The 237,231-nt window shown below is 30.5% G+C and overlaps 19 protein-coding genes and 1 non-coding gene across 31 annotated transcripts; 8 read left to right on the top strand and 12 right to left on the bottom strand.

Moving 5' to 3' along the window:
• Positions 1-7,776: 7,776 nt before the first annotated feature.
• LOC116770262 (gustatory and odorant receptor 22-like) lies at positions 7,777-15,270 on the bottom strand. 2 transcript variants are annotated; one of them, XM_061527973.1, is made up of 9 exons: positions 14,791-15,270; positions 12,812-12,950; positions 12,355-12,605; positions 11,893-12,153; positions 11,389-11,516; positions 10,779-10,938; positions 10,390-10,461; positions 9,116-9,205; positions 7,777-8,080 (listed from the first exon to the last, which is right to left on the bottom strand). In XM_061527973.1, exons 1-9 carry the CDS (start codon positions 14,794-14,796, stop codon positions 8,000-8,002), a joined length of 1,188 nt encoding a protein of 395 aa, XP_061383957.1. In that variant the 5' UTR covers positions 14,797-15,270; the 3' UTR covers positions 7,777-7,999. The 2 variants fall into 2 exon arrangements, with proteins under 2 accessions (XP_061383957.1, XP_032517556.2); XM_032661665.2 differs by lacking the exon at positions 14,791-15,270 and adding an exon at positions 13,182-13,571.
• Positions 15,271-15,412: 142 nt separating this feature from the next.
• Positions 15,413-31,274, bottom strand: LOC116770264 (calcium-binding protein E63-1). Of its 4 annotated transcripts, none has more exons than XM_032661671.2 (7): positions 31,148-31,274; positions 27,012-27,044; positions 24,348-24,435; positions 21,443-21,586; positions 17,367-17,499; positions 16,780-16,928; positions 15,413-16,295 (listed from the first exon to the last, which is right to left on the bottom strand). In XM_032661671.2, exons 1-7 carry the CDS (start codon positions 31,241-31,243, stop codon positions 16,273-16,275), a joined length of 666 nt encoding a protein of 221 aa, XP_032517562.1. In that variant the 5' UTR covers positions 31,244-31,274; the 3' UTR covers positions 15,413-16,272. The 4 variants fall into 4 exon arrangements, with proteins under 4 accessions (XP_032517562.1, XP_032517558.1, XP_032517557.1 ...); XM_032661667.2 differs by lacking the exon at positions 31,148-31,274 and adding an exon at positions 30,634-30,891; XM_032661666.2 differs by lacking the exon at positions 31,148-31,274 and adding an exon at positions 28,718-28,792.
• LOC116770253 (trypsin eta-like) lies at positions 31,122-39,072 on the top strand. The gene is made up of 6 exons (XM_061527978.1): positions 31,122-31,139; positions 33,287-33,333; positions 33,435-33,654; positions 33,950-34,050; positions 38,299-38,483; positions 38,902-39,072. Exons 3-6 carry the CDS (start codon positions 33,542-33,544, stop codon positions 39,046-39,048), a joined length of 546 nt encoding a protein of 181 aa, XP_061383962.1. The 5' UTR covers positions 31,122-31,139; positions 33,287-33,333; positions 33,435-33,541; the 3' UTR covers positions 39,049-39,072.
• Positions 39,059-43,551, bottom strand: LOC116770252 (cytoplasmic phosphatidylinositol transfer protein 1). The gene is made up of 8 exons (XM_032661651.2): positions 43,411-43,551; positions 43,169-43,317; positions 42,967-43,055; positions 42,867-42,874; positions 42,713-42,784; positions 42,026-42,280; positions 41,354-41,479; positions 39,059-41,173 (listed from the first exon to the last, which is right to left on the bottom strand). The coding sequence occupies exons 1-8, from the start codon at positions 43,459-43,461 to the stop codon at positions 41,033-41,035; spliced, it is 891 nt and encodes a 296-aa protein (XP_032517542.2). The 5' UTR covers positions 43,462-43,551; the 3' UTR covers positions 39,059-41,032.
• Positions 43,552-43,889: 338 nt separating this feature from the next.
• On the bottom strand, positions 43,890-45,353 carry LOC116770222 (trafficking protein particle complex subunit 13). Its single transcript, XM_032661606.2, has one exon. It carries the CDS (start codon positions 45,222-45,224, stop codon positions 44,016-44,018), a length of 1,209 nt encoding a protein of 402 aa, XP_032517497.1. The 5' UTR covers positions 45,225-45,353; the 3' UTR covers positions 43,890-44,015.
• A 365-nt stretch (positions 45,354-45,718) lies between these two features.
• LOC116770223 (derlin-2) lies at positions 45,719-48,692 on the top strand. The gene is made up of 6 exons (XM_032661607.2): positions 45,719-45,876; positions 45,999-46,207; positions 46,281-46,514; positions 46,592-46,714; positions 46,963-47,126; positions 47,305-48,692. The coding sequence occupies exons 2-6, from the start codon at positions 46,115-46,117 to the stop codon at positions 47,438-47,440; spliced, it is 750 nt and encodes a 249-aa protein (XP_032517498.1). The 5' UTR covers positions 45,719-45,876; positions 45,999-46,114; the 3' UTR covers positions 47,441-48,692.
• LOC116770128 (protein phosphatase PTC7 homolog) lies at positions 48,127-56,412 on the bottom strand. Its single transcript, XM_032661481.2, has 5 exons — positions 55,856-56,412; positions 55,445-55,624; positions 53,805-54,003; positions 50,062-50,324; positions 48,127-49,544 (listed from the first exon to the last, which is right to left on the bottom strand). Exons 1-5 carry the CDS (start codon positions 56,082-56,084, stop codon positions 49,495-49,497), a joined length of 921 nt encoding a protein of 306 aa, XP_032517372.2. The 5' UTR covers positions 56,085-56,412; the 3' UTR covers positions 48,127-49,494.
• A 565-nt stretch (positions 56,413-56,977) lies between these two features.
• LOC116769945 (AP-2 complex subunit alpha) lies at positions 56,978-61,709 on the top strand. The gene has a single exon (XM_032661172.2). It carries the CDS (start codon positions 57,201-57,203, stop codon positions 59,985-59,987), a length of 2,787 nt encoding a protein of 928 aa, XP_032517063.1. The 5' UTR covers positions 56,978-57,200; the 3' UTR covers positions 59,988-61,709.
• Positions 61,710-61,952: 243 nt separating this feature from the next.
• Positions 61,953-65,152, bottom strand: LOC116770362 (INO80 complex subunit E). Of its 2 annotated transcripts, none has more exons than XM_061527975.1 (6): positions 65,039-65,152; positions 63,936-64,145; positions 63,645-63,829; positions 63,239-63,368; positions 62,891-63,081; positions 61,953-62,133 (listed from the first exon to the last, which is right to left on the bottom strand). In XM_061527975.1, the coding sequence occupies exons 1-6, from the start codon at positions 65,075-65,077 to the stop codon at positions 62,079-62,081; spliced, it is 810 nt and encodes a 269-aa protein (XP_061383959.1). In that variant the 5' UTR covers positions 65,078-65,152; the 3' UTR covers positions 61,953-62,078. The 2 variants fall into 2 exon arrangements, with proteins under 2 accessions (XP_061383959.1, XP_032517702.1); XM_032661811.2 differs by lacking the exon at positions 65,039-65,152 and adding an exon at positions 64,234-64,394.
• LOC116770385 (clustered mitochondria protein homolog) lies at positions 65,100-90,494 on the top strand. 2 transcript variants are annotated; one of them, XR_009753665.1, is made up of 25 exons: positions 65,100-65,236; positions 70,355-70,564; positions 70,647-71,254; positions 71,322-71,483; positions 72,011-72,164; positions 72,421-72,554; positions 73,062-73,198; positions 73,523-73,752; positions 74,182-74,318; positions 74,827-75,021; positions 75,485-75,697; positions 75,961-76,135; positions 76,257-76,362; positions 76,437-76,852; positions 77,092-77,294; positions 78,232-78,438; positions 79,242-79,466; positions 79,790-79,872; positions 80,320-80,449; positions 80,562-80,834; positions 81,058-81,183; positions 81,766-81,981; positions 82,543-82,751; positions 82,863-83,129; positions 89,684-90,494. XR_009753665.1 is itself a non-coding variant. In XM_032661837.2 (24 exons), exons 1-24 carry the CDS (start codon positions 65,116-65,118, stop codon positions 83,017-83,019), a joined length of 4,827 nt encoding a protein of 1,608 aa, XP_032517728.2. In that variant the 5' UTR covers positions 65,100-65,115; the 3' UTR covers positions 83,020-84,696. The 2 variants fall into 2 exon arrangements, 1 of the variants encoding a protein (XP_032517728.2); XM_032661837.2 differs by lacking the exon at positions 89,684-90,494 and having other exon boundaries at positions 82,863-84,696.
• Positions 84,896-89,243, bottom strand: LOC116770316 (ubiquitin carboxyl-terminal hydrolase calypso). Its single transcript, XM_061527972.1, has 8 exons — positions 88,734-89,243; positions 88,521-88,668; positions 88,240-88,423; positions 87,732-87,883; positions 87,471-87,656; positions 87,325-87,395; positions 86,316-86,525; positions 84,896-85,563 (listed from the first exon to the last, which is right to left on the bottom strand). The coding sequence occupies exons 1-8, from the start codon at positions 89,106-89,108 to the stop codon at positions 85,369-85,371; spliced, it is 1,521 nt and encodes a 506-aa protein (XP_061383956.1). The 5' UTR covers positions 89,109-89,243; the 3' UTR covers positions 84,896-85,368.
• On the top strand, positions 90,490-91,981 carry LOC116770069 (uncharacterized). The gene is made up of 4 exons (XM_061527977.1): positions 90,490-90,632; positions 90,718-90,957; positions 91,238-91,396; positions 91,762-91,981. Exons 1-4 carry the CDS (start codon positions 90,578-90,580, stop codon positions 91,890-91,892), a joined length of 585 nt encoding a protein of 194 aa, XP_061383961.1. The 5' UTR covers positions 90,490-90,577; the 3' UTR covers positions 91,893-91,981.
• A 5,757-nt stretch (positions 91,982-97,738) lies between these two features.
• On the top strand, positions 97,739-138,960 carry LOC116770031 (uncharacterized). Of its 6 annotated transcripts, none has more exons than XM_032661364.2 (3): positions 97,739-98,124; positions 136,511-136,752; positions 137,174-138,960. In XM_032661364.2, the coding sequence occupies exons 1-3, from the start codon at positions 98,070-98,072 to the stop codon at positions 137,477-137,479; spliced, it is 603 nt and encodes a 200-aa protein (XP_032517255.2). In that variant the 5' UTR covers positions 97,739-98,069; the 3' UTR covers positions 137,480-138,960. The 6 variants fall into 6 exon arrangements, with proteins under 6 accessions (XP_032517255.2, XP_032517254.2, XP_032517258.2 ...); XM_032661363.2 differs by lacking the exon at positions 97,739-98,124 and adding an exon at positions 108,500-108,705; XM_032661367.2 differs by lacking the exon at positions 97,739-98,124 and adding an exon at positions 111,327-111,391.
• Positions 138,961-141,710: 2,750 nt separating this feature from the next.
• LOC116770172 (DNA-directed RNA polymerase II subunit Rpb4) lies at positions 141,711-142,612 on the top strand. Its single transcript, XM_032661534.2, has 3 exons — positions 141,711-141,924; positions 141,999-142,179; positions 142,403-142,612. Exons 1-3 carry the CDS (start codon positions 141,864-141,866, stop codon positions 142,575-142,577), a joined length of 417 nt encoding a protein of 138 aa, XP_032517425.1. The 5' UTR covers positions 141,711-141,863; the 3' UTR covers positions 142,578-142,612.
• A 531-nt stretch (positions 142,613-143,143) lies between these two features.
• Positions 143,144-151,994, bottom strand: LOC116770068 (protein FAM117B-like). The gene is made up of 7 exons (XM_061527658.1): positions 151,250-151,994; positions 150,698-150,825; positions 150,273-150,420; positions 149,602-149,741; positions 148,475-148,574; positions 147,461-147,564; positions 143,144-147,188 (listed from the first exon to the last, which is right to left on the bottom strand). The coding sequence occupies exons 1-7, from the start codon at positions 151,461-151,463 to the stop codon at positions 147,054-147,056; spliced, it is 969 nt and encodes a 322-aa protein (XP_061383642.1). The 5' UTR covers positions 151,464-151,994; the 3' UTR covers positions 143,144-147,053.
• Positions 151,995-152,470: 476 nt separating this feature from the next.
• On the bottom strand, positions 152,471-164,807 carry LOC116769906 (ubiquitin conjugation factor E4 A). The gene is made up of 16 exons (XM_032661102.2): positions 163,979-164,807; positions 161,155-161,286; positions 160,674-160,837; positions 160,400-160,579; positions 159,992-160,138; positions 159,178-159,343; positions 158,590-158,722; positions 158,128-158,313; positions 157,661-157,831; positions 157,289-157,412; positions 156,382-156,527; positions 155,682-155,831; positions 155,101-155,344; positions 154,699-154,861; positions 154,225-154,429; positions 152,471-154,011 (listed from the first exon to the last, which is right to left on the bottom strand). The coding sequence occupies exons 1-16, from the start codon at positions 164,598-164,600 to the stop codon at positions 153,864-153,866; spliced, it is 3,081 nt and encodes a 1,026-aa protein (XP_032516993.2). The 5' UTR covers positions 164,601-164,807; the 3' UTR covers positions 152,471-153,863.
• Positions 164,808-166,403: 1,596 nt separating this feature from the next.
• Positions 166,404-171,510, top strand: LOC116769990 (protein suppressor of sable). The gene is given in 3 exon segments (XM_032661292.2): positions 166,404-167,078; positions 167,395-169,511; positions 169,514-171,510. Coding segments are annotated over 3 exon segments (3,537 nt in total). The 5' UTR covers positions 166,404-167,073; the 3' UTR covers positions 170,929-171,510.
• A 155-nt stretch (positions 171,511-171,665) lies between these two features.
• Positions 171,666-172,636, bottom strand: LOC116770442 (intraflagellar transport protein 22 homolog). The gene is made up of 4 exons (XM_032661919.2): positions 172,456-172,636; positions 172,212-172,384; positions 171,879-172,081; positions 171,666-171,794 (listed from the first exon to the last, which is right to left on the bottom strand). Exons 1-4 carry the CDS (start codon positions 172,498-172,500, stop codon positions 171,682-171,684), a joined length of 534 nt encoding a protein of 177 aa, XP_032517810.2. The 5' UTR covers positions 172,501-172,636; the 3' UTR covers positions 171,666-171,681.
• A 277-nt stretch (positions 172,637-172,913) lies between these two features.
• On the bottom strand, positions 172,914-172,985 carry Trnaq-cug (transfer RNA glutamine (anticodon CUG)). Its single transcript has one exon. It is a non-coding gene; the product is annotated as a tRNA-Gln (tRNA).
• An 8,041-nt stretch (positions 172,986-181,026) lies between these two features.
• Positions 181,027-193,872, bottom strand: LOC116770381 (uncharacterized). Its single transcript, XM_032661833.2, has 4 exons — positions 193,451-193,872; positions 185,671-185,803; positions 181,440-182,530; positions 181,027-181,173 (listed from the first exon to the last, which is right to left on the bottom strand). Exons 1-4 carry the CDS (start codon positions 193,703-193,705, stop codon positions 181,033-181,035), a joined length of 1,620 nt encoding a protein of 539 aa, XP_032517724.2. The 5' UTR covers positions 193,706-193,872; the 3' UTR covers positions 181,027-181,032.
• Between the last annotated feature and the right edge of the window lie 43,359 nt (positions 193,873-237,231).

Here is a 237,231-nt window from a genome sequence, read left to right as displayed (position 1 = left end):
AATTTCAGCGCTCTTCGATTGGTTTAGTGTTAATCACATACATACAAGGACTATCTTTGTAACATATAATAGTTTTTTGGAGTAAGACAAGCGACATTGGTGTTAGATGAAAGTGAAAACATTAACGACCGTAATACAAAAATATCTTAGGAATTATTAAGTAATATTTTTTTTTAATTAAATACCGCTTTTATTATATTTCTTTATCTAATCAATTTAACAGTTAGATTTGATTAGTTTTGGATTATATTTCATGACTTAATCACGGAGCTTTAAATTGATTTTTGTTTATATTCAGCTTCTTACAAGTAAATTCATCCGTAATACATTTCGAATCATACAATGTTGTTTGCGAACTTTGTAGAATAGTAAAATATATCTCATTTAGTTTAAGCTTATACAATGATTAGTTCTCACGCGAAGTTATAGCGAAGTTCAGTTGAAGATTAGTTCAAATAAACGTGCCAAATACATTGAGACACATTCCCCTGCATGCGGTTCCGGCTCATAGATCCTGAAGGCGCTATTGTTCCGGTACCGGTTGGCTTGCTATCAATTGATTATTATAATCTGTTTTGAGCTTTGCTGTTCGAATTGCAATGTACTAATCAATTGGCATATATTATGTAACTGTTCTAGACGTGCCTTATACCAGGTTATATACGTATATGCATATATATACATATGCGAATGTTACAAAATGAGCCTGTATAATTATCAAATTTGTTCAAATCACTTGTTAATTCAGATTATTGTTTGTAAAGATGTAAAGCATGAGGTTCGAAAATATTCTAATCAGTGACATATTATCTTATATGAAGACATTTTTTATTGAAAATGAAATTTCATTCTATAAGTTAAATGCTGTTCAAATAAAATTAATACTAAGCATATACATATGTTAAATATTAATAGATTTGGTTCATGTTTTATTAATTAAAAAATACTTGAGTATTTGGCACTGAAAACAGCATTATTTGAATTAAATTTTAGTCTTTTAAAACCTAGAAGAGTTCTGTTTTTTTTTCTTATCGATTAATTTTATACAACCATAGACATAAAAAGGTTTGTGCTACTGGCGTTTTCTTGTAGATTTCGCCAATGTCACGTTTATTTTATATCAGTCGCACACAATTTATTTGCCAAGCTATTAGCGAATGTCACTGTCATCTACATTTTTTTTTTTACACCAACGGTAAAAATAAAAGATGTGTATATATTAATTTCTAATACCGTATCACTATCAGCAATTAGTCATTTAACTGGTCACTGTGAAATTTGTGTACAGACAAAGTATAAATGTGTATTAAAATGTAAGTACCGCCCATTATTTACACATATATTAATTGTGTTACTAAAAAACAACATACTCCCGACGTTTCGGTTACTTTTCAGCAACCGTGATCACGGGAGACGAGATGTCTGTATGTAGTTTTTTACAAAAATAAAGCACGCGTAGTATATCCGAAAAAACATTAGTTTCATTTACATGAATAATACTCGCGAAAGTCTTAGATCTTATTATTTATTGTGTTATTATTTTCTGCCTTAATTAAAAATTAAAATCTTCTGTCTGAAAGCCCTACACGTATAACGCTTACTTAAGTGTGCAGAAAAATGACTTATGCAAATCTATAGTTTAATGCATTTTATATTTTATTCAGTAATAGCGAACAATATTGTTAACCAAGAGATAGTTAAATTGTTTCTTATTATTAAAAATATTTTTTTTTCATTAATACTATTACAGGAATATAATCTTAGTAAAATTGAACTATTCCTTTAAATAGAGTGTCAATAATTCTCTTGTTACGATAAGTACATATAATATATCCCCTTGACTTTATTTGAAACACTTTATTAATTTTAATTAATATCAATGTTAGATAAAACCACGTCCATATTAAAAGATAAAGTTAATAAATAACCTTTTCATTTAAGAGTCGAAATACTTTACCCATTTTAAGACGAAATGAATTTGAATTTGGAATGTGTTTTAAAAACTCAGCTTGTATTTTATATCAGGACATCCATCATTAATGCTTATTTCTTAAATCTCCTGTTTATTCATCATTCTTATCACGTAGACGCCATTTTTACAAATAGTCTGCAACTTTATTATTTATGTCACGGTCTTAATTATTGCTGTTGCGTTGATGAGAGTCTATCCCGACATTAAAGTAACCATTAGGTACTGCTTATACAATTTCTGTTGATTGCTCGCTTAATTTCACCTTTTTATATATTTATTTATTATTTCATTTAAACTAATATAATTAAATTATTAGCCCAATGATTTAGTAATTACCATAATTGAAAAGGAAATATGAATGTTTTTTTCTAACATATTGAATGGTTCTTGAGTTTTTATGCGTTAAAAATTTAAAAGTATAAAAATTTGTAGAGATAAGAATAAATTCAATGACAGGCTAAAACTTAAATAGAATGCTATTATTAAGTAAATCAAGTTACTATATTTGTCTATTTTTGAATCGTAATAGTGATAAAATTTTTCCATTTAAATTCTTAACGACTTAAACCTCGCTTTTGAGCACCGTTGACACTTGACACTCATATTGACCGTTATTGTTACCAATGAAAGTTTCTATAATTTTAATACAATATTCGGTACCTTGCTAAACTTTATCAAAATCAGGTCATCCGTAAATAATGTAAATAGTGGAATAGATACAAACAGTAATGATAACGTTTCACTTCCAACACTTTAGTTTCGAACACGACTATAAGTTATTATTATAAAATCGAGAAACAATGAACATTTTGAAAGTTTTATAAATAATTACATGGAAAGTTATTAATAAAATTTCTTAGCTTTCTGTCCAACAACAAATTAATTACCGATTTATAAGTTAGTAAAAACTGTTAATATGTGAATTATTTTACTACAAAGACTTTAAAAGTACTATTCGTTTATTATCGTAAAGCTGATTTAATTATCAAGAATATTAATACATATAAATAAAAAGGAATTTCCAAAAAAAACCTAAGTTTGTATCGTCACGATACACGGAACGTTAACAGTCTTCGTTCGTAAATCATTGCACATTATAGTTTTAACGTAGTTAACTGAATGAAATACGGATAATCTTTCGTTTTTAATCTGATGATTCAGACGTGTGCATACAGACAATAAAGGCAGAAGTACATGCATATTACAAAAGGGAGAGAATTGTCACATTACAGCCGCTGGGTTCGCAATTTCCGAACGTAACATGTCTGAATGTAAACAAAGTCTTGTATATAATTGCATACAAAAACGTATCTTGATACTGGTAAACTTATTTAGTAAGTTAAGCATTAAATATATTTTTTACAAAACTATATAATAATATATTTTTTTACAATAATAATGACTCATGATCATATTACTCATTAATGTTTATAAAGTGAGTGCTATTGTTTATTGAATATAATTGATTATTATAATCTGTTTTGAGCTTTGCTGTTCGCATTGCAATATACTAATCAATTGGCATATATTATATAATTGTTCTGTGCGTGCTTTACACTATATATTAATCAATCAATATGATATCAATCCCATCCATGGTATATTTATTGTCAATGGTATAAAAACATATTATGAGAATAGTCAATAATAAAAATCATTTGTTATTGAAATTCAAAATTACAATCAAAAATTCTAATGTTAAAATTAAAGCAAACAGCCCTAGATTATAACCAGAATTTGTCTGAAAAATAAAGTGAAGGTAACAATTTTTTTTTTAAATATTATCACATCTTAAATTTTTTTTTAAATATCTTAATTTCATTAGTCGATATACAGTGTGTCTACCGAAGTACATTTTGAATATCTAATATTTTTTCACTCCTCAGATCTGTGACATTAGAAAAAAAATTAACAATAAAACTCTACGTAGTGCTCTAAAAAGTATTAAAGTGCGTAAGCACAAAACAATTTATTGCGAGGTTCTAATTTTTTCCCTCACGTAATGAGAATATCGAAAACTGAAAACATTCTGTAGTGTCTGTAAAAATAAATCTAGGTAGGTACGCGACACACGTTTTGTTCGTGAATTTAAGAGTCAAATTTAACGTTTTCAACGCCAGATTATTAGCTATTATTAACTGATCTGATCTAATTAGCATGTAACCAAAATAAAGAGCTCATCGACATATAATTTGTGAAATTTTTACGATCGTCATAGATCAAATGTTTTTGACACCCGCTTATTACCTTAAGGTATGCTTAATACAAGTTTGTATCGTCACGCTACGTACGAAATGTTTAGCGTTTCTCTTTAAATAACTGATAATACTATAATGTGATAATTTGTAGTGAATAACTTTGGCTAAACATGTCGTTTTGTTCTTTAATTTAATATTTAGAACTCTTTTAATTTGTAATATATATTAAATTAAAAGTAATTTAATTTAATAAAAAATTTGGATTCCAGGTACTTCGGACTAAATGTAAAAAATATAAATAAATATATATACAAATAAAAATTCTACATTTTTTTTTATGTACACACTTCAAATTCATCCATCACGAAATTTATATAGAACTATTGAACCGGATAAGACGTTTAATAAACGGTAGACGAAGAAGTTGTAATGACTATATTTTTACTGTAAGTTTAAAGAAATTAAATAACCATGAAACCATAAACAATGTACCATCACTATTAAAAGTTATATTTGATGTGCTGTCAACAAGAGATATAAATAACATTTGTTTACTGTTCAGACGTAGTTAGATGTTAGAACGTTTAAAGTTAACTACTAAGCTCAACAAACACATCGTATGCAACCTTAGAAGACAACCTATACACATAGAAGGACAGAGTAATATATAAGGATCCTATAAATATATTGAATTGAAAAGTAAAATTTTCCAAGGTGATACAAATGGTAGTTTTGATGGGTTCCGAGCTAATTCCATTATCTAGAGTGCTCTTGAGTTTTAATAACCGCACTCGACACGAAGTCCGATAGAAATCTCTACTCCATCGTCCAGCGACGCTACCGAATGATGTCACCGACGTTTGCGTCAATAGACTGTCCGTGATTCTGACAGCTATACTTATTTTAATAAAAATTAACCACAAAACAAAACATATTTTTTGCATACCCACGTACGTACGTACGCATATGCATTATACAGAACCTTTTTAATCAAAAATGATTTGTTATATTTTATAATTCTATAAATTTATATGCAAAATTATAATCTAAGTATGAAGCTTCGATGTCAAATTCTCCGAAGCATGTTCTGATTAAATTTCAACGTAGCGAGTGATTTTTACGTACGCTCAGATATGAAAAAGACCCTTACAAATAGCTTGCCATGATTTATCTGAATGCACGTTTGGATCCAAGCTTGATATTTGAATATATAACACAAACATTTTAGTTTCCCTGAAAATTAAATTTTCTATAAGATTTTCTGAAATAAAAATTAATAAATTAAAGGACTGAACACGATGACGGAGAACAATCTGGAACAAAAAATAATTTTTATAATATAATTAATACAGTATGCGAGTCGTTACAGGATTTGTTTGTAAAAACAAACAATACAATACAATTATTACGTGAGTCAAGCCGTTGATAAAGGTAAATCTGAGAAAGTATGTGTATTTTAAAAAACAGGTAAACAACTTTTAATACGTATTCACGATACACGTTTGTTTTTATCTTTATTAAAAACGTGCAAACTCTGTATATTAAGTTATTTAATAAATCCAAAGAAATATACATATTTTTTTTTTAATATTTGACGAAACATTAATAAAAAAATATAAATTTGACTAATTATATTCTTTATTCAAAAACATACACTATATATTTTATATATGTATATAATTTTCGTACCATGATAACGATGTTTTGAACGTTCGTTTGACGAAATCATCTCGTAAATAAGTCCCGATATTTTTAAATATTGAAGGAAGTTGGATAAATTAGAAAAGTTGATTAATGAAGCCTCATTGTGGTGTCACATCGGGATTGATTGTAGACACCGATCGGAAACTGCTGAGACGTGATAGCATAAATCGTTTAAGACTTATCAATAAATGCTCTGAGATTAGCGCTCCTTATAAATGGAATTCAATTAAATATTCGCAACCAATTTATAATTTAATTACTTTAAGTTAATATCTATATTGTAAACAAAACAGTGGTTTGATATGAATATTCAAGCGGTTCTTGACTTTGTTATTTTCTATTTAAACGTAGTATTATTAAATACAGTTCGTGTGTTGATTTCAGAAAAAAAACAAACTGTCATCTATATTAAACTTATTTGTCTATAGATTTTATCATCTTAATCATTCCTTAATATTCGATAGAGATGGTTTTAAGTGTGTTATGTATATAAACTTTAAAGGTTTATAAGACTAGTATCGTACAAATCAATTTATGTTATTAGTTATAAGGATTTTCAATTGTTATCGATTCAACAGTACACGAAGCACATCGACTTGTATAAACAATTGATAACAATCAGATCATATATTTTCTGGTTTTTAAGGTTTTTGTTAAAAAAATATATATCTACCTACTACGTAAAGTGTCATCATACCAACAACCATATTATTTCAGAACATGAACTGATTCTGAGTATCCATTTTGTATTAAAACTGATAAATTCCTAAGATTTTCTTTTTTATTCTTTCAGTAAGTTAAATTGAAATTATTCTTTCAAATAATTCACATTAATTTATATTTTATCGTATTTATTATAATCTTATATTATTCAGAATGTTTTCCGTTACCTCTGTCTTATCATAATAACCGTCATAGCAACTCGCTCGTAGAGTAATCCAATTATCATATAAATTATCATATAATATCAGAACAGACTAATGTACTGTTGAAATGTGTGATGCTAATCCCGTTCTGATAATTAATTAATAATTAAACAACACTTTAGTTCCACAGCAGCGTTTTATTAAATAAACATTCCTGATAACAATACTTTAGAAACAAATAAGCACAGTTCGTGGCATTATAGTACGCTGCCAGTTTTTCATTCATAAATTTTACTAAAATATACTTATCCACACAGTACTGAATATTATAATTCGTCCAACAAATAAAAAAGTTGAGATTGGCGAAATGTTCACGATTCCAGTGCGAATGAAGCCGTAGCATAAAAAAAGTATTCTTTTATTACTAATGACAACCAGTCGTCAGTCAAGTCTTCGTTAATAACGTGACGACGCGAATTTGGATTAAGCATCCAGGAACAGATCCGTGGTTACGGTTAATTATCGCGAGGGTAAGGAACTCTTGATGAGGAAACCGGACAAAGACCTTCACGCATCACAGACGTATTCTCGGATATAGGAAACGTATTATTTCATGACTGACATTAAATCATTGTAATTATTAACATGAAAGTTTGTATAAATCACAGATTTTTATTTACGTATAATATTAAAAAAAAGCATGCTTTTGGTAACATAATTTAGTATGATGAATTATCTTATAAATTTCACGAAGTAATAATTAATAATAAATATTCTATGTACAGCAATAACTTATAAAGAAAACGACAGCTCACCTAATTGGGGCACGTTAATATACTTAACATAAATTAGATCGCCTTTGGGAATGTATACTGTTATACTAACATGTTAGAATTTACAAGATCCTCCGAAGCCTCCGCACATTATCATTTTCATTTGATGCCTAACGAGAAATCCCTAACATTAATTATTTACTGATACTAGAGTACTTGATATAAGTGAATCAAAATGATGTTTTAAAATAAAACTCGAAACAAACTCGCACATTTATTTTTAATATTCATATATTAATTCTGCTAAAACTCCATATTGTTATATAATCATCAATTTATTAAATTATTTAAATTGCGTATTAAAAAATACTATATAAGGCCGGGATTTGTGGTTTTGTGAGTTATAAGGACATCTACACTAATGGTGATGCTAGAAAATAATAAATAAGCTATCAAATCTTTAAATAATTAGGGTGGTGTATAATTTTAAGAACTAGAAATCTCCTTGGGCAATGAAATCTTGAACTGCAACAAGACTATGAGGTAAATGGCTATCATGCTTATTGCCTGCAACAGAGAGTAATCCGTTGAGTGAAAGTAAGTAAACATACATTTCTTCCATTTTAAAACTTGGCTTTTATTTTTATAAAATACTTTAATTAGCGAAGTGAAACAGCTTTATCTTAAGTTAATGAAATACTGTCAAAATAAAAAAAATCTCTTTAATAACTTATTTTTAAATTAAACTGTTCTCGATATCACGAAACACTTTTATTTTGACTCGTTGTCGGCATTGAATGTAAGCAAAACAAACTATTTAAATTGCAGTAGAACATCTAAACTAAACCTTATTTAAAAATATTTTTTCTAATTATTTAAAAAAAATGAAAGAAGTAATTTCGCAATAAAAATCAATTGGCTAACGCAAGTGAAAACTATCTAGCTATTTAAAAGGTAAACTTATATTAACTTCTCTAGAAACCTTTTTCGTTAAGGAATAAACATTTATTTCCTCGTTTTGAAAACGACAATAACTAGTTATTTCATTAAAAAGAAACCTTCAAACTGTGTGTTTCTGTTGACAGAAGAGATGTGATACATACAGCGTCTCTTTATTACAAGACCCCATTACAGTTCATGACACCTTTGAGAATAATTAATTTACTTTTGCATCTTAATTTAATAACATTGTAGTATGGAAGGTGCATTCTGTCTGTTTTCAGATATTTACTTAGCAATTTTAAACTATTAGCACGAAATTAATTTTAGTAATTTCAACCTAACGGTGAGTAAAGTCTAAGTAACACAGACTAAGCTACGTCAAAATCATTACGTATTAAAAGCTTTTTTATATTAATATTCCATAGAATCGAATATAAAATAAAAAAAAAATTTTGCAATTTGATATAAAAGAAGGCCTCAGAATATTCATTTAATTAAATATTACTCGTTAAGATCTACAAAGACTTCAATCGTTTTCATGATACAACATCCCTAAGTACAAACAAAATTGTTTCTTTGTATGTCGTAACAGACGAAAATGTTATTAAAACAATCGCTTTTTTTATTCTTCTTGTGTAAATTCTAGCTGTTTATACAAACCGATGTTAGTAGTTCCCTGTTTACGTGAGCGTATCCCTTCAAGCTCACCACAGCTGGGTTCATTTCTATAGCTTGAATGAAGTGGTCTATCTAAAACAGATATCACAATCAAACAACTGAAATGTTAAGAATAGTTCGACAAATAAGTGGCTTATAGTTTTTTTTTTTATAAACGATTGTATATATAAAATAACTGTCAATATATAGAAACTCATACTCGTAAGTGAGGCACACATATTAAATTCACTAATACCCTTGGATAGCTAAAACCTGTATATCCATAAAGCTATGCATAAAATGAGATCGCTTCGTACTTTTCATACGTCATTTATATTATGAACCGCCTTGTAGAGCTACAACTACGTCTCTCTACGTAAGGAAAACTATATAGATTTCTTGGCTTCAACTAGAAAGTAAATAAATAACTCGGGACAAATCTTTTCTTTATCATGATTAAATTTAAACGATTTTAAAATATATATACAATCCCTTAGATCAATAAAATAAATTATCTAATGAGATCTAAGACTTTCGCGAGTACTCATTTAAATGAAACTAGTATTATTCGGATTTACTACGCGGATTTTATTATTTAATAAAAGGTGATATTCACACCTCGTCTGCCCGTGATCACGGTTGCTGCAAAGTAACCGAAACGTCGGGATTATGTAGTTTTTAAATAATAAAATCCGCGTAGTAAATCCGAATAATACTAGTTTCATTTAAATTATCTAATTTAGATTACGATTTATTTCAGACAAATTGTAATAGAAATAAAATAACGAAATAATAAACAATTAATTTTATAAAACTCGCAATAATTTCTTAGCTAATTCATTTAATATTTACGAACTATACGACTCAATGATTTATTTGATACAAATATGTCTATGTTCTGTACGATCATATATAGTCATATATTTACATATAATTCAATTTAAAGGACGATAAGTATAACTTAATAATGAAAGGTTCTCATGCAATCAAATTTACTCTGAATGTATTTAGTGTTTGCCTTTCCCGCTTATTTAAGAGCTTTATTTCTCACTACATAGATACATACATATAAAAAAAACTCTTTTTTGCAAATTCAATTTCAAAAAAATGTTTATAATCGTAATCTGAATCCAACTAGAAAAAGTCTAATTAGTGCTTTTAACTTAAAGACCTTCAAAATTTTAGAACGAAACTGTTGATTAGCTCATGAAGTTAAATAACGAGGCTATGAGTGAATAATCTTGTTTGTAATTCAGCATTTAAGTAGAAAAAGTTACCTCTTTTTGTGTCGGTCTATCAACAGACAACACATCGATGGATAGAAGACAGTCTTGGACACCAGCTGCGACCTGGTTTTTTGAGCAATGTAATAAATATTTTAAACATGAATTTAAGTACAAAAATAAATGAAGCGCGATATCCGAAGGTCGCAGATACGAAACTTGCATTTGAAGACTACTTACAATATTTTAAGATAACCCACAAAGTTGATTCAATATAAATACGTAATAAACTTAGTAATATACAAAAAAATTCAATAAAATATTATATAAGCAATTAACGTGACACATATTTTTACATTTTTTTTATTATGGACCTAATTCTTTACTCGCCTAGTAGATTATGTTGAAACACTAAAGTGATGATAGTGAGATTGGAAGGTTACCTTCAGCGTGGACTTGTGGGAGCAATCAGCGAAAATGAAAAGCAACGTTGAACAATAAGCCGCATCAACGATCAAGCCCATCTCCTTGAAACTAAACCGAAAACCATGATCCACAATTTCTGACAACGCGCCATAAACAGCAATAGTAATGTTGAAAAACCTAAGTGGAACGTAAATAAGTATTTACTAACATTTACTTAAAACGAGGTAATAATAAAAATTTGATTACCAAAGGCGCTTTAAAAACGTAAGAAAAAGATTAGGCCCAAACTGATACGTATGTATATATAGTATATATACTATATATACCAAAGTAGGCCTGTTTTATTTATAACAATACTTCGGTTATTGCACAATTGGATTTTCAATTTTAAAATGTTTTTATAAAGGACTTAGGTTATCCTTCTATATTCCCATATATAACTTGTAATCTAAGACTGATGGTTATTACTTACTTTGAGACACCACTTCACGAGCTTCGGGGAAAATTTTGACATCTATTAGTAAGCCTAATCGAAAAACCAATTTCTTTTGGGTTGGACGCTTTGAAAGTTTGTAAAGTCATATGAGATAGAATAGAAACAAAAACATACTGCAAATACATACTTACATGAAAAGGCAATATGTCGAATATGTTCTGGCGTAAGCGTTTCCTAATGATTGTAACAATTCTGACAAATTTAGCCAAAGGAAACGATAGCTCGATATCAAACTGGCCGTACATTCTATGGACACATCCTAAAAAGAAGATTTTAGAGGTGAGCATAATGTTCCCTTGACTATTCATGTGGAAATATTCACAAAAGATATTCTTGTTTTATTTCTTTCATAAGGAACGTATAACTCTATTGAAATACTAAATGAATGTTATTGAGGTTGGAATAAAAACTTCAATTGCAGCATAAAATATTATAAGTGTTTTTTTTTTCACCTATATCACCAGTGACTTAGATTTAATTTAATATAAAGACAATGAAAATTTCTTTCAATAAATGTATTTTCAACTCGATTTCTTTTATATCATTTAGTTATCTTTACTTCTAATTCCTTATTGTATAAAAAAATATAATTAAATGTGGACTAAGCGAACAAACAAGTGGGTCACGTTCCATACCCTGCTAAAGCAATTGGAGAGACTCTGTGATGCAATTTTAATCCCCTTGCAGTTTATATACCACAACGCGCAATTCATATTAATCATAGTAATGATATGATAATACGCTGTCGTGTGACGCAGAAGAAAACCATCCAACAATGCGCACAGACTGAGAAGAAAGCAGACAGCGAGTAACAGACATCCTACACTTATTATGACGATAGACGTCTTAAGATTCGGAAATTTGAGATTTTCACCAGTCACCCGATAATATCTCACCTGAAAACTTAAATACTTTAAGTAAATCATATTATATCATACAGACTGTGTTACTTATTTCTCTTATTTTTATACATATGAAACATGATAAGTTAGGATACGTGATCTATACAAGAATCGATTGAATATTTAAGTCACGTATATTTGATAGCCAAGTTCGATCCGCAAGTGTCGTAACAATGTTAAAAAATTGAGCCTCACTTGAAACTTTCCCCAATTCGTTTTATATATTGCGACTTGATGCGCGACGCCCCATCCGACGAAAGGGATCCAAAAGTGCGGGACAAGGAAAGCGACAAATAGCACGGAATATATGTAATCATCAAACTTTTTAATTGAACGCAGTATCATAAGACGTTCATAACCGACGACCAGGACAATGATTGTGGTGACGATGTAGAAAAAGATGGCGTACGTCGTCGCTCGAGACTTCCAGCTAAATGTAATCGTGCCTGAAAAATACATTGTCGATGTCGAACGTTAATTTTGAGAACAACAAGGACATGTTATCATGAAATACAAACAACTAAGAAAATCTTTATCAATTTCATAACTCAAATAAAACGAGAGCACGTTTCGTAGGATACTTTCAAGAACATGATTTTAATTATTAAAGTAAACATTCATGTTGATGAAAATTATTATAATTTATTTATACCAGGTCTTGATCGTGTGATCGGCATAACCGCTAGTGCTCTGAACAACACCAGAAGTAATTTGTGGTCTCTGTAAAACTGGTCGTGTATCTCACAAGTGTCACCATCCTGGGATGACAGCAGGTTACGTTGATCACGCTCCTAAATCATTTCAACTCACAGCATTACATAGTATCATTCTAATAACTTTAGTTTTAATTGCTATTCTCGCTTTAATATAAGCAAAACTTATCAAATTCAAAGAGACAATTAATCCAATGAACGTTACATATAGATAAAATTAATAAATAGAAACGACTGCCTTCGTCACGGATTATTTTAATTAATATTTATAAGTTCTATATATCATGAATATTTTAATTACGGACTCACATAATCCTTTTGAGTTTTGTTGTAAACAATTCTATTTAAATGAACATGTTTCATATCATTACGTAACAACGAGTTATTAATCCCCTCATCAAAGAGATGGTCAGGTATCATTTTAATATTATCTCACGCAGTAGACGACCGAAATGAGAGGCAGTAACAAATGGAGGGGCTTAAATAAACTTGAAGATATTATCGTGTATGTAAACAGGGCGTAATTCGTTGATTTTCCATTAAATTTGTAAGTAAACTTTGCTGAGCGACGTTGAATTTTAATGTTTCATGCTCAATTACAGGTCACTGATCGTTTATAAATTACAGGTGAAACTATTTTAATATTCTGTGGATTAACGTTTCAGTACTTTACATAACACTAGCTTTCAGTCACCGAGTTTGCACGTTCAATTGTTTTTCTGGTCAGCCTCGTGAGCTTAAAATAATTGTGATGCTAATACGGCCAGTAATATATATTAACACCATATTCTTTATATTTAATAACACTCTGATTAAAGTTTCAGTAATTTAAATAACCAATTTTGTTATTACGTTTAGATTATTTATTTCAACGAAAGATTTTTCCACAGCCATAGGGATAGGACATCCGTATGCGTCATCCAATTAAAGAATTTCTCAATCATTTTATTCCACAGATGTCGCTTTCGATATAAACTATAGGTGACTTACAAATAATACAAATAATAGTCATTTAGGAACTCCCAGTTCTGTATACATAATATTGAACCTTCACCGTAAGGATGACTAAATCTATTTTGTTACTTTGTAAAAGTTGAAAAAAAAAACATCTCTGTTTCTTTTACTGTTCGTGGATTAAATATCTGTATCATTCGTTGGATTTTTTTCACAATATAAATATCAATTAGTATATATTTCAATATTTTTTCACAACACTTATAATACCAACTTTTCCTCAGAAGAAGTAAAAAGTTCTTGGACATAATATTATGGATTATATTCTCTCTCATTTATGATCATTACCAAAACAGTAATTTGTTCATAATTTTTTCACTTGGTAAGCGACCCTTGATACAAATGTAGGACTCAAAGAGATTTGGTACATAAGCTATAGATGGCGCTGATAAAAATTTTGAACCAATCAATTTTAATTTACAATTAAATTTAATACGAGAAAACGAAGTAATTTGACACTCAACTCTATCCCTTACAAAAAGAATTATCACGTAGTCCCAGGAATAAAAAGTTATTAAGTACATATAAAGTATTGAAAACGTAAACTATTTTGAATTCTTCAATTATTAAACTGAAAATTATGGAAATTACACCTGTTTTTTCTTAAATCTGTTTAATTAAGACATTTCACATAAAACCTTTTTGGTGTGTGAGACAAAAGAAAACTTAAGAATTAATTTAAACGTTTAATAATTAAAAAAAAAAAACTGTTCATGCACAGCTCCGCTTAGATAATTTATTTCATACTACTTCGCCTGTCGTAGCTGAAACGGAAATTCACAGTCGAGTTCACGGTTTCTTTGAGTGTGCCAAGAGCACTTTTGCTTCAATATAGGTATATATAAAAATACATGCTTCATCATTTGAAATATTACTGAAACTTATAATTTTTGATGATACTCACGACCATTTAGTGTGTATTAACATTTAATAGCTCAATCTCCTCGTATGATCCGACCAGCCGACATTTCACACTTAATTCGGCCAGAAAAAGAATTCTATCAATCATCACATAAATACATAAAAAACATATAAGCCTCAGCTGTTCTGAATTAACGTTTATTTTATAGGAACTTTTGGCATTTGTATACATATAGTCAGGATATGTAGTCCGGAAGGAGGTGTATTGAGGTGTTCTTGAAATGTTTTGTGCCTGGAAACGAGAAGATCTTTGCCAATTTTACGTCAATACAATTATTTATAGAACTAAAACGATTTTCTGTTACACAGTTCAATATTTTGTTCTAAATGTAGAACTTGCTATACAGAAACTATGAGGTCGAAAACTATAAGTATAGTACGAATAAAATAAATATATAGAAGACATGATGTATTCAATTTAATTCGAATCGGATAATTTTTTCAAGAAAACGACAACCCAAAAAAAGTAAATGACTTTAGAACTAATTTATCTCGTTTCAAAACTTTAAATATCATTCAAACGAACAGATCATACAAACATATTGACATTCAAAGAGTTTGATAATAAAAAAACAGGTACTGGCTATAAAATAAAATAATATATGTATAAATTAATGGTTTATTTGATCACGTATAATCCACATCACATGCCTTACAAAGGCTATAAATATCTTACTATTGCAAACGTGAACGTATATTTAGTGTTACAAAAATGTTAGTGGGATGCAAATGAAATTTAATTTCATACAAAAATATAATATAATTCACTTTTGCAATCGTCAAAAAATTAGCTGAGACGAATACCTACTGTTATTGTAAATAAAGTTTTGATGTGGGCACTCGGAGTTGTATGACATAAAATAATATATGAGAATAAATAATTTTAAACATTTCTCAATCTAATATTCCTTCACAACCATAAATTTACAATGTTATATGAGAACCACATCCGTTCATATCTAGGTAGGTATTTTTTTGTTTAAAATTTTAGAATTCATATAAACACAACAATTACTTTTTAACAAAACATATAAATACATAAAAAAATTTATTATACCTAAGATTTAAAAGATGCAGGAAATTAAAAGGCATCATTTATAACAACAATAACTTATTATCAGTCAGTGTGAGTATTCAAGAAAATTTGTCGCCACAGATTAAAAATATATATATAGAAGAGTAATCTCATTTAGAATTTAAATGACTTCCTACGGCTACAGATAACACAAAATTAAACCGTCTACCTACCTATGCATGACGTTTGAAGCTTTTTACATCTATATCTTTTATTTATCAGCATATTCTATAAAACTATAAAATACATTAATTAACCTAATTCAATCTTTGGACAATATCCAGTTATAATAAAACTAATCAAAACTAAGGATCAACTTCAAAAACTCTGAGGACAAAAGTCTTCAACTACCTACCATTACATCTAGTGAGGTCTTTATATTGAGGTATATTACAGCAACATCTTTACAAACTCTGAAACAATAATAATGAAAAATTATTAGAATAAAAACGAGATAAAATAAGAGAAAATATTCTTATGTCAATTTAAATTAAAACCTTTTCAATACAAATTTTCCTGACTATGGTTTAGGGCTCAGTACATTATAAAATTGAAAACGCTATGTGCATTTAGAATGAACGAATAACATATTTTTGTAACAAAGACTTTATAAATTATTAAAATAACGCTAAATATGTTGTTCCTGTAGTAGTGGGTGAGGTTTGGTTGCAGAATAATAGACAACACCCACAAAATACCTCTCGCAACACGTAAATATAGTCATAAATTAAAATTTTATTGCCGAGTAAATTTGCGAGACTACGTAAATTTTATTAAACCTCGGTCTTATTATTAGCAAATATTCACTGAAGATATGGATCAGGACCTAAATATATCTATCAGTATTATACAGTATGTATGTTTTTTCTTTATAGTCATAGTGTTATCATTGTTTACCTTCGTAGTCGATTCGTCCATCGTGATCTATGTCTCCCAACGCTAACACCTGGTTCAGCTGGGCGTCTGTAACCGGTTCCCCGATCATCTCCAGAGCTGAACGGAGCTCATCGCGTGTTATATAGCCGTTATCATCACGATCGAACACCCTGTAATATATACATTGTTAAATTTAAACTAATACATTGGAATTGACGTCTATCAGTAATTGAATTCTCCTAATACCTATACTATTTGAGAAGCAATCGAATATATAAAGCTTAGTGACAAAATATATTTTTACGAATTTATTTATTGCCTCAAAAATATTTTTAAGTGTTGCCAATAGGATAAATTGGTGTATAATTATGTAAAAATGTTTGTTTTAATAAACTAGATAGAACTTCACTATGATTTCACCTCCATTAGGTGAAAATCAGGGTAAAGGTTAAAAAAGCTCTATCCCAGTAATAGCCTGTTCAGGGTTCACTGTTTGAAAATTAATTTTGTAGATGGCAACACAGACGCGGGCTAATTATTCAAATGCCTTCCTGTGTCCACGAGGAAGGAACAAGGTTATTGCTTGTTGTAGTAAAATTTTAACGTACTTGAATGCTGCTAGTAAGTCTCTGGTGATCTCTTCTTCTGAATCACCCCCACTCGTACTAACGTCCATCCCTTGTAACGCTTGTATCTTCGTCACCCACTGCATAAATTCATTTTCATCTATCAGACCATTGCCTGTAACGTACAATTAAATATTAATAAGTTATCGTAATACATAGAAAGTAAATAGACGAATCGGTAAAGTAAATATGTAATAATTAATTTATAATCTATAATAATTAATATATAATCTATAATAAAAAAATAGGAGAGGCACAAAAATAAAAGTTCTTTTAAAGAATTAGGTTCTATTAGTTGAGAAAATAATGAATAACTGGTATTCTACATAAAGCGTTACGTTAATATAATAGGTTGCCCGAAATCTTAAGTAAATTTTTATTTTCTGGTCAACTGAAAACTATACAAAGTTGCTAGAAAAGAAAGTTAATTTATTTACATACATACAGACTATATAACGTTGTATAGTTTGATTATAAAATTTACTTTAAAACGCTTATATTCTTAAATAATTGACTGATTTTATTCAGTTCCCCATCAAAATTAATCTGATCCGAAGATACTCGTAATAATCTCCGAGTTTATTAAAAAAAAAAAGAAATATTATTATCTTCTACAATTATAAATTAAATCCTTAAAAGCTTCATATTTTTTAATTGGATTTTCATAATATAATAATAAATATTTCCATTTTATAAAATTTATGAATAATCTTTGTTAAAATCAAGGCTCATTTAAAAACGGTTTGTTCTAATAATATTATATTATGTTTGTACTACACATTAAAATTTACCCAAACCTTATTATTAAGTTTCCATTAATCCGTCGATACTGACGCATCGCGTTACTGGAAGCAACTCAAGGTTACTGAATATAGCGTTATTAATATTTTAAAATATTTAATATTATGCCCCAGAAATATATTAATCCTACCTCACCTAAAAAGTCTTTTAAGTGTATTTAAATAAGATGTCATTATCACATCATCCCGCAACCTCAGCCTAACTATCTTTGCCATTAATGCGATTGCAAACGAACAGGTTGGACTCGTTAAATCCTAATTAAGACACCAAAGAGACTAGTCATTATAAAGCTGGATGTAAAAATAGCTGCAGCTTTGAAAATCTTAGGATGAAAGTGGAATCTATTTGTAAAAGAAATATACCAATTCTGTTAGGAATTCAGAGAGACTTGAAATGTATGTTATTAGTTAACTAAAATTACATATAAATATATAATAATATGTTATAATTATTTTATAGTTCACAATAGTGAACATAAACTATTTACGCCAATCCCTTAACATAGAAATTTATTAAGGAATTGAATTATCCACATACCACATGAGGTTACATTTTTGTTTCTTTTATTTCTCACCAACATCCAACTGTCAAGGAGATTTAATTCGAAGGTATTTAAAAAAAACTGAAATTTGTGTAAATTTATTAATTATTAACTATTATTTTTAGTAAATATTTCTTTGTTATTCCTAGATCACTTTAAAATTACTTGGTGATGATCTAATACCTCGTAATAGTTAAACATTTAGATTTTTTTTTTCCGTAACCTTAGAGTTTGGTCCTTGATGACTTTAAAGAAGTCTTTATCCATGTTTATATTCCGAGACTATTTTTAAAGAACAATTTTTTTATCTTATCATAAATAAGTGTTTCATCACATTACTTCATTCACGACAGTGTAGCCTCAGTACCGGTAATTCGTTTCAGGTTCTCCAATTTCAAATAGGTTTATAAATAAAACCTTTTTTTAAATTACAAACAAAGTAAATTATATTAACATTTGATTTTATTTTATTTTTAATATTATTGCTATTTAAAATCAAGTTCAATTAATTATACTCTAGTATTTCATTTTATTAAATTAATTAATACGTATCATACGAATCTTATAATATATTTATTGATTTAATTACATTGAAATAGATATAACGCTTATCTGGATAAGATTATTTTATACACACATAGACTATTATTTAAAACGGCATTGAAAGTTATAATTCTAAACTAACTACTGCGTTTCACATAAAATCGTGTAACAAAGTTTGAATGGATCGCTCACTCGAAATAGCTACCAAGATAATCATCTTTACGTAACATAGCGTTCCTTAACACGCAAATGTAACTACAGCCTTATTTCCCTTTTAATCCAAGCCTTAAAAACAACAGTCGACAATGCATAGGTTATAAAAAGAAGACAGATAATTAATGATTAGTCATTTTGTACATCATTCGTAACCGACTATGAGTAACTATGAATGTTATAAATAAAACACAATTACTAAAATAATTCTAATTTATATTTAAGTATTATTTTTTATCTGTTTGTAATTTGAATGTCAATTTAAAGTACACTATGCTTGTAATAAATAAAATATTTTTAAATTTTCTTATATCTTTAACATCAGTTTGTTAACACAAATTTTCATCGTCAAACTAAATACTAAGCGTTTCCCGTTTCTCATTAAATAAAAAACTTTAATACGGCACTATTCGAAAATTTACTATTTATATCACAACCGAATCGGTAAAATAGTAAACTTTTGTCTAAGCCAACAGAAAATACAGATCTATAGTGTACAGACGAAAGACAATTCGAATTTAATCTGTAGTTCTAATACGATGAGGGTAAACGTTTTGGTTGTAAGCAGTCAGGGGTTCCGCATACCCGTCCGAAACCGCTTCGCCAACGTATATTATCATACTCAGAGTTTAATCAATTTTGACAAGTATAAAAAATGACAGAAGTTACGTGAATCAGTTACGTACGTATCTAGAAGGATCAATTTGATCTAAAATTGGCTTGAGATAGTTTTAATCTGTAATCTATATATAATTCTCGTGAATGATGTTTACGCCGTTCTCTATTATCCGCATTGATTTTCTATTTTTACACCAACTTTGTTTACAATTTTTTATTCGATATATTTCATCGATAAAACAAAAGATAAAAATAAATTAAAGATTTCCTGTTAAGGTAATGTTAAAAATACTATAAAATGATTAATTACCTTTGATAATATATATTTTTTCGATTTATGATTAAAAATAAATAATATTATTACTTAAATCGATTTATATACACATATATACAATAATTATGTAAAAAATGTCTTCATTAATAATTGCATATTACTTTGGTTTATTATTTTCAAACAGGTATTTATTACGTAACATTAAAAGAATGTAAATTATAACAGACATTAAAAGCTATAAAATTACTATTCACGAAACTTTGCAACTTCGTTTGAATCAGTAACACGCTGCGATAACAATATAGTATACGTTATCTGTTAACTAAATAAGCGAATATATCTTCATTACCTAATCTAATTATAATATTGTAAAATCAAATAACGTTTTATTGGTTATGTTTGCATAATAAAGAACTAACGATATTCGTGCTGGTTACGATCAGAAATGTCGTGTTAATACAAACTGTATCGGTGAGAAAGCTGAGGTCACTTATACCAGCACGCAATAATACGAATATTACCTTCATTTATTTTATCATCGCTTTTATTGACTCGAGAACACACACATAATTTCAGACAACCCTATTTTTTCCAGCTAAAAATAACAAACAAATTAAACCCTCTACATCCATCGGTAATAATTTTACATTGTTATACGAACGTTTTAAGGTATAACATTAGCTAATAGCCCGGAGATTCGCTTAATGACCTAATTTATCTTGAAACGTATAAAACCAACGCTGTCCGTGTTCATTTTTGGCAACAATTCAAATCAAAGTACAAAGTGGGTGCTCGCCTAAGCACTGCAACAAGGACATATATTTTCAAAATGACGTTTTGGCTAGCGATATGAAAGTGTCGAATTAAAGATGATCTATCGGCATTAACAAAATCATTACATTCCGCCTTGACGAACAAACAGATTTATACATTTATGATTTATATATTATAATTTATATGTAATAAATTACAAACACTATTGGGATAGGTCAGGCATAATACGTAATACACAAAAAAATGATATAGCGTCTATATGGTAAGCGGTAATTGTATGAAAATAGTACACACCAGTTCTGCTCGCATCCTTGATCAAATCAGCTATGAGCTCGTCGCTGACTTCTATGCCAAGGTTGCGCAACATAAATTGAAGTTCAGCGGGTGTCACGTGACCATCGCTGTCTCTATCCAGTAGACCGAACGCTGTCCTCAAATCTGGGAAATAAATTTCATAGTTAATAACATTCAAAGTAATTTAATATGACAAAAAAAACTTTGATATACAATTTTATGTATTTATGTTTAAAACTCTGCCTGAATGACAATTGTCCTTTAGGTTAGTGTCTAAGGAAGTCACTTTTATTATTTATGAAGCATTCGAAGTAAATATAAATAAAATGTCTCCTGTCATGAAATTTGTTAAGAATCGAATTTAATAGTAGAAACAAAATAAAAAACAAAGAAGTGGGAATAAAAAGTATTATTTTTATTCCCACTTCTTTGTTTATTTATTTATTAAAATAAATGTGATCCTTTATAATCTGTCTGATTTTATATCTCAAATAAAATCACAGAATATAACAGAACATTCTTAATAAGATTATGCAAAAACGTAAATACGAATCTGCTCTACAATTTTTTTTATCTGAAATTAATTTAAACCCTGGGTTGTCAGGTTTATTGGATTTTTAAAGTATACAAAATTTTGATACCACAAGTTACGACATTTAACTCTTCATAGTTGTTTTATTTCAAATTTACATACAGATACGCCTTTAAGATATAAAATTATTAAGCGATACTTAAAATATATACAAAATAAATAAATAAAATTATGTTTAAAAAAACACCGTATGCAGTATGAGAGAAATATTTTTTTAAAAACGTTTGCTCGATTACTACCTACAGGTTTTTTGGTGACGATGTAAATCCAAGATGGCGCGCATCCAAAGATTTTAAAGATAAGAGTTATTTATTATACTCACAGAGCTAAGGACGCTGTGAGTATTAAAAAAATTTAAACAATAATGTAATCTGAATTTATGTTAAAAAAAAAATTATAAAATATATTTATTTTAATGATTTTCAACTCTTCATTAATTCTTGCTAAACACAAACTCAGGCGCGAAACAGGGAAGTACGAAATAGATTAGATTGGCAGTTAGTTAAAAATTATGGGCTAATTTCTTCCAAATGATCTGTATTTTAAAATCACCTAATATTTTTTCCTTATTCAGTATGCAAAAAACCGATAGTTCTTATGTATGAAATATTACACATTGTTTGTTTGACTTTGACATATAATTAGTTTTTTTTTAATACTTATAAAACATACAACTATTGTCGCGAGCCGGAATAAGTCATCTTTGACGTTTGAAATAAAAATTTATTATGCAATTCAATCGGAAATATTATTATTATCCTGAATAATACGCAATAACAATTGTGTTTTTTTTTCTGTACAAGAAGAAATCAGACGTTGACTTATAGGTGCGAATATAGAAATACTTATTTATTTCTGAACGATTTCAATATAACTAAATACTAAAACTTGTCTTAGGCGGACATTCTACTTAAACACAAATATATAAAAACAAAAACAATAACTGATATTAAACATACCTTTAGGTATATATATATATATAATAACAGATAAAAAATATCAACAAATACTTTGTCATTCAAATAAATAAAACCTCTTTTAACTTACAAAAGTCGTTGTTCTTTTGAAAAGTCATGATTTGGAGTTTAATCACAGCCCTTCGAATTCCTTGATTACTTTGTACCACGACAAAAAAAAAAGGACTTAACAATAAAATCCGCACTATGAAAAATAATTACATTCCTTTGACGGTGTTACATGAAAATGAGCGCATTTCCATCACCTGGCCTTATAACGTTAACAATATTTACAAAAGATTACCTCCGCTCATCATGAATTTCTTATCAATTACATCTCAGTTTTAACACTGTCAACAAACTCGGCTTTGTCGCTATCATATATCATTGCTGTTATAACAAAATTTTAAAAAATCCGAATTAAATGATAAGCATAATTATAGTTGAATAATGGTAACGTTCATCGTATATTTTTTTAAACGAATCAAATTCTCGTAAAATGCGATTCACTTAGAATCACTTGCCAAATAACAGATAATGTAATGACTGTTTGTCTCTGTTATAATTCCCCTCAGAATTTATCTTTGTTCCAAAACTATCTAATTTCTAATAAATTGTAGGTATCGTGGGATGGTGACCGGTTTTTTTTAAAACGATTTATATTATTTAATCTGGTCTGTTCACAAGATTCTTGGCTCAATCTTAAATGGTGTCAATGATCTACATTCCTTGACGTTTAAAGTTTTAATTTCTACAAATGTGCTTTTCGCCCACGAATTGTTCGGTTGAAATTTAGTTATTGAATACAATATCTGTTTGATATAGTATGACTATCAGAGACTTTCGCGTCGCTATAAGTATTGTTAAAGATATCGCATGTAATTGGAAAATAAAAAAAAATATATCGAAATCATTACAAGTAAATGAAGCTTGAAAATAATTTAATTCAATTCTTATAGGAATTCTAAAGTTGTTTATACTGACACAAGAATTTTTAATTGTGTTCAAGTAATAAATATTACCCCCGTTCTGATTCCTATTAACAAATTGACCGACAAATGTAGTTATAAAAACTCCGTGATGGTAAATTATAATATCGAGACACAGTAGCAGAACTGACCTTTAGAATCGATTAGCGAATTTGACCCCATAATGGATACCCAGTATAACTCATTGATGGTATTGATGGTATGACAACAAAATATACACAAACATACGTATGTACACACATTCGTACATCGTCTCTATACCAGTTATGTCCAATAAAGACTTAAAATTCACACATAAAAGTAGTATACATTTAGTTGATATTAATGAAATATTTTCTAATATATTAGAGAAGCATTGCTTTACTTACTATTAAGCATCGCTTCGCTCGGCGAGGGGACGGTAGGTCGATCGTCCACTGGCGATTGCTTCTTTTTGTTCTTTTTCTCATCTTCCTGCTGTAAAACAACACAATCGTCCGTATTAGACATGCACACTATTGCTAATGGAATTGTTTGATATACTGATAATGACGATTTCAGTGTATTCGCACTCAAACGCTATATCGGATATTTTTTATCAACTTTCCACAGTTATCTGTCTTTTTTTGTAATGCTTATCAATGTATTGTTTGATCAATAGATCACTTAATATTATTATTTTCTTATTTTTTATTTAGTATTAACATATTTGAATACTTGTTATAGAAACATAAATATCCGTCAACGCACAGACGACCTGACACGCTAATGATCTAACGACTTACACTGTTCAAGTAATATATACATAAAGATAAGCGGCACTTCACAGTTCTCTTCCTTTAACACCACTTTAACATCGTTTAAAAACATAACTAATGAATAAAATAGAGTTACCTCAATGAAATAAAGCTTTTTATGAATATTTAATCATAACCCAGTAATCGAAATAAACGTAACGGTTTTTTCTTCACGAATACTTATAATATTTTAACACGTGTAGTAAAAGATATCTATTAGGTGTATAGAAAAAAGTAATCACGAATTCTGAAGCAATTTAGGAAAGTACCTAAATATGTACATCATTAATTCTTTTATGGCATCATTACCTTCACTTGTAAGGATTATGAATGTTATACAAAGTATTTCTTGATTTTATTTTATATCATTGAAAAAATATTTATTGTTGGTACTTATCGAAATATCAAGAAACATGTAGGATCTTACCAATGTATGTATATTTTTCTTAATAGAAGTAAATTGCGTAACATTCAATCTAAGGTAATAAGTTATTTATAGATTTTGATTTATTTATTTAACATAGAATTGGCTTGTTAATATAATTATTAAAATGCACATAATGTAATATTATGTTTGACTGCTTCGTAACTCAACTTATACATTTTATCGGAGTTAATTTAAGAATCCTATATAGAAATAGAAAATGCGATAAAAATAAGAAGCTTTAAGGTCAAAAGTGAAGAATAATCTTCAACCTAAGAAACAAATTTACAAACTTTATGTTCTGTGTTTTTAAATGAAAACAATGAGTTTTAAAATCTATCAAAGCAAAAACAAATGCTGTAGTTTCATTATCAAATGTATGACTAAAAGCTTCCATCAGGTTCACAAACGAATCGCCTCTACTGTATTCGGTAAAAAAATATTCTCATATAACCACTACACAGAGACCCACCGTCTTTACCTTATACCATCTTCATTGATCGCGAACTGAAAGCTCTTACAATTTATGTCTTTAAATTCAAAATCAATATACATATAATAAGACAGTGAAAATCGAATGTTTGTACAGTAAACATTTTTCAAAAAACTGATAGGAGGTAATTAAAGAAGAGTCATAGAAACCAAAAAAATATTTTTTTGGAATTTTTGTCTATCTGTCTGTCGTTATATCTTCAAAACTATTCAACGGATTTGAACGCGGTTTTCACGGTTGGATTACATATAATTGGGAGCAAAACTATGTTTAGTCAAAATCGGTTAAGTGAAAAAGAAGTTATGGTAAATTTTAAGTTTGATATATATATGGTTATGCGAAAAGCGACCAACACGCGGGCGGTGCCGCGGGCTACAGCTAGTAAACAATAAAAATAGCCGCAACTGCTTAATGTCTTTTATTACAACTCTGATAAATGTTAATTATCAATTAAATTGCGACATTTCATATGCATAAATGTTATAATATAATTGACAATTTACAACAACATTACAGCGACAAGTTGAATGTCATCGCGTGGTTTGCCAAGAATGTTTGAAGGACATAATACATAGGTGCACCAGAGGACACGGCCATAACAAAATGCAAGTATATGTATTATAGACAGCAAATGAAGTTATGCATTAAAATAGCCAATGTCGCGTTTGGCAAAACTTCAATTGTGGCGTATCTGTTAAAGTGTATGTAACGTAAAAAATATCTTAACTATCTGCTTGTTAAACAAACCATGACCAGCTTTGAGTACAAAGAAAAACATTGCAAAATAGCGTTTAAAGACTTCATTAAATCAATCAACGTTCAGTCTATTTACTAAGACGTGGGAGTCAGAGGTTTTAAATCAATGCTATCAAAATATAACGCTTATGGTTTAACCAAGAAATAAATGTGATTATTAATATTTTACATTATACTTGTATTTTTTTCAGAAAAAATGCAATGATTTAAACACTTACGTCATGTAAACTTCAACAATTATTCAGAAACGCTGTGATTTAAACAATTTAATTCAACAAACTGACCATAATGAAAGGCCACAGTGTTTCAAATAACCACATAGTTGCAAACATTCTGTCATACGTCCTGTTGGTATTCCTGTCCCGAAAGATTCCACACATTGTCACTTTCATGAAATATGTCAACAATTCTTAGTGTAATAAAATTAATAGAAGCTACATCGTACTCTTAGAGCGTTGATTCAGACATATAAAAATTAAGATCCATCTTATTTCTCAGAAAATAAATACTGACAAGCATTCAATCATACATCTCTCACGATCATGCTTTGTCGCATTAATATTTATAAGATTTGATTCCTTACCTTTCTTCTACTTCTCGATGTCGTTGCCATGCCCTGAAAGATACATTATACAATTAATATAACATATATCTTTAAAAACAGTATGGTATTTTTCATTTCAATGAAATTCCTGTAATTATATTTTGCATTCCTGTGTAGTTTTCCATAACATTAAGATCCTTTTAAATGGAAATCGTGTTAAAAGCTTTATCCAATTCAATCTTGGCCATTATTGAATTAAAATGTTTTCCGACTATGTAACATGATTTATTAGAAATGGTCATAGCCTCGTTCTAATTTTGAAAACCTTAAATTATACGAATAACCGTGTCAATGACACACGTTTCGTATTTGTTTATAGGAGTACTAGCTTTCCCTGCTGTTCCACTAGTGTGGTATTGAGTTATCCAACCAAACAGTCCCCGAGATCCTGTGTACCTCCGTAAATCTGTTAATGGACGTATTTTCTTATATTTGAAGCCAGTATAAATTATGACATCATCGTTTATTTATAATCATAACTCCATATAAATCTTTATGAAATTGCGACCTTAAATCAACAATTCAAAATGCTATGTCACTTGAACGTAACACGTAAATTTTATTTCAAAATTCATTTTGTAACATTGTATGGTACGTATATTGTGTATTTTAGAGTTATTATTGTATTGTTTACAGATTTCCGCTTTGCTACTAAAAATTTATTCATGGAAATAACATCACCTTTCAAAATAAAACTATAAAACGAACTATAATACAATATACATTTTTGATACGAATTTTAAGGTATTTAAGTTAAGCAAGTAAAACCATGATTATTTCGATCTTCAAATAACGTATACATCACGTTCAAAGCAAAAGATAATCCTAAGTCCGATTTATATCTACGTATGGTTGGAATGATATTTAAATATTTATTATAATTAAATTGAAACTAAGGACATGGTTAAAAGAATTTAAAAACAATTACCTTAATCTGTAGTTACGTAATGAAGAATCCATTCTAAAGATAAAAATTGTACTCATTGCCGGAGTTTAATGACCTGTCAGAAGCTTTTACAACGAATGTGACATAAGATTATAATATTGGGTATCGTAACAGTGTAAGGTGAACCGAAACGGTGCAGATCTACCGAGCATACCAACTGTCTCTTTAAATTCTTCAGTTTGGCTCCCAGCCAGAAAAAATAGTACGGAGTATTTTAAATTTCGTTTGAAGCATTAGGGATAACCTAACTAAATCATAGGATTACTGCTGGAGCCTTGGACATATGAAGGCTGTGATAATAAATGTCCCGCGTTGTTGTTACGCTGTTACATTTAATATTAAACATTCATTTGACATATTAAATGAAACTAGTATTATTCGGATTTACTACGCGGATTTTATTATTTAAAAACTACATAATCCCGACGTTTCGGTTACCGTGATCACGGTTGCTGCAAAGTAACCGAGTAACCGCAAAGTAACCGAAACGTCGGGATTATGTAGTTTTTAAATAATAAAATCCGCGTAGTAAATCCGAATAATACTAGTTTCATTTAAATGAATACTCGCGAGAATCTTAGATTTCATTTGACATAGCTGTAATCCCGGACAATGGAATACTTTAAAGGTTTCAGGAATTCAGCTAATTAATAGTAGCCCATATTTATAATCACTTAAAAGATACATATATTACTTAATTATGAGTTATTAAAATAATCAATGAAGTAACAATACTCACACATCGTATAATAACTCGTATACTTTTAATAATATGAACGAAATTTAAATTGCATTTCATATTAAAACGAATGGTTTAAACCTGCTCATGAGAGCAAGCTGCGATCAGAAGTAACAATCATGGAGTTAACTACCTTATTTATAATAACTTATCTACTTAGTCTAAGCTGGCATAGTCAGACTACACACGGAGCGTCAACAGTTCTTTAAATTCATAAATCGTCACACATAGTATTAATGTAGATTTTGAATTGTATAACGCGAAACGCTCGGTGTGTAGTGTGACGAAGAAAATTTGGACTAAGTACACTCGAATGATGTGTGAACGCTTCTTTCATGATTGTACTTCTATTTAACGTACCGCGACTTATACTCACGTACAATTATTATAATTTATATATAATGTTTGTGTGAAATTTTTGGAATGGGATCAAACTTTGCATATGCACTGTTTTATACATTTAATTTTTTTTTTCCGATTATAATATTTTCTAGAAATTATTAAACAAATATTTTTTTTTATAAATAAATTGAATTTAGAAAAATTATGAATATATATTTACATTAAAATTAAATATGTTAAAAGACATTATTTGTATTTTTTTCTACTTAATACTAATGACATTCAAGGAAAACTTTTGCTAAGACAAAAAACTTATATATAAAACACGAATTAAAATTTGAAATATACTTACTATAAAATTAAAAGATTTAAATCACTGCAAGTGTTATGTGAGGGTGATATAAGAAGTTGATTTTTTCAATGATATTTCTTAACAAAACCGCAACCAAATATAATTTTTTAATTTTTAACTTATATTGTCTATTAATTTTAAAATTAAATAAATGAATAATATTATTCAGAATTATATCCACCTTAATTAAAATGTTTTAAATTAGACGAATTAAAGGTGTAATGCAAAAAATGTAGAATGCAAGCCACTATCGAATTTTAATGTTGTTGTGGTGAAAAAGGCCAGTTACAACGTTTGCTATCGATTCATTGAAGTTTAGCACGAAACCTTGCCTTGTACTCGTGAAGTTGATATTGGTGTGACCCGACTGGCGACTAATGGCCGCCCTATAGCCTTTGACACACGATACATTGAAATTACAGTTTGCGAATAATATATATTACGTTAAAAAAAAAAAAAATTTTCAACATACGTTAAAGTTTGTTTTAAAAATAATTGTTACTGAAATGTATAACATAAATTAATACTTTAACACTGTCTATACTCAGCGTATTCATGAAAGCCTCCGTTCGCCGTTAATGCATATTGATATTCAATTAATATTAGAGAAGCTATTAGCTATAATTTATACCTTTTATGAAATCTATACACGCTTGTAGCAACACCGGCTTAATTTGTCGATAAAAAAAATATATAAATTGAAATAATTATATTATTTACAGTTATTTTTTTATAAGAATTATTGATATGTTAGATATATTTCTTACAAGTACAATATTTAGAGTGTTCATTGAGGGCTATTTGCAATTGCTGCCTCACAAATTAACAAGACGTGACAAATACATGAGCTCATGTTTAGTTACATTTTTCTCACGGTAACGTCGTAGGAATTAAATGAGACATTTGTTAAACAAACAAGTAAAAAAATATTCATTATAAATATAAGAAGTCTTCTAGATGTAACTGTAGACTTATATATATGTATTGGTCAGCTTCCCGCTTGTATTTACGCGAATTTATGCTAATTGGAAACACGTGGGCGACGTAAAAATTTTTTTTTAAATAAAAACAAACGTTCCACCACACAAGCGAAGACATGTACATTCATGCACTTGTTCAATGTCACTCAACTTGTATTAAGATTAAAACATATCCTTACTTCGCGTAAACAGTAACGGGATCGTTATCACACAGTTTGTAAGGTTTATTTTGGTGTACCTACTTTAGAAGGTAGCTGGTAGCCGGTGTTGTAAAGATGCGCGCAAGAGATGACCGTGTTGTGCGACTTGTTGGGATGGCGCGAGTGCTTGATGTCGCCCGGTCTTTGTACGTCTCCCGTTCGTTGTTCGTTTATTGCACGGGTATTTCTGTATATCAGAGCCGTCGGACAAATCACGGCCGTGCGACCCAGCACGAATGAGCGCTCTAATAATAAACTTGTTTATATTTTTTTTTTATTCCCGTGATAACTTTTCCTATTCTATGCCATCCTGGCCGAAGACGAAGCGAGCATGGCCGGACGACATTCCGAGCACGTGCGCCTCAGAATAGATTACAATTTACAACATGACACATCAATTAGGTAAATTGGCGTGCGTTACGTGTTTGATGGGCAATAGAAATTAAAGAGTGAAACCGCGCCAAAATCCGATTCTGGCCGCTATAATGTCATGAAAGCAGCGCAGCAGATGCTAGAGGGCATCCGACCGGTTCAGGCGTGCTGTCCCGGTACGTACCGACAAGGTCTCGGAGATCGCGCTGCAGAAGGCGCCAAAGCCGGAGTAGGCGGAAGCGTGCGGCGGGGAGGATGGGTTGCCGCTCGGGCGATCCATGGCGGGCTTTGCCCCGACGGTCGACGGAGCACTGCCGCCTGCCGCCGCGAACCGCCCTCCTATTACATAAACCCGTCGCTAGCGTACGGTCGCCTCCTACCTGTACGTTGTAGAATCGTCTGTTGTCTGTTGGCACCGCGTGCAACAACAAAAACACTCAATAATTTTAGACTTGATTGTTTCTGGCCGTCTCATCGACACGACAAAAACTAGTTTCATACGTTTTATCATTAGCGCCTACGTGCAACTAATAATTACTAATACATCACAATCTTGGCACTAAATCTATGAGCGCATCATTTATTACGGTGATTATTGGAAAGATATATTTAGGAAATTATACACACCTCTATAGATATATCTATATTTAGGAATATCTTCTTCTTAAAATCATACAATATACTCTATATTTATTAATTATAACAATAATTAAAATTTTCAATTTTATCTTAATAGATTTTTCCAATGTATTACTAAATTAATATCAGTTTTGTATGAACATTTAAATTTAATATCAACTTATTAAATCTAGATCCCAAAAAAAAGACTTATACAAGTAAGCGTAACTATGAAAATTTGTACCCTAATAATTAAATTTTATAAATTACTAACGGGAACAAGGTAACATATCTATTATTTCACTAAAAAAATCCCCATAATAAAAGACATTTAAGATAACACTTAATCGTATCATTTGACGAAAACCCGAAATATTATATAATAATATTAAATTAGCTGAATTGGGACTAATATACTCATCCAAAGGAATTAATTTAAATAAGATTAATATAAACAGATTTAAAATGTATAAAAACCTTAATTTTGACATTATTTTTTATTTTTTAAAATTTTATTTAACTATTTATTTAAGCATAACTTATCAAAGAACTAAAAAGAGTATTTGTACTGCGTCTGAATCAGTTTTCAAAATACATTATTTACTATAAAAATTAAATGCCTATAGGCGATTTTTATTACTGACTATTCCTTACTTATATCTTATTAAATAACAGGAACGTAAATGATAAATATATTTTACATCTTATCTTTCTATTCGCTGAGATTGCTCTTGTAAGATGTTTTAATGTACGAAGGTTAATTGTAAAACAGTTTTCTGTGAAGGAAATTTGTTATTTATGTATATATTGTAAAATAGTACAATGACCCTCTCCTTCGAATACCTTTTTGTTCGGGACCGTCCATTTGTTTCTACATGCATTGTCTTGTTTAGCATATTGTAAACTTTGCAAAATCGAAATATGTACTTACTTATACCATTTAGCTAAAAATTTCGTTTCTAATACTTTTAACAATGAATGTTTGACTTTTTGCCATTTAACTGATAAATATGCAAAGACGAGATTGTTTTAAGTAATATACATTATGTATATTTGTATATTTAAAACAATTATTTCGTACAGAAACCGTAAGTATATTATTACGTTTTGATCTTCGATTTTTTTTTTTTTTTTTTGATACCTCATTGTCCAGATGCTACATATAAGGGCTTGCTGTTTTCAATATATTGAAGCTCGCGTTTAGTTTGGTTGGACGGGGTTATTAAAAAATCGTCTGTCTCTGAAAAATCTACTTAAGTAGTCATGAATGTGTCTTGCTTATAACGTGGTATGGCTGGTAGTCTTCATTCCCTGATCACAGCTATCATTCTCAAAGTATTTTAATCCCTTTGTAATAACAGCTTTATCTTACACAAATATCAAAAATATTTAGAGCAAAACGAAAACGAATAATGAAAAATAATAGTTTCAGGAATACACGCATTAAAAGAATGTGTTATATCTTATATGTGATAGTAAAAGTCGCAAAATGGCTCATATCAGCCAGCATTAACAACTGTTTAAACAATTGTTATTCACTATTCAGTCACGATTTTCAAGAACACGTGAAAAATTATTTTAATACGTTAACGTTCCTTTTATTAGAGTTGAAGCCGTTACTGATAATAATTAAACTGAACATGACTAACAAAACAGATAGTGTTATAATTATTGCTATATTATTAAGTAATTTGTATTTTATCAGCAGCAGACGGGTGAAAAGAGTTGTCGGCGGAATTGAAGTGCCTTGTGGTATAAAAAAATTGTTTCTACTAAAAACTATTAATCAATTTTTATTATCTAATGTTTTCAACGTCATGATTAAAATATGGTGTGAATTTACGAATTCGAAGGCAGCCAAGATCAAATAGCGTCTCTACGTAACGCTACGACATCCAAGCATCTCTGTGGAACCGTCGTCCTAACGAGAAAAGTCGCCGTAACCGCAGCACATTGTGTGATGCACGCTTCAAATAGTTACATTATACACCTTAATAACTATTGCGTTAGAGACGCAGAGGGCACACCTCGATCCCGAGTTTTGGATATTGTCAGACATCCTTTATATAACGAGTAAGTTTAAATATATTTTATTATTAAGCTCTCAGAGTAACTATGATTCGAATAGAAATATAAAGTTATTTTTGTTAACATGACCCTTAGTCCATGGCAATCTGGCAGCGATGATACGCTAGATACTTCATCATGTTTTCATTCTATCTATATTAAATCGTACATATGGTATTCATTCGTAGAATAATTCTTATAAAATACGTTATGTTCTTTCAATAACAGACCTGTTTGTTGAGATAATATGAAAAACAACTCACCCTTGCAGTCGTGTTACTAGGCAATTGTACGGTTTCAGATCCTCTAAGGAACACGACATAGCGTTATTAAGGTTACAGCTGTATTTAGATGACATAACGTGGCTTAATGTGCTACCTTACTCCTCATTCGGAATATCAGGTAACTGTGAATGAACTCTTGATGCTAATGAGCCTACTTACCTTCAAGATCGTCACTTCGTTCTATTTCAGAACTAAGATTGCACGCATTTTGTATACCTGCCAAAATTATTCAATCAAAATAAACACTCGCTGATACAAATCTGTCACGTTTACGATGGGATAATATATGTTTTTCTAATTGGGTATCTGACCTGATTTTTATACTCGTCGTTGATTGGCAAACACTACATATAGTAACTCTGTCAGTTTAATGATAAAATAATCGTAGACGATCAAATCCAATAATAGAAATATTTCCAATAGGTCATAGACATTACCAATTACCATATGTTATAGGAAAACTTACATAGTAGAGGTCTCTTTTGTTCTCTAATTTTATCGAATCGGTCGCGGTAGTGACAACATATAGTCTGTTAGTTACTAACAATTCAAAAGCGAAAGAAATATTAACACCTCCTAATAAGCAGTTGCAGTGAAATATCTGTCTGATTAAGTTTAGCTTTCGAATAACACACCGACATTCTCACCTTACCACCTGTTTGCGACTCCTTCATCTCGAAGGTATGATCAATTTCAGTATATTTATTTGGAGTTCCTAAAATAAATGAACGTATAAACTGTACTACTGGACTATATATGTATGTATTTCAAATATATTAACGCGACTAATATATGATTGTTACTATAGACTGGCAATTTTTTTAGTCTATTAATTAAATATAATTTAAATCTAAGGAACAACTTCATTTAAACCTCGGTAAAAGTAACACTTTTATTTTATTTTTAATGTTTTACACACTCGTTTTGACGAACGCCTTTTGATTACTTTCTCCCTAATCTGCACACAAAGCATTTTTTATTTGATTAAATATATCAATACATTTATATTCGTTTGTCAACATTTTTAACATACAGATGAGATGTTTTAATACCTTCTCAATGTCTCAGAATTATAAACACGAAGAATAGAAAATTGTTCCAACAACTATTCCACAAAATTATACAGTATACGAAACAACTAATTAGTGTCTCTGTTAACATATACGCGTCGTTATTATTATTTATTTTCATCTTTATTTGTGTATTTATAACAATGAATTCTTTGTATTATTACAAGTTATATTCCATGTATTTTTTAATAATTATTATAACAGTTGTGCTTGTGACAGATTTTTAATATATTTAAATTGATGTACATATTTTACAACGTAATATAGAAGGTATCTGATAAGTTGAAATTTCATCGCGGTGAGTAATACTTCAGTCTTAAGAGCTTTGTAATATTAGCATACTTATTGGAATATCAAGGGCTATTGTTTAAGAATGTTACAAACAAAACTATGGAAGATTTTCGTATTGGAGAATGATCTAGAATTTGAAATATGTTTAAGCTAACAAGTGAAAAAAATATATAATAGCAATAAATTACGTGAACGTTACAATAAAAAAAAATAAGTTTGTTTTTTTTATAAAATCATTTAAAAAGTAAACACTTTCGCCTTCTTCAATTTCATTTCTTTTGTAAACTTATGTCAACAACTCGGGTTGAGGTTCTGCGATTGTGAAACGTCTGAATTCTCTCTCAAGAGACGTTACCAGCAAGATACATACCAGTACCTTCTATAAACTGTTGTCACTTAATATTTTACGTAGTCAAAGTACATACATTTTTAATAAATACATACATGTTTTTTTAAAATAGGGCTGTTTTCTTGTATTTAGTGACGAATTAACTCAATCTAAGTGTTTTCTTGAGATGAAAATGTAAGTAATTTAATTATTTATAATCAAAGAATCCAAAAAAAATACAACTTTATTCTACTAGAAAAAGCCAACAAACAATTAGACAAATTATTTTATGATCCTTCTGTTACAGAAATATTTACATATATATATATAGTGTTTTTGTGAATTTTACATTTAAGGTAACATTATTATATACACTTTAGATATTTTGCAGTATATTAGGTTTAGAATATATTTGTAAAAAACTCTATTAAGAAATTAACAGAATTGAAAACATGATAGACCAAACGGAAAAATTCATTATTTTTCCGCCGAAATATAGCCCAATTATAAAAAAATTGCGATCTATGGAATCAACGTCAGATGAGATGACATTCCTTATCTAGGTTAACAACTATCTATTTTTAACTAAGCTGTCTTAAGGTGTAATGAAGAATGAAGCATTGGATTAGGAAAAAAATATGATTTTTTCAAGATTGTTTACTAGTGTGAGTAAAACTCTGGCTAGATCTGTATAAGAATTCTATGAAACCAGTACTAGCCAATTAAACACTTATCATATTAGGCTGAGTAATGTTTGCTGAAACAGAATTTGGAGATTAGATAAAATGAGATCGCTCATGAGTTAGGAGCGATTTAAAAGGTCGTGCAGTATTTATTTATTATTTATTATTATTACTATCTTATATATGTGAGAGCGCGGGGATCCTCGTGGAACCTTGGCCAAGACTCTAGTCCTTTAAAAGGCTTTCGAGTCTGGGCGTTAAGTACCGATGACGATGGACAGGCTTCCATTTTGAAGCAAAGATAGTCTTTACTCAAAATGATACTTGTTTATTGCTAACAAATTCTTACAATGAATGTCAAGAATTGTATAGCGGAGATTCTACCACTGTGGCTCCTAAGAGCGACCAATGTAGAATGAATTCAGTACGATTATGCTTTGACTTTTATATGGTAAATTCTATATTACAATTGTGGGTACTTGGAAAAAACTAATCACCTGATGTATTAATAAAGTTATTAACATCGGTGAAGTGGGTAATTTGAAAACAATTATAATGAACGAATACACGAAAAGGAATATTTTAGGAATACGAGAAGGCTGTCGGCGCGACATATATATTTTTTCGCTTTAACATAACATATGAGCTTTAACATAGTTATCTTATTATCTCTTAAATGCATCTGGTGTTGTCAGACCAAATCGAAAAGTTCCCTTTAATAACGTCAGGCGATGGTAGGTTTCTACGTCATATTTCTTATTTTTTACTGATCATAATTCACATTCGTGGCAGGTTAGGTACTGGTCGAGTCCAGTTTCAAGTTAAGTATTTACTTAAGTAGTTTTGTTATGGGCCAAACTCAACCCTACGACGCAAATTCCGTAATCAGGAAAATTTTACAATTTTAGCTGTTTTTAAAACCTATATAAATAAAGGTATTTGGGAATTTGACCTTGACTTCGAATTGACGCAACGAGATCGAAGGTTCAAGATAAGCCGCTAGTCTAGATTTGCCTTTATAAAGCCGCTAGTCTATTAGAGGGGAGCCAACGAATGAAGGATAAGAGAATTATTGAGAAATTTTAAAAGTGAAGGTCAAAGATAAAAGGATTTTGATCTCGTTTTTCTTTAAAATTGTGTGCTCGTCATGTCTTCGTTATGTTTGTTCCAAAACTAACTATGTAGACAGACTGGATGACACAAAATAAAAAATAAAGATGCTTAATTTATGTTGTATCATCCGTTTTCACATTTATTTTTTTTTTGTAAATACGCTTTAAATTCAAATGTTTCGAGAAATTTGTTACTCTTTACAACTTAAACCACCGAAGTTATATACAAAACATAACATTAGAGTTTTGTATAAGAATGATCAAGAATGAGATAAAATTTTAAAGGATAATCAATAAAACTCTTCAATAACTATAGTCTACAGCAAGTGTCTTGTGATTATATTATCTATATTTTACGATATAATTTGATAAAACCGTATATGTATTTGCAGAAAATTCATCGAATAACAATTTTCTTTATGTTGTAAATATATGTTCACGTAATAATTATTTTAGAAATCCAACGGAACTAAGATAATTTAAAATATAATATCTATCGTCAATCTTAATGAGCCGGCCTTTGAGGTGTAGATAGGCACGTACCTACTACATCGACGCGACTGTTTTGTATTAATAATTTTAATTGCGCACATCGTGGTTTAATAGAGTGAAGAACTAATTAATGGTTGCATGTAAGATATATTATCTGTAAATTCTAAATATATTTTATAACACTTTTTACAAAGGAGACGATATTTATAAACATCTAATTATGAATATAGTCGCAAACGATTCTTCCTTTATTTTCACTACAAATAATAACTGGCACAAGTTAACCAGATACGAAGAAAACCTATAATTTATTTAGGTTGATTATAGTTTTTATTGATTTATTAATAAAATCTTAGGTACTTTGTGATTTCAATATATTGTCTTTTATAGGAGGCTGCGTATTTTACGGCTATGGGTACTACGATGAAAAGGAAGTGCCTTCACAAACTTTGAGAGCTGCAGCCCTTGAACTGATGTCACTCGACAAGTGTACCGAATTATTAGGAAAATATGTCGCCCCTGAACCAAATAGTGGGATGCTTTGTGCTTCAGGAAATGGGGCCGACGCCTGTCTGGTACGACTTACAACTATACATGCACAGTTTTTTACACCCCAAGGTCGGGCGGGAGATTAATTATGCTTGCCAATGAAACGAAACTAATATATTCGGATTACTACACTTCATTATTTTCACATCTCGTCTGGCCGTGATCACGGTTGCTGCGAAGTAACCGAAACATCGCGTCGGGAGTATGTAGATTTTTAAAATAATGACATAACTCGTAGTAATCCGAATATACTAGTTTCATTTAAATGAATCCTCGCGAAGGTCCTAAATCTCATTACGTGATTACCAATGATTTTTAACTGTAAAATCGAATAAAGTAAAAATTTTACTTTTCATACTCTCTTCACGTTTTCTCTTATTGAAAATTGTCTACATTATTTAATAAATTATATCGCAAGACTTATTGCAATTCCATTCATTACAGGGCGATTCGGGAGGTCCGCTAATATGTGCGGGTAAACTTCAAGGCTTATCTAGTTACGGGCTCACTTGCTCGAAGCACGGATTGCCGGGAGTTTACACTAGCATTGGAGCTCATTTGCACTGGATACTAGGATTTTTAGGAAAATAAAAAATATATATATTTGAACCAAAATTTATTTATAATCTATTAATAAAACTGGACTCATATTATGAGAGGCGTCTGTTAGCCGTCAATACCTCAAACTATTTATCCTCTAAACTAGCGATTAGGACATACACTGTTTAGCTTTATAACATGACTTTAGAATTCATAGTCATGATATAATGTTTTTTAATCAATTAATTTTATTTATGTAGATTTTTTTATATTATTTTCATATAAATTATCTTTCTACATTTTAAATAATCTACACGTTCCAGATACTATAAGAAACAAATAAACGCTTATTTGAAATCAAATATACGAAAAATTTTCTATTTCCAGAACTTATACAATATATTTCAATCTATACATATATATTTATATATACATTTCCATTGAGTATGAGCACTACCCATAATATGATGCCAGCTCAGCCAGAAGTTCCCCCCGCCATATTGCACTATACTTAAAAGTTATGACATTTATGAACATTTGTTCCTACACATACATAAGAATTCGGATAAAAGACATTCGCATAAAAATAATCGTATAACACATACATACTCCAACAAGGAATGTGCCTTATCTTTTATTTTATTTCAAAACAAAAAAAAAACAAATGACAATCTATGGAAGTATCAAACACAATTGCAATCCCACAAAAAGCAATTTGATATAGCCCTTATATTTTTTATACCAGCAAAGTTTCATATATAACTCGTAACAAAAAATAATTTACCACTAATAGGCAAAGAAATGCAAATTACATAAAATTTTTAACATTAATATTAGAAAAAAAAAAATCAAACATGAATTTTTGCCATTAATTTAATTTCCATTCATTAAATTTTTATCTGAATGAAAACTATGAGGTTATACAAAGAATCACCAGGATATATATATATAACTAGATAACTGGAAAGATTGACATCTTGACTCCTTATCATTAAACCTAGTCATTCACCTTTGACAACACATTCACTATTCCTGTGTTAGTTCAATATCGGACGATAATAATATACCTACACACTCATTTAAACTACACAATGATTTGGTTACATAATGCAATTTGTTCCACGGACATATGAAGATGATTATAAATAGTGATAATATCTACTAGTAAATGTAACATCTCTATTAACTATGAGATAACCATTTCACTAAATCATAATTCATTTAGTACAAAATTGTCTAAGCACATAATATGGTAACTGTTTATTTTTTTTTTTTGTACAAATTTAATATCACAAAGGTTTATTTATACATCCAAAAACACATTTCAACAAGGGCAGTAGTTAGTAAAATTTTCTTTAAAGCACTGATCAATAATCTCATCACTCTAGATAAGGAATATGTTATATACGTTATTTAACCAATTTTTTGATAACAGAGCTAACAGTGAATCTTTCATAGCCTTCATATATTGCTTAAATTTTCTTAAATATTGATATAAACATTAAATTTAAATCGCCTTGATATTGTAAAACCTCTATTTAATTTTGAGACAAAATATCGAGTTCCTACAGATTAAAATTATAAAACTAAGAAATATGAAAACGAGTATCGAGTAAATCAAGTTACTACATTTAAGGAAGCAATCGTTAATGTTAGGAGTTTTTTTTTTATTATACCGCTTTTCCATACCAAAACAGGTGTAACATTCTGCCAACTTCACAGAAAAAAAAACCCTTTATTTATTAGTACCCTAAATTAAATTTTTAATATAATATTTTTAAATAGAAACACCATCTATATTAAACAAAATATTTAAATATGTTAAGAGCTTAAATATCCACTAAATAACTTAAATAAGGGAAAGGCAACAGAAATATGTCGCTTATTAAACAGATTAGTAGAACCACAGAAGAATAAAAGTATAAACCCTCTTGATACCTATTTAGTAATCTGTGGTATTAGCTTTAACAAAACCACAGATACAAAAATAATTATTTAACAAGTATCTTATGTTAGTTTTAACATTTTATATAATCTATGACCAAGAGAACCATGATTTAGATTCAGCGGATGGTGTGGTAGCACTCGGAGTCTTAGGACTCTTAGGTGTAGCCGGTTGAGATGATTTCCTGCTATCATCTTTCTGTTCTTCGTTTTCCTCCAATGCAATTTTAATCTAAAATTAATATTCATTGTATATTAAACGTGATTTTCACTTAATTTTATACTTTCTTCTAATATATAATTGAAATAAAATAAACTATGTAATTGTATCATTTACTTATATATTGTTGTCTGATAGTTGTATAACTAGGCATAGCATTAAATTAATTTAATAATTATGACTATACCTTACCTTCATATTAGTTTTATCTTGCATTTCCTTCTCATAACTCCTCACATCTTCTATTGTCATGTTGAACCATTCGTCCATCCAAGCAAATGCCTGAATGTGTCCAAGAAGTAGAATATCTCTTATAGCCTGTAAAAATTGAATAGATAACTATATAAATATGATTGCATATTCGATTACTATTCTTTGTGGGTAGTTGAAATTATCAGATGTCACCCGCATAACCAGCTGCATAGACACCTGTGCAAGTGAATGTCGGTTGGTATAAATAGAGGCGAGAGTAAAGTTTAAAAACAGTCTTGCTCGAGCCGTTCTAGCGATTGGAACTCTTCGTAGTAAGGGATTCGTCAAACCGGCTATGAGGTCAATGGACTAATAACCTGACGACAGTCAACAGCTTTCGTGACGTCAGTTATGCTGACGTCACTCTTTTAAATACCACGAGGGTTATAATAACTCCGAGATATATAATAAAGTTACTAATGTTTTTGTTCACAGTTCACATTTTTACTAATGTAAAATTAATTTCATAGAAAATAAGATACAGTAAATTTTATTTTTGCCTCATCTGAAATATGTACTTACTATAATGTTAACAAAATTTCATTTATAAAAATATGTTGATAAAATATACTGTATTTTATTAGTTTATCAGTTAATGAACTAAACACATACTCCTTGAACATATTCTTCAACTTTTGTCTGAAGACCCCACACTTCAAACTTGGCATGGACTACTTTGTAGCAGCACATAACAGGCTTGTCATTGTCCCTCCAGCCTTCGACAAGTGGCCCTCGACCGGATTTCTCAGATTTGAACAGCTTTGGATCCTCGGATTCTTTATAATGATGCGGTTTAACTTCATCAAAGGCTATGTCAATGAAATCAACTTCTCTCAACTCAAGCTCTTCTGGAGTCAGACCTAAACACTGGAAATTATGAAAATAAAAAAGTAAAAACAAAATTTATACATTTCAAATATAAGAAATGGGAATTTTAGTACTTTAGGCTTCTGTATTTTTCTACATGTATGTATGATAGCAATAAAAAACACTTATATGCCATGTTGGGGATTGGAATTCAACTGACATAAAATAACATAATATAGAAATATACCTCTGTGTCTATTAATGCTACTATAGATAATAATTTTAACTGACTGTTAATTCCTTTAACAAGAGCACATTTTTTTTTACTTAATATTCAACTATACAAATTAAATATAAAAAATAGAATAAAGTAGTATGGGATGATACATTATGATTTATAAAAAGATTTACAAAGAGAGAAATTTACATAAAAATTATGTGAACTTATTAAAAAAACAATAGGTCTATTTTTAAATTTAGAACATCACTCACATTTTCTGTGGTCCCATTGTTATCTTCATATCTGGTTTGTATAGATATGGAAAACTTTGGTATAAATGAACACTGAAATGTGAAATTACTCAATTTTATTTACTGTTATTGAACACAATATAAACACAAATAATTCTGCACAAATGTTACTTACAGTGTATTCTAGGTGTTTTTACGTACATGAAATTTAAACATAAAATTGGTTAATTTAAAAACAGTCACCACATAAAAACAGTGCATTAACAAAGAAATACCTGTTATTGTGTATGGATAATAATTCCATGCTTTTTCTGTCACATAAAATATTTTTGGTATCAGACTTTGGATCCAATAAGGTAAATGGCTGGAAAAAAAAAATCTATTTAGATATACATATAACTCAAGTTATTAAATCTATTTAGATATACATATAACTCTAGTTATTAAAGCGCACTAATGTTCATCAAATTATATTACCTAGATAAGTGTATTCTTTTTTCAGTGTATTGCCCTAGACCGTTTACTTCATCTGTAATTTGTTCGTTGGCTATCACCTCAACACCTTCACCATTGCTGGATTGTTCAAAGCTGTGACGAGCAATCATATAGAGCTGACCAATGCGATACTAAAATAAGAAGGAAAATGTACTTTTTAATTAAAATATAAAGTATAAACACACAAGGCCACTACGCAAATAAATTAGATTGCTAAATGTTACCTCTTCCACTGTCATTGGCATACATATTCTATATTCTTTTGTAAGAACCATCCTTATTGTTTTATTTAATAAAATTATTAACTCGTCCTATATTTTTAGTTCAATTCCTGAAAAAAATCTTTGCTGACAGATGACATATCAAAGACAATGTTGCCAAATAACAAATGTCATCCATCTATGTGGGTAAAAACGATTAATCTTTCCAATACAAATATTTAAGCACATACATAATTTTTCAATAAACTTTTTTTTTTATTAAATTTAAATATAAGATGTATATATGTAAGTTTTTGGAGAAAAATTGTGGTGCAGATAACTATTTAAGGTATATTTTTACCCTTTAACTTTAAAAGATACCAAAATTAACCGCAGTTTTCAATTGAAGCAACTATTAAATTTTTGCCTTATTTTACAACAACATCCGGAGAGAAAAATATTTTGTCTTGATTAATAAGAAACAGTATAAATAAAAAAAAATCTCATTACTTCATAACTTTATTTATGTGTAACATATTTTAATACATGGTATTAACGATTTAAACTATATTTAAAATAGGTTATTAAATATTATTTTCTTAAATATTTTTAATTATACTTATATATCATCAACATACATATACAGAAGCTAAATCATCATAATCATAAGTCCTTTTTAGGAATAAATCTACTAAAGACACTCCAGTTACAGTATGAAGACCAGAATTTATTGGTAGAACGGTAAGATTGACAATTGTGGTATTGCCTGGTTCCAAAGGCCCTAATTTTCTATTTGAAATACCACACCAAAGAAGGCTAGAATTTTGTAGTGAACGGAGTTTGAGAATCAAATCGAGTGTTCTCTCACTGGCATTCACAATTTTACAATTGAATTTAAAAGGCTCATCAATAGGAACTCTACTTGGAACATTTTCATAAGTAACTCTTATATCTCCATAATCTGGAATCATTCTCTGCAGTTGACTAGTTTGCAGTCTTCCCTTCTCACCTAAGTTAGACCTCCACACTATATCCAATTTACCAATATTTTTAGCTGCTGCCAATAATTTGATATCTTTCAATATGTTCTCTTTTGGTGTAAGACAATATGAGTACTGACAACTTTCCTGTGGTTGCAATAAAGTCACATCACCAAAAACTGATACACCATTGTCATCTTCATTCAATGACTTAACTGTGAATTGATGGGAGCTCTCCAAAGCAACTGTCTCTAGTATAATTGGCCCAGATGTTATATTTTGTACTTGAGCTTCTACAAAGACATCATCTGATTCAGCATTATAGAATTTAGTTTTGACATCCAAAGGTTTTAGTACTTCAAACTTAAAGAACTTTCTAAATGATGCTAGTGTACTATAGTTTGACATATATGTAACTTCACAGACGAGGATATGTGTACCCAAATCCTTAACTTCATGATGTATCACGTCACTGAGTGTTTCATCAACATCTAGCATGATAGGAGACTGGTTTTGTTGAGTAGTTAATGGAATTCTCTGAGAACTTGTCTGCAAGTCAGCCTTGATAGATACACTTTGCACTGGTTGATTTGTCTCATTGTGCACACATACATAGCACGAAAATGTTTCACCCAGGTATATATTACCGAAACTTTGTGGTAATAACAAAAACTGTCCAGCAGCTAGTGTTTCCATTTGAACCACCGAAGTCGCATCATCTTTTAAAAAGTTGTTTAAAATATTACCAGGCAAATCTTTAAAATCACAAGTAACTATCTTAGGGCTTATTAGTGCTGGTTTCGTAAGTCTCATAACTTTAAGGGCCACCAAATGTTCGACAGATTCTTTATTTTCCATTTTAATAATTTAAAAGTGTCAATAGCAATTTTAGATATGTATTTGTAAAACTAGTTATGAATCTCCAAATATTATAATTTAAGATAAGTACAGCAAAGACATCATTATTTATTTTCAATGTCATATCTTGACACTTGATATTTCAACAATTGTCAAATATGACAGACGATATTTTTACCCTATTGTAGATATTGTAAGTTATTAACAAGTCGAAAAATAAATTTGTTTAATTAAAATATAAGCGAAAATACACTTTTTTTGTCAAATTACCTTGCAAATTATCTTACAATTGTTCACTAAGATACGAAAAATAATTGAATAGATATTGTTATAGAGCATTTCGGAACAATATTGGAATATGTGTTTAATAAGTTTCATTCAATTCATCACGTTTCATGAAATAATCAAATTTGATGTTATAACTACACATTTTTTAATTTTTTGATTGAAATTTTGACAAAGGGTTTATGATGTGGAGCTAATAAAATATAAATAATAGTTTTCACTTTCTAACGCCATCTTATGTATTATATTCGAATTAATTTACTTAAAGCCTAAAGGGTTTCAATTGTCACTTTTAAAGTCTTATAATTTTATTCATAAATATAATATAACGTAAATCACTTTTAAGTTTAAATAATCACACATACGAGTAAGTAGACTTATATATTTGTGACAACATTTTTATATACAGCAAGAACTTACAAATCTTAGGTCAAAATTACTACGTCGTCGGTGGTATTGTACACAGATAACAATACTATTACTTTGCAGTTGGCAAAAATCCTGATGTGGCCCAATCGTGTTAAGTTTACCGGTGTATAAATCGTCAATCATAATCATTATATTAATATGAGGCTATTGTGAACTTTTGAATCTTTGTTACAAACATGGCTTACCAGACTCTATTGCAAGAATATATGCTTGTACCTCCAGTTACCAGAGCATATACAACAGCGTGTGTAATAACAACACTGGCAGTGGTAAGAATATAATTCTACATATTTCATTTCAAGATATATAAAGAGTTTTACTTCATACATAATTTTGTTTCAGCAATTAGATCTGGTTTCTCCATTCCAGCTTTATTTTAATCCAATAGTTATTTTGAGAAAGTATCAATTATGGAGATTGATAACAACTTTCCTTTTCTTTGGGAATTTAGGTTTCAATTTCTTCTTCAATATGATATTTACATATAGATATTGTAGGATGCTGGAGGAGGGATCCTTTCGTGGTAGAACAGCAGATTTTGTTGTTATGTTTATGTTTGGAGGAGTTTTGATGATAGTATCCTTTAAAAAAAAATACTGTATCATTTGTGTAACTTGATATTAATCAAATAATGCCTTACAATTTTAATACAGATTTGTGCTTTCTTTGTTAATTTACTATTTCTAGGACAAGCTTTTACTATCATGATTGTATATGTTTGGTCACGACGGAATAAACATGTACGGATGAACTTTTTTGGACTAATGAACTTTCAGGTATTGTTAAAAAACTAAAATGATTCCTTTTAGAATATTTTCCTTTTGTGGTTTTAATAGAAGAAAAGTAAAAAATATCAGTGTTTTCTAATAAGATCAAAGTGATTTGATGGTAGAATAAAACATAAAAATATCATTTAATTTTTTAAAGTCTGTGTCAAATTCTGTCAGTGTTGCTACAGCCAAAACGATATAGTGAATTAATTAATTAATTAATTAAATAAGTTGATATATTTGAAAAATTACAGGCGCCATACTTGCCATGGGTACTTCTTGGATTCTCCGTTTTACTAGGAAATTCAATATCTGTGGATCTAGTCGGTATGGCTATTGGTCACATTTATTTCTTCCTAGAGGATGTTCTGCCACGTCAAAGGGGAGGGCAGAAAATTCTAAAAACACCTAAAATATTGTAAGTGCTCAATGCAAATACCATTTAAATAAAATACTTATCCTTGTTTGAAATGAATCCTATTCTGATTATCATATATAACATAATATTTACTTAACTCATGAATATTATTGATTTTACTTTAAGCTTGTATACATACTTTACCTTCTAATAACTATTAATTTTCACTTATTATCAGGAAGAGGTTACTTGATCCACTACCAGAAGAGCCAGAATATGTACCGCTGCCAGAAGTTGAAAATGAGTTAGCCAATGTGCGGCCCGGGGGATTCGACTGGCGACAACCACATCCAAATAATAACGAAAATAGATAAACATCAAATCTCCATAACATATTAAGAATCAAGCCAAAATATTTAATTTATAAACTATTGTTGTCAGAATACATATATGTGACTAGTTTAGCTGTAAGTTACATAAGTACATCCAATAAAATAATTCATTCAGCACAAAACAATATATAAAACCTCTTTTACTTACCCTGATATAAAATATATTAAACAATTGACTTCTTTGATCAATATGTGTATGTGTGTATCTTCTAAAATCAATTGTAATTTTCTTTATATATCATACCTTATAATATTTTAGGGCATATGTGGATATGTATTATTAATAAGATTATAATAATTGGATCCAATCAATATTCTATTCAGTTCAATAAGGAATACTTGATTTTAACATTGACATTTGTGATTTAATATGTACTGCAATGATATCTATATATTAATGTATTAAACCTTATTTCGTTATTGTATAACAAACAATGCATGGAATATATCATTAATTGATGCTTTTTTTTTATTAGCTCTCCTTTGGTACTGAACGATTTATGACCGTATGTCATAGGTATTTAAGTTCATGTTTAAATTTTAGTTATTTCATATAATAATTGATATTAATGTAAAAATATATAAAATCTCAGGGTAAAATTGAAAATACATACATGGTTTAATAATCATTGTCACGTCTAGTACAGAGGTTTTAATGAAACAAGATATTTCGAAATCAAATTTATTAATTTTGCATTTTTTCTACATACATAATTAAATTCGTTATTATGAATTTAAGTGAAACGTCGCCGTTCAACGTAAATTCATAAATTTATTCACAGACTTAATAGGTTGTGGTGGCTTACTAGGCACTAAGTAGTTTCTCTTCGATTCAAGTTTATATCAATAACTTTTACAGTGTCGGTATAGCCGGGAAGGGAAATTGTTAAAATGAAATTAAAATATACAATTTAAATGATATCAAATTACAATGTTGAATAAATTAAATACCTGATGAGATAGAACTCAACTGAACACAATGTTATACAAGATGAAATGCGATGAGAAAATATAATTATGGTGTATTTACTAATCGGTTGATATAAGTAAATATATTAACAAGTGTTTGAAAATATTTGTCTTCTATGTTTATTGTACAATACAGCCTACAATGGCAGTATAAATGCCTTCGGACTAATCTTGGTATGAATGTTTAGCAAATTATTTAAATAATCCTCTATCCCCATAGCGGATGTATCTGTCGGTAGTCATTGAAAAGAAGGCTCCATTTATATTGATTGAGAAAATTCACATCTATGATACTATAATACTTGAAATGAATTTAAAAAAAAAAAGCAATAGAAAAAATAAAATATTTGTTTGCGACTCGGTGCAGTAAAATCTTAAACATCAACAAGCTAAAACTAGTATCAGTCTTCATTCAAACACCAAAATAACAATATCTACTAATGAATCTGTAAGTTTTATAACGATCGATTATCAAATTTTCCCCCTCTGGCTAAACATTGCCAACTGTAGATACGGTTATGGGTACTTCCTCAGGTTTTTAAGAGGCAAAATCGTGTTATTCTACTTTTAACCTCTCAATGTCGTTTCGATCAGGCTCGCGACCTTTCGAAATAGAATAAGAAATATTCACACAAAATAGTTATTCATGAAATCAGATTTATTTTCAAATATCGAACCTTTAAGTGTTGTCATCATAAAAGATCCAAATAAAAAAAATTAATAAAAAAATCCTCGACATAATCTGTTTCACAATCGCTCACACCTTTCGCTAATCATCAAAAAAAACCACAACAACAATAACAAGATCAAAATTAAAAAAAAAATAATGGAACATCCACATTCGTTAGAAATGTTAGAATTATGTTACAAGTACACATTCTGAAATGTATCACGCTGTGACTAGTGTCTAATTGTATTTGCTTGTTGATCAGCATTTTCATATATCAGATCATTGTAAGACAGTTATTAGTCGTATTGTACCATTACTAACATTTTTGGTTTCATCGATAAGCGAGTAATTTGAATAATCTGAGTCTATAATAAAATTAATAAATCACAAGACATCTTCATAGTGCTACGATCGCTAGTAGCACCGTTATGTCGTCTGGTTTGCCACCTGGAAATACAAAATATCGTTACTACGTATTATATATAATATAAAGATATTATATTTAACTAAATAATTAAATTATAAATAGAAAACCAACAGTGAAAAGTATGTTATTTGTGACTGTAATAATTACGTCTATGTCTAATAACAATGTAAAAGTACTTTTAAAACTTAACATTAAAACTGTTATCGTTCCACTAAGAGACAAAGTTGCGTTACATCAGTCAGTTTAATTCATTAATAATAATAAAAAATATTCGTATAAATGGTTTACGTAATTGACCTTGATGGCAAAGTCCAAATGTATACATTTAAATGATGGACTTAAACGCTCTAGCGTTGAATATATTAAATTTGTAAACATAATAATGGCAAGGTTATTTTTATCTATAGGAACGGCGTAATAGCGTTGCAGCATCGCTACAGACAAAACAATCATAATGCAGTACTTACGAAGATAAGCAAAAAGTTCTGACAACATGACAGGACAAAAAAAAAATGGCGGCGCGTAATGTCAACTTACCTATAGCGTCAATGCCATTCTGCCTTGCGCTCTTCGCGAACGGCGACATATAGCAGCCGTCGAAGGACAGATTGCGGGCCATCCAGGCTATGGAGTTGGCGACTCCTTGTAGCTTCACCCCGTCCCCCGCAGCCCCCTCCCCCGCACGTCTCATCTCCGCCACTAGTACGGGCTCCGGCACGTTGTCGAACACACCGTCAGTAGCGACGAGGATAACATCGCCGCATTCCACTTTAAATTCAGCGGTCTCCGCTGATTCTGGCCTGAAATTCAAATGAAATCGTTACAAAGATGATTTTTTTTTACTAAATTATCGTTAGCATTTACAATTTATAGTTATATTTCGAGTTAAATTAACATTACATAACGACCATATTCTTTTAAATTTTTAAAACACGAAATTGTCTATTCGTCCGAGGGAAACTTCGAATTGACAAAACGGACTTCAGTCTAAAATTCACTTGAGTTTAGATATAGAGAAATTAGTGTAAAAAATACTGCATAGGTCTGAAATAATGGACCATTTACGCAAAAAATACTACATACTGTTTATAAAAAATACTGCTTTTGTGGGATATTGAATATAAACAATTAAGATCTTGCCATAAATATATCTCGTCGTTTTATGAAACGCTATTTATATATTGTCACATGTTTGTTGATGCATGTACTTAACATACGGACATGTGAGGAATTAATATGTTACAACCCGGCCCGGCCGTGTTGACACCTATTTACAGCCAATTTATCATCATCATAATCCTTTTACGATTGTGTCCTAGAAACCTTAATGTTTCCTATTTAGAAGAGATTCGAAAATAATCTTATAATCTTTCACTGTTATAGACTTTATATCATCCGAATGTTTACTATGACATTGAAAGGATTAAATGCATGGCAAAAATGATTTGTGTGGTTAAGTAATTTTCATGATAATAGCATTGAAATACAATTTGCATTCTGAACAGCGGGCCTTAAATAGTTTATTACTCTCGTGTATATTGTCATACAATTTGAGAGTTGTATCTACAACGTTGGACTTTAAACCACGCTACGCTACAATTGCGATTCGGTATGTGTTAATAGTTAAATGTCATTACAACTGTTATAAATGGACGCCGTACCTTAGACGGGAGCTGATCACGTGGCCTAAACAAATTCGAGCGAATTATTACACATGCCAATAGTTTTGTGCCATAATGATTATGCCAATAATTTTATTACAACTAACACCATACGTTTAATTGAATTGATATTTCATACCCTTTTCCTATTAGTTATGATTTATTTATATTCTCTTTGTTGCAAACATTTTGTATTAAAATTTATTAATAATTATTTGTTTAAATAATAGCACAGCCATTTTTTTTTCTTCAAGACAAAATAAACAATATTTCCATTTAACAAATGACGGCACGTGACTATCAAAATCTGGCAAGCATCCAGTGAACTAAAAATTCTAATATTAGTGTATGCAGAAATACAACGTTTTCGGAATGAGCACATGACCAATGTCGACAGGGACACTTAACAATCAGACACATGACATAAGAAAACAAACACATTTGAGAACGTAATAACAGAAAAGTACGGTCACCACTGCAATGTCAAACGATCGTTAATATTTAATTAAAAAAAAGTAATTGAAAACAATCGAGTCTTTTTTTTTACCATAAATTATAATCATTAATTTTTTCTTCCTCGGATGTCATTCAAAAAGTTTAGCCATCCAGCCAGTTTATATTTTTGAAGCAACAAACATTGTTTGAAAATTATACTTTTCCTATATATATCAAATGTATACACATATATTTGTTATTTATCCAACAAGTACATGATAAAAAAATATATTATCATAAGATACACAGAGTTGAATCAATTTATTTATGTTTAGATATAGATGTATCTGTTTCTAACAATAAAACAACGTTGCAATCATTGTGCATAGTCCAAGTTTTCATCGTCACACTACATACGAATCATTTCCCGTTTTTTATTCAATAAGCAACGTAAATACACTATTGTACGAAGATTTATGAACGAAATACTTTACTTTCGTATGTATCGTGACGATGCCAACTTAGACTAAGCATACTGAATAAAAACAATGCAAACCAACGTTGCTATGACATTGAAAAATTATTATTAAAAATGTATAAAATAATACCTCTTCAAAAAATGCAAGAAAGCAATCATTGCTAATATTATATAACTGGCAGATACTATGTACTAATTGATTTAATTCGACAGTATAGTGATAATGTATTGTCAATTTTTCCAAACAAAACAATCTTATCTTTATAAATAAAGTCGAATTATTGTAAAAATTATTTTTGAATGATAAAATATCACATCAATGACAATCTCGACAAACAGATAAAGATAAATACATCATTAAGATTACTTGAAAATAAACCCCCTTTTATAGTATAAGAAATAAAGTGAAAATCATGTAAAATAACGAACAAAATTAGTCATAAAATATATAGCGTATATGTTTTTAAAAACCAATTTGTTATACTAATTATGCGCAAGAATTTCGCGTGTACATTTTTAAATGGAACTAAGTTTTTCGAATACTATGAGTTTTTTATTATTGTAAAACTACATAATCCCGATGTTTCGGTTCCTTCATAACAGCCGTGATCACGGACGGTAGAAATGAAAATGGTATGTCAGTTAGTCTTGTTATTAGTCATCTACAACCAACGATTTCTTAATTTTCTAGCGGAACGCTTTGTTATATACTTTATATATGTTTGCTTGAGTTTGAGAGATAAGAAAATATCATGCTGTAGGTCTTAGATAACCTAGCTTATTTAAAAAAATAAGCGAAATATCTATTTTTCTAGGTCAGTATATATTTATATAAATGTGTCTTGTGTGATTATGTAACATAAATTTTTTCATAACATAAAAAGCACATATTAAATATTTATATAGACTTTTAAATTGTAAGCATATTAGTTTAGTTTTCTCTACTTTCCTTTTGTTGCACAAATAAATTTATTATGTATTCTGTATGATTATATCTGAAGTGGTGAATGCAATTAGAAATATTTCAATGATATACAGTTATCTTAATTTTATTAACCTTTTGATTTGCTTCTAAAACATATTTTACTGATAAGATTGTTTTCAAACCAGAAATAGGGATTCCGTTTTATGTTTTGAACGAGCACAGACATACATTGATTTATAACACAATAAAATATATAATAATGTACTTATATTTTACATATACATAAATAAACCAGCAATTTGTCCATCTGCAATTACAATTCATATTATTGTTTTGATATCCCATCAATAAAAAATATGTTTATCTATTAAATTTGTACAAATACATGATACTTGTTTGTTCAATGTTTGTTGTATACAAAATGTCTTCAAATGTTTTATTTTTTATACTCTTATAATTCATACCAAAATTAGCCAAATATCACGAAAAAAGGATCTCAAGTAGTGGATGATAGAAACGATTGTCATAGTGTATTTTTTATTTACACTAGTTATTCAGCACTATCCGCTTTGACAGAATCACTGAGGAGGTTGGTTGGTTTGTATAACACCAAAATTCGGGTCTTAACCCCGAGACCTAATATACCTATCTCAAGAGTTTCTCTCAAGAACTGTATCTAGATTAGATAGATAGATATTCCTAGTTTAGATGTCCATTTCGCTATATAGATAATATTCCGCTTATTAAGAATATGTTACTTCAATTAATTATAATACCTCACCTATCACTAAGAACATTTCTGTCATGTCCGGGTGGTGGTAAACTAAGCTGGTATGGCGTGTTGAAGTAGTGCTGCTGTTCATGTGAGCGATGCACCACTCGACCTCCTCGTACCACCATAAACCCACTGTCACCAATGTTGGCTGCCCGCATTATACTTTCATTTCGGTCTAGAATCATTACACATGCTGTGCTGCTACCTAAAAAAAGGAAAATAATTTATGTTGTTAATGTTTTATATATATATTTATGTTTATGTATTAAATAAAAATCATTAAAACTATTGTTATTGATTTAACAAACAGTAAGATACTGCAAGATTTTAACTTTATCGTAATAGTTATGTTGCATACAACAGATCTTTTGGCATGCTAAATAAGACACTGTTGGGAATATTGGAAAAAATTCAACTATTAAAGCCTTTCATTTCAATTTCTAATGTCTAATTACCTTTAAGAGCACATATGTATCGTAATTTAACGTTTATTTTTTGATTATGTTGGACTGGAATCAGTTACAACAAAAGCTTTCTTTACCATAGAAAAATTAAAAGCCTATCACTCCCATACATAAAACTTTGTCTTCCCTTCGGTTTGTTTATCGATAGAAAGGATTTCATTAGATTTTTTTTTAATTCACTTATAAATTTAAATATTTACTGCCTCAAGGAAAAAAATTATATGACAGTAAATTTAGTTCCCTGATGGTGAAAAAAAGATTTTTTTTTTACAAAATATTACTTTTAGAAACTAGAAGATTGATAAATGATAGTCTTTTAATAAAATCAATTACATAAATTGCAAAAACTTAGGTTTTGAACTGATTCCTTATTATCAAAGCATTCCCTTTATTTAACTATAGCACCTTACCAAAATACAAAATCGTGTTTTACATTATCATGGAATATTTAAAAAAAAGACTGGTCTGACTGTTTGAGCGGTTTAAAATAGTAATATCTTTGCAAACAGAATGTGAGAAATGAAATTTGTGTGACTTAAGAATATTTATCTAAAAACAATATTATGTAGAGTGTTGTCAAACATTTTCATTAAAATTATGTCTTAATTTATGGAAATTGATTTTAATCAAGCTACACTACTAAATCAAAACAATAAAATAACATCAGTAGTGCAATTTTAGTTAACAGTGAATTTAATATGAATAGTTTTGTACTTTTATATAACAATTTTTTATATATAAATTCATATATTAGAATGTCACAAGGTATAACTGAAACATCAGAAATAATAGGTTCCTATATTAAAACAAATAATAATGATAGTAATATTGTAACATCAATATGAATACGGATAATATATTTCTATATAAGGATTTAGTTAAAAAATACATCATCAAGTAATAAAACCACTAATAGTTTGTACATAATAAACTTGGAAAAAAAACTAAATCTCAAACAATCATATAGAAAAAGCATAATTGTATGTTTATATTGTCATTTCATGTTTTGAATTTATAGCAAATCTTCAAGGAAAAATATGAATTTTGTGAAGGTCCAAAAAAGGACAAAAATATCTTATAAGCTGTCTAAAAATAGCCCATCTTAAAATTTTATATATATGAGAAATCCATTTAAATTAAATTGTTTACAATGAAAACCCATAAAATTTTTATATATCATACCTAATATAGGTTTTTTATGTTCTAGAAGTTCATAGTAAGACTTAGCCAATAAGTCTCCCGGTTCAGACATCTTAAAGTGGCCCATCCTGACCAATCTCTCGCATGTCCTCATGAGATATGATGAGAACTCTCCTGGGTCAATGCCATATGCACGCCAGCCTCCCACTCCATCAGCAACTCCTAGTATACAGTATTTCACATAATGTAGCATATTAATTGTTTTTACTAATGCAAATCATTTTATGATTAATATTATAACAAAATATATATAATAATTGATAATTCAATAATAATTCTTATATTTAAAAACATATGTTACTTTTTAAAAATTTTGTAACTCTAAATCTGTTATAACATCTTTGTGATGTTTGGGTAAATAATTTTATTTTTTATATTAAAATAACATATTACCAATGACATCTGCATTGTTGAAATTCGTGGAAAACCATGCGTCGTCTCCAAATTGTCCTTTATGGGATCGCCCATTAGCTATGTCTTTAGGAAATCCACAAACCACTGATACTAAATAGGGATGTTTCTTTGTTGAAACGTTTAACTCAGCAGCATTAGAAAATCTTGACAGTCCATTTCTAATAGCACGTGATAGCACTCTGCCTGGCCAAAATATAGAATGCATCATTCATTTATTCGGTCTTGCACTTTGAAACCAGGCCTTAATCACAATTGCCTAACTAATAATGTACAACCCATGTTTAAGTTTATAAAATTACATAATATATATACATGACAATGAAATTATGATAGGTTATTAAGTTCAAAGATATTGATCAGAGACTTCTCATAACTGTGTTTTTTAATCTTGTGACTTTCTGATCGAACAGTACCAACAGTCAAACAGTGCGCACTTCACAACCACAATTCACAAATCACAACTCGGAAATTTGTCGAGGTAAGGGAAGGGGGATTGACGAATAGATCCAATTCAAAACGAAAACCTAATGAGAACTGTGGTTAATTGTTTAATATCTGTAACAAAAATAATTTTGTCTATGATACAAGTCACATGAAAAAGTTATTTTTACTAGAGAAATAAAGGGTTCAAGACATTTAATTGAAAACAGTTATTTTAAATATTTCTACGTTTTTGGTATCTTATATCTGATAAATGTAGTAATCATTCCCTTTTAATGTTATTTGAATGAACTAAGAAAACAAATGTCTTAAAACATAAATTAGGTATACAAGTATTTAAAATGTTACATTACTAGTAGATTTTAAAAATTATTTATTATTCCGGTACTTTTTAATCTTTTTCGTTTTAGTTTTTTTAATTTTTCGATTTTTTTGTCTAAAATCATAAATATGCGCTTTATTTTCTTAAAGTAAACTGTTGAATTATATTGTTAATAAATATATGTTATTTTTTGTTATTATATACCTTATTTATTTAATTCTTTTATGTCACAGAATATTAACTAACTTTCGTTACATAACTATTCTAGTCCAATATAGTACATTGATTCTCTGTTGTTTTTGACGAAACGATCTGCGATATTGATCCATAAACAATTGAGTTTGGACGTTCTGACGTTTCAATTTCATAGATAATATGGGAAGGCGTTGTAGAAGAAAGCTCGGTGACCAATTCTGAAATAGTGTTTAATGACGGCTGATGAAGTATTAAAGCCGGAACTTATTTAGTACTTGGATTATAATCCTTAAGATTCCATTTACTAATCTTGCTGTGTTTAGTTAAAAAGGCGTAAAACTGGTGTTCGACAAGTCTCTTGGCAATATGCCTGCCGTCAGAGGAGATGGAATGCGAGGACTCGCAGTTTTTATATCAGATATACGGAATTGTAAGAGTAAAGAAGCAGAAATAAAAAGAATTAATAAAGAACTGGCTAACATACGTAGTAAATTTAAAGGTGACAAAACCTTAGATGGATATCAGAAGAAGAAGTATGTCTGCAAACTCCTGTTTATCTTTCTGTTGGGTCATGATATTGATTTCGGTCATATGGAAGCAGTGAACTTACTGTCCTCTAATAAATACTCAGAGAAGCAAATTGGATATCTTTTTATATCAGTTTTGGTAAATACTAATAGTGATCTCATAAAACTTATCATACAGAGCATTAAAAATGACTTGCAGTCTCGAAACCCTATTCACGTAAATCTTGCACTACAATGTATAGCTAATATTGGTAGTAAGGATATGGCTGAGGCTTTTGGAACTGAGATTCCAAAATTACTAGTCTCTGGTGACACCATGGATGTAGTCAAGCAATCAGCAGCACTATGTCTTCTCAGATTGTTTCGTAAGTGTCCAGAAATTATTCCAGGAGGAGAATGGACTTCAAGAATCATACATTTGCTGAATGACCCACATATGGGGGTAGTCACTGCTGCCACATCTCTTATAGATGCACTTGTTAAGAAAAATCCAGAAGAATATAAAGGATGTGTCACACTGGCTGTGGCCCGCCTTAGTAGGATTGTTACTGCAAGTTACACTGATTTACAGGATTATACATATTACTTTGTGCCAGCCCCTTGGTTATCTGTTAAACTTTTGCGCCTACTCCAGAATTACACACCACCTTCAGAAGAGCCTGGAGTTCGTGGACGTTTATCTGAGTGCTTGGAAACCATATTTAATAAAGCTCAAGAGCCACCTAAGTCAAAGAAAGTGCAACATTCAAATGCAAAGAATGCTGTTCTCTTTGAAGCAATAAGTCTTATAATTCACAATGATAGTGAACCTAATTTACTAGTTAGGGCATGCAATCAGCTTGGACAATTTTTAAGTAACAGAGAAACTAATTTGAGATACTTGGCACTTGAGTCAATGTGCCACCTTGCAACATCAGAATTTTCCCATGAAGCTGTTAAAAAACATCAGGAAGTTGTAATTTTATCTATGAAAATGGAAAAGGATGTGTCTGTTAGACAGCAAGCTGTAGATTTACTATATGCCATGTGTGATAAAACAAATGCTGAAGAAATTGTCCAAGAAATGTTGGCTTATCTTGAAACAGCTGATTATTCAATCAGAGAAGAAATGGTCCTCAAAGTTGCCATATTATCTGAAAAATATGCTACTGACTTCACTTGGTATGTTGATGTCATATTAAACCTTATAAGAATAGCTGGAGATTATGTTTCAGAGGAAGTGTGGTATAGAGTTATTCAAATTGTCATAAACAGAGATGAAGTCCAAGGATATGCAGCAAAAACTGTTTTTGAAGCCCTTCAAGCTCCAACTTGTCATGAAAATATGGTAAAAGTGGGTGGATACATACTGGGTGAATTTGGAAACTTAATTGCTGGTGATACAAGATCCTCACCACAAGTCCAATTTGAACTACTACATTCAAAGTATCATCTTTGTTCTGCAGCTACAAGAGCACTGTTATTGTCAACTTACATTAAACTGGTAAATCTCTTCCCTGAAATTAAAAACAGAGTGCAAGAAGTTTTCCGTGCTGACTCAAATTTACGATCTGCTGATGTAGAATTACAACAAAGGGCATCAGAATATCTGCAATTAAGTATAGTTGCCAGTTCAGACGTATTAGCAACAGTTTTGGAAGAAATGCCTGCGTTCCCAGAACGGGAATCATCAATTTTGGCTGTACTGAAAAAGAAGAAACCAGGTCGCATACCTGATGATGTAAAGGAGTCTAAGAGTCCTCAACCCAGTATCACACCAGCTCCAGTTATTAATAATTCTATAAACAGCAATAATTCCAGTGCTGATCTTCTTGGTTTATCAACTCCTCCTGGCACTAATGCCACTACAGGAAATGGTTTATTAGATGTTCTTGGAGACTTATACTCTACACCCAAGAAAAGCCCAATCACTGTACAACAAAATAATATTAAGAAATTTCTGTTTAAGAATAATGGAGTACTCTTTGAAAATGATCTCATACAAATTGGCGTTAAAAGTGAATTCAGACAGAATTTGGGAAGAATCGGACTATTTTATGGTAATAAGACACAATCTGCTATTCAAAATGTCCATCCTGAACTACATTGGACTGATTTGCACAAACTGAATGTGCAGATGAAACCTATGGAACCTGTTCTGGAAGCAGGTGCTCAAATTCAACAAATGCTAACAGCTGAGTGCATTGAAGACTTTGCTGATGCACCAAGTATGTCAGTATCATTCCTCTACAACAATGTTCCACAGAAAATCTCAATGAAACTGCCCTTAACACTAAATAAATTCTTTGAACCAACTGAAATGAACGGAGAATCATTTTTCGCTAGGTGGAAGAATTTAGGTGGTGAACAACAAAGGGCGCAAAAAATTTTCAAAGCTCAAGGCGCAATAGATATCCCAGCCACCCGAACTAAACTGGCTGGTTTTGGTATGCAATTATTAGATGGTATTGATCCCAATCCTGACAACTTTGTGTGTGCAGGAATTGTACATACAAGAGTTCAGCAGGTAGGATGCTTAATGAGATTGGAACCTAACAAACAAGCTCAAATGTTTAGACTCACTGTTAGATCAAGTAAAGAAACGGTCTCACAGGAAATATGTAATTTGCTAGCTGATCAATTCTAATAATATTCAATTTTGAATAACTCGTGGCAACTCTGGTTAAAAAGTTTTTCAGTGTTTGTATATTGCTAAAATTATAGTAATGTTATAAAAGACCCACTTATGAAATTTACACTGACCGTAATGAAATCTAATGTGTAGAATGTTTATCACAAGCAATCTTGTAAACATACATTAATAATCGCTTAAAAAGATTCATTGAAATGTTTATCAACATGTAAGGTATATAAAAGACGAAGTAATATATTTTTTGTTAGGTTACTTTTATAGTAAAATGTTTTATAATTATATAATTAATTTTGCAATGAAATTCTATATTATTTCAATAATTCATTTCTATAAAAATAATAAAGTGTCTGTTATAGTATTATAACATACGGCCATAGTAAGTACATTGTCTAAATCAACTGGAGGAATTATTTTAAAATGTTTATTAATATTTAGTGTTGATAATGAAGTTCAAAAATAGTGATTTATCAAATACGATATAAAGTATAATTGTACCAAAAATATTTTATGTGTATATAAGTTATATAGTTTTGTATTGTTTTTTAATACTTTGGTTACTGGGAGCAACTGTGTAGGTGCATCAAAATTTATGTTTTAATTGTATCATTTAAATTAAAGTTGGCTCGTTGCTCTTTCATCAAGTTATGTCTATCACCTTCGCAGCAAATCATTTTCTTTTATCGTTAATCAATCACGAGATATTATCAACCTGTTATTAATATATTTTGTATTCAATATTACAAGTTGTTATAATACACTGAACATATACACACATTTGTAATGTTATAAAAAATTTGAATCTAGTAATGAAATAGATTTAGAAATATATTTCTGAAACTTGTACGTTTAGACACAACTAGTGAGCTGTCTTTTGCATCTTCTCATGTTCCTTTAACATATGCTAATATAAAATTATCGTACGATAATTGTTAATTTATTATTGGTACATTAATCTTTTTTTTTTTGTTTTGTTTTGTAATATCAATTGTCTCAACTGCTGCATGATGCAGATGACGTTGAAACATGAAACTACGTAAATCATTATACTCTTGTTTATAATAGTCTTATTATTTCCTGATTACAATGTGTAGCTCTTATAATATTTATGCTTTAGTTAATGAGGCATCAAATGCAACATATGAATTTTATATCTATTTGAAGTTTCCATACCTGTATAATAGCTATTTATTAATGTCTGCCACATGTACTTTTTGATATCGACGTAGAAGTTATACCAACAAAATGCCATGTACCTTCCATAGCACATTTTTGAACTGAAATCTAACTTGTTACATGTACTCATCAGTTTATAGGAATCTCACAAAATTAGATGTGTAATTTTATTTTATGTTAATAACATAGTTATATTGATCTAGTATAGGCACAGTAGCATTGTACGGAATATTTAATGTTGTTATTGATATGTAGCATGCTGAAGCTTTTTGCATGGTAGATTTGTTTGAAATAAAGATATATAATAAATTATATTATGATATGCTTCAAATATTTATATATTTAAGATATTACATGTATATTATGAGTTACATAAGAGTTGTTCATCTTATTGGATAGTATAAACACATGGTATTGTGTCATTACAATGTATAAATACAGCATGAAAATTGAGAGTGGTTCCAATAAATGTTTGCTCTTGCGCTTTGAAAATATATTGTATCTTATTAATTGTCTAAATAAATATTTAACCAGTACACATTTGTCATGATCTTTTATTTCTCTTCATCTTGTACTCATAAATTTGTGTGGTTAGTTATAAAATACCTTCGAATAATTTCCTAACTAATTATTAATTTAATATATTAATCTGTACCCTTAGTACGAGTTATTGTTTTTATCTAACACCTGCAGTTTTCATACTTTTTTTATATTAGGCAGTCGTGGGTTGAAAAATGTAAGGCATAACCGTATTAAGGATACTGTTGATGAGTTTAAATGCCTGTATTTCACTAAACATTTATTGATATCACTTAAAAATAATACATCTCTAAGAATATATCTGACAACATCATTTTTTCTTGGCGTTGTAGTTTCTGATCGCGCTCTCACCGTAGCGATGTACAGGAACTGTTAATCAAGCCATTCGTCGACATTGGGCGAGTTTTCCAAAACGTCATTGGATTCACTGAAATAACCATAAAAAGCACATTATTATATTTAAAGGAGTTCTTTTCAAACGCCCTTATTTGCCCTTCAAAAGTTGGCGATTATTCAGTTATGTTGCATAACGTTTTATTCAGTATTGAGGTCTATTGTATGTAATTATTCGTGTATTACGGTTGTATATAGAAAGATTTTTAGAATTGCACAAAGTAATGAAAAATAAATACATAAGCGGCTATAAAAAAAAACCTAAAGTATATTTAAATATGGAATCCCAAAGCAGTTATGACTATTGTCACTCTTTCAACCGACAAAATAGATGTCTTGCTAATTGCTATATTAGCACAAGACAAAACTACGAAAAATATATAAAAACATGTTTAACACCGTTTACCAGTATACAAAATAACATTAAAATTATGTATATGCTCCCAAATAGCTATCTATAGATACAATTAAGAATTTTACATATGATTTTTAAATATGGCCGGATATAAGTCATTCGTTAGCAATAAATAAAATTTGTTATAAATTGTACCAGTACCAAATAATAATATCATTTTGAATGTTGAATAAGTTGTACATTAAAAAAAAATTAAATGGTTTCAATTAGTAAATAGTCTAAATTATTTAATTGAAAACCTTACCAAATGTTGGTAGGATGATTGAATGTGTATGTATGTATGTATGTATGTATATATATACATATATATAATAGTTGCAATGTCGTGATTAAATGATCATGCACATGAATTGCGGTTGGTGGTGGACAAATTAACCTATCAAGTGACGGGTCATTGCTGAACATTTCGGTAGGTACAGTGGGCGGCGCGCGTTCTGGCAGCAGTTCCAAGTAAGACTGTCGAGACTGCAAGTGCCGCTCCACCTCCTCGGGGGTCATGTGTCCATCTCCAGCGGATAAACCAAGACCAAGAGGCGAACACTTCACTGCAGCAGCACTAGCTTGATGCTGAAATGTTATCCGATCGCTTAGATTCTTAAATATAAGTTCAACCTTTCACCTCCATTTTCTTTTAAGATTGTTTCTAAAAGATTCATAATTATCTTTTTTATTTTAAAATCTAGGAAGTAAATTTTTTTTTATTGTTCTTAATACTTTGTCTTACTGGATTATTAGCATTTGGTGTTTTTTTAGGGACAACAGCTCTTTTCCTTTTCATGGTGTTATTGAGACCTTTGTTGACTGCTGATGGAGTGGGTAAAGATTGTTGAGTTGCACTCGTTTCGGGTTTTTTTCTGAAAATAATGTCAAAAGCAATGAATATTATCAATCACATAACATTAAAAATAATATGTTAGAATAGATTTGTTATTACTTATCATTTTCTATCTGTATTACATATTTTAGAATGATGGTAATATTTGTATAGTTTTTATTTTAATCTAACACTCTATTGTACTTTATCAGATTAGTTAAAAACACTTAATAAAATTATTATTGAACAAATATTTATTGTATAATCAATTCAACAAGATGTTACTATTCACTGACATTTTGAAAAAATCAAATACCTTTTTACAACTTCAGCATTATTGTAAGTGGCATCATCAGAGGACTCTGTGTCTTCACTGTCCGAGGTGGAACTATCATGTTTTTCATACTGAAGTAATCGGTCTAATAGAAAACTTCTATCTCGAGATACTTTCAGTAACCGTTTTTGACTGCATCTTAAAGCATCTTGAAAGCACTCATTTTCCTAGAAAAAATTTAAATTTAAATTTTTTTTAAATTTAAAATATAAAAGAATAATATTAATTCGAAAGTTTTGTTAAATTTATTATATCTTATAGTTTTTAACTTACATATATAAGATACTTTAATTTCTTTTTCAAAGTTAAATAGTGTGCCCTGTAATTAGGTTCGGGCTCGGGATCACTACTGCTATCACTTGAATAGTCTTTGCGGGAGTCCCGACTATGAGTGTTATCCGCACTAACGCTATTACTCGCACTTGCCGCTTCATTGGCCTGCATATTAGCTATAGACCGACAATACCATCCGTCTAGCATTTTCTATAAAATATGACATAACAAATAAAAAGATATAATATAATCTTCAATTAACCATAACTAAAAACTATTTGTGTACACTTTTTAACACCTTAGGATAATTTTCGGACGCCAGTTTAGCGGTATTTAAATAATATAGAAAGAAATATGTGTTAAAATTAAACAGCTTAATGGAATAATTAGTTTTGAAAAATAACTACGGAAAATTCAAATTAAAGCCTAGCTCAAAATTGAAAGTGTAGTACAAATTACAATATAAATAAAAACATTAATGTCAACTTTAATCTGTCAAAAATAAATGTCATTTAAAAATTATATATATTTCCAGAAATCATTTAGGTAAACTATATACCACAATAAAAAAAAACTTTCACCGGATTATTTCGATGATAATCTTAACAATTTTTTTTTAACATTTATGAATATTTTACACTACAGTTTTAACATTGTTCTTAATTTATTCTTATATGTATAGCTATATGAAAATTTTTACAATAATTTTGCTTTTTTTAGATTACATATGTATCAAATTTGTGTATACATAAAAAATGTCAAGCATATACTTTGATTACGACAATTCAGAATGCTTCCGTTCTAACGAAAGTCATTGATTTTACCAGTACTAAAAATATTCACTAGATGTCGCTTATACGAAAACTATTCAATACTTTTAAAACATTACTGCATCGTATTTACACAAAAAATCTATATCTGAAATAATATTATGCAATATAAAATATAGTGAACAAAAATTATGTCATATATAGATCTATAATAAGAAAAAATTGAGTAGGAAAGGAAATTTGAAATAACAATATAATATCTCATCTGTTTTTTACGGTTGGGTAATAAGTGAACTTCAATCTGCGCTATACAAAATTGAACTCTATCTATACCGCATGTGCTCTTTGAGCTGAGTGTAGAACCGTGCTCATCGCGGTCAGTCAGTGCCGGATTTACTCCTCGTGTTGTTATGGCTCTCGGTAGTGAAGTGAATGATGATAATGCTCCTAAACAGTCTTCACAGAAAGTGAAAAAATGTCCTGTGACTAACAATCTTAGCGAAAAAAGTGGCGGTGATAATGTTAATAAAGGTAAGGTATAAAATGGTCATGCCCTCAGTTATGTAACATTGAGTGTGTTAGTAATAAATCTTTAAGACAAAATAAAATATTTTTTATATATAACATCAATTGTGATCTTCAGTCATGTGACAGAAAACATGTGATACGCTCATGTAATTATTATATTTTTTATTAAATTGTTTTTAATAACACCTATATATCTTATTAGAACCAAGTAAAGTTTTTAATTATCTCTTTTAAAAAATTATATAGCATAATTTTGGATCTATAAAATTTTCCATTAATTAAAATGTATTACACAACATATTAAAAAATAACATTATACAGTTACAGTAATGGTGTAAAGTTTTTGCATATCATGAGAATAAAATTTATTCACAATACAAAATACGCATATTATATAAGTGCACTGACAGTATGAAAATTTTAATTAGCTTCAGTTGTCTGAAAGCATCAAACTAGAAATAAATGACATAAAAATTCTTCCAGTACTTCAACATGAAATATATTGATATTTCCATAATTTGCTTATAATGTTCTAATAATAGGTTAGTTCACTTTTTTTGAAAATTTTATAGAAGAATAATTTTTATATTAATATTTTCCTAGATTTGAGATATAAAAATATGTGTCTTAAATATGAATAGACAAACAATATCTATTGTACAATCTTTTTAAAATTTTTGAAATAATATTAGTTATTCCATACCCAATAATATTTATAAGTATTGTTGGGTATGTTTTTACATATAGAGATTTTATTAAATTTTTCATACAATATATACATGTTATATTTAGTTCAGCAATTTCAATTATATCCCGTTTAGAAACTGACTTTGACCTGTCTCTCTTTTTCTGAGGTCCATTATATCTAAAAGGCTATTGAAGCCTTATTGTACCAGCCAAGGAATGTGACAGATATGATAATTTTATATATGTAGATATAGCTTTTGACCTTCTTTGTTGAGACTTATCTCAATCATTGCTTATTCATGAAATAAATATAAGGGGTTCTGGTTCGATGTCTCTAGTAAAGGAGTTGATAAAGAATTAAAGATTGTCAAATTTGTAAAGGATAAGATTAATGACAGAATATAAATATAATTTTGTTAGCAATCTAACACGAATGTTGTAATGTGCTAGGTATTAATTTTGATGTAGTTTTAATATGCGCATTAGGACAAAATGTGTTTCGACAAAATTATTATTATGCATTGTTTAGTTAATAACAAAATATATTTTTGATATATGAATGTGTTATTTTGTGAAATGTATACATAAAATTTTATATATTCAACAACCACATTAATGACTTGTCATATTGTGGTATGAATGACAGCCAATGTTGATGGAGATACATGTGTTTATCATATGTTTATGATGTAAATTAACTCGGTGATAGCTATTCGTCAACTTGGGAGAGGTGTATAATGTGGCCTTTAAATAGTATTTAATTCCATTAAGACTGACATAAGTATTTATGAATTTTCGTCACTGAAACATTTTTTGAAAATTTAAATATGTCTTATTTTTAAACTTAGAATATTATTTCCTGTATTTTTTTTTTATCAATTATCACGCGATGTGTTCGGATTTCCCGTAGGTAAGAATTTTGCAGCCAGATACATTTTTTATTAAATCGATACAATAGTTACGGAAACGACAGTGAATGCTATATTCCCTAACGGTAAGTTACAGTTTCGATGGTAAGTGATTAAAGCGCAGTTGACTGCGACAACACGCTAAATTGTAATAATACGCTCGAATAGTTAGTTGCTAGAGGCTCAGGAAAAAATTTAAATGATAGTGATACATTTTTCTCTTTATCTTTTTAAAAGACTACGTTTAGTTCAGGAATATATTTTGTTTCTTATTTTCGTTGCTTATTTGAAATATATCAAGAGTTGGTTCGGTTCAGAATGAGTTATAAACGATAATTATAAAATTTTGTTTTCTTTTTTTGATGGTTAACCTCCAAAAACGGCTTGCAGGTGCTTGCATTCCACTTTTGTTGAATGAACTTGCAACTTTCTAAAAAAAAACATTTTATATCTCCGATTCCGCTTTTTTCGATTTTTTTCAAAACTTATGATGAATATTTTAATAATTTCATTAAATTTAATAACAAAATGCGACTTCTCTCGCGTGTTACAAGCTATCCCTTGTACTACAAAATTTCATAGATTTCATATTCCCTCACTGGCATTGGACAGGATATACTATATACTAGGACGTTATAGTCTTTGTAAATTAATACAAGACTACTGTTCTATTGTTAACTCCTATCCCATTACAGCATGTATTCTATTACTTTGACATTAATAACATTTTTTAATCTTATTTCTCATAAGACGTTATAGTAATGGGGACACTACGTAGTTATTTTTGACAGCACAAAAGTTAACAAACCTTCTTGACATGTTAGATTGATATTACTTATACGATAAGGAATAATGTAATGTGATTTTTGCTTTAAAGATAAGAATGATATCGTCCCTAACGGTTATTATTATTATTCTAACGCAATAGTTTCTTCACGATGACGATTTTTATATCTTACAATTTCACTAGGCGTCATTAAATTTAAACATCACGACATAACTTTCAAGTTTGTATGTATTAGAGACAACTTGGTAACATTTGTTCAAGTAATGTTCATCTCAGCTCTAATGTACAGTTATCCGATTTTCAACAATACGTCCTCTAGTGTTGTGCTATATATAAATATTAAAACGTCAAGTTAACATAATGCGTTGTGAAGCCGCATCGTAACTGTGTCGTCTCGAGATACTAATGAGATGAAACACTAATTTGAACAAAAGACGAAAGAAAATGAAGTCGTATACAGAAATCTACATGTAACGGGTTTTGAAATACGAAAAACATCACGCTATTATTTACAAATTCTTAATATTAATTAAATTCGTTGTTAGATAAAAGGCTGTATAAAAAATAAAGTACGGACAATAGCATTTGAACGTCATAATATACGGCAGCGTATTATAAGCGACATACATAAATTGCTGTCATTAGTACATGGATACAATAATCAATAAATAGACGTTGTTGCTTTAAAATATTTAAAGTATGACGAAATAAAGACAATAACAGACGCAACGCCAAATTATAATAGTATATAAATTAGATTTGTATCTATTTTTACATTTTCATATCTATGTCATGTTGACATATGAAAATTAATGATTAAATTATATAGAATAATAATTTATATAATGAGAATAAATTAATCATCACCAAAGAAGTATTCAAAGTGGAGTCAATCAAATCTATTGTTATATAAAAAACACTTCCTATAAATATAACAAATGTTATTTTTTTAAGTGTGTCATGTTCGCAACCAACCTGTCTCATGTTATATAATTCTATTTAGTAGTTGCCATGCAAGTTATAAATATGAGTAGTAATGCAGCAGTGCCCCTTAAGTTTTGATATACGCAGCTATCTGCGCACATTATAGGTGTGTTTATTAAGATTATTATCTCGAATATTGATTCTCTCTTATTATTTTTTTCATATATTTTTGACGTAACCATATAATTAGTTTGGAGATTATCTATCGATTGACGTTCGTTAACTTTCTGGAGGACGAAATATTTTTTTTTTTAAATTAAAACATACTCAAAAAATAGGTACATTTAAGAAGCATTTTTATTAACAAAAGTAATATTATAGTCGTGGCTGTATGTAAAAATAAGTATTGTCTGTATATAATGCCGTTTAATAGAGAATAAATAAATGTCTTATTGTTGTAAATATGTCAAATTTTTTTCAAATAATCTTCAAGAGTCCCTAAAGTAAAGGAAGATCAGTACCAACCAACAAGGACGAAGAGTAGTGAAATAATCTGAAAAATAAAGTTTAAATATCGAGCGATCGCTGTGCCAGCGCAAGGCGGCTTCTTCTTGCATAATTTATTGATCGGCGACGCTATTGCTCAGGTCGACTCCGCGGTAACAGATAATGTTTATGTGAATTCAAATTCAACATTTCCGATTATTCCATGTCTTGTATGGTTTGACGTCATACTTTGGACACTATCTCATGTCATGGAAATAGTACATATAAAGGTTTATCTTTTTTGCTATGATTTAGGTTGAAACGTATTCGTTTATTTATAATGAATATATTATTATTTCATATGTGCAGCCAAGTGAAATGTTCGTTTGACGAAAGCATTCACACGGCAGGAAATTAATTGTGTCAACGGCACCTTATCATAAATTTTGATTTAATATCTCAAGGCATGGTCGTCATACCTCCGCTATCTTGTTTGCTGAAGACAAGCAAGATAAACTTTTAGTTCCATATCACATTCTCGTACGACACTTTTCCTATATGGTTTTTATCGTGTTTTTAATGTCTTTATTTTTTTTTTCAAAATGAACCTTATTAACATAGAATCTGTATTATAATTGTTGTTCTCGTCTCCTTATCACACACGCCTATTTACTCGTCGTCATTATATTGATAATATGAATGTAGGACAAATTTAAATAATCACACGCATAAGAACAGTTAATAGTTAATAGATCTTCGATTTGAATTATGCTTATTTGATTTAAATATATTAAGTTTAAACACAGTTCAGAAATTAATAACTATAATGAATCGACATGTAATTTACTGATCTTAAACACTAGCATAGTGTTGTAATTAGTTATTTTATTATATCTATCTTATTGATGAAAGTAGTGCGGCGTCTAGATAGTGTATTGTTGGCGGCATCTCGTAGCTATCTATTATTGACTCGCGGCTGGAGATATTTGGCGTTGCGCCAGCGCTAACCACGTGCTCATTGGTCACGGGACAAGACATGCGTTCTCGATTGACGTGCCGTATATCGAGTTTTTCCACTACAAACTGAATAAGAACATGTTACCGACCGAAAATATTCAAATAAACCACACGAGAATGCAAATGATTCTAAATATTTGTTCAGCCATTATCTCCATTAGATACTATCCATCAATCTACATAGTTAACATTTAATGAAGCGAGCGTTTTTCTAATTAATTATAGTGAGTTCAATGGGTTGCGTTTTATGTTAATGAACAGCTCATTAAAAACGTTAATACATTCTATTTACAAAGAAATTTATTGTTGTAGTTGTTAAAGCCGAGAAAGCGGGAAAGATGAAAAAGGATACAGATGTGAAAATAGTTAATTGTAGCAATGGACACGCCGGAACACCGAACGGCCGCTCGGATGACGAGGGCGGCGGCGGCAGCGCCCTGCCACGTGTGTCGTACGCCGCGGCGGCACGCAAGGCGTCGTCCCCACAGGCCAACACTACGCCGCAACTACCGCCAAACGCAGGTTAGTTTTATTGATCATTCAGAAAGCTATTCATCAAATTTTATTAACTCTTAACATACTAGCGAATTGCGACTGGTTTCAGAATGCCCCAAAGGAAAGACTAACAGCGACAAAACGTTACAAACTCAAACGACTAATAAATTAAATGGAGAGAAATCTCAATCGGATGATAGTGATAACTCCAATAAAGATAAATTAATTACCAAAGAACCAATATTAAACGGCACTCAGAATTCCAACATAAAAGTTGTCAATGGTGACCCGAAGAATGTTTCCCATTGTGATATTAGTAGTAGTAAAGTAGTTTCTAATGGTGTTAACAGTGATTCAGATGATACGAAGTCGAATAGATCGGACGAAAGTCAGGATGCGGTCATCCAACAAGATGTACCGGCTAAGGTCGCTTTACCAAAAACTGGTAGCAAGAAAAAAGATAAGAAGCTGTCTGAGAAAAACAAGGCAGAGGATAAGAAGGTTTCTGTAAAGGCAGAGGAAGCTGTAAAGAGCGTTGAGGAAGATAGCGATAAATCCAAAGCTGATTCGAAAATGGTTAACGGTGAGAAAGAGAGAGAATCAACACCTAGTGAGGATGCCGACGAGAAGAAACGAGATGCCGAAGTTGTGTTCATACAAGACTTAGGATTCACTGTCAAGATAGTCAGTCCCAAGGCTGAGCCATTAGATATACAGGTATGGTTTATTCCTTCATATAAAATTTATGTTCTTTGGTATGCTTATATACGTATGCTACTTGCAGGTATCCAGCATGGAGCTTGTCCAAGAGATACATCAGGTGCTCATGGATCGCGAAGACACTTGTCATAGAACCTGCTTCTCCCTACAACTGGACGGTGTTACTTTAGATAATTTTGCGGAATTGAAGAACATCGAAGGCCTCAAAGAAGGCTCAGTAATAAAGGCAAGTAATTACCTAGCACTTATCGTCTAGTTGGGTCAAGTATAACGATTTGTATAGTAGTATCTATGCATGTCAAATTATACTATATTTTCGTATATTTTCAACTGTCCATTCAAAGTTTAAGACGCTTTTAAAATGCAAATGACACTTGCCTCCAACGTCTGCTGAAATAATTAGGTATTAGGATGTGATTTTCATTTGTTTAGAAATAATTTTTACCTTCTAACGTAGTGGTTCTGTTCCTACCTAGAATCGGTAACACTTGGTGGTATTGGTGTTCGATTATTATTTCCTGACTTTTGTTTGCAGGAATACTCTAAAATTAATTTTCACATCAAATTTTGTACTATACATCTAAATCGATCTTTGCTTAGACTTTTTTGAAACTTATTCGCTGATGTCCATCACGTTTTATTATTTATTAAGATGGATTTTGCTTAATCCGATGTCTATTGATCGCTAGACTACAGTTAAATCCAATAGTATCCTTCGAAGTATAATATATCATTGGCTATTTCATTCTTCAGGTGGTTGAAGAGCCGTACACGATGCGCGAGGCTCGTATCCACGTCCGTCATGTCCGTGATCTTCTCAAGTCCATAGACTACGTGGACGCATACGCCGGTCAGGAGTGCAGCTCGCTAGCCTTCCTGAATGTCGTCACACAGGGGGATATTTTAGGTAAATGTATTTTCATTCTCTTACCAGGTACCACCGCGCTGCTGACCAGTTGTTGCTGATGCTTCAGGGTTGGTATTGCTGTTCTACAGAAGTTATGCCCAAGCTAGCTCTAACATCACTTCATAAAATTATCAAAGACACTATCTCCTAATGCCTAAAGAAAATTCTCGTTTTTTTGCGTAATAAGACCCACAACCAATAACTTAAATACGTATGTTAGATACATATTTTGAATGTTTATTTTCTAATGTTTCAGAGAAAAAGAAATCTCGTCCAGAGAGCGTTGACTGCACCCCTCCAGACTACATCATGCCCGGTAGTGTAGACCGCCCTTTATTGCCTCTGCATCCCGGACTCACCAAAGAAAATAAAGCACCGCAATGTCTCAAGGTAAGAATTATATGAAGTTATATTAACAGCTTATACACTCACACTCACACCGTCGTCACTGCTAAATATTATAATAATTTAGTGTATATATAGATATATACAATTGGCCATATTAAATCGGAAGTCGTTGATGTATAGACGATAAATAATTATAACAATACTGTCTTCATGATGAATTTACTTCGGCAATAATTACTGTAATTCAATTATTACCGGCTATTCTGGTCGGGTCGATGAAATTATCTTTTTATATTTTTCTGTTTGAACTTTAGGTCACACTAAATAGTTTGTATATATCCAATTAATATTGTGATGTCGGAACTTTGTGAGGTTCTTCGGATGTATATGGATGTTTGTTATTCTTCTGAACTTTACAGTATTGTTAGATAGGATAGCAGTATAACTAGGCTATAGTCTTTGGCATGAACTAGTATAAAATTAATTCAAACATATATTTCTTATTAATATGCTTTTTGCAAATGTCCTAAATATTGTATGTTATCGTAGGTACTGACCACGTCTGGCTGGAACCCTCCCCCCGGTCCTCGTAAGATGTGCGGTGACCTTCTCTATCTTCATGTCGTCACACTAGAAGATAGACATTTCCACATCACAGCCTGCGCTCGAGGCTTTTATCTAAATCAGTAAGATTTTTGTATACAATAACTAATAGTTGTTCTTTAATCTCAATTTAAACTGTTTTTTGGCTTAATTTAATCCGTATCAACGCATATAGGCCATGTAATGTCTACTTAAATAACATACATATTTTCCCAAGTAAGTTATTCAAACCTGGAATAACTTAAATTATGCACATTACTACATTTATTTGAATTAAATAAAGCTTACGAAGTTTATCTTAAGTGTATGCTTATTTGGGTGACTAATTGCCATGTTTAATAAATATATTTTTTAGTATGCTAACTTATAGTAAGTACATTATAACCTAATAATACATATTATTTCAGATCCACCGAAGAAGTGTTCAACCCTCGTCCATTCAACCCGTCCTTACTGTGTCATTCCTTAATCGAGCTTCTAAGTATTGTGTCTCCCGCTTTCAAACGTAATTTCGCGTTGGTGCAAAAGAGACGGATGCAGAAACATCCCTTCGAAAGAGTCGCCACACCATACCAAGTGTACCAGTGGGCCTCACCGATGCTTGATCACACAGTCGATGCTATCAGAGCCGAAGATAGTATGTTATATATTTTGTATATAAATGTTGATGATTTATGCGCATGCGCACATAGTTACGTAATATCAATATAGTATTTCGCTGAATAGAAGGCTTTTCTTAATCTTTGATACGACGTCGATTATCCTAAAACTATATTCTTATTTAATTTTCCATAATAAAGAATGTTGATAATTTAAATTAATGAATTTTTAAAGTGTATAGCTTATTTGTCCCGAGTAAATGAAGAAAATTCGCTTACATTATTTGATAATTTCTATTCAATCTTACAGCAAAATTAAAAACCTATGAATGAATTATTCATAACACTGTTGTAGATGTTACATATTTTAGTAGATTTAGAGATTTTTTCCCCAAAGTATTTGATTCTTTGGCAATAGAATTTCCACTACCATTACAATACTTATGGCTAATATTGTATTGTTTCAGCGTTCTCCTCCAAGCTGGGTTACGAGGAACACATCCCGGGCCAGACCCGCGACTGGAACGAGGAGCTTCAGACGACACGCGAGCTGCCGCGAGCCACACTACCTGAGAGACTGTTGAGGGAAAGGGCCATATTTAAGGTGCTGTACTATTCATATACAGCGTTTGTGATTATTGTATAGGATTGTCACCACGAAAATTAAACTGCTATTTGGTAGCACAAAAAACATTTTTACAGATAGCTGTTTTGTGATAATGTAACAAAAATACATTCGTACAAAACTTGTATATGAGTGGTGACTGTAGAGCAGACCGAGTAGACTAAGATTGTTTCACTTTTCACAACCTGTGGTATATATTATTTAAGGTTTGCCCTATTGCGGACTGCCCTGTACTTAAATGTTCATGAACTTAGGACAATTTCTATTTATCTAATAATCACCTTATTCTAACTCATGTATAGCTGTTTAAAACATGACACAAGCTCATGTAGGATGAGATCGTTTCCATGTAATTGATTGATGGCTGCAGAGTATTAACAGTAGTAGAAGCAGTAAGAAACCTAATTTTACTGGATTTAATAATTATATAAATTGGAAACAAAATGTATGTGTGAAACATGGGATTTAAGTTTATGAGTGAATGCAGGTGCACAGTGATTTCGTTGCCGCTGCCACCCGCGGCGCCATGGCGGTGGTGGATGGTAACGTGATGGCTATAAACCCGGGCGAGGAGCCCAAGATGCAGATGTTCATCTGGAACAACATCTTCTTCTCACTGGGCTTCGACGTTCGCGATCACTACAAGGACCTCGGCGGGGACGCTGCAGCTTTTGTGGCACCGGTATGATATTTGTATATGTTTTTGGGTATATAGATTAATATAAATTAGAATTTCCCTCATTAACAGTAACCTAGCTAACTAGGAGAAATTTCGTTATATACTTAGTCGTTATCATATACACAGGATTTAATAGTTCATTCGTGTAGAATCCTCTAACAAAGTATTTATATCACTTTCAAATTGATAAGCTATTAGTAGGTTTAATAAAAATATAAGTCACTATCAGTCCCAATATACGGAATAGAGTAGACCGTAAGGTAATAATTATTAACTACGTCCACTTAAATGAAACTAGTATTATTCGGATTTACTACGCGGATTTTATTATTTAAAAACTACATAATCCCGACGTTTCGGTTACTTTGCAGCAACCGTGATCACGGGCAAACGAGGTGTTTCATTTAAATGAATACTCGCGAAAATCTTAGATCTCATTATACGTCCATTTAATATCAACCCTCAGCGTAACGACCTCCAAGGCGTCCGCGTATACAGCGCTGTGGACACAGCGGGTCTGCATACACTAGGCACTGTGGTGGTGGACTACCGCGGGTATCGCGTCACTGCCCAGTCCATCATACCCGGGATCCTGGAGAAGGAGCAGGAACAGAGCGTCGTGTACGGCAGCATCGACTTCGGCACCACGGTCCTCTCGCACCCGAAATATATGGAGCTGGTGAGCACATTACAACGCGTTCTGTTAATAACAAAAACATTATTATATACAAGTAAATGGAATATTTAAATACTACGTTAATTTTATTTTAATTTAGAATCATTATGACAATCGAGTTTTTTTTTTCTAATAAAAAGTGCAAATATTAAATTTATCTATGTTTTTCTGTTATATAACCAATGAGATACTTTTCGCCTGTATGCAGTGTTAATTCCATTTAAACGGTCATCAATATTAAAAACGTTTATATGTCCGTGATTCAGTTAAGCAAAGCTGGTCAACAGCTGAAGATAATGCCGCACTCAGTAATAAGTGCTAACGGCGAGACGGTGGAGTTGTGCTCGAGTGTTGAGTGCAAAGGTATTATCGGGAACGACGGCCGCCATTACATCCTCGATCTGTTACGCACTTTCCCGCCGGATGTCAACTTCCTGCAACGTGAGCATAGACAATATATATATATTTATATATATATTTATATATATATTTATATATATATCTATATATATATTTTGTGATTTTATTAATAATATCATATTAAATATGTGATTCTTTTCAGTGGAAGACGATGAATTAAGGGAGGATATTAAATCTATGGGCTTCCCAATCATACATAAGCACAAATTATGCTGCCTCAGGCAAGAATTAGTGGACAGTTTCGTCGAGTAAGTAACTATTGTGATATTTGAAATATTTATATAGGGTTATTCTGATATTAATGTATCATAATATATTTCAGGGCGAGATACTTTATGTTCATACGTTACGCTGCGTTCCACCTACAGCAGTTAAGTGCGAAGCGTCAGTGTAAAAATGTAGAACAGAAATCTATAGAAGGCAAAGATAAAGATAGTGATAAGAAAGAGGCTGTTAAAGAGACTGAAAAAGCAACTAAGAGAGACAATAAAAGTCAGGAAAAGGAAGTCAAAGAAAAGAAAAAGAAAGAAGAGAAAAAAGATAAACAAGAAAAGCTAGATGCCAAAAAGGATGACGTCGGTGTTGAAGATACTGAAAATATTGATGTGAATATAAAAGAAAAAGTAGATGAACTCCTGCTGAGTGAAAACTACTCCGACATCGATACAGACGTCGCCAAAAAGATCGTGGAGAGCATCACAGACTCGATTTGTAGCGGAGGGAAACAAGAAACTGATTGTAAGTACATCCACAATCGTTTGTGATGCACAAAAAAAATATATTTTCAATAATTAATCAAATAGATTTATTTTCTTCCATTTTTAAAACTAATACTTAATTATTTTCCTCACACAACTCTCTTTACTAAGTCGAAACGTTTAGGAATCCGTCAAAAAATGGATACCGACGTAACAGAACAAAAACTATTATAAATATATTATATAACAACTCAGGTTGTGTAATGTCTGTGTGTATAGCAGGTGAAGGTTCGAGAGCGGTGGTGTCGTCAGCGGCGCGGGCGGTGGCGTCTCTTAAGGAGTCGGAGTTCGACGTCCGGTTCAATCCCGACGTGTACTCGGCGGGCATCAAACACGCGGCCGCCCCGGAGCAGCTGGCGAAACAGAGACACCTCGTAAAGGAAGCGGCGGCCTTCCTACTCACGACACAGATACCCGCCTTTGTATGTACCTTATATTTACGATATATCTGAGACTATTCATATACCGCACATATATGTAAAATAGTAACAATCACGGCGCTAAATGTGAGCTGTGGAACCTCAGAGTTTTAGACGAACTTAATTCAAGCACATTTTAATTGAGATTAATTTCACTATTTATAGCTTATATTGTAGATGGTAGATCGTAGGAATGTTTTGACTACTCTGTGTGAAAATACCACAGATAAAAAAAAGATACAATCACCTCATTCAATATGAGCTGTGGTATCTTAGAGTTTTAATCATACTTACTTCAAGCACATTTAAAATAAAATTCATTTATTACTATATATAATATAGTACGTACCTGAATTTTTTTTACTAAGACTAAGATATTTGAAAAAAAAAATTAAATAATCTGTATATTCTAGAAACTGAGACATGTATACTGTGTTTAGTCTTTATTATCTTTTAGTACATAAAATAAAGCGAACAAGTTTGTTTTTATTATAACAATTGTTTTCACGCGACTATGCTCGCGGCGGTGGTTATTCAGAGGAATATGCAATCTGTACTTAGCATAGAATAGAATGTACTTTATTGCACATCACACGAAAGTCGTTTAAACACAACTGGTGCAAGAGACAAAAGTAAAGCTTAATATATATTTTGTTTACTGTCATATGTATAATCTGGATCATGTTATATTACACACAAGCTGCTGCGATGTGTTCCCGGGGGAATATACGCGGAAACGAGGGATATATATAGCCTATATGTCTATCATTGTATGTTTTCATCAAATCCATTCAACATATTGCACATGATACAGCAACGAGTCCTTATTACAATTCCATCTCATGGTAGGTGGGAATGAAACTCAAGATACAACAGCTTACTATCCCAGTAATATTCTACTATAGCTTATTTTTCAATAACATATATATAATGATCGTAGGTCCGTGAATGTCTGGAGCACACGTCGGCGCCCATGGACGGCGCGGGGCTGACTGAGGCGCTTCACGCCCGCGGCATCAACGTCCGCTACCTGGGCCGCGTCACCGTCGCCCTCAAGCCGCACGCTTCGCTCTCATACTTACACGCGATCGCTCTGGCAGACCTGCTGCTGAGAGCCGCCAAACATATATACACGCCCTACTTGCAGGTACAACCTAGAACCTAATACGAACTATCCCTTACTGAACCTCAAAAGATTTCTGAACGTATCTTTTTTGTTTGATTTTTATTGCGATTTTATTTAAAAAAAATTACATTGCATACAAACTATGATTAACTACCTTCAAAATATTTTTGAACGTATCTTTTTTTTTTGTAATGAGATTTCGTGAATAAAAAATGACATTTATATGTATGTTATAGTCTATCAAAGCATTAATCTGTCACTCGATAGTTGGTCAAAGCTATATTTAGCTATAGTTTGATATATAATGCTAACTTTTGTTTGTTAAAATAGTTTTTATTCTCAACAGATTGCGAAACGACAGTTCCCTTAGCGATATGATTTTATCAGCTCCCCTGCCAACTGCGATCGTTGGCAGTGAAATTTCATTTGTAGCATTGACATCAATTATATTATAATCACATACAATTTTATTAATGTATTGCGTCGCTTACAACTATATAGCGGAATAATTATTTTTTTATAATAATACTCAGATATAATTTATTTATCAGTTAACTTTCGACATAAATCAATTAATATAAAATAGATTTAAAAGTATATATATATATATATATTTATATACATCAGTCAATACGCTTGTCAATTGTCAAAATGTAATTAGTCTGTCAACAATCAGAAAAATAACACATATATAAACCCTTCCGTTCTATTTTTTAATCTTAGAATTAAAAAAAAAATCGTTTTAAAAACAAATTATTACCATAAATAATATAGTAAAAAGAAGTAAAGTCAGCTTATAATAGATTATATATATGATATTCCAGGGCTGTGAAGCGATGTGTACGAGTGCAGCGGTGGCACACTTCCTGAACTGTCTGTTGGGAGCGTGTCCCAATCCCGTGGCCAGTATGTGCGAGGCCCCGGCCAAGGTGACTCGCTCTAGAGGAAGGAGGTCTAAGAAGAATCACACTTCCTCCCCACCACCCACACCGGACTGGCAAAACCTCACGCCTAGGACACTATTCACACAGATTAAACAGGAACTTAAGGTAGACTACACAAGATTAATATACAAATTAAAGTATTTTTCGGATTACCGTCATTACTACTGAAAGTGTGATAGTAAACTGCGCCTATTAATAAATGTTACACTATAATATTTGTAAGTATCAGAAGTTAAATGTTAATTTTTAATTTTTTTTATTTGATTTAATGTAATGTATTCGTTTGTTACAATTTGTTTATGAACTCGTTTCTTTTAAAATTATTTAATATAAGTCTATCAAAAATGGACAAAAAAATACGATTTTTGTATGTCAGTTTCAGTTTATGTAGTTGTTTGTCAATGTGTAATATGCTTTTTACTTTTCAGTCCTACTGGGGCTACGAGTTAAACGCTGAAAACATGGATGTTGTCATTGAAAAGAATGGTCTTCAAAAAATTTCTCTGCTCAGGTAAGAGTTTCATTAATTATATAATGATATGAAAAGATGTTAGTAACACACATACCCACACGCGTACTTATATATATACTAACTGTGAACACCGGCTTCGCTTGGTAATTTTTATTAGTACAGTTATTTATTTAAAATGTTTGAAAAGCTTCTGATACTATCCAGAATATTTTCCACCGATTAGAAAATCGACATACATTTCAAAGCTATTTAGAAAATTCCTGGTGACTCTAGGTCATTCTAGAATTTTCTAAATCATTCTTTTTGTGCAGAATCTAAACGTTTATTTTAGAACTTCCTAAGACAATTCTATCAATTTCTATACAATTGTCAAAAATCTTAGAATTAATCTGGAATTTTCTAGAACATTCTCATTGATCTGAATCTAAACGTAGGATCTCCAGTTATAAATATATATGTATTATAGAAGGTATTTTCTTTTTTCAGATCTTTTGCACTGAAAGTTGGTCTGCAAATGTTACTACGGGAATACGACTTCGACAATAAGAACAAGACCACATTCTCCAGTTCCGATATAATGAACATTTTCCCAGTCGTTAAACATATTAATCCAAGGGTAAATGTGCCAATTACATACATATGTGCATAAATAATGCTAATTTTATTATACTTAGTGGATCAAAAAATTCCTTATTTTAAACATGGTCTATTGTTATATTATATTTCAGGCCTCAGATGCTTACAACTTCTATACAACTGGACAAAATAAAATTCAATCAGGAGCCGTGTCCGAGGGTCACGAACTGATAGCCGAAGCTCTAAATCTCCTCAACAACGTGTATGGTGCTATGCATGGGGAAATAGCGCAGTGTCTCCGCATGGTCGCTAGATTGTGCTACGTGACCGGCGAACATAGAGACGCCATGGCGTACCAACAAAAAGCGGTTCTGATGTCCGAAAGAGTGAATGGCATCGACCATCCGTACACCATAACGGAATACGTATGTGTCATATCCCTAACATAATTATCGATTAACATTCATATATAAATAAATAAAAAAAAATCTAAGTTAGTATTTTCGTTGCTTCAACACATGGTAAAGACTTGTAGACTTATTAAGCGTGCGTAAAATATGTTCAATTACTTTAAAAATAGCTTTGAATATAACCAAAAGTTAACGTATCTTATATTAAATGTTAGTAATAATAATGTCTATATTCCAGTCTCACCTAGCCTTGTACTGCTTCGCGAACGGTCAAGTGAGCACTGCTCTGAAACTGTTGTACCGCGCTCGGTACCTCGCCTTGTTGGTGTGCGGAGAGAATCACCCAGAGATGGCGTTACTGGACGTGAGTATATGATGCGTTTAAATTAGTAGGATAATATTAGTAGTTCATAAAAAATATACTGTAATGAATAGAAGTTTTCAATGAATCTAAATGAATCAATTTATTTGCAGTCCTTCCGATATAAAGAAAAAAATTAAGTTAAATGATAATATTTATTAATTTAAATGAAACTAATATATTTCGGATATACTATGCGGATTTTATTATTTTAAAACTACATAATCCCGACGTTTCGGTTACTTTTCAGCAACCGTGATCACGGGCAGATCTCAATATTTATTAAGTGTAGAACGTATTTATTGTACGAACACTGAACTTGTTTTTTTACAGATTTGTATTACATACATAGTTTGTTGTTCACAAGACCTCTTTATGCTTTTTATGATTTTTTTAAATTCCTAACACAATGTTATATTCTAGACTTGTCTTTTTCAAACGACTTTCTCATTGTCATCCAATATTATTATCTTCCCTTTGAAGCTTCATCTGTTTCATTCGTTCTAAATTCACTTCATCAAACTTCGAGTGGAACAAAACGGATACCTCTAAGCAGTGAATTAATTGTTTTCGTTATAACTGCAGAGCAACATAGCGTTAATACTGCACGCGGTGGGCGAGTACGAGCTGTCGCTGCGGTTCGCGGAGCGCGGGCTGCGGGTGACGGCCGCCACACACGGCGCGCGCTCGCTCAAGGCGGCGGTCGCTCGGCACCTGCTGGCGCGCACGCTCTCCTGCCTCGGGGACTTCCGAGCGGCCCTGCAGCACGAGAAGGAGACCTACTCCATATATAAGCAACTGGTTAGACATCACTCACTATACTTCACACATATATATATATATATATATATATATATATATATATATACTTGAATGGGATACTATTATTATACTTAATTTAGTTATCAATTTTATAATTTTGATTTTCTTGGACCCCGTTTTAAAATATATATACTTAAATAAAAACAATCAACATATAAAGATAACAATTACAACGCGGTACACCTGGAGACTGCAGTTACAAATGCTACTCGTGTGGATGGATTTTTCCTTTAATATTTTAGGTGCATATACAAAATATAATTCAGTACCACATTGTTTCTCAACTTCCTCTGTGACACTAGTTGATCAATGTTATTGAAATATTTTGTCAATGCCATGTTTAATGTAGTATAAGGTCAATTATGAATTATATGAATCAAACGTAACAGCAAGGGGAAATACATATCGGCTGTCATCGATGTTATGTCACATTACAGTCTCTTAATGCATTGTTGTCACACTAAACAAAATCGTACCAATTCTAGTTGCGTATTTTTGTCAAAACTAAACTAGACCAATAAATCACTTATGTATCTACAGCTGGGAGAAAAGCACGAGAAGACCCGCGAGTCATCAGAGTGTCTCCGTCACCTGACGCAGCAGGCGGTCGTGGTACAGAAGCGACTGGCGGAGGCCTTCGCCCGCGGACACCACGCGCACCCCGCGCCCCTCCACATACAACCGCCCGCGATGTCCTCCGTCATAGACATGCTCAACCTCATCAATGGAATACTTTTCGTACAGATAAGGTGAAACATACATACGTACATACAAACAGGTTCAAAGATCAGCAAACAATTATACAGAAACACAGTCTCTTATATATATATACCTCTTTAATTTAATGCAACAATTTCCAGTCCGCAAGACATCGAGCAGTTCAAGGCCGAAATAGAGAAAAGACAACTGAAGGATTTGCCCATCCCCGGCCTCGGCGAGGCGAGCGTTAAGGATATAAAGGAGGCAGAGGCGGGCGCCGCGGGGGGAGAGGGGGAAGCCGGGGGAGGGGAGAGTTGAAACTTGCGAGCAGCGGGAGGGGGGCACGCCGCCCTCGCCCGCCACACTCACCACCCACACCACCATCACTGTACCATTGATGATCGATCATATTGTTCCTTGCTAACGAGGTATGCCGTAGTGAATAGCGTGCTAAGGTTTGATGTAGATTTTTTGGTTTCGTTTAGACAAATTTTGTGGAAATTATTTTCGAACAAATATGTATAATTATGTTTAGTTTGATGTTACGCGTGCGATACGGTGCGTTCGCGCGCTATGTTCGGAACGCGGCTAAAGGTCCACGGACACCCAGAGTAGAGCTGTGGTTTTTAGTGATAGCGGCAAGTTTTGGTTGTGAGCCAGAGGAATCGCTGATAATACTGGTGCTACTGCCGACATGACCTTTATTATAATTATTATGGTTTTACTGAATTGTTATTGAGTATTATTTCTTGTTTTTTTTTTTTTATTATTCTCGCGGAAATATATCGTTGAAATACCCGATGTTTTAGACAAAAAGGTTGTATTGTGATTGAAATGTAACAGTGTGGAAATGTTTGGATATAGTTTTGTTTTTATATTATTTGTATGCGGTACGGACGTGCGACGAGGAACGCGGCCGATGAGAAGCACTGAAAAAAAAATACTGCCTTAGCTATTTTTTTCTACTTCTTCTGATTTTAGTATTTTTAGTGCCATATGTAGTTAAAGTAGGTTGTTTTATAACTTCTGTTAGTCTGTGATATGAAGTGTTTGTATTCGAGCTTGCTTCCTTGTCGTCTCAACTAAATATTTGCCTTTTAAATCTGTCTCCGTTTTATATGATGTATTTAATGTTATTTGAAAATATTTAAATACAAATACCGCTCCAACACAAAATAATTGTATGTAATCTAAATCGCGTCGTGTACACGTACAGTTGTTTATATATATAGTCATATATTTGATATTTGTAAAGTTCCATATAACGTATTGTGTATGAGGACAGTATTTAGACACTCAATACATTAACAGGCCGGCACAAATTATTTTTACACACCTATTATTGAAGGATTTCATTTTATTGATATATTTAATATTGAAAATAAATAATTATTAACAAATATTTTTTATGAATACAGATAAAAAAAATTATACGTATGTATCTCGCATTAAACGATAACTACGTTATAAAATTATTTTTCATAAAGATATCAGTAACGCGTCTCTGGGTGTCCTCTATCTATATATCTGACTATGGATTATATAAAATCTATTAAAATGAAAAGATCAGTCTGTTAATGATTTGGGTCCTAATGATTACAATTAGTGTAGTGAGAAATTTTTAGTAGATGTGTTTATAGCGTACAGTAAGCCGAAATTGTTTGTACGGGCATTTGGAACGCGATAACTCACTGATATAAAAAAATATAAAAAAAAAATCATATCGTATTTTTGATGTAAGGGAAACGGCAATATCAGTAAACGGTGTGAAGGTTATCTGCTTACGATTGCCCCTTAAATTGTATGCTATTTTAGTGTGTTGGTAATGTTGGGCAGCATTATTCTTAATATTAATTAAATTATAAGGAAATTGTTTGATGAATTACGTGCCTAAACATACGATAGCTATGTTGTTGTTACATTTCTCTAACAATATGACGATCATGTAAATACGGCGCTGTTCGTAGAGTACTAATATAATTCGTTTTTAATTAACACTAGTTTCATTTACGCAACCCTTGAATTAATATGGTTTTTGAACCGAATAAGTGTGTGAGAAAAAACCATTGACCCATGTATCCGCTTGTAGTACATCCGTAATAAAAGTTGCCAAGCTATTCCCAAAAATTAAAAACAATCTCGATACCAATTTCATCTCATATAAATTACCATTTAAAAAAATAAAATAACAAAATGTGTTAAATAAATTATAATATTCAGAAGAGAAAAAAAAAATATAAATACAGGTATAGTAACTTCACTTATCATTAAATTCGTAAGAAATTAAAACATCGTATCTAAACTTGTACAACATTACGCTATGTAAATAAAAGTACCATACAGTGCCGCCTTGCAGACCGCGGCAACTATTTCTTTTTAAAGGCCTATGACTTGTGGGTTCAAATATTTTTAAGAGCTACTACAAATATCTGCCACGACTACAGTTTCTTGTGTTTGTGATACACACATGGTTTTTAATTAGTTTACATTCTTAAATAGTAGGTTAAACTTAGTAAATGAGAGTGATTTTCTAGCAAATGCTATCCTTGATATAATTTTAATCCGTCATTGGCACTAACTTCTAAGGAAATCTTCAGCTTGTGTTGTAAAGCGTAGTGAGCGAGACAGAATGATGTATATTATGATGTTTGAAAGAGACGGCGTATATCACTTTCTCGTCCTGGGCCTCGGTCTCGGCCTGGCCCTAGGCCTCGGTCGAGGTCTTCGTCTCCTTACTCTCGCGCTCCGGCCCCTCTCCAGCTGAGCGGTCACCAGCTCCGCCAGCACACCTCGCTCAGCCAACATTGATAGGAAAGTGCAGATGAATTCGTCGTAGTTGTGAGTGCGACGGCAGTCGTCCACCTAGACAGGGAAATGAGTATTATATGACACAAAACATTAATAGCTAATACACTGATATTGGTTCTTATAGGATTTAGGTAAATTCTTTTCTTTTTTATACAAAGATGGCAAACGAGCAGACGCCCTACTCGACGGGCTGTAGACACCGTCGCCAATGACATAGATGTTGCGGATGCGTTGCCAACCTTAGTTGTTGAGAAGGGAGGTTTGGGAATAAGGAATGATAAGAAAGGGTGGGGACAGGGAACGGGCAACTCTCTCACTCATCGGACGAAACGCAGTCATCAATGACTACTTCACGCCGATTTTGCTTGAGAGGGCGGTACTTCCCCGGTCGAGCCAGCCCATGTTTGAGCTGTAGTTATTTTACCACACCTACGCTCTACCACTTATAAGCACATTGTTTACACAGCATTGGGCCAATGTGCCAACTGTATTGAGATCTGTACCACTTAGTTTTTTATAGCGTCATTGTTTCTATTGGTAACATATTCATAACACACTGTTCTCTACTAGGCTTGGTGACATCTCTAGCAATAGTTAGGTGTATGGCTTCATATCAGGTTAAGCGAATTAAGTTACTTTAATTACTTTCATTATAGGACTATTGAGTCTATACAGAATCTGTACAAGTATATCTGTTTCATATTACGGTCAAGTCTAGTACCAAATTTCATTGTGACTTTGGCAGTAACTTTTCAGTTATATATAGTAGAGCCCAAAAGGGTTTGATATTTATCATAAAATCTCACCTTATACATATCTCTTTTATCATTCTCATCATTGAGCGCCTGTTGGCACGCCTGGACCTCACTCATGATGCTGTTCATGAGTGAGTTCAGCTCGGCGTGAGTGAACAGAAGCTTCCTCATCCTGTAAGGCTGTTCCGGGACCACTTCACAACACAATACAACTGGCATGTTGTTACTCTTGATGAGTGCGGTCGTAGATGTGGGGTATATCTTATAGGAAATAAATAAGAAAATATATAATAGTGAGATATACATACATAAATAGATAGTTTTTAATGATTTTCAGATAAGAACTTGGTGTGTGTAAATTGATTATAGATACTTTTATTATTAATTCAAACAAAATAAAAATATTATTTTATTATGCAATTGAACAACTAAAGCTACAATAAAAACACAGTCACATCACATATAGTCTATTAATTTGCACGTGTTCAAGTAATTTCTTTTGTATTTTGTGTCCTAGTAAATGAAAGGTACTTTTTTTTATATATCAGGTTAAAAATCGCAAGTCGGCAACAGGCTACAAAAGCAGACATTGAAATTTTTTTATCGGAAACTACTGTGAAATGATAAGGAAGGAGAATGGCTTGGAGAACAAAATTCTTGTTAGTTTATAAGACAATCATGTGCTTATTGGTTAGGGAACAGTTCACAAGGACTTCAACATTTAATTTGACTTGCAACTACAGAAAATATTAAAAAAAGTTTTACAGCGGCCCTAATAAGTCATACACCCTTTACATATACATGTTAAGCACACATATAGGCTGAATAATTTGAACTTATGGAAGTGACAGTGTAGCACAACAGTTTGTGTTCCATAAAAAAATATATTATTTAAATCTGAATGGCAACTTAAATATGACAACTTCTAACGGATATCCACTCTCTTATCTGTCACATTGCCTAAAAACAACTATTCAGTATAGTGGCAACCTTTCCAAAGTAACCTCATTACTCTAATAACATTAGGATTTATCATTTAAATTTAAGTTTATCAACTTACATCTGACAATATCTCGTTTTCACCATTAATTGTCACAAATTTGACAACAGCAGTTTGATCAATAGGATCAGCTGTGAACGAAAGATTCAATTATCACACAAAATTTGTTCCACTAAACATTTTGTATATATATAAATATATGTCACCTAAGGTTATAGTGCTATCATACGCACTGTCCGAGGCACCAATTTCGATTGTAATGGCATCTGTTATATTTATATTCAAGGATGACACCTCTGAAGCCTCTAAGGCATTGAGAATTGCGTCCTCGCATATTTGAATGGAACTTTCATTTGATCCATCAACATTGTTCATGCTGGACAGTGAATCTTCTGTAACACAATAATTATTACAAAACTGCTGAATTTTTAAATACATAAATTTTATTTTACATGAGAATTAATTACCGTTAAAATCTCTATTCTTGTTCAATAAATGTCTTAGATGTTTGCCTATTTTAGAGATGGCCTCTTTGAGTCTCCTTTGGTTTAATTCCAAAGCACTTAATCTTTGAGTCAATGCTATTCGTCTATCTGGTACTACCGCCATGAGATTAAATCTGAAAATCTTAATATGCTTGTATCAAACAAAGAAAGACAGTTCAGTGCTTGTTGTGAAGTGTACTAAGTTCCTGTACTGTATATCAGTACTGGAATAAATTTCAACAACACAGCTGTCTGGATATCATGCTTGGACCATTAGTGTGCCTAGTTAGGTATTAGGTATGGTGATGGACATAACAATATTAAAATCCCTGTGTGAAACAAACACAAAATACAGAGCAGCGAATGTTCATGGCTAAACAATGATGAAACAAATAAGGTTAGCTGTATTCCCTAGGAACTAGTTATAAATAAGTTTATTAACAAAGTAAACTTTTGTAGGATTTACAATATTAAAACTAATGTTTGATACCTTATATCATGTACTTGTTCTCCGGCATCTCTTCCTAGTCTCTCAGCCATGACTCTTCGAAACTTGTCAGTCCAATCTTCGTCAGAGGCCCATGGACCATGGTCAGTTGGAAAGGGCTTTAAGCCATCCAATTCAAATAAATGACCATTTATGGGCACAAAACTTACAAAATGGTACGCTTCACCTGAGACATGTTATTTATAAATAAATTTTATCAATTAAGTGGTTCTGTTTATGTATGATATTGCTTTAGTATCACTGTTAGAAATATATTCAATAACCTGTAAAGCGACCAGTAGGAACTCCAGCATTTTTATCAGTCTTTTTGCGAGCTTGTGGTATAGCATGGGAATTGTGTGCACAAGCTAATTCAGGCGTGTTTCCTATGGCCCAACCTTTGTTCTCAGGATTCATACCTAGTGTATGATGCTAAAACAGTATTTAATTGATAAACTTAACATAATTACCGGAAAAAGACGTACAGTTACTCTAACCTTTAATCGGCTCAGTGTTTCTCCTAAATGGAGATTTGGACAATTAAGTAATATGGACAGTAGTGCATGTGTAGCACAACTGTTCGGAACCATTTGTTGGGCGAAAAATATATTATTTATTGTTTCTTCATCACGCACGAAGCTTTCAATCTGTTCGACAAATTTACGACGTGATCGTCTTTCTTCAATCCAGCGAAATAAAAAAATAAACCCATAAACCGGGCTTTCTAGAGGTTTGTGTAAATCATATATTTCCTCCACTTGGACTCCCTTTACGCCGAAATCTTCAAGGAGTAAAGTGAATAGACCCGGATCACTTTCTAATTCTAGCCATCCCTCTGTAAGACTATTTAATTCCACGGGCATTTTACTCATATATATTACAAAGCCTTCAGGGTTTGATTAATATATATCAATATTATTAACGCATCTTATAAGTTATCTATTGTAAACAATAAAGATATCTTGACAATTGACTCTTGAATTTTGACATAGGCATATCCCACTCTTACAGAGTAAAAACTAAGCGAAAATATTTATTATATATACTAAGTTCATCCTTACTCACATTTGCCATGAATTCTCCAGTTTATTTTAAAATTGTATTATAAATAACATGATTGTAGATATCAATTGTATCAAAATAACAGGTACAAGGAAAATTTTATAACAGCCAGTAATGAAGATACTACGAAAAAATTGTTTTAGACAGAGAAAATACTATTTTTGTATTAACTATTAACTTTTCATGTAGTCTAATTATGTTATAATGAATATTCGTTTACGGTTCTTTGGTGTATATTATTAAAAAAATTACTTAACATCTACATAAAAAACTGAAAATGGATATTTTTTTGTTGTCTTGTCTTGTTTTTAAAATCTTATTTATCTCAACCTGTGTTTTTGAATACGTTGTCCATAATAAATAGAAGCTTTTATATGATCGACAGTTAACGGCTGGCTGTAATGCAGCGTGTTGTATAAGAGTGAAAAATTAAGACAATGTAATAAAGTTGACTTTTAAAATAAATATTCCTTTAATTTTATTTAATCTCTCTAGCACTCTTATAATTAAAGCAGACAGAGAAAAAATTTTGGTATTAAACAATAGTCATCATAGTAAAATACTAATTCAAATAGTAATGGTCTAATTTTTGTTTAATAATTATTGTCTTTTACAAAATTTGTAAAACATTGTAATGTTATTTACATTACAGTGCTATAATTAGGTTTTTGGTTATTTTTTGTTTTGTAAAGAAAAGTTTTTTAGTATACAACTTTAAATGAATTAGAATGGTTATAAACTTTCTTTTAGTAGATTATACGAAAACTAAAACTAGGAACTTTTCTATTGTTTTTATAGTGTCATTTCTATTGTTCTTTGTTTTTGTTTTACTGAAGATAATAATTAAGACACACTAAACTATGGTGGATTATCTATAATATCAAACAAATTATTATATTATTTTCATTATAAGTAACGGGTGTATGAGTTTTTAATATTATTACCCAAAAGATGACAACATAATGGTGTTAAAAAATTGATAGCGATGTGTATTATGTATAGCGTCACATATTAACAATCGACATGTCAGAATGTGACACATGTCATAACCTACAAAAGTGATTTTTTTAACGGATGAAAACAATAAATAAAGCGATTAACTGTAAATCCTACGTTTTTGCTGTAACTTTGATCCGTTTATGTTACGTAATAAGTTTTATACTACAATTCTTTAATATTATTTTTTTCTTACACTCGTAGATTAGTTTCTTTTGTGGTTATTTTATTAATTTAAAATGATAATGTAGTTAAAGAAAATATTTAAAAATATCATAAAAACATGTCGCGAACTCCGTCAAGGAATGTGGACTCTCTTAATTATTTTATTCCTAAAGGTAAAATATACTCTTAACATTTTCATGGTTTGTTTATATGAGTACTGAAAATGTGTATTTAATATGGAATATATTTACATTACAGAATTGCCAACCATAAATAAAGAGGGATCTCCAGTGTCCAAAACTGTTTATATGCACCTATCTAAATTACACAGTTTTCTGAACGATTGGTTGAGTTTGAAAGTAAAAGGAGTGAAGATATGTAAATCAATTTCTGCTTTAAAGTTATATGAGTGTTTTGATGACTACTACCCACATCAAACTCAGCCTCTCACTGACGGCTTATTGGAATCTCTTTCAGGCTTTGAGAATATTGTAGAAGGTATTTTTACTGAAAATATAATCTTTACATAAAATTATTGTATAATATATTTTTCACACTAACAAATGAACTTCACCAAGTCCAACATATTTTAATTAAATCCCTGTTTGATTTTATTTGTACTTGATATAATAGCAAAACATTTTATATATAACTTTTAAACATATATTGCGACAATCATTGCACAGTATCATTAAGTTAAACTCTTCTCTATAAAAATACATTCTGAATCTTTATTAAGTGTGTAAACCGAGATATGATATGTGATACCTAATTCTAGGTGTTAAAATTATAAACAATCAGCTGCAAGCACTCTCACAACTACAGTCAAAACCAGAAGCTGTCATAAATACTTGGTCTTGTACTGAAATTGCTGAAACCGTTTCAAATATAACACGTGATTTAGAAAATGAATTAAGATTGAAAAAAATTATAACAGGTAAGGAAAATATATTCCTGTTCCATTTTGTATAATGAAAGGCAAAACAACATCGGTATTATTTATCAATTAATTTTCTGTTCCTTATTTGAATAGAAGAGTTTTAAAAGGTATTGGGGATTTTTTAAATTAATTTATAAAATGAAAATATTTGCTGTAAATATGTATTCATTTAATTAAAAATATATATATACTAAATAAATGCCATTATAATTTAGAATAATTAAATTTAATCTTTTTTATTTTATTTCCACCTTTAAATGCTGTTTAGATTAATTATTTTTTTTATTATTGTTCATTTTAATTTTAACTGTTGCTATTTTTGTATTCTGCCTCATTTACTAATAAGGTTGAGTTTGTTTCAGAAAATGTAGCTCACTGTAGAGATGAAAATTTAATAGAAGTTTATGTGAGCGCTTGGGAATTTGAAGCATATTTCAATATGGATACATGTGCATATTTATTTGCTGAAATTGGTCTTACAGGAATAACATGAGTCGTCGTCTTAATTTAAAAATATATCACATTTTATACATTCTGTTTTTACTCACTCGTGAACAAATATATAATAATGAAAATAAAAACTGACACATATTGTTTAATTATGTTTTTAACATTAATTGAATGTTGAGATAATATTTACATAGTAGAATACTACATATATAGAATACATAGAATGAGAAATTCACTTGAAAGCTTTTATATACATGATTTAATACCCTTTAACTTTTATTTCCGTCGTAATTTTTTTAGAATACCTACTCATTTCCGAAAAGAAGAAAATCTTAAATCCTTAGCAATATATTAAGAAACAATAAATAATAATATTGTAATAATACACGCAATAATATTATTATAGAGGTCAATGATTTCTCGAATCTTAAGAAATCGATTTCTTACGAAAATTAATTAATTAAAAAAGTATTTAGTATATTTCTAATACATGACATTATGCGTATATATTTTTTTTACGTACGTATGGCGTATGCACTGATAAATTCGGTGTGAATATTTAAAAAAAAATGCTTTCACGAATTAAAACTACACGTACAAATTAAATCGTTTTGAAGTAAATGCTTTCCTACTTAAAGGGTACCTGTTTGAAATATGTTGGTACATCACATGATTGATGATCACACACCATAGCTATTTATTATTTAGTAGGTATTTGGTGTTTATTTTGACGTCAGAATTTATTGTCACATTGACTTTTGTTCTGTCTTCCGCTCGCTAAACTCAGCTGCCTGGTGTGTACATCAAATTTACTACAATAGGAATTTTTTTTTTTTATATTCTGTAAAGTATGTTTCCACTTCTGTTTGAATTTTCATATACAAAGAAATTATTATTCTGTTGTAGTGAATTAGTAGTAAAACACTTAATGAATACCGACTTATTAATGATAAGGTAAGGAAAAAAAAATTTTTTTATATGACAATAATTTTGTTTATCTACCATACGGAAATTTGGATATGTTTATCAATACTATACTTTCGAGAAATTGTCACATAACTCTGAATTTAATATGCAATGAATGGAATACACAAATTGTTTGAGAGCATAAATTTACTATATAAATCTTACAGAAAATCATCATGAACATATTTTCCTTTTAATTAGTTTAATAATATTTCATAAACCCACTGTTCGGAGTTTGTTAATGTTACACACTAAATCAAAGTACGTTAAACTACTTGTAAGTCCATGAACTCTATGGTTAACGTGAGATGCGGTATCTAATTAGGGGTCAGCAAGGCTGTATCCATAGCAACATTATACAAAACACAATTACATTGTTTTATAGAGCTTTTTAAAGGCAATAAATTTTGGACTTTCTAACTACAACGTGTTTCAGAAGAATTCGTATACGAATATGTTAATATTTTTCATGCGAATATAAAAACAAAGTACTCATCTGTTTTATATATTATACTATGTTTCGTCAAAATATTTATTTAAATAATTAGATTTATTGCCAATCGGTTCCCGCCTTAATGTGGTTAGGTTGATTAACTAGTTCATGGTAAATAAATGAATGTCGGAGGCTCCGTACTACCTTAGTACATTGTATTTAACTGACTTGCAAAAAAAAACTCATTCATATGCATAATTCCTTTTTTAAAGACGCCTTGAAATAAAGTCCTATAAAACACTGTAAGTAATTACTTCGAGGGCGGTGTACGAATTAATGGCGTCAAATCTATAAAAGTCAACAGATTTTAATCATTATTATAGTATATTTTTGTTGTGTTTTTATTTTCTTTTTATATGATATATTTTATTTACCAGTTAAAAGATATTATCACAGTCCGTGAAAGATTAATATTTAAGACTACCTAAGTATTTTATTCACCGTTCGATATAGGTAAATAGGTATATTTAAAATAATTAAACCATATTTCCGTGGTTCATGTGTTTATTACTAATACAAGTTTTCGATATTGTACATATAATCTTTGAGTTGCCGTTGTGAAGGCGTCACGACGAAACGATTAGGTGAATTTTATTAAAATTTTTGGTCATGGTGGCCTGGAGGTTAAAAGGCCCGCCTCTCATACGTGAGGTCGCGGGTTCGAAACCTGGCAAGTACCAATGTGATCTTTTCCGAATCATATGTACATTCTAAGAGTATTTAGACACCACTGACGGACGGTGAAGGAAACCATCGTGAGGAAACCTGGTCTTATAATTTCGAATTATAAGATTGAAATCGCCAATCCGTCTTGAGCCAGCGTGGTGATTAATGCTCTAACCTTCTCCGTGTGAGAAGATGCCTTTGCTCAGCAATGGGCTCCTATAGGCTGATGATGATGATGATGAATAAATTTTTTTATCTTTTGAATATTTTTAGACACTTGACCTCTATTGAAGAATATATTGCGGTATCTTTATTAATAATGAATTTATAAGAGTTTAAAGAAATTACGATTTTTCTAAGCACTACGTGTCTAGTGACGTGTTTTCTTGCACATATGAAAACGTCCGCAATGTGTCGAAAGAACACAATATGAGACGTGTTATCTACTGTGAGTAAACATTTACGACTATATTGATAACTTTAGAGTTCCATATTTGCTTATAATAAATAAAATCCTCTGTTAAACTCTTTTAATTTTTAAATCATCTTGTAAATATTTATGATATTGGAGACACGCCATTTTAGATGCAATATTTATACGAAATTTACTTAGACAAAATATAAAAATATTAAATGATTTTATCAAAAAACAGGTCTTGAATAGACAAATAAACACCTCCACTGATATGGCATGGAGGCAAAAAATTCGATCCCTAAATTATAAGGACTCCAAAGGATGTTGAAATTGACCTAATTTTATGATCTCATAAGACGGGCAGCCTTCATTTCACACCCTATTAATTTTGCGGAAGAAGCGTATTTAAAGAGGCACAAATATACAAAATCATTTTTGTCAACAAATTCCTTGACGTCGATGGATTTTATTGTTATGATGTTATACTTATTAAATTGTGTTATAATGATCTTTAATGTTAAACTATACTTAAGTTTTTGACTTCAAATAAACGTTGTATTATATCCTTAAAAATCATACAATTATCATACAATCATACAAATATCAAACTGATTGCTCAATAATTTCATTTCTAGAAAAATCGAGAAAACTTTTAATGAAATAAAGAGTAATTTAAGCCAAATGTTTTTTTAATGGCATAGTCTAAGTGATGATATTAGTTTGTCACGGATTGGTAGTTAGATAATAGTTTTATATCATACAGTAGAGAGTATTGTGTGAGGTTTTGTCATTTCGTGTATTGCATATTTAATAAATTTGTTTATGTTCATCGATTATATAGGTAAGAATTAATTGATCTCACTTATGCTATCAACCATTTTATAATAATGTGTAAAAATCAAGTTTATTTTTTTATTTACAATTGCCCTTTATGAAGTAACTACATACCATGTAGGTACATTTTCAGAGGTGTGTTTCCTCAAATATAGTGTCTGTCCGTTCGTAGATATTTATTTACCTCTAAAATAAGTAACTGGGGTTAAAAATATACAATGTTTATAACCATGTGACTTATCGATTTTTTTAAACTTTAGTGTGTGATATCAATTTAATAAAATGTAGACATACGAATAATTCATTTAAAAATGAAAAAAAAACGCTTTTATGTTTAAACTCCGGCTTTTTATAAAAAACAGTGTTTCCGAATTAAAGAAATATTTATTTTTAACTTTGCCCCAAAACACATTTGTGTAATAGGTATCTTAGAAATTCTTTTAAAATTTCAACAGTATCATAAAACCAAGTCACTCAATGTGTGATACTCGGCTAGCCAGACGTTTCAGGAAAGCTGTAAAATTTTCTTAGACGCGTGTAGAAAAATTACACAGCTGAAACTTATAACCTATACCTAAGAATACATGATTGCAATGTTAGCATGGCAATACCATTCCATTGCTTGTCTGGTGTCAGGGATCTTATGGTTTCGAGGAACCAGTAGCGTCACTCATTATATAATACATTATCTCGTACGTAATGTAGGAGTAAATATATTTGTTTACTAATGATAGGTACTTCATTTACTAGAACAATGCACATAGTACATATATGTATTCCGATATGTTTTATAGCATTTAAGTAAGCCAATAAATCTCTTTTGAAACATGTTCCATTGAATATTTAATTATTTGAATGGTTTATGAAGTTTTTTTTAATAAATAAATTATCGTTTTTAAGGTGTCTACGGGAAATTTAAAGGATGGTTATATTTGAATGTTTGTAACGGAACAAAATTTTTAATTTGTAATTAACAGGGGGTTAATAAATGTACTTATTATTTAACTTTTTCTTGCGACTTCGCTTATTTAAAGTAAGGGGATATATTAAAAGAGAGATGATTATCAAATGTATACACTAACTGTCAATGTCACACGTCATACGTCATACGTCACAACAGGGTTAGGTTATTATGAAATAAAATTGCTTGGCCGGGTTTCTGCTAACCACTACGAATTTTGGAATAAATTATAGCCTACATGTTTCATAAATGTACGAGTTTTGTTATTAAGTTATGTTAAAATCTATTCTGTACTTTTTGCCTGAAAAAGTAACACACATCTACATATAATAGAAGAATATTTTATAGCATGATCTGGAGCTGATAAACGAGTCGGACTTGTATTGACTACCGTGTTTTTTTAAATATTTCCATACTTATTGTCTATTAGAACCTGAAGTAACATACTAGCTTGTGAAACAATTCTGTTTCATATTGAGATAAGTTTCATATTTGTACGACACACTTAATTTTACGTAATAAAATGAACTCGGCGTAAAAATTATCAAGGCCATAATTCAATGCCTTAGATAATATATGAAACCAAAATAGAATAATTAGTTATTTTTAAAAATTGGTTAACTGAAGGGTAATTGTAAATTAATTTGCATATTGTTAGTCATTATAGTGCAATTTTTTTAAATAAAATTATTATGTTACGAAAATTTCAATACTAATTACTGTAAAATATTTTGGTAGCAAGAGATTGAATTATGTACGTTATTGATATTAATACCAGGTTGCTTTAAAATTAAATTTTGTTGTCACTTGTCAGCTCTCTTCGGGGAATTCATAAGATTTGTTTATTTACTGCAGTAACCTTGTTGTGTTATAATAACCTTAATGCTTATACTTTGTAGTTTGACAAAGACTTCACTCAGAAAAAAAGATTGGAAAAGTCCAAAAAAAATTCACTCGGCTGATATTAAAAATACGGTATAAGAGACAGATAAAAAAAAATTGTAATCACTATTTGTGTTGGTAAAAAGTAAATAATAATAAGGATATAGGAAACGAAGCTATTTTAAAATAGTAAACAGACGCTAAAATTTTTTTAATGTATAGATTATTCAAGTAAACAATAAAAATAAAATATGAATAGAGTAGTCTTGACGTTGTTGTGTTTTTCATTGTCATGTCTTGTAGCATTTGTTACATTTTCGATTTTTTATTTAAAATATGTTGAAATTTAAATCATAAAATAGAGGAAAATGCAACATTTTATCAGCGAAGCGTGTATAAACATATTGTCACGATAATGTGGACAGTTTTATGACATGTTAATATATTCATGCTGAAGCTATAGATGCATAGAATGTACCGTTTCATGTTTTATTTTGTTGATTACGTCCTTACAAAGTTTTGACAGGAAAACTTATTATTGTGTCCCAATAAAGAAGGGTTGGCAAACTAGTTTTCTATATACGTATACAAAAGCAATCAACAGATTGATATTTACAGAGCAAACTGATGTTTATTGCGCATATAAAATGTAGACTACTCAATGGATTTTGTTATTCCGCTCGCGATCTCAACATATAATTTCGGATAGCGTACGCTTTTCATCATTTGTCTACCAGAAACCAGTAACGATACAAATTAGATACGTAACTTTCTAAACGAAAATCACGTTTTATTGTTAAATTTGCTGTCGAAATGTAGCCCTTTACCGCTTTGGAAGATCGGAGCGGGAGTTATTATATGTCATTGTAATTAGAATTTGTTCTTCTAGTAGTTATTGTAGTATTTTTTTTATAGTTCGCAACATTTATGTAACAAGTTTAAAATCTATGGTAACGTGTACAATTAAATCTTGCGCAATCTCAGCATCGTACATCATCCAAGAATGGCTCATCTTTTAAGAAGTGTTTATATCCTTGGCGTTGGCAAGGATTACGAAGGTAAGTCATGTAATTTAATCTATTACATTGATAATATGCCTAATATTGTAACCAAAAATGCATTGATATTGGCACTTTACGAAATAAATCATCTAACATTAAAATCACAGTATAAATAAATGTATTAGCACCTTCGTGTTCGGTACCTATTTAAAAATACCTTGCAGATTTTAGGTTAAATTAGTGAGGAGACGTCGTTCGTTATACTTACAACGTAGATAAGATAAGAAGTAAATGTCTCTTTGTAAAATAAAGTTTTTGTATATCTTAAATTTCGATATATGTAATTAATTATGATACGTATATATAATTCTATATATTTATTATAATTCTATTATAATAATTATCTGGCTGTAAAATTAAAATGAATGTTATTTAATTTATTTCTTTAGTAATACTGTCAATTGTCATAAAATTTTATAGTTTTCGCGTGTAAATAAATTAAAATATGAGCTATCACTAAAGACAATCAAATATACTCCGAGTAATAATTAATATGTAGGTAATAACGTTTTATATACAATAATTTTTAAAATTCTATTTCATGCTGTTGCCAATCATAAAATATAATTTAGGATTAATTCTCGAATATTATTTACAGTGTATTGTTTCATGGCTATCGTATTTTAACCATAGGTTATGTAAGTACATACATCAGACAAGTGTCTGATGGATTGGGGGACGTTGAGGTTGATGATTAGGTAAATACAGAGAGTGCGTTCACCACCTACGACTTCATTTCAAAATCTCAACGTGTGGAATATCAGTTGAGGACTATCTAACGAAATTAAAAAATATATATTTTAATTTTCTATAAAATGTAATACATGTTCATTAGTAATGATATGCAAGTGATTATTTATCTTAAATGCTTCTACATAAGGAAGGTTTTAAAAGTGTACCTAGAAGTTGTCGTAGTAAGTCGAGTAATTCAAAATTAATTTTCTTAATATTTAGTTAATGTCTAATAATAATAAACAAATTAAACTCCACTCTCATCGCTACTGGAACATAATTTTTATCTCGACTAGATTAACATAAAAAAAATATACATTTTTAAATGCTGTTATCATTGGATTCTAAGATGATGGCTATTAGGGAAGTATGGGCTTCTAAATATTGATCTATTTATACTACCGGAAATTATTTTTGACATCTTAAGTTGAAAACAAAAACCTCATTAGAGTTAGGATATTTTTTTGTATGATTTCATGCCCATATTAGGCATAATATATTAGACGTTGGTCTAAACGTAATTAACTAATAATTTCGTATGTACTACGGGTTTCTTTATTATTTTAATGTATATACTCCCCACGTTTCGGTTACTTTGCAGCAACCGTGATCACAAGCAGACGAGATGAAAGTTTTGTTTAAAGTAATGTTTTACTTGACATGATCTTAATGATTATTCTACATTTCAAAGTCAAAATATCGAGAAAAAAAATTGCACCTATATGAAGTCTGATACCAGTCGTTTAGCTACTTAAGGTATTATCATTTATCATAGACAAAAGTAATCAATGAGTAGACATACATTAGTATATATATAGTTTTTTTTATTTCCATTTGGTTTTGAGAAAGTTACCATTTTTCTTTGTGACGTAAGACTCATTGAAAGGTGTAAGAAATTTTCCATATCACTTTCAGAGGCGTAACGTCGTTTTGATAACAAATAATAGTTATACGACTTAAGACTTTTTATCTTTACAACCTTAATATGTAAATAATATGTTTATTTAATTTATTACAAGTTGATAAGAGACGAATAAGGGAACTGAATAAATTGTTTAGAAAATTACTGTATAAAAATAGTTTTGTTTTGGTTTGTTTTATTTATTTTTCTATAGTTAAAGAATATGTTACTTTATATAAATGATATTTTTATATCTCAATTTTTTTAGGACCTCTTTTGATAAAATCATTAATATGCATGTAAAAAGCAATGGTTTTTAATAAGAAAATATTATGTATACTCCTTGAACAGTATTTGGCCTAGTAATATTAAAAAAATATTCTTTATTTTATTCCATACATAATTCAATTGAATAACTCGGTTCATTTGGTAATAATGTATCGAGGTAAACTTTTATATCACGTCACTACTTACGTTAAAAAATTTATGATAAATAATAATTTGTGTAAAAATATTATTGAAAACAGTCCGTAGAAGAAACTTTTTGGTGAACCTTGATTTAAAAATTGTGTTATTATAAAAAAAAAATCCCGACCGAAAAAGTTCAACTTTAGCTTAGGTATGACTTTTTTTATAAACTAATCACAACTTGCTAAGGTTTTGGCAGAATAATAAGTTTTGATTAATCTAGTTTTTAATCTTTTTATTAAAATAATTTGAACGCTATAAATTACTCGCCACGTCATAATAAAATATTAATTATTGATATTCGCTGTAATAGTCTAGGTTGTGTTTTTTTTTATTATTTTTTTTTAAATATGTATTAAAGAAAATCTCCTGCATATTTTTTTCTCCTGCATATCATTCTTTCAATGAAATTGAAAATCATAGTAAAGATATATTTAAAAAACCATTCACACATGTACATGAGAGTATTTAAATATTTTCTCCTTACTGGATTTTAACAACAGACTTTTGGTTCGCAATTAGCTTTCCTTTTTAAACGATTTGACTTTTTTTTTAAATATTTTACAGTTACCTAAGTTCTGTTATTTAAATACCACGTTCTGGTTATTTAAACAGAAACTTTTTAGTTTGATTAGTTGTTAGTGATTTTTAATATTTGATTGTTTTTTCAATTATTATTATTACTATGTTACGATTCAACCTATTTATAGAATGAATTTTTGAAATTCTTACCAGAAATCTTTTGTACTCTAAGTCACATTAGTTATGGATAAGTCATGATTTTCAATCACTCGCTTCTAATGATTTTGTGTGATATAAAATTCTTTTTATATAATTTTTGTAACTCATCTCAAATATTAAAACTATCGATACTTACATAATTAATTAGCTTGTTAGGATATTTCTTATGTTTTTGTTTTTATTATTCAATTTGAACGTGAAAATCATCATTTTTGCTTACATAACATAAGTATTACATAAACTTATGTTATGTAAGCAAAAATAAAAATATAATTAACATAATTTTAATAAAGAAAAAGTTCTCTTTTTTCTTTAACTTCTTATATAATGAACATTATTCAGTCGACTTTATGTATAAAATATATTTTTTGATTTAAATAAACAAAAAAATATGACAGTTCTTATAGAAATTTTTGTACTGAAAATATTTTACAGTACAAACGTTTCGGTTACTTTTCAGCAGCCGTGATCACGATTAAGTTACCGAAACGTCGGGAGTATGTAGTTTTAATAAAAAATAAAGCACGCGTAGTATATCCGAAAAATATTAGTTTCATTTTAATAAATAAAACTCGCGAAAGTCTTAGATCTCAATATATTTTTTTATTTCCATAATTACGTTTTGTTATATCTTTTGTTTTCGAAACCTGGCAAGTACCAATGTGATCTTTTCCGAATCATATGTACTTTCTAAGAGTATTTAGACACCACTGACGGACGGTGAAGGAAAACATCGTGAGGAAACCTGGTCTTATAATTTCAAATTATAAGATTGAAATCGCCAACCCGTCTTGAGCAAGCGTGGTGACTTATGCTCTAACCTTCTCCATGTGAGAAGAAGCCTTTGCTCAGCAGTGGGCTCCGATAGGCTGATGATGATGTTTTTTAAACTATACTTTTAATGGTAAATATTGTAGGTGTGAATTGAAACACAGTTCATAATGATACTAAGTTAAAGTCTTATTCGAAGGCACATATTTTTTTTTATAATACATAGAAGATATGCTTTAAATGAAATTAATAATTTGAGAATGTGAGAAAATCCTAAATGAATTATAAGAAAATTCGAAAAAATAACCTAATTGTTTGAAAGTCGTGCTACTTAATTTCTCATATATTTTTCGTTTGTAAAATAAGTATATTTTTGAAGACTGTTCGGTTTGAAATAACAAAAATACACAACAAAACTTTTTCTTACAACATTGTTAAAAAAATGGCTTTAACTAATGTAAAAATTGTCATTTCCTTACTACTTTGTACGATTTTAATAACGTATAATGTTTTTTTTTTAAACTACGTCGTAATTAATTCAAATGCTTGAAACATTCTTTTTTTAAATTGTTTTCGAAACCTGTGATAAGTCTAGAATTCACAGTATGCATTGAATTGAAACTATAACATCGTTTGAATATTATATACTGTTATTTTAATTGTAGTTTTTTTTCCGGTAAATAATTAAAAAAACGTGTCTTTAAGGAAATACACACGTGATAATTTACATGTTCTTATGGAGTAAAAAAAAATTATTATTGTAAGGATTGTTCTGGTTTTATATCTTATATTGTGATATTAATATAGTAGGAGTCTATATAATTAATCTGGGGTCAATAAAATTATAATTTTCCTTTGTTTGTTGTTGAACTTAAAAAAACCTCTAGAATTAAACATCCTACTATTTAAACCCAACAAAAAATAATAATAAAGATTTGGAAAACTTTGAATTTAGAATGTTTCTCATCTTGTTTGCATTTTTTTTTATATTTCTTGCTATTTATTTTTATTATACCTAAATTCATGTTCGAAGTTTGATTTGGACTGAAATGTTATATATTTTTTTATAATTAACGTTAAAAGATGTGAAATAAAATATTAATCTTGAATTTGCATGTTCTAAGAAGGAAGAAGTAAATGCGATTTATCCTAATAACTTTTCTTCCTATAACGTTAACTGTTTTCTGTTTAAATTGTTTCAAATGACTCTCCCAGATCAAAGTAATTTAGTAATATGGGTTAAAGGAATCAAAAAAACATGCTATATTTGCGGGGAGGCCGTTGGAACTGCTAAGCATTTGCTGGTGGGATGTAGGGTACTCCTGGATAGCGGTCAATACTCGCGTCATCACGATAGGTTTCTAAAAATCATACGTGAAGCGATTAGTCTTCTGGTAGCCAGAAAAAAGAAGAAGAAATAACCACAAGGCTATAAAATCAGACGCCAAGCCTTAATCTATCCTTTTAGCGGCTCCGAGTTGGACTATAATGATGAAAATGAATGAAAATTCCAGAGATTATTTGTGCGTCAGCGTCTAGACCAGACATGTTTCTTATTCGCGAATTTTAAAGTGCGTTGTGTTAATACAGCTTACGATTCTTTGGAAAACAAACACCCCCAATGACCATACCATCAAGGTCAATATGTATTATGAGCTCACTAAAGAACTTACTAAGAATAAGTTGGTAGTATTTGTACGCGGTAGAATTGGAAGCGAAATATATAGCAGATAAATATCTCTACAACCCACTTAAAGACTTGGGCCTGTCCTACTCCCTAAAAGGTTCGTTTCAAATTTGGTTAGATAGAGAGAGGAGCTTGGACAGTGGAGGTGATCGTTTAAATTGCGTTATATAGGGGCTCCTTAAACCTACACCTGGGGCGCAAGTCCCAGCCTCTGTTGAAGCTTCTCTCCCTGCAACGTGAAGGACCCAGCGCCCGCACGGTGAATCCATAGAATAATGAAGTTTTGTCTCCTTTGAAAAGACTAATCGTATTATTGTTAATTGTCAAATTCTTCTTGAATTTCAACAGTCTCGAAAAAGATACGGTCATATGAAGTTTTTGTAAAAAACTTGGGCTTAGAACAAGTTAATTTATCCAGTTTCAAAACAAATTTTACGATTTAATTTTTGATACACAAAAATCCTTTCAGATGTGTGGTAGCGTTATTTGCCTCTTCATCATTAAGCAAACTGACAAAGTGTCTTTAAATATATTTAAAAAAAAAATTAAGATGTGCCGGGAATGCGTCTAACAAGCTTGGTTTGAGAACAAACAATGAAAATGTATTCAAACCTTGACAGTATCTTTAAGAAACAATAGAATCAGACATGAACTAAGTACAAAAGCACCGTGTATCTGTTGTCATCTTGACACAGTACGTGCATGTTTGCGTGGACTTAGTGTGATTGACGCAAAAAATTATTTACATAAAACTTAACAGTATCATAGCGACTGATAATATAATATAAATATAGCAAAATATTGTAAATTATTTCCTAAACCACAAAGAGGATAAGATTTCTCTTTACTCTCTGTGAAAAAGTATATATTTTTATTTACGTCTTTCTAATATCAGTAAATTTTATTCCAGCTTTCTCTATAGTCTATGGTATCAGTTAGGTATTATTACAATGTTGAATTTTTAAAAATCTGAATAGCAGACTCTATTGTTAGTGTAATAGAATCAAGTATGTACCCTTAATTTTTCACTTATGTGGACAGTAAATATTTACTTATGGTTTAATTAAGGCTATTTAAGCGTCATTAAAATTACTGCTACAATATAATTGTTATTGTGAAAATTTGTATTTTATATCTTAGGTACGTTCATAGTTTGAATAGTCTTTAAATCATCGCCTGCAGTATCTTTTGGGTTTCCCAGGGCATGTCTTTACAACGGTCTCAACTCTCAACTGCCGTTTGACCTCACGTTAAATCCCGAACTTATTTTAAAAGATAAAAGTAAAGTAGCATCAATAGTAAATACAATCCAGTAGTGATTTTGATTGCTTCAAGACTTCGAAATTCGTGAATTACGCTTGCTAGGTCTAGCGTTCCTATAAGGTTTAAATATGACTTATCGTTTGAGCTAGCGTATTCCTTCTTTATGAAAAATTTATGAATTGAAGTGAAGATGTTGAATATACATACAAATATAATTACAGTACAATATCATTACAAAAGAAAAGCGTTGATAAGATTGGATATCAAATAAAATAAAATAACGCAAATACAGCGGAAGTAAACATTTCTCTGTAAGGGGTTTTCCCACAGAAAAAAATTTTCAAACAAATTTTGCAGGGAACACTTTCTTATTTTGAAAATTATGTTTTTTTAGGATTTTACTTAGTCCTTTTATATTGAATCATTATTCCTAAACTATTAAAATACATTAAAAATAAATGTCCATTTAGTTGAGAACTCTTGTTCTTTAACCGTTCACGTCACAGCCACGACCTTGTATATTAGCATGCACATGTCCATATGCAAACTTCATATATATTGCTCTGAATCTTCATATCTTGGTTTACAACCTGATAAGTATAATGCGGATATTATCTCAGTGCTTGAAACTTTAAACAATTTCGTTGTTTTACTTAAAAGAATAGATCTTAATGTTTTGAACTGACGGTAGGTACATTACTGTATATGTACGATGTATGTTGCACATCACGAATAACAGTTAGCTTGTAGTTTAATGTTTTAGCATATAACGGTTATAGTATGTTAAAAATTATCAGTCGTATTTAAAGAGGATTATAAGATGTACATATGTTTTAGTGTGGCGATCTTTTGATCACGTTTATACTCGTTCCAAGTCAGTCGAGTCAGTGTGTCGCGGGACGTTCGCTCGCTGGTTTTATTTAATATTATCGATATAATATTTTTAACTTAAATGTGTACGAACGGTTCATTGCCGGTGTGAGTATTTGCCTGTTTATATTACAAATAGTTCTGATGCCACGTCACATTACTATCATTTATTATCAGCTGTTTTAATTGTTTAAGATTTATATGAATTGTGATAACCGGTGTGGCGGATTTCTTCTACTTTATATTAAGTAAATAAGTCTTAAATTGTTTGACACTGAATGTTGAAATTTATATTTTTTTTTTGCCATATCTCTTCATAATTTTCTATTTGTTTGACAATGTTTAAAAGATTTGATTTCTAATTGTATGAAATTAACAAAATGATTGTTTTATATCGTTTTAAGTTCATTCCTAGCTTTACTTGGTTCGAAGGATGATAATATTATGAATTTATAAATTATTGAACGACGATTATTGGTAAAGAGTTTTTTATGGTTACCGCCGTTAACCCTCGATAGCGAGCCTTGACACAGAGAGATTTTAATAATTTTTTTAACTTGTTTAAAGTCGTGACATCTTTATTTAAAGAAATTGATTTATCACTTTTCGGAGAACCACAGACCATATTCAGTTCGGAAACCATATTTGAATAAAATCTATCAAACGTATACAAATATATAATAACAAAAATCTAATAATAATTTCATAAAGTATTTAGTGAACCCTCCAAATAAACTTTGTGACTTTACTTTGCGTCAAAGATATAGATTTTGAATTTGGAATATAATAAAAATATATCAATTTATGTTTAGAAAATTGTAATTGAACTTTATAATACTTTCCTCTATATCCATCGTTATTTTTTTAATGTGTGTTGATCTTTAAACAAGAGTGTAGTTAATTCTCCTGCAGTGTTAAGTCATAACTCTACCGCGACGTTACCGTGGATGCTCTTCGTTTAATTTCCAACGTAATAATAATTTCGTGTGAGACCTTCATTACACAGTTTATAAAGTTTCACGTCTGTCCTTAAACTGAAATAATTCGTTATCTCTCTGTGCTACAAAACGAAGGTTTCCAATAGCGTCCCATTTTCTAGTATCGTTGGTATCTTAATAATTTGCAAACATTTGTTTTTAAGAATCCTTTTCATAAAATTAATGTAGGACTAAATTTTGTTTTATTTTCGACAATATTAGTTTTCATATCACTTGAATAGTATCTTTCATGTGACATGTGATAATTATGAAGAAATAAAGATATTTATTCATTTGCTTTTTTTATGAACGCGGTTGTAAATTTTTTTGGAAGTATTTTGAAAAGAATTATTTTAATACACGTCTTTAGAAAAAAAATTCTTGAAATAAGCTTTCGAATTTCTCATCTATTTCATTTGACTGGATTAATTCTACAAGAACTTAACTTTGATATGTTATATCAAAAATTATTGAACAAGTAATTCGGTAACAGAATTATAAGTTTCCCATATAAATCTACTGTTTTAAAACGTAATTAATACTTACAGAATAAAAATATATTTTTCGTTTAAATTTCGAATAGACTTTAACATTTCTAAGACTTTATAATCTTAAAAATCAATAAAATTATGTATTATTTTTAAATAACATAGGCACAAGTTCTTATTAAATCAACCTTCTACTAGAAAAAAGCTGATGAAATTGGATAACAAAGTATCAGAGATCAACCCAAAGAGACAAAAAAATAATAAGGTAAATGTGCCGTATTAATGTCCATATGCACATATTTGATTACTTCCATATTATAAGGGATACCCTTTTTCAATTTATTTGTATAGATGGTACACTCACATTGACTTTACCTTTCAGTACCCGTAAATAATTTTTCAGCCATTTATTGGCCAATACCGGTCTTATATATATGTATGTCTCATTTAGATTGTTTGAAATTTACTTTCTTTCCGAAGTATCCTGACACGATATAAAAATTGTAATTAACAATATTAAAATTATTAAGGTAACTTAAAAAGAATAAGAAATTAATGACTTTGTTGAATTACATACGAGCTGAGAAATTTCTGTATGATAATTAAATGAATCGATTCAATTTATGAAGTTTCTTAAGATAAAAAAAAAACAAAGAACATAATGGAGCTATAATTATATGAATATATATATAACATGTGGAACCTTTGAATATGTAAGGAGATAGTTATTTATAAATACAATTCTTCCTTTATATTATCCTTACTCCATGATCAGGGCACGTGTAAATATAAAATATATTTCAGGATTTTATCAATTATGAAATGTAAAAAAACCGGTTTTAAATTATGACCAGTTTAGTTTTAAATTGTTGACCAGTTTATGCATAGAGTACATATACTGCATTAATTTCGCCAGATGCATTATCAAGATAAACATATTATAAAAGTAAGAAAATCGTTAGATTTTCTCAGATTCTCAAATACAAAGGTGTCTATAAGAATGGTTCATTAAAAATGACATAAGCTACTGCATTACATACACCGCAGGTATATATATATATATAATAATAATATATATAATAAAGTTATTATATTTATAAGTCATGACAACATTTAATTTTATTAACGTTATTCTGTAAACGTGATCGTCTCGAGCGATAAATGAAATGTAAACGCAAAGAGTAAACAATATGAATTATTATGACTATAATAATGTTCGCTTTATTATATTAAAAAATATATATATGTTATCGAAAAAAAAACTCTTTTCAATAAAAGTCTGTTGTTCTATTTCTATTTGCCGAGCGGCTTATATTGGTTGCAGGCGGTTCTCATAAAGCGGTGGCACACGGTGGTGTCTTATTTGTATTCGGCTATCAGTGACCATGAATATATAGTGCAAGTGACTCTTAACATAGTGTCAGACATGTCATTATTATCTGAATGTGCTTAGTTAATTCAAAACATTCGCGGGAGTCGACGCCGGCCGGGACGGTGTGTTGTGCTGTGATACATATTATGAATAAAAAAATATTATAATATTTTATGAGATACCACATGCAGTTGAAGTGGCAGTGATGGAATTTCAATATTACGGAAATTTTGAACGACGGCCGCGAAGGCTGAACGACCAGCCGTGGTGGGACGAAGAGGACAATCTCACTGATAGACATTTAAACGGTAAGCTTGACCTGTGCTTGTTTGATGGACAGCTGGAAAACAGCTTGATCCGTGCTTGTTTATCATAACTGGTCAAGTGCAAGGATTCGGAGTCCGTTTATAAATATACATAAAGCTTATATCTTATCTCATTTTCCTCTTCACATTCAATAGTTTACATTTATAATTCTTAATTATCGTATTATGTTTAGGTAATTTATTACGAACGAAAATAAAAACGATAGGTCAAGAATCATTCCAATAATCTATTTGTACAGTGAGAAAAGTAGAACGCGGCAGATAAGATCTCTTCTTTATACACTTAGTATATGGATAGGTGATAAAAGTTCCAAGTGTAGATATGTTTATATAAGTATTAGGTACTCTGTACATAGATGGGCCGTCTAGACTCTAGACAGCGCGGTGCAGGATCGAATAAAGGGGTTAATTTTAGAAAATCGCTGAACCTCCTAAAGAAAACATCGTAACCTAAAATCTAGACACCTTCGTGTAAACTATTATAAAGATGGAATGGTTATTTATAATTATATAAAAATAAGTTAATGCTTACTTACTTTATATTTCTCACAAAAACAATTCAACCATGATATAACTACGAAATTAAGAAGAATCGAAAGAGAAAAACAAAATTGAGGATCCTAAAGGCATACAAAGTTTACGATTTTGTCATATTATTTTTCTATAATAAAACAAGAACTATTAAAATATATTATATTAAAATGCCGTGTGAAAATTTCAAGCAAAACAGATTTAGCATATAAATATGATTTTAAATATAGTAAACATAAAAAAACTTTCTTTTATTTTTAATCCACTGACGTTTTCAAACAACACTGGCTGTTTTTTAAATGACGTATAAAAAATATTGAAAAAAATAAAAAATATATCGAAGTAATAATATACGTGCAAAAGAAACAAGACACGCAATATATATTGTATGTCGTTGTTGAGTAACAAGTACATTATAATTTGTATCAACTAGGTCGTGTCACCCCTATCGTATATCAAATATCTGGAAACTCATCAATCTATGTTAAAATTGTCATTAATTGGGTGACATGAAAACTCTTTTTATTGACCTCTTTTTTAAGCCAGAAAAACTTTTTTTAAGTTTAAGCTTTTACTTTTTTTTTAAGTTTAAGCCACAATAAATGGTACCAGCAACAATTTATTCAACATTCAATATCTTTCACATGTACTCGTAAGCTATATAAAAGTATGACTAGAACCAGAAATGTTTCAAGTTTAAAAACAATATGAAGTTACTTTGTTTTTATGTGTACCTGAAATGAAGACATTTGCATAATTCTAGTTGAATTCTTTATATGAGACCAATCGGACAATAAACTCTGTCTACGAAACATCGCGACTAACTGATATGTGAAAATACATTCAAATAAACAACCTTTTTAAAATAAATTAAATAAAATATTAACGAAATACGTTAAAGATGTTCAAAGGATTTACTGTTTATATTTATTTGAGCATAAAAATTCAAATATAATTATAGTTTTAGAGCCAAATAGAAAAAACGTCTCAATTGTATCCAATACAAAAATCGATGTCCCAGGCTCGTGGTTAGTGAAAGCCCTCTGCGATTCTTCGTTGTTCATACATTTATATATTCCTGTTTTAATTGAATCCGCTGCCCGAATGGACTGTTCAATTTCAATTCCGACCAGAGACATCAGACAGCTCCACGCTTTATTCTAATAATGAAAATGTCATAATCGAAGTCTTTGTGTTCACGATTTAATTATTAATATCTGATTGAAAATGACGATATCAAATCAGCGAGGAAAGAACGTTAGTAGCTATGATAAATAAAGAATTGTCTATTGTGTTTAAAATTCCTATTATTGGAATTGATAAATATAGCTTGTGATTTAAACGGATTTATTTATGAATGACTTTAATTATCTAGTAAATTATAGATATTGTTTTGTGTAGGATAATATATTTTAAATTTTATTAAACAGAAACAATGAAAGGAATGCATGTTTTCAAACGCTTCTAGAAAACGCGTAGTTGATCTCTGTTTCTGATACCTTTCGCAGATTTTTCCATGTTTCTCACTAATTCATATCGAAGTCATAATCAAAACATCGTTACTTATCACTATAGTTATGTTATCGAACAGTTAAATATCTAACAGTCTGTTATTACAGTTCGTTTAGCGAAAACACGGAATTTTATTTCGAGATTGTTTTTGTTGTTACAATTGATGTGATGTTCTAAGTCTCGTTATGAATTAATCCTTTATATCAGTATGTCTGGACGTTTGAATGGTAGTATAAAACTTATAGTCTCGCGTTTTATAACTATAGGTCACAGTGTTTGTATTTCAGTTAAAATAACCTAGAAAATTAAGTATTTTCTGAATGATAATTGTTTACACTAATTAATGATATATTTTGAAAGTTATTTACATATTTACTTTTAAAAATACTTATTCATGTTTATTTGTAAATACTTTAATAAATATAATTGCTTGGTATTAATTAAATTGCAATCGCTTTATCTGGCTCGGAGCACACAGAATGTAAAATGCTTAAATTGGTACTTTTAAAAATTAACCTAATAAGATATGTTTTGTTTCAGGTAAGTTCGTGTTTGTGGTAAAGGATAAATAATCCCGAGTTATCCAAAATGATGGGGGCTATACCAAACTACCAGAACGATCTAAGTAAGTATTTTTTAATATCTAGACTTAATATCAAGGTCACACATGATTTATTATTTATTTATGTACCAAAAATAGTAATTATTACTTTATTATAAACTTTATTATAAAAGAAATGTAATGCACAAATAATGACTTGTCTCTTAATTGACATCTCTGCCTGAATGACTTTGACAGAGGAAATAAGAGCACAAATTGTGGTGTAGATACAGATGAAAAGAGAAGGAAAATAAGTATATTTTTACTTATTTATGATATGGTAATATGTATTAACATGGAATATTCTATGATAATGTAGAATGCTGGTGGCGTTCATGCTTAACTTTCCAAAGAATCCAGTAGCCATACACACTGCGGGTTTCAGAAAACAAAATTTATAGTTTTAATTACAATGTAGTTATGTTACCGCGGAATTGTACGAGATCCTTCAAATTTCTTCTTATTTATCTTTCATAGATAACATTTGAAGATTATATAATAAGATTTGTATCAAAAACTAATATCACGTTTAATATGTAAATGTTTTAAATTGCACTCCCATACTGGTTTTGAAGACCAGTGTTACAAGGTACTTGTTCATCCAACGTGGAATTTAAAATATAGTTATATTTTTCATCTAGATTCGTATAATACAATGGTTTCAAACTTCGTTACTTTTATTTTCATTTAATTTAAAAAAAAATATTATTTCGTATTCAGATAATTTTGAACGTCGTATTTCGAGCATTCACCTCTTAACCTCGTTTGGTTAAGAGGTTTTAAGTCAGGATTTATAAGAAAGTATATTCTATAGACTTTACTCTATGGAGAAGATACCCACGTCATTTTTTCCTTACATTATCTATCACGTGATTATATTAATTATTAGAAGTTATATCAGGGATTAGAGGTCAGTAGTTGATTTAAAGAACTGATTATATGAAACGAATAGCTCGTATTTAATTCACTATGATAACTTTCACATGTATCGATAGTATTTAACTCAAAGAGTTTACATTAAAAAGTATTATTAACTCCGTAATTGGCTGTATGATTCAAGTACAATTTGATGACAAAAACCAGTCATGGTGCTCGAGCTGTGTTATTGAAGAGTTTAAGGTTATTTCCCGCTTTCTACAGCTGCATTTATTTATAGCGACTTGAACAAATGGTAATAAATATTTTCTTCATATATAATAGCTAACTTTATAAATATCTGGTTTACATACGGTATATTTTATAATGAAAACGAATTGGGTTAAGCGACTCCATTTTGTAAACCACATATCAATGAATTCTATTAACGATTAGCAGCGAGTTATAAAAAGAGTTTTTTTAATTAATATTATGTAGAAAGTGACGACAATGAACTCTGCTATCATTTAGGTTATCAACGTTCGACTTGAGGTGTTGTCCGCCATATTGGATTTTCTCCACTGACATTAATCGATTATTTACAATTTCTAAATAGCTGTTTCATGGTAATTGTGAACGCGTTGATTACAAAAAAAAACAATACTATAAACTATAATTATCAGTAAATTTATATTTAAATCTTATTTTAAATAAGATTCGTGAGAATAAGTTGAAAATTCGTTAATTGTGATGTTTTCGAATCAGAAAAGCGTTATAATCAGTTTAAAGCATTTGAATCTGAAGAAAAACCTTGAATGTGCCCGCATTTCGCAAACCTGTTTCGTTGTGACCTTGCAAATTCTATGTCCTAAATATAGTAAAATATATTTTTTTTATACTCTCAATCCTTGATACAACATATGAATAAAAATCTTATTTAACAATCAGACTTCTAGAAATATATTTGGTATAAGAATAAAAATAAGGCAAACTATATTTTTAATTAAAATAATATACCCAATAATATACGCTATTTAGTTGATTGTATACAGCCTAATTGGAAAAATCTGCGAACTCATACTCCAGCTAGGAACTTATAATATTTATGTTCCGCCAATAAAAGAACACACTTAAAACCATAACTCTCTTTTTACTTTGGTACAATAGGTCTAATTAGTAATTGAGTACCAAATAAATGTGTTTATGAAGCAAAAAATTTATTTTTCCTAAAGCGCTGCAAGCGATTGATTTGAAGAACCTTCATTTGAGGTTAAGATCCATCGACCGTCGAATCTGTATAGATATTATCTGTATAATTATGTATTATTTATTTTATTTCAAAAATATGCAGGAAGTATTTACGTATGTCATAATACTATCAATATTTTCTATGACATCAATAGTCACCTTGGTTGGAGGGCTTTTAATTTTTATGAATATGAATAATTTCATGAGTTTTATGAACCAGAATAATTTCAATGATTTATTTATTGGCTATACCTATATCTTATAATTTACGTCACTTGACAAACACTTCCCTGTATCTATAAGAGATCGTACTATATTCGGTATTCAATACGACACGTCCTTTGTAATGTGCGTGTGGATTAATCATTCTATATTTAAAACATTATTCTTAATCTGTTATTGTTACAAAAAATTTAAGTCTAACGTCCAAAGGAATCCATTACATAGTAAGCCTGTTTAAAAAAGTATTTATATTTATCTCATTAACTACTTTTTTTACTTTTGTTAAAATTATTATGCTAAATAACTTTAAGGTAATATTGTAAGGTATTAGTCAGTTTTCTCTAATCAATTAGAACTGTTATTGGATCAATCGTAACTGGATTTAAATGAACTTATTGGATGTTATATATTTTATGGCGGCAAAGTTATGGAGTCATGTTTCATGTCAGTTCCCGGTTGTACTAGCGAGGCTTCTTCCTGTATCCCTTGTGAGTTTTTTGAAGCATAAAAAATATTCTATTTCAATGTGCTGGACATTAATGCCTTAAATGCAAATAAATACTAGTAATAAAAATACTTTTTCATCAAGTTTAAGTGTTATTGTAAACGTTTACTTTTTTGTTTCAAGGATATTATTAAAGTTTAAAACTCGAGTAGGTATAACAACAAATTACAGTACCTTTTTTACATATAGGTATACTGTTTACGGCCATAAAAAAAAAAACAAAATAATAAATGAATAAAAGGCGAATAATAGAAAAATATTACTTGGCCAGGGCCATATTTTGCTATCTATAAGATCGGATTGTATGTACGAGATTGCCTTTTAACTTCAACAGCCTTATGTTATCATAACGCAATTTTTCCATTATACGTCTTATGTTCATTGATACGAAGGTACAATTAAAGTTATTTATAATTTAAATTCTTTTCGATATATATATATATATATATATGTGTATGTATAATTTGTAAATATATATATATCAGGTTTGTCATGTTTTATCAACAAGAAATTGTACAGGCAGCTATAATAGAGAAGAAGTACTACCTAGTTTACAAATTTCTTTTAGGCATTCATAACTTCTTTTTATACAATTAAAAATAAACAGCATATAGAATACGTATAAAACGTTGATTTGTTTTGTATGTAACAATTTTTGTTAATAATGACAGCACTGGAAATTACGGTGTCAAAGTCGCTGTAAACGCGACAGTAAGACTCGTATATCTATAACATGCGATTTATAAATTGCAATTTCACGCATATTAAATATTCGATTTAATATCAGGTAGGAACGGTATTTCGTGATCTCCTAATGTCATCACGAAGAAAATTTGTCTTTCCCTACGGTTTAATACATCCGATTGAATCAGTAGACTTTGAAGTTGAGCCGTATTCTAATGGCAAAAGTCAGTCGCTCGAGAGCGTCCGTGAGAGTAGGACGTGTCGTTGATCGCCACTAATACCATACTGACATACGATGACTGTACACAAACATAGGTTCGGAATCGCTTTCTACGCCCCAACGGTACAGAGACCGCGATCTGAGCCGTTAAACTGACTCCTACCGGTACTGATCAAATGGAAAAACTTTTTCCAACTGTCAACATCGTTTGAAGTGTGATTCGTTTGTTGCGAAACTTTTGTAGTGGAGTTTATTTATAAAACACTGTTTGAGAAATCGAGATGTGCTCATGCAGCAAGTTCTGCGACTTCTGGAAAAACTCATGTGGTGCAGGTGAGATAACACACAAACAACCACACACTTTCTAAACACAATAGTAGAAACGGCGGGCAGATGATTTAAATATGGAACCTTCAATATAATACAGATAATACAATATTATAACATTAAAATATTTAATACTCGATGTACTGTAACAACTAACACTAAAAATAAATGCTCACTTTATATCTTGAAGCCGGCGATTTCTCGCCAATCTTTAAATAAATGGTGTATGTCAGTGTTTAAATTTATATAAATAATACCTTCAAAGATATTATGTACTATTTTTATTAGGTCTTTTAAGAGATTCTAATTATTTTAGTCATTACCAAATGTAAGGCTTCAATTCTTATAAGCCGTCATTCGTAATATCAATACAAATTATTCATAATATATATCGATTAAGAAAATATTAAGAGGAGAGATTGTAGTTCCGCGTCACTAAGAATCAGGGTCACCGGCTGTATGAATGGATTCTACGTCTGGTTTAGTGAGCAGTTAAAAAAGACAATTTAAAATCGATATGAAATTGCATATTTCTAAGTTCTTTATTTCTCGTCTTCCTTTTTCATATTAAAAGTTAATTAATAGTTTAGATATAAGTTCAAAGGAAAGATTCAGCTGCAAAACATCTTATTTGCAGTACCTTGACACTCTTTCCACATAGCGTAATCCAATATACTGCAATATCCATTCCTCACAATAGCTGATGTTGTAATATGGACAATGGGATATGTGATCATAACTTGATACGTGTCAAATAATCTACCTTCGAGGATTTAAAACTAGATTGTGTTTATATTTTTTCTGATTTAGGAATATACTCATTATTACTATACCCTTAACAGCAATCATTAAGAATGGTTGTACTAAGTGCAATCTATTTTTTTTTTATATGTACTTCGATACGCTTTACTCGAAGTTAACATAGTGTTCTTTATTAAGCGAGCTGTTACACGTTTTGGTCAATATAATCAAAAGAAAATCCAGATGATAGTCTACATCTCTTCAAGCGCATGGCTTGATGCCAAATCAGTCTAATTGTTGATTCATTCCCACAGATGTAGTGAATGCATTTAATCTGATTTTATTAATCTGTATTAACCAGGTTATTGTTTCTGTTTACGTTAATATATATCAACAATTGATAGGTCTGAATAGCGTGGTTTGTTTGAATCCTTATTAATAGTCTCGTTGCTAACATAACATTGGCCACCACAAAAGGAACTGTGAGACGTGCGCGGATTTAATATTTCGTGAGATCATATGCGTGACAATTTGTTTATTCAGTATATGTCGTCTTAAATTATTATATGGAAGTAATTATTTTGACAAACAACTATTTTTTATATTCATATAAATACTTAAAACTATCTTCTGTTACTGTTTGTTTTATTATCTGTATTTAATTATTTATAAAAAAAAAATATGATTATATTAGCGTTCCTAATATCTTTGTTTATTTACGTCTATGATAAAAATTATACAAATATTTATTACGTACAAATTATATTGAGATGCTGTTTCTTCCTGGTACGAGTTAAGAATGGTGTTAAATTATATGAAGAATTACTTAACACCTGATTTATATACATACATATATTATACATATATTATCTTCTATTGTAAGACTTGTTTCTACGCATTTAGTCGTAGATAATTTTTTAAGGCAAGGTTTTCAATAAAAATATATGCTTTGATATCAAAAGACTGATTTAGATATTTTTTATATTAAACCATTAGGTAGGATCCGTAAGCTTTTTCTGGTTATCGCGGAAGTGTTAAAGAAAAGTATTTTTCACAATATAAAGAGAACAGTTAAAAATTATCTAAAACAAAACATTTGTATATAAGAATAGACGAGATCATACTGATATTTTAATCCCGAAATTATTAAATTGTAGGCAGTCAAAAATTCTAATAACGTTACATAAAATAATGAAAACATCAATATTAAATCGGGTTAGTAAATTGTGATGTTTATAAACAACAACTAGTACCTATAACCACTAATTGCCAAATGTATTAATAATTTGAAAGTTCTAGAAAAACTTGTAATGTAATTTTCTGTGAATTTCCCTAATCGATCTTTATAACGAGCTATCTCATGTGTCAATTATAATTAAATCATTCGTCACTTAACAACACAAAGACGCTTTATACACGTACTATCAAAGTACCATTCAAAGTGTAATAATTTTAAAATGCCACAATGTTGCTAGTTTTTAATTATGTAGGTTGAATGCTAAAGATATTTTAAAATTATGAATCTGAACTGGTGTAAGGCTGTGTTTAGATGGACATTGTTAAGGCTTTAGAAAGGCTTCACGAGATACTCTCAGGGTTTCCTTAATCGTTGGTCAATGTGGCATACTTTTATTCTTTGAAACATAACCGTACAATTAGCGAATATTTCTGAAATGCAATAATTTCATTATAATCAACTAAGAAAAAAATATATTTCATTATTTTCCTAGCTTATTGCTCAATTCTATTCAATTGATGTCAATATAATTACGTAAACTCACTTGAATATTTCAATTATAATTTGTGTACTAATAACTATATTAGATTTGTAATAATTTTGATCAATTAGAATTGTGATACAGTCTAAAGTCTAAAACGTCCTTGAAATGTTATAATCATGACAAACACAACCAGATTCGTGGTCCAGAACATATATGAGTTATTATATTGAGGCATCATAAGTGTTACTTCATCCAAGTTTATTAAAAGCGGCCGCAAATCTTTTTAGCATTTGACGCAAGCGAAGCCCTGGCAATTCTCTAATAGCGTATGCAAACGGAGGCAGTTCAGAATTCACCATCGTACGAAGCCCGTGCGCTCAGCCGGGGCTGGTCTCTGGCTCGTTATTTCATTGTTGGAATTGTTTCAAACTGATCAAATGTAAGAACGGTACGCATTCTTTTAAGTGTCGTAATTGAAGTTAATGGTTTTTTTTTCGTATATATTTAAGATTCATTATATTCTAGAACAATGCAATGTGAAGCTGCGGAAATTCATCACCGTGTAATACAGTTATCATGGAACGTAAGTCGTGTTAATAGTTAATAGTTAGTGCACTAGAAGTAGCTTCGTCTAAGTCAAATCCTGTGAAAAATGTGTTGCAAGATGGCTTTAGGTCAAAAGATTTACGTTTAATTTTCAATATACTTAACAATTTAAAACTAATTAAATATTATTTATACACAAAACAAAAAATGTATATCAAAAGACTACAAGAATTAACCTTTTTTAAATTAATGTAGTAATCAACTATTTAGAGTTATTCATCTTTTATTATTGTTATTTTTTCGATTTCACAAAAGCTATTTCCATTCTCGTACATTTTGAATCTTTAATAGTATCTCATCAATACTATTAAAAAGTGTTATCAAAATATAGTTCTTTGTGAGAAACATCCTTGAAAAATCACTACTGTTATATCAGTACTATTATAAATTAAAAAATAAGCAAGTAAGTAATAACAGAGTATTCTGTATTAAATAAGTAAAATTAGTAAGTCACGTAATGTCCTAATCAATATGAAATTTATTAACGTTCAATCAATTTGTCAACATCGATCAAATGTCACTTCAAGGATTATTTATGAAAGTATTGTAACTATATAAAAAAATATATGGAAGTATTGTCTAACTGTCTTTTAAAGTAATTGAATTGTTATTTTTAATATCCAAACCCCAGTAATAATTATAAATACCAACCAAAGCATAAAATTTTATAAAAAATAATATATTATTGAAAAAATTGGGAAAAAATGTTTCCTATCAGTTAAATGAAAGGCGGATCTCGTGGACATTATCCACCAATTACATTACTTTATTTTGAAAACGATAAGAATAACCTTACGAAAGGAGTCGTCCTATTGGTCAAAATAAACAGCTACAGCTGTATCGATAACAGAGCCTGAATTTATTCAGCCCTTATATTATCTGCACATCTTCAGTTCCTCGCGATTGGTTTGCGTAAAAAAATATATTTAAAAAAAAAGACATCTATCAAATATTGCTGGTGGTATTGAGACGAAACTTCTTAGCATTCAATGGATTCACCGTGCGGGTGCGGGTCCATCGTTAATATTAATAATCAATTTCGAAATATGTTAAATAGTCCTTATTTTTCCTTTACAAAAAGCTGCATAAAAACAAAATATTTTACAAGATTATTTGATTTTATTTAATTCTGATGTTGCTGATAAAATTATATTTAGTGTGTGCGGACTACAATTTAAGTAAAAATATTGCGAATAGCTAACAAACAGGCTTTTAACTGAATATAATTAATTTTCCATTTATATATCGTCGCTTATTATAAAACGTTTCTTCTACCAGCAAAATTGTTGGCGACAGACAACACCATTTTTATTTAGCTTTTAATTACAGCTGTAAAGTATTATTGCTGACAGATAAAAACTGACACTAATAAGTATTCATATAAAATTATCTGACGGCCTATTAAAGAGAAAAAATGTAGATCTTTATTCTCTTTTATTTTTATTATCTTAAACCTTCTAGATAATTATCTTAATGTAAAAAAATAATGTTAAAATACGAAGGAAAAATATAAAAACAATTATAGTATTGCAATATCATCTTTTCAATATACATAGTACAAGTTTTGCATTATGGAACTAAACACGCACAGTTCCCAGTCTTCCGTTTTTATGAACAACTTGTGTTAAAAGTACATTACATCAAGTTGTCGACGTCACTTCAAGAAATTCATATTTTCAACGACATTGCCATGAAGTGACATTGACATACCAAGAACATATTTAAAAGGTTAACAAAAATACATTTATATTATAATAAATAATACATAATATATGTATTTAATTATATAATACGTTATAAAATTAAAAAAAAATTATCGATTAAAAAATATCGAAAACATAATTATTATCTTAATTTGTTACACTAAATGCACAACCGATTTCATAAAAAAATTAAAGTCATTTAAGATGTATATAGTAACTATAATCAAATATTAGATTTGAAAAACGTTACTCCCTATGTAGTTTACTGTATTATCTCATTATTCTTATATAAGAATTGTAACTGGTGAAAAATAAAAAATAAAGTTTTTTTTAATTTAATAAATTTCTAAGTTAGGGTTGACAAAAAAATATCTTGAAAATCGAGCGATTTTACTTAAAATATGTTAAAAAATAAATCAAGTCCAATCAGTCCTTGTTATATATACCTACATGGAATAATGCATAAGCAATCATAGAACTTGTATTGTTATTTTTAATATTTTTGCAATAAACATCTCAATAACTAAGGTCGTATAACCGGTTTATATTTCATGACGTCTTATTTCCTTATATATTTCTTGTTTCACATAAATACCATAACCTTTTGGAAAATAAAATAAAAAATCTAATCAAATAATGATTTTAACATATTATTTTGGATCTGCGTCGAAAAGGCCCTTTAAATATTTAACTATTTTTTTCCATATTAAACATCTTGAGAGAAAACTCTTTGCCTATTCTATAAATTTAATTTAAAATATATTTTTTATACACGTTCAGTAATTTAATTTAACTACAAAATTTATTAATGTGGAGGAATTAATTATTTTTTTCTTAAATGGGATTATTATGAATACATAATTTAAAATTCTGTTACAAAGACTAACGAAAATCAGTAGTTATTTGACTTCTTTAGTCCCCTCACGGAATGTTAGAAAAAAAATCTGAGAATATCTACTTTGAAAGACAATTTTAAAAGAGCAAATAAAAGGTTCATTGATAATTATTTGCTATATAATAACAAGATATTTATCAATAAAAATATACATGTAAAATTCCATTCACATGTGTATAGTCAAAAACGATTATTTTATGACATTCTAATCAGAGGATTAAATTATATAAGTCGATAAATGTAACCGTTGATTGCACCAAATCTGATTATTAGTATGCCATTCTATCCGTCAAGGATCTATTCAAATAAAGCCTATCAAATGTCTTAATATATCCAGCCGACCGTCTCGTTACTATTCAATCAATAAACGCGGCTCGTTATTATCAAATTTTGGCGGCGGGCGACACCGACTTCAATTTACATTCGTCCTTCAAATGTGCGCTTCCTTGTAGACAAGGATTGTATACTTTTTTTTTTGTCCAATCAATGACGTAGGTGACGAGGTATATTTGATTTTACTTCTTATCAACATATAGAACCTTCTTTGGACTTCTATTTAGAAACTTTAATTATAAGCGAATTCTTTATTTAAATTAGGTTACCAATGATATATTTTTTAAATACCTAGTCTATTAAGTAAGCCGATATTTGATATAGATATTAAGAAAAGGCTGTATAAGTTATATTTTTTTTAAAGAATTATTCTCTTGATAGAAAAACCTGTATTAGTCATGTAATTCTTATTTGTTATTTATATTTAACTAACACTATTATGTCATTTTAATTAAGAAATAAATTATGTTCATTTAATTTAATAAATGCATCTGACTTGTAACCTTTAAGACGATAATCTTAAATTGTACTTTATTAGCTTAATTGAAGACTGGCCATTAGGAGGGGAAAAGAAATGATTTTACGTATTAATAATTTTGGCTACGAACAAGTTATTAATTTTATTTATGGAAAAAAACATGTTTATGTGTTTAGACCTTTTCATATACTTGTCTCATCTATGTTCATGCTTGTATGTGTGCGTTCGTTCGTTCAAAAACGGAGTTCAAACTTCGAAACAATGTTTTATAAATATAATATTTCTAGTAATAGTACACAGGTATTTAATTTAACAAATTAATTAAGTAAGCTTCTTCAAATTGAGTTAATCGACCTCTAAGCACTAAATTAATGTTTATTGTGATTAAGTATAATTCAACAATGTTTCGAAAGTATGTATATATGTACATAATAAAACTTTTTGTAGTTCATACGCTTTGCTGTTTTATATTTTTTTTTAAATGCAGATATAAATGAAATGATAAATTACCAATGGATTTTAGAACAATAAACTATGAATATTTATAATTTATTACAAATGAATGTTTATTTCTTATCATTCAGGGTTTTAGAAAAAAAAACAAGGATGATATTTATGTTTGTAAAATTATTTTATATTTAATTACTACCTAAGTAGAAAAAAAATATCCATTTATATTTTAGCTTTAAAATATCAATAATTTACAAAAAGATATACACAGAATAAAAATATATGGACAGATTGAATATAATGCATAGAACATAAAAATCTTTGCAGAGATTGTCATAACGTTAGATTCAAAAAAGGTGTAGCAAACATTAAGTAAAACCATGTCTGTTTACAAACATGTCACGGCTCGGGATGATTTATAACCTTATAATTAACACGTAGGCCTCAACGCTGAGGAAATAATATTTTAAGGAATAATGGCCTGTGTTTAAAATATTAAGTTATATTTTTTCTCATTTGACAGAAAAAGAGATGTGTGGATAAATTTTACGCCAAAGTGTGTGTGTTTGTGGCATCTTAACTCTCAGATCAACCGATGTATATGCTTTTTTTTATTTGAAAGCCAGTTTCCCTGCTGTGGTCCTAATCTTTGTTGGGTTAATACTTAATATCGGTCCAGATTTGTAAGAATGTTATTGCTTTCTCAAAATAACGAAAGCATTATTGGCGCACGATTACTAGATTAAGAACTTCACTATTGCCAGTATTTTCGTTAAAGGACAAGGAATGCGTTTCGGTTTTGTTTTTTATAATTTTATAACTTTTATATTAAATTAAAATGTTTTGTTTCGATTATATAATTTTTTTTAAATAAAATGTAAAGAGAGAAAACTTTATATTCACTCGTAAGTCGTAAGTATCAAAAATTTTATATTATAACACTCATCACATTTTTTAAGAAACTTAATTATATTGTTCTTTCACGTTTTTTTGTTATTAGTATTATTTTTTTCTTTAACTAAAAATATCCGACATACCAATAGCTTTATACAGCCTTCAAGAAAGATTTATAAGGTAACACTCACAAAATTAATGATTACATTAAAAATATTCGCTATAGCTTTCATGGAGGGGTTAATTGCCATCGTAACCTTTTAGGGCATTTAGGGCGTCGGAGGTTCCGTAGGGTGAGGACGCTGTAAATAAAACCATTGTTAAACTCAGAATCGACCGTTACTTCGTCGGAACATTTTTTTCGATTGACCTGAATATATTATGTACGATTTGTTTTTTTTTCATTTCCAACGTCGTGATAGGTCACGATGTAAATAGGTTCGGCTACTTGATGCCGGCATAGATTATACAAAATTCAGAAAAACTTATAAAACTATAAGTTTCGCGCCCTTTTATAAAAAATAATTATGCTATATCTATAATAGACTATTAACTCTACAATATTTAAACGCTATTGACTGTCAAAAGTTGAACGTCCTATAACTATATATAATTTCCTCTCCTCGTGAAAGAGCCAGGCACAGATAGCGTAAAAGTATCACATTAATCTTGATTGCTATACTGAAGTAATAAACGCCTTGGCTGTTGAGAGCAGTTAATGTCCCAGTAACTGGTTTTCTATTATCTCGAGGAATTAGAGCATGACCCGTGATGAGGTTTTAGCTTAGCTGTATAATATTAAATATGGTTTTAAAACATGGTTTACATACCCAGATAAATATGATAATTACTTTACTTCTATATTTGAATGAAGATAATGTTACAGTGAAGGAAAAAAAAAAGGCTCGAGAGAAAAAATAATTGCAGAGCCTTATTTTAGTGTTGAGTCATGTAATAATTCCTGTTATGGGGTATAAGAAGAAACTCCGTTGTAGAAATCCCCATACGAAAACGTGATTCGCGTGTACGAGGAAAAAAAATTATATATAATATATATTTTTCTATTTTAAAGCGTAATAAAAATATTTATCGTAAAGTATTCACGTATTCCATAACTTTTATCAATGTGTTATCAAAAAAAAAGAATTTGTTTTATTGAAAATATTTCTTTTATCATGAATTTAAATTGGACATTACATACTTTAAATAAGTCACTTAAACTCGAAGCTACGACACGTTACTTTCACCTATTTACTGTTACAGATAATTCATATGTTTCACGAACAAATAATGCAAGGTTTACTCACACTGACTGACCTAGTTTTTGACATGACCCCAAAATTTTATGTTAACTGCCGTCAATGAACGTAAATTGATTGACCCGGAACAATCTGGACGTTCGTGGTTCATATGTTTATAAATGACAGCTTTCTTGTATTGATATTTTTCATTGCTAGAATATTGAAGTATTGTATCAGTTAGCTATTTTTTTATGAAGAAAGGTTTAATTCAATCATTAAAATAAGGTCAATCATTAAAATAAAAACTAAAATTAAATTATATATTATTATTGGAGTCAAACATGTTTTTGACCACAATCCAATCTTACCGATATTACTTTTCGACAAAATCCATCAATTTCGACAGCACAGATTTTTGTCATTCATCCAATTACATTGCAGTAATTAGAAGTATAATTATGAATCACAAAGGAAGTAATTTTAATCAATTTAAAAGATTATATACAGGCATTTTAAACACGATTTTTTTTTTAATATTATAATTAAGTTTATTAACCCTGGGTAGAGATACTATGATGTTCTTGTAATATATAATTTCCATATCAAACGTTCACGGTTGTTTAGCGCGGTTATGTAAAACTATTTTCGCTATGGGAAGGTCGACTGGAAGTTTGTATTCATTTGCGACTTCATCTAAGAAGCCCTCACAATATGGCCGCTGTTCAAATATTATAGTCTGCTGAATCTATTGTGATTCAAGTTCCCTAATTGTTTCTCCCGAGACAGTCTTTTTTTAAAACCCGCTAACTTTTGGCGTAGCTTTTAATTTCTTAACACTTAAGGGATTGTTAATTAAATCGAAATCTTAAATAAAAGTATTAATAAACAAGCAAACCGAAAGGTTTTTTACACTTAAAGCACGAAGTATTGGCTATCATATAAAAGGTTTTTAATACAGTTGTATCAAAGTGGCAACACACATGCCGAAGTCAAACATTAAAGATTGACGTGATCGAGATTATCTATGTAATTAACATTTCTTAATAACTCTCAATATAACTTAATATTCATTAATTATGTTCAACTCTGATTGTTTGTTACTAGCAATGTCTAATCATAATCGTGTTAATAACTCTTTGACACACAACATAAATAATATATGTACATACGTCCACCACCACTTAAACTCTACATTTTTTATGGAGCGCTTTATTGATTGACCCGCTATTTTCATGTCACGAGTGACAGATAATTGCGGCCAGCACAATACATATGCGATCTACATATAGTAAATTTCTATCGTATTAGGAATCCTAATATATTATCTTAATACCCATTAATGTTTTAATATTTGATGGAATGATATTACAGAAATATCGCACGCAAGAAGAGATACAGTATAAATATTTAAATAGAACAGACTAAAATGAGCATTGTATATTCTGCCACACAATTTGAATCTAGCATTAACTGGGAGTAGCTGGTTATTAACAAGAAATAATCAAATCACAGCTGTTAAGGTACGAAATGATCCGTTCAATTCCATTTGGCATGCCGCTATGTTTATTTTTAGACGCTTATATTAATCCATAATCGTTCAGTAACACAATAACGTGACATAATGACATATAAATTTGACGTATAATATATATATACATATATAATTTGGATAAAACATCAACGGCAGTTTCTAAACATAATCTGGCGTGTTCATTGTTATTTCAACGAAACGTATCTCTTGATTTTATTTAAGTTTAAACTTACGAATTTTATTATTAACGTTATTGAATTATTCTGCCACATTTAAATGTCAAATCACAGATAACACAAAAGTTATAAGAACGGTATCTAAAATATTGAAATAGGTGAAGTCATTAACCGGCTCTAAATAGATCTGCCATGATGGCGGACATTAGCGTTTCATCTTATATATTATTTTATTTCTGTGAATGAGGAAGCGTAAATATTATAATTAAGTTTAACGTGTCCTGTTTAAACGGTCTATAATTATATTTTATACCTTTGGTTTTATTATACTTCTGCATGTCCGAACTGAATTAACGTTATCCGTTTAAGAGTTGATTGATATCTTGCGAGTGATATTAAATTTCATGTTAACAAATGTAAATCGTGTACAAGTAGGCGTTACGTTACACGGGATTCCGAATGCACATTGAACGAGTTCCCTTAAATAGAAAATTGTTAGCACTTATAAAAATTGCTGTCATTTCTACTACTTATACATTAGATAATTAAATTATATCGTTACCTGATTTTTTAATAATAATAGATTTTTTCATAGTATATAATATATGTACTTACTATGCCCCTAGAAAGAGGTTTCTTTGTTTACCTTACACTTATACTGACAGTCGCAAAGTAATACAAATTAAAATATAGTTTTTGAGTACTTACTTATTTACTACTTTAAAGGTATGAGTTAGATTAAAAGTACGAGGTTTTATTCTAGGACTTTTGAAACTGAAGACAACATCCTGAAACCGTGACTATTAGTTAAAGGACTTATTGTAATTGGTAAATATGGAAAAGAATAATATTTATAGAAGATAAAGTGAAAAGGATAAAATAATCATACATTTTTATTTCATTATTGTTTGCAAAATAGATTGAAATTAATCTCTTTCCCAACTTAATGGTATTTATTAACAAATTATATATTGGATATTCATGTAAAACGCTTTTAACAAAAGTATTATAGACAATAAAACTTAACACAGATTAAATTTAAAACCAAAAAGATCGTTTCAGTCTGGATTTGTATAAAAAAAATTGAATAAGTTGATGAAAAGAGCGAAATTAAAATGTTTGGATTTCCATTAGAAGATTCGGTATTTAAATATCAGGACGGAATAATACTAGTATGTCACACCTAGATCAATATTTGTAATATATTTTAGGATCTCATAAACGAGCTATATAAATAGGTATGTAGATCTTATACTAATTCAATCAGATATATTAGACATCGGTGAATACTTGAAAACTGACCATTCGATTAAATACAGAATCTTCTAGAAGCTGCACGCGAGTTTCCTATGTATAACCAAACACAGTCAAATTGTCAGAACCTTCAAAGATACGGTAATTACCAAAGACCTTTATTCAATTCTTTATTTGTCGAAGGTTAATGACTGACAGAACGCAAATCCTTACTAAATTCTATCTTGTTGAAAAGTTACTGTCTGTTTTGATATAAAGACTTTTTGGTGCTTCTGATATTAGATAAAGATTAATCAGATATTCGGTTCGCGTATGCTTTGTACTTGTGGATTTCATTAATTATATAATATTTCCTTCCTGCAAACGAACACAATGTCGAATGGTCAGCCTTATTTGTTCGACGCCTTGATGATTGCGCAATGCTATTTAATTTCTTGTCTTCATATTTACTTGTACGAAATAAAATAACATTCTTTAATCGCACTAATCTGACGATAACAGATAAATACATCGTGACAAATGTGTTTATACTCATTTCTGGAAAATTCTTATCAAACAATTAAAATGGCTATGAATGTTTGATAAAGAAATGACGTTTCATTAATTAGCTTTCTTAAGTTTGACATAAGTTTAGTTAATGTTACAGATTCATTATATTTGAGGCTATTTATTTTATATACATATTTCTTTCACATTATGCTTTTTGCTCATGTTTACTCACTCATTACTTTGTTATAAAAGACAGTTGGAAAGATATAAAAACATGAATTCTACAAAAATTTAAATAAAATTTAACTACATAAATTCAAGTCCATCCTTACAAACGTGATTGTAAAATAATTTCACTAGTTTATTGTATAAAACATGAATAAGTAATTTATACAATTGTGATGAGAGCACGCAGCTTGGAAGGATATTGATATTTTTCAATGAATTAATATTATCTTAGTTCTAGTATTGTGTTTAGAAATCGCTGCAGAACGCGTAGGCATGGCTGTGACGTCAGCAGACGTCACCCAGACAACCAGACACGTACTTTACCTAATAATAATAAGCCGGTGTAGAAGCAACGCCACATGTATAACACCCATCGCAGAGGTTGGACGTTGCTTTGTACTATTTTTTATTAACTATACCAAGTGTTGATTGTTTTTATTATCTGTGATACTGTTGTTTTATGTACATTATAATTGTGTTCCCGTAAACATTGACTTTTATTGGATAACTGTATTCCTGGTAGGTTTTATTTCGTTATTTATTATTTTTTTTTTAAATGAAAGAATTAAGTTGTACCGAGTACCGTGAAAATAAACGTGAATCGATTTCAAATGCAACGGCTGCGAATGTTTCACGCTTTAGACCATTTGTGAAAATCTGATTGGATGACAGTTATGTTAAACAGAAGTCTCAATTTATTTTCATTGCAACTATTAAATTGTAATTTTATTGATTTTTTTATTTGTGTCATATATCTAGGTGTATTTGTAAAAATTGTTTGTTTTACGGATTATTGTTGCATTATATATTATATAATGACTATCCATTGTACATGTTTTAAGTATATAATGAACTTATATGAGTCATATCTGTCTCAGATCTTTCTCGCGAATTAATAAAGGTAAATATTTAAATAATAATGTTTTATTGTTTCATTGAAATGACGTTTTTTAATTCTAAGAAAATTGTATGGTTTAAATGATTTTCTGAATGTTTCATGTCTAGATTATACCGGGGGAAAAACATGAAGCGAATATTTTTTTTGATCTTTCTATATTTCCATCCCGAATATTCTGCACATATTTATAACTTTACATATATATTGTATAAAACATGTTAATGCTATCTTTTTCTTTATTTACGACATATGCAATATGCATATGCATTTCTCTCACTAACCATTAAAACAAAAGTATATCGTAATACATCTATAGAAGTATTTTTTTATTACATAAAGTTTTAAGCTAAGTAAAAGATTCAGAATAATAAGATGATTTCACACCAAATCGAAATATGACAGTTAAATCGACTATCAGGTTTCTGAACGTAAAATTTATTCTTTTCCTTGAAAAGAAACTGAATTAAAGAAATATGTATATTTATCTGAGAGTACAGATATGTGACTTGTCTAAGGTATACGCAAAATACAGATTAAAACAAAGTAAATGTTTTGTCCTGAGAAATTACGCAATGTTTGAGCAACAGTTGCTGTGTGATAAGGCACGCAATAGCAACCATTGCTGACCCACTGTTTTTTACAGCTTACTTGCATTTTGCATGGGAATATATATGACAATTAAAAATAATAACTCGTGTATCAAATAAAACATGACTATTGTTAGAAATTACAGCTTAATTTTTTCTTATGATAAAATGAGATAAATATATCTTTAATTTTAATTTACCTTAATTCACGAGACGGACAAAACTAACGTGGAGTTTTGCACGTAGTCAAGAATCATTAGTTTTAATAATGAGACACGATATACCGTTATAAACAGCAGCACAATCAATTTTATATATTTAACTCATCAAATTTGAGGAACGGAATAAAAGATTTTAATTAAAATAGGATTTAAAAATAAAGAATCCTTACTGCATGCCTAAAATAACATTCCACGTTACTTTCACGGTACAAACAACACATAAAAAATTGAATTCATAAAAATTGCTCTCAATAACAATAGAAATGATGTCAAATTAAATTTTTCAATATATAAAAATATTATTAACAAAGACTGTCTGTTGAGTGCACAGCGTTACGTTCCACGTCGAGCCAACGCTCTCAGACTATTTCCGGCATCATGCTATTGACTTTCATTGGAAATTTGTCTCTACCCTCACGTTCAAAGGTTTATTTTTAACGCCATTTTGTTATATATAAGCAGGTATCGCGGTGTGTTAACTGTCGAATTATTGATAAAGATATAGTATCAGTTTTGTATATAGTTTTCTTAGTTGTATGAAATATTTTTGTTTTACACCTTTATAGTTCATGGGAATTTAGTAATTGGGCTTCAAGTCTCCATTCTAAACTAAATTGTAAATGCCAATAAAATATCTTGACGAAGAATATCAGTTTGAGCTTCTGTTAATAAACCTTTCGGTAGACTTGTTTGCTACCATTTTTTATTACATCAATTCCATTATCGATCAAATTACTCTACGTGTAACATTATTACTTTAGAATTGTAATATTATTCGCAAATTATTGTGTTCTCGCAAATAAAATCAATAAAAAGCGTAGAATTATAGAAGTAAGTAAATCAATAATAATATGTTATAATATATGGAACACTTACACTGTACACACTAAAAACTTATCTAATCTTTTACCTCAACATAACGTCTGGCTCGAAGGGAAATCCCATTTGTAGTCTTTCCCTACTCCTCCTATACCATCTATACGGAATTATTATTGTTAATTATGAAATATTTAATTCACAAAATTTAGGGAATAAAAGTGTAAATAACCTTCAACTCATAATAAAAACCTATTTCAGTTCATTTATACAAAAAAACTTCAATGACAATGATTAGTAGAAGTTACTGGCTGGTGCTGGATTTTTTTACATTTATTCTAAAAACATAAAAGCTTCGATAAAGCAAACAATTTAACAAACAAAAGAACAAAATATATCAATCTTATCATATGTTGCTGGTAATTTTATATCTGTAAAACGAGGTATAATGGTAACGTAGACATTACGACATTGTTTGTATATTTTAAAGAGTTATTGTGACTAAGAAGCAACTAGTAAATATATTGTGTAATAATTATAACACTTACAGTGTATTTCTCGCTTGTCGTTTCTACCGATAACATCGCTAGGTTTTTGCTTGACTTTTTTCAAGGCAGTTTTCGTAGCCTTTCAAGTTAACAAAAGCCTTCGGATGCTCGCTCCAACCAATACTATATTTAACTTGACCATTACATGATTGTTAATATTTCCATTACAAAGTTTTGTATTCGTTTTCTGGGAAATATACTCTTGATTTATAAAAGGAAATACGAGAGATCTGTGAATATTACGCAATATGTCGTCATGAAACTATAATTTAGTTCTAAATTTGAATTCAGTTGTCAAGTTCAATACATTCAATGTAAGTGAGAGTCGCTTCATATTGCCTCTGGGACGCTATTACCGTATGATACCGAATAGATTAGTAGGCTTTATATGGTTAATCAATACATTCTCGTAATTATACCATCAGCTAATACATGGACGTAGCACAAATAATATTACCCTTGGATAAGATTTTTCAATGTACAAAGGAAACTGAGATTTTTTTTTTTATTAAATTGAATTCAGTGAAAATTTTGACAGATTTTATCATGTATATTTTTCCTTTTCTATCCCTTTGCAAGAAACTTTTCTTATTTAAAAAAGTATTTCTAAAGACGATATATATATCAATAAGCATGTACCTAATAAACCATGGCTCACGGATTCCATGCAGTTACGCACGTACAGTATTTTTCACTACTACTACCATTGAATGTGATATTTGCGAAGGTTAAGCCTTATTACGTACGGCTTCCGCCTCAAAAGGTCACTTGCTCGGTACCAGATGGAAAAAGAATGTCATATTGGCGAAAAACATTATGTTGCCTATATATTTTTTATATTAATTAATTATTAATTCAAGGATTCGCGTAGCTTTGCTATTTGGAACGCTCGACGCGATGCTCTGTTCACTTGCCTTGGAACCGATTCACATTCTCGTAACCCGTCGTTATGATATTTCGTGATTAATATACTAACTGTCACACTAACACGTGAAAGAAGATCGAATAAAAAAAATAGGGGGTATTAAAGAACATCAGTACGACAGAATAAAAAACAGGTGTATTGACCAATGTAAATAGTTGAAACTAAAAATAATATTAAAATCATTTAGCACGTAACGAAAAACCACGTCGCTGGTTCTGCGCGGACGCCCTCCCTAAAGAGTTTCACGGTGTACGGCTATACAGTCGGTGGGCACACCGGTACTTCTTACAAGTTTAACAATTTATTGCACCGACGGTCTACTTAACCGGTAATTGACACAAAAATAGCCATTGTTCGGAACCGACCCCCGTGTATAATAACCACTAAAATAATGTTGAATATTTCCCATTTTTTTTTTATTTTTCACTAGCATTTTTTTTTTTTTGGTAAATCAAATCCCAAACAAATACGCAAGATATTCTTCGTGTTTAATTCAGTTTTTATATCTAAGATGCGTTCACACACTTCAATCAATCAATTGTTATATTATTACCTATAAAATAATGTAGCCATAGAAACACAAGAGTAGGCGGAAGCCCGCATCCTACTCTACTTTATTACCACATAGCGTACAAAGCAGGCCAATAATTATCACAATTTAGAATCACTATTAAAAATGTATTTGTATAAAATTTAATTTACCTAAACGTTTCCTGATTTGCGTCTGCGAACGATTCAATGTTTACAGATATGCTATAATTATTCCATTCTAATAACTATACTCTATACACATCTTGAATAACGCTTCATAAAAATCTGAATTGGATTTTCATAAATGTCTCATTACATTTAAAAGTAAAATTGTAGACCAATATTTTGTTTAAGAAATTTTAACTGTTATGATATATGTAAAAAAATATTATTATTTAATCGTTGAAATAATAATTTGAAAAAATAATGTCACGTAATTATTTTCGTGTCACAGCGTTTCATACGTGTCTTGTAATATGCACATTTTATATTAGCATAAATAAATTATAATAACTCCGCGTTAATTGTTCTTTTCAGTCGTTTGTTACATAAAATATGGCGCTTTATTTGTATAACAAATACAATAACATTGTATTTTTAAAGCCAACATCTGTGTTAATATTACTTACGTGTTGATTTACTTTAAATAATAATCAATTTAGTATTCCGGTGTAAAAAATTACAGATAGACGAAAAAATTGTATTAAAAATGTTAGAATATATATCAAAATTTAAAAAAGAATCTTATTCTAATTTACATTTTGTAAAGAGGTTCTATTACCGACACATTGGCATAAACAGTATAACTTGTTTAGTGGCAACTTGTTATTTGTCAAAGTGACATATCTCAAGTACGAGTCATGAACGTGTCTTTTTTTAACTTTTCCATATTACAAACGTTTTCTTAGTTCCTAACTATACTTTCCTCTCAGGAATACATTTATCTAGTCTATTTCCGCAGCATCTCCTCCATCAAGCTATATTCTATAGATATTTGTAAATATCGTATGACTGTCTTCACATCGCGAAGTCTTCGTTGTAACGATACATTAATATCGTTTCATAGATTATAATTGTAATATATTATATAACTCAGGTGCGACTGAAAACATGTTTTTAATTATTTTTTATTACTTATGTTTCTAATATACTTAATAACGTAATACATTTAACTATAAACCATAGTTAAATACAAATTTAATCCCATAAATAGACGACGTCTGTTATTATTTTACGACAATATATATAGTGAAACTCATATTATCTTTATACAAACTAACAATAAACTAGTTATGCATATTATATTAGATAAAATAACTTGTTTCATTCGAAACTGATATTTAAAAACCTATGTGATAAAGATTGAATTTTAATATCAAACATTAACGGATTCAAATTCTTAAACAAATGTCAGTATACCGGTAAATATCACATATGTTCGAATTTTTATGTTATCTATACTTCTTATTTTTGAGTTTTGTTTTTTTTTAATCTTTTTATATAATGCTATCGTATTAACTGCTGGTGGGCGAAGGGTGGAAACCTTAGTTTGAGGCGTGGGTGAGCCATGTAACTAGACTTACGCAGGTTTTATTAATATACCACATCCCAACAACTATTTATCTATTGAATAATAGAAATGAGGTAACAATGTTTTGTTTAATGGATGCGGTCAGATTATAAATTTATGTCATCGTGATGAACGCTTTGATATCTTTGAATCAGTATTAACAAAAACGAACACATCTCATACTGGTTTATATTTGATAAGAGCAGATTGTAACCGGGCGACGTTATATGTGGATAAAGTTTTTTTATTGTATACGTTATTTATGTATCCATCGAATATTAACAATTTGAATATATTGCGAAGATATCAAATATAACAAAAATAAAAATGTTCCTTGATAACAAAAAAAAATTATCCTATTCCTAAAAAGACTCGGTCATAATGATCATAGACATGAAGAATGGAAAATTTGTTCTTGAATTATTATCAAACAAGCTTTTAAATCCAATGAATCGAAATAATATAATGTCGATAAAAAATTATATTATATTATATATAACTTAAATATTACAAATTAAAACCGAGCTCAAAAACTTGATACGAATATATTGATATTTGATATTATTAATTATTATGCAAAAAAAAATTAGCAATTATACGGACTTTATACCAGGTTTTGTAAAAATTATTTTAATTTCAAACTTACAATAAAAAAAAAAAAAACATTTCCTAACTAAATAAAACTTCATTCAAATTAAAAATTATAAATAAAATCAGGTCCCGTTTCTATTAATAATTTGAACTGTTAATCTTTTGTATGACATGTATTTTTAATCAACGCCTTATTTAAAACGTTTCGATAAGATAACTCTGAGATTTTGAGATCACTGTTTTCAGAGTGTCAGTGACATTAGTATATTACAAAGTAGTGAACGTTCGTGAAGTGCGGAAATACGATAATTTTTCTGAACGTAAAATGGTCTGGCAAATATATACAGCCACGATACAAAACAATTTTAACCTATCGAGAAATACGTGTAAAGTTCTTTTATAATTAATTATTTTTAATTTTTATAAACCTATTTATTGTGTTATTTCCGTGTATTTACATATTTTTTTTATGTATACTATAAATTTCTTTAAATGTACCTTAAAATAGGAAAGAACAGTAATATTATACATTTTAAACGTTTATTAAATTTCTGACTTAAATACAAGTTTCAACCAAAAAACTCGTCTATTACTTGGGCTTTTCTTTTGTTTTGTTTATTATTTTTTTAACTTGAATCCATTTTACTTGCTCTTTTGTTTTTTTCGTCAGTCTATTCTTGTTAGAATAATGACAATACAAATGGGGAGCCACTTTCAAAATAAAAGAATTTTTAATTTGCATGTTCATTGTCGAGACAATAGTTTCTAAGCTGTGATTTAGAGACAGATTTAGTTATTCTACGTTATTTGAATGTCTAGTAAGTGCGTGTCAGAGTCCATTGAATGACACGCTTCGAACTTGACCTACATCTCCTGAGAATCTATTGTATTCTGTCCGGCCTCGATTCTTAATGTCAAACCACAGCTTAGTTTATGAAAAACACTTGCATTTCCTTAAGTGTCTATTCAAATAGAAATCATCTTTCGAGTTCCCTTATATTTGAGGACAAAGATGTTTTGAATTTCTTACTATACATTCGGAATGGAAGCCATTATCATGATTATATATATTGCTGTGATAGTACTTAATGCTTTGTTGATGGTTTCAATTTTAAATCCAACTAAGCCGCAACTTTCCCAACTTTCGTTTTAAACTTTGTATTTTTCTATGGAATCCCGTTATAATATGTCATTGCCCCAGACTGATGCATGACAGGCGCTTTCCTCGATGAGTACAATCATTAACAGAATTACGTCTAATTTTATAGTGAAACGATGTGTTCTAGTGACATAGATAAATTCTAATGTAATCCTGGATCTCAAACTAGAAAATATTTAAGAGAAAAGTAATTAAATATTATGGGGTAATTTTTTTTTATACAACAGTGAGATGAGGATGAACAAATAAAGACTCATAGCGTTTTTTATTTGACACATCTGTTAACATAAATAAGTTTATAAAGAAACTTCAATATATTCACATTATTAACTTTAACACTCGCACTATGAGTACAGGAGATGTCTCAATATCAAGTGACGTTAGTGACAAATTCTAAACGGTTTAAAGAACTGTTATAAGCTATATTTAAGAATTGGTCCGTATTCAGTATACATGTTATATTTTATTTGAATTCATGTTGTTATTATTGTTATAGGGATGTCCTTAGATGAGGGGAGACAGTCGCAGCGCCCATACCGCTATGGCATGGTGCTGTTGTGCGCTGGCGCCCTGATCAATTGGCTGGGACTGGCCGAGGATTACGCGGAGCCGGTTCGTTACGTGGGTGTGGCCTGCATCGTCGCCGGAGCTCTACTCATCTGTGCTGCCATGTGCTGCTGGCTTCAGTCACCAGCAAGGCAGCCGCAGAATGAGCGCTCTTCGCCAGACACTCACCAAGTAGGTTTACGAAAATATATTATATACACTTCGTAATTATTGTCAATGTACTTGTACTAAGTTTCGAGAGTTTTTTGGTCTAATGTACCTAGTGTTTTAGACGATATATGACGTCATCAGTCGACGGATTAGTCTTATCTAAGAATAATATTTTCAAGTAAATAGAAATCATGTCATTAAGTTATTTAAATTTATATCCTGATTAAGGTTTGACTGTGATAAGAAGAGAAAATTACAATTACCTCGCATTAAACAGGAAAACTTAAACATTTTGCATAATCATGTGTTTTTATTTAAATGATTAAAGGCATTTTCCGCATTTCTATAAACGCTGTGGATAAAGACAAAGTGCATTACTATGATTACGATTTACGAGATGTTTTCATAGCGGCGATTGATTGCTGACGCGTTCACATTACAGATTGACGACCCTATCCATGTAATATCGATGCCGGACGAGGAGACGATGCAGCAGAAGCCTCCAGACTACGACACGGTCGCCGGGGCGCCGCCGACCTACGACGACGCGATCAAACTCAACCCGGCCAGACTGCTGCCGGCCACCTCCAGCGCCAGGGCGGACCACGCACCCAACACAACCAATGACGTCACCGTCATACCCGGCCAGCTGGACGAGGCTCTGACGTCATCGTCCGTAGCCCCCGTCCATTCCCCCATCCCCAAGACTCCGCCCCCCCCATACAGACCAGCACAGGCGATCAGATGAACCCACGGCCGACAGTTCTGTTACTTTAAGTCGACTGCTGTTTCATGTGACGTGATTCGAATATCATATACATCGGGTGACCGCTCGCAGCCGCCACGCCGGTCAATGTATTATTAAAAAAATGTATCATACACGTGAAATGATATATATTTAATGTAGCTGGAGTAGGAAAGATGCGTACTTATGTGATATTAAAACGTAATAATTAGTTACTTAATTTATCTACCTTCTGTATATATTTATAACTTAGTTCGTCGAAAAAAAAAATTATGTTTAAAGTACCTCGGATGCATCGTAATCTCTTCACGTGACATGCACTCGCACGTTATGGTTATGAAAAAGAAAAAAAAAATACATATCTTTATTACCGTTGACCGTTTTGACGTAGGATTTAAAAGCAATAACAGCGCTGTGCCATTATTAAATATAAACTGACGTAAAAATAAATTGATTGTAGTTTTTTAATAATTCGGTACAGTATTACTTAATCATAATTTCAGCGTATATTGTATAGAGCATATAACATCGCTCTTTGCTCAATTAACACCTTAAACATGTGTTCAGTTCATTGATTAAATAACGAAAAAAATTAGCAATGAAATTTATAATCACTAGTGATGGGACTTATCCTAAAAGATCTACGCATTTAATAAATAAGTATCGATAATTCGATAACCATGATGCTTCGGCGTTTTCCGTCAATTTATACCATATCAAAATTTATATAAATATAGTAATACTATAATAATATAGTTATAATTATTGGCACTCCAGTATGTGTCATTTACTGGGTAGCTAGTGACTTGTGATAATTGCATATGTTGTTAAGTTGTGTAACTGTTGTTTAAAATTAATCGCAATTCGATTTATTGTCCGGAGTTTGACGTCACTTCGACGGTTAATTAATAATTATTTTTGATAACATTTAGCTTGTTTCTATTCTAGTCCCTAATTAATGACTATGGAAAGAAGTTTTTAGTAATGAACCAGCCTTATTTTGTATCTGTACAAGTTTGTCGTGCACTAGATTAAAAGTACACTTTAGATATTTGAGATCTTAGAGAAAAAAAAATGTATAAAAATTATAAATATCAGTCCACCTTGCATTATATAGTTAAATAAAAGTTAGGGAAACAAAATTCTTATCATTGTAACACTCATGCTACTGCAGTTGGTTTAAGTAAAACATTTTAAAATGTCACTGTCACACCTGGAATTCATTTGTCACTGTGACAGTATTCATGCGGCCTTACGTCACTTCATCGACAAACTATACGTTCCAAATTTTTAATCGGATCTTTGTAAATATCCTGTAAGTCTGTGAACTTTATAATCGGGACCAATTTGTAATATTTGTGAAGTCGCCCGTTTGTTATATCGACTGCGGTTTACAATGCTGATGTTGTGCATTTATTATTTGTACATTTTACAGAATAACAAAATTTGAGTGTACATATGAAATAAATGTTGTTGCGAACGTATTATGTGTTTTTTTTTACCTTCCTTACAATTTTATAACAAAACAATACGATTTGTAGATTACACGTTCAATGACAATTACCTATAGATATTACCGATAATGGAAAGAAAATTACGTGAAATTTATTTTTGGATATGACGTAGGTATCAAGAGTACTATTGTGTGATAGTTTGTTTTATAAATAAATAAACCTATCAATAAAATACATAATCTTAAGTGGTAGATAAAATGATTCGCAATAAACCACTCGTCTATCATCCCATACTTGGCTGCAAATAACCTACGTGTTTTACCGCCAAGCTCATGGAAATACCAGAAGGAAGATAAAATAGGAATAAATATTAAAAAAAATCCCTATCGGACACATCTGATGGATGTGAAAAATTTATGATGCCGTTACTTGAACTTATTCTATGATATTTTCGTTATTATGCCTCATTATAGCCTCATTCGCTCTGGAATTGTGGAATATTTTGTGAATATCAACTTTATAATTTTAAGGACCATTTCCCACGCTAAAACTATGTTATGAAGCCAACTTATTTTTGTCATTTGAAAACTGTTATCCTTATACATTAACATCGGTTGCCGTAACTATACTCTTTTTTATGTGAAAGGTGGAAAACGAGCAGACGGCCTACTTGATGGGCAGTAGTGACCGTCGCCCATGGACATCCGCAACAGAGATGTTGCGAATGCGTTGCCAACCTTGACTGTTGAGGAAAAGGGAGGGGTGTTAATAAGGCTTTCCTTATTCCCACCCCCTTATTCCCGCTCATTCCTGCCAAAGGGCAGGAAAGAACGGGAATAGGGAAAGGGCAACCGACTGTTCACTCTTCGGACGGAACGCAGCCACTAAAGGCTACTTCACACCGATCTTCTGTGAGAGGGTGGTACTTCCCCGGTCGAGCCAGCTTATGTTTGAGCGGTAGTAACTCTATCATAGCCAGGCTCTACCACGTCAAGATTTATAAACTAATAATTAATTGACACTGGCTTCGTCCTCGTGGTCATCAGTATTAAAATCAATGAGAAACTTATAATGCAATATATATATATATATATATCACACTCTATCGGCAGCGCTGTCTTCAATCCAAAAAAATACTAGCTGAGTATATAACAACAAAAAATAATATTCTTATATAACAACCGTTATTTCCTGTTAACAGATTTATTTTTAATAACCAGAAGTTAATTTTGATCACTGTTTCATTAGTAATAAACCTGGTTCTAAAGTATTAATTGCAGCTTAATATCTAAGATATTACAGACATTAAAGGGTATTAACAGATAGACAGAAGAAATGAGTATTATAAGGATTCCGTATAAGGGACTAATTTTGACGATAGACTAGCTAAAGCGAAATAATTAACAAATAAATAATAATTACAAGTAAAAAATTAAGTTGTTTAATTATTTTCGAGGACATAATGAGAAATTTCTCTATTAATGTATATTTGTCTAATTTGTTTTAATAAAACCAAATCTTTTCTAATTTGAATCCACAGTTATTAATAAAACGAAGTCATAATATATGTACAGGTATAGTAGGGATTGAATTTAGGGCTTTTTGTGTTAATTTCAAAAAAGTTACATTTTATTATTATTGCACACAGACACTATCTACTATTATTTATGAAATGAAAAAAATCATATTTAATACAACGTCGAAGCTTCTCTGTATTTTTTGTAGACGAACGTCCTTTATCATGTCATTCCTTTCTTTTTCTGTTGGCCTTAATCACTTTCTTTGGATCTCTAAGGAAAGTGATTATCATCGTACAGATAAGATCTTAATGTGGTAACCGTAACAGTCACATCAAGTTACAGTTGTTTTAGTACTTGGACGTTTAGTAATAGCTATAAATATAAAAACAATACCTTTTGTATTAAATACGTAGTCGATAATTCAATAGTCATTCACATCTCGTCTGCCCGTCATCATGGTTGCTGAAAAGTAACCGAAACGTCGGGAGTAAGTAGTTTTTAAAATAATAAAATATGCGTAGTATAATCCGAAAATTATAAGTTTCATTTAAATAGTACAGAGTTCCTAGGACAACTACGAAACTTACTTATAATATGTAAATTACATTAATTAATAAGAATTACATAATTAAAACTTATAACCTATGCCTCAATTGTAACCGGAACTTACTGGTTCACACGGCCAGGTGTTTGTTTCGCGGATTCAGCAACGTTATACGTTTGTACGATATTTTATCCATACAACGGTGGTGTACTGGCGATGTTCGTTTAATTTTTAATACATTGCGCTTACGTTACACTCTTATTTTTAAAATACCCACCCATTTATTGTTCTGTTTTAAAATACCCACCCATTTATTGTTCTGATTGTTAGCTAATAAATAAATTTATAAGGCAACTTACACAACACACCAGTGGGAAATATATTTCAGTTAATTTCGGAAAAGAAGTGCAATTATAATAGTTAAAAAAAACAAGTTTTCTTAAAAAAAAAAACAATTTGAATTTTTCAAATATTCAAGTCTATTAAATAGCAATTATTGGAGCAACATTTTAAACGCAACAAGCAAAGCGACCATTTTAAGAAAATTAGGAAATCTTTTTCATATGATAACCATTCTATAAAGTGTTTTAAAATGTATATAAATAAATAAAAATGCAAGTTTTCTTTTACATCTCTATCTTTTTTAATTAAATACATATTTTAAGTTGACTGTAATCTGTGATTTTGATTATTCAGTAAATGTCAATTTTGTTCGAACTTGACACATAGTACCGCATACAATACAAACAATTCATATTTTAAGTTGTCCCCAATTTAAATTAAAGGAACAAAAACATTCACATAAGTCTCTAAGTATTTTTAAAGAAATACTTTAATTACTTTAAGTAACAAATAAATACGTTCATAATATGTCTGGACCGCTACAAGACGTGGTAGAAGAAGACGCAGCGGATTTACAATTTCCAAAAGGTTGGATAACTCATTTTTTTTAACGAAATGCTGCAAATAATTACAACGTTATTAATATTAATTTGTCTTTACAGAATTCGAAAATGCAGAAACTTTATTAATATCCGAAGTCGATATGTTACTAGAGCATAGAAAAGCACAAAACGAATCCGCGGAGGAGGAACAAGAATTTTCTGAAGTTTTTATGAAAACACTGACCTATACAAACATGTTTAAAAAGTTTAAAAACAAAGAGACCATAACAGCAGTAAGAAAGTAAGTTAGATATGTTTATTTTCTTCAAATAATATTATTTATGAATTGTAGAAAAGTAGCAAGAGTTAGCTCTAGCATTTGGACAATTTCCGGAAATAGACATAAATGAAATTTATTTATCAGTGTTGTTCATTCATTATCAAAATATGTAAGTGTAGTGAGCTGGCCCTCAGTCTTTAGACATTGATTGTTAGAGATATTGTAATACTTTTCTTATTTTCAGCTTATTACAATCTAAAAAATTACATAAGTTTGAAGTAGCCAGTTTAGCAAATTTATGTCCCGAAACACCCGAAGAAGCTAAAGCTCTTATCCCATCACTTGAAGGGAGGTTTGAAGACGAGGAACTCAGAATATTGTTAGATGACATACAAACAAAACGAAGTATCCAATACTAAACATGTTTAAAAAATATATCTATAATTAATACCCATGTGCCTTTTTATTTATTTTCAATTATAGAAGAACATAATTTTGAAGATTGTCTCTGAAGAGTTTACTTTAAGAGCAATTATTTGTATGTCCCACTGCATTTCTAGCATAATGTTATTTGGAATGTTAAGAAATCTTCATAGGACACTAACAATATTAAATAGATAAAAAAAACTGTGTTTTAAAATTACAAAGGAATCTTAAACAAATTATAAATATAATTAAAGGTCTTGTAGTTGAAAATGATTGAACTTTGATTTATTGATCTTGAAATAAGATTTGTCTCGCAACAAACGGAGTTTTAATCAAAACCCACTGCAAAAACACATGGCAAATGTATACATACATATATAAAAAGCCTTGAAAGCCAGGCTTACAATATGACAATTACAAAACTGTAAGATTACTGATATATTTAGGGAGTGTAGACTCATCTTTACTTTCATGTTATGACTTATTTTGTTAATATTGATTGATTGTGTTATACATGCATCAACTTATATGTAAGTGTATAAAAATAAAAAGCCAGTCCTTAAATCAGTCTGTATATTGGATATGTCTGCAATACAGCAAGATACAATACAATGAAAACAGGTAAAGTTATAAAATATTGGAAACATAAAATAGTAATTAGAATTTCTTTTCTGAAACAAAACTATAATAAAACCATTCTTATCATTACTTAAAATAGATACTATTATTATTATTGATGTTAATTAATGCCTCTAAAAGCAAACCTCTTGTTCAACACTGTGTGTAAAAAAAAATACATTTTTTTTTTTATAAACCTCAACAATTTTAGAAAACTAAAACTCAACAATGCTTTGATAATTTTTCTTATTTACTAATTTTGTCGCCTAAACATTATTCTTTAACAATATGCTGAACAATAGGCTTGCTTGAATTATAAACTTATCTCAATGGGCACTTTTGGTTTAGTTTTTATGTTAGTATTTAATCTAATATCATAGTAATAAAAATTACAAACTTATCAATCATCTAAAAGCAAACTTTAAAATAATGTTAACCATCTATAAAAGAACTATCAAATCTAAGATCCTAGCAAAGTTACTTTTATGGTACATCTTGCATATCACCTACCCTGAACATACAAAAATATCTTTCATGTACTTTAAAAAAAAAAATTGCATTTCTGCATAAAGTTGTTTTGATTATTAAATTAAATGATGTTTTAATATGCAACTGTAATGCTGTATGTGCTAACAACTTTATGTAGAAGGCTCACTGCAAACAGTGGATTACATAACATTAAGTGGTAAGGGTACCTTTATAGCACACATTTATTAACAGCTAATATTTCGGATCACCTAAACATACTAAAACCTTAAATTAGGTAACGACAATGGGAAAAGATAAATCCTAAAGTACAACCTGGACCTGTGACATACATCTAAATATTGTAAGTATTATGTTAGTAAAGCATAATATTGTTATGGGGTTTCATGTGTGGATAACTATTAACATTGAGGAAGCCAACAGGAAGTAATGCAAATATAAAGCCTTCTATAAACATTGACACACTGTACAATATGTATAAACGTGAAACTAAGCACAAGATCTGAGGAGAACAAACAATATTCACTTCTAAAGCGGAACATTTCAAATGTTTAACGAAGTACACGGTCTGCTACAATATTTGTCAACATTACAGCTAAATATTGCACTTATGACAGAAATCTACACAGTAATCCGGATTTTAAATACTGGCTCGGCTTCATCTTCCATATTTTAATGTTTTCTTTTTCTTGCACAGCATAGACTATTATTACATATTAACTACTTATGATCGTGAAATTATAGATGATTGGCTTGTATAATACTACTGAATATTTGTAATCTACATACATACTTTACTAAAACAATGATGAAAGTATTTGTACATCACCAAAAAAACTTGCAAAGTTCAATTCTTGTCACATTAACATCAAACCGTAGCTAAACAGTTCGTCCAAAGCACTTCATCAACACTACCGATCCAGTGACAGCCGGCACTACACTTCACACAGCACCTTCGATAACACTTCACAACTCACTTCCAACAAACGTCTGTCATTCCCCCCTACTCCATCCTCCACACCAGTACCCAGTTGTCGAGTAACAAATATTCACATACATATCACATTAATCTGTTAAATTATAATATATTCAATACAATATATGAATTATAATACATAGATGTTTACAATCACAATGTTTATAATATTAAGAAATTCGGCATATATCATAAGTGGCTCTTAATAAAAAATTTCGATTTGAGCAATGTCAAGTATCAATAAACTCTATATTCCAAAGGTGAGCCCGTCCAAAATATATATTCGCCGTCGTCATTTTAAAAAACTTTTTAAAAAATAATAAAGCAGATCTAACTATGTTTTCAACATTCTACATAATCAGTCTCGATGATAGAAATGCGTTTTGGCCAAAACGAGAGATCCAATTGGCATGGTCCATCTTCCCTATCCAAAAGATATAAAACGAATACCGTGTCTATCCATCCGCCCGGTGCAGACATCCGAACCCTCCCCCGCCAACGCGTTATGTACAGTCCGAAACATTTGCTTTTTCTATTTACACGTCACCAGTTACATAGAGCTCCAGATCTCGGCCGCCGGGACTGTCGCGTGTATTATTCGAGTGTACATTTCAATCACTCACATTACATAGTCAATGAGACCTGTGTCAAAGCACGAGTAAAGATTTTAAAAAAATCAGTCTACCTTCTTCCACATTCGTATTTCAAATCCCATAATTTAAAGCTATCTCATAGAAAAACCTCTCCGATTCAATTTTACTCCTACCGTTACAGACGTTCCTGCCCTTGTGAATTTTGGTCCAAATTGTTTTTATCACCAAGGATGAAGTTGTAATTACATTTGTTTAAAAAAAAAATTACTAATTTCAATTGCTTGCTTATATGGTGTTGTTCTTTCGAAAATGGACACTCTCATTAGAATTTGACAGTTGTTTGATTGGATTCATCTGTATAGAGCGATTGATATTCTTTTTTTTTCTTCCTGAAAAATGTCTCCAGATCATTAACAGTATACATGTTATTTTTTTCTTCAACTATAACAGATGCTTGTCGGGTAAAGTTTATTTAGAAGATGTATTTGCATAGAAACTCTGGAGACATTTTTAAAAACAGATATAACAGTATCATCAATAAGAAAAAAAAAGAATACACAGATTAACCAGGCGTTAAAGAATGTCCATTTTTAAAGTTTATGAGTATGTATATGTATGAACAAATTAAAATAACATCTGAGATCAAACCAATGTTCAGTCACTCTTCATTTTGTATCTGTCACTATAACCACAGCATACTTATATACAGTAAATAAAACTAAACAAATAATGGCATATTATTGCCTTTTAGTAAGGATATACTAATGAATGGCTAACATGTACAAGCGTGTTTCAATATTGTTGCAAATGTAGGTTATGACTTTGGTTTTATCAATAAAATATTGAATGTACATAGTGTCATCTTTAAATGCTTATTAGATATGCATTCTAATAAAGTATTCAAACAGAAAAATTTAACTTATATACAATTATTATTATTGTCACTACTGCATAGATGACTACGTACTCGTTAATGGGTTAGTACAACTTATGTCTAGATCAAAGAGATACAATAAACCAGAATCGAATCGAATGGTATGTGTTGGTTATAACCGTAATATAATTATTATTGTGTCATCTGTGGATATTCTGTTGAACTCTCTCGAAACTATAAAAATGCTTCTAGCTATTATATCACATATCTCCATTTACACATTGGTATTATTATTTAAAGACTCTTTGTTTCATTTATCTTAGGTGGTAAATGTTTATTTGACAAATTTTAAGTTTATTATGTCTAGTTTAGAGAAGTGTACAACAGAACTAGCGTAAGTTTTATCATTCAATTTGTTTTGCAGTCTTTGTTTATTGAGTAGATTATTTTTTTCAATCAAAAATTTCTTTAGCCAGATATGTTATGTATAATTACTTCATGCGACAGGAACATAGAGACTATTTTAATCAATGTTTGTATAAATTTTATATTAATGCAAAAGACAGTATTTCTTCATGTAGCCTATAGGAGATTTTTCATTAAATTTAGAAAATATTAAATAATCTACTCAATAAAATACAATATTTCATCCAAAAATATCTGTCATTGTTTGTTATATAATCTTCTAATAGAAGTCATTGAATATGTGACATTATATTTTTTTTTTTAAATCACGGCACAAAAAGTTTTAACCGTCCAATCGTTTAATGACAAAAGAAAAAAAAAACCGGTTCAGCCAGGTACATATAAAAATCCCGCACAAGGAGGTTACATGCGCTAGAGGTCGGATTTAACGCGGCGCGAAGCAGCAGAAGGCCATCCGGACCAGTCTAGCGAAGTGAGCCTCCGCGGGTGGCGGGTATCAGTGTGGTGGGTGCAGCGGGTTCAGTGGCTGGAAGGCGGAGCCGAGGGACGGCCGCAGTGTGAACGCGGGAACAGCCGGCTTCATCACAGATATTGCCTCCGAATACGAACCCTCACCGGCTTTTAGGTTCACCTGAAAAATGTTGACATGATTGTATGAAGCCTTTATCATATAACTGATTAACATTAAAGTCCGAGATCAAGTTCGAGTCCATGAGATAAGTTTTCACTTTTAATGAATTTTTAATCAAACAAGAATATAAAAAATAGGCGACATTTTGAGTACATTTATTGAATATAAAAAAAAAGCACTCGCCATTTGAATTGTATAGGCTTATTTTGTTCCTGTCAGAAAAATTCTACAGTCAGTTTTCTTTTTAAGTGAAATAATCAATTCATCCTTACCTTTTCACAACCATCTGGAGGTTCACGTGCTAGGAATCTATTGATTTGAGGGGATGTACCCAGTTTGGAACCATCAAGATCTGGAGATGAGCATACGCTGCCACCTGAAAACAATATTATAGAACGAAATAACACTCAGTTCATTATATAATTAAATGTTAAAAATAAGCAAAAACCTTTCCTATGCAAACACTACAAAATAAATATGTCTATCTTTGAAACCACACACTTCTAGAGGTGTTTTATTTGGGTTTTTCAACATATTCTATAAATACGATAAAAATATCCTATGTCTGATTCCACTAACATACTTATCTATTATGTTGCATTAAAAATAACTTGGTAGGGTGTTGAAATGTATACTAAAGCAATGATCATGGTCTACATATTTTTGGCGATATTCAACCATAGTTGAAATTATGTTCACGTAATTGTACAAAAGTTTTAAACTAAAACCTCATGCTTAAAAATTATTTTAGTGCACAATACTTGTAATGTTGCTGGGGGATAGACTGTACGCATGCTGCAATCTCATTTTTAACATTTATATAATTTTATGTCCATACACATTAAACTAAAACCAAATGTATACAGATTACATTAAATTTTAATTGAAATTATTCTATACAGATTAAATTTATTAACATAATTCTGTACAGATTATATAAATAATTGCGGCGTGCCACAGACTTAAGTACAGATAATGTTAGACCTGTTGCAAGGAGCTCAGCCGAACCGGCACTGGAGAGTGATCCTCGGGATGGCGGATCTATATCCAGTTGTGTTTTGATATTTAATACCAGACCAATAGATAAGATTAGTAAACGTTCAAGAAGATAATAAAATATTAAAAAATATAAAGTAAAATAATAATTAATGCAAGTTAATATATGTAGATAATAATTAATAACAGTTAAAGCATGATAGTAAATAATTTAAGTTTTAAGATTTTAATATTATATAGATGGTAATATTGTCTGTATGAATGAAATTTGATTACAATAATAACATTACCTGAAGAGTGGGCTGTGTGACAAAGGTCATGTGGAGTTTGGGTGTTAACGGAGCGTCTCAAGAGTTCAGCGAGAGGTGCACGATGACCTTCAGGAGTCACCTGGAATATATATCAATATACAAATTATTATACATCCTTAATCATTAAATTTAAATCTATAAGTGACATGTAGTATAAAAATCATCATGTGGTATTTAAGAGATATAAAATTCAAGGTAAAAAGAAAGTTGTTGCTACACTTGAAATGAAATAAAATTAACATGTTTAACGTTTCAACATTAAAACATTTGTCATGTGAGATTATTATCGTTACGTGTAATTAAAGTCATCGAATAACCCCCCTCATGTTTTTCAAACCGCTATTAACATCTGTCCCCTGAATGTCATTTAGCTGTTGATTAAAAAAAAAAAAATTACAATAACGTAATTTTGTTTGTAACATAAAATTGTTATTTTTGAATTTTGACGGAGAAGTCATACTTTTATTGCAAACATAGTTTTTGGTTTGCATTGATTTAAAATATCTTCCCTTTACACTAATGGTATCTAAGACTTAAATAATGAGGAATGTTTGTTAAGATTTATGAACTATATGAGTGGTAGTGTGCACATAGATAGAATTTTATTATTATATATATTTAGATAAACAAAACATGAAAAAGAGTTAATTCAAATCAAAATGGAAACTTTATATATATCATCATCAGCTTATCGGAGCCCACTGCTGAGTAAAAGAGCTCTTCTCACATGGAGAATGTTAGAGCATTAATCACCACGCTTGCTCAAGATGGGTTGGCGATTTCAATCTTATAATTTGAAATTATAAGACCAGATTTCCCTACGATGTTTTCCTTCACCTTATGTCAGTGGTGTCTAAATACTCTTAGAAAGTACATATGAAGAGATCACATTGGTACTTGCCAGGATTCAAACCCGCGCCCACGCGTGTGAGCGACGGGCCTTTAACCTCCAGGCCACCACAACATTTATAAATATATACTTAAACTCAAAAATAAATTTAGATGAAAATACTCACATGTAATGAAAGTTTCTCAATAAAATTATCAATACGATAAATAACTATAATTGAACTTACAATAATTATTACATATAAATTTTAACTCACCTTATCTCTTAGTCTATCCAGATATGGTGTCTGAGTACCACTGGCAGGACAGAGAACAAGTCCTTCTATCTCTTGGTTCAACCCTTCGACCGATGATCGAGCTGGTCGTAGCGAAACACTGCCAGTGCCGAAACGACACCCTGCAATTATAGTTAAATACATTAATAAAACTGTGCGTCTTTGTGTGACTATTTCAGTGAAGATTATTATAAATTACCATGATTTTTGAATATTCCAGCTGGATATCATTATTTCATACAATTTTTTTATATATGTAAAATAGATATAAGAAATCTAAAATATATGTAATAGAATGATAATTATATGCAATTCGATTTGATAATTAATTCTCCTAACATTTCAGGCCACTATAAAAGAAAATTTCAAAACTTGTATCAAAATACACCAAATATTTAATTTCACTGTTTTTTGTATTATATTTTTTGTTCCAAAGTATATTTGAAATAGTTAAGGCACTATCTTTTTTTCTTGACAAATTTTATTTAAAATTTCTCATTGTTTATTAATAGACAATGTTTTATAGAAAAATAAAAATCAAATATTGTAATATTCTTGTGACTATTATTGATTAACACAACAAATCCTTACAAGTTAATATAAAAATAAAAGTGTAACTCTCTACATCTAAAGTAATAAAAAAAATATCTTACATAGTCCAGGACTCATTGAATGAGATGAATAATCACCGGATGCTGAAGGTTTGTGTGGTCTTTGTAGACGGCTCCTCAGAAAACGATCAAATTTATCATCATCTGAACCTCGGGATGAACGACCGGATACTCCGCCACCATCATCTGTCTAGGATTAAACATGCTTCTAAGAAAAAATCAAGTAACTAATTTAAGAAACTTTAATGACTGACTTATATCAACTCATTAAATATTTAAGTTAATTATCATCATCATTCAATAACATGAGGGTATTTTTATATTTCTTTGCATTGTACTGGTAAGTACTAAAATTCACATTATATGTGACCCAAAATACAAAGAAATAATAAAGATTAATATTAAAATGAATTAAAATTTAACAATTAGCACTCAATGCTAGTGAATAATGTTAGTACTAGTCTTACTTGTGTCGACTTATCAACTTGTAGTTGCCCGGCATGGAAGTAGAAGTCTCTAGGCCATTGTCCTTTGTGATATAGTGTATCTAAAGATGCTGTGCGTCTGATGACATTTGAACCAAATCTTCCCTTGCCTGCAAATAATTTTGCATTTCATTGCATATCCTAACATTTGCCTATAGCAAAATTAAGATGATATTCAAAAAAAATTATTAAATCTATATTTTAAAGTTGTTTTCTGTATATCTGAGCAAGTATTTAATGTTCAATAATAATAATCTTGATATTGTTAGAAAAGCAGTCTAAAAAAATTAAAATAAAAAGTTTTACCGTCCATGCCCAATGGTTATTTGAAGAAAAAGGCAAGAAATCCCTTCTTGTTTTCCTCTAAAGTACAACTAAGTATCCTGGAGTTTGATTTATACCACAATTGTAATTGAGATTTTAACAAGAACACACTATACCGAATCATTTACGGGTACATTATGTAAATGCTACATCCAATACTGACTTTTATTTTAAAATGTCTGACAAAAGATAAAAAACAAAACTACCCACCTTTGTAGTTGACAGCACCTGGACTCCTTTGACCAGAGAGCGCGTGATCTGGTGATATTCGACGCCACAAGTTAGTTGGTGACAGCGTCGGACTGTTCGCAGCGTTCTTTTTAAGACTGCCGCCTTTCATAACAGATGACACCGGCAATGTCGCCCTCATAGGGCCCTGTTTGCCCACAGGACAATCGGATTGTTTTCGGACACGACCCGACATTTTCGAGATTATTATTACACGCACTTCAAAAAGGTAATCACGCTTACTATAACATTTGCATAAAACAACACATCAATGTCCAATGAAACAACATAAACCGCCGACGCCGCCAAGATTCTTTGTAAAGAGGATTTGTTAGGCCATATAAAAGACTGCTTTGTGTGTATATAGAGATCTCAGCATATAGTGCGGTTAACAGTGTATGCATAAAACAAGAAATAAATAAAGAACGCCAGATATTATTCTTCACCTAACACTTATTGAATAAAACAGAATTTATCAAACAAGTCACATTTTTTTCTGCACTACAATGGATGAATGAATAAAACTGACAGATGACAAGGGACATCGCGCCATTCTTTAGTATTTTTTAAAAATCTTTTCTCAAAATAGAAATTTTCTAATGGAATAATTGAAAATAAGAGTAAGCGGAAGTTTTTAATTAGTAACCAAACGAAACAATTTATTTCTACTCCTCGGCATTGCAATTATCAGCTGATTACTCCGCCATGTCAGATTGTCTTTGGGTTAGACTCAAGCAGGTTTCACGTTTAGTTCAAGTGTTGCTATGATTTTAATAATCTATCATAAATATTCTTTATCATTGTTATAAGCACCATTAGTTGGAGCTCATAAATCAAATTTAATTAAATAGGATTCAATAGAATTAGATACTAAACTATGATTTTATGTTTCTGTTTGAACTTACTATTTACTTCCATAAATTATACCATCATATCTATATACGTAAATATTATGAACAAAATTATGCATTAATATAGAGACAGATCACAGAAGGTCATTGTTGTCCTTCCTATAGGTTGATAACTAGTTCTAAATATTTAGAACTAGTTATATATATAAAGTCTATCTGAAAATATATAAGCTGTAAGTCGTGAACTTGATCATCAGCTTCGTATAATAATGCAACAGGTCGATATTAGTTATAGGTACGCAAGGGTCTCTTATATCAATTTATGGAGAATGATTGCCAAAAGAAAATCTAATTTAATTAATTTAATATATGCTTTATTTATTGAACAGTGTTTCTTTAAATAAACTTATAACAAAAATGTAAAGCGAACAACCAAATTAAAATTTCTCACATCTTGTAAATAATATAATAACATTTCACCCAGTTTATTTATAAAATTGCAACAAAAATAATTGTCATTATTAAGTGAACATTTGTACATAAAATTAGAAAAAGAAACATCGATGTCTTACATTTATGAATTAACGTTTTATCGGTGATGCCTTATTTTAAAATTAAATGCCATAAAACGAGGATGAAATGTCAGCAATACATTAAAATAAATAAATCACAAGTTTCTTAATTTATTCCCAGGCCATATAAGTGAGAGGCGGGTTTCCGAAAAACTACTGTAAAACATCTTATTATAATTATTTTTAAACTATATCATAAACACTATATATTTATCATTTGGATCGCGTTACCAAGAAATCACGACACATGGATCCTACAATATGAGACCTATTCGGTATACTTTTTTTTAAATTACACAATGTAATACATTAAAGGTAGATTTTTTAAAAGGGAATCTATATAAACACAACAAAATCCTCCTATCTTTCAGACGATCCAATCTAGTTAAGGAATGAAAACGAAATTCCAATTTCAAAATGCAAATAAGTTTTTTTAAAGCCATTTCAAATAGTCATGTTGGCAGTTGGGGGATAAAATTAATTATTATTATATGCTATTATAATCCTAACACCACATTGAGATTGAAAACTATATATCTATGATTACATGACGAGAATATTATATGATTACTGAAGTTCACTTCTGGTCACATATAGAGACGTTATTATATAAGGAATGCAATGATGTCTAAGTTTAGGTAGGAAATTGAGGTCAAATCATATTCTCTTCAGCTTCACATAACATCCTTATATTCTTTTAGAGTTTAATAATAATATATAGCTACCGATTTTTTGTATGAATATTATGTATGTACTAAGAGAAGTGTAATCTATAGTTATAATTCAAATTTCAACAATTTTGATAACTTTTCATTATGTAATTTGCATGATACATTCAATATTAAGTATTGTGTTTCATGTTTCCCTATTAAGTGGATGTTATAGCTTCCATCCCGAATCTATTAATGTATTGGTAAGTATAACGAAGCAGAAGCAGTTGACAACTTTTAACTGAACGCTTGTTAGGTAATTGAGCAAATAGTATTCAAAAATTATATGAAATAATTCCATATAAAATTTAAAATATCACTATAGTGATAAAGAATTAAATTCAATAACAATAAATGGAAACTAAAGAGAATTTATTGTAATGGCAACACTATGACTTTAAATTAATCATTTTATATGTGACCGAAGTGACTAGAAATGTAAATTGGTATTGTTTAAATGATTTTACATAGCAGTATCAGGTTTCGTAATATTTTGTTTCTGTTCTGCAATCCACGCTTCTATACGCTCCTTAAGTTCCGTGTTAGATTTCACTTGATCCATTGACAGCGGAGATCGATTGAAAGGGTCTGTTTGATCGCTTAGGAGATGCCTGAAATAAATTTATAAATAAATGTTTCTTATAAGAGAATGTTATATTTGTAAATAAACTTTGCATTATGTTAATTATTTACAATATGTAAAACCTGTAAGCTTTATGAGAGTATATAAATAGCAAACATTACTGATATAAAAATCTTACATACATTTATTTAGGTAAAATTATGATGGTCTGTATGAAGTTAAAGTAGTTTTATTGTTATACCTGGCTATGGTGGTTCTGTCGACTGTTGTCCTTGAGCTGGGCAAGATGACGGGATCCCTCATTATGGTGCTCATTATGGGATCCAGGAATTCCTCGGGAGCATTGGCGAGGATCTCTTCATCACGTTGACGTTGTTCAGCTAGTATGCTTACATGGGATGCCACTTCCTGGAGAGATGCTATGAGACCTCCACCGCCGATGCGTACTAAAATAAATTGACTTTATTTGCATTTCTTTTTCTCCCATTATTCTTTTGTCTCCAATAATATATGAATATTATCAGTAGTAGAATAGGATCCGTAAAAGTTTTTTTAAACATTCATCGTTAATATATTTGAAAAATAAAATACACAGCCGTAATTAGTGAAAAACAAAGGTTTAAAGGAGTGATATTTTTTTAAAATCCGTTAATTAGTTTCCGGTTCGGTTTGGTATTGCTAAGAAAGTATTTCTTTTTAAGTATATATAACAAACCTAGAACATCTTCAGCCAATTTGAACAGCTGAGGCGAGTATGACCTTCCATCATCTGACACGGCGGCACAGAACCTCTCGTTACTGCCGAGCTGCACGTACATACGACAGATGTCCAGCACAGTGTTCGCAGGTTCGAACTCGTAGTCCTTCATGTCTTTCACCTGGAATATAGCATAATATATCGTCTATGCCATTCCATTGAAATATATATACAAATTAAAAAATCACGAGATTATCTGTTTTGTAATTTGTGATAATGAGGAACCTTATTTTAAAATTCGAATATTTTCACTTGTTTAGAATTACGTTATAAATAAAAAAAATCTATATGATTCTTTATTGTATATATTTGGTTTCAGAATATTATGTTTAGAAATTTGTGAGTGTAAGAGTAACAAACCTTAAAGTTCTTCTTATTTGGTCCGACTAGATGTAGGAGGACGTAGTTCAGCATGGATGCGATGCGTTCAACCAGCGTCGGATGACAGAACACGTATGGGGCGTGTGATGTTAGTTTGACGAGCGTGCGTACAGTGTCCCGCCCAAGTATGTTATCGAACCTCGCTAGCATACCAGTATGGGACATGTTGGCTAAATTCTGCTCACGTTCAGCGCTTGATAGGTTCAGCCATCTGCCGGTTTCTCTGTAATTGATTTATAATTATAATTTTTGTATCTACATGTGCTAGATAACTAAATATTTTTGTGTTTCCTATGATGAAAGCGTTATTAAATATACTGAGTTAACATAAAGTTTTAGTGGGTTAATTGGTGTATAGGATTAAGAATTCCACGTAAGCACCCTTTACATTGGTATATTGTTATTAACATAATTACATATAGACTTTATGGTCCTATATTAATTATCAATTTATTTAATCTCTTTATAACTTGCACAAACTTTCAATAATATGAGATACAATGATTTACAAGCATAGTGAAGGATAGGAAAAACCACTATAACTTATGAACAGAACTTACTGTGCCGTTTGCATGTTCCTTAACTGAGCCATATTTCCAAGGGCCTCGTCCAGTAGGAAGATAGCGTCGTTCATTAATAGATTCACGAAACGAAGGAAAATCGGTGGATGAACAGCTTCCATATTCGCCTCAGCTTCTCTTGCGAGACGTCTGAAACAAAAAAATAAATAAATTATAGCACTTTTATAATTATGATTGTCAAAACAGTTTTTCATGTTAATTCCTTACTTATATTATTTTCACTTCCTTACATCATACGACAGTGAGTCGTGGATTGTTTTTATAACATGACTCCATTATAAAGGAGACCATGTTGATTTTGAAAAAAGCTCCCGAGGTAAGTTATAACCTTATTTTATATTCCCAACTGTATATAATGTTCTTAAAATATAAGTGTTAACATAGAATGAGGTTCAGTTAAACACTTGTCTAAAATGAATTAATGGATATAAGTTATTTATATTTAATTGAATCTTTTAATTATAAACCTACTATAAAAACTTTATTAAACGTCCTAAATCTTATTATGCGTAAAACAAATTTATTTTAGCTGTAATTATGACTTTGTACTTTCATTTCTTTGTACTCTCTAACGTGCCATCTGTGTGTGTGTGTGTGTGTAAGTATAGTTGTATATGTATGTGTATACAGTAAGTAATATTGTATTTTGTCTGTGAGTGTGTACATAATTTGAACTCACGTGAAGGCCTCTCTATGCTCCTCTATGCCCCACAGGAAGTCCATGACAAGGTACATCGGTCGGCGATAGTTAAACTTCTGCTCGAACTGAACGCTCTGCCCGGTCATCTCAATGCCGACGAAAACATCCAGAAGACATGTCACCAGCTGTAAGAAATACATTAAGAATTACATATTCATACAAACAGTTTATATAGTATCTTGTATATAACAGAAACATTCTAATAATGCTACTTAGTATAGTTGAATATAATTTTTGGTATATTTAAAGTTAATTGGAATTTGAAGAGATTTGTATATATTTTTTATTATATTACAAAATTTAAAAAAAATCAACTAATTGATTAAGATCATTACGAAATATATAATGTCCTGCAAATGTCTAAAATTATGTTTATGATATTATAAGTAATCATAATTTTGTATCCAATAACTTTTATTATAGGTCTTTTCTTTATACAAAATTTGTTAGTTACTTAATTTAATTGTTAAAATATAAATACAGAAATAATTTTTTAATTGGTTGTTTAATAAAATTTTCTTGTGTATTATGTGTAATAATGGACAATTTTAAGATAAATATATTAATTTAATATCCTCACAATTACTTTAAATACTATTATTCTTTGTTTGTAACATTTAATTGTATTTGAGTAAAATCTCATTTTTTTTTTGCTTTTGGATGTTCACAAAATGTTTTAAAATAATCCTAGTGTATAATTGATGACGTCATGTGGGTCATCAATAACTTGTCCTAAAAGTAACAAATAAAAATAGCATAAGTAATATGCTTTCGGGTCAGATTAGATGTTCAGCTGTTGGTACAATACACCCCAATATATATACAAATTGTTATTAAAAATTATAATGATTAAGAAATATCAATTTATTGTTAAAGGATTATCTACCTGAAGTCTGTGTGGATGTTCCTTAAACAACTGTTCCCTGTAGAAGGAGGCGATGTTGCTGAGTGGTTGTTGATCATCAGGATGATTTGGCAACATTGCTTCCAGACATTCAGCCAAACGTGCCCTGAAAAGAGGTTATATTTAATATATACAAAACAAAAAATATTCATTGTTATTTAAAATTATCAAATATGGCAACGTTTTCATTTCTTTATAGGAGACCTAATTATTATTATCAATAAATAGCTAAATATATATAAAAATGACACAGATTCATAGTGCAAAGTATACAATGGAATAGTTGGTGGAAAATTAGTTTCCATCCTAGCATATAGATGGCTTTGGTGAGTAAATAATAAATTTATTAATAACCTCAGATGAGGGTTGTAAGTCCGTGTCGAATCACCCATGAATGTCAATACAAGTGTGAGGGCGGGTTGTAATAACCCGGCCATGTCCGCGTCGTCGGTGATAGCGCCCACAGTACGGCGGGACATTGTTATCAACACAACAACATTCTCCAATACAAACTCTGGAATGCATCTGGAATTTTATTGGAAATCTGTCAGATATTATGATTCAATAGATTATAAGTCAAGTAATTTTTGATATTGTAACAATTTAAAAAGATTAGAATAGAATAAACCTTGGTTATATACTAAACAAGGAAATTATATCTACATATTTATGTGTATAAAAAATTTTTGGATTGTATTATGTAAATGGTTAAAATAACATATTTGCAAATATAATTATGAACATATATAAAATTTTATTTTTTATTCTCATTTAATATGCTGCCATTTTTACAATTAAACGGTGATAGTAGACTGAAATACCTCAACGTATCTGGCGGTGGGGTGGTTATTGGCATGTCTATTTGCATCATGGTGTTTGGAGCGTAGTTGCCGACGGTGGTAGCACGCGCCGCTACCTGCACCAGCCACGTGCAGGTGGTGGCCTGCAGACGGTGTAGGTTGGCCAGCATTTTCTTCTCCAGGAGACCACAGCGGAATGTCACGAATCTGAAACAATTGTCCGAATAAGTCAATATGGAATAACCAACCAAAGATTATACACCATACTGAGGGACAAAAACTCAAGTGATGTTAAGGGATCTGCATTAATATTTTTTGTCTAGTGCTTTATGGGCAGCTATTTGTGGAAACAGAAGTTAACGCAGTATTAAACCGCTACATAATATGCTTAATATATCACTAAGTGGTAAACTATTATCTACAAAAGCCATTAAGTTTTCTACCCTGTATACGTTATTAATATGGAAGATATCTGATATTTACTTCGTCATAAGGTATGTTGCTCTCTGTCTCAGCGATTCCATTATCCTAGCCGGTCCAGCATCAGACATCGCGCGCTGAGCTCGACCCACTTCCTGACCTATACGCCACATTTTCTCAGCACACACACGGACACCTATAGACATATTGTTATTAACATTACTGTTTTAATTATTGATGTCAAAAATATAGAATATATCAAGATAAGTCCACAACATTTAAGGACAGAAAATTATATTTATCTTTTTCTACATTTCATATAGTTGTTCTTAGATGACACTTCATTTTCATTTTTTAACTTGTCTTTATAATACATTCAGTTAAATGGGTATCATATTTTGTAAAAGCTGTACAATAATTTATAAATCTCAATATTCGTTGGTCACGAAAATTTACAATGAGAAACAAACCATGAAATATCTATCTTAACTATCTTATGACTATTTTTCCCTGCATGTTATTAAATTCTGGTTGTATTTAAATATTTAAATTGATACAAAAAAAAAAATAGACTATTTCAGAAGCCTATAAAAATATACTTAGACGTCACAAGTTTTTTAAGTATTTATTTTAATTTAATACTTTTGTTACCTAAATCGATACACTTCTGCGTCATGAAGAAGCATTCCGTGACGAAGTTGTATGTCTCAGCTGTTGGGCGTTTGATCGGCGTTCCGTCGTCGGTTTCCCGAGCTGGTAGAAGGCAGGTCTCGTTGTGAAGACTTAGGTGGACAGACTTGGAGGCAGCCTCCTCCGGCTGAGAATATTATGATGAAATTATGTACTGGCCTATGTTGTTTTTGATTGTGCGTGTGTGTGCGTGCGTGCGTGTATGGGTGTGGGTGTGTGTACAGGGACGTTTACAAAAATTTGGGGTGGGGCAAGCAGCATATATTTAATTTATTCTAACAAACATCACTAGCATACAAGTCACAGCTTAAATGTTCGATAAATTTTTAATAATTTCGCTAATCACGTAATTTGCATTGTATGTACATATACAAGGTAAGTTTTTTAATATACTATAAAATCTTATAAAGTTCTTTGTACATATCGGGTTAAAAATAATAATACTCTATAGGTTTGATGTTTATATATAAGAAAAAAAATAATACCCTGAGTTGATAATTGTAGGAAAAAAAGTAGCAAAATATTTTGTTTTGTTTTAATGACATTTTTAAAGGTTTTGAAAATTTTGAGTTTAGTTACTAATGAACTAATGTTATTTCCTCTTAAGAGCTTCTTAATTAACAGACAAATTTTTGATAAAGGAACGTGTTGGTGGTAAAAATTTTTATTTTATTAATAATTATATATATTTAGTATCCAAAAAAATAGACCATTTTAAAATATATTATATTCATATATGTATAAGTTTTGTTTAAGTAATTGTGTTTTCACTTACAGACACAGCACCATACGTTGGATCAATCTTGAGTGCCTTGAGATCGTCAGCTGTGTTGCAGAACGGTTGACACAGATGTAGTAAAACAGCACCGAGATTCAGCATGAATCCATCGGAGACACAATTTGTCAAACCTATGTCACTTGTCTGTGGAAATTATTATTTTTTAATATATATTTTTTTAAACTATAATAACAAAAGATATTGTCTTTGAAGCCAAGCAAATTTATGTTTCAAAACATAAATTTGCTTTCCGCTTAGAAAAGAAATGAAAGTCATACCAAACAGATAATTTATAAGGCTTTTTACTGATTATACAAAAGAGATCAATTATATTAACTTTCCTTAAAAATATATATTTTTTTTCATTTAATTGCTAAAGCCTAGAAATATATTTCTCATCTATACCTGAACATTCCAAAGTTTCCCTCTAGGAGAATTATATTTTAAACATTTTCCGATCCATGTCAACAAACGATTTTTCAACTCCGGTCCGCCTTTTAGTAAGCTCAAAAATATTTTGTGCATATAATTAGTTAAATGTGATGTTGCATTCCACAGTGATGATTCGATTAGTGATGTCGCAGCCTGAAACGCAACTTTGTAATATTATAAACATTCTATATTAACTTTAAAGTTAGGTAAAATTAAAATGGTAAGTAAGTTAATATATTTTGGGCACCTGGTCCATAGGGTTATCAAAATAATCCGGCAGGCCGCTGTTGGAGCGGGGTAGTACTGATAGTGCCAAAAGACCTCCCATAATATTATCTTGAAAGAACCTTCCGCTCATTTCGTTTTTTGGGTCACAAGCATCCATTAATATTGGAGCTAAATTTGGATCGCCTTAAATTAAAATACATTTTTATTAAAATAAGTTGCTGTTAAAATTACAATCATAAAATATACTATATAAAAAATCAGAGATTTGTTAATTTTTGTTATAAAAATAACATGTGTAACACAAAATAAAAAAATATTCTTCAATTCCAATTATAATCATAAGTGAGGAAAAATATCTGTTCTTTACTTTTGGCCATATTCATCAATAAGTTTAGATCAAATAGATTTCATGTTTTTTGTACTATAGAGCATGTATTTTTTAGCAATTCAATAACAAAAAGTTATTAAAAAATTAATCTGATAATATGTAAAATACTAACTTGCAAATAGTTGCACCGATGGTAGGACATAAATGGGCAGGTTAATTAAATTTGATTTATTGACATCTATGTAAATTTTCCTTAACACTGGAATCATAGTGTCTTTCAGCTGTTTTTTACAGTCACGATCTCCTGAAAAATAATAAAATTGTAATACATATGCATACATATACATATCAAATGTAGTTTTTCTTTTTTAAGCCCCAGAATGTGATAGTTGTATTAAGTTTGATGTCGATGTTGAGTGTTTTGGTGTATATGTGTGAAGGTGTGAGTATGTCTGTGTCTGCGTATTTGAGTGTGTGTATCTGTATGTGTGTGCTTCTTAGCCATGTTTGATTGACATCAGTCCACCATTGTATTAGCTTTTTCGTAAATGATGTAAAGCATTTTTGAACTAGATTATCTTAATTAAGTGCCTCACACTTGCTGGTATAATTATTGGAAAATATAGTGACAGTTACAAAAGATTTTTTTTAATTTAATAATAATTGCATATGTTTATTATATAGTAAACCTAATAAAAGTTTTGGATGGAATTAAATTAATTAATTTTAAGTACTTTGATACTTAACTGCTTTCATATTCATGTTAAAACACAAGAAAAAACGTTCAAAACCATTTTGCTCACTTTCAAAATTATATGGCTCTGATAAATTCAGCTATAATTCTATATTTTTTGACAATAACTATATAAAAAATATGGAGGTTCATTCTAACAACGGATTGTGCTATTAGTTTCAGAAAAGTTGTGCTGAACGTGGAAAATGGCAGTTTTAACAAGTAACAGCCACTGTGTTTCATCGATATTTGTTTTTGCTTAAGTTATTAGGCAAAGCCATGTAAACATTTCATCTTTTCTCATGAAAGGAGACATTATTTCAAAGACCTCTGCTTTAAAGAATCCCTATTTTTTTCTCTCACAGTAGTACTTTTCCAGTATCCTGGAGAGCTCCAGTTCACCTGATCCACTTTTGAAATCAATATTCTTGAATATCTAATATATTTATATGCCATTTTTGACTATGCTTTATACATTAAATGCATACACATTTTTGTGATGAAATTAGATAAAATTAAATTACTTGTTTCAATAAAATTATTAGACATATCTTTAATAAATTTATCGGTAAACTATCTTCTTCTTCCTGGCAATTTATTACCCAGCATTAGCCAGGGTCTGCCTTCCTGCTCAAACTCCTCCACTTTGCACGGTCTTTAGCATCCTCGGTGGTAAGTCCATTGGCTCTCATATCCTGCTTCACGGTGTCCAGCCATCGCTTTCTTGGGCGTCCTGGGGCTCTTGCTCCAGGGACCGACATATCAAGGCAAATTTTTCCGACGTAGTTCTGTGGCCATACCATCTCAGGCGACTCTCTTGAAGCTTATCCGCTACGTCACGGACTCCAAGACTACCTCGGATAAATGTGTTACGTATACGGTCAGCCCGCGTTACGCCACACATCCACCTCAGCATCTTCATCTCCGTGACGTGAAGCTCCTGAGTGTGCCTGGATAGTGTTGGCCAACATTCGCTTCCATATAAGAGAACCGGTCGGATTATGCTCTTGTATATTAGTCCCTTGAGCTTGGGCGGTATTCTGCGGTCGCAGACCACACCTGTGACATCGTGATCGATGCCTCCAGACTCATGCAGAATAGATCCAAGGTACCTGAACTTTTCCGACTTAACGGCTTGTTCAGGACCTATATGAATAGTGCAAGAGTCCGGGCTTCCGCAAGCCATGTACTCGGTCTTCGTCACATTTAGTTTAAGACCACCGTTCTCAAGCGTACCCTTCCAGAGGTTCACTCTTCGCTCCAGCGTCAACATGCTGTCATCAATGAGCGCTATGTCATCGGCATACAACATCAGCCATGGAGGCTGGTCCTGGATGTTAGCCGAGACAGTGTCCAGCACTACATTGAACAAGAAGGGGCTAAGAGCCGAGCCTTGGTGAACCCCTACCGAGATCGGAAAGGGTTTTGTATCGCCAACAGCAGTCCTAACCATTGAAACGGAATCGCGGTACATGTCTCTGATGATGTCAATATAGGCCTCAGGGATCCCTTTGAATCGCAATGCCCACCAGATACAATGACGAGGCACGTAGTCAAAGGCCTTCTGCAGATCTAGGAATGCGACATGCAGAGCTCTCCTTTTTTCCTTGTATGCCTCCATCAGAGTTCTGATGGCAAAAATCGCGTCCAAAGTGCCCTTTCCTGGCTGAAATCCATATTGACATTCCGAGACAGTACACTCTCGGCGGAGCCTGAGGTCGATCATGCGCTCAAAGAGTTTCATGGTGTGACTCATGATCTTAACGCCCCTATAACTACCACAATCTTGAACACTGCCCCTGCCTTTGTATATAGGGGTAATGTAACTATAACGCCACTGATGTGGCATAGTCCCAGTGTTCAAGAAGCGGTTTAAAAGGTCCATCAGTATGAACACACCAAGAGAGCCCAATGATTTCCACGCTTCGATCGGAATATTGTCAGGTCCCACCGCTTTCCGATTCTTCATGCATCGAAGACAATTCCAAGTTTCGTCAGGTGTTATCAGGGCAATAAGTCCAAGATTACAGTCCAAACTATATATATATCAAAATAGTTTTTTAATTATACAAGTACAATAATTAAAGTTTACTAGAAATTACTTTTAACTGTAATATACAAACTTTAATAATATTTGGTAACATATAAACAATTAATTCATGTTATATTTACAAAGTATTAATGGCCAATAAGAAAAGAAGAAATACAATGAATGTGGCTGTATTAAAATAAAATTAATTTAATAGCATAGTGTCAGACTTACCTTCAGCTACAAATGATTTTACCAAGTCTATGAAAAATGTCGGACTTTGTTGAACAATCTGTCGTAATATTTCTACAAGTTGCTCAGGAAAATCCTGACCCTCAAAAAGGGCAGGCTGTTTTAATGCTGTGACTGCATTCCGGAATATCAATTCCTTCATCCTATTTAAAGCATCTTGGACATAAGGTGTGTTAATATGACTGTAACTGTTGATGTTTTCCATCGAGCTAAATAAATATGGAAATACTTGTTTCTGGATAACATGCTCTTTAAATACTGTACTTCCTTTGGGTATAACTTGCTGCTCTACATCTTGTAGTAATAGCCTTTCAAAAAGGGCTTGCTCGAGAGCTTCTAAATCAATATGTATTCTGGGGTTCATAGCCTGGGCAAGTTCTTCGAGGTATACCAATTGCCTTTCAGAACTTTTATCCGCAGCATTAGGGTTCACAGTGAAAAAGAAAACATTCTCAATTATATTGTTAATTACAAGAAGCTGTTCGGCACCTTGTACATTATGTACGTCTATTGATATTTGGGTCGAATCAAAATTAGATCCCTCTGTTGACTTAGCTTCTGCGACACCCAGCAGACCCACAAACGGATTATTTGGTTCAGACATTATTGACAATCAAAGAGCAAAAAAATAGGAAAGTAGCACTAGATATTTTAAGTCTGACGAGAAGTCTTACATTGTTCTTAAAAACGTTTAACCATTTATATTATTTTGGAACTCATTCCACACAATTTATCACAACTTAGACGTTCAAACAGAGTATTTAATAAAGTGCTGACTGTAATTCGTTATCACAACTTGATAAAAGATCGCAATTTGCCAATTTGACAATGACAGCACATAAAAGACGCAATTATTGATATAATAAACAAAAATTATATAGTTTCTTTTGTAATATAGTTTTGTTTTTTTTATATATATTATATTTAGGATAAAAAAATAGGAAGCACTATTGTAAACTCTCTATTAATTTATACAATTAATACTTTCACATATTTTGACTAATTATAAAAATGAAATAGTATACTTTAATAAAAGAAATAATATTAATTACTCTTTTTTTAAATTAATGATTTTTTTGCGGTTAAATCCTTTTTTTTTTACTTTTATCTGTCTTCTAAATATTCTGTTTACAAAGACGGAAATGGACCAACCAAGATATTATTAAAATTTATGAAGCTGTTGAATAAAACTGGAACAAAATAAGATTGCTGTAAATTTTAAATTTGTGTAAGAAATATTATGAATTTGTTAGGTTTTCGCAGTATCAACTACAAATTGTTTTAAGTAAGTTAACGATCGATAAGTTTTATGTTAAGGTTGGCACCCTTGCCGTAACACAAGCGCCATTAATTGTTGTGTTAAAATATAGAACTAAATTATTACAATATCCGTCTTGTTTTCATTACAGTCGTCGTCCGAATTCGAAATTAATAATATTACGTATTGCAATTGTTACGTCGTCTATATGCAGCAATGCTATGAAATTCTTTTACATGGCGTATAGTAGTCGCACATAGTGAATTGTTCCTTTAATGTAAGATTGGTAACACTTAATTATGTATTTACTTGCTAGGCCATAATAATATAATCAAAAACGTGTCCCCTTTAGATTTATTATTAAGTGCTTTGTCTGCTCAAATTTCTACACACGTGTAACCATACTGATACACAATTGCCGAACAATTTTATTAAAAAACTTTAAGATTATCGTTTATATTGACTCAGTGTCAATTTTTAAAATGGCAGCGTCCTAGACGCCATTTTATTAAATTCTAGTTGTGTAAGCGATAATATTTAAAGTACATTTTTATACAATTTAGTGCATGAACATGACCTGTCAATAACTTTGTTTAAAATGCTATATATTTTCTATTTTAAAGGGGACTTGGTGATGGTATTATGCTAAAAGTAATTTTTATCAAACTTTACAACTCGAAATATTTTGTATGCGGCATCTTAAAATGGTTAGGTTATTTTAAGTCGCGGGTCACTATTATACGCCAACACTAGAAAGTCTGTGATTGTGTGAGTGAGCGTTGTACGCGTGACCTCGAAAAAGGAAGGACAAATATCTTGCCGTTCTAGAAGGCTGACGTCATTTATATATCGTGGCCAGAACGCAGCGCAGCTACTAGCAAGACATTGTGAAATGTGAACGGCCACCTACAGCTTGCATATCTATTCGTATCTAATAATTTATTTGAAAGTTGTGGCTATGAACAGTTAGTCTGTTGATTTCTGCCATACATGTTGAATCCATTACTGCGCAATTTACTTTAGTTTGTGATTCTGGAGATTTCATTCAAATGATAATTGTCGCGACGAATATTAGGTATAGTATAGAGAAAATCGAATATTGCTCGGATTTAAAGCAATGCAATCATAATTAACACCAGTATAGTTTTAAATAGATGTATGGTTGGTCAATTATAACCAAATTGACATTTAACCACATAAACAGGGCGTCAGCTTTCAGCGTTTCCGTTTTTGTATGTGTGTGTTCTTAACACATATGTACCGCGTAAAGGTTTTATATTTTTGATACCATTATATTTATTAAATTCTGAAAACCATCTAAAATCAAAGTTCGTTTCTACTGAGTAATGTACAAAAACAATTTTCGGAGATTTGCATATTAGTCATATACAGTCCGAATAACATTCTTAAATTGGTAGGGTTATATTAAATAAAATGGCGGCTTTTACGTCTTAGCCATTTTAATGACGTAATGAAATGTATATAGATGTAATTTTTATATTTATTAAATTAGACCCTAAGTTAAGGATATTTATATTGTAGATGTACTTAAGAAAGTAGAGGAAGCTTTTGGACTAGCTTAATCGTAGTTTATTTAAATGCGTGTTCTCGTTTACTTATCATTATTTTGCTACACGAAAATATATGCGACATTTATCTATAGAGTATATTTTTTATCAAATACTTAGTTTGGACATATGATAAACGCATAACATTCTCAGTCATTAACAAATTATTTAAAATATGAATATTATAAATCTTGGTCGTTTAGAAAATGTTTGGAGGCCAAAGTTTCATGGCATTATAGTCTTTATTTCATATGTGGTAAGGAATTTTGTCTACATTAAAACAACATTAATCGATATTAAAAATTTAAATCGAAGTTTCATGAGAAATTATCACTCTAGTAATGGTTGAGTATATAATTTATTCACGGTATATTGTTTCAGGGAAGTCTAAACTAAAAGACACGTCTTTAAACGAGAAAAAATAGATTTCACGCAAGATTTTCTATATTAAATCTAGTATTATTTAATACAAACATATATTTATACTATAAATTCTTCTGACAAACTTTAATAAGTCTTAATAAGTGTCATTTTCTGCAAATGAAATAATCATAAACTGTTCTCAATTCCAGTGACAGCAAAATGGCAGATCCAGCTACGGTTACAGAAGATTTAGAAGATGGTGAGATTGAAAGCGATGGCGAAGAAACAAATGAAACACAAAATGAAGAAAAGCCGGAGGAAACAGCTGCAGTTGTTGAAGAAAATAAAGCAAAAGTAGATAGTCAAAGTTTTTATTATTCTAAGTCAGGTAAGAAGAAGAAGTCAAAATCAAATAAGAGCGAGCAGAAGGTTAAAGATAAAAGTAAAAAGAGTCGGAAGTATGCGGAAACGATTGAGGATGACTTTGCCGGTGGGATAGAAAAAGCAATAAGAAAGGCTATGAACAAAAACGATGGCAACAATTTTCAAGGTGAAGCTGAAGGCGAAGAACGTAGGAAATATAAAAAGAGAAAGAAATACGATGGAAAGGAGGGGTCGAGTAAGAAGCGCAAAAAACAGGAGTATTCCGATGAAATGGATGAAGCGGAAATGATGTGCGTTCGCGGAGCTTCGCCGGTACAGAAACAGTCTCAGGATGAAAGCTATCAGGAACAAGACTCGTACGAATCTGATAGCAGCCAAGATTCACGAGGACACCAGCAGCATCGCCAGCAGAGGCATCGACCACCACAGCGGGAGAGAAATAAAAATAATAAAAATGATAGGAGGAGGGGGGGAACACATCCCATGCAAGATCCCGATGGTGTTTGTCTGTATTACATGCAAGGAAAATGTCATAAAGGGGACGATTGTGTGTACTCTCACGACGCACAGCCGCCGAGGAAGATGGAACTATGCAAATTTTATTTAATGGAATGTTGCGCCAAAAGAGATAAGTGTCTGTACATGCACGCTGACTTCCCTTGCAAATACTATCACACTGGGCTTCCATGTATTTATAAAGACGAATGTAAATTTGCGCACGGTAAACCTTTAAGCGATGCACTCAAAAATATTTTATTGAAACACATCGAATCAGCTCCTAAGGAAATATTAGGTGACTTCCCAAGACTCAACAGAGATGGAGCATTAAAAATGTTACAAAATACACAACTCAAACTAATGCAACAATATTCAGAGAGCACGGACGCTGAAATAAAGAATATTCCGTCACTCTTCGATATTAACATACCTAATCCTCAACTAAATGTAGATTCGTCTCAGAATAGTTCTTTTAACAACGAAAGGCAGAGCAAGGTATCACCGAAAGTAAGGCAGTCGAGGTGGCAAAATGACGAGTCGAATCAAAATCAATGTCATTCACCAAACAGCAATGCAAGTTCAAATGTGCTAAGTATTAAAAACTTAACCGGTGTATTATCGCCTCGACAAATTTATGAACTCACAAAGATAGGTATCGAAAACTTAGATCAATTGAGTCAGTTAACAGTATTACAGTTGAATAACATCGGTATATCCTTAAAACAAATCTCTGACATACAACTGAACACAATGAGCATCCAGAAATTAGGTTTAATTAGCAATACTGAACAACAATCCCCACATCATCAATTCGTTAGTACTAATGTTCCTGCAAAGGATTTAGATTTAAGAGTACCGCCCGCAGCACTGCCTTCGTCGAATAGTTTAGCTATAGCATCCGAATTACCCGGTCAAGACGTTGATATGCGTTTTCAGCCGAACACACAATCACTTAGTATCAAAGAAGAGTCGAGCAATAAAACATCTAAAAGAGAAACAAGCAACAAAGACATGATTGATATAGATCAGTACACAAAAGATGCGTTAAAATTTGCATCAAAAGATAAAGAAAACATAGACATTTCAAACGAGACTATAGACAATGAAAAGAATAGTACTTCAAATGAAATAAAAGATGTAGATCACAGGGTCATTCCATTTTCTGATGGCGGGTCGAGTAGTCATAATGCTAATATAGAAGAGAATACTCTGCGTTCGGAGGCGGATACGGACATACGGTTTCTGCAACCGGATCCTATATTTAAAAATGCTGAGAAGAAACATCGTCGTTCGACTACGGACGACGATGAAGATAACAATTTACTGATCGATGAGAAGTGGTATTCAAGTGACGAAGAAAAGGGAAATAAAAAGAAATCACCCATATCCTCACCTCAGAAGTCGTTGATGTCACCGCCGCCGGTGGTTCCGCCTGTTATAGAACCTCGTCGGTTTTGAGTAAACTTGGTGATCTATCAAAAATAGATATCAGCGAAGAAGTTACAAAGCTGCTCAATACTATGAAACATAATTTACACGAAACTCCAAGTCAAGAAACTCAAGAGCCGACGATATCAAGAGATCCTCGTTCTAGAAGATCCCCTCCGACGTCTGTGGACACCAGTGTAGAAACAAGTAAAACGACGAGTAAGAAGACCAATCGAGTGTCTATATACGAATGTGTTGACGGTGAACCCACGGATGGGCGTCGAAGAACGGACGTGGATCTCCGGACGACGGATTTCAAAGGCCCCAGCTACGGTGACACAGACTTGAGACAAAACACCAGCGGTGACATAGATTTACGTCTAGGCTTACCGTTCAAACCGATACCTAACTACACGCCAGCCTCAGAAATAAACGGTTCAATTAACAGTCATCCGCCGATACATTACAAACTAGTTGCCATACACATACCGCGTCCTGATTACACGGATATCAAAAATAGCACAGCGAAATCACAAGCACTGACGGATCCTAGGTTAAGGAAAGTATTCAGATTGTCCGTAGAAGAAACTAATAGTGACAGTGAAAAACCAGCGAAAGTTGTAAATACAGGCCCCCGAGTGGACCCCAGACGGAAACCTAAAGATCAAATCGATACCACTAGTCAAGAACAAAAATCTAACTCATTAGAATTACAGACGATATTACAAAATTCAAATTGGTACAAAGATTTGAGTTCCACACAGAAGATATTCGTGAATCAGAATCTAGCACCGGTGACGCAGATGATAAAACAACACCACCAGGAAAAGCAAATGGGTAAGAAATTTGATATAGGTTCAATACAAAACAATAACGTTCTGTGTAGCATATTCACTAATCTAGGCGTGACTCTTGGAGAAAACGGTGAGTTCTCGTATTTACCTAAACCGAAGGAGGCTCTGCTGAAGACTCCGATAGGCTTTAGTCAGAATTCGAATCCTTTCGGCATGAACAACATGTCCGGAGGCCATGGGCCTATGGAGGGTAATATTAATATGATCAATATGCCGCCAATGGGCATGGCTGGTGTAGGAAACATGTCTAATATGAATTCATTGCACGGCTTCAACCAGCCTATGTCGGACCCCAGAGGTGGGCCGACTCCGGGCCTGCTGGGCATCGCGCCGAACATACCTCATAACTTTAACAACAACAAATTCGGTGGTCCACATAATTTCGGTAACATGGGATTCAACGGCCCGCCTAACGATTTTAATTTTATGGAGGGAGATCAGAACTTCCAAAGATTTCCCAACAGAGGAGGTCTCCGCGGCAGAGGGAACAATGATCGCTGGAACAGAGGTGGAAATAGGGGACATAGGGACAGGAAAAATTTCAACGAGCGAGGTAATTGGAAAAACGACAGGCATTAGCTGGTAATGTCAGAGGCGATGCGATATCCTTCCACATCATACAATATGTGATCAAGGTGATAATTATGATTTAGTAACCGTGTAGACTTGCTAAAATAGTTTTTATAATTTATTTTATTCTAATAGGAGTAAGTATTCTGTACAAGTTTTTAAATACTGTAAATATTCGGAGTAATTAAATCATTGAAGTTTTTTTTTCGTTATAAGGCTAATTATAATACTAATGACGTTATAAATATGATAAAAAAAAATATATAAGAAAATTGAATAAATTAGGTTCATTTTTAAAGGTACTCATTATGCGAGCCAAATGTTTTAAGACTGAGTGCATTATTATTGTGTTATTATGTATTATGATAATAAACGCAGTCGCAAATGATTTCGTATATAGATATAGAATTAAGTTAAATTGCAATTATGGTCTTTGTCCAGTAAATAGTTTACTGATCTGAGCAATACGACACTTTATATATAGTATAACAATAGGTACTTTGTATAAAGAGTAGGTGACTTCCGTTCTTGTTCATTATAGATTGTAATTATAAAAGCCTACTGGACTTAATAAAATCTATGTTTAATATATGACATGTCTTAATTATGAACCGTTATTCACCTTTTTTTTGCAGCGTTAGGTATACAAGTGAAAAAATATATAACAAAATAATGAAAATATGAGTGGATGTTTTTCAGAACACGAATGTATGCACATTGGTAAGTAGGTATGACTTGAATGAAAATTAATGTCGGACTCATTTATTTAATACTTTGCAAAACGGATGTAATAAAGTTCGAAAAGTCTATTTTTAATCTGTTCCCTCCCGTTTTGATGTTAACAGGCACTTGGGATACTTTTGAAAACGTTGGAGCTGTAAGAGACAATACTGATGAGACAGTAGTTATATAAATTAAATAATAATAATAATAATAATAATAAAAAAATATGTACATACAGAGATTCAACGAGTCCATATCGTCTTGATCATATAAACAGTTGTAGAAGACAACGCATTGTTTAGCTGATAGCTTAGCCTGGGATACGAAGTAATTGTAAAGCAGTTCGATTTCCCGTCCAGCGACATTGACTGTGTTAGCAGAACATACTAGAATAACTCCTTGGATGCCAACTCTTACAGCTGGCCAACATGATTCGAATCTAAGAGAGTTACAAAACAGGATATATAAGCATCTAATAAAAAAATGAAATAAATTACACTGAATTAAATGACACTTGACTTCACACAATGCGAACAATGTAGTTGTTATTAAAATTATTATTAGCATACTTATGGTCGCCGCTGCAATCCCACAATTCAATTTGAACCTTACGCTGCCTTTCGTTAACGTTGTGTGGGAGCTCAAATTCTAAGATGCGTGCTCCTTGCGTCGGTCTAGGGGTACCAGCTTCTTCGACATTAATAGATTCTGAGAGAAAATTTGCTATCGATGTCTTCCCACTCTGGAATCATTACATGAAAGGCTTAAAACTTATCCTGACCCAAAATTATATCACAGTACACATGAAAATACATCGGATGGTCCAATGATTAATATTTTCAGCATAATATCCGCCATTAACGACTTAATTGCTAATATAAAGATATATATTTTTTTTACAAATAACGAGTACGATAAGCCGTAAACAAAGAAACCACTACACTATTCGTAGCATTGGAATTGTTTGTGTACGTTTTCCATGACAACAGTATTGATATAATATGTATGGACGCGTCATGACTTCTGTCACAGCTGTTAAAAATGAGAATGGAGGTCACTGGAATACGAGTATATTCTACAAAAGCAACTTAACATATGTAGGATATCTTTGAACACATTAATAACTCTCTATAGTTAATCAAGACATTGTCTATTATTATTGAATTCTTTTTCTTAATCAATAAAACAAATTTTATATATAAATTATAGTTAAACTAAGGTTATAATATTTAAGTTATAGTTTCATATGAAAATAAAAGACATCAAAAAGCAGGTTCCACCGAGATTTGAACTCGGATCGCTGGATTCAGAGTCCAGAGTGCTAACCATTACACCATGGAACCAGTTGAGCAGTGGCTTTTAATTATGAATACAATTTTATATCTAAATTTTTTTCTTTCTTTGTCTAAAATCGACTTCTTGTATAGTACATAAATTATAACAGTTTCATACGTATCAATATTGTGGTTTAGCTTCAGTGCTAATTAAATATTAGGAATATGATAATGAAATTCACTAAACAAATTTTGGATTTCACTACCAAGTTTAGTTTTAGTATATAAAACTTGTGGCTCATCCCTTACGTATTTTTCCACAGGAGTCTTGGCTCTGGTGCAGTGTGTGTTACAGACAGCCGAGTTCGAGACTTTAAATCTGGCTGGTGTAGTCGCGGGTTGTTATTTCTTGAATTCACGCGAAACAAACTTTGTATGACATCCGTAGGTGTACCAAGCATAAGCATTGTATCGTCACTACATATGAAGCGTTTCCCGCTTTTTCATCCAATACCTTATTTTAATACTTAACAATAAAAGACTTAATATTAACGTCTCCGAATCCAGTGTGACGATGCAAGTGTGGGGAACGCATACAGGAGCTCTTTTTACATACGTAGATTAAAACCAAAACCAACGTTTTAAAATAGTAGTTTAGCTTAAAGGTATTAAAAAAAAGTAAAGAAAATGACCTTCATACAAAATGATCCAGCTGGTTGATTGAGTAAGAAAGTCTAATTATTTTTATTTCTTTCTCTTTGTAATAGTATTCTAAATCAAACTCCTTGCGCTTCCGGAAAATATGATGGTTCATAAAGATAATATTATATTCAACATAGGCTGTACGGGTAACTAATTTATGAAAAAATACAAGAGTAGCTTAAAAATTTTGCAAAACTCATTAAAAAATAGGTAAAATTAATAGTAAATTAAATAATATAATAAAATATTTTTTTTTTTGCAAATATCTGAAAATTAGTTTTCACATTTGAAACAGGAGGGTTGAATTTCCTAAAAAATGTTTATCTTCCGGAAAATAATATTACTTAACTTACCTAAGTTCGCTAAGGTAATGATGACTTCAAGACGCCTCTGTAATTGTCTCAACAAGAGGTAAGTTTGCTTTAACTATTATTACATAATTCAGTATCTATTAGTAATGTTACGACTTTTAAAAATGGCGGTATAAATGCAATTGTCTTGATAAAAAAGTGTAAAATCTGTTTTGTCTATTCAGATACTTAAATAAAACAATTTAATCTTATTATAAGTAAAGTTACTTATCGGTAAGCTTTACCGACTGAAATATAGATTCCGTAAATATTTTGAAGTGTTGTAATTTTTCTCCGTATAATCTGACGTAGCTTTAACTGTATTAACTTATCAAGCAGGTGTATTGCTAGATGTAAATAAAAAGTAGCGTATGCGGCATTGGCGGTTCGTTAGTCCTGCGATTTCTACCGTTAAGTATAAAATGCCTGCGGTTAGTTAGATAACGGGAAGAGTAGATTATCCTTTACTTATACTGCAAGTGATTATTAAAGTCTTGTCAATGATGTATAAGGAACGTTTAGGATATAGGCTATCTATGGAGGAGAAAATGTACTTAAGGTTTAAGTAGAACTTTAGCCAAATGCTTCACTTTTACCTTACGACGATGTTCAATAATTACCATTATTAGCGTAATTGTGGGTAGATATATATTTAGAAATTAAATATCCTGTATATTTTTATACAAATTGTATTTTAATATAATTAAACAATATGAACAAATTAGTTGTCAAAAAAAAACTTTAAATTTTTAATACACTTTCAACTAAAAAATATAGAACAATAACGTTAAAATGTATATTTTATATAGGCAACACACAGTATGGCAATAAATATTTTGTTTTCTAAAATTATAATTTAATATTTGCTGGAAACGTCCAAACAGTTCCATTGCAATCTCGGAACTAAAGTCATCGACCTTAGCCTTAACTATGAGATACATGTAAATAAAAGTGAAAATATAAACAGCTCATTTATATTCACTAACTCATTCATCCGTCATCATCATAAGCTGACGGCAACTCATTATGGTATGTTTACCTCCAACGACGCTCTGTTGGAAAATAATCAGAGCGTTATTGCAATACAAATCTAATTTTGTGTTATATAAAGTAATACATGAACGCGCAATTTTATATATTGTTTCGCTTAGAATTTCTATTTACCACTGATTTAGTTGTAAAAGTGCTTTTAACACTCTGATAATTTTATCGTAATATTTTCATTTAAATGTCTAAAATTCCAAAAATATTGACATTCCTTTTACCAGTTGTTTACTATATTTATTGTTTTATTAGACTTTATATATTTCTCTGTGAGTCTAATTTAAAATCCACACAGATAAAGTCGCGGAAAAAAACTAGTAATTTATAAAACTCAATAAAGAATAGTTCCAATAATTAATTGTAAAGATATAAATATGTGTTAAATATTTTATAGCTTAAAAAAACCTCGAGTAAAACATGATGTTTATGAGTAAAAAATACTATTTTGTCATTTTCATTGCACAATACATTGCGACATGGCCTGCTGTGCCCGTCGTGTATCTCTGCATTGCCATCTTTGGCTAATAATTTTATTTAAAGTAATTAGATATATGAAAAAAAGCCATAAAGTATCGTTTTAAGAATTATTACTAACAAGTATTTTATAAATATAATTATAGTTATAAATATCAAAAAAAACTTTTGTAATTAATGTTTTATTTAGTATCGAGTGAGTGAGATTTGATTTTGATGGAAAGCATTGAATTATGACTTTCGTATTGTACCCAAAAAAGTTTATAAGATATCTTGACGTTGTATAGAGTGTCAGATACATTTGTCAAAAGAAAAACCTTTTAAGTTTAAACATTTAAATCGCCAATGTTTACCTGTATTATATATTTGAAAAGTTATTTCAAGAAGCCGCTTTGGTTTGATAAAATTTTCGAAATTCGTCAAAAAAAAAAAAAAAAACAAAAAAGGCATGTAAAATCATATCATTTATTTTTGGAAAATGGCCAAGGTTTGAGAATTTAATACATATGTACCGTGACTAGTTCAAACAAAAAAATACAGTTATAGCAAGCTGTTATGTTGAATATACGTTTATTTATATATTTGTTATTAATTTATATGTTTTCGATTATTTTAAAATATTTGTAATTTTGATTAAGTTACAAATATAATTATTTTACAACGTTACTTTCAAATATTGCTTTTATAAAATTTTCCAATTCCATTTTTCCTGTGGTGAAAGTAATCGGAATGGAAATAAGTTATTTTGTTTGTATTTCTTCCCTCGTTTTCTTTTTTATAGCCATTATTTGTTACAGGTAATAAAATCCATCCATAGACAAAGACAAATAGGTAATCAATTCGTCCCATAAACTTATTTTTTTAAACGGAGAGAGTTTAAACATCTTTTTTCATTTCCCTGGAACAATTTTTTTAAACAAAAACTTTTTAAAACAAGAATCCCAAGCAAGTACAATTGTGGTATGATAAGGCGTTAATTTAATGTTGAATTTAATTAACTACTTTTACTGTATTTAAACCAAAAACTTCTTAACAATATGAGACTTATCACAGCTTATACTATGAGAGCTACAATAGTGATTCATAGTGCTAAATAAATCATATTTACAGCACGTCGTATGCATACTGACGAGATACTCTACTTTATTATTATTCTACGTCTATTCCGCAATCTGTCCCATAAATCAACTCACATCCGGGTTCGTCGTGCTATCCAGCTTGTATACTTGATGCTGTAGGTAGAACCTAGGTGTCCTAACGCTGTTCCCAGGTCGTCGACCGTTCGAAGCCTCGGAGGCAGTAGATTCGCAGGATACGATAAATTTCACTAGTGCATTGACTGTATTTCTTAAACTTAAATCATATAAAATAAGTAATTCTTATGCATGTGATTTTAATTTCCGCAATTCTTACATAAAATACCTATAAAATGTGAGATTATGTAGATATTTATTTTAATATTCATAAGTTCATTAGAACGAGCGTGGTTTTTATTGTCGAGTTGGAGTGTTTTATTTTAAAATGATTGTGTATTTAAGTGTGCATTGTTATGATACTCTGAATTTAAGTTGAGCGTCTGCGGATTTTTTGTCTTTAAATGGAAGTCCTCGTGTTCTATATTAAAACTTGTAACATTTACGAGTTTATATCTACGACACGTGCCTCGCATGTGTTTCGTTACAGAAACCGTTACTGTTTCTTTTGCAAGACAGTTTTAATAATATATATGTTAGTGTATTTATATTAGTAATCTTAGAGAAAAATGCATTTAATTCACATACCTGCTTTACATAACTGTAAGGTCAAAATTAAAAAAAAGCTTATGATATAATATAAGAAAGAAAAAGAGATTTTAAAAATAGGATTATTATTTATGAGAAATATAAAAATGTGTCTATTTTTTTTAACGACCAGTGAAGGTGTTTATAACTAAAATTAATAATTAATTCTGAATTAATTTAATAATTAATTCTGACTAATTAATTAATTAATTAATTTATTTTGTATCGTTATTCCAATTGTGACAATACCATCAGGCAAGAAAGAGAATTACTATATAATACCTTGAAATAGACACTTATACCATAGTCGGTTGAGGCTTCATTAAGATGTTATTTAATACTCTGAATAGGTATCTTGAGTTTTAAATTCATCTTTTGAAGTTAAATAAATTTAACAAACATACGTGTTCACGGCAACTTTCGTTCATTAATAATTTACCATAGTGATAAAACTGGACAAACACACGGCTTGAAGAGCATTAATCAAAATAATTGACACATGCGACAATAAGTACTTTATATATAATGTACACAGGGTTGAAAATATAAACTCTCAACGGCTAAGAAATATGTTGTAGCTGTTATTCACGACTTGGCATGTGCCAATAGGACCATATTTCATAAAGCTCTGAAGTTGGAACGTTTAGTTCATCAAACGATATGTTTGGGTGCTATATATATTTAATATTTTCTTTACAAAAAAAATGTAAGAATATTCAACCACTAAAGCTGACACATTCTTCAGTGTTCAAGGTTTGATATTATGAATACGTAGCATTGTAAACATCAGTGGATGTATTTCGCATCAAGTGGACTGATTGTATCGCGAGAATTCCACGATAATTCTTAACCACTGTTTGTATTTAAACATTAGATTTAATTAACGTTACTTCAGTATTTTTATACATATTCATACGATACGATAACAAACAAAAAACATAATTTTGCAAACAGTGTACATTGTACGTTCTTATATAGGTACTGCTACTATTCTCGATTCAAATTCTTAATGGCTAAATTCTCTAGGTCTTTGACCTAAGCGTCTTTAAGTTTAGCAACTTAAGCGTTACTTTTAACTTAATATTTCAAACAGAAATAAAGGTGCAACAATCTGAACGTATGTTGTACCTGTATGTTTTGTAAACAAACACCCAGCGATAAATCAATCAAGACTTGTAATAATTATGATTTAGCAATACTTCTGTATTAATTAAATGTTAGTAGCAATCGGTGTCCAATTACTATTTTATCGATATCTGAACGAGTGTTCATTGTACCTTACGTTGCAATAAAATCGTCGCATTGTATGGGTTAGTAGGTAATTGATTAATGTAGCGACGATACCACGTTATCTTGGATCGCACGCACAATGTCCAATAAAGTAACCGATGCTATCAGATGCTGTAAATGAATCAGTGCGGCCTGCGGGATCTTGAGATGCGATTTTTTTTAGTCTTGTTGTGCGGTACCTTTGCGTATTCAAGTAGGTATTTAAGAATGCAAGTGCTTTTCAAATGTTTAGTCCATACAGCCTCGGGCTGTACATTTAGAAATATCTGCTCTTTTTATTTCGAATACAATGAGAATAAAATTAAGTATAATTATTTATTTAATTACATATTATATTGTCAATTTAAAGGTTAAATCTCAAATAAGACATACATCTAAAGATATATCATAAAGATTATCAAAGTTTTTGCAAAAGTTTTAGGTACAGCTTAACTAACTCTTCGTATTTATTTACAAAAGCTGATTTTAGTTGGAAACAAACATAACCCTTTTTAACGTCAATTCTTACAATAAAAAAGTAATGTATTTTAAGGTAGGTCCGAAGATATCAGATTTACAATTAATAGAATGTTTATACGCCAAGAAGTAACAATTTGAAGTGAGTGCAGTCCTAAGTTATGGTTAGTAAAATATTTAAATTTACCATTAGCGTATACTGTAATTATTAACACGTCACTTTTAAGCAGGCACTTCTGGCTGTTTCAAGTTTCAACCCGGATGTTAGGGCCCGGAAACAATAGGTCTATATTTTATTTCATTTGTCATTATAATCCATAGAATATTTTTTATGTTGAAGTCTATCCGTCAGTTTGTTATCTGTTTAGCTAACGGTAAGACGAACGTATAGTAAACGTTTCATATATTTAAAATAACGAAAGATACATACTTCTACTCTCATTACAGATAATATTTTCAATGACATTCCCTCCCTTATTTAAGCAATATCATTTAGATTTTTAAAGGCAGTTTTTTGAGTATAATTTGTTGACAGATTTATTGCTTCTATTTGTTAAATCAATGTTATTCGATTTTATACTTTATGAAACTTGGAGGTATATTTAAAATCTGTATTATTCGTCTTCGTTTAATCTTATTGCTCATACAAACGCGTTTTATGAACCGTATATCGAAGTCATTGAAATAGTTCTGTTTCCCGAATGCCGTCTAAAGAGCTATCAAAAGTTGGGATTACGGTGGTCTAAGTTTATTTAAATCTCATGGAAATTCAGTGATAATTTTATATTCATGTTGTTAAAAAATCGTTTGTGAGAGCTATAAAGTTTTATTTGAGTTCTGTTGAGAAACGCGTCTAGAAAGAAGATTACTATTTTAAGACTTCGAATGTAAGCTCTTTTATGTCATATTTTTTTATATCGACAATACATTAAATACATTATTATTTATCCTATTTATATTCAAAAACGAATAAATTAAAATCTAACTGTGAGTATTTCAATGGATTTAAATCTTCATAACATAAAATTACTTAAGAAATAAGTTTTGGAGGAACTTTTAGAACTGTAGAATTTTCGCAGTTATTTGCGATTACATTTAATTCTTATTTTTTAGGTCAACATACTTAGGTTTAAAGTTTAAGTTTTATAAAATAGTCACATTGAATCTATACGTTTACGCAAAGATCGCAAGGTCACAGTACGTAATTTTAACAGTTATTAATTCATAAATATTTCCATATCATATATTCGCGTATATTATTTAATGAAATACGGAAAACACTTCGTATCTAGTAAGCCTTGCTAAGCGTATACAAACTTGTGGTAAGCGTACTGAAACATGAAACACTATGGCGAAACTGTCCTCAAAAGCCAGTCATTAATAAACGATCACAGATTTAATAGCGCTTCAAGCCCGGCGCGGTGTACGCCATAAAAGGAAAATATATAAATGTCATTACTCATTAGTATGGGAAAGAATTGAATCGTTATAATAACATTGAAGATTACTTTTGTCATGCACGATTAACTAAATCTTGGACATTAAATTCGTAAACACATAGTTGCAAGAAATTGCTTTATTAAATTTTTTTGTTATATTTAAATTATATCACTTATGACGAGCAATTCATTATAAAATTAAGTTAATGGTAATAATATTGTTGGTCACCGAGGCATTTCAAATTAAAAGCTGAACAAAAAGTTTCTTCTAGAACTTTCGTTCAGAAACTATAACAATGTCTTAATGTAGACGCAATTAATGTAAGTCTATAAATAAAATTTATATCTGTTCTCTTCTGACGTTAACTTTATTCGTCATGAATTCGCTTGTATTCAATCATTCATAATATTCTTTGATGCACTTATTGTTTTACAATGAACTTGAAATAGATTCGTGATTGAGTTCATAAAAGGCATCCTTGATACACTAACTGCGGTGCCGTTTTGATGATATCCTATCAATATATAAGAGGATATTTTTACGTGGGAAAAGGTTGAACGAAATAAGGGTCAGTTTTGCTTATATAATGTTTAATTTTGAGCAGAACGCTGATGATAGGGCTTCCAGGAGCTTTTCACTTAATCTCAAAGCCGAGCGATCGAGTTTCGTTCCCCTGGAGTACAAGTCGCAGTCCTCCACTATAGTTGAATTGCATGATTCCTGCAACACGACACTATTATTTACTTAAACGCTAAAGTGCTGGGAACGCTGCGAATTTGCTAAATTATTGTTATGCCGCTCTGGACTCTTTGTATTTAAATGGTTGCAGCGCTTACTCACGACTTCTGTGCTGCATGGATTTAAATATGACCATTTTAAGATGCTTAAGTTATTATATGAATTTCTTTAATGATCGCGCTATTTCAGTTGCTTTTAACGTGAGTATTAAATATGTTTCGTTGTGGGATGTGTTTGTGTTAATGTACCTTGTAATGATTGAGTTGCACTTCTTTAAAGGGCGCCGCCCATCCCGGGATGCCGGACGAACCGATGCTGGCTAAAGGGTAATGATTAAATGCTGTCAGCACTCTTTTTGTAACCATGATGCTTTTGCTGTATCGTCCTATAGGGCTAATAAATGCTGAACTAACAATGTGACTCGTCAATTTAGGTAGGTAAAATTCCACTCCGCATTCAGTCCTATATTTGTCCGGGTGTTTTATATTTATTTTATTCTTAATGCTATCGTTATTAATATCTATGTCGGATGGTTTATATTCTGTATCAGCGATTCTGACGTCATCACGTTTGACGTACGCTTCACTTGGGCTTGTGCTTTTATTATTCTTATATCTATTCATTTGAAAGAAATCGAAGAAGAAAACGTTACGCACTATCACAGCTGAGTGCTGTTTGACATTGAAGCCTTGGTATGTCAGTCTTTTTATAAGTTTCGGCCACGTATGTGATATTTTTGGTAATAGTATTTCATCCATGTCAAGTGGAACAATGAATTTGGACTCAATAATGTTACGATACAGACAGTCATTATATGTTATGATATGATCACGCCTTCTCTGCCACAGAGATCTGTCGGACTTATATTTTATAGGAACTTGATACAGACGGACGAAGCCTTGGGAGCGATAATTCAACAAGACCTTCTCGTTCGTTTCGTTTAAACTATCTATATAAATATCAATAATATCGACGCCTAGAAGTCTGTTGGTTTCAATCCATTCGATCAGATCATAAGATATGTCTTTTTGGAAACTAACGTCTTTGACGCATATTGTAAAATTTCTTTTATATTTATTAAATTCTCTAGCTTCAAAGTAGAAACCATTGGATGGATCATCGCAAGGCTGTGTTACAATGGACACAACAAATCTTCCTCGCAAAGGTTCCGTCAGGGGGCACGACAGGAGTTGAGGAGTGTCTACATCTGCGGATGAATTGTCCCAATCCTTCCACCATATCTCCAAAGGTTTTGCTGCAACCACCTCAACTGAATCTTCGTTCGAATCTGCTGATCGCGTCTGACAGAATAATTGTTCGTCACCTGTTACATTCTGACCTGAAAATTAAAATATATTAATTCCTATTTCTCACGACACAAATAAAACTACGGCTTCGTTATTACTTAATGTTTATTACATTTTAAATTACCATTCCTATTCGATTTTAAATTACTTCGCGGTAATCGCAACGACGAGACGAGTTTAAAGAACATACCGTTTAAATCCAATTATATAGTTTATGTTCAATAATTAAAAAAGTATATATAATTATTTTGAAAAAAAAAAATAACGTTCTACAATTCGTTTATAAAAAAAGAAAGTTAGTAACAAATATGACATGTTCGATATTGAAATATCTCAATATTTTCTTCGGCTACGGAATACCCACTTCATAATGTTATATTGTGTGGCTATTAAAATAATAGCTATTACAATGATACCAGCTGGCGTCGAGACTGTCATTACAACGGTTCTTAGACTGTAGAATTTCTCATCCAGGATAGCACTTCCTTGTATATATTTACTGTATTTCTATGACAGTTCACAAGATTACATTTTACATATAATTTTATGGAATAATTTCGCTTGCTTTGTACTATGCGGACGCATATAATTGGATCCAAGTTTCAATGCTCTTCATACCAATTTGTATACCCTAAATAAATACAGATACGACAAATAAAAACAATATTATATGCGGATATTTGTGACGGAAAAACTTTTAACTGATCGTGTTTATTGTGCGATAAGAATTTGTACTAAGGGTTCAATTTATTCCCATACCAACTCGATCTCGCATACAGATGTTACAACTAAGACGAAGTAGACCGATATGTATTTTATTGTCAAATTTAATGAACAATACCTCCACAGTTTCTGTAAATAAATATATGTACAAGTGAAAATAACTATTACGAAAACAGACTTTTTCTAGTTATAAGTGTTATTCCTCGTCCAATCCTACAGTTATGTTGCAAATTAAATTCACATATACATATAAAAAAAATTACATCATATAACATAAATATATTAAAAAAAAATGATTTATTAATTATTTAATATAAATATAAATAATGTGCCTTTATTTATATAATGTAATCTAAATTTAGAATGTACCCCGGTGATATTTTCAATGTTCGCGTGTCCGGGTATGGTTGGGGATCGGATTTAATCCCGGCGTACAGTATGGGAGAGGCGTTTATCTCCCGGTAAGGAATTTACAAGACGCTAGACACCAATGCTGTGACAAATGCGAGTCGACTTACCGCATATACACTTGGAGTTGTTTTTTTTTAAATAATATGTATAATAAATTATTAAAAAACAATGCAGAACGTTTTATTATTAGGAATAATATAGGAATGTTACAATGACCTTTAAAGTTGGTATTGTTTTACTTAACCTATATATAAATTATCTGTTTAATTTAATTAAATTTTTATGTGAATGTGTTTATAGTATATAAGCCTTAAATCGCTCTCCAACTTCAAGGTCCGAGGTCAAGAATTTATTGTGGCACAAGAGGAAAAAAGTTTTTCAATGTAAAACAGTGTTAAAACATTCAATGAAAAAACAACTACAAGACTTGCAATTCACGATGAGTACTGTTTTTTAATAACTTAACTACACATGAGAGAAGGGATTCGTTTGTCTTGTTTTGTTGCCCATAAAAGGTCAAAATATAAAATTTGCATTTCACATAATGACACGAAAAATTTTTACTTGAAAAAAATTTTTTTTCTGTTCCCACCTTTTAATATTAAAATATACTTTTTGTCGAAAGATTCCACTATGCATATTAATAGTGGTTATAGTTTTATATCACGTGAAAGTGTTACATATTGCTGCAACGTGATGTAATACTTAACAAGGGTAAGGGACGTACGCTGAGAAAAAATAGCTTGTTTTATAAACATTATATTGAGTATAATATAATTTATTTGCTACGTATATTTTTAAAATAATACAATAAATAAGAAATTAATATAAAGCCGAAGTAACAAATGTTCTCTTTAGGTTTTGATTTTAGAACTTAGCTGCAGTGTCAAGGCTCATTCATTTGGTTGGTATTTGTTCCTTTATTTAGTTCGTATTTATGACAGAAATATTTAAAAAATGTACATTTCTTGGTAAGGGACTAATTTGGTTTACGTCATCATATACATATACTTTAAGTAAGAGTAGTAATTTGATTTAATCATCAACGGGATTTTGAATTGCGTATATAGGTTCAATCTATGAACTATGCTATTCGTTTCTTTCTCGTATACATTATATTGCGGGACATTTTTGCGGGAAATATTAAAAAAAAAATCAAAACAAACATTTTACATGATATAAAAAACTTTTATCTCCACTTCGCTATTTCTCACACACGACATCAATAAAGAGATTCATAAAGGACAAAATAACGTTCGATATTTTTAACATTTATTGATCGTCTTTATTTAAAACATATATACGTATACCTTTTTTATCCGTACCTACAGGAGCGAAGCTGTGAGAACCACTTATTTATAATATAAAAGAACCAATTACGACGCAGTAGAACGAGTCCCCGGGACATTGATTATTGATTTTATACTCTATATAAAATTCCTTAATGTTGATATCAAAACTTTTATGGAGATGTCAAAGTCGTAGTGAGATTTTTAATTGACCGCATGTTACGATTATGTTTTTCGCTCTTTATCATGTTAATGTTTATATTAAATGGCGCGGTAATAACCGTCATGCGAATAATGTATCGTGGGACGTCTTATTTTAATTAACGGACGCATCACTATGCGCATGCGCAGGTATTAATAAAGCTTGTCAACCGCGCCACCTAGGTGTTCGCCTGAGTACTGAGATATTGAACTGACAATACATCATTCTATCCACGGCTTTTAATACGTACAGGTGTGTTTGATAACAGGAGTGGAGGATGTCATTTATAAATTATATCGATACCAGAATGTGAATATAATGTATTTTTAAATTGTTTTGTCAAGTTGCTTGTTCGTTAGAATAGTATAAATATAGTTACTGATGATATTATGGTATTAAATTTAAGTTTTGTTGAGCATTTTTTTAAGTTTTAGCACCACAACATTAATCTAATTTTCATATTTAAATTAATTTAGCACGCTTAGAACCAAGGGTTTCTAACTAATCTAAAGCTATTAAATTTATTTTAGTTTCAATAGGAACTTACTGCGGAACATGGCCAGAATTCGTATATATTTTTGCGGAAGCCTCTCGTCGTAGTACGCTGAATATAAAGACACAGACGTGCCTTCCACTCTCTGCCATGATGACGTCTGGTAGCCCGGATACCAAGTGCGGTTCTGGAATGTTCAATTTAGATTTATAATTATAATATTACTAATATAATAACTACTTTAAATGTGTTCTACATTATTGTTACGTATTTTTTGATGAGTTCTTAAATTGTCGGAATTACATTTTATTTATTTTTATATATGTAAATAGTTTTTGTACGCTCTGTTTTGAGGATGCCTATTATTTATCCGAATAGAAATCTATGTTCTTCTCCTAGACCGGCTGTACCAAAAAATACAATTTCACTGAGGCCAGTAACACAATTCGGTTGTGAAAAAATTATAGACAGATAGCTAAAGACTTGAAGATTATAGTATGAATATTAGTTGTACAAATGAAGTTGACGGAAAATTATATATTTGATGGAAGTGATATAAATAGTTGATTTTGTGCTGCAAGAATCATAGAAAATAAAAACACGTCACGTTTATATTTATTACATAAAGTGATCCAAGAAGTGGTTTACATTAAGTATTCCTGAACGCCGGCGCATCAAATTACTTACTTATTCTTAGATTTTAAAATTATACACATACTGAATACATACTATCTACTTTTAAGACGTTTAATATAAACATATAAATCAGTCATAATTATAATATAATTAATAAGTAATCTTCTTCCTATTATTTGATCTATTAAACAAAAGAAAAATATTTCTCGTTACCATTTATTATTATGTATTTTTGTCATATACACATATATTTAATATCGATAGTACATTCGAAAAATAAAAGTTGAGCACATGATCGAGTAAAAACATCCATCTCCACAGAATATAAATTATGCAAGAAAAAGAGTTTTCAATTTACAACCTCCTTTAATTTAATTGTAATAAAAATGTCGATTAAAGGTGTCGGTAATTTATTATGTTAATGCATACGATCTTGGGATTTAAAGAGTAATTAATTTAAGGATCTGTCAGTCTCAAAACATTACCGTATTGATTATGTACCCTGCATTAGCATAAATCGAGCCTTCGTTTGCTCGTGCCGTGGAAAGTTGCTGATTTATACCTTTTTAAACAAAGCTCTGCTATCTCTTCTTAATTATAACTCTTCAATTTCAACTTTATTGCAATGTAATTGTAGCTATTTTCGTGTACAAGTAACGATCGAGTTAGTGACCTTTTAGTTCTGAAGTGTATCATGACCGAGTCGTGCGTGATTAGCTATTGTGTTTCCGAACGCCTCAAGAATTGTTTTAATCCCTTTTCCATTTGCATAGTTTATTTAGTTGATTAAATTATTAGCAAAATAAACTCATAGACATTTTTATTAATCTTTTTATTCTATTTCTTTGATATATTAACTTCATATTTACTTCATTCTTAAGACGTTTTTTAAAAAAGTTTCCACAGCATATTCCAAACCATTAAATCTTGAAGAACAAACAAAGGCATTCAATCCGACAAACCTCACATATTTTCAATAAAAACTTATTATCAGTATCTGCGAGTGAAAAATACACTTACAGTCGATAATTAAGAGATAAATCTATGGATGGTGTTGGCGAGATTTCTATACTAATTGGTTCCGAGAAGATTTAAAGCTACGGGGTGTGCATACCTTAACATACTAAAAATACAAACAATGTACACTGGTTTAAAGAAGAAGTTTTTTTTAAATTTATTATTAACGTTATATATAATCGTTATATAATTCAAATTCATTTGTGATACAATTTAATGACTCGGCGGGTTATTTTGAAGCACGAATTGTATTTAAGTTTAAATCTATTTGAACTTTTTAGTGATGCCAATATAAACAACTGGCCGAAAAGAAAAGGCTTTGGCTGTAAGGCCGGGAACGTGACAGCGTCCCTGGTCACGTTCAAAGTTTTAATGACTGTCACTGTTGGAATGACAGTTAACTTACCCAGTGACCTCCTCAATTATTATAATCTCGACTTACACTTTATATGACATATGATAAGGTTAACGGGCAGTTTGTGCAGAGATTTTACAATTTTAAAAAGAAAAGAGGTTCTATATTGGTCTGGATAAATTTTTATAGATGGATCGTTTAGTTGTTTTTTGTTCTATTTTTAAATTTCGTTACTCAGTTGGCCCTATGGCAATAATGGCCCTAGTATTGCTGTTTTGTCGATAACTGATGATGGAGTAAGGCATCACAATGTTAGATCTCTTCACAAACGAGACGAATAATTTTTTACCGTTAATAGATATCTCTTACGATAATAACTATAAAATAATATTATAAATTTATATTTGTGAATGTTTTTAATTGTATATTACTTTGTATATATATATGTTTACGTATTAACAATTGTAATGTTTTGTGCATCTTTAGGATTCGCTTGTAACTAGAAAACGGTTTAACCGACTTGACCGATTCAAACATCATAAATGACATTTTTTAAAGTGAGAAACGATTTTATAAATTCAACCAGTAGGTAAATCTTTTAATAACTGAAAATAATGTTTCAAATGAATAATAAGCAAGCCATTAAATGTTGAATAGTACAATAAAATATTTCAAATTATTAGAAACTTAAATTATAAAAAAACTTTCCAGCTTCTATAACTTTAACAGTTTAATATCAAAGACGTAAAACGCCATATCATTTGAAGGCAGGTCAATTATGTATCTTTGTGTTTAGTATAATGTAGTCTTCGTATTTACTCGTCTTGAAGATTTTTCTCCTCGTGGTCCTATGTTGTAAGAATTTTATCTTACCAACGGTGTGTATCAACCTTTACCTTAAATACTTATAAAGGGACCCAAAAATCAGTATAGATGTAAACTATAAAATGGACTAAAATCAGAAGTGTTACGTTTAGCTGGTCCTATAAAAAAGGGGTGATAGATTTTAAACGAGTCGCAAATATATATACATATATATTGTATCTATTTTAATGTTACATATTTATTGCCTCTTAATATCGCTGATCAGGACATACTCATACTCAACGGACGGAATCAACGATAATTTAGAAGTAACTTCAAGTAAAGTAACAGAATAAAAATGCCATTGTGTTTAATATTCAGTGACATGTATGTATTCTGTATGCGTGTTGAAGTAATGGTAGACATAAAATTTTAAACCGCAGCATTTATGAAAAAAAAAAACTATTTCATGTATTCCTAATATTCTAATATATTTTATATAGAAATAGCTTTAATCACTTCCTTTCCATATAAACTATAGCTGTGTTAATATCCAAGTTTGTCCTTTCGAGCATTTTTCTTAAAAATATGTACAAAGTTTTCACTTCACGTATCAATATTATTATAATATATACTATTATTAAATATGTATAGGACATTTTGGGTAAGAAACGAGACCAAATATATAAATGTATACGATTCTACATTTAAATTGAATGTTTTTTTATGTAAAAAAAAAAAAACGGTGGCCAGTTTGTTTATCGTATAGTCGTCTTATAACAATTGATAATAATAAAATAATCTTTATGTTGCTGGCAATAAATTTTTTGCATTCCATTGATTAATGGATTATTATGGCCGTAAAAAATATAATGACTCCAATAACTAGTAATAATACGAAGGAAAATACGTGGACTCATTTCACGCGGAACAAGTATCTGGTACTGATCCCATATATAATTCTATATTCGTCTCTAATAATATATAATCAATACAAAATTCGATCCCATCTCTGCTGCTTTATGGGGCATTGAAAAAAATAATGCTTCATTCGTATTAACCGTAATATTACTTTCAATGGAATTTTTGTTTTACAATTGATATAGGCTCTTCCATTGAATAAAAAAAAAAAATGTATGAGAGAACATATTTTTTTTTATCTCGTGAATTAAATATGGAATCAAAAATCTCTCAAATGTCAATTACTTCTTCTCTAGGTTTAGGGCATTCGAAATGTCGGATTGTCTATGACTCATGTAGTATGTACCATATAAATCAGGCAAATCAGGTTCAATTTGACGGATGAATGGGTTACTGGCTTTGAGCACCGCTGGTTTGTGGTTTATTAGAATACACCTGCTATTTAAGAAAACCTCCTCAACATCTATCGGGGCTAAACCGCACGATCATGTGTTCAGCATATTTTGCGTTTTGTCAACTTATGGGACTAAGATTTATTTAGCAATAAGCGAATAGTCTTCGTTTTAGGACAATACAGCGACCGAAAAAGGGCAAAGCGTGAAGTGCGTTAGCTCAACGGAACGGTCATTTTCAAAAACTTTTTTTCTTTTCGTATATATCGTTGAAATCTGGATCCGATCATGGTGAAAAACAGACTGTATAAATGACAACTAATTTGACAGACGTAGTTTTAACACTATAGCCGTCAACAGCTGTAATAATACGGTTGTCCCTGTTGAAAGTCCTATTGACCAATGGCACGAAAAAAATATTGAAATGGGTCAAGTGATTAAGTGAGTTTAAAACGTAGTTGTAATTAAAATGTGTCTTTTAGTCATTATTTCTTTCCATTGTTCAATGTTTGTGGGCAACTATAGAATTAAACCGCTTTAGTTATTTTTTATTATATGTGACTTGCAAATATTAATAATTTTGAATATGAAAAAAAAAAATTCTTTCTTATTTCATGTAATAAACGTAAAATCTGCCAGTTCAAGGTATTTTAAACATCACCATTTACGACAGGATTATGTGATGATTGTTAGAAAACTTTAAAACTGTCTCTGACTAGTTAAAAGTTTATAACTCGCATTAACCTAAAAGTAAATAAAGATTTTTTTACTCACGAAATATAGTACAAAAATTTTCATTTTCAGGTCACTTTCCAATCCATAGACATAAAGATATAGATCATATTTAAAAATAGAATAGAAAATAGGTGCACCATTCTCGGCAAAGATAAGCTTGTGCACGTTTCTCGTCTTAGAAACAGAGTTTGTCCATATTGGGTTGGTATAATAGATTTATTGTTATGTCGACTTTTGACCCCGGCCTCCGGAGATCCCGAACCAGCATTCAGGATAGGATTTGCTTTAGTTCGAATAAATTCACTACAGTTTATAATTTTGAATAGAGTGAAGTGAAATACAAGGACTTTTATTGTATGTAATCTTTAAATCTATATTTATTCTATATATAGATGATAGTCGTGTTGGTTACATTATTTATAAGTCAAGGACGACTGTACGGCTTGCAAATTTTTGGCAAGCAAGCTTAAAAACAGAAGACGGATATAGGATACTTTTCTTCTCATGCGACCAAAAACGAATGAAATTTAACTTAATAAAATCCCAAATGTGGTTATTAACGGCCTTAAGGTGGTAAAGAGTATGCCTAGTTGGCTATACATTTCTAATTCTAAAATTGAAACGGACAAAGTCGCAGGCAAAAACTATATATATAAAGAAATTACCCATATTTCCCTCGGTTACACCATCACGCGTGAGCGGCTAGACCAATTGCAGTACTTTTTTATTACTACTGCCGGGAGAAGGTTCTTATGAAAGGAAAAAAACTCAGAAAACCACACGGAAAACTCTTCTAATTAGTATTACTTCAATATTGTTCTAAAAGTTCGTAATGTTTTATAATATCGTGATGTTAGAGTTGCACACTTTGTTTAGAATAACAATATATATGTTTCGTTATATGTGTACGTGTAAGTGACGGCTATTGACGCTTTTTAAATAAATGAATAAATAAATAGATAAACAACTAAATACCTTATATATCTACCCAACCCGAGTTTTGTAGCTTGATTTCCATACAACATTTCATAATGTACTGTCGTTAATGTAATATCTTAGATCGCTATCGGTGAACATTAAAATTGGAAATCGGTTAGTGATTCCAATTTATTCCCTTCAATATCATAGATTATCGATTCAAAACGTGTATACTTATCTCCGGATTCCACAGCCGTTGCATTGCATTGATTTATGGCTAAATATTAATAATACTATATACTGTATACTATAAAACGATTCGTATTACAATCATTTTATATAATTTAATAAAATCTTCACAAGCTTGTATCGTATTTCAAACAGCCTGAGTCACGAACACGCGAAGTAAATCATGAGAATCACATAAATTTTAATTTAATATCAGGCTATGTGTTACGTCCATAAAAATCTATTTCGATTGATTATGGTATCAATGTATATAGGCCATGTTTTTGTAAGGAAAAAATTTTTACATGATTTTCTCAATGATCCTTCGTATTAGAAGTTTCACGAGGAAATAGTTATTTGATTTGTTTTGTTATGAAATTGTGAACCTCCTATTTGCATATTATATGGACACAAACGTTAAGTTAGTGAGTGCTTATTATCTTCTCATAAATATAATATTATATTTTTAATTCATATTCTGGTAGAGTGGGGAGTTATGTTTGTGGTTAGTATAGCGCGTTACGAAACTTGAGTTGATTTGTAGATTATAAATTAAGAATGTTATTGATTATATTCGATTGAGTATCACTTTCAAAAATATCGATAGATATATAACTTTGGAACGATTCGAATGATAGAATTTTCTTCTAATATGGCCGATCTGAAATAATAATAGCATTTTGATAATATATATTCTTATTCTAATAAATAATATCTAACCATAAAAAAATATTTTAACAAAGATAATTTTACCGTATAATATAAAAAGGAAGCTGCTTCATTATATTTTTATTATCTGTGATGTAAAAGGATGTGGCAATGATTTATATGTAAAAGAGGAATTGTTTGTGGAGTAAAAAAAAATATTTATGGCCAATTTCGTTATTCTTCACCGCAGTAATAGTCGGTGATGGCATAAAATCTGGTTATGAATATAGCCAGGGTATGGAAAACTAATTAACATGTTCGTCATGTACGTTTTTTATGTCTGGCATTTTAGTATTTTTTACCAACGGAGAAAAGAAAAGGCAATGGTTTTAAATTATGTATGTATGGATGTTCCACTCTAGCGCCGATGCCAGTGAACTGATATGAATCAATAAGTTTTATATCCTTCTCAATAGTAATAACATCATGCAGATTATATAGATAATTAAAGCTAATGCTATCAATAAAACCTCAATGGAAAGTTTGAAATTGCTAAAAAATAAAAAATAAAAAATGTTTACGTTACTGCTGAACATTGGAAGCTGGCTCTAAAATTAATGTAATAATATCTTTCCGTTAAAATATATTGCTCGATTAATACTAGAAAAGTATTATAAAAAATTATTATACCTATACATTAATACGAAAATGACATAAGTATATTGCGGTTTTTTTCTGTCCTTACAATCAGGCGGTCTAAATATGTTGTTTTTTAATGACACAAGTTCCTTTATTTATTAATTTATCTATATGTATTTTATTAATTTATTAGTTGTTGGTAACGATATAAAATATTGCTGAAAAGAAAATCAGTAAAAATACAAAAATAATAACTAATCATACCTATATTATCTATATTAGTGTGTAATATTTATTTATATCATATATTCAGTTATCTAGTAAATTATTAAATATAATCTGTGATATGAACAAAACATAGGAAATAATAAAATATTTCATTCATTGAATTTGAAATTCATACAGCACTGAAAGTAATATCTAACAAAATAACGCATTGAAGAAAATAAATATATTTTAAGGGCAATATTATAAGAATAACTCGCATATAATTAATACTGTACATATTCGGAAAGTATATCAGTTGTAGATCTATACTTACGATGTGCGGTATCTTTGCGAATGCCGGAAGTCGTTTGCAAGACACGGGCGAGGGTTTGTCAAGTTCGGCTTGTTTGGCTTCTGAATAGCCAACAATTGTTCGCATCGTGGACATGTTTTCTTGTACAATAGTCCGAGTCCACGACGCTCCTGAATGCCATTCATTAACACTAGCTATCCAACTCACACAGAAAACAGTCACACCGGCTAGTAATATTTTTGTCACTCGAATAAATTTACGCGCGCCAAGTGACATTTTAATTTCTTTCTAACACAGTATATTCTCATTTCATTGATTTCATTATTATATAATTATAGTATGTTTATAAAATGTTTACATTATTTGTAGAGGGATGTCGCGACGGCGTCATCGAAGCCGCGAACGCTGTGCGCATGCGCTCTGAGCGCGGTACCATGGCGGACTGCGCCGGAACAGCTGATAGTGTATCAACAACTAATCGTTCTAAACGCTCCAAGACTTTAAAATCTCGTTTTCCATACCAGTTCTGCTAGCAAACCTTCTTTTCCTAACGTGGTTGTAGTATCTAAGCATGACTAGTTCTGTATAAAAAGGATATTAAAGTCTTTAGCGGAACAAGAAATTATAGCAAGACTGGTTTGGCATATGTGGTCGTTTGTTTAATTGAGTAAGATCGATTATTGACGGCTTGCATGCTAATCATTAGTTACAGAACTCTGAGAATAAATTTCATGCTAGATATTAACTGCTTTGTTAGCATATATTAGTAGCTACACTATAAAACAATACTAAATTTCAACATTTATAATAAAAATATAAAAAAGTATGACAATTATTTTCACAAGTATATTTTAAAAGACAACAAAGCTGGGAACAAAAAGCGAGCAATGAAACTAAGCTAGGTGTTATCATGTTCTTAGTAACTAGGTTCTTGTTGATGAGAACTCGAATGGCATTTATGTAGTGTCTAATGCAAATGTCGTAAACCAAGAAAACTGGATTGACGAAGATATATTGCTCCCTAGACTTAAGCAGACAACTAAATTAATACACTTAAAATATATATCCATGATTACTTAATGATGATTCAACGTTGTTATTGTCTCTCTGTCTTCGCTTTTATGAAGACGCCATCATTCGTTGTCTTCCAGTTATAATAAGAGGTTATTGAAAAAAGTATCTACATATATATATTAATATTATAGAACCGATCTAGCAATTTTCTTTTTATTAAATTGAATCTAATACCATAATAAAAACATATTAAAAACGGATTCTATTAATAAATTTATAGCAAATTAAAACTACTGTTTGCTAAACATCATTTCATACGTTATTAACTCTATAGGTATTAAGGCTTTCTATAAACTAAGATAAATTATAGTCTGAACTATCTTAGTTGATTTAATTATTTTTTGAATAGTATAATAAGATGTCGGGGGAATTTATATTAAACCATTATTGTATATGCTCGTATCTGTTAAAGTTATTTAAGACTCTAGTTTGAAACGTATTTCTATGAGTGGTCTATTTTTTTCATTGAAAATATTTTCACATTGTTGCTTACACAAATATTTATCAACTTCGACTATATCCACGAAGTACAGTTAAAGATGCCTTCATAAGCTTCCTCATTATCTTAATACTCAAGAATATTTACTCAAACGACCATACATATGTTTGTATAAGCTCGTTGAGTAACATTATTTACTCGCTGTTCAAACAAACGTTCGTGAAAGCACGAAAATAGATCGCATCGTTTAAGATAGTTTTGAATACGATTTAAAAATAATGGTTCTCATTAATTATCCGCTATTTATTTTCCTGAACGTATTCTTATTGACCATTAAGATAATTATGTCAAACATGTAATCAAGTTGGTTCCTCTTAAACAATCCGCGACAATTTAATAAACATATCATGGCATAAATGCTTTTCGAATAGCAGTAGATTATATCGTCTAGCACTAATTTGACTTACGCTCGAGCTGTGTACTTTAAAATGTTCATCACCTGAAGCCATAGCTATTTGAGTGGAACTATATAATTATTGTATATAGGTTTTTATTGTTTTGCAGCGAAAACTTTATTCGAACTCATTAAAATTATTACGCCGCTAGTCGAGCTGTTTAAATAGTTATTATTTATTTTTTTAAAACTTAATTCCAACTGGAATACTTTATATATATATAATTATTAAATAAAACACTTAAAGTTAAGTAAATTACTTATAGCGATCCTAGTGTGGATGACTGTCTATTTTTTATTTTTTTGTTGAATTAAGTTTTTAAGTTGATCGTTTTCTTATAGTACAAATGCAGATCAAGTGAAGCATAAAATTGCTTTCTGTGGCCGGGTAATGCTGCCTATTTCCATAAATTGTCAAATTAGTCACTTAAAAACTCCAATCGAAGATTTAGTGGACCACACGATTCGAATGACGTGTTAACAGAAAAAAATCAACGGTCAAATAAATTGGAGTATTTTTATTTTATAAATAATGTTGTACATAAACTATGAGGTGTAGTAATAGACGTTTGATAGGTAATATATTAACGTCAACACTGTCTGTGTATAGGTTAACAATAAACTCGTGTTAAGCGTAAGTACGTTGGAGCTGAAATTCTTGTATTAAAATAGAGAGTTTATAGAGACACCATTCTCATTCGTTAGTGTGAAGGCTAGAATTGAATCCGCTATCGGTATACGACCGAAGGGTTAATTTATTTGCCTCGTCGAATACTACGATGAGAAAGGATATAGTCCAGCGTTTGCTGTAAATTTATGAGGTTAAGTGTTGTATTTCACAAATGAAGGCTTATGTGATTCAATCGATTTACTCATTTTAATTTAGTTTATAATCGTAAATGTCTGGAATTTAAATTCCAATGTAAGCATAATAATAACTTTAAAAAAATCGATTTATTTTTTGTTCATTGTTCACATTTTCATCGAATATATACAGTATCGATTCAGTTTTATCTAATAATAAAGATATCAAGTTAAAAATGTAACTATTTTTTAAATAATGGGTCTCTTTTAAATATGCTTGTATAATATTTAATAGCACATAGGAAACGCTTAATACAACATATAGCTTTTTATGTGATGCCTACATTTAATGCTTCAGTAAGCTTGGCACGACTGTTAGTATTGAAACAAGTTTGATATTATTCAAGCGGAAATGGCAGGTGCTGGAAATATTATCCTTTTTACTAGTGAAGTCATACGGTTAATAACTATTACATAAAATAATATCTTATGTAATTTAAGCGAGATATATAGTTAAGGGGTAAAATTAACCGGATCGTTGTCTATAAGGAGTAAATAATTTGTCGTAGAGTTAGATTATGTTACATTCCTTTGTACACAGATAAATAAAACTATGTAGTTTAGATAACTTTGTAGTAACCGTGACCATGGGCAGGCGAGATGAAGGCGTCCATCTTTGACATATTCGATTTTTTTTTAATTGTTCAATTTGTAATATGATCGACAGCCTGAAATTCTTTTTTTAATTTTTGGAATCTTTTCAAACGCGTTAATTAAAATGCGTTCTATATTGTTTGTATTGTTGTTTATTTTCTTTATATTGTTTAAGTGGATGACGGTCCCTTTACCACCAGGAAGTTGGTGGCCATCATATTGAATATATTAAATATATAAAAAATATTATATGTACTATATTAATTTATATTAAAGGTAAGTCATTTATTTTGGTAATACATTATTGGCTAAAAATTAAAAGCAGACACGTGAATATAGATTAAATTTAAACAAAGTTATCAAAATTAATACTTATTACATTTATTGTTATAACAATGTTTCCGATTGCAAGTTCATTTATATATTTTGCTTAAAAAGCTCTATGGATTTGACAAGAAAAAGCTTTTGCCTTTATATCAGGATCAATGTGATATATTTTATTTTTGTTCTGGATACCTTGCATAATAAATCTTTAAATACACTATAACTTTCACGCGACAGTTTAATGGTCCAAGAATGATAATATTATAATGACAAGAAAGATGCATTCTCATTTTGGTCTTTGTCACAGGCGTATAAAGGAGCTTTAAATCTGTAAAGTTTCAGGAATATCCGGTGCTAGCTTTATCCTGCATCTTTGCCCGTATCATATATCTATTTTCGTATTAAATTTCGTAACATTATCCTGGTTAAAAAATTTCAGTGATTACAAACGAATCTATTTTTCAGTGTTAACTCAACATTTAAAATTATATGAATCTCATAAAGTGCATTTATTTTTCTTTTTTAAATGAATAGATGCAAACAAGTTATATTATTTATATACATTCATACTAATTAAATTAGTGAAAACCATGTTACATTCCAAATAAAAACATAGTCTCATTTATCGACATCAACAGCTTTCTTATAAGACATCGAAGTTACCAACTTTATTTGCGCTCAATTACAAAATATACGCCTCCTTTAAGATGCGAGCCACGTTGTTTGAACCTAAAAGAGAAAATGCCCTGTGGTCAATATAAATTGAATCTAGAATACGGTATTGAGTGGTCGTTACAGTGATATGCGAGCTTGGACACTGGAACTGATTTCAATTTTCTCATTACTGTACCCTTTACAGACATACAGATTAATTAAAATAATTCTATCACATATTAGGAAGACTTTTTAGCTAAGATTCGGTCTAGATATCAGTTGGGTAATGTGTTCATTATTAACTATTAACATACACATACACTTAGAAACTTATTTACTTAATAGATACTAGACTGCAACTGTTTTATATTCATAAATATATAACTAATTATCCTAATTTATTTTTTGTATATTATAGATATTTAATGTATTGAGTTATCTCGATTTACGAAATAGGTGTAAAGTGGAATAAATCTTTTTTAATCCACATCGCGGTTGCAATCTCAATAAACCAATTTGCGATGGAACCTGATGGTCATGATACGATATCCTACATTATAGGCCTTTGTCCGCCAGACGTGCTATACGACCAAATATACCAAAAGGTATTCACTTTAACCATTTATTTATAACTTTGCCGTCACGAATGCATTGTTTGTCGTATTTACGAATCCATTATGATGTGATTGTATATCAATAAACTATTGTATAACATATAAATTAGTTTCGGATTTACTTCGATCTTCGATAAAAGTTGTTTCTTCTTATCCGTTCGATCTTTATGTATGTAAATAACGAATACAACGTGTACTGACGTTTAGGAGCGTGCAACCGAATATTGTATTGGAGATTATTGTAAATTGATTGATATTTTATAAAAGCAAACAAGCATACATTTTTCAATAGTTTTTTTATTATTTATTTAGTATTTCGCACATTTACTATCTTTACCTTTAGATAAGTTAATGAAATACTGGTTTGGTGCTATTAAAGCAACATTATCAAGCAATCTGTTGATTATAATTAAAATTGATGAAGTACTAATTACCGATGTTTTGGTTCAAAGACACTATAGATGTTGATAGATAAACGATGTTTTATTTTACAAAATAAATGTTGGAAGCTGGCAGACAAGTTGTATGACTTATATTTTTATCACTAAATCTTTTTTAAGTGTATTTCGAAGGTAAATATTGTTAACTTACTTATACTCTTCTCGTTTTTTTTAAATACATTTACTTACTGTTGTTACTTCAGAAGATTGCGTTTTATAAAAGTATTCTATGCTGGTTTTTGAACTACAAATAAAATTGAAAAATAAATAACTTATTTTTCTATTTCGTTATATAATCAAAATTATCTTAATTTTCTTTATCATTTATTTAGTTATTCCACATAAACTTTTGTGGCGTAAAATAATCCTATCCTACATTGTACTTATAATCAGACGATCAGACAATTTTATTTGTTATTACTTAATAGCTTTATGTTATATAGGTTTTGTTTTTATTTTTATCAAAGCATTGTCTGGGTTATCATAAACCCACTAGTGACTCATTAATTTCATTATAACTCATACGTTATAAGTATAAATATTTCATCGCTATTTTTATCAAACATTCATACTCATGTACATATTTTTAATAAATAGAGACCTGTTATGGATAATTTTTCCGATGAACTCCAATTTCACACATTGTTGTGACAGTTTTCATAATAACAAACGATTACTATTGTGTGAAAGTAAGAAATGGGTCAAACAAACAGCGTTTGCATTGTGTTATCTAGATTTATACCCCTTTATGTTAAAGTACGATTACGTTCAGTATTCCGTTAGCATGGGAACAAAGTTATATAGAACCTTCATGTCAAAGACAATGCACAATTAAGGTTGTCATTTATAAAAGAAAAGTAATGAATTTGTAAAGGCGCTTATATGAATGATGATTGGATTATTTACTTTTAATGGTGCCTGTATGAATATACAATGAACTGGTTTAAATTTAAACTATAAATGTTTGATAACTTTAATATTGTTTGATAAAATTCCAAACACAATGATGGATACTGTTTTAGACTACAAACAATACTTCTTCGTGTGATTTTTAATATATATATTTGTAGTTATCCTTTTCCAGTTCACGCAATGAATGAATTATTCTACAATCATTGAACGGTATCTACGTATATATTATTATCATCACTTTGAGTAGTCACGAATGTTGAATTTGACATATGATTATAATAGCAGATATTGTTAAATCATAAAAAAAATATTATCTCAAATACAAATAAAGGTAAATATTTCTGTTGCTCGAGTTTACAATGATTTATAAAATAATCAAATTTAACTCTGACTGTAATTTAAGAAAATTAAAGATTAAAACTTTTTATTTTTTTGGGATTTTTTATACGATTTTGCTTAATTAAATTTTTACAACTTTGCGACTATAACGCAATACGTAATCAAAGGAAGACGATATGTCAGTGTCTATTTTATTAATGTTTTTTTTTTTTTTATTTTGTGATGCAATGAGCACAAATTCATAATTGATTATATGTTGGCTGTATAGACAATTCACAAATTTGCTTTATAAACGCGTTATTTTTAACAGAACAAAAATTCATCGCCTCATAATTATTACACATTGATTGAACAAAAACTAAATCACAAGCATGATGGATGTAACTTTAATGATATTTATTTTTTACTTGAACGCAAATTACTCAAGCAATAAATATGTACAAGGCCACATATGCCTAATAGAGTGTGGAAAAAACTGATACAATTTGTGTTGAAGTTATGAAAATGGTAATTATGATGGAGTGCTAACTTGTAGGTGGTACGTGGTAAGCGATTTTAAGAGACTGCGAAATAGATTATCTATAGATTATCTAATAGATTAGATAAAGTAGGAAAAAAGGGATGTTTTATTTATTTTATTTCTTATATTATACCAATTTTATGAATCCTTCTTCGATTTAAAAAAATAAATATTGGAAATATCTTTTACGTACATTCTATTAAAACTTAAAGCCGCAAAGAAAATTAGCACACTTGTTCTGATATTAAAATTGTTGAAATATAAATTATAACAAATAGTAAAACTTTATTAATTATGATGAAACCAATTAAATATAAGAAAAACGGGCACATGTACAATATTTTGTTTATTCAATTATAGAATGCTTTGCTTTCAATTTGAAAAGAAATTTATAAATAGTTCTTATGATTATAAAAACCGGAAAAAAAACTAGATATTGAAGGTTGAATGTACATGTAATATAACAATAATAAAGGAATTCCAAATTTAAAATCATAATCAAAGGAATCAATCATTACGATTTTTGTTAAACACTTTAAATCTTAATTAAAAAGCCACAGTATCAGCAGACCAGATTGTTGGGGTAAACAAAAAAAGTTACCAATCAGTTGTTTACTCATTTCACCTTTTTAACTTATCTAGCTCTCCGTATTATGTGTTTAATATAATATTTTAAGCGACAATAAATGTGAGATCAAAGCGTGGGATTTGAAGATGTTTGCAAAAAGTGTCACAATATTTTACTTGTGGGTGGATCTTGAAATTCTTTGCCTTTATTTTTAAAAAACAATAAAGTGTATATATGGTTTGTGTTCTCTTAAAAGTGTATTAAACAGTAACTGCTCTCATATTTAAATTTAGACCTTCATTGTTTTGAGATTTACATAGTCTTGGAGTTTGTACTACCTTATTACGACGTTAGACCACCGCATCCTAGTAACATTTGCTTCTTATATTTCTTAATGCCAACGCCTGTATATTCTATATTCTACATAGTATTTATAGAACTATTTTATCATTTACCCATAATATTAAACAACGCGGTATTTAAAATGTTATAAAGTTATGAGGCTTGTTTTTTTTTCATAAACGGGAGAAGGATTTTCGAATATATATATATATGTACATTTTTTTTATTTTTAAAGCAGTTTGATTTTATCGCATTCAGTCATATTAACAATATCGGTAAATCATTTTAATGTTATTAATTATATATTATTATTAATCTATTTATGTCTAACTATTTTTTTTGTAAAACTCGACAAATAAATGTTTACTACAATATCCTAGTAAAGTATTCCCGTTCTTTCTCAAGTCACTGTAGATTTTTTTTTTTATATTTCAGTTAATTTTGAGTCAACGTATGTTAAATATAAAAGTTTTATTTGTCTCAAATTATTTTATGTTATAACAAAAAATACGTTGATCGTGACGTGTCTAGTTTTCTACGTATATATAAAACTTACTGATAGGCTTTTAAAACAACATCGACGATTACATTGTACAATAGATAACTTTTCATACATATGTATCACGTCATATATGGCGAATAGTCCTTAATTAATGGACTGGAAACGGGTAAACGAGTATTTTAAATAGGATAAACATTGTTCCGAGTTATCACGCTGTGACGGAATATATTGAAGTGATCTTTAAGCATTTTGTTTTTGTGGCTGCACATCAATTGACAGCTCTACATTTGTCTAAACCATATAGAGCTCGCCTATCATCTATGGAAATCCGCTGTAGTTCTGTGAATTATTATCTAAACGTGTTTGTTTTTTCTTTTATTTTTGTGTAATTATATATTTTGTATTTTATTTTAGTTTTGTCCACGTAACATGTGTTTTATGGGTGACGTACATGTTTTCTCATGATAAATAATGACGTTTTCTTTATGAGAGCACATGATTTAAACGTTGAAGGTGCAATTATTTATTTCACAGGGCGGTTCCATTGAAGCCTAATTGATTTTGTAAGCAATAATTTTCTACATTGAAAGCGTGAACATCGCTGTTTAAAACGATCGCTACTTAATATGAATTGAAATTTTATTGGCCTTCTCATAATAATGAATAAATGTATTTCCATTACCTTATTTTTAACTAGAAAAACTGCAAGCAAAACTCGTTATTATTCATAGTAATTTTTTATGTTTATAAATATTTAATAAATTGACCGTATAAGCTAGTATTTAAGAATGATTAAACAAAGTATATGCCCCCGAGTTTGATTATTCGATTTTGAGTATTATTTTTTGTACATAAAAACACTTAGTTGGCTTTAATAAACTTCAAGTTTTACTCATTTTTTGTCTGTTGATAATGTCAAAATATCATACGAAAATATCTTCAGAGTTTCAAAAAATCTAAGAGTACTTTAACCAGCTCATTTATTATTTATAAAATTTTCTTAAATTTAACAAACAATAGACGCTTTGTCGAAATCCTTTATTTAATTTAAAGCAAGACTAGATATAGAAACACAACGTGAGTAATAGCAAGGAAAATAATAATGGAGAAAAATTAATATCTTTAAATTTTATAAAGGGAGCTGGCTTATCTTCTAGATTATCGTAATCTCCTTGTATCTCGACACAACACAATACAATCCTATACTCCCTTATATCTCCAACTCGAAAGCAATAGTTTATTTTTCCGTAGTAAGGAAACCTATTCAAATGTCCTCTTTGATAAATTGTTATAGATTTGCATATAAAAGAGCGAGGAATTCCAACATCTAACTTTGTCTTTGAACCTTTTATGGTACTTAAAAACTTAGAAACTGAAAGTGCCTATTGCATGATTGGAATTCTAATCCTTCTTACTATGTGTGGGACCTCTGAGACACAAAAGTTGGCATTTAAGATATGTTAGCAAGATATATAATGTTTAACATTTTTAAGATTACATTCATAAATAAAAAGTTTAGTCTCAAACAACCACGGTAAACTAAGTAGAATTTTTCACGTTATACGCCATCATCGTCTTTTTGTTTACTGGTTTTTGTCACAGGAGATGCAAATATTTCCATGGATTTTGAAATGTTAAAAATGTCAATGTGTGGAGAAATCATGAAAACGTGCACTTAAAAAATTCACTTGATTTAAATTTCCACCGCATATCCGAACGACATATAGCAATAAACTGAAAGTAACAATTAAAATCTTGTGTCTATTTTCACACTATTATATTTATTTGTTGCCTGTCCGAACATAGCTTTAGTCACAAATGATATTCTTTCCATCATAATCAACTAATTGTGTTGTTTACATAAATTGAACTCACATAAATAAATAATGGTGCGCAGTTTCTTGATAACTGGTCCTAAGGCTCTGCTCAAAGCACCTCGTATACGATACAATTATAACAGGCTCACAGGATTCTTTTCCGGTTCGCGGGGTTATTGAACTTCCTAGAAGACGAAAGGGAATCCACTTTTTATTCTGGCTCACTCTTGCGTAACTCGCCTTTGGACTTTTTATTTGTATAAACGTTTGTACACAGTCTCAATATCATTGTGACGAATAATACGTTTTATATATTAATATGAATAGTTGGAAAAATGTTATCATTAAGTCACAACATAAATTGTTAAGAAATATGCGGCTGGTTGCCATTTAGATGCACTCATCACGCCCTCGGTTAGAAAATAAAAAGTTCAATTATCTTTAAAGTCGTCGGATCCAGATTCTTAAAATACTGTTTTGGGTTTCCGAGAAACGTATTGTGATTTTATAAAGATATTTTGTAAGTGTCGTTAAGAAAATGACTCGCTGACTTGACGTGTTTTAATAAAAAATTTAGTATATTTTTGTGTCAGAAATAAGATAACTAATTGTTTCCTTAATCACACTTACTAATTAAGTGATTGATATATTTAGTTTTCAGGATCAAAAGAGGTACAAAAGTTAATTTTACACAAAAACATGGTACGATAGTATTAGTGACGAACTATTTATATTATAACATGATACTTAATTTTAACTCCTTAAAAATAATTCCTTTGTATATAATATTTTTGTTTACAATTGGTATTTCAAATTTCTACGAGGCCAACGTTAGCCAGCGCTATCACGTGGGTGTGTTTGAGATAAATACGCTCTACATAGTTTTTTAGATGCCTAGAAATTGGGCTGAGATAAGGTCCGGACTAAAGGTCACCTTTACCATGTACTTTAAATATATTTTGCAATTGATTTAATAAAATAAATATATTTGTTAAAATTTCTATACGCTTAAATTAAATCAAATGCTTGAAAATAATATTATACTCGGAATTAACTTCAGACGGCAAATAATGTGACAAATTACGTATATTTTATAAGAGAATACAAAGAAAAGTTGATTGTTGTGAATATTGCAAATTGCATACTCTCTTGCAATACGCACCGCGTTACAATTAAGCGTTTCAAACAATACGAGTCGCAATTGAGTCGCGATTTCCTCTCTTCAATCAAACAAACAAGCCCTCATTTAATAATAAAAATCAACGTTTCCATTGTGTCTGTTAATATAATACGATAAGATATGTTTTAGCGTGCCATCAACGTATTATTATGTCGTAACTGCGGTGCGGTCCAACTAAATGCTTTAGGCAACTCTTTGAAATACGTTTCCATTGTGAGGCATTCACTGAATAAATATTTTAGTTAACGTACCACCCACACGGACATACACACATGATTGATAGTTCAAGAGCAGATATAAATGATCGTTCTGGCTATACCATGCCCGAGGCAAAGTTCGCAAAATGTTACTTTAAGGGCTACAGTTTCAAGACAATTGACCTATTGTTATAAGGAACAAGTTAATATGAAATTCAAAACAAGAACTACGTTTGTATAATATTTGAATTGGTTAAATTTTATATATAAGTAAATATAGGCCCTCGGGATTTTACTGCATTGTCATTTGACAGTAGACATTAAACATAATATTTCTTTTAAATGAAACTATTATTTTTCGGATAAACTGCGCGTGATTTATTTTTGTAAAAAACTACATACTCCCGACGTTTCGGTTACTTTTCAGCAACCGTGATCACGGGCAGACGAGATGTCATCTCGTCTCAAAAATATATCAAACGTAGTTTATCCGAAAAATATTAGTTTCATTTAAATGAATAAAACTCGCGAAAATCTTAGATCTCATAATATTTCTTTCTTGATTTTTCCAGGATCCTAGTTTCGTGACAGTTGACAGTTAAGATTTTTTTTTTCATTTTTATGTGTCATAATTTCTTTTTAAACGTTCTTATAAAAAAGGGACAGTTATTTTGAGTAACATTATATAAATTTCTATAATCCTCAAATATTATCAATGGTATATGATGAATTAATTAATTAAAATATGATAATTTAAAGATGTATTTGATGTAATGTTAGGAAAGGAACATTTTAAATTCACGAATAGGAAATGTTATTCAACTCTTCAAAAGATAAATGAGAAATAATAATAAACAGAGAATAGAAAAGATAATTTTTTGTGTAAACGAAATTGTATGAATGTTTGCTATAAATTTTAAATTAATGAACGAATTTGTATTCTTATAATATAAAAACTTATTATAAACAAGCCAAGTTTGAGCATGTACGTATTATATTTTAAATATATATCAACCATCAAGATTTTTATTGCTCTGATAAAGTGAATCGTGCTTGTTCTATCAGCGGGCTGTCCACTCTTTAGGGATAAGTACTTTTAATATGGTAAATGCTGTCAACGGGCTTGTTTTGAAATGGTTGTTCAAGTTTTAAATAGTATTATGTCAAATATGTAAGTATAATATGAAAATCTATAGATGAGATTAAATTTTATTTGATATTCAGTCAGATTTGATCACATTTAAATGGTTTATATATGTTTTTTAACCTCCTACAAAAAGAGCGTGTTATAAGTTTGACGTCGATGCCTGTCTCTTTGTTTAACTGTGTCTGTCTGTGGCATTGTAGCTCTCAAACGGATCACCCGACTTAGACGCGGTACTATTAATTTAAAAACCGCTTACCTGGCTTTGGTTCTCATCTATGTTTGGTTGATATAGATCCAGATGTATGGAAATGTAGAAATATTGGGTATTTTTCGTTGTTATATAAGCCACTGTTATCCTTTGTTCACGCTATTTAAGATCTCACGCGTGCCAATGTAATGGTTCAATGATCTTTAATGTGTAAAAGATTTTTTTAAATTTTATTATTATTTGTGTAATGCACAGAATATATTGTTAAGATATTATAGCCGGTGTGCGTGTATAATCGACGTGAGTCAGATGTGTTCACAGTAAATTGTTACAATTACGGAAGAACGTGTTGGTATTGTTTTTATTATAAATCCAATTATATTGATGCATCGTTCAAGCGGAGATCAATCAACTCTCTGACGAAATGATGTTTGTGTATATAGAGGGTTCATTGGTCATTTCAATTGATATGATGCGGATTTGTTCCCTTTTTTTGGGATTGCATGATATTTGTAAATGTTTTTCGATTTAGTTTAATTCTATCTTTAATAACAAAATGGCGACATGTTTATAAATATGTATATCATAATTACTTATTGTGTTTGCTTTAAAAATTTTGTAACTTTGTAATGTTTACATTTTTAAGTGTTTTTTGCGGTTTATGAAATGAACTGTTATTTTTTACATTCAATATTTTATAATCCATAGACATTTTTCATTTTCATTGTTATTGTTATAATTCTTAAATTTCTCTGATATGTGATAAAGATACGCTGAGGTCAGGATTGTAAATAGAACTCCTAAAAGAATTTACTCTTTTGTGAATAAGAAAATATTCTATGTATGCGACACTAAAATTCATATCGTCGCTAATCCACCGTTCTGTCCAAGATTTAAGCGTGGGCAGACATGGTCAAGCGTGGGCAGTGAGCGTGGACTGTTAAGTTTCAAGTTAAATCAAATATTTCATCATTATCAAAAACCACTTACATTCCAGAGATATTTTTTTTGTATAAAGTTTAATATAAAATAATTTATATGTACAGACATCCTAACTGAACAATGGTGAAGCAAATAAAAATAAAAAATTAACTCCATTACGGCATAACAACCCTTCCTCGGAACGATCTGTAATGTTTGCAGTGAAAAAAGTTTAAGTTTCTTTATGCATACGCAGTGATTGCTCAGGAGCGGTCTCTGGATCAATCAGATGTTATTTTTTTTACTTTTTCTTTTATTCTCGAATCCATGTTCACAATAATTGCGCGTAATTAATCTTCATTGTTGACGTTGCATGATAAATGCGATGTAGAATGCGTTACTAATGGCTTGAAGTATCGGTTGTGGTAACTAGGTATTTATTCCCAAGATTGATCCTTGATTACAAGAGGAATGGAATATAACGGTCGAAGAACGTTTTGATGTTAAGAAATGTTATGTTGTAAGATGTGACGTATATTTTTCTTTAGTACCTTCATATAAAATGAGAAGATATTCTCTGTAGTTCACTAAACTATCAAAAATGGATACCTACTACGCAAAATGAATGAACATTCTTAGCTATAAATATATTAATTTAAGAATAAAGTCTTTAAATATAAAATAAAATAAGGTTCACAATAACTTTATGTTAAAACGAATTCTAATGTGTTCATACAATGGTAATACAAAAATGAGATAAATGCATAACTAGAAATACCAATGCTTTGATGCGTGAGCAACAGGCACTGATGATATGACAAGCCCCAGTCGGTCATCCAACGACACTAAGATGTAATTCCATTAATCTCAGTGGACAGCTCAATTACCTCCAACCCAGCATATGGCACCGTTTTAGTATTTAACTCACACGTCTCGTCTTGAGAAGGGTTTTGTAACGATTGTATCTCTAATATTATTATGCATGCCTCATAAACTTGTCTTTATAAAGGACTGAGACGACGGTGAAGATTGTGAAATTATTTATTTCATTTTAGTTTAGGTTTTTTTTTTTTTTTACATTACAGGCGAAATTATAATTTCGCGAATTGTTTCCTTGAAAAATATTTATGCTCGCAAAATAAACCGGTAAAATTTTTGTATACCGACCTGTTTAATTAGAGCCTTATTTTTTTATGGTTTTACCTAATCACAAAAAGCCAATCAAATCACCACAAATCCGGATAAGAATTTTGGATGCTGGAACACCAGGTTGAAATTTCTTCCTGCCAAGTAATTTAATTTTGACTTTCTTCTCTTAAGCATTAATGGATAACCGTAAGCCTTTTTGATTATACGTCCTCGTCATGTGAGGACAATATTACTTTTGATCACATTTCTTTATAAGGTCACCTTACCTTCAGATAGTTTTAGTTTCAGATCCTAACAAAATATTTAACTTTACTACATTGACCACATTTTTTTTTGTTGAGATGTCTTGCAAAAATTTTGCTAAGAATTTGTTTTTTTTTTATAATTTTGGTACAGCAGACCTCAACTAGCCAGCCATATTTACATATTTGTACGATGTTAATGGTTACAAGGTACAAATTTGATATATTACTCTTTTGTGAAGCAAGAAATTAATAATTATCATGTATATGCGATAAAATATATTTAATTGTATGTTAAAGTTATTCAAGTTAACTGTTATTTTTGTATTTTCATATCCTCCGCAGTATTAAATATAAGACAAAGGTCAGTGTTAATGGTTTATATTGTTTGTTTACGACAATGTTTTATTATTTAGCTACTAAGTCAGCATTTAAATAAAGATAGAATATCCCAACACTACATCTATCTAGGAAATAAACGGTCCGGTTATAAAATTTGGTATTATTTAACTTAGAAAATTATGAATCTGCAGTATATATTCGTTAAAATTATAATATTACTCACATGTCTTTTATAGAAATTTCAATAATTATGCCGTTTTTCTCAGAGCTATATAAGTGTAAAACGTGCATACTTAACATCACTTTTATTATGTTGTATAGAATTTCTTTAGAGAAGCTATTTGAAGAACTTTATTGGACTCGTTAATAAAGTTTTATATTCGAATTTTCTAATAACCCTTAGGGAATTTAAGTTATGTTTCGACTGGCCGTTGTTCGCGTCTTCGTCTGATGAAAACGTGATGCTTATGAATATTATCTTTTTTAAGCTTAACTAATGCATTTTAAGCTAAAGTATTGCAACATATTTTTATTGGATATGTATCCTGTAGTAGTAGGTTTTTCGTTATCTGCTTTTATTAGCAACTGGAGGCCCCTATAATTTTATTTTTGTAAACTATGTCTTCCTTAAAGTCATATTATAAATATATTTAATTATTTTGATAATATTTCGTTAACTATTTTAATTTCTATTGAGTAAAAAATATTTTTAAATATTTGTTGCTTAGAAGCGCCACCTAGTGTAGTTTGATGTAACCTGTTAGTCACTAACTGTTTATTACACACGATTTGTGTTTGGCTTTCACGTTTTTGTAAAGATGGCAGCACCAATTTTTACAAGAAATTAAAATAAATCCGTTTTTAATTTGATATAAATAAATTCTTATCCATTGAATGCCTCAGATTGTTATTCTAATACCTAGCGATATTAAGTTTTTTGAAATTACGATTTTAATTTAAGTAACAGAATATACGCTTTTAATTTTGACTACTAAACCCCCTTCACTTGTTCTCATCTATTTAAAATTCATGAAGGACCTCAACGATCATATATATTTATACTATGTAATCTTTTCATAATACTATGTAGAATATGGTGTCATAAAGAGAATCTAATGAGAGCGTTAAAAGTTTTGTATAAAAATAGTAGTGTGAGGAATTCTCGTACACCTTTGTGTTTTTACTGTTTTGCGGCTTTGAGTTCTAAAGCAGATTAAAAGAGTTAAAGGACAGCGTGTTTTAAATAAGTTTAAAATACACTTTAAAAAGATCTGTGTGCTAGTTCTATTTGGCTTTTTTACTATATACGTAGCGTTAACAGGTTTACATAAGTAAATATTCGCTAATGCTAGTGTATGTTATGTGAGAAATTAAAGTATTGGTATCGTTACTGAAAAAGGACGAATGATCGAATTACTTAAGCAACTATTGTAACAATATTAGATGTGTAAAATATATTATTTTATATTGAAATCGGTATATTTTTTTATTTTTTTAAATTTATTTCATTAAAACTATTATCGCTTCAGCTCGAAGGAATCCTAGTCGATATATACGAGCCTACGAAAATACTTTTCACCTTCAAATTGATCGCCACTTGACCGACTTAATATTTATTCTCATCTTTGATCTTAACATTTTTCGTTTGTAAATTAAGAGTGTACTGTATTGTTCCGTAATATTTATTACATTGAAGGACATTTTTAAGAAGTATTTTAAAGAGAATTTTATATTTGGAATTCCATTATTAGTATAATAAATGAAGGCTTATTTTTTATGATTTCAAATTAAAAAACCGTCATCGGAGTTTAAGAGGACAACGTAATCCCTTAGGAGAATAAAGATGCTTATCTGACAATGAGTGTTTTAGTAAAGTAAATAGAGCCTTGTGCGTTCTCGCCTAGGGAATAACAAGATTTGGCAAGGAAAGAGAAGAAATATGGGGATTTGAATCAAGGGGAAGGTGGTTTAGGAATTACCGGCTCTGAATTTCGAATCGAAGCATCGGAAGTTGTTATTTCACTGTGATCCTCTGTAAGAGGTTGGTCGAACTTGACAAAATATCATCAGAACAATAATCGACGAAGCTCGTCATCTAGTAAATATAAGTTAAATGAATAGATTTCGTTTCTTTAGATTTTGTTTTTAAATGTTTTAATCATGATATATCGTACATTTGGTTTATGATTAAGGTTAATATAAACATACATTGGGTAGATCCTTATCTATAATAACATATTTTTCGCGACTATCAATTAAAAAATCCAACGAGGTATCTTAGAATTGGCAAAGAATTATTGAATATTTCTGTAAAAGTAACGACTACCTAATTAAACCTGTAGACTTTGGGATGTTTAATGTTATAAGGGCATTAAAAATTTATATAATTTTGTTAAATATAGGTTGTCCATTATTTTATAATTTATATTTGCTTTAGAAAAAGTATGAGAAAAAAAATTGTTTTAACTAATTAGGTACAGAAATAAGTCTATAGCTGTTTTCTTCTGAACGTAGAATCTCTCCAGTGTGTCCGATCTCCCGATCCTAAATAGTCTGCATTCAACCGTTACCAGCCACTTTTCTCAAATTGTACTGTAAGGCTCCCTTTTTTTTAAGGGGTAATGCTTTTTATTTTATTAGGTTCTATACCTGTATGAATACTACTATTTGCATAAAACTCGTTCTTAGATGATAGTAACCGGGCGTATTAACAAAGATTTAAAATGTAAACTTTTTGCTAAGAAACTTAGCACGAATATAACTGGTATAGTTAAGATAAATTTCGTTCAAGCGTTAATGCCACAAAATTATCTTGCTCAAAGATGTCATACTAAATAAAAAAATACAATTAATTGTACAAGTATATTATAAATAAGACACATTTATCATGTTTAAATATTTGAATTTCAAAAATTTAACACGCAAAAGATACGTACAAACACCTCTTTATCTGGAGTCGGTCATGAACAAATGTCTTCCAATTAATTCATTTCAAGGAAAACTGCGACAGATGGCACAAATACTAATTTTAATATTCTCAAGGTCTCACGGAGATGCGGGAAATTATTTAAAGTGTAAGAAATATATTCATCCTCACTTATCGATTAAAAAGCGTCTAGTGAATTACACTATCGATAAAATTCTATCTATATGTATTTTTTGTAGATATACACCGATTTTTGTATACGCGACCGCGTGTTTATCTAAATCTGTATTAAAGTTTTTGCGAAGGTCAAATCTGTGAAAATGAGTGCGTCTATTTTGGTTCTGACGTTGAATTTTTTTTATAACAAAATTTAATACGAGACAAGGAACAATAATATATTATATAATGATTTAAATATTTTGACAAAAATTTTGAGTATGCTTTAAAATGAAATTTAATGTTACATGATATTCGATTCCAATTTTAGGTTAATAATAAATTTACTGTTTAGTTACTTTGATATTTAGTAAAACCTGTCTGTCGACTAAGTTTAAATTTCTTAAGTATCGTCATTTAAAATTTACTCTTTCCATATAGTCTCAATTAAAATTTTTATCTGGGGAAATAATCATAATATTAATAAATTTTGTATACAAGGTGTACATTGCGATGTTTTTATGAAAATGTGAAAAATGGATATCAATATGGTGCCCGCTAAAAAAGTTACAAAGGTCAAAAGTTCACGAAAATCACGAAAATTTTGCAAAATTTTTCGCGAAAAAACAATAAAATTCCTCATAAAATTGTGTACAAAAAATGTCTTTTTAGTTTTTTAAATTATTTCTTTTCACCCCCGAACAATAGGTTGCGAAATATTTGCAAAAAAACTTTTTTTTTTTGGTAACCTTTTTAGTGAGCACGACATAGAAGTCGACTTTCACATCTTCATAGCAAAACCTTAACAAAATATGTATCAGCTAACTGGGATTTTTTCTCTAGATTGGGGCTTTAAATGCCTGGAACTACCGGAGTATTATTAATATAGGCAGCTGGAGTATTGTTATGTAAATTTCAGCGATCTTACCTCATTTAAAATTAATTCTAAAAGAATTTTTTCCTGTGTTGTATGACAGAGTACATGTTCGGGGATATACCTTGACTTGTAAATATCAATTTAGGAAGTCTTAGTCATACATAGGTATGCTAATGTGAATATCTACATTTTGATGTCGCTTGCCTAATCTCATAAAATACAACTTTGGTTCGGTATGCCTGTAAGGAATTTTTTTACTGTATTTTTACAATGGTTTTTTATATTTATATATATTATGACAAAAACTGATTCTTTAAGCCGTGTTGTGAGAAATTTTAACAAGTACTAAGATGATGAAAATTATAATAGAATAAGGTAAAGAGCCTAAGCCAGCCTTTATACCAATTTCCCTTATATACCAATTTTCCTTATATACCAATTTCCCTTATATACCAATTTCCCTTATATACTAATTTTCCTTATATACCAATTTCCCTTATATACCAATTTTCCTTATATACTTATTTTCCTTATATACTCTTTTTCCTTATATACCAATTTCCCTTATATACCAATTTTCCTTATATACTATTTTCCCTTATATACCAATTTTCCGTATATACCAATTTTCCTTATATACTAATTTCCCTTATATACTATTTTCCCTTATATACCAATTTTCCTTATATACTAATTTCCCTTATATACCAATTTTCCTTATATACTATTTTCGCTTATATACTAATTTCCCTTATATACCAATTTCCCTTATATACCAATTTTCCTTATATACCAATTTCCCTTATATACCAATTTTCCTTATATACCAATTTCCCTTATATACCAATTTTCCTTATATACCAATTTCCCTTATATACCAATTTTCCTTATATACCAATTTTCCTTATATACTAATTTCCCTTATATACTATTTTCCCTTATATACTAATATTCCTTATATACTAATTTCCCTTATATACCAATTTTCCTTATATACCAATTTTCCTTATATACCAATTTCCCTTATATACTAATTTCCCTTATATACCAATTTTCCTTATATACCAATTTTCCTTATATACCAATTTCCCTTATATACTAATTTCCCTTATATACCAATTTTCCTTATATACCAATTTTCCTTATATACTAATTTCCCTTATATACTAATTTTCCTTATATACCAATTTTCCTTATATACTATTTTCCCTTATATATTAGATTCGCTAATCTTCTATTGTTTCTAAATGATTGGTATTGTTTCTAAATGATGGTAATTAGTTTGCATGCAAACTCGGACTCGGACTATATAGTTAGGCCTTCTTTGTGTTCTTGCGCAAACAGTCATTTCTAGGCGTGTCAGACTCCTACTGACTAAAACCTCCCTGCCTTCACTGCAAAGCCCCCTGGACCTCGTTAACCTAAAAGCGGTCTCCACTCTAACACGTTTTCGTTCCATCGATTGGTTGATCATCTGGAGACGTGACCAGCCCATTCCAACATCAGCCTGCTATTCTTCTCAAGCGTTTATACGAATCAGTTCAGAGTCCCATCGTTGTGCATGGATTTTACATATAAACAAACAGTAATATGTTTAACTTCGTTATTTAAATTTACCGTTATTGGGTAAAATGAAATACATTTGCATGGCATTGACAGCTGTATCTTTCCGCACAGATGAACTCAATATCGAAACTGTATAATGTTCGTGAATTCTCTTTTTGTAAGTCAATGAACACTAAAATCAGATGCATAAAAACATTTTCTTAATATATTTGATAAAATTTCAGACAAACTTAACAATAAATGGTATATATCAGACAACGCATAGGGACAAGTAATATCCAACATAATTTTCAGACGCTCTCCATCTTCTTAAGGTCGTCGTAAACTGACTACCTCCATTAAACGGGCAATATTGTTAAAAGTAATTTCCTGTGAACTGTTAATGTCGAACTTACTTATCTAACTAGTGTTTTACTGTTTCTTTTGTATAAGTAACTTCTTTGCTACATGTCGAGTTGATGATTTACTTGCAACAACTTTCAGCTCACTATGGAGAACTGAATCATTGAACTTCTTCGATACCTACCTAGATTTTTGATACAGAAAAGACCAAGGATTAACCATCGCAATCTTTAATTAAATACATAGCTATACACAGTCATCTTATAAGGCTTGTTTGTTTGTACGCGCTTATCCCAGGAACAGTACCAGCAGGTCCGATTTGAAAAAGGCTATCTTTTATTTTCAAAAAAGCTACATTGTTACCTAAGGTGTAAAATCGAAAACAAAATAATGTACTAAGGATTGTCGGTCCTATTAAGATCTATAAAAATGTCTGCGAGGATATATAACTAACTTGATAGTAAGAAAAATTATTAAATAGTGTTAAGAAAGAAACTGTTAAATGTGTATCGTAATATCCTTGTCCAAATTAAGCTTTATATTATGAAGGGCGTTTAAGTCACATACTTTTGTTTCATAGCAATCGGACATTTGTTTAGAAGCTACCACGAGTATAAAACGCTAAGAATTAGTACCTAATAAAGAATTATTTGCCAAAGAGTTTTATCAATATAGTGTACCTAATAATATTAATCTTTACTAATTCATTGTGAACAAAATTCTCATTGAAATCAACAAAATCACAAACCCAAGTCATAAATAAAAACTACCAAAGTACGGTATTTATATCATAAGTGGTAAACAAATAAAACAGATAGTACAATTACTACGGAAATGGATGGGTTTTTCGTTGCATGGATTTATAACGGAAATCAAATAGCGTTCTGTTTTGATTTTGAGGGAAAGCCATTTGTCATGGCAAATCTTTACTGGCAGGGTAATATTGATACTGATTTGATTATGACTGTTTAAATTTAGAATAATTAGTGATAACTTGCGAGAGCTTTCATAACCTTACTTGAAAATACAAAGGAAAATAACATTCATTAGAGTATGCAATACCATTGATTTCTATGACGCCGGAATGTAATTTCGACCTTTAACCTTATCTTCTAAAATTAGCTCCGTCTGTTGATGGAGCATTTCTTTTATGGGATTTGAAATAATCACGGAACAAGCTATATTTAGTTTTCTTAAAGATTTAAAGATTATTTATTTCGTATTTAGTTAGGGCGTAATGAGAAGTATTTCTGAGATCAACAATATGTTTGATGAAAATGTAAGTACCATTGATTTATATTTGTGGAATTGGCTGTAATAAGCTTCGTTATATACAAGTGAACCAATTTCGTACCTTTATTATTGGACTGGTATTACGAATAATTCTAGACTCACTGATTTTTTTAATATATTTAATCAATTATAATTATCTATATTTTTAAATTATAACCTGTGCAACTTAGTAAAAATTAAGAAAAATGTTAATATTAAAACCAAATGGTACGAAACGTCGTAATTTTTATAATTTATACAGCAGTATCCAAAAGATATAATAAAATTGTGAGTTAACAAGATTTATACTTTTTGTTTTTCTCGAAATTTTGCTAATTAAAAACTTTGATGACTTTTATTTTTCGTGGTTGTGTGAAACTGTGATGTTATTTGTCTCATTGACTTGATAGTATTATTACTTATGAACTTATTGATAAGTTACCTTTAAAACGATGTTAATTGACTATTTATTTAAAGGCGTATATACAAGAATTAAATATATTAAACAATACCATAGTTCTAAATCAAAACAAGAAAGTAAAGAAGCGGCTTTATGTCTTATTGGCCACAAATTAAAAAGAGATAAATAGGTATACAATAAAAATTAAATAAGTATAATTTAAACAAAGGATAAATGAATTATCGAGGACTAATAAGTCTGATGACATCTGTAAAGTGCTTTTGATTGCATCTAACAGAGCTATTGCGTTTTGAATGGAAACCGTTTGTCGTCAATGAACGATAGATATGCATAGAGGGAAAGTTATTAAGCAATCATAGACGAAAATGGATTGTGAACAATTTTGCTGAAATAAATTATATCGACTAACCAGGAATACTAATTCTATTTTATGTTTCTATACTTACGTGAAATAAGTTAATTCCACATATAAAATAGGAAATAAATCGTATTTATTGATAGAAAAATCTATAAACAATTTAAAAAAAATTGATTATATCTGGATGCTGTGATGCTAATGATGAACATATTACAATTGAAGTGAACAAGTTTTAAATGAAAATTTATTTAAACGAAACTAAGTTTTTTAGATAACTACGCTTTTCGAACACTTTCATCTAATCTGCCCGTGTTCATGGCAGCTGAAACGTAATCGAAAATATAGAAATAAAATTATAATAATTAATTCAACGTTACAATAATGTATATTGTGTATATATATAATTTAATTGTAATATATTCCTGAATGACCTTTTGAATATGTTCATGTAATATTAATTTAACAAATTTATTCATTAATAAGCCACTTACTTAATTCCCATGTGGTTCTTAAAGTAAATACTTTACCAGTTGATATAAGCACCTAAAAGTAAAGAAAGCAGATCTTTTTAAAACGCTTCTAGCCGCTTAAACTGATATAAAAATGGATTGTATATTGTAAAAAGTTGTATGGAATTATATGAAAAAGTGTTTTGGTATGTTAACATCTGACTGTGAACAAAGAGCAGGGCCATGGTTTATATCTATACATATATCAATATGTATATAAGTATTTACCGATACTAAACTGTCGCATATGGACTTTGGAGCAACAAATTTTATAATTACACTGTAATTAAAAAATCTTAAATAGTAAAATAAGTTTTGACCGTAAAATTTATCATTTATTTTTTCTTCTATCCATTACTATATTTCGTTTCAGAAAAAAACTAAGTTAGTATCAGTAATTAGAAAAAGAGTTTTAATTGCATCCTGGATCAATAAAGCTACATTACCCTTGTTTTATCTCAACCTACTTATGTATTACAGGGATCAAACAAAATTTAATTTCTCCACCTGATAATAGTCGTATGTAATCCTATTTTAATTTTCGAAGTAATTTAAGTGCTAAATTTTCATCATAATATTGAAACGTATTGGTTACAGGAAGAAAAAGACATCTAGAAGGTTTTTTAATATCACGTAGAAAGTGAGTGAGTGTGTCTGTCTGCCTGTGGGATGATGCCATTGGCATCGTAACTTCCAGACGGGTCTAGTTTCCTTGCGGTAGTTCTTAGCTACGTTTATTTTATATTGATCCATCAGCGAAAGACTATCAGCTCCTTTTCATAACTATGTAAGGCATTTTAGCTTCTATTTATTCGGTTAAATTTCTCACCCGTAACAGTATAATCGTTAAATTACCAATTAATGTGTAAAGACTTTTCAATCTATACATATTATTAAATAAAGTACCCCGCCGTGTCTGTCCATCTGTCTGTTCGCAATAAACAGAAAAACTACTGCACCAATTGTCAAGCGGTTTTCGTCACTCGATTTTAAATCATTTAAATTGGGCGTACAATTTGAAAGTTATCATAATATAACTTTAATAATTGTCATATTTAAATAGGTTATTTTAATAGTTTTGGAATGAGTCTAAAAAGGCCATCGGAGCTCTATAAACACCTGAGAGTTTCCAAGAGATACATCTTGGGGAAATCCCAGGATGACGTCGTTACATCGCTGCCAAAAGACAAAGATGCCCCAGAGCTAGAGTCAAGGCTTCAATTCCACAAGCAGTTTATGATAGGAGCGCAAAGTAACAGAGTAGGGTTAGGATCAAGTAAGAAAGTCCAAGATACGGATATATTGAAGTCTTTTATTCGGCAAGACGAGAATGATAAATATAAGATCCGTGCAATGAGTTTAGAAATGCAGAACGAGTGGTTAGACATGGGAGATTTTTGCATCCCATTAGCACTAAAATGGCGCACGTTAATCCATGATTGGTCGCCAGCATTGCAAAAATTCTATCTCAATGCGTTCCTGATGATTCTCCTAGATCAGAGTAATTTAGTAAGATGGGGTAAAGGTACCGAAAAGACTTGCTATATCTGTGGGAAGGCAGTTGGAACTGCTAGGCATTTGTTAGTGGGATGTAAGGTACTCTTCGGTCAATACTCGTGGTATAGCGATTAGTCTTTCGGTAGCCAGAGCGCAAAGGAATATAACCACAAACGAGCGATCAGTGGGTTTTGTGAGAGAGGGCACTAGGGCTATAAAAACAAATGTCAAGCCTTACATCATCCTTAAAGCGGCTACGGATTGGACTATAATGATGGATACGTATGAAGAACAATACAAAATCCCCGAGGATATTTGTGCGTCGGCCTCCAGACCAGACATATTTATGTGTTCGAGAATTTTAATTTTACGGTTCCTTGGGAAACAAACATCCCCAAAGACCATACCATCAAGGTCAACAAATACTACGAGCTCACAAACGAACTCACACGAAACAGGTTCGTCGTGGATTAACACGTGGTAGAAGTGGGAGCGAGAGGTATAACGGCTAAATCTCTCTACAACCTACTAAAAGACTTGGGCCAGTCCAGAACTCACATTAATTCATTCTTGGAACGTACTTTGAAGGCAGCCCTAGTAGGTTCTTTTCAAATTTGGTTAGGTAGGGAGAGGAGCTTGGACAGTGGAGGTGAGCGTTTAACGCGCATTAGTTAGGGGCCCCTTAAACCTACACCTGGGTCGCAAGTCTCAGGCACTGTTGAAACACCTCTCCCTGCAACGCGATGGACCTGGCACCTGCAAGGTGAATCCATTGAATGGTAAGAGGTTTCGTCTCTCTTTTTTTAAAGAGCCCGCGCGAAGCAGGGGCTGGTACCTAGTATTAAATAAAATGTAGTTCTGCTTTAAATACGGTTTAGACACGTGCCTTCTTAGGTAAGGTCTAAGAAAAAATCCAATCCGAAACCTAAGACTTTTTTTTTGTTAATTATTACCTTTCACTAAAATTAATTTTGTTATTTGAATCTCCTCCAATTAATTTAAAGCTAGGATTTGTTTACAATAATTTATTAAACTTATTAAGAATAAATTTTAAGTAAATTAACATATTTTTTATGGATTTTACATTGTAAATATTGGAAATAGTTATAAAATTAACCATTAACAAAGTTTGATCAATGATACTTGAACAAGTCAAAGTATTTTATTTGTAAATATGTGACATTCAATTTATTTTCCTAGCCATAAGATTATGATAAGAAAATTCTAGAGAACTAATACGAAGATAAGAAGAATATGAATCTAATTATAAAATACTTATTCCTCAATAAATTTTTTTATGTGAAGGTTTTTGTTTCTGAGGGCTATCAATCATAATAATTGTATTCATGTAGAAACATGAAGATTGTTGAAATACTGTATTAATATACACGTTAAAATTTCAATTTTTTTCCCACAAATCCCATAGTGGTGATTATTTATACAGCTCTGATTTACCTACTGCCAACTTATGTCCTTAATTTTGATGGAGTGAGACCTTCGTGACTTTCATTCTTACCGTTAACCTGAAATTTTTACAATTGAGTTAACAATAGTTAGTGTTACCTTTTGGGTTGATTATTGTTTTCAGTAACAATGATTCGGCGCCTCTTATTATTTATATAAAACATACCCTTATATTGTAAAAGTATTTATAATCTATAGCATAGTATATTAAAAAAAATACAGAGTTCTAATATGGTTAGTGTAGATTAAAGAACGCACAGCGACTGGCACTGAGATAGTGGTAAAATAATAACATGAATGCAAGTAGCAACAATAATTTTCAAATCTTAACAATGATTCATTATAATATAAAAAATTAAACATATATTGAAATTCAGTTGAAGTATAATTTTATATAGAAAACGTATTGTTAACGTAATATTGCTAGTCGTTTTATGTGGCTTTTTGCTATAGAAATATTTAATAACTAGAAATATATTAAATTGTATTTATAATTTAATATCAGCTTTTGTACTTGATTGTGCAGACAGCAATTATTTTTAAAATCTAAATAAAATATGGTCATCTGATGATCTGAAACGGTTGTATTTACGTTAAGTTTTAGAGATTTAAAACTATAAAAATTTTAGGTTTTATTTATTAAAAATTAGTTACGCCGAGATAAGAAAATAATAAGATATTATTAGAAATATAAAGAATTATTTAGAAATTTGATACGACCATCAAGTTCACACTATAGTAGGTATCAAATTTCAATTTATAGTATTCAAAATATATTCTTATTTAAAAATGTTTTAAGAGAGCATTGAAAAAAAATATATATAATTAGTTCGCTTTTCAAAAAAATTCAAATCGAATAAAAATATTCTTTATTTAAATAATCATTTAGAAAACTGCTTTGAATCGTCACTACACATTTCATTATTCTGTTGTCTGTTTGTGAGTATACCTATAAAAATTTAATATCACAATTAAAAATATGGACGTAGTGAGAGATGAAGACAATAATTCTGTTTGACCAAAGTAATATTATTTCACATATAATTTCAGAAATTCATGTCCCAACATATATTTTTGTTTAGATAAATAGTTAAGAATGTATTTTGACCTTAAGCTTTTCAAATGTTATTTTAAATTAAATATTGAAAACCATAAAATTATGATAACAATAACTTTTTAAGGCGAAGCGTGAAAAAGAAATATTGAATACAGCAATACAATAAAAATACTAGCTTTTATTGTTGTGCACTATTCAAATATTCACGAACGTCTGAAAAAGAAATACTTCAGAGAGGCTATTGTTATTACACTTACAAATAACGGTTAAAAATAACATTCCATTATTCAAGAAATATATCTGAATTGCGAAAATAGTGACTTTATCTTATTCAGGAATATATATTAATACAATATACTTGGATCGTAGGCTGATTATGTCTGTACGAAGAAGGTATGTCAATGTCAGACGGCTTGCCGCTCCTATGACGTGATAGATTAATTCAGCTTTTCCAGCAATATTTAGATTAATTACTTGATAAAAAGAAAACTGTTTTAAGTTATTCTACTTCGATATGTGTTCTGAATTCTTATCAATAAAAAAATATCAATATTACCGTCTGAGTTCATAAACAAGGATCTGTTGTGTTTCAAACTTGACAAGTCGCTGTTAGTTTATAATGTTAGTATTTTTTTTTTTAATGGAATGAAGGTTCTAAAATAAACACAGAAAACCTGTTTTGAGATTTTATTTTAATTAGTTGTAAGTTTTTCATTCATATAGAGATGGAACACAAAGGTTTCCTACAATTTAAAGGTAAAAATATCACAAAACTAGCGAAGTGAAAAACTGTAGTAGTGATTTTTTTTATTTTTGCCTTGATTTAACGTATCATTATTAATAAATGTATTCACATTCAATCGTTAACATGAACATGTTTTGGGAACTTAAATACCAAATATTTTTTTTATTTTACTCGGTGTATATCACAACCAAATGAGGATATGGTAATGAGTATAAAACAATACTAAGCACATAAATATAATATAAGACTATATTATGGTATTAAGAAGGGAGCAATCAAAGTTACTACTCTTGACTGCTCTTTGATTTAATTTAACACACTGTCCTGATTTTTCTTTTGTTGTCAAGATTAATATTCTCTAATAAATCTTTCGTCGGATTCAGGGTTCAAATTAGAAATAGGTTAAAATTTCACTTAATTTTGGAGCAAAATATTTGTGCCAAATTACCAACTCCAGGGAGAAGATTGTTTCAAATTCTGGATGTCATTCCAGATGCCTAAGATCGGATGGCGTAGCGATAATACTTTTAATACGAATAATAAATTTTAATTAGTTCTCATACCTTGTTCTAATAGTAAGATCATTATCAAAAATAATATTATATATATAAATATTAGAAGTATAATTCCAATGGGGATGAATATCAGAAAATGGAAATCTTTTTAAACTATTGAAGCGTTCATAATTAAAGATAATATGTAGTAAAAGTTTGTCCTGTTCCTTCTATTATCTTTTGTAATTGTCTTAAATTTTAGAAAACTATTTTATTTTATACAAATTAAAAAAAATAAATAACTCATGAGATCTAAAACTTTCGCTGTTATTCATTTAAATGAATAAATATTTTTCGTATCACTACGCGTATTTTATTATTTTTAAAAACTACATGCTCTAATCTCGCCTGCCCGTGATCAAGGTTGGTAAATAATAAATAAATTATGTAATAGGTAATATTTATTGTTAATTTCTTTAATGTTTTTATAGCAGCTTAACTATATGTTAAACTGAAACGTATAAAGTGACAAATTCCCTCATAAGATCTTAATTCAAATGTGAAGTTTTTTCTTATTTACTATACATAACCAACAATTATAATAATCTTTTGAATGTCATTTTAACATAAAAAATGTTAAAAACAATACGATATAAGCATATTTTTATCTGTATTCCAAAGCACTTATTAAATATCTCAAGTTATTAACTGCTATGTTTGTGACGAGAGTCCGATTATATATAACAGAGGGAATGCGCTTTAGATATGGAAATGATAGGGAAAATTATGGAGCAATCATAAAAGAAAATGTTTTAAGATCAATTTTGAAATATTAAATATATAAACCAGCAATTGTTTATTGCATGTAATATGTTTACAAAGGTAACTGATTGAGAATATATTTATCTTAACTATATATTTCAACGAAATGTTGTTAATAAATAGACAGCCGCTTTTCGTAAAGAATAATAGTTAGGTAAATTAATACTGTGCATTCATTATGATTTGATTGATAATCAACGAGACAGATTTTCATGGCAATATCTCACATAATATTGGATGATTCTAATGTTATTGGAAACAGTTAATGTATTTTTTGTTTCAATTTGCATTGTAAAAAAAATCTATATGTCATTCTAGATGCCAGGTGTATGGATTAAAATACAATGAATCTAGCAAGCAAACGTAGGATATAAGTCTCACATAATAAACTAATTACGCGCGGATGTAGCAAGTAAGCTGACACGAGATATAGAGGAACCGAGGAAGGCAGATTTTACTAAAATAACACTGAATTAAAAAAGGAAATAAAGTATATTAATATATAAGTGTTTTGAGACTTTAATAATTGGGTGTAACAAAAAAGGGGCCATGTATATTGTACTTAAATCACGATTAATTTATTTCTATCACTCAATAAAAGAAGTTATTACAAATAAAAGGAAATATTTGAGTGTCCCATTGATTACCAAGTGGCTAATACTAGAATAATGTTGTTAGGAATTGCAACAATATATCTTAGTCGTATATGTTTTTAGCGGGGAATCTTCTGCTTGCGTTATTCCCATGAATTGACACTGGCAGTCTTTGGTCAGTTACTTGATATAAATTGGTTAAAGAGACATAAAAAATAGTTATAAATAATTGAAGGAAAATACGAACATAAACTTTTAGATATTAACTTTTAACTGGAGTTTTCCTGTTACTTAGTTGGTAGTAACAAACTTTTTAGTTATTCAGTTATTTAAAACTCTGAAATAACGATATTCTCATATTTTTTTCAAGGAAAACTTTAACATCGCCTCAATTTCCCCCCTCACCTGTCGCTCCATTACCTTTGAATTGTCAAATGATTAAAACAGTAAACAAACACCCTAAATTGGAAAATTTTCATAAAAATATAAGTTACTTTCTAGCACCATACAAAAGTTTTATTTGAATCGGGGTTCCATAAAAGCCATTTTTTAACCAAACTCCTCAAGTAAGGCAGTAAGTAAAAGTATACAGCAAAGCTTTTTTCCGCCGACTAATAATAAGTATATAATATAGTACGTACTTTTGTAAATGAAAGTAAGAAAATGCCTTTTTTCTTTAACACACTCAACATTACTCGTATTATTAACAGTTATCTGTCAATAATGTTTGAAAGATTGCTTAAATTAAAATATGAAAGATAAATATTTTAAAAACTGTAAAGAATACTTGTTTCTTTTATATTATGTTTTCTATTATATATAAATTTCATCTCGTGTTTTCACAAAACATTTCCTTACGACGTCGTAAAGCCATGCTTCGGGTCATAAACAAGGATCTGTGTCTTAGACACGACATGTGAACGTTCGTTTATAATGCAAGTAAACTTTTTTTAATGAATATAGGATTAGAAAAGTGATTAAAAAATCTATTTTCAAAAATTCCTCAACATTTTGCCAAAAGTCACGACCTCATGAGGCTGAAAAAATTCACAGCTATCAAATCAAGGACATTCATATAATGTTTTAAATTATAATTTCAATAAAATAAAAAATATATCTAAAATAACTTTATTAACACTTTTATATGGGGTTAAATTTGCATAGTTATAGAAGCTTCAAGCTGAAGGGAAATTGGAATATGGATTGTGTGTTGCCAGCTACGATGACTAAGCCCTATAATAATGCGTCTTGTTGATTTTCAAGCTAATGCACATCACCTTATCATTGTGATGCATTCAATCTTGTTTAAAAATGTCAACGTCGGCTCGGATACCTATTAATATGGCCTAGTGAAGCTTTTTTCACTAACAATAATAGTTTTATGAATATGTTTTGTACTTTAAAGTTAAAGTTAAGGTTGTATATCAGGATCAACTATATAAAAAGTTTGGCTGTTACAAAAGCCATTCTATTCGCGACAGCGGTTTCATTTAATTTTGCTGTTGTTCTTGTTGATGATAATTTATTATTGATTGATTGATTGATATTTAGTATTGCCGACCATTGATTGGTTTGACTCATAGACGTAGTAATATTTTATATAAATATATTTATTTATGTCATATAAAACACTTACAATACTGTGACACTAGCGTAAGAATATTTTCTTAAATATGAATAAATGTATTAATTGATGTATTTATAATATTAGTAGGAAATATGGCTTTAATAGACTTTATTGGGTCTGAAACAATATAGTAGTTGTTATATCTAAGATTGTAGTTGTTTTACGCTCCCTAGCAACACGAACAATGTGGAGAATTTATGGCTACCTTTCTTGGCATCACTCTTTTAACTTAAAGCTTTAATATGACTTAGTTGTTTCTGGAAAACTGGGAGAAAAAGCTTACATACGCGGGCAAAGATGGAGAACAGGTACCCTGTTACAATGACATACATCCAGATGGCGTCTACAACGTACTCGTTTAATAGTTTGTGTTACTGAAGAATTGTGATATATAAATTTATTTTCATATATTGGTTTGTATAAAATTATTAAATTCTAAATAAAAACTCGCCGACCTAAAATTTTACGGGAGATTACTTTGAATAATACATAAAAAATGTTTGAAGCTTTAAACTGAATTTTTCAAACCCATTTGTTCATAAAAATTTATAATAACAATTTTTCACATGTACATATATATGTAGGAAGAGGGTTTTATTTATAGGATTTTATATTTTGTACCACTTAGTATTTTTATAAGTTAACCCAGAGTTTACTGTAGCAAAGCTGTAGTTTACTGTAGCAAATGTCAATATAGAATAAAAGACTATGTGAAGACGACTGTTGTGTTTGCCAAATAAACCTAAGATTTTGTATTTTCAACCATTCTTTGTTATTTGTACCTCCCATATATATTGTATATACATTGTATCTAACGTAAAGAAGGAGATTATAGAATAAAATAAGGGTACCGAGTGAAACGAAAGCGGTAAGTAATTAAGACCCCAATAACTAGCTAATAAATTTGAGATATATGGTTCAATGCTCTTCAAATAAACCTTTTTCTTATGCTTCAGGAAATTTTGTTTATGGGTTCCTATAAAGTAAAACGAAGTTTATGAAAGTAATCATTCTTAATAAAGATGTTTTAATATTGAAGGATTTTTTTCCTAATTATTATTAGTGAAATATTTTTTAAATAACTTGTTCTGCTCATATTGTCTATTGTCTTATTATATGGACAATCGATAAGTCTTTCCTGCCTATTTACTATGTGCAATCTTAACTTTGGATTATATGGTTTGTGGTATTCAGAAGAATGGCCTTACCATAAGTTTTTGTGTCACACTACATACTGAGCCCTTCCGGTTTTCAATGCATAGTATAGAGAAGTTTGGAAAAATGCGGTCTAATATGCATATGATCCTCAAATTTTTCATAAGTTGTTAAAAAATCCGATTTGGGTCTCTCGTCTTTGTTTAATATTGTGTAGCAAACGTCAACGTTATCTAATATAGACAAAAAAAAAATTACTGCAAATATTAACAGAGACTAAAATAAAGTAAAAAGTATACAATCATGATTTTTTTGACAATATACTGAAATTTATAATTTAACAATAACCCCATAGCTTTTAACTCCAACTAGGTAGTCGCTTTTGTTTTATTCCGCATATGTAGTTAAATGCGCAAGTTCCTACCGTGAAATTAAAATTTTATAACTTCACTAACTACTGATATTCTTTACTGTTCTTAAAATGTAATCAGGTAAGGGTAACCGTAACAGAAAACAAAAATAAATCATATATTTTTATTAATTAATTATTTTCCCAGATAATATTAATTATCGGATTTTTTATATCGCTTTCAGATCTTCTTTTGTTTTGCTATAGGTTTTTTTAAGTCACACTTAACACAAAAATAAGACTCCTGTTGGATTTATGTGATTTCATTAATCCATTGAAGACTGTAGATTTTTCTTTCTTATTACGATCCAAAACATTTAATGGCTGGTTTTACTACCAGTATTTGTGTGTAAAAAAACCCTCATTTTCTTGCAGTTACGACGGCTGACTGACAAAGTTGGATATTTTATTTTAATCAATATTCCTGTGAGTGCCATTCCCTATTGTAAAATCTATTTGTTCGATAATTCTGGTGAACACTGTTTTCGGCCCACGAACATTGGTATTATTTTTGTTTATGTTGGTGTACCCTCATTAAAAATATATAACAGTTTTGTTTCTATCACATTCAGTTTTCGAGAGACAGATACACATTCATTTCTAATCTCATAAACGTTTCTTTGTTTCATTTAGTTAACTGTGTATCCATTGTCTTTTCTAAATATAATTTTATTTACGTACGTTACGTCGAAATCATGCAACGAGAGTATTGGAACAACCCGGATGGTTTCTGTTATGCGTCTGGGGAATCAATTTTTTTATCTCACAGTCATAATTTCACATCACTAATTGAACAGTGCCTAGACTGGACTATTTTGATCTTCCTGTGAAGATGATTTCTCAATCAAAACAAACCCTGGGTTTCCCATAAATGTTGTGTAACATGTGTAAATTAGTTAGTTTGGTCAAAATAAACCTAAACACAAAAAAATACAAATTTGTTGGCCTGTGAATCTAATGATAAACTGTAATTATAAATAAACTTTTACATTTTATGACATTTTTGATTACTGTTATGAACTTCACCTCGAATGTTATATATCTTATAAAATACCTATACTATTAATAAAAATAAACAATAACAAGATTTGTTCATAACTATTTCAATGCTATTGTTATGTATATGTATGGTATATGTTAAAATATATTTCCACAGTCACGTGTAAATTATACGTCGCAAATGGAGCGTTAAAAATTATTTCAACTTTTGGATTCGTGATTGTTTAGTAAGATTGATGGATTTGCCCTTTAAATATTTTTGTTCTCAACATGTTTATCATGAAAATCATAAATGTAGATATTATAAATTACAAGAACAATTCAATGTTTGTTTCAAAATGTTTCATGCTAGAATATTTATATATAATACGTACATAATACATTGATTGATAATGAAAAGAGCAATCGTCTGATTTAATCAATATATTTTTTATATTTTGAAGTTTATATGGTAGACTTTTGAACTCTCGGGTTAGTAAAAAATCATCGGACCTATTTCTTATTCACTCTTTTATTCAACATATTCTAAATTTAAAATTGAAAATCATTTCCGGCTTTCAAAAAGATTAGATTTTTTTTTATGTAACGAGATATGATATTTTTATGAGCAAAAAAGAAATACTAATGAGTTCATCTATTTAGGATAAAATGAGGCTACTACTTTACTAAAGTTCATTCAGAAGAGGGTTTAATGTAAACCTCGGTTGGTTATTTTTGGGTTAGTTTGTGTATATTTGGTATTTAGGTAAAGCCTCCTATAAATTTTCTATTTAATTTTATCTTTATAACAACCTTTGTATTTTAACCTGGAATCTTTTCCATAATGAAAATAAGTTTCGCAATGTCTCTTAGACTTTTCCCTTTGTCATTTTCATTTTATATTTCGTTAAAGTTTTTTGAAATTAATATGAAAATTGGCAGTCAGTTAGTATTCCGCTAACTATGACTCGAACTTTTCTCGCACAATCTCACCTATAGAGAGTGGATGGTTTTAAAAGCGTTTTAATCCCGGTTTCCTAGATTCAACGTCTTATTGACTATTATGGAAATAAAAAATGACTAAGAAAGTAATGATATTTTTGTATAAATTAAATTAATTTTTAAGTCTACTTTGAAAGACCACCTGAAACGAATAATTTCTGAAATAACGAATATAAAATAAAATATACATATATTTTACGCAACTTCATTTCTTTTTACATAAATATAAATGAACAATGGATTATTTTAATTATTTTTATAGTCATATTCGGAAAACCCAACATTTTAACATTTAAAATACATAAAAAAAAATTGTCTTTTAAGCCTGCTTTACGATAATTACGAATGAATTAAACTAATTAATAATTTGACGGCATTAAAGTGTTAGTAAAATAAACTTAAAAATAGCATTAAATGAAATTCTAATGTTTTGCTCATTCGCTTTGTTGTATTTTAATGTGTATATTACTGCTTCGTTTTTAGTTACATTCAAATTATTTAATCATCTATTGGTTTTTTCTTCAGTGATATATACATACGTACTCATGAATGACAGCTTATGTTGATCTCCGTCGGAAGAAACAATAATGTACAATTATGGGGAATGGCAAATTGTTATATATGAATTGTGTTAATAACCATCATATTCTGCATTGTCATATTGAGCAGTTCAGCCAGTAGCATTAAGTTTATTTTTTTGGTAATAGCAATTTAGAGTAATGATATCTAAGATTTTAGCGTGTACTCATTTAAATGAAACTAAGTTTTTCGATTCTACGCGTTTTGTAGCCGTGATCATGGGCAGACGAGATTAAAATCCCTTAAGAAATAATGAAAGTCGCGTAGTAACTGAAAATCTTAGTTTTAGTTTAGGGTAGTTTTTTCTTCCTCCTTACGATTGTAGTAAAAGTAACGACACAGGCCATAGCCCCGGAAGAAGCAGAAGTTCAGTCCGTGCTGTAAATTAAATAAATTTTACTAATATTTCCGGTTAAGTATTTAAAAATAATATTTTGTTGAGGCATGATTACCAAAGAATGTTTTAAATATCATAAGATAGGACATTAAACTTCACGTTTAGCATTAATTGTACCTTGTTATTAAATTTTATGAGATATTTAAAATGTTAAACCAAACACTTGTTACAACTCAATGTTGTTAATATCAACAGTCGTAAAGAGTAAATTTTAACTCTTAACATGACTTACACTCGTACAAATTTTATTATTACTGAAACAAGTGTGAAGTCTCTAACATATTGTCGACTGAATGAACAATAGAGAGATATTAAAGACTCGATTTGTTTCTTTATAAAGAACCATGTTCACTTTTTTATTTAATATAAGCAAAATAATACCTTAAATAAAAGAAATGTTTTAATTGTGGATGCATTGTAAAAGTTAATTCAATATTATATCATGATTTTAGAAATCTTAAGCTGAGTAATTAAATATTTGAAGTATGTAAGAATATTTGTGAGTGAATCATTCGAAATTTAAATTAATTACCTAATTTCATTCATCAATCGGATAAAGGTAGGGACTGTTAAAAATAGGATTTGAAAGTGGAATTAATAACTACTCCTAGCCCTTTTTTAGTAATCTCTTAAGCATAATAGGAAATCTTGAGGTTTTTTAGTTGAAAAACTTTTTTGTTTCTCACGTTTCAATTGTGAAAACACTGAAGCGAGTGATATTTCTGTAACAATGGATCGTACTTACGGAAAACAGTCACCAATTTAAATTTAATAATACCAAGTTCAGCCGTCTACTAAAATACTCGACATTTCTTATACTTCAATTTTTTATTTAATTTACATTAGTCTATTTTTAGTCTATTATTTAGTTATATTTATAATATTGTATGAATAATAAATATTAATTTGTGATTTGTCTATTGCAAATATTATTTAAACTTAGAAGAAGGTAGTTTGAAAACGAGTCCCTGTTGATAAATTGTGTTTAAATTCATAGTGTCTAATAAAATGTGAACATTGTGTGTCTTGTGTTTTGAGGGGGATACAGTAAATACTGTACACATGTGAGTACATTTATTTTATATTTATATTTATTTGTATCTATTGTATTATATCTTCTGACTATAAGTAATTTCAATTATTAATTCTCAATTGTTATTGTTACATGATGAAGAGACATTATGTCGTTGAAATAAGCATAATTTTTTTATAGAACTCACTTAAATTCAAGAAATTCACTTAAATAAAAACTGGAGTTCCAACTTTATTTTAATATTATAATAAGAATAATTACATGAGAACGGAATTGTCTTTTAAACACGAAAGTTATTTCGAATTAATTTTAAATAAGTAAAAGGCAATAGTTTTATTATGTTTTGGAGGACTTGGTTGGCAGCTGGTGGCGTTGGATTTGCATCGACTAATCTCTCGATCGAGATTTGCATCTACAAATCCCTCGACAGATTCTCGTCTGTTAATATGGAGAAAATTCAAAAATATATTTAAAGCATATAAAAGAAGTCACTAACGAAAATACTTTATAATAATTAGATATTTATTTAATATTCTTAGTAAGATGATGATCTTAAAAAAAATACATTTATTTAAGCTGTCTCTTAAAATATATTTATGTGATTTTTACAACCATTGTGGAATTTTTTATTGATAACAATTTTGTCATAATCTGGGAATGCGAATATTAGTTTTGAAAATTGGAGCAGGGATTGTTTTGTTATAATGCAACCAATAGTCAATGAAATTTTTCAATTAATCGTGTTTTATTGAAAGTTATTTTTTTGTACATAATAAAGTTATTACATTAGATTTGCTGATGCAACTTTCTGTTTTTCTGCATATTAAATTTCGGTCGCCACTAGTCTACATCAAACGGTAAGTAATCTAAGAGTTATAATATTACTCGTGATGATATTCAATTTGGTTTTGTAGATAAAGCATGACGTACGAACTCACAAAACAATAGCTCTAATTATAATTACATACACAGTAGCATTACAGTATTAGTAAGTAAATCGGCAAGTCATTCGTGGAACGAAGGTAGGGTCAGGATAAAGGAGGAGTATATTTAGCTTTAATGAAATCTCGTCCGTCATGGAAAAAGGTTACCATAATTTGTATAAAATTAATGTCTTGAAACGAGTGTTATAATTAGAAGTAGTTTCGAAAAAAATATTAAATTTTATATGGGAATGGAAAAATCAAATCACCGTCAATAAATAATATTTTAATAGTATCAATAGAAATAATATTTTTAAACTACCAATGTTAGATACTTTACTCATGTAACATTCGTTTTGCTTATAATATAAAGTCAGTTCCGTATAAGTATGTGAGACTAGTAAATTAAATTTGAGAAACAGTAATTACGTAGTATAATTCTCCACAAGTAATACAAGGTTACTTGTCCTATTCACTGTGGTAACATTTATTTTGTATTAAAACATCAGCAGATGCTTTATTTCTTTATAAGTATAGTCTCGTAATGTAATACATAGAATTAATTAGAATTATTTTAAATGAAAAGGAACTTGCATCGGAATCGGTCATTTCAGAGCTACAATGCCACAGGCTCAGTAAGTAGATCAAGAGACGGTTAGAACTGGATTGGCTTGGTAAACTTCGTCTGATTATTTCTTGATTTATACCCCTAAGCTTAAAAACAAGATTTCTATTAGTGTACTGAGCTTACGCACATTAATACCAACACATTCGTAGACTGTCATGCACTCACACTCTCATACAAGGACACCACAGGGTACTCATTGCACCGCGGGGTCAAGGCCCTACTGCGCTCGGCGTAAAGGGCACCCTCGGTGAGGGTGGTTAGGGGGTACCGTACGGTCTCCTGGGCCGCAGCGACGGCTCTTGCCGGCGATCCGCCTTGGTATCTTGTAGCGTCGGTTCTCGCCGAGGTGTTCTCCTACGTCTCGGGTAGGAGGGCTCTCGGAAAGAACCCTTCATCAGAGGAGATCCGGGCGGTTCGCCGGCAGGGGGAGACACGTCTTATGCGGGAGGGGGGGAGGACCTGGCGGGGCAGCCGTACGGTAAACGTACAACGGCAGCGCTCCGTCCGGTCCTAGAGCGTTGGATGAGGCGGAAACGCAAACCCCTCACTTTCCGTCTGACGCAGGTCTTCTCCGGGCACGGGTGCTTTGGTGATTACTTGTGTCGGACGGCCAGGAGAGAGCCGGGAAGAGGCTGTCATGAGTGCGGCGCTGCGGTAGACTCGGCCCAGCACACCCTCGAGGTGTGCCCGAGATGGGCTGCGCAGCGCCAGGACCTTGTGGCGGCTCTCGGCGGAGTGGACTTGTCGCTTTCGAGTATCGCGGATAAGATGCTCGAGAGTGACAGGTCCCGGCTGGCGGTGTCGTCCTTCTGTGAGACGGTCATGTCCACGAAGGAGGCATCTGAGCGGGAAAGGGAGGATGCAGCTGATGCACCCTCCCTCCGCAGACGACGGACGGGGGTGCGCCGGAGGCGATATTTGCAACACCTCCAATAGCGCCCCTGCACTCCGGGCTGGGGTCGGGCTGGTAACCCGGCTCCTGTGAAAGCCCGGCGTCGTCGGGGCAATCCTAATTGCCGGTATCGCCCCCTTTCTCCGAGGGATTAAGTCCGGTTTTTGTCAGGACCGGCCAGTCGCTGGTGTGCCCTGTCGCTGACAGATCCGGGGTGCACCAACATAGCGGCCGATGGCTTTCGCAGTGGTTTTAGTGAGTAGGGGCTTGCCCAGGCCGAGTCTCACACATCCTTTCCGGCCCCACCAAGGCCGGTGAGACGGCTCGTAAAAAGAGTTTCCCTGCGTCATCAAAAAAAAAGGCTACTCATTGCAGCGATTAGTCGTCGATCTACTAACGGTACGTCCGAAATCAAACAGTATTCTGTTTTTGATTTTGATAAGTTACAGGCACTGTAGTATTGATGCCTTGATTGGATATAACAGTTCAGATTCAGGACAATCTTAATACTATGAGAGAGTTTTAATAACTTTAGGTACTTGTAAATTATAGAGCAAGATACCAACGATTGATGACAATGAAGGTAAATTACATTATCAAATAAGAAATCATTTAATGACGTCATAAATTATTTTCTTTCACCTGAAAATAAGATCATAAAAGTAGGTTTAGTTGAGTTGATAAAGGCTGGATATCCCAGCACTTTAAATAAACAGAGAATGGGCTAAATAGAAAGGTACTCATTTTGTACACCTTGATAAATTCGTGAATGATGCTTGATTTCTTTGTGTGTTAGTTTCGTGCTTGTTGTATTGAAGAAGTATTTTCGAAATACACAATACATATGATGTTGTATGAAATGTAACAACCATTCATTTATATCCACTGAATTGGCCGTAACAAGCGTCGATCTTTACAAGTAAACCAATTTTGTACCTTTATCATAGGACCTCTAAGAATACTTCTTATATTAGTAATACCTTTATATTATAGTGTTAATGAAATTAGTCTGCTTTGAATTGTACGAAGCGTTATTTAGTAAATTAAGAATTGTTAAAATAAATCTTGTTTATGCTATGTTTGTGTTTAGTATGCAGAATTTTTATAGCCGAGATAAAAATTAGATACAAATTTTATCTCACAAAAAAAATACTACTCAGACAAATAAAGGTCTGATAGTGTTTTAAATAAATAACAATGTGGTTTTTCCGAGTTATATTAACTTTTTAAGAGTTTTAAGACACCACTGACAGGTGGTGAAGGTAAACTATGTGAGGAAACCTGGACCTGTATTTTCAAATTATAAGTTTTAAATCACCAATTCACCTTGAGCAAGCACGGTGATTAATGCTTAAACCTTCTCCTTGTGAGAATGAGCCTTTGCTCAGCAGTGGGCACCAATAGGCTGATGATGATGATGATTAATTATTTCAATATTACTTATATAGAGTTTTTCAGTTTTAACTACATACTTTAATAGAATATATTTTTTTAAGGTCAATTTTCCATAGATTTCCAAAAATCATGATATATTATTAGAATTTTAACCAGATTTCAAAACTCTTGTCCAATATCTTAAATAAAGGAGTCCAGATGAAGCCTGAGACGCCCTAGATTTTATTTAAAAGAGAAATTACATGTTGAAAGGAAATCGTCTGCCAATTGTGACATATACATATATATATATATATACAGACGTAGAATTTTTATTTTATAAAAATATAAATCAATTTATTTTATAAAATGAGTTTATTGATTGGCAAGAAATGAAATGAAGAAATGAATTGTATGTATTTACGGCATATTGCGCATATAAGGCTTACAGGTATTAATGAATTCCTCTAAAACTTTCAAATACATGAAAAAGTAAAACTGACGATCAACTCTATTGTGTTCAATTAATCCATCTTATAATATTAACAGTGAAAAAAAGAAATATAAAACGTCTCTAATGAATCAATTATCATAAAATTTCCAATACTCAGAAAATTATAATAAAAATAACTTAATAGAGGTTGTCGTGATAAAGGTTTAACGAAAAATTTACAAAACAATAACGCGAGTATTCATATAAATGAAACTAATATTTTCGGATTACTACGCGTTATTTTATAATAAAGTAACGCGAAGTAGGGAATCCGAAAATATTAGTTTATTGGAAACCAAAATAAACTTTAGTTAATATAGTATTTTATATATTTATATGGCGAAAAGTAAAATAAAATTTACCAAATTTTATATATGTAAACTTTTAACATCGTGGTTCGATATAACTAAAGTATCGTAAAGTATTTAAAGGTTGTAATAGCGTAAGAACTTTGGGTATCTTAATAAAACGAGTCCATACTGATGTCACAATCTTTATTATGATAATTGATTAACGTTTAATGGCTAGTAACTGGCTAATAACTGGCTTTAAGATTAATAGCTTTCAGATATTTTGATAAAACAATTTTATTTATCAACAATTTTATTTATCACAATTACTTATATATGGATTAAGTTTCAATATCATCATGATATAGTGGAGTGATGATATGAAGGAGTGGATCATTTTACTAAATAACAGTCATTAATTCAGTTAGGTAAATGTTTAATACTAGAACATTGTACAAAAGACAAAATATTACTTACAAAGTATAAGCCCTCGTTGAATCAGAATAAATGTTCAAAATTTTGTGCACGCTTGATGAAGTCTTCGCCGATCAACGGATAGGAATTGACTGACTGTTGCATTAAGCACATTGTGGCAGTCATTTTTAAAAACTACCCTCTTATGGTTTCTATTTACATTTACAATAGTTGTTCAATTCACAAATAAATATTAACAATTATTAAACACTTTACCACTGCAATTAAAATACCTACCATTACAGATATCATTATTTTATAAAGACTTAAATGAAAAAGTTATCGTAAAACTTTTTACTTCTTCAAAACTCTACTCATGAATAAATCCAAATGATTCCTTTGAGAGGAGGTGATTCTGAGCTCGATAGTTTCACTTAGGATTTACAGCGTTTGTCGTCTGAACGCTCGCAAATTCATGACTAGGACCGGGAATAACATATGTCAATGTGGCTTGTTGGTTTAGTCAGATTGCTTGTGCTGCTATGCAACACAGAGGTAACAAACAAATCTGATATAAAATTAACTATGTAACCTTAATATCACTGAAACATGATTAATAAAAGAACTCGCGTCATCTCAGTTTTTTTTCCTCTAAGTTTTCCATAT

This window comes from Danaus plexippus (assembly GCF_018135715.1).
Source record: "Danaus plexippus chromosome 13 unlocalized genomic scaffold, MEX_DaPlex mxdp_15, whole genome shotgun sequence".
In the NCBI taxonomy this organism is placed as follows: Eukaryota; Metazoa; Arthropoda; class Insecta; order Lepidoptera; family Nymphalidae; genus Danaus; species Danaus plexippus.
The sequence above is the reverse complement of the archived record's forward strand: the minus strand, read 5'-3'. Positions and strand labels throughout refer to the sequence as shown.

Coding starts and splice junctions, on each gene's coding strand:
- LOC116770262 (XM_032661665.2), bottom strand. CDS start 13,292: ATGATACCTGACCATCTCTTTGATGAGGGGATTAATAACTCGTTGTTA. Junction 12,951..13,181: donor ACAAAACTCAAAAGGATTAT/GTGAGTCCGTAA, acceptor GAAATGATTTAG/GAGCGTGATCAACGTAACCT. Junction 10,462..10,778: donor CCCACAAGTCCACGCTGAAG/GTAACCTTCCAA, acceptor TCAAAAAACCAG/GTCGCAGCTGGTGTCCAAGA.
- LOC116770264 (XM_032661671.2), bottom strand. CDS start 31,243: ATGGATCGCCCGAGCGGCAACCCATCCTCCCCGCCGCACGCTTCCGCC. Junction 21,587..24,347: donor GAGCGAAGCGATGCTTAATA/GTAAGTAAAGCA, acceptor TTTATTTCCCAG/ATTTGAGGACAGCGTTCGGT. Junction 16,296..16,779: donor TGGACGAATCGACTACGAAG/GTAAACAATGAT, acceptor TTATTGTTTCAG/AGTTTGTAAAGATGTTGCTG.
- LOC116770253 (XM_061527978.1), top strand. CDS start 33,542: ATGCACGCTTCAAATAGTTACATTATACACCTTAATAACTATTGCGTT. Junction 34,051..38,298: donor CTCCTCATTCGGAATATCAG/GTAACTGTGAAT, acceptor TGTCTTTTATAG/GAGGCTGCGTATTTTACGGC. Junction 38,484..38,901: donor ATGGGGCCGACGCCTGTCTG/GTACGACTTACA, acceptor CATTCATTACAG/GGCGATTCGGGAGGTCCGCT.
- LOC116770252 (XM_032661651.2), bottom strand. CDS start 43,461: ATGGTTCTTACAAAAGAATATAGAATATGTATGCCAATGACAGTGGAA. Junction 43,318..43,410: donor TGCCAATGACAGTGGAAGAG/GTAACATTTAGC, acceptor TTCTTATTTTAG/TATCGCATTGGTCAGCTCTA. Junction 41,174..41,353: donor AAGATAAAACTAATATGAAG/GTAAGGTATAGT, acceptor TATTAATTTTAG/ATTAAAATTGCATTGGAGGA.
- LOC116770222 (XM_032661606.2), bottom strand. CDS start 45,224: ATGGAAAATAAAGAATCTGTCGAACATTTGGTGGCCCTTAAAGTTATG.
- LOC116770223 (XM_032661607.2), top strand. CDS start 46,115: ATGGCTTACCAGACTCTATTGCAAGAATATATGCTTGTACCTCCAGTT. Junction 46,715..46,962: donor TTGGACTAATGAACTTTCAG/GTATTGTTAAAA, acceptor GAAAAATTACAG/GCGCCATACTTGCCATGGGT. Junction 47,127..47,304: donor CTAAAAACACCTAAAATATT/GTAAGTGCTCAA, acceptor ACTTATTATCAG/GAAGAGGTTACTTGATCCAC.
- LOC116770128 (XM_032661481.2), bottom strand. CDS start 56,084: ATGATGCATTCTATATTTTGGCCAGGCAGAGTGCTATCACGTGCTATT. Junction 55,625..55,855: donor CAACAATGCAGATGTCATTG/GTAATATGTTAT, acceptor ACTGTATACTAG/GAGTTGCTGATGGAGTGGGA. Junction 54,004..55,444: donor ACATAAAAAACCTATATTAG/GTATGATATATA, acceptor TCCTTTTTTTAG/GTAGCAGCACAGCATGTGTA.
- LOC116769945 (XM_032661172.2), top strand. CDS start 57,201: ATGCCTGCCGTCAGAGGAGATGGAATGCGAGGACTCGCAGTTTTTATA.
- LOC116770362 (XM_061527975.1), bottom strand. CDS start 65,077: ATGAGCACGGTTCTACACTCAGCTCAAAGAGCACATGCG. Junction 64,146..65,038: donor CAGCTCAAAGAGCACATGCG/GTATAGATAGAG, acceptor CATATTTTATAG/AAAATGCTAGACGGATGGTA. Junction 63,369..63,644: donor AATGCTGAAGTTGTAAAAAG/GTATTTGATTTT, acceptor CATTATTTTCAG/AAAAAAACCCGAAACGAGTG.
- LOC116770385 (XM_032661837.2), top strand. CDS start 65,116: ATGGCTCTCGGTAGTGAAGTGAATGATGATAATGCTCCTAAACAGTCT. Junction 76,136..76,256: donor GGATGTCAACTTCCTGCAAC/GTGAGCATAGAC, acceptor GATTCTTTTCAG/TGGAAGACGATGAATTAAGG. Junction 80,450..80,561: donor TTAAACATATTAATCCAAGG/GTAAATGTGCCA, acceptor ATTATATTTCAG/GCCTCAGATGCTTACAACTT.
- LOC116770316 (XM_061527972.1), bottom strand. CDS start 89,108: ATGAGTAAAATGCCCGTGGAATTAAATAGTCTTACAGAGGGATGGCTA. Junction 88,424..88,520: donor TCCTACTGGTCGCTTTACAG/GTTATTGAATAT, acceptor AACATGTCTCAG/GTGAAGCGTACCATTTTGTA. Junction 85,564..86,315: donor ATAAAAGAGATATGTATAAG/GTGAGATTTTAT, acceptor TTCCCTGTCTAG/GTGGACGACTGCCGTCGCAC.
- LOC116770069 (XM_061527977.1), top strand. CDS start 90,578: ATGTCGCGAACTCCGTCAAGGAATGTGGACTCTCTTAATTATTTTATT. Junction 90,633..90,717: donor TAATTATTTTATTCCTAAAG/GTAAAATATACT, acceptor TTTACATTACAG/AATTGCCAACCATAAATAAA. Junction 90,958..91,237: donor CTTTGAGAATATTGTAGAAG/GTATTTTTACTG, acceptor ACCTAATTCTAG/GTGTTAAAATTATAAACAAT.
- LOC116770031 (XM_032661363.2), top strand. CDS start 108,603: ATGGAATTTCAATATTACGGAAATTTTGAACGACGGCCGCGAAGGCTG. Junction 108,706..136,510: donor CACTGATAGACATTTAAACG/GTAAGCTTGACC, acceptor TTATTGTTATAG/GGATGTCCTTAGATGAGGGG. Junction 136,753..137,173: donor CTTCGCCAGACACTCACCAA/GTAGGTTTACGA, acceptor TTCACATTACAG/ATTGACGACCCTATCCATGT.
- LOC116770172 (XM_032661534.2), top strand. CDS start 141,864: ATGTCTGGACCGCTACAAGACGTGGTAGAAGAAGACGCAGCGGATTTA. Junction 141,925..141,998: donor GGATTTACAATTTCCAAAAG/GTTGGATAACTC, acceptor TTGTCTTTACAG/AATTCGAAAATGCAGAAACT. Junction 142,180..142,402: donor ACCATAACAGCAGTAAGAAA/GTAAGTTAGATA, acceptor TCTTATTTTCAG/CTTATTACAATCTAAAAAAT.
- LOC116770068 (XM_061527658.1), bottom strand. CDS start 151,463: ATGTCGGGTCGTGTCCGAAAACAATCCGATTGTCCTGTGGGCAAACAG. Junction 147,565..148,474: donor TCACACAGCCCACTCTTCAG/GTAATGTTATTA, acceptor TATTGTTTTCAG/GTGGCAGCGTATGCTCATCT. Junction 147,189..147,460: donor CTCCAGATGGTTGTGAAAAG/GTAAGGATGAAT, acceptor AACATTTTTCAG/GTGAACCTAAAAGCCGGTGA.
- LOC116769906 (XM_032661102.2), bottom strand. CDS start 164,600: ATGTCTGAACCAAATAATCCGTTTGTGGGTCTGCTGGGTGTCGCAGAA. Junction 159,344..159,991: donor CAACGTATGGTGCTGTGTCT/GTAAGTGAAAAC, acceptor TAATATTCTCAG/CCGGAGGAGGCTGCCTCCAA. Junction 155,345..155,681: donor AGGAACATGCAAACGGCACA/GTAAGTTCTGTT, acceptor AATCAATTACAG/AGAAACCGGCAGATGGCTGA.
- LOC116770442 (XM_032661919.2), bottom strand. CDS start 172,500: ATGGCGGATATTATGCTGAAAATATTAATCATTGGACCATCCGAT. Junction 172,385..172,455: donor TAATCATTGGACCATCCGAT/GTATTTTCATGT, acceptor TAATGATTCCAG/AGTGGGAAGACATCGATAGC. Junction 171,795..171,878: donor TATGGACTCGTTGAATCTCT/GTATGTACATAT, acceptor TGTCTCTTACAG/CTCCAACGTTTTCAAAAGTA.
- LOC116770381 (XM_032661833.2), bottom strand. CDS start 193,705: ATGTCACTTGGCGCGCGTAAATTTATTCGAGTGACAAAAATATTACTA. Junction 185,804..193,450: donor TCGCAAAGATACCGCACATC/GTAAGTATAGAT, acceptor TGAACATTCCAG/AACCGCACTTGGTATCCGGG. Junction 181,174..181,439: donor TGCAACTCAATCATTACAAG/GTACATTAACAC, acceptor GTCGTGTTGCAG/GAATCATGCAATTCAACTAT.